The 288,358-nt window shown below is 32.7% G+C and overlaps 1 protein-coding gene across 1 annotated transcript; it reads right to left on the bottom strand.

Moving 5' to 3' along the window:
• Positions 1 to 62,229: 62,229 nt before the first annotated feature.
• Positions 62,230 to 197,095, bottom strand: LOC114335505 (uncharacterized). Its single transcript, XM_050644723.1, has 3 exons — positions 197,086 to 197,095; positions 194,337 to 194,557; positions 62,230 to 63,874 (listed from the first exon to the last, which is right to left on the bottom strand). Exons 1-3 carry the CDS (start codon positions 197,093 to 197,095, stop codon positions 63,269 to 63,271), a joined length of 837 nt encoding a protein of 278 aa, XP_050500680.1. The 3' UTR covers positions 62,230 to 63,268.
• Between the last annotated feature and the right edge of the window lie 91,263 nt (positions 197,096 to 288,358).

Below are 288,358 nucleotides of genomic sequence, written 5' to 3' on the forward strand. Positions count from 1 at the left end.
CCCCAATCTTCAAGAACTTTTGCAATTTCTTGAATACTTGTATTATCATTCATCTGATAGTTCCTTACTGTGCAAAATTGCTCAAATTGTGTCCAAACAGACCTTTTTGTCTTAATTGTATTTTGAGGCGTATTATTTTTTAACAAATCTTTAATTTGTTCATGATTATTGTCACCAAATCTAACGCTAACCTCCATTTTGTTTAAATTAAATTATGACGATGATAAATCGCGAAAATTTAAATCGGTCAAAATTGCGCGGCCTACTTGCTTCGTGGTCTTACCCAGCTACGCTGGGTGAGTTCACCACAGTGCAGTGGTGTAATTGGTTTTGCCTAACCCCAGGTGAATGCATTTTATTTAATTATTATTCACCCGTGTTTTTGTAATAATAAAAGAGGAGAATGTAATTTTAGAACTATTTTACTAATTCTACTAATATAATGTGTATTTTAAAAGTAACTACTGTTCCAAAATATTACGTTGTAAATATTCGAATCCTTTTATGTGATAACACTGGTTTGTTGAAATCGGCAACAAAATAGAAGAATTATTTCTGTGTTCTGTGTACGGTTTACATCGGTTCTGTTTGACGTTTATGAAAAGTTTAGAAATAATTATTTTGAAAATAAAAACTGTAGAAAATCTGAGTATGTCGTGGTTAGTGTTTTTAAATATCTATGTACCAGGGCTGTTCATAAATTAAGTTAGTAAACACAGGTATGTACGTATTATGTGAAATTTAGGGTACCTTAAGTTTTATCAGGGAAGAGACTGTTTTATCAGTATTACACTCAATGATTGGCTAGAACGACGCGTGGTGATTGGCTGAAAAAGCAAAAACGTCAGAATTTGACAGCTGAAAAAAATAATCGCTGTAATTTTTATTTCTCTAGCTTTCTACAGGTCAGAATCTCCTTTGAATGAAATAATCACTAAAATTTTCTATAGATATCTATTTAATAATACTTAGTAATAATCTTATAAAGTAAATAGAAAAAGGTCGAACTCTCTTTAAAATTTTCATTCTCATTAGTAAAGACTCAAAATTAATTATGAAATGTAATCAACCAATATAAACAGACACATCGGGTTACACGCACTCATACATACAGAATCGTTGATGTACCACACATTATCATTAACGACCAATGCACGCATTCAATTAGACGAAGTAATTTAATTACGCAGAACTGTGATAATTTACATTCGGCACTTTGTTATCAGAAATCTACCAAGCTGGATGCTTCTCCTCTACTATTCAGTTTCTCTTGGAATAATATTAAATTCTAACAAAATAACATTTACCTGCGAGTATAGTTAAGGTAGTTAGTTCAGCGTATTAAGTAAGTTTAGTTTTAACTTTTATATTCGAAGGGAGTTTTCGTAATTAAATAATAATCTGCTAGAGCATATTTTTGAAGTAAAATTGTTATGATGGTTATAGGAGTTCCCTAAATTGTTCCCTAAAGCTATGCGATTTAGCATGAACGACCATCTATACAAAAATCTTCTACATTAAATTTGAAATAAAAAATACCCTATGCATAATCCTCCTAAATTTAACGGTTCCAAAGTTACGGAGGTAGTATAGTATAATTATTGGTAACAATGTTCTATGCAAAAATGCTATACATAAAATTTAAAACAAAAAAGGTGCTATACATAATTGTTATAAAATCAACAGTTCCAGAGTCACGGAGGGTGAAAAGTGGAGGCTTTCGATACTTTTTATATTTTTTGGGCAAATGATGATGCTTTTGGATGGTGTGGTTGACGTTTCTTCAAGGGCTTATCAATAATACCATCGGCCACTGAAACAGCAAATTTTATTTACAAAACACAATCCTGTTAAAGAAAATTTCTTTCATCAGTAATAATACTATAAATTGCCCAAAAATTATAAAAAGTATCGAAAACTTCCACTTTTGACCGCTGAAACCGTTGATTTTATAACAATCATGTGTAGGACCTTTTTTGTTTTAAATTATATGTAGAACATTTTTGTATAGAACATTGTTCTAAAGCTAAAGCATAGTTTTAGAAATATTGAAAAAAACGTAAAAAAACTACTAGATTTATTGACTTCTCCCCCATCTCCCCCCCAAACTGGACTATTAAAATGGCGCAAATTTTTACTGTACAATATGTGGACCATATAGAACAATTTGGTATTGGAGGAAAACTTAAATTTTGTATGTCTGGATTAGGCGTTTTTTGGGCCAATTATACTATACTACCTCCTTAACTTTGGAACCGTTCATTTTAGAAGGATTATGCATAGGTAGGGTTACCATAATTTATTAGGGCCAAATCCGGACACGGTAGTCCAAGGGGTTGTAGAAAATGTAAAATGTGAATTTGACTGTGTTGCTACTAGGTCTGGATCCCGCGTCCCGCGTATGAAAATAAAAAAAAAAGTTGATTAATAGCAAGCTGAAAATTTGTTAATAGCTTAACTGTTGGACAAACTTTGATGTACGGGAACACTGGAACAGAGAAAGTTTTAATTGTGGAACAGGTTAAAAATTTGTAATGGTCAGACCATGAAAACGTCACATGTATTTTGTCCGACAGAACTTCCAATTGATTTGTTACCCTTTCATTAAACTCTCATGCAAAAATCAGACTGCTATTTATCACCTGTCATAATTCCTGTCATTTGACATATTCTACGTGTTCCACTTAGACCTGGATCCCGCGTAAGAAAAAAAAGTTGATTTATAGCAAGCTGAAAATTTGTTTATAGCTTAACGGTGTCTAGTCGGACAAACATTGATGCACGGGAACACTGAAACAGGGAAAGTTTTAACGGTGGAGCATGATAAACGTGTCGTCCTGACAAGTTTATGATGGTGAAAAGTAGCAAGTTGTTTTTAAGTTTATTCAATAGCCAACGTTATATAATATATGAAAAAATGTTTGTCCGACAAAAAGGTTGGGCATTTTAACGAGTCCGACACGTAGAACATGTCACATCACAGGAACTATGTTGGTGATGAATAGCAGTCTGATTTTTTCATGAGAGTTTAATGAAAGGTTAAAAAAGCAATTGGAAGTTCTGTCGGAAAAAATGAATGGGAAATTTTCCTAGTCGGACATTCTAAACATGTAAGATATAGACAAAAATGTTGGTGATAAATAGCAAGCTAATTTTGATTTGTTTATGTACAAATTATATTTTGTAACGCAAAAAGTTATATGTCGGACAAAAAGTTTGGGCAAATCGAAGGAAATAAATAAAAAACATTTTTTCAGAATGACTTAGTCACATATTGATAAAGCTATTTTAGTTGTATATTATTATTTATATTCACATATTTGCATGTGCATATATATACATGCACACTCCAAAAACAGTGAGGTAAGTATCAATGCATGTATATATTGCAAAACAATTATTTTTTTGGGTTGAGTTTGTTCTAGATATTCTCAAAATGACAATAAAAAATGTCAAAGAACATGTGAAAGCAATCTCTTAGGGTTTTCTAATTAGGCGCGTCAGAAAGTCTCCAAAGATTAACACACATCTTTAAAACAACAGCCAAGAAATACAATATGATAATATCAGCAGAAAAAACCAAATGTATGACAACATCTAAATACCCACTACGATGTAAAATCGAAATTGATGGGAAAATAATAAAGCAGGAAGCAAGGTTTAGATATCTGGGAATTGATATAACCAGTTACGGAGATGTTGAAGAGGAGGTACGACAACAAAGCTTAAAAGCAAGTAAAGCGGCGGGATCTCTTAATGACACAATCTGGAAGAACAAACACTTAAGACAAGACACAAAAGCAAGAATCTATAAAGCAGCAATTAGACCTATATTAACATACACGGCGGAGACAAGGCCTGACACATCTAAAACGAGACGACTACTAGAAACAACAGAGATGAAAATACTCCGACGAATATCAGGGAAAAGTCTGTTGGATAGGGAGAGGAGCGAAAACATAAGAAGATCATGCAATATAGAAGACATAAATGGATGGGTGACAAAACGGAAACAGGAGTGGAACGAACACATTAGTAGAATGGCAGAGGATAGGATAGTACGAATAGCACGAGATAAGTCACCAAATGGACGAAGAAGTATTGGCAGACCAAGAAAAAGGTGGTGCGATAACCTAAACAATTTAGGAGGATAATATTGAAGAAGAAACAGGCTTTAAAGCCTACATACAAGAAGGAAGAAGAAGAAGAAGAAAGTACGGAAAATTTCCTACAAAAAACGTTGTATACATTTTTTTCCATAGTCAAATCTTAACCCTGTAAACGACATTGAAAAATGTGAAGAGTCTAAAACTTCGGTGCTTATAAGAATAGATGTAAATGTGACACATTATGCTTAGAAGTATGTATTAGAAGGCTGCATTTTTCAGTGTGACACTTTGTGCTATACAAAGTAGTATTTGAAAGTACATGGTCTCTGAGTTTCTGTTTGCCACGTGTGTTGGAAATTAAAATTTATATTAAATATGGAGTGTTTTTGTGTCTATTTTTGAGTGGCAACAGTTTAAATTTTAAGTCGCCAAATCAAAAGTGAAAACATTCAACGGAACATTTTTGGGTAATTTTCGAACATTTTACAAAGTTAGTAAAATACTTGGTCATCAATTCAATGAGGTTCAGTTGCCAGATAATTGTGAAAGTTCTATTGAATATCATTCTTCGTGCTATAATGCTTTGCTTGATTGAAAAAGGGTACCTAAATAAATTATTACTAAAATTGTATAACGTAATTTTTCTCAACTTTCTACAAATGAAATAATAATGTAATTAATATGTCACATGGCAAGAAATAATTTGCTGCCAAAATAAATCGATTAGTTTAAATTTGAAGTTACCATTTCAATTTATTATGAATTATTGTCAAAAGTGACAGTTTTTCTTAAATGGAAATGTATTCATAGACATAAGGGTAGACAGTGAATACAGTGCAAAAAGTCGATAGGTGGTCTATCTATCTCTTTTAACCAAGCGATCCCGCGCATATGGCAGACAAAGATAGCTAGACGACTCAATCCATAATATAATTTGCCTGATCTACTATAAATTTATTACAGTGAGGTATCTCAATGATGTTGAGATAAATCGAAAGATATCGATTGTAATTGATTGCAGGTACTTTTGACATAGAATAATCACCCCTTATTGAAATTTCAAAAATTATTTTTTTAAATTGTCCGACTACAAAATCTTCCCTTATTTTTTTCCGACAACAGTCATTCTTGGTAAGGAATAATTTACTTAATTAAATTTCGTCTTTGTCGGAAAGCTATTTATCACCAGGATTTTTGTCTATATCTTACCTGTTTAGAATGTCCGACTACAAAAACTTCCCATTAATTTTGTCGGACAGAACTTCCAATTGCTTTTTTAACCTTTCATTAAACTCTCATGCAAAAATCAGACTGCTATTCATCACCAACATAATTCCTGTGATGTGACATGTTCTACGTGTCGGACTCGTTAAAATGCCCAACATTTTTGTCGGACAAACATTTTCGCATATATTACATAACGTTGGCTATCGAATAAATTTAAAAACAACTTGCTATTTTTCACAATCATAAACTTGTCAGGACGACACGTTTATCATGCTCCACCGTTAAAACTTCCCCTGTTCCAGTGTTCCCGTGCATCAAAGTTTGTCCGACTAGACACCGTTAAGCTATTAACAAATTTTCAGCTTGCTATTAATCAACTTTTCTTTCTTACGCGGGATCCAGGTCTAACTCATTATAATTCCCATTTGGTTATAATTAGCAGCCTGATTTTTGCATGAGAGTTTAATGAAAGGGCAACAAATAAATTTTAAGTTTTGTCGGACAAAATACATGTGACGTTTTCGTGGCCTGACCGTTCCAAATTTTTAACCTGTTCCACAATTAAAACTTCCCCTGATCCCGTGTTCCTATATATCAAAGTTTGTCCGACTAGACACCCTTAAGCTATTAACAAATTTTCAGCTTTCTACTAATCAACTTATTTTTCATAGGCGGGAGCCAGACCTGTATCTCTATATTGTACATATATGCGAAATGCATATCGATGGCTTAGTGTGAAAACCTCTTATCTCATTAAATTACAATTTTACAGGAGAGGCAAAAAACTGATTTTCTGCATAATATAACCTCAAAAAAAAAAAATTACCGTTACATATTTTTAATTCGAGCACATTGAGACAAATATCTGATATTGGCCTAGAGCTAAAAGTGTTAAATGTTGCTATTAAATTGGAAATACAAATATTAACTATGAAAAACACGTAAATATCCTTGCAGTATATAGAACCTTTGCCCAAGTAACTATGATAACCTCGTATATCTTGATATACGTGTTTTTCATCTTAAATGAGGTTGTGTTTATTATTATTTACGAGGTTTTCATTTTTCATAGCTTATTGCACACCTCCAAATACTAGGTTGATACAGTACAAATCTTTTGATTTAAGGTTCATAAAATGTTTCTGTATGCAGGACTACCTTTTACTGTTCACAAAAAACATTTCTCCAAGCCGAATCTCCCAAACAAATACTCCAAATTAAGTACCAAAGTCTTGGTTATAAATATACGTGGTAGTAGGGATGGCGGTTTTTGACAAAACACCGGTTTTCGGTTATACCGGTTTTTTTGCTTACGGTTTAACCTGGCGGTTATAACCGGCCAAAAAACCGGTTTTTGGAAAAACCGGTTTTCGGTTTTTTTAATCCAATAGGTTACAAAGTTACATTTACAATACACTTTAGTTTGCGATACTCCATTCAACTCGATATCAAGTTGATCAAAATTAGCACTATCGAAAGAACATGTACCTATTACTTTTAACACGTTTGTATATTTGTAGAATAGGTACATTTTAACTCATTTAATACTTCCTGTATAAGTGTATCGTTTTGAAAACGTATCGAGATTCTTGGAGATTCGTATTCGTAATCAGTAATTCGATATTCACAGTCAGAGCAGTATTTTTGGTAATCAGAAAAAGTCATTCACCCACTTTCAATGTCAAGAGTTAAGTGTGAAAAATAGGTGATGTTTGTGTCTGTGTCTAATTCAACCAGATCACTTCTTATGTAAATATTATGATTACAAATACCTTTTCAAGGAAATATTATAATAAAACGTTTGCTTCTGTATTTTATAAAATAAAATAAAATTTGAATTATGGTTTTGTTTTGAAATAATTACTTGAGAATAATAATTATGATTGGGATCCAAAATAATGCCTAACCTAATCCTAATCACCGTAAAAACCTAATAACCGGTTTTTACTTTAAAAATAAAAAACCGGTTATAACCGGGACAAGAAAGAACCGGTAAAACCGGTTATTGCGAAGTAAAAAAAACCGGTTTTAGGTTTAAACCGGTAGGTTTTTCCCATCCCTACGTGGTAGTCACACTAAATCAAGAGAGCAATTGATATACGTGGTTTCTTTTTTCGGCTATAGAAAATAGTCTAGTGTATTTGGATTTTTTCTAACAGTTGTAAATCGTGAGATACAAGGTTTTCAAACTAAAATCACCAAAATGTCATTTTCGAAAAAAAAATGAGATACGAGGTTTTCACACTAAGCCATCGATATGGCACAATTAAAAGTACAGCTGTTTCGCTACAAGATGCAACTAACATCAAAACTCTCTTCCAGTTTAAAATACATAACATACACCTATGTCTTATCATACTCTAGACCTAAGGTGCTGCGCAGAATGAAATTTTCCACCGTTGGGCCCAGTATTTTCCATTTTTTTAGTATAGAAAAAAATCAGGCATTTCTCATATCCGGACGCCAATCCGGACATCTCTTTCAAATCCTAACCGTCCGGACGAAATCAGAACGTATGGTAAAAACGTAAAAAACTACGAATTTACCGATTTCTTCCTTCGCTCCCTCCTCAAATCCGACGCTCAAAATGGTGTGACTTTTTAAAACCTTTTTATATACTTAGGTTGGTTGGTGTCACGGACTCAGCAAATTTTGTAATCCATTTTAAAAATAGTTCTAGGCTATCTAGACACCTGCAATTTTCAGGATAGCTTAGAACTAGCTAATAGGGTGGGCTGAAAAAAATAAATGTTTTTTTTTTCAAGTGCTATACCGCGAAAAACTTGCATATATACTTCATAAATAAAATGCAACTGAGAAAAAAATTATTTTTTCAATATCACGGTAGCGCAATGCAATTAAAATAGTTCGTTTTTTGAAAAAAACTTGGATTTTTAAAATTTTTTCTCCGGTGTAAAAACTTTAAATAATCAATCGCTATAGTGAAAAAACTGTATAATTTGACTTAGAAAACAGAAATACACAATGAACCAGTTTAAAAAACAATGTTTACGGTAGCGCAAACAGCTTTAAATAACGGATAATTACGCTAAAAGGCGCAGTTTACAACACTGCCGTCCCGCGCGGAATGATTCGTTTTGTATGTGACTGTACCGTTTCCCCCACCACTCGTACCCAACCCACAATTCCTTGTGTTGTGTACGCTTGCTTCGCCATTTTGTGAGCTCGCGTCAGTGACTCGGCAGTGTTTGTCAGTGTCAAAGCTTTTGTTGTGTTACTTTTACTGTTACGTTGAGTGTGTGTTGAGTGTCATGGCTTTGTCCAAGAAAATTACGCGTAGTGAGTTTGATTGTCCAATATTCGGTTACCCAAAGGAACTACCTGTAAGTAAACTGCCTTCCTATGAAAACGTTTTAAAGTGCTTCTTTCTTGAACATTACAATTTAGCTGTGGAAACCAACAACAAATTGTTGAACAACAACAGTTTTTCACAAATTTCTAATATTGTTGCACCGAAAGTTAAGCAATTATTTGATAAAGCCTCAATACCAACAGTCTCCCTTTACAGAATTGTTCAAATGATCAATGCCTACAATAACAGTTACAGAGGTCTTATGAAGTGCTACAAACGAGATAAGGAAAAAGACTCGTTCAAAAAAAAAGTTGAAGATTTCAAGCAAAAGTCCTTGCGACTTGAAAAGGCCAATGCAGTGGGCAGTTTGTCTCTTGCACTTCAACGAATTACCACTCCGACACCTGTTCCAGTTTTTGGATGGAGACACTACAGGGCCTACAACATTTAAAGGACCTATCGGAACAGAGCTCAATAACTGCGAAAAACTCCCCTTGGTGAAATTTGCTAGTGTGGAGTGTGAAATTCCAGATATTGACCGAAGCATATTGAGCAAGGACCAACAGTATTTACTGGACATAAGTTCTGCTGTACAATCAGGAATCTGTCCCATAGATTTATCTCACCGTGAACCTGGCCCACTCTCTCACGCAAGATGGCTAACAATGGCTAACAGGATTCTAAGATTGTATGTGAGTGTTGAATATCCATCAGACGAACATAAAATCGTAGTTCATTTTATTCTGAAGTCATACATGCCTGTTTGGTTCAATATCAAAAAAAGCAAGTACTTAACTGATGGACCAGAACACATATTTCAAACTGTAAAATCCTCAAGATTCCTGCCTGAAAATCTGCTTCAAGTAATAGACCCCGTTATTGAAAGGAACGCTTACTTTGCCCACCCAGAAAACTTGATGTTGAGTATGATAGTAGATAAAAGAACTCACATAAGAGAATTGGGATTGAGACGAATCATAAAGGCCAGGACATCAGCACCCAAAAGAAAGTCAATTAGAGCTTTCCATCCACCCAAATTAAATTTTCAAGCCACAGAGTACAGTGAACTGATTGACTGGACTGCCACCACATTGTCACCACCACCATTACTAAGAAGAATCAGCGACGAAGAAATTCGTGCAAAAATCTTCACTGGGGACACCGCAGCTGAATGGAGATTCGACAAATTTCCTTGTCATACGCAAGCGGTTGAACGATGCATCAAACTTGTAACCAGCGCTTCACAAAAAGTAGTTGGTTTTGAAGCAAGAGATGGGCTCATCCGAACTACACTACAGTCAAGAGCAGCTATGCCATGCTTTGAAAGCAAATCAGCCTTCAAACTTCCTAAACAAGAATGATTATGGACTTAGTGATGAAATATATTCTACTAATCAAAATTCCTTTTTGAATTTTCAATAACAATTTTCATGAAAGATTTGTAATGCTATGATTTAAGTTGATGCTAATAAACTATGTTAAAAGGAATTTGAATTATTAATTTGCAGTCCCCACACTTTAAACAACAAATAAATTAAAAGAAATCTTTTTATTAAAAGGCATTGTGAGTAAACTGTCGCAGGACGGCAGTGTTGTAAACTGCGCCTTTTAGCGTAATTATCCGTTATTTAAAGCTGTTTGCGCTACCGTAAACATTGTTTTTTAAACTGGTTCATTGTGTATTTCTGTTTTCTAAGTCAAATTATACAGTTTTTTCACTATAGCGATTGATTATTTAAAGTTTTTACACCGGAGAAAAAATTTTAAAAATCCAAGTTTTTTTCAAAAAACGAACTATTTTAATTGCATTGCGCTACCGTGATATTGAAAAAATAATTTTTTTCTCAGTTGCATTTTATTTATGAAGTATATATGCAAGTTTTTCGCGGTATAGCACTTGAAAAAAAAAACATTTATTTTTTTCAGCCCACCCTACTAGCTAACAATGCAATATTTTACTGCTACTATACAGGGTGATTAATAATTAGCGGGGGTGAAGCTTGTAACGGTCACGTTACGAAAGTAGCTCTTTAATAATTATTATTATTATTTTCCCTCGGTCTCTCATTTAAATTCTCGTATAGGACCACTGAGGTGACGTCATACCTCGGTGATGGAACGTACTCCACCTATCGAGAATTATTCGGGTTCTGAGAGAATTTGACGTTTACCTTGGCGGAGAAACGCCTCTCGTTCTTTACTTGACTGTGAGCTGTGGTGTCGAATAGATATACCATATAGAATGGCGGATGATTTCCTCCAACTTATTTTATCACATAAGAAATTTAACGTAAAGTAAAAAGTTACCACCAGGGATTGTCTGGAGTGAGGAGACATGTGGGTGACAACTCCTGTTGGAGTATAAATAGGAATCATTCGGTGAGATCTACTTTTTCATAGTAATTTTTTATGTATAGCCTTGGTTTTTGTGATGGAACCTTTGAGATATTAGGTTCATTGTTAAATTTATTAGTCAACTCATTATTTGGATTTTATGTAGATTATTTTGATTATTGAATATTCATTCAAGGAAAATTATATATTAATATATTTTTTGGTTAGACATAACCAAACATATGCAATTCTCAATTAATATTAGAAATAATTATCATTTCTCTGTAGGTTTTAAATTTATTGAACCTCCAATATTTTTATAAATTCTATATATTTTTACAGATATTCCCTCAGATAAATCATATTCAAATTTCACATTTATCATTATTTGTTCATGTGTTCACACTCAAAATAGTTCAAGGTTACCTGAGATTAGTTTTTGTTCCATCTTAATGATCGGTTTTTCTATGTTAATGCTTCTAAAAAGTTTCCTCAATTATTTCTTCTTCCCTTTACTTTTTGCTAATGTTTAAAATGGGAAATAAAACTGGGAATGTTTTTAGCCATTTGGGAGAAACCCTACCATGAAGTCCTAGACCTTATTTGACCACCTTGGGAAACCACTACAGCCACAGTCAAGTCATCATTGGGTAGTAATTTTGGGAACAAGCTATGGGAGCGTTCCAGCTCAATTTTCGTCTTGGCACCTGGGCCTACAGGAGTCATGGGGCCGCACCATCCTGGTGCATCATTTTCTAGGATGTAACCGCAACCTCGTTTGGGAACATTTAGTGAGGTGTTTTAGTAACTATTGGTTTTTTTTATATTTCAGACTATCTGTTAAATACACTATGTTTTTTTTCCAGATTTAGGTTACCTCTGGTTTTTTTTTTTGACATATTTGTATATTAGATTATTTGGTTCCCAAACTTTGTATCTACGGTAACTTCTTGTGCACAGTAATAAGCCTAGAGAAAATTAGGTTTTTAATACTTTATTATTGCTTTGATATTGGTTTATGTAATTCGGGTAAATTTATTTTGTAATATTACTAGCTTGTTTCCCAAATATTTTACTGTTATTCGCTTTATTCCATTTTGTTCGGTTAATTTAGGTCATCGTCGGTATTTATCTCAACTTCATTTCTACTTTATTCATTTTATATCTAACTTTGCTTAATTCATTTAGTATTTTCCCTTAGTTAGGCTCATGCCTATTTACATATATTTATTTATATTACTTTTAATATTCATCGGTTTTCCTTTAGTTGTACGTAGCGGGCGTACTATAACCATTTGGTAGAAGACTTATGTAATTTTGTACACTATATGTAAGTAAGAGGTACTTATACCTGTAATTTTGTAACAGATAACATTATTGTTGTTATCTTAGAGATAACTTTTTGTATAACTTATGTCATTTTAGAGTCACATGATATACACCTTGTGTAACTCAGAGATTGTCAAAAATCTAGTAGTTATTTTTAATAAATATGTATTTATTTTGTATATCAATTATTTTATTATTCCTTTATGTTCATTATTACAGGTTTAATATATTTAATATTTGAAAGCAGTGTAAGATACCTGGGAAAATGATCGAAGATCATTTTCATGGCGCCCATGATTAGTTAGTTTTATTTATTTTGTTCGTTTTTAGTCATTATTCATCTCCATTCATTTTCAGTACATTATTCTTATTTTATTATTTCATCTTCTAGTCATCATTACTATCTATATAGAGCTACTGTTCTTCGACAGGCATGCAAACGAGCCGTATCCATCCTTGAGTGTCAAGTTGCTCTCTTGCATCTATAGCTAGCCAACTCTATTCAGTTTGCCTCTGTCTCTTCCCACTTTACTTCTATCCCTTCTAATCCCCCTTTCTTCAGTACAACTGCAAAGTATTTTTTTATTTTTCTTACTTCGGCTTCTCAACGTAGAAGTCACTTCACTCTTTTTACTTTCACTCCAACAGAAGTTTCCTTATTTTTGTTACACTGGCATTATTACATTTATTGTTGGTAAACATTCTTTTCCTTACTTCTGTTGGAGTATATCACTCCAACAGAAGTTCATTTTTGTTACAAGCTCCGTAGATCCGTTATAGTAATGTATAGCGATAAAACTTAATAACAAAAATTGTAGAGAACTTTGAGCTTCACATTACAAAATTAGTTAGAATGTTACAGGGTGGTCGATAACATAGTGACAGACCAAACTTTTGTTTTTCTAAAGAACACCCTGTATTTTATTTTGTATTCGAAATCTTCGTAACTTTTTGATTACAAAAATGTAAATGTTTGGTATGTTATACGGGGTATTGAAAAAGTTATAACCAAATTATATGAAAATCGAAACAAGTTTAACTACCTGTATAAATAAAAGCCAAGCACAAGGTCAATGGTTTGTTGACATCATATTTTTTTATTTATTGTCAAAATTTTTGTAAATGGCTGTTTTGCTAATTTTCTTTATATTGAATACAGGGTGAGTCAAAACACAAGTACATTATGTTCTTAGTAATTTTAAATAGAACACCCTGTCTTTTATATCATTAACGAAAAGTACCATTACAATACTATAATTTTTGTATAACATTCCCTATGTATAAATTTATTAGTTTTCGAGATATTTTCAGTTTTCAGAGCAAAATTATTAATAATTACGGGTCTAAATCTTTCCAAATTTTAAGTAAGCCATTACTGAATAATTGTCTAAAACTTATAATTTACGATTACTGATTATCAATCTGTAGTCAAAGTTGGCTACAATCTTTGTTATTAACTTTTATTACTATCTCGGAGGTTACACCTCCGAGGCTTCTACAATTTGCAAGCCATACGGATGCTGAGACTAAGGAAGATGAGGGAATCAGGGAGAGAGGATGCATATGTGCCTCCTTATAAGAGACTAATAAGTTTCGAAACCGGTAGAGGTGCTTGCTGCACTCTCTGATTGGACTAGAATATGGTTCGGCTGTATTTTCGTTTTGCAACGAAATTGAAAATGGTTATTAATTTTTGATTTACATTTACTCTGATTGGAGTACGAAGGGAACTATTCACGTGATAAATTTACCGCACTGAGCAGATGGGACGTGAATTGCAAATTGTAGAATTCCCTCATCTTCCTTAGTCTCAGCATCCGTATGGCTTGCAAATTGTAGAAGCCTCGAAGGTAACCAGAGAGGGTTCCCATTGTTTTAATTCTGGTGGGATGTAGAATAGCATTATGTTGTTTTATATGCCATTAGAGTGAAAACTTAGTCTTGTTGCTAGCAGTTTCCGCTAGGGCATCTATGCCATTTCGTTCGTTGCAATCCAGGACTGCACGCCGGGGTTTTGTTTTGGTTGGATCAGGGAGAGCAGCATATGTGCCTCCTGATAAGAGACTAATAAGTTTCGAAACCGGTAGAGGTGCTTGCTGCACTCTCTGATTGGACTAGAATATGGTTCGACTGTATTTTCGTTTTGCAACTAAATTGAAAATGGTTATTCATTTTTAAATAATTAAAATAAAATAAAATAATTAAAAGTTTATATACTTAAAATTATATATACCATTTTAAACAACCGTGGTATTATAAAAAATACTATTTTATACTAGTGTAATTTTTGGAATCATAATTAGAAATAACAATTAATACACCTACTAAAAAATTCATATTTTTTAAGTTAATTATTCTTTCCAAACATGTTGTGTCCTAGATGTACAATAACAAAACCGTGATATTATAAAAAGTGCTTTTTTATTAGAGTGTAATTTTTGTAATTTTAAGCTAATTTTAAGCTGTTATCGTTAAATCGTTTATCGTTAAATTATTTTATATTCTTTCCTATAAAAATAATAAAAAGGTTTTATTATACAAAAATTATTTTTTATAAAAGTGTAATTTTTCTAAACATTATGTGGACCATATAAGAACAATTTGGTGTTGGAGGATAACTTTCAATTTGGATGTCTGGGTTTGGGTCTAATTATACCATACTAAATGTGTTCTGGGAAAGGCCAGATGGAAGAAGGTTTGTAGAATGGCGTAGAAAAAGATGCAAATCATCATCATTCTCTTTGCCTTATCCCTATGCGGGGTCGGCTTCCCTAATTGCATTTCTCCACACAATTCTATCTTGGGTCATATCAATGTTAATCCCCTTTACCAACATGTCCTGCCTTATCGTCCCCCCCCCAAGTCTTCTTTGGTCTTCCTCTCCTACTCCTTCCAGGAATCTGCACTTCAGATATTCTTTGTATTGGGTGATTAACGTCTCGACGTTGAACATGACCAAACCATAACCTATGCTCTCCCATTTTGGCATCGATTGGTGCCACACCTAGACTTCCCCTAATATACTCATTTCTAATTTTATCCTTTTTTGTCACTCCACTCATCCATCTAAGCATTCTCATTTCCGCCACATGCATTCGTTGTTCCTCTTTCTTTTTCACTGCCCAACATTCAGTTCCGTGCATCATAGCCGGTCTTATGGCTGTTTTATAGAATTTTCCCTTCAGCTTCATTGGAATTTTCTGTCACACAACACACCACTCGCTTCTTTTCACTTCATCCATCCAGCCCTAATTATACTGCAAGCATCTCCATCTATTTCTCCATTACTCTGTAATACCGATCCTAGGTACCTAAAACTATTGCTTTTCACAATCATTTCACCATCCAAAGATACCATTTTATTTGTAGTAACTCCATCTTTAAATGAACATTCCAAATACTCTGTTTTTGTCCAACTAAGTTTTAAACCTTTTTCCTCCAGAGCTTGTCTCCACTCTTCCAGTTTTTGTTCTAAGTCTCTTTCACTATTTCCTATTAACACTACATCATCAGCATACATTAGGCACCATGGAATACTACCCTGTAGTTTCGCTGTTATCTAGTCCAAAACTAATGAGAATAAATAAGGACTAAGCACCGAGCCTTGGTGCAATCCTACTTTCACCTGAAATTTATCAGTCTCTCCCACACCTGTTCTAACACTAGTCGTTACTCCCTCATACATATCTCTCACAATCTTTACATATTCGCCAGGGACTCCTTTCTTGTTGAGTGCCCACCACAGAATCTCTCGAGGAACTCTATCATATGCTTTCTCAAGATCAATGAATACCATATGATCGTTGGTTTCTTTATTCCTGTATTTTTCCATCAGTTGCCTTACAATGAAAATTGCATCTGTTGTTGATCTGCCCTGCATAAAGCCAAATTGATTATCGGATATTTCGGTTTCTTCACGTATCCGTCTATCAATTACTCTCTCCCATATTTCATGGTGTGGCTAAGTAGTTTTATAGCCCTGTAGTTTGTGCATTGTTGTATGTCTCCCTTGTTTTTGTAGACAGGTACTACTATACTGCTTCTCCATTCGTCTGGCATTTGTCCAACTTCCATAATTCTATTAAATAGACCTGCTAGCCAATTTATTCCTGTCTCTCCTAATGCTCTCCATACTTCCCCAGGAATATCATCTGGTCCGACTGCTTTTCCTTTCTTTATTTTTTGAAGCGCTTGAGCCACTTCCTCGTTTGTTATTCTGGTAACCATTGCTGTTACTGTCTCCGTTAACACCACAAGCTGTCTGTCAAATTATTCATTTAATAAACTGTCAAAATACTTTCTCCATCTCTTTTTGACATCCTTTTTGTGAATTAGTATTTTATTATTTTCATCTCGGATACATCGAGATACATGCAAATATGCAGTTAAAAAAGATCTGGAGAAAATGGAAGTGAGACAATGGGAGTTAGTGGAACAGTACCGAAAATCATGGAAGGCAATAGTACATGCGGCAAAGAGTCACGAAGAGTTGAAACGCCATTGATGGTGATGATGATAAACCTGGAAAATCTGGCGCTGGCCGGGTGAAGGCCCTAAAACACACTAGGTTTACAACTTTGAAAAATTTTATTCTCTCTTTACATTAAACTATAATTTAAATATTTTGTGGCGTATAAAGTCTAATGTAGGTATAACCAAATTCATTACAAAGTTCGGAATATGAACCGGCTAAGCAATAAGCATACGGAATATAAAACTTTCGTTACGTAGGAATCTATTTTAATGGGCCAGTGAAACAAAAGTTCGAAATTGCGGTGGTACATCCGTAACTTGGAAACGAACGTCGATTCTACGTACAAGCCATTTAGAAGTTTGTAATTTTTTAGATGCAAATTCGAATATTGGATTCAAAGTTTTTAAATGAAACAGGCCAAATTTAAATTGAGTTACTGCACAAAAAAAGTCAATTATACTATTATTAATTTTTTTTACAGCAAATTGTTACTTAGTCAAATTCTAACTAGTAATTTACTTTATTTATAATCAAACTTACAGATTAGTGGTATCAACAAATTTTTGTACTATTACATTAACGAATTAACAAACTTAATAACATGTGTGCCCCCTCTTCTAAAAAAAACGGGAGATAAAAAAATATTTACATTTATTTGCCGTTGGTTCTTTTAAAATGTACACCATTATCGATTATTGCATAAAATCGTGAACTAATATCCCCTAAATAAATGGCGATGGCGAGATACATAACAAGCAGACAAATAACTTCGGATAACGAAGACGTATCAAATAAAGAAGACGCGTAGCTCTAAAAATGTAGTACTCACCTAGTTAGTTTAAATATTCTTTTGGGTGTTTCTTTACAGTTTGTGTTTATGAGCGGGTTTTGTCAGAAGCTTCATTCAATAGGGCTCCTATTGCTAGTCGATATTGTTGATATCTAATACAAAGTTTATAACGTTTCCTCAAAAAACACTTAATTGAAGTAGGCCTTGGACTAAAAGTTCCTTGCCTTTAGGTGGTTTGTTAATACCGCATAATAAATTAAGAATAAAAATATTACATAACCTAACATAGATAGAAATAGAAATATGCTTTGTTATCACTGAAAATTTTTACAATTTTATGGACAAAGCTTACATACAGTCAAAAAAGAAACAATACCAATAACAAATAACAACAACAATTTCCTAAAATTATATAAATCGTCAATATACAGTATACAGTATACCTACAACAAATAAATAAATAAATAAAATATAACATTAGGAACTGACAAGTTTAAGCTACTGCGTATGAAACCCAATTTTCTTAGTTATTCATTATAGTCCAGTGCGCATCTGTTTTGAGATGGACATTGAGAGGTGACTCAAATAATCAAAATGTCAAATTAAGCAAAAATTCAATTTTTTTATTGGTTTTTTATTATAACTTTAAAACTGTTCATTTCCGAGAAAAGTTGTACTGACATAAAAGTTGCGTAATTAAATTTCCTACAATATAGAATTGGTTAAAAATTTTAAAAATAGTCAACCCTTGTTGAAATATAGCAATAATTACGAAAAATACCATACAAAAACAAGTACTCGCCTTTTACGTTTTTCAACCATTTATGCTTAACTTAGGACCTTCATATTTTACCCAGAAAAACTTTATGATGTATTAAAACAACGTTGTAAATCTTATTAAGATCGGTTTTATAGATTTTGCAAAATAAATTTTTAAATCCAGCTTTCGCAAAAAAATTCATTTTTTGAAAATGCTTCAGGACTGAAAATAAAGCAGATACAAAGTTAATTTTTTTTCTTGCTTATAGAAGTGTACTGTACCTTTCATTTGCAATTTGCAAAATTAAAATCAATTAATTACCACGGCGTCAGGAAATTTTTTAAATTAACATTAATTTTTGGTGCTACGCGCAGGACAGCGGTGTTCGATTCACATAAGTTGCTTTCCACCAAAATTTCTTCCAATCTTTATCTAATATATTATTTTCTTACTCTATATTTTGTTGTATTTTAATATTTTAATTCCACAAAAATCAATCTACCTAATTTTATTATTGTTTGTGAAATATTTTTTAAACAATTGCATATGTTTAAAAATAATAAAATTTTATTCTCGTAAGTTAAAATATACAGGGTGTTAGTAAATAAGTATGAAAAATTTTAAGAGCTAATTCTACATCAAAAATTAATGCCAGTTTGCTCTATAAACATATGTCCGCAAATGCTTAGTTTCGGAGATACGGGGTGTTGAAATTTTTATTTCAAACTGCCAATTTATTTATTGCTCTAATACCAGTTGAGCTATGAAAATTAAATTTGGTGACTTTTAGGAGGTAGTTATTATGAATTTTTTGACATACAATTTAGAATTTTGTATTCATCATTGGCGCGCCTACGGGCAATGGTCTGAATTTTTTTAAAAGAAAAAAATAGTACGCCACTGAGATATTTCGAATTAAAAATTATTTTTAAATTCCACGTCTAATTTATGATAAAGAATCTTTCTTCCCTTTTTTTCATATGATGCACCGTTTTTATGCAGAAAAATAAAACATCTTGGCGCGTATTTTTCATTTCTTAATACATCATCAAGAACTATCCAATATAATAATACTAAACTAGAACAATAACAGAAAATATTACTAATAAGATTTAAACTAGGTGCAAAGCTGCAAGAAATGTTTAAAATGATCTCCTTTACAGATAACAGAAGAATTTTATATTCATCATTGGCGCGCGTATGGGTAATGGTCTGAATTTTTTTAAGAAAAAAATAGTACGCCACTGAGATGTGTCAAACTAAAAATCATTTTTCAATTCCTCGTTCAATTTACGACAAAAAATCTTTCTTTCCTTTTTTTCATACGAGGCGCCGTTTTTATACAAAAAAATAAAACCTCTTAACGCTTACCAAGTATTTGAGGTAGTTTCCATATGCATAGAAACTTAGTTCAAATACTTTGTAAACGTTAAGATGCTTAATTTCTTTGCATAAAAACGGCGCCGCATATGAAAAAACTGTAAGAAATATTTTTTGTCGTCAATTGAACGAGGAATTCAAAAATTATTTTTAGTTTGACATATTTCAGTGGCGTACTATTTTTTTCTTCAAAAAATTCAGACCATTACCCGTACGCGCTCCAATGATGAATATAAAATTCTTCTGTTACCTGTAAAGGAGATCATTTCTTGCAGCTTTGCACCTAGTTGAAATGGTATTAGTAATATTTTCTGTTATTGTTCTAGTTTAGTATTATTATACTGTATAGTTCTTGATGATGTATTAAGAAATGAAAAATATGAAAAAGATTAAATTGAAAATAAAAAATGAAAAAGATGTTTTATTTTTCTGCATAAAAACGGTGTATAATATGAAAAAAAGTCAAGAAAGGTTTTTTATCATAAATTGGACGTGGAATTTAAAAATAATTTCTAATTCAAAATATCTCAGTGTCGTACTATTTTTTTCTTTAAAATAATTCAGACCATTGCCCGTAGGCGCGCCAATGATGAATACAAAGTTCTTAATTGTATATCATAAAATTCGTAATAACTACCTCCTAAAACTCACCAAATTTCATTTTCATAGCTCAACTGCTCTTAGAGCAATAAATAAATTGGCAGTTTGAAATAAAAATTTCAACACCCCGTATCTCCGAAACTAAGCATTTGCGGACATATGTTTATAGAGCAAACTGGCATTAATTTTTTATGTAGAATTAGCCCTTAAAAGTTTTCATACTTATTTACTAACACCCTGTATAAACAAAGAAAGTTTTTGCTAAAAAAGTGTTATATCAAAGAATAGAGTATGTGTTTTTATTTTGCAATAAACAAATTTATTTATTTATATCGAAATGTAATAAAAATTAAAATGCATCAATCATTATCAAAGGTCATTGGAATGCCCATTCAGGGCAAACTATCCGCTGTCCTGCGCGTAATAACCAGCACCGGTGTCCAGCACCAATAATTAATGTTTATTTAAAAAAATTCCTGACGCCGTGGTGGTTAATCAATTTTAGTTTTGCAAATTGCAAATGAAACGTAAAGTACACTTCTATAAGCAAAAAAAATTTGACTTGCTATCTGCTTTATTTTCAGTCCTGTAACATTTTGAAAAAAGGAATTTTTTTTTGCAAAAGCTGGATTGCAGAATTTATTTTACAAAATCTATTAAACCGATCTTAATGAAATTTACAGTGTTGTTTGAATGTATCATAGTGTTTTTCTGGGTGAAATATGAAGGTCCTAAGTTTAGCATAAATGGTTTTTTTTTTGAGTGAATTTGATGGCCTTGGCCGAGCCAATTAGCCAGACATTTTGTTATTTTAAAAACAAACAAATTTGATTTTTCAATCAGAGGAATTTTTTCTGTATTTCTAACTCTAAATACATAACAAACTAACATTATTATCTACAATTATTATCTAAATAATACTCTGTTTTGGTTGTTCATTTTTTTTGTAAATTTTTATTTTTTTTTGTATTTTTTTTGCATTTTTTTATATTGTTAATTTGTTTTTTTTATTATTTTTTTATTGTTATTTTTTATAAATTGTTTTTTTTACAACGCTAAGACGTAAACCCGATTCATCCTCGCGGAGGTTTACATCTTCTTAGTTTTTTTTTTCTTTTTTTTTGTTGCTTTTTTATTTTTTTTTGTTTTTTTTTCTTTTCTCTTTTTTTTTGTTCTTTTCTTTTTTCAATTATAATATACAATAATTACTTAAATCTACAGGGTTTAAAACAAAATAACAACAAAACAAACATGTTTGTTTTGTTTTAACAAACATGCCTGCTTTGTTTTAACAAAATTTCTTAAATGCAGGGTAAATTTTATTGCTACAATCTATATTTACAGTTTTTGATATGTTCGTAAATTGTTTTTAATATATTAATATCTTCAGAAAATATCAAATTGTTCAGGTAGACGGGAAGTGGAACTTTTAATATATTAAGATTATCATAAAATTTGTTTATATTTACTGATTGATGTGAACATTCGAGGAGAATATGTAGTAGATCACCTTCTTTTCCACACTCACAGTTAGGTGACTCTGTGAGACCCAAACTGTACATATAAAGGGGGGTAAGAGCATGATTACATCTCAATCTATTTATAACTCTTATGAAATGGCGATTTGATACAGAATGAAACCATCTTTTAATGGGAATTTCAGGCTGCATTTGTTTGTAATTACTACCAGTTCTCGTGTTTCGATAATACCTTTGCCAATTTTCTTTTTGGTGTCGTCTACTAATAATATCAATATCCGAAATGGGTAGTAAGTTCATGGGAAGTTCTTCGCCTATTTCTAGAGCGGATTTGGCTAGCCTGTATACTATTTCGTTACCCCTAATGCCTGCGTGTCCCTTTATCCATGAAATAATGATGTTTTTTCCTAAATTTGCAATTTTATTATAAAGAGTCATAATTTCCAGTTCTATATGATTGAGTTGTTGGTACTTATGTACGTTAGTTAGTCTATCAACGACACTCTTACTGTCTGTAAATATTATGCAGCTATAGGGTTCGTTACTAAATATGTGTCTTAAAGCAAAAAGTATCGCTCTCATTTCAGCGGTGTATATCGATGATTCACAAGGCAATTTGAATAATTTTTTAAATCCACTTTGAATATTGATTATTGCACATCCTATTTTGTTTTGTACTTTGGATCCGTCTGTATAGTAAAACTGATAATGTGGCCATTTATGAAGTATAAATGATTGAAAAACGGCTGGATTTAAATTAATATCCATAAAAAAAGTATTAATTTGTTTTGAGAAAATTTCTTCTAATACATGGGAATACATAGGTGAAACTTTATTTTCATAAGTATAGAAAGTACTTCGGTATTGAGATATTTTCAAGTAACTATCTACAAGAAGGGGACATTTTTTCTTTGTCCAATATTTATGAGTTAGATCTAAAATTGATAACTTATGTATATCCTGCAGATAGTTTGTATTTTTTCCTATGGTTCTAGTAATAAATTTATCATTTAAAAATTGTCGTCGAAATTCCAGGGGTGGTTCTATCGCCTCAACTTCCATTATATTAACGGGTGGAGACTTCAAATATCCAAGACAAAGTCGAAGACATTTATTTTTTTGTATTTCTAATTTATTCAAATGTGTGTTTGCAACAGTTCCATACAGATGACAACTGTAATCGAAAATAGGACGAATCATAGTACGGTAAAATAAAAGTGCTATATTTGGATCGGCACCCCAATTAGTTCTACAAAAGGCTCTTAGAATATTCATTGCATTTTCAGACTTTTTTATGATATGATGCATGTGATCCTTCCATAGAAGTTTTCTGTCTAAATAAGTACCGAGATATTTTATACAATTTTTAATAGGATATTGAATTTGACCTACTGCCAAATGACCTTGTGGAATTTGACGATTTCTGGAGAAAATGCAAATTTCTGTTTTAGATTCTGATATTGCTAAACCAATATTTTGATAGTGATTAAGAACAGCCTTAATTGAGACATTAAAATTATTTTTACATATATCCAATTATTTGTGGGATGTGTAAACTACTACATCATCAGCATATTGAATAATCTTTGTTGTGCTATTAATACAATTTTCTAAATCAATATTATATAAAATATATAACATTGCACTTAATATGCTACCCTGTGGTAGTCCTATATTTGTAAGACGTGGAGTGGAGATGGAATTGTTGATTTTTAAAACCGTCCATCTATTAGTGTACAGTGTCCTCAGAAATCTAGCTAAGTTGATGGGAAAACCAATGTCTACTAGTTTTTTATACATAATGTCCAAATTAACGGAATCGAATGCAGAAGAGACATCTAGAAAAGCAGCCATAGTATACGCATTATCAGTAAAGTTTATTAGTATAGATGAGACTAAGGAAGTTATCGCATCTTGAGTTGATTTTTATTTTCGAAATCCATACTGAGATTTTGGGAAAGTATCTTCTTGCTCTAACCAGTGTTCAATTCTATTTTTTATTAATTTTTCTAACGTCTTTAGGAAGCAAGAAGCTAGGGATATTGGTGTATATGAACTATAAGAATTTTCTGGTTTTCCAGGTTTTTTAATAGGTATTAGAATATATTCCTTCCAACTCTCTGGAATTTGTGACGTGTCATTCCAAATTTCATTAAAAATATGTAATAATGATATTTTATATTGAAGTGGTATATGGTATATCATAGAATATGAAATATTGTCTTTACCTGGAGCACTGCTATTTTGTTGACTAAGTACTCGATCTAACTCCCACAATTTAAATGGTTGTTCTAAGCCAAACTTATCCTATTACGAGGAAAACGAAAAGCCCTAGATACAAAGTTTACTACTTTTTAAACAATTAGAATAATTGAAATAAAAATATAATAAACAATATTTTAAATCCAAGACTTTTCGTTAATAAACTGCTTTCTGGCTGCATCCCATATCTCCGGATTTTACAATATATAATCACATAGAGACGACGAAATAGGAGAAAGCAAATAGAGGACACTTAGGCCACGCATTTACCTTCTCTTCGTCTAGGAAAAGGACCGAAAGACAGTTTCTAAATACTCACAAATTGAGTAAAAATGAAAAAGATAAAAAGGGTTCAAGGCAGGTTTTGTTTATATTCGATTCAGAGTTGGACTACCATCTCCATATAGTAACTATTTCAGCATCCTTATGCATCATCAGTGAAGATTATGCAGTCACAACTCTGAAGGGAATACAAACATTCTGCCTCTTTTAAAGCAAACCATCGCGATGCGATGAACCCGCCTTTTGAGACGCAATACAGCGACATCTCTCGTATTACGAGGAAAACGAAAAGCCCTAGATACAAAGTTTACTACTTTTTAAACAATTAGAATAATTGAAATAAAAATATAATAAACAATATTTTAAGTCCAAGACTTTTCGTTAATAAACTGTTTTCTGGCTGCATCCCATATCTCCGGATTTTACAATATATAATCACATAGAGACGACGAAATAGGAGAAAGCAAACAGAGGACACTTAGGCCACGCATTTACCTTCTCTTCGTCTAGGAAAAGGACCGAAAGACAGTTTCTAAATACTCACAAATTGAGTAAAAATGAAAAAGATAAAAAGGGTTCAAGGCAGGTTTTGTTTATATTCGATTCAGAGTTGGACTACCATCTCCATATAGTAACTATTTCAGCATCCTTATGCATCATCAGTGAAGATTATGCAGTCACAACTCTGAAGGGAATACAAACATTCTGCCTCTTTTAAAGCAAACCATCGCGATGCGATGAACCCGCCTTTTGAGACGCAATACAGCGACATCTCTCGTATTACGAGGAAAACGAAAAGCCCTAGATACAAGCCAGAAAGCAGTTTATTAACGAAAAGTCTTGGATTTAAAATATTGTTTATTATATTTTTATTTCAATTATTCTAATTGTTTAAAAAGTAGTAAACTTTGTATCTAGGGCTTTTCGTTTTCTTCGCAATACGAGAGATGTCGCTGTATTGCGTCTCAAAAGGCGGGTTCATCGCATCGCGATGGTTTGCTTTAAAAGAGGCAGAATGTTTGTATTCCCTTCAGAGTTGTGACTGCATAATCTTCACTGATGATGCATAAGGATGCTGAAATAGTTACTATATGGAGATGGTAGTCCAACTCTGAATCGAATATAAACAAAACCTGCCTTGAACCCTTTTTATCTTTTTCATTTTTACTCAATTTGTGAGTATTTAGAAACTGTCTTTCGGTCCTTTTCCTAGACGAAGAGAAGGTAAATGCGTGGCCTAAGTGTCCTCTATTTGCTTTCTCCTATTTCGTCGTCTCCATGTGATTATATATTGTAAAATCCGGAGATATGGGATGCAGCCAGAAAGCAGTTTATTAACGAAAAGTCTTGGATTTAAAATATTGTTTATTATATTTTTATTTCAATTATTCTAATTGTTTAAAAAGTAGTAAACTTTGTATCTAGGGCTTTTCGTTTTCCTCGTAATACGAGAGATGTCGCTGTATTGCGTCTCAAAAGGCGGGTTCATCGCATCGCGATGGTTTGCTTTAAAAGAGGCAGAATGTTTGTATTCCCTTCAGAGTTGTGACTGCATAATCTTCACTGATGATGCATAAGGATGCTGAAATAGTTACTATATGGAGATGGTAGTCCAACTCTGAATCGAATATAAACAAAACCTGCCTTGAACCGTTTTTATCCCAAACTTATCCCTTGAAACTGTTTCGCTGTATTCTGGAAAATATTGGGAAGGTACCCACTGAGGAGATATTTTATTATGAAATTCATCTAGCCAGCTTGAATTTGGATTTATTGGAAACTTGTTGGTCTGTTTGCGGTTTTTAAAGGCGTTTACTTTCTTCCATACTTCACTGATTTTTGTTTTAGAATTAAGGCTTTCACAGTACTCTATCCAATTCTGTTTTTTCTTTTGCTTGAAGAGTTTTTTGCGACAGCATCAAGTCTCTTAAATTCAAATAAATTATTCCTTGTAGGGTTTTGTTTATATTTTCCGTATAGCATAAATGGTTGTAAAATGCAAATACTTGTTTTTGTATGGTTTTTTCGCAATTATTGCTATTTTTCAACAAGGGTGACTATTTTTCAAATTATTAACCAATTCTATATAAATTTAACTACGCAACTTTAATGTTAGTACTACTTTTCTCGTAAATGAATACTTTTAAAGTTATAATCAAAAAACAAAGAAAAAAATCTAATTTTTTTTCATTTTTTGACATTTTGATTATTTAAACAATGTTCCGGACCTTTTCGAGAGGGAGGATAACTCAAATATTATTATTTAAGCTATTTTCAAGCAATTTATGCAAAAAAATTGAGTCACTACTCAACGTCCAAATCTACCAATATTTTTGCAGCTACGCCCTGGTCTATTAAGAAATTCTTCTATTCAATAGTGTGGTCTTTTAGATAGATAGGCTTTTGTCATTGTACGGAACTTTGAGAAAGATGTTACAGATTTAAGTTGTAAAGGGAGATGGTTATAAAGTTTTTTTGCGGAATATAGTATAGATTTCTTTACTAACTCAGTGGATGGGATCGGTAAATAAATATCAAAGATTAAATTTCTGGTGGAGTAAAGATGATTGGGCCTTGCTGGAAAGACATGAAGATGTTTACGAATTAAACAAACCGTTTATAGAATATATAAAGATGAAAGTGTTAAAATTCCGTGACCTCTGAAGTAACTTCTGCAATGTGTAGATCTTCTGATGCCAAACAGATATCTTATTGCTCTTTTTTGCAATTTAAAAATAACATCAAATTGGGCAGTTGTACTAGAACCCCAAAAAGGAAGACCGTATCGAAGATGAGACTCGAACAACGCTAAATATGTTATTTCATCATATTATATAGGGTGTCCCAAAAGTAGTGGAACGGTCGAATATTTCGCGAACTAAAGATCGGATCGAAAAACTGAAAAATTCGTGTTTAATCATTTTAAAAAATCTATCCAATGACACCAAACACCAACCTCCACTACACCCCCTGGAGATGGGGTGGGGGTAAATATAAAATCTTAAATGGAAACCCCTAGTTTTCTTGCAGATTTGGATTCGTTACGTAAAAGTAAGCAACTTTTATTCAAGACATTTTTTTGAACTGTCGATAGATGGCGCTATAATTGGGAAAAACGATTTATCCTGATACCATAGGTAAATTATAGAAACGGTCTAATATCTCGAGAAATACACTTCCAAATGAGAAACCAAAAAACAGGTTTTTAATATTTTTCGAAAACCTATCGATAAACACCAATCATGACCATCCAGCCCACCCCCTGGAGGTGGGGTGGGGGGTAACTTTAAAATCTTAAATAGTCCCACTTTTTATTGCAGATTCGAATTCGTCATGAAAAATTAAGCAACATTTATTCGAAACATTTTTTTAAAATGCTGATAGATGGCGCCAATAAATCGTATTTTTCCAATTAAAGCGCCATCTATCAACAATTCTAAAAAATGTTTCTAATAAATGTTGCTTAGTTTTTCATGACAAATCCGAATCTGTAATAAAAAGTGGGGCCTGCTATTTAATATTTTAAAGTTACCCACACCCCACCTCCAGGGGGTGGGTTGGAGGGTCACGTTTAGTGTTATTCGATAGGTTTTCAAAAAGTGTTAAAAACCCTTTTTTGATTTCTCATTTGGAAGTGTATTTCTCGAGATATTAGACCGTTTCTATAATTTACCCATGGTGTCAGGATAAACCGTTTTTCCCAATTATAGCGCCATCTATCCACAGTTCGAAAAAATGTCTTGAATAAAAGTTACTTACTTTTATGTAACGAATCCAAATCTGCAAGAAAATCTAGGGGTTTCCATTTGAGATTTCAAAGTTACCCCCCACCCCACCTCCAGGGGGTGTAGTGGAGGTTGGAGTTTGGTGTCATTGGATAGATTTTTGAAAATGATTGAACACGTATTTTTCAGTTTTTCGATCCGATGTTTAGTTCGCGAAATATTCGACCGTTCCACTACTTTTGGGACACCTTGTATAATGTAATAAAAAGTATACTGAAATAATACGCGTTTCTGGTAAGGACCATTTTAGGGGAACGGTATTAAAGGTTAAAAAAGCTAAATAAAAATAGGGTATTGGATGCTTTCGGGTGTTCGGAGGTGAGGATTCTAAGAGGCGGGATGAAAACAACAAATGAATTTGGTATTATTGCTGATAGAGAAAACAAAAATAACATGGTCAAGCTTTTGCAGTCAATGCATCATGCCTCTGTTATTATGTTTAAACTTTTCTTCAATCAGACATTAGTGAAAAAGCTGGCAATACCGAAATTAACTAGCTTATTGTTAGAATTTTTCTATTCCTGCTAGTTGATTCAAGAATGGTTTCGAGTTTTTAATAAATGTTTTTGTGTTGTATGTAAAGTTTGTATGCCTAGCATGAATTTTGACAGTCTGCTGCGAAGAGAACTCACGCTGCCTCAAATTGGCCTCAGGTGTCTATATTTTCTTTGGGAATATTTGGGTTTCCATGGAGGTGTGGTGTCCAGATGTAGTGTGGGTTAGTGGTCTTCTTTGGTAAGCTGTCAGGTCTTAAATTTTTGCAGTTTTATTTATTTTGTTTGAAAAATGTGATTTTCGTAACTATCAATTTTTTGGCTTAATCCCAGGATTACCTATAGATATATTATGGAGCATATTTGATAATCACACAAAGATATTGATTATTTCATTCATAGGAGATTCTGACCAATAGAAAGCTACAGAAATCTGAATTAAATCGATAATTTCTGATAATCTCCCGTCGTTAAGTATATTACGTCAGATGCCCTTCGTTGCTACGAAAAAATACATTCAGTGACATTAATGACAATTAATGTTTTAAAAATTATAAAAGTGATGACTTTCAATCGTCAAATATTTATAAAAACTGTGTGTTTAATGGTACTTACATAAATAAATTACAATAAAATTTTGGTTTTGAACAGTTTTATTCATGAAATAATCGCAACAAATTGCACTCGACCTCTGAAATTATTATAGAATTTTTGCTCTCGTGACACTTTGACATAATTTCACTCGCCTTCGGCTCGTGAAATTAAAACTGTCAAAGTGTCACTCGGGAAAAATTCAATAATTTCAGAGCTGTTGTGCAATTACTACTGAAAATTTAAATCTTTGAATACATAATAATTTTCTTTGTCGGTTCTGCTGATTTAAATTTTTTCCCTTATTTAAAACAAAACGAAAACCTTTTCGCCTAGCTCCCAGCTTCCAATATAAATCAAAAATCCTATTGTTAATTAAAACAAACAAAATAATAGACAGCCGTTAACGCCTCAACGTAAGTTTACAAAGCTTCCGATTGATATTCCTATAACTTTTTTCCCTAACAAAACAAAAAAAAAATATGAAAGGACTCTCTGGAAGAATAAAACTTTTTGTAATCATTGTCTCAGACTACAACAAAGAAATAAATATTGAAATTTGTAGTAAACAAACTTTCCTAAGAGAATTAATTAATTTTTCAACGACGCAAGAACAAACTTTTTTAGCTTGAGTGCTCTCTAGAATGCCCTGACTCCAGGCGTTTGTCACAAAGATTTTATTCGTTCATTCACTCACGGTAAAATATTGCAAAACCTCCGAAATTTAAACAACCGCTTGGATTGAGAGAAATTTGGCATACACATAGCTAACGTGCCAAAGAAAAATATGATATTGTGCCGATGTGCGTTTTTGCTCTTTGGGCGAATTTCATCCCTTCTCGGGTGTGAAAAAATATACGTTTAATATAAGTTCGGAATTGGTTAAACTCACTAATTCTAAGTAATTTTTTTTCTATATAGTTTTTTCCCTAGTCAATACTTTTCGAGTTATTTGTGAGTGAATATGTTAATTTTTCAACAAAAAAACACGTTGTTAGACAGTTTTTCGCAAATAACTAAACAAGTAAGTATTTTAACTAAAAAAATATTCTTCAAAAATATAGCTTATAAAAATGTAAAAAAATGGTGTATATACTAAGTCCGCAGACACAGTAGAAGCAGAGTTGTAGCTAATGAAAAGTGGGTTCTTATTTTGTCAAATTCCGAATCGAATATTTAAACGCGACATAATAAAAAAATGGAGCACTTTTCGGGTAAAACTCATTACAACATTTTGTAAGAGTTTACTCATTACAACTTAAGTGTTTAAAAAAAAAGAATGTGTGTGTACTTTGTACGCACGTAAGAAGTTATACTTCTATTATATAATTTCAAAGAAATAAATATACTTAAGGAGTTATTTGTATTTTATTTAAATATTAAACTATCTTTCTTACCTACCACTTTTAAAATTTTTTTTATTAAAACGATACCAAAAATTAAAAAAAAAAAAGAATATGAATCGTCCAGGATTTGAACCCGGGACCTCTTGATCTCCGGTCACACGCTCTCTAACTGAGCTATATTCCCTTCGCTTTGACAGGTTACAAGGTTTCTCATACATACTGACAAATTTAATAGACCAAGTGAAGTATACAAAAATACTTTAAAAATATACTTACTATTATTATAAAATATCTTATTCCCTAGGAAGACAAATCCAAAGACACAAAAATTATAATAAATAATACATTTACTAAAAACACTAATATAATTTAAATATAACTTCAAAAACTTTATTTTTGTCTTTTAAAAAAGTTTTCAACATCAAAAGTAAGTAAGTTACGCTCAAAATAATGTTGGTCCCTTTTATTTTTTGGTAAAAAATCGTTAAAATCACCCCTAATTAGCATCTCAAATAGAATTAATCGTTACCGCTTCACAGAAATAGGTCCAGATGCGGTCGTTGCATATGCGGTCAAGGTAATTATCGTTGCAAATGCGGCCAATCCAAAATATTTTGGCAGGTAACGTTGCACTTGCGATCAGACATTTTACTTAAAAGCTAGAAATGTAAGAAGGTCGTAAATTAGTAACCACCCGAGTTATTAGCAGGCCCGGTCGACCCTATTGAAATCTTTTATTCCGCTTATCTATATTTCGAACAATAGGTAATGAAAACAGTAATGACTAAACCACAATAATCCCCTCATTACGGATTTTTGGAAAGTTTGTATTTGCCAAACTAAAAAGGTTGGGGGAGAATTACCAAAATCTAAACATAAAAACAAATGCATATTATTTGTATATTAATAACAACAATATATTAATAATAACAGTAACAACTTTTAATAATGGAAAATTTTGAAGTGATTGAAACAACCAAGGGAAAACCTTCTGCTCTTCACGCTGGATATCAGTATCGAAAATATAGGAAGAATAAGGAAGATGTTGTAACTTGGGTATGTGTAAAAGAACGTCACCACAACTGTAAAGGGAGGATGAAGACAAAACTGACGGAACTACTCGAAGTCAACCAACACACTTGTGGTGTCCCCGATGTAGCTCTCTTAGAAGTAAAAAAGGCTACGTACATTTCAAAAAAGAGAGCTCGAGAAGAAGACACTCCAACCCCAGACATTTACAGGAAAGAGTTCGAAAAACTATTTACAAAAAGACTCGATTTTGTAAGTAAAATTCCTTTGTAGGCCTCACGTAAGTCTACACTTTGTCGTTCAAGATATTTACAAACTGGTGTCGGACCAGAACCAGCGTCGTCTATTGAAATAGATATCCCACTGGAAATGTTGACATTAGAAGATGGTCAAAGTGTTTTGTGTTTTGACGACACTGAAGAAGGAGAAAGAATTTTATGTTTTTCGACTTCGAAAGCAAAGGAAACGTTAGCAACAAAAACAGATTTTTTTGTCGACGGTACATTTAAGAGCTCCTCCAAACAGTTTACACAAATATATACCATGCATGTTGATATGGGCAGCACTGACGACGAAACAAGAATTGTCCCTGTGTTGTATGCGCTTCTACCAAACAAAAAAATGAAAACGTATAGAAGGCTGTTTACAATACTTACAAAAAAACTAGGCGGATGGAAACCAACAACAGTGACGCTTGATTTTGAAGATGCTGTTATTCAAGCTCTCAACACTGTTTTCCCAGATGTTAGACTGCATGGATGCAACTACCATTTTAATCAGTCGCTTTGGAGGATTCAGTCGATCGGACTGACAACGCAATACATTACCGACGATAACGTTAGACTTCATTTAAGAATGTGTTCTACATTGGCATACTTACCTTTGGAGCAAATAGAAGACGGGTGGCTAATTATTCAATCTGATTCGGAATCTGAATCTACGGAAGATGAAAATTTGACAAAATTTTATGATTACTTCGTTAACGAATGGCTAGAAAATCCAGTGATTAGCATGAATATGTGGAACTGCCATGGCCTCCGACACCGAACAAATAATGCCGTGGAAGGATGGAACAACCGGTTAAACAGAATGTTAAAGAACCTCATCCAAACATATACATTCTCATAAAAAATTTAAGAAAAGAAGCAGAATATTTCGATTTTATATTAAATAGAATGGACTTAAACCTAGAAAATAAGAAACGAATGAAAATGTATATTCAACTGGATAATAGGATAAATAGTGCAACAGAACTATTGCAGCGCTCTTGTGATATAAAATCATTTTTGGTGTCCGTGGCAAATATTCAAAAATTTCACTAAAAAAAAACATTAAAATAAAAAAGAGACAAAAAAAAACAAAGATAACAAAACAGAAAAAATAGATAAAAAAAGCTAAAAAAAAAGATAAAAAAAACAAAAAAAATTAAACATGCCTATGATTCATCATAGCCAGTCCTAAGCCTGGACAAAATGTGAAGGATTTTTTTAAATGTTTGTACTTAACTAATACACATTAAATATAAAAAGACATGAAAGCATCTTAGGGAAGGAACTCCCATTTTTAAATTTTTAATACTTTTTAACATTTGACACAAACAGTAAGGTAGCCAATTTATATAGAAATAATCAACAATTCGCTAATATTTTATTTATGTGACACTAAGGTTTATTAAATGAACTATCTTCATTATTTTTAATTAGTGCACATAATCTCACTAAACGCTCAAAAGAAGAAAGTTTTTTTATATCAAAATACTTTTTACGTTAATAAAATTATTAGTAAGCATTTTCTCCTCTTATCAACGTCTATGGTAAATATTATTTAAATCTTACAAAAATTTGGTTATAGAATTATTCATGTGATAGTGGTAGAAAAAGGTAAAAATATGATTTGTTTATTAGGCAATGACCGCACATGCAACGATAAAATCAACATATTTTTGTACGACCGCAAATGCAACGATAATAGCCGTGATCGCAAATGCGACGACCGCATCTGCAACGACACCGCTTCACAAGTTACTTTGCTTATGTATGGTTTATATGATCTGTAAATTTCATCGTTTCAAAGTATTTATTTTTGAAAGAGCTGTAGTTAAAAGGGCTTGAACAAGTCACTAATCACGAATGTAGGAAGTTTTTGAACAACCATATTATCTTAGCCAATTATTGTCTTACAGGAAAACAAAAAAATCCAAAATTCATAAAAGAAACCTTCATATTTTTTCTTTTTAAGATATTTGATATCACTAATAATTTTAAAGTTATTTTGAAGAAAAGAATTTTTTTTAATTGAAAAAAGGATTTTTTTACTTTAAATTTTTTCAAAGTTGAGCACTTTGAACCAATTGAACTTACATTAATATCGTACAAATTATACATAAGTAAAGTAACTTGTTAAGCGCTAATGATTAATTTCATTTAGTATGCTAATTAAGGGGTGATTTTTAAGATTTTTTTTACCAAAAAAAGAAGAGACCAACTTTATTTTGAGCGGAACTTACTTACTTTTGATGCTCAAAACTTTTTTAAAAATAAAAAGTTAAGCTTTTTTTACACTCTAAAAATAATGTGGTGAGTTTTCCCCGAAAAATGCTTAAGTTTTTGTTTATTTCACGTTGAAATATTCGAATTGGGATTTGATAAATAAGAACCTTCTTTTCATTAGCTACAACTTTGCTTTTACTGGGTCTACATACTTCATATATACACCCTTTGAGCCCATCAGAATCAAAACCTGCTAAATCCAAATTTTTAGTTCTGCTAAATCTAAACTAAAACTATGTACAAATTTTTGAAGATAATATAAGCGACATGCATAAAAATGACAAATGAGTGTGCCATTTTGTGATATTTATTGTTGCCCCTTTGATTGAGAAATGCCGGCCTACTCTTTGGAAAATTTATATTTTTAATGTTTTATTAGGCTCCTGACAAAATTTCAAAACATGATCTAGCAGGTTTTAATATTATAGGCCTCTTTTGTTTTTAGGTTTTTTTATAAGCTATATTATTTTTAACAAAATACTTACTTTTTTAGTTATTTGCGAAAAACCGTCTAAAAACGTGGTTTTTTATTGAAAATGAACAAATTCACTCACAAATAACTCAAAAAGTATTAACTTAGTGAAGGAACTCTTTAGAATAAAAGTTGTTTAGAATTAGCCAGTTTATCCAATTCCAGACTTATTTTAAACGTACGTTTTTTCACCCCCGAGAAGGAGTGAAATTCAACTCAAGGGCGAAAGTACACATCGGCACAATATCGTTTTTTTTATTTGGCCTGTTATCTGTGTGTATGCTAAATTTCATCGCAATCCAAGCGGTTCTTTAAAATTTACAGCAAAAACCGTGAGTAAATGGACTATTATTGAAAATTTTCACTCAATACCTCTAAACTCTAAACAGTTGAGCTACATTTAAGCGTTTTCATTAGATTTTATGAGAGTATATTTTTTTATACTGCGACGATAATTCTGAGTACATAGATTTAATATTTTCTAACTTTGTTAATTAAAAACTTTGTTTGGATTAAACTAGTAACATCGTAGTATGAGACGCAAATATTGCTTTTGGAATTTCAGATTTTGTTTTATGGAAATTTGAAATGAAAGTTTTGAAATAACACATACAATGTCAATATGAAGTAAATCCTAAACTACACTCTACGTCGAAAGTATAATTGGAATATTTGCCTTAATTAGGATACAGTGTTATGCAAAAGTATAGAATAAATTCATTAGTTCAGATCCAGACGACTTGAAAAAAAACACCAATTTTAATTTTTAGATGGCCATCATTTATTGGTATACCGGGTGTCCACTTATATTTTCCCCCTTTTAACTGCATATATCTTCTAAACGGCTTAAGATAGAAGTATGCGGTTTTCGATGAAATGTTTTAATTTAGTAAAAGTTTTGTCTGAATAGATTGAATTTTTTATATGGCTTTCAAATACGAAAAGAAAAATGGCGGATTTTTGAAAAAAACGTTGTTGACTTTTTTTTTAATGGAACACCCAGTATATTTTTTTGTAAATTGAAATAAATGTCATTCACCTATCCACCGATATAAAGTTTTTCAAAATCGGTTGTCAAATCACTGAGTAATTAATTTTTAAAATGAGCCGTGCAACGTGGATATCACATACCTAAATAACATAACTAAGCAAAATGTTATTATGTTATGTGATTTCCACATTGCATCTTTCATTTTAAAAATTATTTGCTCAGTCATTTGACAACCGATTTTAAAAAATTTAATATCGCTGGATAGGTAAATGACCGTTTTTTCAAGCTACAAAAAATATAATGGGTGTTTCAATAAAAAAAGTCAACAACGTTTTTTTCCAAAAATCCGCCATTTTTTATTTAAAAGCGACATAATTAAAAAATGGTCATTTACCTAAAAACTTGAAAAAACGGTCATTTTCCTATCCAACGATATAAACTTTTTTAAAATCGGTGGTCAAATGACTGAGCAATTAATTTTTAAAATGAGAGATGCAATTTGGAAATTACATCAATTCGCTTAGTTATGTTATTTAGGTATGTGATATCCACGTTGCACCTCTCATTTTAAAAATTAATTACTCAGTGATTTGACAACCGATTTTAAAAAACTTTATACTAGGTGAATGACCTCTCTCTCAATTTACAAAAAATATACTAGGTGTTCCATTAAAAAAAAGTCAACAACGTTTTTTTTCAAAAATCCGCCATTTATCTTTTCGTATTTGAAAGAGATATAAAAAATTAAGTCCATTCAGGAAAAACTTTAACTAAAATAAAACATTTCAGCGAAAACCGCATATTTCTATCTTGAGCCGTTTAGAAGTTATAGGCAGTTAAAATGGGGGAAAATATAAGTGGACACTCGGTATTTTAGTAAAAGTTTTGTCTGAATGGATTGAGTTTTTTATATCGCTTTCAATTACGAAAAAAAATGGCGGATTTTTTAAAAAACGTTGTTGACTTTTTTTTTAATGGAACACCCAGTATATTTTTTTGTGAATTGAAAGAACGGTCGTTCACCTATCCAGCGATATAAAGTTTTTTAAAATCGGTTGCCAAATGACTCAGTTATTAATTTTTAAAATGAGAGGTGCAACGTGGATATCACATAACTAAATAACATAACTAAGCAAAATGATATGTTATGTGATTTCCACATTGCATCTCTCATTTTAAAAATTATTTGCTCAGTTATTTGATAACCGATTTTAAAAAACTTTATATCGCTGGATAGGTAAATGATCGTTCTTTCAATTTACAAAAAATATACTGGGTGTTTCAATAAAAAAAGTCAACAACTTTTTTTTTCAAAAATCCGTCATTTTTTATTTAAAAGCAATAAAAAAAATCAATCCATTCAAACAAAACTTTTACTAAAATAAAACATTTCAGCGAAAACCGCATAGTTCTATCTTGAGTCGTTTAGAAGTTATAAGCAGTTAAAATGGGGGAAATATAAGTGGACACCCGGTATTGTGTTGGACATTACGTCACCAGTGTTGGTGTTATGAATTAATCGACGTTTTTTTTAAATACAAACCAAGTTCACGAGACACCTCATTTAAAACGTCTTCTTATCGGCTTTGCAACGATGTATTATTCGGACATTTATTTCTACAGTGTCAACCAAAATTATGTACTTTTGTGTCCCATTTGAAAGTCCCAGTGGAAAGTAGATTTCCAGGAAAACAAAAGATCTGACAACAATGTAAATACCACCATAATATTGTCATACATGGTCATGTAAGTATATCGAGGTTACATCATTTACAATTTAAAATAAGATACATATACAATCAGAGTTTGGTGATAATTTTGAGCGTAAACTAAATGTAAGATAAAATACTTACCATGTCGGGGTAGTATCATGAGGTTTTAGTATCTTGTTTTTTTTTCGTAATTTACTATGTGCTTACTAACACCAGAGAGAATTTTATTATGATCATTGCATGTAGTTGTCTTTTTAAACACAAATCATATGCTATGATGTTTCTAACAGATACTATTAAGGTAAAGTTGATTGTGATGGAATGAACTATCCTCCAATGAAGTCGTCCCAGGAAAGCAACTCATAAAATTTGTAATACCATTATGACATCTACTTTACAACGTATAATTATACAGTATCCTATGATGAAATAATTTCATCTAAAATTGGTGGAGAAGGTAGTCAAACCAATGGGCGCCGTAAATTATCGCGCCGTAAAAAAATCGCCCGTGTGGCCAAATCCTTAAAGCTGCTGGCTTACGAGATAACGAATTTATGCCAAACATTTGCACCATATTTGAGTTGTCAATATGAATGAGTCAGATAAAATTAAATTATTAGAAGAATTTTTTACCAAGCAAAAAAACAAAATTTGTTTAATTTATTAATGTTGTTATGAAGCTATTTCCTTGTGGCATTTTTGTAATCAACTATTTTAAATGGGAAATAAGCCACAATTAGAGTAAAAAAATGATTTTATTAACGTTTCGACGTCCAAATCGGATGCCGTTTTCAAAATACAAAATATTTTGTATAAAATATAATATTTAATATAATATTTTGTATTTTGACAACGGCATCCGATTTGGACGTCGAAACATTAATAAAATCATTTTTTTAGTAAAAGTGTGGCTTATTTCCCATTTAAAATAGTTAATTTATTAATGTTCTATATTTTGGTGCCGATTTCCGAAGTGAAAATCGAAAAGTAAAAAAGATTTAATTTCAAACTTAAATTATGGCTTATTCCCAAAAAAAATAGTAAATTGCATAGTAAGATGCCACAAGAAAGATATATAATAATATGTGCCGACTAGGTATAAAAATCACCTGACTATTATAATAATGTTTTACACACCTTTTCTGTTGCAAAATATTACAAAATAGTAAGATGCCACAAGAAAGATATACAGGGTGTTTCATTAATTATTGTCCATACAGTAACTGGAGAAAGCTTAGCACAAAATACGCAGATTTAACCTAAAACACTTAAATAAAATGTGGTCCCTTACTGAGTTACAGGGTGTTTTATCTAAAAATTTAAAAATTATTTTTGCCCAGCATTTTAAAACTGTTCGACGTATCCTTTTCATACTTGGCAAAAAGTGCGACTACTATACACCCTACTAAATTATGATAAACAAACGTTTCTAGCTACTACCAGAGCCGTACGACAGGGGATAGTGAATGGTTGACCCTTCTCAAATTCTACGCCACTGGAGGAATTACTATTTTAGTGCCCTTTTTAGATTCTCCAATACTTTCTACGTAAATAATATACTCCTCATTGGTAACGATAAAGATATGAGTTTTCGAGATAGTTGAAGTTAAATATGAAACGGTACAGTTATTTTGATTAATTTATGATATTTATGATTCATATATGAATAAAATTTAAAAATTATTTGTACCCAGTACTTTAAACCAATTTGGCGTATCCTTATCATACTTGTCAAAAACTGTAGGTACTGTACACCCTACCAAATTAAGATACATAAACGTTTCTAGTTACTACCAGAAGCGTACGACAGAGGATAGTGGCTGGTTGACCCTTCCCAAATTCTACGCCACTGACGAAATTGCTATTTTAGTGTAATTTTTTTATTTTCCAGTACTTTTTATGTAAATAATTTACTGCTTATTCGGAACGACAAAATGATTAGTTTTCGAGATATTTGAAATTAAAAATGAAGCGAAACAATACATTAATGAAAATAACCGTGTCGTTTCATTTTTAATTTCAAAGATCTCGAAAACTAATAACTTCATCGTTACGAATGAAGAGTATATTATTTTCATAGAAAGAATTGAAGAATCCAATAATTGAACTAAAATAGCAATTCCTCCAGTGGCTTAGAATTTGGAAAGGGTCAACCATTCACTTTCCCCCGTCTTACGCCTCTGGTAATAGCCCGGAACGTTTGGTTAACATAATTTAGTAGTTTGTACAGTACCTACACTTCCTGCCAAGTACGAAAAGGATACGTCGTATAGTTTTAAAATGCCGAGCAAAAATAGTTTTTAAATTTTTAGATAAAACTCAGTAAGGAACCACATTTTATTTAAGAGTTTTAGGTTAAATTTTCGTATTTTGTGCTAAAGTTTCTCCAGTTACTATATGGACAATTATTATTGAAACACCCTGTATAATAATATGTCCCGAATAGGTATAAAAATCACCTGACTATTATAATAATTTTTTACACACCTTTTCTGTTAGACGGGTTCTGGATGTCTCCTTTAAACGGATATTTGTGCATAAATTTTCCCCAACACAAATAGAAGAGAGCTCTGGTTGATTTCCTTATAAAAAAGAGTCTCGTGCAGGTGGCTAATCGGCCTATTCTCGTATTCGAGTTTTTTCCACTCGATTAGCCACCTGTACTCCCGTTATTGTTAAGCAAATCACATTGGAATAGATATTTCTCTTTTCCATATACTTTTTTAGAGATTCCGTAGTATTATACAGCTTTGGCGTCAGTTTATAATATATGATATTTGATAATATGTTGTACGATCTTATTGTGTAACAAAATTAAATAAATTACGGGGAAAATTTTTAGATGGTAATTGGACAAGATTGAAAACGCTCGTCTTTTCTGTATCGTCTTTTATTAAGTAGTGTAAAAACTGAGGATAATAATGAAAGCAGAAATGAACTACAGGGTGATACGTATTATTTAATATACGTATTATGTGGTTTTAATATTTGAAAAATGAAAAGGGTTTGAAAGCTAAGGATTCCTGGATCAGCTGTGGAGGTTTGAGATAGGCTAGGCTCGACATAGTGGGGCCATTCAAAGGCCTCACAGTCCAACTTCTTCTATACCGTAAAAAATTGCTCCTTGGTGGTCAGCATATTCACCGATCACTATAGACTCCGGTGACATCTTCATCTGCTTGAATTGGCGGATGACCCACGGTACCTGTGATGAGGAGGAGGAAATCTTCTCACATGTCCTCTGGAAGTGTCCGGCATTGGCCTGTCAGAGGTGGAAGATTTTGGTTTCGGCCTTTATACAGAGTGGGCCACAGAAAAGAGTCCATCTCGATATTTGGCAGTATTATTAGATTTTAAGGAAATGACGAAACAGGTCGAGTTTTAATCTAAGGGGGACATATTTTTACGGTACATACATCTGTCATTTGTCAACCCCTCCTTTCCACTTCCCCCACCTCTTATTTTTAAATAGGGAATAGGGGTTGTGTGCTAGCTCATTTGAAAGGTTATTCAATTATCTATTCAGTAATATAAACATTAACATAATTATTTATACAGGGTGTCCAAGAAAAAAAAATTAAATTGAATTAATTGACACAAAAAGAAGAATGTATGTAATTTATTTAATTCAAAATACACTCTACTGCTACGCAAATCAGAAAAAAATGTTTCTTGATAAATAAACATTGCTTTTTGCTTAATTTCAATGTTCAAGCTGCCACCCATCTGGCTCTTGGTAGGTTGAATATTGAATTTAAGCAACAAACAATATTTATTTTTCAAATAAACATTTTTCTCTGTATTCTGTCAGCAGTAGAATGTATTTTGAGTTAAATAAATTACATACATTCTTCTTTTTGTGTCAATTCATTAATTTCAAAGTAATTTTTCTTGGACACCCTGTATAAATAATTATGCCAATGGTAATATTACTGAATAGAGAATTGAATAACTTTAAGGACAGTCTAAAAATGAGAAATATTAGCTGTGTTTTTCTCGTTTATTGTCGTCATTATTGCCAATGAGAAAATCAATTTTAGAAATTAAGATTTATTGGATATCTTAGCCTAGCAGATACCATTTCTGTAATACCTGTTTTTTTTTTGTTTTCTTTCTACGATTAAAAATATAAACTTTCTACGATTGTTTTCAGTTCGCATTAATCAAATATTTTTTATAAACGACTTCTCATTTTTCTATGCCTAATGCTTACTTGACCAGTCGGCTTTGGTTTTCTAATCGGACTCTGTTTGCTTATTCATTACTGGCTAATTGGCTCTGCCAAAGCCATTTTTCAAAAAAAAAAAAATGTTATTCATTCAATTTTTTATAATCTTGTTATCATTTTTGACTTGGTCTTAATCATCTATCATATTCATAATGCATAATAAAAATTTCTTTGTTCATCCAATCTCATATGAATTACACACAGTTTTTCGATTATTGCAGTTATAGATTCATACAGTTCTTTTACATTGGGATACTGCATCACTAAATAAATTTGCTTGTATGTGCAATCGATCATTTACTTTTACCAAATTTTAAGGAAATTAAAAATTAGGAAAAAATTTTAGTCTATATTTTATATAACATTTATTGTTTTACCCAATGAAAATATAAAACAACTCATTAGTCACAAACCTTTAATATATGGGATCGATAATATCCTTATTACTAATAATAAATGTAACTAAAATATCACAGCGATGACAATCTTTCTTAAATCATTAAAAACAAGATTTTCCAAAAAGCACATCATTATGTAAAAATCTATATCCACGTTCAACTGGAATAACACAGGTCAACAAGCCTGAGGTCCAGAAAACAGCGTATTCTTTTCCGAAAGTTTTTGGTACGGTGAATACGAATATAAGCTCCAAATTGCCAAATCTGCTCTGGTTACTGAGACATATTAATCTAAATGTGTAAAAATAGCTGTTTGTCGCCATTTTTGAGGTTATGTATACTCGTTAAAATTTTCCATCATAAAATAATAGGCATAACATTATACTAAATTTACAATCAAGATACAGTAGAAATAAACAAACCAAGACACTTAAATGCTACTAGGAGCACTCCCAAATCATAATTTACAATGTATATACATTGTGAATCCCAAATCATGATTTCCAAAGTATATGCAATTTAAATTATGATTCGGAAGTGCTCCTAGTAGCATTTAACGCGTCTTGGTTTGTTTATTTTTACTGCATCTTGATTGTAAATTTAGTATAAAGTATAAGTATTTCTCTTTAAGGTGCCGTTGTGTTGGCTTCTGGATTAATAAATGCTTGGGGTGGTTTATAGGGGTTGATAGGGTTAGAGGTGTTTTGTTTCGATCAGTAAACACAATTACTGTATGTGATTCGATATTGATATGATACAATAAGCAATTGTATGCCAAGGGACAAGGTAGGTTCCATAAAATATATGGGAAGAAATGTCAACCGTCACTGTAACCCAAAAAAAAAATTCTATCATAAATCAAACAGATAAGCAAAACAGTGATGAATATTAGTCCAGGGCGCATCTGTTTTGAGATGGACGTTGAGAGGTGACTCAATTTTTTTTGCAGAAATTGCTTGAAAATAACTCAAATAATAATATTTGAGTTATCCTCCCACTCAAAATGGCCCGGAACATTGTTTAAATAATCAAAATGTCAAAATATGAAGGAAAAATTCGATTTTTTTATTGGTTTTTCATTATAACTTTAAAACTGTTCATTTCTGAGAAAAGTTGTGCTAACATAAAAGTTGCGTAATTAAATTTCCCACAATATAGAATTATTTAAAAATTTAAAAAATAGTCACCCTTGTTGCAAAATAGCAATAATTGCGAAAACAACCATACAAAAACAAGTATTCGCATTTTACATTTTTCAACCATTTATGCTACACTTAGGACCTTCATATTTTACACAGAAAAACTTTATGATATAGTAAAATAACACTGTAAATTTCATTAAGCTCGGTGTAATAGATTTAGCAAAAAAAATTTTGCAATGTAGCTTTCGCAAAAAAAATTAATTTTTTAAAAATGTTGCAGGACTGAAAATAAAGCAGATTGAATTTTTTTTTGCTTATAGAAGTGTACTGTACCTTTCATTTGCAATTTACAAAATTAAAGTCGATTAATGACCACGGGCGGCGTCAAGTAATTTTTTAAATAAACATTAATTTTTGGTGCTACGTGCAGGACAGCGGTGTTCGATTCACACAAGTTGATTTCCACCGAAATTTCTTCGAATCTTTATCTAATATATTATTTTTTTACTCTATATTTTGTTGTATTTTAATATTTTAATTTCACAAAAATCAAACTAATTTTATTATTGTTTGTGAAATATTTTTTAAACAATTGCATATGTTTGAAAATAATAAACTTTTATTCTCAAGTTAAAATATATGAACAAAGAAAGTTTTTGCTAAAAAAAGTGTTATTTCAAAGGATAGAGTATGTGTTTTTATTTTGCAATAAACAAATTTATTTATTTATATCGACATGTAATAAAAATTAAAATGTATCAATCATTATCAAAGGTCATTGGAATGACAAATCAAAACAAAACTATCCGCTGTCCTGCGCGTAGCACCAATAATTAATGTTTATTTAAAAAAAATCCTGACGCCGGTGGTGGTAAATCGATTTTAGTTTTGCAAATTGCAAATGAAAGGTACAGTACACTTCTATAAGCAAAAAAATTCAACTTGCTATCTGCTTCATTTTCAGTCCTGTAACATTTTGAAATAATGAATTTTTCTTGCGAAAGCTGGATTGCAAAATTTATTTTGCAAAATCTATTGAACCGATTTTAATGAAATTTACAGTGCTGTTTTACTGTATCATAAAGTTTTTCAATGTGAAATATGAAGGTCCTAAGTGTAGCACAAATGGTTGAAAAACGTAAAATGCGAATACTTGTTTTTGTATGATTTTTTCGCAATTATTGCTATTTTGCAACAAGGGTGTCCATTTTTTAAATTTTGAACCAATTCTATATTATAGTAAATTTAATTACGCAACTTTTATGTCAGTACAACTTTTCTCGCAAATTAATACTTTTAAAGTTATAATAAAAAAATAAAGAAAAAAATTGAATTTTTCCTTCATTTTTGACATTTTGATTATTTAAACAATGTTCCCGACCTTTTTGAGAGGGAGGATAATTCAAATATTATTATTTGAGTTACTTTCAAGTAACTCAAATTAGAAATATATAACTTCTGCAAAAAAATTTGAGTCACCTCTCAACGTCCAAATGTACTAATATTTTAACAGATGCGCCCTGTCTATATGGAAACATTTTTTAAAAGACCATAATCAGATGGTATATTTTTTCTGTCTTGCTGTACGGCTGCAAAAGTTGGACAATGAACTCTGAAACAGAAATATGAAGAAATTTTTTTGGGATGTATATACATATACGAGTACAGACGAATAAAGCATGGGACAAAAATTAGTAGGAAGATGCCAAAACTCGTGACTGAGAGACCTGAGGATACGATTAGTATTTTGGATCTCCAATCTTCGAAAGGATTCGACTCAGAAATAAGAAGAAGAATAGGCAATTAATATTAGAGATTACAGGGTTAGGTGGGCTTGCCTGTTTGTAGATTGAAATGGGTGGTTTCTAGGGGTTGTTGGGTTTGGGGTGTGTGTGTGTAGGTTTGAGATTGTTGGATTTGGGGATATTTGATTTGGAGTGTCAAGTTTAACGTTGTTGGAATAAGATTATAATATATGAGTTTAAGATTTCTGAATTTAGATTTTCTGTTATACTATAATTATAATGGTTTGTAGGTTTTTTAAAGAAAGTAACTTTAAAATGATTCTTTAAGATGGTTATAACTGTATCTGGGGAAGTAAAAAGTTTATATTACTCTGGTACACAATCTCAAAAACAGCCAAAACCGCTATTTTTGCACTTTAAGCGTGACAAAGGCCCTTTTGAAACAAATATTCTGATCTTTGGGTCCGAATATTGGTCAAATTTTGTCAACCTGTATCCAAAAGTGAATGCAATTTTTGGAGCCATATCGAATGATATGAAAAAATGTCAAAATTAGTATATTAAGGCTCAGATTTGATTACTCGGGAGTGCTTGTGGTCACCTGGTGCCTAGCGTTACTACTAAGACATTCCATCTTCTGGAGTTTCGAGGGGTTTCGGAACTAATGAGGTGCAAGCAGACTACTCGGGTAGTTTGGGGTTGCCGAATATGAATACGACATCAGAGTCGCCTCTCGGAGCAACTAGTGCCTAGGCTATGCTTTCCATCTTTGATACAATTGATACAAACAGGGTAAATGGGGGATTTTGAGGTTATGAACACGAATATGACGTAGGTGGAGGTCTCTCGATTACACTAGATACAGAGTACCGAATAACAACGTCAATGTAAATCTTATAAATTACGTGTGAAATCATAAATATGTCAAATAATTGTAAATATAAAGGAAGAATAAAAAACCGCTAAACGCCGTAAAAATGAGTGGCGCATACAATATTCATGCTACAAAAGATCTGATATGAATATTACGGGGCGCAAAAATGTATTTTCATTTTGATGCAAAATAAAATTTTACTTTTATTTTAAAAGATGTTTCCATAATATTTGCTAAATTTGAAGTAAAATGCGCCACAAAAGAGTAACTTTGATACAGCTTGAATTTTGAAACTCTTTTATGGCACGTTTACTTCAAATTTTGCAAATATTATGGAAAAATCTTATAAAATAAAACTAAGCTTTTATTTTGCATCAAAATAAAAATACATTTTCGCCATATTATTGTATGCGCCACTCATTTTTACGGCGTTTAGCGGTTTTTGATTCTTTTATCAAATTTTTTTCAAAGTTTATTTTATAAATTAAATGTATGAAGTTGAATGCAATTTTTCTTGATTACACGTTAAGCTTTATAAATGGTCGCTTTTGTCGCATTATCTCCCAAATGTACATCCATCGAATGTACACTAGGTTTTTTCTATTCGAAATAGATTGAAAAAAATTATTAGGATAGCCGGTTAACGAACTCGGATTGCCCGTTTCCAGATCATATTTAGCGTCCTAACCACTACAACCACATATACCATTTCGGGAATAATCGTTAATTTTATTATACATTTGTAGCTTAATAACTTCTAGACGGCTTAACCGATTTTGATAACTAAACATGAGTTTGAACCGTATTGACAAGTAGTATCTGATGCATCTAAGTTTAAGTATGATAACTGAAGCTATTACAGGAATTATTGAACTTGAAAAACCGTTTTTCCCATAGGAAATAGATTTGATCACATTTATGAAGCCTATAACTTAAAAATTAGAATTTTTTCGGATATGGGGTATACACCGTCAGATTCGTCTAAAGTTCTTCTACAAATGCTCAGTTATTGTCGCAATTCGTAGGTTGAAATTTTGAGTAATTCTCGAAAAACCAAAATTTTCAAAGTATAGTTTTTCAGTTTTTCGGCTATACTGAGCCGTGTGTATGTCTGATCATGACAGTTTAGACACCATTTGAAAGCTCAACTCAACGCTATTGATTTGGAGAATTTGCGGTTCTCCTGTCTCTTCTTGAACCGAAGATATATACTCCCAAAAAATATGCCGTTTTGTACTTACCAAGTTCTATAGCTGGCTTACGGGTGGTCAAAAGTCACAAGCTACACCGGTTCTGAATCGGCCATGACCCTCTCTTCAAACACAGAAAAAAATTCAGATCGGTTTAACTTTTCCAGCCACATACATACATACATACATACATTGTCATATCCACAAATATTTTCCCCTTTTAAATAGAAATTGAGTCATATTTCTGAGCTCGGTAACTTTTAAATGGGATAACCGATTTTCAAAATTAAACATGCGTTGGAAAGGTAATGATCAGTACTATTAGAAGCCGCAAAGGTCGGACTGTTACACGCGACACTATATATACACGAAATTTTCAATTTTATAAATCTGACGGAATTTAAAATTGTACCAACACCCATCTTAAAGTTCAGGAAAAGACCCACCCAATCATATATCAACCAACCAATTTGGTCCAAGGGTGTGGATTTTACGGCCCTTCCTATTTAGGGCCTGTTTTTCGTTCTCGTCCTCAAAACTCCCAAAAACTTCGAAAATTTAAACCCCCTTATAGTAGGGGGTGTGGATGTGCGCCACTGGCGAGAACTACCGTTCTCTGGTAATGTCATCTGAGATGTACAAATTCTTGATTGTAAAAAAATAGATAGCATATTTTTGAGAACAAACAATATTAATTTTTATATTCTTTTTTACTTGTATTCTTCCTAGAGACCAGATACTCCAGAGGCCTTTACCTACATGATTATAGTACTCAGAAACTCAGAAAATCTCCCGAGTGCTGTGTTTACGTTAATTTATTGTCAGAAAACCTCGAAATTCCAGAAGATGACATGCATAACAGTCACTCTGGATACTAGGTGCTCCAAGGGTCGAGTCTGATGTCATGTTGTGTAAAGCAACCTCAGAAACCCTTGAACGATCTGTTTGCAAATGCCGACAACCTCAGAAATTCCAGAAGATGACGTACCTTAGCAGTATTCTGAGCACCAGGTACTCTGATGGTCAGTTATAATAGCGTATTCGAGTTCGGCGACTCCAAAAACTCCTGAGTAATCTGTTTGTATCAATTTAAGTACCGAAAATTCTCGAAATTCCAGAGGATGACGTTACTTAGCCCCGGCGCAAATTAATCCTAAGCGATACACAACCTGCACAGGCGAACTGCGTAGACAGTTTTGCGCATCCTACTATCAGTGCATGCGTTCTCAGGTCTCGCTTGGGAACGTTTGTCATCGGCGTACAGTTTTCTTGGGCCGTGGGACGCGTGACTCACCGCCAGATGTTTATTTTTACTAGTTTTTGTTTGCGAGATGGACGTATCTGAAATGAATACGGATGGTACCTAAGTACAATTTATTATGATAAATAAAATTGTTAGCATAGTCAACACCCCGAGTGAAAACTGCGTTTTCTTTGTGATTAAATTCTGATAACTTTTGGTAGACTAAATAAGTGGCGATACGAAATTAATAGAAAAATACGGTGAAAAATGATTCATGTTACTTAAAACCGTGATCGATAAAAATATCGTATTACTTTTAAAATTCAACTTGTCGGCATATTACATTTTTGTTTATTACATATTACATTTTTGTTTATGCTTAAAAATTAAAAACGAAATATGCAGATAGTGTTATTTTTTATGACCGATCAGTAGCGGAGGGATTATGAATTATGACCTGCAGTAATTGTAAATGATTGGGATCCTGTAGTAATTGTAAATGATTATGATCCGAGCAGTAAATTGAGGATTATGAGTTATGGCCGAGCAGTAGGGGAGAGATTATTTTAAATATGTAGGTATTATGTGCAGAAATAAAATACTCAAAAGATATCTTTTTATGCACCCGCTTATGATCAAATTCGATGATTTAGAAAGTCATACCGCTACGACTACTAGGGACGTGTAAGATATTGTTAAAACGTTACTAGTTACAAGTACGGAAATACCAATTTTAAATTGCCTACTCAATTCAGTATAAGCATCAGATACTCGTAATCAGTATTTGTACTCAGTACCACTGAGAGCCGGTATCAAAAATAGCCGTTACATGTCCGCACTGATTTTGCAAGTTTCTATTCGCCACGTCGATAACCAACGGTTGGGTTGTGTTCAATATGCGGCACGCTAGAAAAATAAATGCGCGGGTCACCCGTCCCGCCGGCGCAGGTTGTGTCTCGCTTATGTTCAATTTGTGCCGGGCCTTAGGTTCTTTTGCAATATCATTGATTAGACCTGATTAAATCATTCTTTACAAAGATAACGTCCGACATGCTTTTTGGAGCTCATATACAACGATATGAATTACCATTTATACGAGTACTTACGACAAAGACGTGTATCGCTAAAAACTTCATTTATGTAGTTATTAAATATTAATATATTAAGTTTAAGTTAAAATGTACACTAAGAAAAATTTATTTTATAAAATGAGTCACGCGTCATCTTTCTCGTAAGTCTATTGTATATTTTACATAAAATAATCTCACTCAGTAGTAGTATATCAAGAAATCGTAAAAATTAAAAATGTACTAGCTAAGTATCCAATTTTAAAATATTTATTTGTTTGATATAAATTATATATATTTTTTTTATTATTACCCCATTTTGCTTATTTAAAGTATCCCTCAGCGTGTTTAAATTCAACTTTCAAAAACGCGCGTGTTTTAGAGTTACCATGGCAACATAAACAATTTTAAGTATTGATCTAACCTGACAGGAGTACATACCTTGTAATATCAAGTAAATAAAATTTAGTAACAAATGTTTCAAAAGGTTTATTAAAATATTTAGTCCTGTCGCCAGGGGGGGTACAACGGTCTCCTGTATTCAGATGGATTTACCCAAGTTTTTATTATGTATTTTGGCCCGTAGAACACGAATTTTTTGGGTAACTGTTGATCCGGATGTCGATAAGATTGTTATAAACAAAGAAGTTGAGGAATTACATAACAGCGATTTCTCGCAAAACAAAACATATTTTTGTATTTTTTGGGCCATTCTAACCAAAAAATGTTCCTACAAGTTTTTTCGTAGGATGCATAGTTTTCGAGATACACGCGGTTGAACTTTAAAAAAATCGAAAAATTGCAATTTTTGAACCCGAATAACTTTTGATTAAAAAATAAAATAGCAATTCTGCTTACCGCATTTGAAAATTCAAGTCAAATTCTATGGGTTTCGGATATACAGTGAGCACGTAAAGGTTGGAATAAATTCATTTTATCAAGAACGGACGATTTTGGACGAAAATCCCGAAACAGGTCAATTTTTATTTTTAAATTACGACTTTTTGGCATATATATCATACTAGTGACGTCACCCATCTGGGCGTGATGACGTAATCGATGATTTTTTTAAATGAGAATAGGGGTCGTCTGATAGCTCATTTGAAAGGTAATTCAATTCTTTATTCAGTAATATAAACATTAACATAATTATTTATACAGGGTGCCCAAAAAATTTTTTTTTTAATTAAATTTATTGAAACAAAAAGAAGAATGTGTGTAATTTAATTAATTCAAAATACATTTTACTGCTATCAGAAAACAGGAAAAAATGTTTATTTGGCAAATAAATATTGTTTTTTGCTTAAATTCAATATTAAAGCAGCCACCCACTAGCCTCGTGACAATTTGAACAATTAATTTAAGCGAAAACCAATGATTATTTTGCAAATACACATTTTTTTTTTGTTTTCTGAGAGCAGTAAAATGTATTTTGAATTAAATAAATTACATACATTCTTCTTTTTATGCCAATAAATTGAATCCAAAACAATTTTTTTTTGACACCCTGTATAAATAATTATGTTAAAGTTTATATTACTGAATAGAGAATTGAATTACCTTTCAAATGAGCTATCACACGACCCCTATTCTCATTTAAAAAAATCATCGATGACGTCATCACGCCTAGATGGGTGAAGTCACTAGTATATTATATATGCCAAAAAGTCGTAATTTAAAAATAAAAATTGACCTCTTTCGGGATTTTTTTCCAAAATCGTCCGTTCTCGAGAAAATGAATTTATTCCAACCTTTACGTGCTCACTGTATACATTGCTAAAAATTTATGTGTTTATTGCTAAAAAAAGCTATAAACACATAGTGTTTCCCGTGCCTAATACATGCGTTTACATGCATGCTACGTAGAAACAGCCTCGCTTGCACTTGTACCTACTCTACCTACTCGTTCGATTTTAAATGAGAAATCATTGAAAACATCACTCCAGCACTAGGTGTTTATACTTTTGTTTAACAATAAAATAATAACTTTTTAGCAATGCAAATAACTAAAACCGATATACTTTGACTTGAACTTTCAAATGCGGTAAGCAGAATTGCTATTTTATTTTTTAATCAAAAGTTATTCGGGTACAAAAATTGCAATTTTTCGATTTTTTGAAAGTTCCACCGCGTTTATCTCGAAAACTATGCATCCTACGAAAAAATTTGTAGGAACACTTTTTGGTTAGAATGGCCCAAAAAATACAAAAACATGTTTTGTTTTGCGAGAAATCGCTGTTATGTAATTCCTCAACTTCTTTGTTTATAACAATCTTATCGACATCCGGATCAACTGTTACCCAAAAAATTCGTGTTCTACGGGTCAAAATACATAAAAAAAAACTTGGGTAAGTCCATCTGAATACAGGAGGCCGTTGTACCCCCCTGGCGACAGGACTAATTTGAAAAAATTAATCTTTTAACTGAGTGTGAAAGAAGGAAGAGAGAACATAAAATCTCTGAAGTATTATAACAAAGTGGTAAAAAGTGTCTTAATTGTCTTATGAATAAATTTAGGAAACATTTTATTGTATTAAAACCAACGACTATTAAAAATGCCCATTAGTTTGACGACATTATAAGAAAATGAGTATTGTCCAAATTAAGTGCGACAATGTCGGTTGTGCAAAAGAGTTTAAAAAATCAAGAAACCAAATCAGGTATCTTATTAAATTAACCAAATATGAAACACTGCAGTCAACACTAAAAAGCTGTTTGTAACATCGATAAAAAGTCAATTCTTCGAATGGGAGTAAGATTGTTTTGCGGTGTTACTTTAATGTATTAAAGTTTTCAATATACATATTTACTAAAGAGATATTCGCCGTGTGCAAGTAGTTTTAGGGGATACGAGAAACGATCGTGCGCGAATAGTGCAGAAATCTTACAACTTTTTTAAATAATCCATATTGTCAATTGAAATTGTCAAATTGACGTATATTTCATACCTACTGTCATTGAAGAAGAAAAATTATATGTTGCTCCGCAATATTGATATGATATGCAACTATTATATAAGAGTAAATTTAATTAATTGTATTTTGCTTGTAGTACTGCAGTTTAATAATTAATTTTATTTACTACAAACAATTGTTTACCTTTTAATAATATTAACTCAGTCTTACTTTTTCTTATTATAATTTTTTTGTGCTATGGCCTTGACAATTATCCAGTAACCAGGACCAATATAATTGGCCAATATAATTAAAACTGCGAAAAATGTTGCTGAGATATAAAACCAGGTATCGCTTTTCCGAACTTGCACGGTCCTAATACCTCAGGAGACATAATAACACAGGAGAACAAAAACTGGACAGTGAAGACAAACTATTGAGGAATAAGGTTTCAAATAATAACTAACCTACACATACTACACATGTTGCAGTGAATGTGGAAATAAATAGAAATAAGCACTTAGGATTGGTATTAGCGAGTAATGGAGAAATATATAGAGATGCATGCAGTAGAAATAGGTTTGGAGGGATAAAATATAAGGAAGCAAGAAGTGTCTTGTGCGACAGAAAATTTACGACAAATGCATATGACGAAAAAGAAAATTTTTAGATGGCTGAATGGAGTGACAAAAAAGAATAAAATTAAGAATATATTAAGTACATATATTAGGAAAAGACTAGGAGTGGCACCAATTGATGCCAAAGTCAAAAAGCATATAGTCCAGAAAGCCACTGTGCATCCGCTAGGAAAAATATTCTAAGTCGGATTTTTTGCACAATCTTACTCAAAAAGGACTCCTTTTAACAAATTTGCATGTTGCCAGGACCAAAAGGTGGTCAAAAATTTTTTAAACGTTTTTTTTTTGTTTTTTTCCTAAAATTATTTTTTTTGCATGGAACAAAGTTTTTTAAATTTTTGTGGATCATTCCAAACAGAAAAGGTCTTTAGTGACTTTTCTCATTTATTTTTCTTTCTTTATTTATTTTCTGAATTATTTTTTTTGCATGGAACAAAGTTTTTTAAATTTTTGTGGATCATTCCAAACAGAAAAGGTCTTTAGTGACTTTTCTCTAAAAATAATAGTTTTTGACATATAAGCGATTAAAAATTGAAAAATTGCGAAATTGGCCATTTTTAACCCTCAAAAACTATGTGAAAAACTGAAAATTTGAATGTTGCCAGGGTAGGTAGATATTCTTTAAACATCGATTGATGAAATCCCGAAGAGTATTTTGCAATATAATATTCAAAACTCCTTTGTTTTTTAATTGATAATCAAGCGTGCACGACACTATTTTCCACCAACAGTATGGTGCAAATGAAAGGAATAAATTCGTTATTCCGTAAACAGGCGACTTTAAGGAAAAATCCCGAAACAGGTCGATTTGTATTTTTAAGTTACGATATTATGGCATATATCGTATACTAGTGACGTCATCCATCTGGGCGTGATGACGTAATACATGATTTTTTTAAATGAGAATAGGGGTAGTGTGCTAGCTCATTTGAATGGTTCTTCAATTCTCTATTCAGTAATATAAACATTTATATAATTATTTATACAGGGTGCCCTTCTACTCCTTTTTTTTTCAAATAATTTAATTTAATAAAAATTTTTTGGACACCCTGTATAAATAATTATGTAAATGTTTAAATTACTGAATAGAGAATTGAAGAACCTTTCAAATGAGCTACCACACGACCCCTATTCTCATTTAAAAAAATAATCTATTACGTCATCACTCCCAGACGGATGACGTCACTAGTATACCATACATGCCACAATATCATAACTTAAAAATAAAAATCGACCTGTTTCGGGTTTTTTTCTTAAAGTAGCCGGTTTACGAAATAACGAATTTATTCCTTTCATTTGCACCATACTGTATACACATGCAACAGTGGAAAATAGTATCGCGCACGCGTGATTAGAAATTAAAAACAAAGGAGTTTTGAACATTATATTGCAAAAAACTCTTCGGGATTTCATCAATCGATGTTTAAAGAATATGTACCTACCTTGGTAACATTCAAGTTTTCAGTTTTTCACATAGTTTTTGAGGGTTAAAAATGGCCGATTTCGCAATTTTTCAATTTTTAATCGCTTATATGTCAAAAACTATCATTTTTAGAGAAAAGTCACTAAAGACCTTTTCTGTTTGGAATGATCCAAAAAACCTAAAAAAACTTTGTTCCATGCAACAAAAATAATTTTAGGAAAAAAACAAAAAAAAAAACGTTTAAAAAATGTTTGACCACCTTTTGGTCCTGGCAACATGCAAATTTGTTAAAAGGGGTCCTTTTTGAGTAAGATTGTGCAAAAAATCCGAATTAGAATATTTTTCCTAGCAGATGCGCAGTGGCTTTCTGGACTAATAGTTTAAGATGATTTGGTCATGTTCAATGTTGAGATGTTAATTACCCAATACAGCGAATTGCTGACTTGCGGGTTCCTAAAAGGAGTAGAACGGGAAGACTCAAGATAGAAATTTATGGAGAAATGTAATTAGGGAAGCCTACCTCGCATAGGGGTAAAGGCAAAGAAAATGATGATTATTCTAAATGATGTACCTTCTCTAAAAGAAGTACCTTCTCAGAATAACGAAAAAAAATTACCTACATTAACTATTACTATGCATCTCCAAATACGCCGATTACATACCCACAAGTTGAATCTTACGTTAACCGATAGATTATGATGCCAATATGTTCAATGATGTTCAATGAAAACATAGTTATTTGTAACAATTTTTAACGAATTATAAAAAAGTTTTTTCTTCCAAACTACTTGTTTTTAATAAATCGGGTTATTTTAAAACGAAATGTATTTTATTGATTTTTTTGTAAAATGCTTATTTTCGTTAAATGCTCCAAACGCTAAAATTGGCTATCTTTCGGCATTTTTAATTATTTATTTGCATTTTACGATTAAGGCCATCGGTACATAATTCGCAAATATTTTACGGCTATCCCTACTTTTTCTCTCTTTACACGGCAAATTACGTGTAGTAAAATTCAAACTGGTATGGATATGTAAACATTACTAGAACGTCATTCTACTTGACAATGTCATGATTAACTTTAAAGAGATGGCTTTTGAATATTCTTGGATAACTGTTATTTGTATAATTGCAAATTATTAATTCAGTTAATAAATGTGATAATTTTTTCACTAACTATGTAGTCAGTGATTGTAATAATTTATATGTACAACAAAAACTAATACTTAATCAAGAAAAGAGGAAAAGTGTTAAAGTGATTTTTTAATAATATATTGTTACTATGGAACGCTTACAATTTTGAACATCTTTAACAACAAAATACTTGGATCACAGAATATATTATCCTGATGTATTCTCTGCTTGGATCTTCCACAAATAATACACAATAAATAACTTTTTATTGAGTTAACATCTTAAATCAATTATTTATCAAATACACTATGTATATATATACATTATTTAATCAACAACTCAAAATATTCCCGATGCCATGTCAGATATTTAAAATTGTCACTGTCTGACTGAGAATATGTTGACAATAGGTTTATTCTAGCAAACAATAAAACTAGTCAGAAACCGTCAGCAAACATTTGGTCAGTGAGAGAACATAATACAGTCACCAGTGCTATCCCCTCTACTCGCGCTGGTCCACTATTCGCTGATGGTTTCAAACCGTTTGACACTGATGCTAGAACAAACCTATTATTCTATTCGACTGAGTGTGTTGTAAGACAAAGATAGATTTGGAAAATATTATTACGGACATTGTGTTCATTTTTTTCGGATCCTAAAAAAAACAATAAATATTTTTGAAAAATTTTAACGTAGAATGAAAGACTAAATTATTACCGAGGGCCGAAAGTCCGTTAGAATAAATAAAAAGTTTATTTTGAATGAAATATTTGAAATTAAAAATCACACTAAATTTTCTCTTAGTTTTTCACCTCTGTGACTTATTGAAATAAACATTATAGAAGTTCTCAGGGATTTTCGGCCCTCGCTAATAACGGAATCTTTCATTCTGCGTTTAAATTTTTCAAAAATAAATACTTATTACTTTTCTCAGGATTCGAAAAAAATGAACCCCCATTTGAATGGCATTGCAGCCGAAAATACGTACCCATCCCCTTAACCCTTAACTACAGAGATCCGGTATTTTTTACCGGCGGGCATTCCCAAAATGTGCATTTCGTGGTAACCTCACCACTTACAAGTTCATGTGTCTCTGTACCTCTCGGGCAGTTTGTATTGTTGCAATGCTAGTCAAAGTGAGTAGTGTGTATTGTCAATATTTACTTTTCTAGCACACATCAAAAATCTTAACCGGTAAACATTACCGGATGTCTGTTTTAAGTAAGTATTTTTATAGAGTACTATATTTGTAAATCTGAAATGTGTATATTATTTTTTTGCGTTTTTAGGAAAAAAGAAATGGACTGTGGAAGTCATCCTGGACCTTCAATGAAGGTTAAATTTGAAGATACAAATTTTGAGGCCACTTTGCAAAAATGGAATTGCCATTTAATTCTATGATAATTTTACCCTTGCAGATTTTTTCTCATGGATGTAAAAACTTTCGTAAATGCTATTTTATGTTTCCTTTGTCATTCTATGTTAGGTTTAGTTGTTAAAAAAAGTCTAAATTTTTGTCCATAGCATTTATGGCCGTTTGTTTCAATAGACCAAAAATGTCACCAAAATTCTCGTTTAACAGATTATTCTTTAAAAATCTTGTACATATTATATTAATAAAATCACTCATTTTACCATTTTTTCCATATCTAGAGACTCAAGAAAAACACATAATGCATATTTTTTTTGTTTTTTATCATTAACTTTATATTTTGACTATTAGTCCTGTCGCCAGGGGAGGTACAACGGCCTCCTGTATTCAGATGGACTTACTCAAGTTTTTATTATGTATTTTGGCCCGTAGAACACGAATTTTTTGGGTAACAGTTGATCCGGATGTCGATAAGATTGTTATAAACAAAGAAGTTGAGGAATTACATAACAGCGATTTCTCGCAAAACAAAACATGTTTTTGTATTTTTTGGGCCATTCTAACCAAAAAGTGTTCCTACAAGTTTTTTCGTAGGATGCATAGTTTTCGAGATAAACGCGGTTGAACTTTCAAAAAATCGAAAAATTGCAATTTTTGAACCCGAATAACTTTTGATTAAAAAATAAAATAGCAATTCTGCTTACCGCATTTGAAAGTTCAAGTCAAATTCTATCGGTTTCGAATATATACATTGCTAACAATTTATGTGTTTATTGCTAAAAAAAGCTATAAACACATAGTGTTTCCCGTGCCTAATACATGCGTTTACATGCATGTTACGTAGAAATAGCCTCGCTTGCACTTGTACCTACTCTATCTACTCGTTCGATTTTAAATGAGAAATCATTGAAAACATCACTCCAGCACTAGGTGTTTATACTTTTGTTTAACAATAAAATAATAAATTTTTAGCAATGCAAATAACTAAAACCGATATACTTTGACTTGAACTTTCAAATGCGGTAAGCAGAATTTCTATTTTATTTTTTAATCAAAAGTTATTCGGGTACAAAAATTGCAATTTTTCGATTTTTTGAAAGTTCCACCGCGTTTATCTCGAAAACTATGCATCCTGCGAAAAAATTTGTAGGAACACTTTTTGGTTAGAATGGCCCAAAAAATACAAAAACATGTTTTGTTTTGCGAGAAATCGCTGTTATGTAATGCCTCAACTTCTTTGTTTATAACAAACTTATCGACATCCGGATCATCTGTTACCCAAAAAATTCGTGTTCTACGGGTCAAAATACATAAAAAAAACTTGGGTAAGTCCATCTGAATACAGGAGGCCGTTGTACCCCCCCTGGCGACAGGACTATATATTTTATAATGACCGGTAAAAAATACCGGGGATCTGTAGTTACGTGGTAATATTGGGATGTCTGTAGTTAAGGGTTAAAGTAAGCATTTTACGAAAAATATAACTTAAATTATTAAAAACTTAGGTGTATGGAAATGAATAAGCATTTTTTTATATTTGTTTAAAAACTGTTAGAAATAAATAGATTACTATAAAAAGTTTTCGTAAACTTTTCAACATAATATCTTGACATCAAAATCTGTCGATTAAAACAAACTTCAGCTTGTCTGTGGGTATGAAGTTGACAACGCCACCCACATAACAATAATATATCATAAACAACCACAATAGAAAAATAAACAGCTTCGAATTTAAAATAATGGAATTGCGAGTAGATATAAGTTGCGAAGAATTTTGAATAATTCACAATATTTTTATCCTTAGCCATATTCGATGCGACTTCAGGATTTTCTGTATTCACGAACGGAAACTTTAACATGAAATTCGCTTGTTCGTCTGAGAATGCGCCGAATAACATCTGTTGAATTCCTTATAACGAATCTTTTTTGGCATTGATAAAATCTAGACGAGACGTACCAAGTGAGTTTGTCGGAAATTACCAATAAAATCAGGTTCGTTCCAAACCTTTTGAATGTTGATATATGTAATAAGAGCTGAAAATTCAAATAACGGTATCTATTTAAACCTATAACATTTAGCGCAGTATACCTGAGCTATTTTAAAATCTATTAGGTAAATCAATTCGTAACTGGTCCAATTACCAATGGTTTAAAACAAAACAGGAAATTATAACTTAAATTTCATTATCCAACCCACCAAGATAAGATAAGAAGAAGAAGAAATTTTATTAGACCCATTTTTGTAACCGCTTATTTTCATGCTTCATACGTCTTTCCTATAGCGTTTTGCGTCCTCACAATAATATTTCTTTCATAGGTAAGTATTGACACTGATTTGTTATACATATTATATGGTGGAAGGCACTTATGGATTATTTATTTATATACCAAGTCAATAAAGAGTCTTAACTGACGTGGTGCATAAAAAACTGTATCGCCAACATAATTTGATATTGGTTTTAATACTAATTGCAATTTACAATTAAAGAACTTTCTAAATTTTAGACGTAATAATAAATTCATAACAGTGATGACAGATAACTTTTTGGTAATTTGGTAATATTGGATAATTACTAAATCGGTAAAGTAGAATACCAGCTTTTCGAATATGTAAAAATATTTTTTTTACCGATAATATTTATAAAATACTACAGAATTTCACTTTTTGACATACATTTAATTGATAATATCCCAAATTTTGTACAATATTTTTAATAAATAAAGTAAATAAATGTTAAGTTCATTCAAATAAATAATCGAACACGGCCATTGACCAATTTACATTCAATCTCGGTTAATTTGATTAATAATCGCGGCAGGTAAAGTAAAATTCTTCTTTCAATACAATAAAGTGATACTTTACTGCCGCAAATGAGGGCAAATAAGTACAATCATGAATGACTTTAGAGACGGTTGGCGACAAAATTATGTCTGTTCTTGTTTTCAAAATTTTTTAAAAACGCTGAGACCCGTCGATATTTATATAATTTATATAAATGTGCGCGATCTAAACATAAATTTAAATATACAGGGTGATTTACGCAAGCCTAGCATAATCCTTTAGCCTAGCTTTATTTTTAATGGAACCTCGTGTATATTTTTGTATTTTTAAAAGCTGCTTAACAACCTTATTTCAATGTATCATGTAGGTTGCATTATAAAATTTATTAATAAAAAAATTAATAATACAAGGTAAAATTTTGAAATTAACAATTATAGAAACGACTTACGGACTAACATTGATTTTGTCCGTATTTTGGGTGCTTTATAAACATAAATTTAAATATACAGGGTGATTCACGCAAATCTAACATAGTCCGCGATCTTTAGTTTTAATGAGACATCCTGTATATTTTTATGTTTTTAAAAGCTAGCTAAAAACCTCGTCTCAAAAAGCGTATTATGTAGGGTCTATTATGAATAATGCAAAATGTCATTTTTAAATTATGTATAATTTTCGTCAAGACATAAAATTTTGAAATAAATAATTTATCGCACTTTAAATAAGGGTATTATTTTTTAAATTAGCTAAATAAGACATAAACTTTCTAAAATAAATAATTGGGTTTTGTATTTAATATCTCAATGACGAAATTTATAAACAATTTCAAAAGTTCCCCTTGTATATTCATAATATTGTACATAACAATAGTTTGTTAATATCAGGTTGTAAAGGAGTTTTTAAAAACATAAAAATGTACCTACAGGATGTTTTATTAAAAATAAACAAAGATGATAGACTATGCTAGACTTGCGTGAATCACTCTGTACATTTAAATTTATGTTGAAAATGCGCACATTTAAATTTAAAAGTTAGTGTGTCCCAGTATTTTTTTATATTGTAAAATAAGGACACCAATATTTTTATTCCATAAGTAGCTGTCACAGCAGCTTGTTAAGGAGGTTTCAAAAATATTAAAATATACAGGGTGTTTTATTAAAAATAATGGTTATGGACTATGTTAGGTTTGCTTTAATCCCCCTGTACATTTGAATTTATGTTTAAGCGCACATTTATAGATAGAAATCGACGGGTGTCACCTTTTTTATGATTTTTTAAAACAAACACAAAAATAATATTTATTATTGTATAAGTGCCTTCCACATTGTATGTTGATCTGATGATTGTTATTTGTAACACACGTATAACTTTTTTCAAGTTTTTTAAAAAGGGAACAAAAGAAAAGCAATAAAATACAGTAACAGTCAGCTAAATACGGAGAAAATAGAAATATTAGAAACTTGGAGAGAACATTATACAAAGATATTTGGGGTTAAACCGATAGAAAAATATTTAGAAGAAGACGAAGTAGTGTAAAAATTACGGAGATAACAAGCGAAGAAATGAAAAGCCATAAACAGAATCAAAACAGGAAATGCATGTGGGGAGGACAATTCGGATAAACCAATATTCAAGAATCAACGCAAAATGTGTGAAAAAACAAAATCGAACAGGATGAGAACATAATTTGAACATTACTAAAATCTCTCAATATATTTATTTCGTATCAAATATGATAAAAAAGAATATGTAAATGTTGCCAAAAATGGAAATAGTCCATTGAAATGTTACATTTAGTGTGCATTTCTTAGAGGAGTCAATTTTATTTTTTTTAATGTATAGAGGGGTTCAGTAGAAGCTTAAGTTCAAGTTTTTGGGGTTGAGGCCCTTGTCCCCCGGCCGCCATCTTGGAAAAAGAGGTGCAAAGGGCTTTCGCGCTGTATCTCGTAAACTAGCTACCCTACAGAAAATTTAGTTTTACATAAAATAAGTAAATTAAATTTTCTACAATTTTATATCTAATACTTTTTATCGTAAAATGACCAACACAAAAAATTATAAACAAAAATAAGAGAAAATTTTGTAAGAAATTTCCTTTTATAGGTTATAACTTTTTTACGTTCATTTCACAATAAAATAACATCATAGCAATTTTGTAGAGGATTTTTCAATAAACAATTTTCACTATAAAGTTGTTTAATTTTATTTATTATCTAGGTTTTACAGCGCTCCAAACTTGACCAGATTCTCGAATTCTCGTAGAAAAATAATGCTTTTCTATCTATACATATATTAGACGAGCGGCATTAACCGTTATGCCAACCACGAAAATCAAATTTAAGGTGAATGATTAATTTTGGTCTATTTTTATGTTTTCAAGGTCGCTGAATCCGAATATGAAGTTTATTTTTATTTGGAGTTGGTGGAACATGTTAAAAAAATAAATTTTATACAAAAATGCCAAAAATCAATTTTGATGATTTTTCAAATTTACCTCGCTGTATCTTTGGTCGCTGTAAATATTTCCTTTTAAAAATTTTACTCTGTCATCTTTAAAGTATGTAGATAGCAATGAAATTTCTCCAAAATGTTTATACACATTAAAAAATGAGTTGTTAATTTATTAACATTTTGTCATCATATTTCGTTAGTTTCATGTTTACTTAAAAAAGTTGATTGACAAACTTTTTAGTTTATAATTTTAACCAACACAACAATAAAATATAGTTCATGAAGAAGTTTTTTGGAAAATTTTAAGTCAAAATATATAATAGGAAAAAAGTTATGCTACTTCATATACAAGCGGCACACCCCAAAAAACGCTTATATCTCGAGATCCTGACCACGGTGTGGTGAATGGCTAATTTTTATCATACTTTATGATTTTGATATCAAAAATCTTTTTTTTGCTCTGATTAAGAATTTTGCATTTTGCGGTTGCGTCATTCTTCTTCTGAAGCGGCGAATTTGTCCTCAAAAAACTTCTTGGGCCTTTTCTATATATGCTTAGAGTTATAACTTTTATAGTGGGAAGATAGGTCAAAAACAGATTAATAATAGCATAGGAATGTTAAAATCATAATAAATTGTATGAATAAAAAATATATATAGATAGAAAAGTAAGCCTAACTTTTGTTTTTATTGTATCCCTATGAGCATTCGAGAATCTGGTCAAGTTTGGAGCGCTGTAAAACCTATATAAATAAATAGAATTAAATAACTTTATAGTAGAAATTGTTCACTGAAAAATACTCTACAAAATTGCTAAAATGTTATTTTATTTTAAAATGAACTGAAAAAAAGTTATAAGATCCAAAAGGAAACTTGTTAAAAAAATTTACATATTTTTGGTTATATCTTTTTTGTTGGTCACTTTACGATAAAAAGTAATAGAAACAAAATTGTGGAGAATTTAATTTGCTATATTTTATATTTAATTAGATTTTCCGTAGAGTTGGTAGTTTACGAGATATAGCGCGAAACCCCTTTGCACCCCATTTCCAAGATGGCGACCGGGGGACAAGGATGGCGACCCCAAAAACTTGAACTTAAGCTTCTACTGATCCCCCCTATACATTAAAGAAATAAAATTGACTCCTCTAAGAAATGTAAGGTACGGCCTAAAAAATGTAACATTTTAATGGACTAAAATTTTAAAGTAGTTTAAATGTAAATTGATTATATCAAATTGTTTCTCGATGACGAGGAAAATATTTGAATGTTATAAATTAAGGTGTATAATGCATTTTGAGATATTGATATCAAACAAATAAATATAGTTATAAAACTTATTTTTGATATAGTTTACACAAGATCAGTCATCGTGTCCTGTCACACGGCACTCCCGGAAAAACTAAAATCAGTGGTAGTTCGTTTACCAAAGTCTGAAAAATTTGTTTCTGGCACATGAAAAGTCTCTATTTTCGTAGCACACTTCTTTCTATTTTTCGCATGCTGCAAGGTTTTGCTCCGACCGCAATATCCACTCGAGCTCGTACTGCTTGAACTCCCCAAATCGGATACCCCCAAGAAACCTTGATGAAGGGTATTACTAGCTGAATGGTCGAAATGCAGAGTGCCATATTTCATTGGCAGGTTTGAAAAGGAAAGCGGAGCTGTGGAATTATGGCTTTTGATGGTGATGGGTACAGTCTGCCCAGCAAGGGTTTGAGCTACTGAGAGGGTGGGCTCAGCTACGTTTGGGATTATACAAGTCTGTTCCCTATGTTCTAAAATATAATCTGGACATTTGTTCGTAGAGCAGACGTCAGGGGGCGTCTTCGTCATCATCGATCCAGTTTCTGTTTCATAGTTGGGTCCCTCTGTCTCATAAGGATCGTATTGGAGGGATGTTGGCATGATCGGTTGTAAATAATCACTTGACATCTGATGATGTTCTAGAAGTTTTCTTTCTGCTCCTGGTACCATTTGACGTACCTGAAACAATTTAAGATTAATCTGTAGTTATTATCGATATATGAAACAGGAAAATATTAAAATTTTAACAATAACCAAAATTTATCATAAAATAAGAATATAGTAAAATCTCCTATAAAAAATACCTTTTATAAAGGATTTTACTAATTTTTTGTGATTCACGGTATACCTACAGCCAACTACAGGAAACTACACTAACCGGCACAAAATTCCGCCACCCAAAATTTTTGACTAAGTTTGACAATTTATAACTTTATACTTTGTACTCCGATTTTTAAGATTCTTGCACCAGTTTATAGGTACATGTATTGCTATCGTTTGTTATTATGTCGGTAACACAAAAAATTTTCTTGCATGGTATTATACGGGGGTGAATGGAAGCGTAGTATTTTCTCCAAACTTCAAAACATTCTGTGGAAAAATAAAAGTGCTGATTTTGTTTCATAGTCCTGTCATATTATCCCAGAGGTATCACTAAAATTTTGTTTTTTTAATTATCCGAATATCTCTTTTCTTGTAAGAGCTGTACCATTTTTTGTACATAAAACACTGATTGACTCATAAAATAGAGGTGGGATTGATAAGAGTATTTAGAGTATTTATGGAATGAATTAAAAAAAGCTATTAGCCGTCATCCTTGGCCTCCAGAAAATTTGGTACAGTTATGGCCGTGTTAGAGGAATATCGGGCTATTCTCCAGGCACGGATATCACATCTTTATTCGATGCCAAACGGATTGCGACCAGTCGTTGCTGTAAGAGGTGGACATACCCGCTATTGAATTGTTATGTTTTGTTTTAAATTTTGTTTTGGTTTACTATTTTAGTGCGTTTGATATTTTTAATTAAAAAAAACCTCCCAAGCAGTGTTTTTATTTACAGCTCTTACAAGAAGAGAGATATTCGAATAAATCAAAAAACAAAACCTTAGTGATACCTCCAGGATAATACAAAAAAAATATGAAATAAAATCAGCCCTCCAATTTTTCCACAGAATTTTTTAAAATTAGGAGAAAATGCAACGTTCCATTCACCCCCGTATAATGCCATCTAAGCAAAAATTTTTTGTTACCAGAATAATAAAAAACGACATCAATATATGTACCTACAAACTGATGCAAGAATCTTGAAAATCTGAGTACAAATAATAAAGTTAGAGACTGTCAAACTGAATAAAAAATTTTGGGTTGCGGAATTTTGTGCCGGTGATTGTATTTCCTGTAGACTATAGAAACAGAAAATAATATATACTTTGAATATTTTTGAAAAATTTAAACGCTGAATGAAAGATTACGTTATTAGCGAGGGCGAAAGTCCCTTAAATAAAAAGTTTCTTTTGAATAAAATAATTGCAATAATTAAAAATCACACGAAATTTTCTCTTTCTTCTCAGCACTGTAACTTATTAAAATAAACATTGTAGAAGTTTTCAGAGACTTTCTGCCCTCAGTCATAATTTAGTCTTTCATTCTGAGTTTAAATTTTTCAGAAATATTTATTAGTTTTCTCGGGATTTGAAAAAAATTAATACATTTAAAACACTTTGAAAATTTTGACAGGCAAAATTTTTGCGCCTTTCCCCTTAACAAAACTTTAACATCAAAGTAAAAACTTTAGTATAAGTAAAAAAGTAATTGATACAGGTAATTTAATTTCAAATTAAAAATCCAATTCTATTACAATAATTGTTCAAAACGAACGTTTTCGGACTTAGTAGTCCATCATCAGTGAACTTTGAACTATTTGCAATAAAAACCGCAGAACCAAAGACTAGTTGAATTTAAATTGTTGTTTACAGTTTGAAAAGTAAAAAACTGGCTGACTATAAGTCTACGAAGTTTTCGGGAACACAATTATCGGATCTTAGAATATAAGTAGGTACTTTTAACAACTTATCTATTTCTTTATGTCTTAAAACCGAAATTGCATATTTATGTACAGTCGGAAAAATGAAAGAATACCGAATACCCATGAACGATCACATCAATCACTTATTTTGTATTTGCTGTCTTTTTCTATAAATAACAAACGTTTGTTTAATCAATCACTTATTTTGTATTAACAGACAGTTATTATTAGACTATAAGTAGGTACTTTTAACAACTTATCTATTTGTTTATGTCTTAAAACCGAAATTGCATATTTATGTACAGTCGGAAAAATGAAAGAATACTGAATAGCCATGAACGATCACATCAATCACATATTTTTTATTTGCTGTCTTTTTTTATAAATAACAAACGTTTGTTTAATCAACCACTTATTTTGTATTTGCTGCCTTTTTCTATAAATAACAAACGTTTGTTATAGAAAAAGATAGCAAATACAAAATAAGTGATTGATGTGATCGTTTAAGGGTATTTTTTCATTTTTCCGACTGTATATTAATGTAGGTACAATAAAGCGATTTTATAAAATCAGTAAACTGAAAACGGTTTCATTATATCACTATCAACGATTAATGTTTGTATACTTTAACGACATATCAAACACTATATTTTTAATTAATATTTTATGCACACTAAAACCACCCCGGTGATAATTATATCATTAAATGTGATTTATAGAGATTTGTGTGCTTTGCAATTTATTCATTAAAATTATTTTAAACGACTAAACATTAAACAGTGCTTTTATTAGGTGACTGTATTTAACTGCTTTTTGCTATTTCATTATTTGTTGCAATTTTATGCAGGAATTAAATATTTCTTTTGTTATTTTTTGTATCTGACATGAGATTTAATATAAATAAAATTAATTTGGTTTGAATTTTATGCACGGATAGTTGACTCAATACCTAATTACCATTGATCGACATTGATGCAAAAAGAACTGGAACTGGTCCGTGAATGTTTCTTTCAAATCTGACGAGCATTCTCCTCAAAAATCTTGCAGATCCTAAATACATTTTGCTCTACCTATACCTATAAATACCTATACATATCACCTCTACATATAAATTTGCCTCCACGAAATGGTTTGTACAAGCACCTCCTACAGATGGACTTTGTCTTCAGTATCTCTGCTGAAAGTTCTCAAAACTTTCAGAAACTAAACTTAAAGAAGACGTCTTTGTAGGATCCGACTTTCTAGTAATGTGCGAAGTCTCAGAATTTTGTATTATTGTAACTAACATATTAAAGAAATTTAAAGAATAAATATGAATGTTTGATGAGCCTTAAAGTTCACGTTTTGAACAGTCATCTTGATTCTTCTTATTTTTCTTCATAGCCTTCTATCGTCCACGCTTGTAAACCCCAATCCAATCACGACTAACAAATAGATATGGATGCCATAGCGACATCTGCTAAAAACAATTCAAAGTTTTCCAAAGAAATAAACTTTCAAATAGACCTTTCAAATGAGGCGCTCAGAGCAACAGTGGCATAACCCACAAATTGAGCATTTTTAGATTATTATATCAATAAAAAAATAATAAGTGTACTTTGTACGCACGTAAGAAGTTATACTTCTATTATATGATTTCAACGAAATCAATATACTTTAAACCGTTTATTTATTATTAATGTAACTATTAAACTAATTTTATTACTTAACTACTTTCCAAAAATTTTTATAAAAACAATACCAAAAATTAAAAAAATAAAAGAATAAAACAGACACAAACACATTGAAAAATGCCAAAAAAAATTATTTCTGAACAATAATTGATGCCAAAAATTTTACCTAATACGTATTTTCTGAAAAAATTATATAATAATATACTTACAATTATAAAATATACTAAAAAAATAGTAACTTGCATTGGGGATCTAACCCGCTTCCCGTCGATCCCTCCGATCGAAAATCGAAGTGCTTTCCCATTTCGCCAACTTCGCGTGTCTGTCATGTGGGAATATACACCAACTGAACGTTTACACCATAAACTTTTTGACAGTAGTTGTTTATTACTTATATGAATTTAATCAAATCAGTTTGATTTTTGTGGAATTAAAGGAATATTTTGTGGAATAACAAAATATTAGGTGAATATCGGTAGAAATTTTGATGGTTATCAAATTATGTATATCAAAGCATTACATACTATTTTGGTAGATTCATTTTAAATTTTCCAAATAGGTAGGTACGTATGTAATTTTTTATTTTACCCCAGGCTGTGGGTGAAAAATAGGTCGATTTCAGGATATAATTCAGGAATTTTTGAAACCTATCAGGTGTTGTAAAGGACGATGCCAGGAATAACTTCTACTAAAATGTAACCAAAAATATTGTGCGCTTTTTTTTAATTGCGATTTTCATTTGTTAAATTTGTAATTTTTAATGATTTTTAATTTTGCAGCTTAGGATATTGAATTTAGAGAAAAACTTTTTAATAGAAAGGTGTAGTAAATTAAAAAACCTACAATTTGAGGTATGGTAAGTTTAATTTCGTTAATTGGTTATTGCAAAACAGCCTGCGAAATGTCCAAAATGGCCGTTTTTTACAATTGCATTATTTATTCTACAAATAATTTTTTTTATTTTTTAAAGTTTTAAAATGAAGATCTTTCAGTTCCAAACCTAAAAAAATTGTAAAGTCAGATTAACGAATTTGTTGCTTAGATATTATAAATTGTTTATCCCAAGAGGTCAAATGTCGAAGGCTATAACTTTTTGAAAAAAAAATCGTAGAGAGTTGGTGAAACATCCAATCTCCTTCTCAAGAGTTATATTTTCATATTCTGACGTAAATAAATGAGTAAAACATTTTTAAACTTCTAATTTTTGGGTTTGAAAATAAGGGGGCAAATTCGTTAAAAACATTTAGAGCTGAAGCGGCCCTGGACATCCTATGAGTTTTTAAATTACAGATTATTGTTGCTGAAGATAAAACGAAGATCTATAAAAAAATAAAAAATTTCTACGACCAACTGAAGCCGATATAATTTATGGGTTTGAAAATAAGGGGGCAAATTTCGTTATAAACATTTAGAGCTGAAGCGGCCCTGTACATCCTATGAATTTCTAACTTACAGATTATTGTTGCTGAAGACAAAACGAAGATTTATAAAAAAATAAAAATTTTCTACAACCAACTGAAGCCGAGATAATTGTTGTTTTTTTCTTAAATCGTGGTGCGTTTATTTATAACAATAAAGAAATTATTTTACAATCATTGACTAAAGAAAGACTTATATTATCTTTAAATAAAAATTATTATAAAATATCATTACATTTAATTATTAAAAATTATTTTTAAAATCGGTGCTTTTGCGAGCGGCCGAATTTTGCAAATCGCCCGGCTCACTTCAAATCTGCGCGCTCGGAAAATTTTTACGTAATAACTTGTATTAAATTTTGATAGAAAACAATTTAATAATATTACCATTATAATATACAGTCTATTTACCACTGTATTTGTTTCTCTTGATAAACTTTTATATGTGAAATTTAATTTCTGAAGAAATAATATTACAAAAATGATACATATATTATATGAAATATATAACTATATTTTTAATTTTTTCATTGTTATATAATTATAATAATAATAATGTTACTTCTTACTATAATATACAATATAAAACTTTTTTTTCTTGTAGTGACTATTAGTTTTGGATTTCACATATAAAAGTTTATCAAGAAAAACAAATACAGTGGTAAATAGACTGTATATTATAATGGCAATATTATTAAATTGTTTTCTATCAAAATTTAATACAAGTTACGTAAAACTTTTCCGAGCGCGCGGATTTGAAGCGAGCCGGGCGATTTGCAAAATTCGGCCGCTTGCAAAAGCACCGATTTTAAAAATAATTTTTAATAATTAAATGTAATTATATTTTATGATAGTTTTTATTTTAAAATAATATAAGTCTTTCTTTAGTCAATGACTGTAAAATAATTTCTTAATTATTATAAATAAAGGACCTACGATTTAAGGAAAAAAAAAACAATTATCTCGGCTTCAGTTGGTTGTAGAAAATTTTTATTTTTTTATAAATCTTCGTATTGTCTTCAGCAACAATAATCTGTAAGTTAGAAAGTCATAGGATATACAGGGCCGCTTCAGCTCTAAATGTTTTTAACGAAATTTGCCCCCTTATTTTCAAACCCAAAAATTATCTCGTCTTCACTTGGTCGTAGAAATTTTTTATTTTTTTTTAAATCTTCATTATATCTTTAGCAACAATAATCTGTAAGGTAAAAACTCATAGGATGTACAGGTCCGCTTCAGCTCTAAATGTTTTAACGAAATTTGCCCCCTTATTTTCAAACCCAAAAATTATAGCTTTAAAAATGTTTTACGCATTTACTTACATCATAATATAAAAATAGATGTCTTTAGAAACAGACTGGATGTTTCACAAACTCTCTATGAATTTTTTTCAAAAAGTTATAGCCTTCGACATTTGACCTCTTGAGATAAACAATTTATAATATCTAAGCAACAAATTCGTTAATCTGGCTTTTCAATTTTTTTTATATTTGGAACTGAAATCCTATCTTCATTTTAAAGCTTTAAAATATAAAAAAAAATTATTTGTACAGTAAATAATGCAATTGTAAAAAACGACCATTTTGGACGTTTCGCAGGCGGTTTTGCAATAACGAATTAACTAAATTAAACTTACCATACCTCAAATTGTAGGTTTTTTAATTTACTACAACTTTTTATTAAAAAGTTTTTCTCTAAAATGAATATCCTAAGCTGCAAAATTAAAAATCATTAAAAATTGCAAATTTAACAAATGAAAATCGCAATAAAAAAAAGCGAACAATATTTTTGGTTACATTTTAGTAGAAGTTATTCCTGGAATCGTCCTTTACAACACCTGATAGGTTTCAAAATTTCCTGAATTATATCACGTTTTTTCACCCACAGCTGGGGTATTAGGATACTGAAACATTTACAATTATTACGTACCTGTCGCTTTTAAAAAACTATTTAAAAATCAGTACAAATATAAACTTGCATTTTTCTCTGCCATCACAACAATAAAAAAATATATACACAACATTTTTTATCCATAATTTCCATATTGAACAATTATTGACATATGATTTTAATACCCAATCCGATCCCGTATAACGTTTGAGCGACTAATACACTGTCGGTGTGTGCATGCGCCAGGGAATATAAAAACTCACCCTCGTGCCTAAAGAAGTATAACTTCAAAAATATCAAGAAAATATATTATTATATCAAAAAATGCTAATATTATAGCAATATTAAATCTTCGGATTAACAAGTGTCTACCCAACCTACCTCTATATTTGGCGAAATGGCGCTACATAATTTGTAGCGCCATCCCATAAGCATAATGTAAATACAAAGGCAAAAATTGCATTTATCTCAAAACTTCGTTTTTGGGGTTAGGCCACTGTTACCTTGAGCGTCTCAAATACTTTATCTTTAAAAACTTTCAATACGAATGTTGGATTAAGGACGACTAAAGGGAAGATCTAAAATTTGCATTTGACTACCCATCTATCCATTTCTTCGAACCTTTCTTCGGCAGAGAGCGACCGAGCATTATATGTGGCGATGTTGAGGTTTATATTTTTGACGCACTTTGAATGGGGTTGGTTTACACTGGTCGGGTTTGTGGCATTTAAACACCGTGCTTGCCTTGCATGTTGGTGAGTATTCATATTTATTCCCACGAGTAGCTGGGGCTCGTTGTCGATTACTGTAGAGGCCCGCGTACAGGAACAAGGCTAGTTTTCAATGGGATTTCGCCCGGTGTTCCAAGAGCATCGTTAGCGGCCGCGTGACGTGCGACCATTCATTTTTTAGTACGATAGCTTCTACCTTAACTTACGGATTTTTTGCATCTGCTTTTCTCCATATTTTGTTGGGTAAGATGGTAAGCGAAAAATGGTGTATATGGAAAGAATCTGTAGTAGAAAGAAATATAGTGACCCGTCTGCCTTCGGAAACCTAATCGCCATTCGGGGTCGGAAAAAACAAGAGTTAGCCAAGAGAGGCTGATAGAAAAGATTAAAGACATTTCACTCAAGACAAGTTGAAGAAGAGTAAAATGTGAAGGCCCTTATGATCCGCCAGGTGCGTTTCATAAGCGTATGAGTATTGGTATGCTTTGTGTTCCCGCTCATACTTTGGGGTGTTGAATACAGACTGTATGGCTCGTCCAGCATGCCATAGCATGGACCGGTCGATCGGTCGACCGCCTACAAAATGGACTGACGACTTAAGAAAGGTAAATAAAAACTGGATGAGAGCGGCGCAGGATAGATGGGGTTGGAAACAAGGGGAGGAGGCCTATGTTCAGCAGTGGACTTTTGAGGCTGGATGATGATGATGACCCATCTATCCAACGTGGCAAAATTCCAACGAAGAGTAGGTCTCGATATTTAGATAAGAGTAAACCTAATAAAATTATAAAGGAATGTCGTCGTGAAACGAAAACAAGAGATATTATTTCAATTTGGTCAGAGACCATAAACAATCTTAACAATTTTATTCTTATTGGAAATCATCAGAGATTGTATATAATATATAATATATCTCTAAATCAACTAACATAAACCTATCTGAGTATCGAGATTTATTTTTCGTTGGAATTTTGCCACGTTGGATAGACGGATAGTGATATGTAAATTTTAGATCTTCCCTTTATATATATATATAGTGGCTAAAACATCTCCGTGGGGGTAGCGCTGCCTTTACAGGCTCTCTAGATCCATGTTTTCGAGGTGGATCAGTCATCCATTATTCTTTTTCTTAAACTGCATTACATGTTCGGTTCCAGCTCCTTCTGTCTCTTGCTCTTTCTTCTGCATTTCTAATTCCCATCTCCTCTAGATCTCGCTTCACCTCTTCCAGCCATTTGGACCTCGGTCTTCCTCTTCGTCTCCTTCCGGCCGGAGACCACTTTGTTACTCTGTTTATTATCGCTTCTTCCTCTGCTCTCCATACATGCCCAAGCCATCTCAATCTTTGTCTTTTTATTCTTCTGACTATATCTTGCCCCTTCAATTCCTCATTTATTTCGTTATTTCTTCGACTCCTGTATTCACCTTTTTTTGTTGGTCCTAATATTGCCCGAATTATTTTTCTCTCAGTTCTTCTCAAATTTTCTTCGTCTCTCTTGGTCATTGTCATCACTTCTGCTCCATACATTAATGTCGGTCTAACTAATGTTTCATAGAGCCTTAATTTAGTTGTTTCTGTTAATATTTTGCTTTTTATAATTTTTTTGTTGGCTTGGAATGCTCTATTTATTGCCAATATTTTCTCTTTTATTTCGGTTTCTCTTGTTCTATCATTTAACAGCATGACTCCTAGGTATTTATATTTGTACTTTTTCAAATTTGTATCTTCCCACTTTGACCTCTCTATTGGTATGTCTTTTTCCTAATCTTAACGTTTTTGTTTTGTTGTATATATTTCTACCATTTGCGTTAATATATCTTTTCTCTTTGCCATTATCACGACGACATCGGCATATGCTACAATTTTACCTCCTCTATTTCTGAGTGTTCCTTTGTTCATTTTTCTGGTAATATATTCTATTGCCATGTTGAGTAATGTTGTGGATAAACTATCACCCTGTCTCACTCCTTTGTTTGTTTCGAACTCTTATGTTTCCCCTATTTGGATTTTCACACTTACTCTTGTATGGCTCATCTTGTATGTTTTATAAGTTTTCTTAATTTAAGAGGTACCTGTAGCGTTTTTAATACTTCGATTAGTTGGTTTCGTTGATGGAATCAAAAACTTGTCTAAAATCTACGTAAAAGTATTTCTAAGTTTATGTTAGATTCGTTCGCCTTCTCCATTATTTGTTTTAGTACGTATATCGCATCTATTGTGGATTTTCCTTTCCTGAATCCATATTGATATTGACCTATCTTATCGTCCGTTGCTTCCTGTAAGATCTTCCCTTTAGTCTTCTTCAATCCAACATGCGTATGGTTTGCAAGTAATAGAAATTACGATGGCGCATCCAAAAAATAGGTCTCACTAAAAGTTTGTTTTTTTTTGAAATAAAACTTATAATTGCTTTTAGCAGATGTTGCTACGTCACCCATATCCTATTGTTAGTTGTTGTGATTCGATATTAGTAGGCTCGGGTTATTTTAGTTTGTTCAGAGATACCCATACATACAATCTCTGATGATTTCTAATAAGACTGAAACTAGTAAGATTGTTTATGGCACTCTCTAAACAAATTGAAATATAATACACCTTTTGTTTTCATTTCACGACGATTTCTTTTGTATTATCTTTGGCCCTATCTGAGCTGGATAGACTGGTATTGAGATGCAAACTGTAGATCTCCACTTTAGTCTTTTTTAATTCAACATTCGCTTGGTTTGCAAGTAATAGCAATCACGATGGCGTAATCAGAAAATAGGTCTCATTCAAAGTTTATTTCTTTCGAAGTAAAACTTTTTAATTGAAATAAAGTTATTTTACCTTATTAGTTATTTACTAGTGTTAGATTTCTTATAATGCTAGATCATCAAAAGAATAAAAATATGTATGTGATTTGGCTCTATTATAATATATGAAACAAATTTTGTTTAATAGAAACCTAATAGATAATTAAATCTGCATTAAATGGAAATTGTTAAATAATAATTGCTGCAAGTAATTGCCAATTATTGAATTAATTTGTAATTGTTATTAAACTGTAATTATTTTATTTATTGTTCTACGCAGAGAAGTCATTAATTCTAGCAAATATCATATAAATTTTATTCTGTGGCCTATGTATATTAATAACAGCTATAATTCATTATTGATGATGAACTTAATTGAATAAAGTTTTATTGTTTAATGATTATATGAAATCGGAGTAATAATATAAATTAACATTTCTATTGCCAATTTCTTTAATTTTTTTAGATTTGCTTAATATTTTTTGCTCAAGAGTTCTGTATAAAATATTTCTTAAAATATTTTTGACATTTAATTAGTCCTATATATCGTACAAAAATTGTAGCGGAATACTCATTTTATGGGGGTAAAACATGCCAGATTATTTGAAAAAGAAGAGGTTGGATCAATATGTGCTTCCAGTCATGGCTTACGGCCCAGAAATATTATCGTTAACCCAGGCCACAGCAACCAAACTAAGAGTGGTTCAAAGAAGAATGGAACTGTCTCTACTTTTACTGACTCTCACAGACAGGGTTAGAAACGAGGAAATCAGAAGAAAAACAGGTAGTCTAGGCGTCAGAGGGGTCACCGTGTCCTTTTCAATTCTGATTGACAAACTCAACGGTTTCTTATGGATTTTTTGCTGCTGATTAGGAATTTCGAGGGTGAATTTCGATCCGAGTGGTCAAAAAATTGTTATAAATAATTTAATTGTTTATAGGCTCCGGTTTATAAACTAAAAGAGATAAAAAAGAATGTTTCAAATAAAATTTGTGCGTTAATAAAAAACGAAGGAAAAAGTTTACTAAACTTAAATCCAAAAATTATAACTCAAGATATTGTAAAATAAGTGCACAATGCAAATTGCAAATTGCAAAATAAATAATTTTCGAAGCTTTATCGATCGTAACTCGGCTTCTACGCATGCAAATGAGCCTTAGAAGCTCTCATTTTAAAGCTTCATTAATAGGCTTCCAAACAAAGTTTGTTAAATTACCTTATCCTAATATTTTTTTAAGTAATACCTGTTTGAAGTTATAATTTTCTTAAACAAATTGTACATTAATTTGCCTATAAGGGTTTCAAGTAAATTTGAGCTCTAAACATTTATACTTTAATTAACAATAATGATAGGAGAACTCAAAAGGAATAATTTGAGCTTAAGAAATTGTTCGTAAGTTAATTTTTGGTCAAGATATCGATATTTTAATGGCGCGCTATGAGGCGCAACATCGACTAACAGTCAAGTATTTTTCGACGCTTGATCGATCGTAACTCGGCTTCTACGCATGCATATGAGTCAATATGTTATATCCATACTAAAATGGATCTAGTTTTTTTGAAGCATCATCATTGCATATAAAACGAGCATTTATGTTGTGGCGGCATACACACAATTAACGTGCCTTGATGATGCTGCAAAAGAATTAGATCCACTTCATATGGATACTATCCACTATCCACTGGATATCTATATGATATAGATTATATCTACATCATATAGATAATTAGACTCTGAAGCCCCAGAAAATTTTAGTTTTACTTCCAACAAGAACAGACTTAGTACCACCAGGTAACTGTAAAAATTGCTCTAAGAACTCATGCAGATGTAAAAAAGCTGAGATTCTCTGTATATCTCGATTCAGATGCAAGAAACAAAAAGTTTGTAAAAATGGTATTAATAAATAATATCAACTTACTTTTTAGTTCTATTTCTGAAGTATTAGTTTTTAATGTTTTTTCCCATTTAGTACAAAAAATAGAAGACAAAGTAAATAGAATAAAGGGTGATACGAGGTACGGTATAATGATTTAATTATAAGAATTATATGATAAAATTTGATTAGGATCTACTAAAATGAAAAATGAAGACAACGTATATATACATAGAAATTATAATTTGCATCGAGAAGTTAGCGCGTGAATCTTTACGCGGTGAGCAGATCTTGCGCCTCAAAGCGCACTATTAAAATATCGATATCTTGGCCAAAAATAAACTTACAAACATTTTCTAACTTCAAAATGTTCCTTTTGAGTTCTTCTATCATTATTGTTAATTAAAGTATAAATGTTTATAGCCTTAATTTGCTTGAAACCCTTATAAACAAATTCATGTTCAATTTAAAAAAAAAATGATTACTTCAAATGGGTATAACCTTAAAACAAATAAAGATAATGTAATTTAATAAACTTTGTTTGGAAGCCCATCAATGAAGCTTTGAAATGAGACTTTCTAAGGCTCATTTGCATGCGCAGAAGCTCAGATACGATCGATAAAGTTTCGAAAAATACTTATTTTGCAACTTGCAATTTGCATTGTGCAATAACTTTACGATATCTTGAGTTTTAATTGTTGGATTTAAGTTTAGTAAACGTTTTTTAGTTTTTTATTAACGAACAAATTTTATTTGAAACATTATTTTTTATCTCTTTTAGTGTATGAGCCAAAGCCTTATTAACAATTTATAAATAATTAAATTGTTTATAAAAATTTCTTGACCACTCGGATCGAAATCCACCCTCGAAATTCGTAATCAGCAGCCAAAAATCCATAAGAAACCGTTGAGTTTGTCCATCAAAATTGAAAAGGACACGGTAACCTCTATTTGCCGCCTAGACTAAGGTGTAACATATGTCATACAGCGAGTGGAATGGCTGAAGTGGAATTGGGCGGGCCATGTAGCCAGAATGAAGAACGGGACTTGCACCCAAAAATTACAGTTGAGGCCACGAGCACATAGAAGAAGCAGAGGTAGACCACCTATACGATGAACAGACGACGTCAAAATGATTACTGGGAATTGGTTGCAGGAAGTCCAAGAGCGACAAAACTGGAAGAAATTAGGGGAGGCCTATGTTCAATTTGGATGTAGAGGACTAGATAGTGATGATGATGATGATGATGACTCATTTTGTATAGTGAGTGTCACAGTTTTAACGGCTCTCATCAGACAAAAACTCACCCAATTTAAAGAGAAAAGAATGCGAACTACCAGCAAGGATTCAGGGAAAGGCCACACGGGCGATAATAATTTACGGCGCCGTAAGAGCAGTAAACCCATTGGTTGACTAACTCCTCCACCACTTGTAGATGAAATAGGAGTTAGTCAACCAATGCCTCGTCAGGTTTACTGCTCTTACGACGTCGTAAATCATTATCTTGTAGATGAAATAGGAGTTAGTCAACAAATGCCTCGTCAGGTTTACTGCTCTTACGACGCCGTAAATCATTATTGGCCGCGTGGCCTTAGCCTTAGGAAGGCAAATCCACTGCAGATGCGATCCACATAATTAGATAAGCAATCGAAAAATGTCTCAAACACAACCACTACACCCACTCTTCGTAGACATCCCTACCAACTACACTATTAATGTAGCAGCAGAAGGAACAGCCAAGTCCAACCGAGGAACTATAGCCCACTCCTCAACAAAAATAGTAGCATATGAAAATGATATAGTTCTTATGGGAAAAAAGAAGGAAAGAAAGATGAAAGAAAGAATGGATGGAACACTAAAAGGAAACAAAAATACTGGAGAAAATACAAATATACTTAACACAAAACTGAAGATATACGAGTTGAAATCAGACAAGTAGGTACATACGGAGCTGCCAAAAATATGCCTCAAATATAAAAAATGAAGAAATAATAAAAACTATGAAAAAACAATTTTTAAGAAAAGCTTTTCTTTAGTTACAAGTGACTAGAATTAAAAATATAAAAAATTAAACTAAAAAGCAAAAAATAAAAATTTTATTTATTTACATTGAATATTAATTTGTTTTGTTGTATAATAAACTTCCTCAAAAATTATGTGATATATTAGATTTAAAATGAATTCAAGAACTTTTGGTAATTGGGCAACAATTAACTTAGATCTCTGACGTAGATAATGACGTGTAACGGTAAGTATATTCGACGAACTGTACCAAAATAACTATTCTCGGGTAAATATTGTAAATAATTACCTTTTTTCTCAATATACAGGGTGTTTCATTAATAATTGTCCATATAGTAACTGGAGAGACCTTAGCACAAAATACGAAGATTTAACCTAAAACTCTTAAATAAAATGTGTTTCCTTACTGAGTTACAGGGTGTTTTATCTAAAAATTTAAAAATTATTTTTGCTCAGCATTTTAAAACTATTCGACGTATCCTTTTCATACTTGGCAGGAAGTGCGACTACTAGACACCCTACTAAATTATGATAAACAAACGTTTCTGGCTATTACCAGAGGCGTACTACGGGGGAATGTGAATGGTTGACCCTTTCCAAATTCTACGCCACTAGCGGAATTGCTATTTTAGTTTAATTATTGGATTCTCCAATACTTTCTATGAAAATAATATTCTCCTCATTCATAACGATAAGGTCATTAGTTTTCGAGATCTTTGAACTTAAAAATGAAACGACACAGTTATTTTGATTAATGTATTGTGTCGCTTCATTTTTAATTTCAAATATCTCGAATACTAATCATTTTATCGTTTCGAATGAAGAGTATATTATTTACATAAAAAGTACTGGAAAATCAAAAAAATACAATAAAATAGCAATTTCGTCAGTGGCGTAGAATTTGGGAAGGGTCAACCAGCCACTATCCCTTGTCGTACGCCTCTGCTAGTAGCTAGAAATGTTTATTAATCTTTATTTAGCACTTTCTGCCAAGTATGATAAGGATACGCCAAATAGTTTTAAAGTACTGGGTACAAATACTTTTTAAATTTTAATCATATGAATCATATATCATAAATTCATCAAAATAACTGTGCCGTTTCATATTTAACTTCAAATATCTGGAAAACGAATGACTTTATCGTTACCAATGAAGAGTATATTATTTACGTAGAAAGTATTGGAGAATCTAAAAACGGCACTAAAATAGTAATTCCTCCAGTGGCGTAGAATTTGAGAAGGGTCAACCATTCACTATCCCCTGTCGTACGCCTCTGGTAGTAGCTAGAAACGTTTGTTTATCATAATTTAGTTGGGTATATAGTAGTCGCACTTTCTGCCAAGTATGAAAAAGAGTCGGTCTTGACGGTCCAGTTAGCTGGGGCTCAGTCGATCGACAAGTTTAGTGGATTTGCGATTTGCGGTCGCTGGTTCGAGCCTCAGCTACGTCATGAAATTTATAAAAGGCCAACGCCGTAGTATAAAACTCAATAGAGTCTACGGCTTGGTCTGGAATAAACTGGCGTCTGATCGGCCTATGGAGGAGCGGTACGGGAAGGGATAAGGGCTTCCGGCTTGGTGATACTCCTCCATAGATCCCTACCGAAGGGCGTTGACGCCTAAGAACGGTGTATACATTCAATGAAAAGGATACGTTGAATAGTTTTAAAATGCTGAGCAAAAATAATTTTTAAATTTTTAGATAAAACACCCTGTAACCCAGTAAGGGACCACATTTTATTTAAGTGTTTTAGGTTAAATCTTCGTATTTTGTGCTAAGGTTTCTCCAGTTACTATATGGACAATTATTAATGAAACACCCTGTATAATAGTATAAAATTAGTTTTTTTAAAGCTGTTTAGTGTATAACTTTTGATGAATTCTTCTGTTTCATTTTTTTAACAAAGTTCATTTACCCGGCATGAATATAAAAACCATTTTCCATCATTCATAAATTTTCCAAGGTGTTAGTCACTTATTTATAGCTCTTCTTTGAACCGGTTTGCGAGAAGTACGGTAGATTTTCCATCGAAACAACTTGATATCAGCTATTACACTGGGGATTATAAAACGAGCCAGATCATTACCTTTTGTGGTTGTAAATCTATCAGACACAACATATATTTCCAGGAAAAATGTTCTGTAAATAATCGAAAATTTTAGCCTCGGAAAGCCAAAATTTTAGGAGTATACGTGTTGAACTCTAATTTGTAATGAATTCACATAAATATACAAAAACAGTTCAATCAAAAACTTTAACACTACATAGACTTTTTGTGATTGTCTTTCGAGTGATCGAATTACGAAAAAGGAAATGAGAGGGAGAAGAGAAGTGACAGATGCCATAGAAAGAAGCGTGACCCTTAAGTGTAACTGGGCTGGGCACGTAGCTATAATGTCGGATGTCAGATGGACACAGCAAATAATACACTGGAGACTAAGACAAGAATCATATCGGGGAAGAGGGCGTCCGCCAACAAGATGGTTTGATGACATAAAACGGATCGACAAAAATTGGATGTATACAGCACAAAACAGGAATACATCGAGAAGACTGAGAACCTATATCCAGCAGTGGATAGATCCGGGTTGAATGTTGATGATGACTTATAATAGTGAAATTTGGGGGATAAAATAAACGGGCGTAGGCTTCTCAACTAGTCATAACCGGTGAAATGGTCATCGGTTTATATTCGGTTTACTGAAGTTCGTGTTGAAGGCGTACTTTTACTTAGGTTCTTTAAACTTTCTTGTATTATCTTGTATTATGCATCTTATTAGGAGGGAATATGCCCTGAATATTCCAAGTTCCAATTAGAGTATTGGATAGTATTATTCTCGCGGTTCCTGTCTTCTGAGAAGAAATTCGCTGATGAACGACCTGAAAATCCTTGTCTTTTCCTCCCCTGCTGGATCTTGTCTTCTGAGGCCCATGACCATTATCCCCTTCGTTGGTTTCTAACACCATGATATATGTACTATGGATGTCCATAGGGAACTTTATTGTAGTGGTTTCTATTTACTTTCTACATCATTATGCCATTGTCTGATGATTATGATTTTAGTTCAACCAGATTTGGAGCTGATTTCTCAACGCCAAGAAAAAGAGTGCTCTACCACGTTTCAACTCCTATTCCAAAGCCTTTGGTCATCAAGTGGGGATTGATTATACCCGCAATCATTCGGTGAATGTATAGACAGAAACTCTTAGTTAAGTGTGTCGTAATTAAACATATACAGGGGGTGATAAAAGAAGCAAGATGGCTGAACACCTGTTCAATATTTTTCAAAAATCAAAGTCTCAGTGTTAAATCGGGTAGAAAAGACTCATCAGTTTCTCACCTGTAGCTGCAAGGCAGCTTTTGGATGCTACGGATGCACTATGCCTATTACTGGCTCCTAGAGTTATCCAGACAGCATAATACTGACAATCTAAATTGGTGTTTTCAACACCAAAAATGTACCATTGGGAATTTGCAAAATGTGCAATTTACAGACCAAACAAGAATTTGTGTAAACTCAGATTACCGACAAATTCTTGTACCTATTTAAAGGGCTACGAAGACAAGCAAGAACGAAAACTGCCAGATCTGTTCACAGATATAAGGGAGGAATTGTTACGTTCTGGAGATGCATTATGGTCGGTAAAAAAACTTATTTAATTTTCATCCTTCTTCTTCTTCAGTGCCTTATACGGTCCGGATGTTGGCGATCGCCAAGGCTATCATTGTTTTGTTGACTGCTCTGCGAAACAGCTCCGCGGAGGTTATCCCAAACCATTGTCGGAGGTTTTTCAAACACGAGATACGACGGCGTTTTGGTCCTCTCCTGCCAAATATTTTGCCCTGCATGACGAGTTGAAGAACTCGATATTTTCCTTCGTTCCGCATCACGTGGCCAAGGTATTCAAGCTTACGTTGTTTTACTAAATTAAGCACTTCTTTTTCTTTTGTCATGCGCTGTAGGACCTCAATGTTGGTGACATGGTCCACGTAAGATATTTTTAGTATCCTCCTGTAGATCCACACAGTGGCTTGCGTCAGTGTCCAGGCTTCAACTCCATACAGTACCACTGGAAGAACGTAGCACCTCACTATCCGCATCTTGGTTCCCAAACTGAGATCACTGCAGCACAGCAAGGATCTCAGATTGATAAATGTAGACCGTGCCATTTCAATTCTGGAACTAATCTCTTGAGCGTGGTCCCATTGTGAGTTGAGGGTAGTTCCGAGGTAAGTGAATCTGTAGACTCTCTGGATCTCCTCGCTATCTGCCATTAGTGCCCCGGGATCTAAATTTACACGGCTGACAACCATGAATTTAGTTTTCTTAATATTAAGGTTCAGTTCGAATGTTACGCTCACAGTTTTCACACGGTCTAGTAAGGCCTGTAGATCATTTAGGCTGGTTGCTAGTAATACAGTGTCATCTGTGACAACGGTCAAATGCCTTCGCGTAGTCAATAAAACAAGCATAGACATCACAACTACAAATTTTCATCCAACTAACTTTAACACGTTAGCGTCAAATCAACTTACCTTACACTTTACAAGTATGTTGATTTAGTTCTAGAACTTGTAGTGGGCTCTGGAGAGGCGCAATGGGAAAAAGTTTCATATACCGGTACAGTGACTACAGATTTTCTTGAAGTACAAGATATTAATTGCTTGCTCGTCCGACCTTAACCCTATGGAGCATTTGTAGGATATGCTTAAAAAAAAATTGGAACTCGCCGGAATAATCCACAACTAATCCCGGACTTATATATATATATATATATATATATATAGTGGCTAAACACCCCTTTAGGGGTTACGCCGCTTACGCTCTCTAGATCTATGTTTTGAGGTAGATCAGTCCTCATGTTCGTTATTTAATTTTCTCTGTTATTTTTCTCCACTCTTTCCTGTCTCTGGTTTTCCCTTTCCAATGTCGTATGCCCGCATTGTTGAGATCACTTACTACTTCTTGTAACCATGTAGATCTTGGTCTTCCACGTCTTCTTTTGCCAGCTGGTGTCCATTCCAATATTGAGTATATCGTCGTAGTTGATCCGGATCTCCATATGTGTCCTAGCCATTTTGCTCTTTGCTGTTTTATTTTACATACTATATCCTCCTCAATTTCTTCCAGTAACTCAAGGTTCGTTCTTTGTCTAAATTCATTGTCATTTATTTTTATTGGTCCTAATATTGCTCTTAGTATTTTTCTTTCTTGTATTCTAAGGTTTTCCTCTTGTTTTTTTGTCATGCTAAGAGTTTCGGCTGCATACATCATCGTCGGTCGAATTATTGTTTTGTATACTTTCATTTTTGATTTCTTACTCAATAACTTATTTTTAAGTAATTTTTTATTTGCATGGAAGCTCTTATTTGCTGTAATAATCCTTTCTTTGATTTCGGTTTCTCTTTCTCCATTGTTTGTTATTAATATTCCTAAATATTTAAATTTTTCGACTTCTTCAAAAGTGTATTCTCCTACTCTAACCTTTCTGTTTTCAAAGTTTTTGTCAAATCTCATTATTTTGGTTTTCTCTTGGTTTATTTTTAATCCCATTACTTTTCCTTCTGTTACCATTTCGTTTAACATTCGTTCCATTGTTTTTCTATTTTTTGTTATTAGCACAATATCATCAGCGTATGCTATTATTTGTCCTTCTCTCGTTCGGAGGGTGCCTTTGTTGATCTTCCTCACGACGTATTCTAGGGCAAGATTAAACAGAGTTGCTGATAATGAATCTCCTTGTCTCACCCCTTTATTGATGACAAATTCTTCTGTGTCGCCTACTTGAGTTTTTATACTAACTACAGTTCTACTCATTGTCATTTGTATTAATCTTCTTAATTTATGTTGTATTCCCATTTCTTTCAGAGCTACCATTAGTTTTGATCTATTTATTGTATCAAATGCTTGTCGAAAATCTATAAAAAGCAGTTCAATTTCTATTTTATATCCATGAGCTTTTTCCATAATTTGTTTAACTGTATGTATGGCATCTGTTGTAGACTTTCCCTTAACAAATCCGCATTGATAGTGTCCTATGATATTCGTGGTAGCTTCGGTCAGTCTTCGTTGTATTAAGGCGGACATGATTTTATATGCTGTGTTTAATAGCGTCAGTCCTCTGTAGTTTTTACACATCTGTTGATCTCCTTTTTTATGAATCGTGATAATTTGTCCTTTGTACCATTCTTCCGGCATTTTTTCTTCGTCCCATATGTCTTTTATTAAATTGTATAATCTATCTTTTAATTCTTCACCACCATATTTTATAAGCTCCATATTGATACAGTCCGATCCTGAGGCTTTACCATTACGGCTGCTATTAATAATTTCCTCAACTTCCTCTTTTGTTGGTATTTGTAGCTGGTTTCCTAACATCATTGTCTCTTCTCCTCTGTTTTCATTTAGGTCTTGATCTTGTTGTTCTGTTAATAATTCTTTAAAATAGTTAGTCCAAATTTCTTTATACTTTTCATCGTTTTCTGATACTTTTCCATTTTTATCTTTTATGCTTTTTATCTTTCCTTTAAACGTTTTGTTCTGCTCACTAATTTTCTTATAGAATTCTTTTGTGTTTCTGTTCTTACTAATCCCGGACTTAATGAATCTAAATTATAATGAACTCTAATGAAAATTTGCTACGTGGGTTGTTATTTTAGTTTTACATGTAGCCGTTTAGAGGGTGCCACCAATTAAACCTTCTAGCACAAATATAACCTTTTGTCGATATAAATCTTTTGTAATCTATTGTCGATATAAATCCAGAGTTTCATTGCGATACAACTAGTTGTGTAGATAAAGAAAGATTTGGAAATTAGCAAGTCGAAAAATGAACAGTCAACTATTTCCCGATGGTATTGAGAATTTCATCGTGGTCATTTCAGTGATGAATCCAAGCCAGGTCCACCTAAAACAGCAATCACATAGCAAAAAATTGATGTGGTTTGTCGAATAATTAAGGACGACCCCCGTGTAATATACCAAGAGATAGAGGCATTTTGAAGATTTCAATGACCTCAATCCAAAAGATGCTACATGAAGAACTGGTTGTTACCAGGTTGATTCCCCGTTGGATCCCTCATTTGCTCACAAAAGAGCAAAAAGCGGTTCGCGTCAATTGGTGTCGATAAACATTGGAACAGTTCAACAAAGAAAACTCAAAAAACGTTTACGAAAATAAACACCAATCCGCTGTGCGGGTGTTTTACGATGAAGAAAAACCAACAAGAGTGATCCGTTTTCGAAGTGGGCCAAAGAAAATGGTCGCAACTTTTTTATTAAAATCTGGCCAATTGGCAAAAATTGCTTTAGAACATCGAAAAACGTTTAATTCTAATTAGTATATAACTGTTTGTTGACCAGAAGTTATCTAGAAACTCTGACAATGCATCAAACAATGGCAAATCATCCTACATCAGAATAATGCAAGTGCTTTTACTGCCCAAAAGACTTTGGAGCTTCAAAACATCGAGTTGTTAAACCATCCACCGTATAGCCTCGACCTAACTCCCACCGACTTCTTCACGTTCCCAAAGACCAAGGATTCATTGCGCGGGCAGCCATTCCAGTTACAAGTAAAAGCCATCGATGCCAAAAGAAACCATCAAAACAGTGATTTTGTAGGAGTCAACTGAGTACTGGAATAACTGTTTGACCAAAACGACTGTACCAATTGGTTTGAACGTATACAAAAATTTATCGATCTAGGTGGAACATATTTTGAAAAGCAATAAAGTACTTTGAGTCTATACATGTTTTGTCTTTATCTCTATATGCAAACTTAAAAAGAAAATTCTCAAGTATGTATATACATTTTAATAAAATGTGTTTTATAAGTTAAGTTACATTGGAAATAGTGAAACTAAATAAATAAATTAGGTTTTAAAATTATAATAAATAGTACATTCTTTCACGGTTTTTCCTCTAAATTTTAAAGAACCACTTATATTGACATGAAATTTGGCATACGCATAGCTTATATGTCAAAGAAAAAAAGTGATATTGTGCCGATGTGTGCTTATGCCCTGGGAATGACTTTCACCCCCTCTTGGGGGTGAAAAAATATATGTCCAAAATAAGTCCGGAAATAGATAAACTGACTAATTTTAAGTAACTTTTGTTCTATAGAGCTTTTTCGCCAAGTTAATACATTTCGAGTTATTTGCGAGTGAATATGTTCATTTTTCAACAAAATAACTACATTTTTAGACGGTTTTTCGCAAATAACTCAAAAAGTAAGTATTCTGCCGAAAAAACGTTCTTATTAAAAAAAAACTGTTTAAAAACTTTTTTCTGTTTTTATAAAAAGTTTCTAGCATTAAATTTAAGCCAGTTACGCTTAAAATAAAGTTGGTCCCTTTTGTTTTGGCAAAAAAAATCAGAAAGACCACCCCCTAATTAGCAACTTAAATGAAATTAATCGTTACCGCTCCACAAATTATTTTACTTATGTTGTGTTTATATGATCTATAAGTTTCATCGATTCAAAGTGCTTATTTTTGAAAAAATTTGGTTATAAAGTAAAATTTTTAAAAATTTTAATTTTGAAAAATATGCTTTTTTTCAAAATAACTTAAAAATTGTTAGAGATACCAAAAATCCCGAAAAACAAAAAAAGTCAGCATTGATTTTCTGAATATCATGTAGTTTTTTGTTTTTCTGTTAGACAAAAATTGATTAAGATTTGGTGTTTCTAAATTTGCATACATTCGTGATCAGTGACTCGTTCAACCCCTTTTAACTACAGGCCATTCAAAAATAAGGACTTTGAACCGATGAAACTTACAGATCATATAAACAATACATACACGAGTCAAGAAACTTGTGAAGTCGTAACGATTAAGTTCATTTGAGATACTAATTAGAGGGTGATTTTCCAGATTTTTTTACCAGAAAAAAAAGGCACTAACTTTATTTTGAGCGTAACTTGTTTACTTTTAATGCTAGAAATTTTTTTTATGAAACAAAAATGAAGTTTTTTTTAAACACTTTAAATAAATTGTGATGAGTTTTCCCCGAAATGTGCTTCATTTTTTGGTTATTTCATGTTAAAATATTCCATTTGGAATTTGACGAATATGAACCTGTTTTTAATTAGCCATAACTCTGCTTCTACTTGGTATAGAGACGTGATGTATACATCATTTTTTTAAAAATTTTACAGACTATATTTTTGCTAAGAATTTTTTTTTGACAAAATACTTACTATTTGAGTTATTTGCGAAAAACCGTATAAAAGCGTGGTTATTTTGTTGAAAAAATGAACATATTTACTGGCAAATAACTAGAAAAGTATTGACTAAGTGAAAAAACTATAGAACAAAAGTTACTTAAAATTTGTCAGTTTATCCATTTCCGGACTTACTTTGGACACATATTTTTTCACCCCCAAGAGGGAGTGAAAACCACTCCCGGGGCAAAAGCACATATCGGAACAATATCACTTTTTTTCTTTGACCTGTTAGCTATGTGTATGCCAAATTTCATGCCAATTCAAGCGGTTCTTTAAAATTTAGAAGTTTTGCAATATTTTACCGTTAAAGATAGTACTAAAATTAGAAAATAATTAGAAAATATTACAGTACCATAAAAATTAGTTTGCAGATTACAAAATTGATTTTCTGAAGAATGTTTTTATTATTTATTTCATATTATATATTTTTATTTTCTATTTAAGCAATTGTTTATAGTTTCTCTTATCAAAATATATATGTATTGATGTGATCTTGATTATTGATATGAGATAATATTCTTATATGTCATTTAATTTAATCAATGCATTAATCATAATCTAATTAATTTACCAGATCACATATCACTATGTTTTCAATCTCAGGGCGAATTATAAAATTAATTACTTACTCTCGTGGCTTCTAAGTATTTCTCAATGGTTCCTAATCGGGATAGGAAAGAAAAGAGTAAAATAATACACACATATGGGTTACAATTATAATCAAAATATTGTTTATTTTATTTAAATGGCAATCACTGCTTAATATTTGCTAGATCTTATTATTCTTAAACATAACATTTACAAATGGGAATCTTATTTCCTTTTGGTTTCCAATTGAAAGTTTTTATTAACATTTAACTATTAGGATTTATTAGCAACAATTCTATTTAAGTTTGATGAAGCTTTTCTGATATTATTTATTATGTTCTTCAATTTATAATGTGGTATTTAATACGAAAAACCCATACATTCATGTCCAAACAAATGAGACTGACCTTTTTCTGGTGAACTGAGAATGTCTTCACACAAGACCCGTTTCCTGCTATCCTTGGCTCCGATCAAAACCTCGTCCTGGCTTTCAGTAATGTTCTCCTTTGAAAACTAGCTCGTATAGCTCTCGTTCCTGCTTCTGTCGTGATGCTGTATTCTACCTTTTTCGAAACTGCAATCAGCTACCGGGACACTCTTGGCTCAAGGAGGTTCTTTTACTCTCAACCTGGCCTACCTCTCGTTCCACGATAGATACTCCACACTCACGGAACTACACCGGCTTTCTCACTCTCCGTACACTACCGTCTACTACTGGACTTCACTTCTCGACAGCTCAAAACATTCTGATTTCTATTTGTCATTCATTCCCCTACTTTCTAAATATCCCTTCCAGATTCACAAATCAACCTTCCACCACCAACTCTCATTCGCAGTCTTCCTCAAAACCAATTTTTAATCTTTCTAAATATGCTTAATGGATTTCAAAAAAGAAGTAGTTAATTCCCATTCTAAAATTACTTTCTACTATTTACAAAATTTAATGACCTATTATCTACTTCAACTGAGTCTTATTTAGCATAGGTTAATGATCGAACCTTCCGCGAACAACGATAATGACCTATTATCGATTTCAACTGAGTCTTATTTAGCATAGGCTAATGATCGAACCTTCCGCGAACTACGATAATGGTACGCGCCATTCACTTTGTTTATTCTAAGCGCATTGTCCCGAGTTTCGTATGCTTTTTCTAATCACTTCTTAAATTAAATATAACAATTTGTTGTATACAGGTTGTTCTAAATTTATATGCCCGTGGTTGAGAAAATTGAAAATATTTTATATTAAATTGAATCCTTTTTATAACTATCAAAATTTAATTTTCATATCAAATAGAAATATAACAAATCCCCGCCTTGTATTCGATAAAATTTATCTGCATTTTTAAATAAATTTTCTCGAGGCAAAACCAACTCCCTGTATATTTCCTTACTTTAATCTACGTCTTATACCCCTTCTTCTTGTATTACTCTAATTAGTCCCACCTGTAGAGTAATTGTTTCCTTATTTTCAGTGTCCTCATCCTGTGTTAGAGTGTCGGCTATTATGTTGTCTTTCCCTTTTTCCCATATCAATCTTCTGTCTTTTTCCTCAGATTTTTCACATACTTTTACCGTGCATTCTGCATCCTCGTTTTCATATGCCTCCTCTTCAAATGCCACTGTTTCGATTATATCTTTTTCGCTTTCATTTGTTAGCTTTATTTCTTCTTCTCCTGAGCTCATCTCTTCTTTTGAGGAATCCCAGTTTTCTTTTGCTTTTGATACTCTCAATTTTTCTTCTTCTGGGCTCAACTCTTCTTTTGAGGAGCCACAGGTTTCATTTTCTTTTGTCTTTTTCTGACTTTTTCTCCCTTTTCTTCTTTGTCCTTGCTTCGTTGCCAAATTCATTTCCACTGTTTGTTCTTTACCTGATTTGTCCGTATTTTGTTTCTCCTGTTCCTTGTCCTGTTCTTCTTCTTTTTCTTCTGTTAGATTCATCGTATTATTTTTCAAATCTATCACTACATGTTTTTCTGCCAATTCGTCAACTCCTACTATCATGTCATGTGACATGTTTGGCATTATTACACATTGTAGTGCATACATCTTCTTACCCAGTCGTACCATTACTCGTATGCCTTCATTTATAGTTGCCAATGTCCGTTTGTTTGCGCCCACTAAATTTACCGTAGGTATTTTGTAAATTAAATTTGTTAAGTTAACTTCTTCTATTAGTTTTCTGTTGACCAATGTTATTTCAGATCCAGTGTCTATCATAATTTTAATTGGTTTCTCGTTGATAAATCCATCCACAAATTTTAAATTAACTCCTTTTTTCTTTTCGTTGTTTCCTGCCAATTTAATAAACTCCTTGGGTTGACAAAAGATTCCTGTTTGATTTTTGGTTTTTAGTGAGCGCCGTCGTGAAAAGACGCCGGTTGCTCATCGTTGTTTATATTTTCGTCATAATGTCTCTATCCGTCATATTCATCTGTCTGGGTATTATTTACTTCTCTTCTATTTTCTCTTGGTCTGTCGGATCTGTTTCGGTTTTCTCGATATCCCTGTTCATTTTGTCTACCATTATTTCTGTTTTCTTGATTTGAGCGTGTGATGTTTCTACTCTGGTATTCTCGATTTCTGTCCTCATTCCATTGCCTATTTCTTTGTTCATAATTTCCTCTTCCGTTGTCTCTATTTTCGTTTTCCCTTCTGGGATTAAAATCTCGTCTTGTATAGTCCCTCCTATTTTGGTTTCTATCTCTGTAATCCTGTGTTTCTCGGGGCCTGTAATCTTCTCGCGACCTTCTTGATTTTCTTTCTCTTAAACGTGATTCTCTTATTTGTAGGAATTGGCATAAACTATCTATGTCTTTGTAGTTTTGCAATGTGATATGGTCTTCCAGCGTTTCTTCGAAATGTCTTGCAATCAGTTCGACTAATTGTTCCGATGAGTAATTATATTGTAAATGTTTTGCGTTATAGTAAATTTGTAATGCATATGTCCTTTCTGATATACCCATCCTATCATTGTATTTCCCATTTTGCAATTCCTTGTTAATTTCCAATTGTTGGACTTTTCCCCAGAAATAATTCAAAAATTTTTGTTCAAATTGTTGCCAACTGTCAAATTCTTCTTCTTTGCAATCGAACCATAGGCTAGCTTCATATTTGAGATGGTTTCTGATAGTTTCTTTTGCTGTTTCGAAATTTCCGATGTGCTGTATTTTCTTTTTCAGGCTATTTATGAACGGCACTGGGTGTAATCTTCTTACATCCCCGCCAAACCTTATCTTCACGTCATCTGTGCTATGTATAACCATTTCTCTTCTTTCTCCGACATTTTGTTGAATATTGATTTCCGCAATCTTTCTTTCCACTTCTTCTCTGTCTGCTTTAATAGCGTTTTCAAACTTGTTTTCCAAATTTTCTATTTCCTTTTTCTGGCAATTCGTTAACTCCTTCATTTTATTTTGAATTTTCATTTCTTGTTCTTGCATGTGATCTTTAATTTTCACTTCATACTTTTCTATGCGTTCCTCCATTTTCTTGTTGTTCTCTTCTATTGCTTGTTTCATTTTTTGTTGTGTTTCATCCATTTTTTGATCCAATTTTTGTTGTGTTTCATCCATTTTTTGTTGTGTTTCATCCATTTTTTGATCCACTTTATCCATTTTCTTTGATGTTTCTTCCTGATTTTTATCCATCGTCCTTTTTGCTTCATCCATTGCTTGTTTTGTTTCTCTTTGATTGTCATCCAGTTTTTGTTGTGTTTCATCCATTTTCTGTTCTATTCTTTGTGGCTGGAGTTGCATCATTTGTAATAATTTATCTATTCCTGATAAAGCTTGCTTTCCTGTTTCAATGATTGTTGTGTTTAAAATATCTTCTTGGTCTGAATTTTCCTCTTGATCTGAATGTTCTTTTTGTTTTTTGTTGTCTTTGCTTTGGCTTCTTGTCACAGACATTTGTTTTCAAGAAGTACTATCCCCGCCAAATATGAAATTTTACTAGTATGTTACCAAGACGACTTTTTCTCACCCAAATATTATAAATTGTCGATAAATATATCAAATGTAAATATCGTAAAAATAAAATATTAAATCAGTTATGTAAAATTTGTACCTAAAGAGATCTAAACTTTTATGTTATCAAATGTAAGTATCTCACTTTTTACCACAGGCATATAAATTTTCAAATACCGGCTTTACTCTTTCTATCCTTCAAATTTGCCACTAGAAATACTTTACAATGCTTTCCACGTTGGACGACAGTTGATGTGATCTTGATTATTGATATGAGATAATATTCTTATATGTCATTTAATTTAATCAATGCATTAATCATAATCTAATTAATTTACCAGATCACATATCACTATGTTTTCGATCTCAGGGCGAATTATAAAATTAATTACTTACTCTCGTGGCTTCTAAGTATTTCTCAATGGTTCCTAATCGGGATAGGAAAGAAAAGAGTAAAATAATACACACATATGGGTTACAATTATAATCAAAATATTGTTTATTTTATTTAAATGGCAATCACTGCTTAATATTTGCTAGATCTTATTATTCTTAAACATAACATTTACAAATGGGAATCTTATTTCCTTTTGGTTTCCAATTGAAAGTTTTTATTAACATTTAACTATTAGGATTTATTAGCAACAATTCTATTTAAGTTTGATGAAGCTTTTCTGATATTATTTATTATGTTCTTCAATTTATAATGTGGTATTTAATACGAAAAACCCATACATTCATGTCCAAACAAATGAGACTGACCTTTTTCTGGTGAACTGAGAATGTCTTCACACAAGACCCGTTTCCTGCTATCCTTGGCTGCGATCAAAACCTCGTCCTGGCTTTCAGTAATGTTCTCCTTTGAAAACTAGCTCGTATAGCTCTCGTTCCTGCTTCTGTCGTGATGCTGTATTCTACCTTTTTCGAAACTGCAATCAGCTACCGGGACACTCTTGGCTCAAGGAGGTTCTTTTACTCTCAACCTGGCCTACCTCTCGTTCCACGATAGATACTCCACACTCACGGAACTACACCGGCTTTCTCACTCTCCGTACACTACCGTCTACTACTGGACTTCACTTCTCGACAGCTCAAAACATTCTGATTTCTATTTGTCATTCATTCCCCTACTTTCTAAATATCCCTTCCAGATTCACAAATCAACCTTCCACCACCAACTCTCATTCGCAGTCTTCCTCAAAACCAATTTTTAATCTTTCTAAATATGCTTAATGGATTTCAAAAAAGAAATAGTTAATTCCCATTCTAAAATTACTTTCTACTATTTACAAAATTTAATGACCTATTATCTACTTCAACTGAGTCTTATTTAGCATAGGTTAATGATCGAACCTTCCGCGAACAACGATAATGACCTATTATCGATTTCAACTGAGTCTTATTTAGCATAGGCTAATGATCGAACCTTCCGCGAACTACGATAATGGTACGCGCCATTCACTTTGTTTATTCTAAGGGCATTGTCCCGAGTTTCGTATGCTTTTTCTAATCACTTCTTAAATTAAATATAACAATTTGTTGTATACAGGTTGTTCTAAATTTATATGCCCGTGGTTGAGAAAATTGAAAATATTTTATATTAAATTGAATCCTTTTTATAATTATCAAAATTTAATTTTCATATCAAATAGAAATATAACAGTATATATGTAGTAGATAACTGACAATACAAATTAATTTTATTTCTTTTCTTTCTCTCATTTTATTGTACTTGAAAATCCAATTCAGCAAACGACCCTCTTCTTCTATAGAGCGAATATTTTGTTCTAAAATTTGTCAAAATACATTTTTCAAAAGCTATAATTAAATATCCGAGCGGTCTCTGATTGCACGATAATTATATTCAAAGAATCTCTTGATTCTTTTAAGACGAACGACTTAATGAATCTAAATGATGAACGCTAATGAAAATTTGCTATTAATTAACGAATAATGAAGATGATGAGTTTTTTACTTCCGCGAAGCATTTGAATAGACACAAAAACCCGATTGTTCTAGATGCAATTATAAAAGGAATTAGCTATAAATATTTAGGGTTTATAGTTAAGTTCATTATTCCCGTAATTTAAAATAACTCCTAAGGGAAAATTCCATTATCTATTTTTGTATAAACTATTCTGTATAAAGTAGATCTAAGGTCCAACAATAAAACACTGAAAACTTTTGATTTCTACAATCCCACAAAATTTATTACAAATTAATGTCACTAAAGCAGTTTCGGCAAAGTGCCTTTCTCAAGTTATGTGTTTTTACTAAACGTCTACACTTTATAGTCTTTATCCTTCGGATGACTAAGGGGGTAAATTTTGACCCCAGCGTATGTTTTTCTTTAATAAATTCAAAAGTATTTTCAATTTTTAACTCATTATTTTTTTATTTGACTTTAATATCATTCAAGATATCCCCATATTTTGAAATAAAAAAAAATCCCTATATTTTACGAATAAAAAATATATTCTGAAGTTGATGTTTAGTAAAATACCGTCAATTATGTGGAATTCCAAGTAGTTTTACACTGCGCGTTATCAAAATCTATTTTTAGACTGTGGTGCCTGTTATGTACGAATCATGACATTCCTGTCTGCTACAGTTAGTCATTATTATTATTTACTGGCGTATATTATTATATTTTCTTAGTATTTTGTGTACATATAAGAAATGGCCCGCAAATATCTTACTGAGGCTGAGTTACAGGAAATTGTTACTGCTAGCGATTTTTACGATGAAATAGAAGATGAAATAGTATCAGAAAACGAGGATGTATTGTTAGATGAAGATTTAAATGCTGAAAATATTCATTCCAGGTCACTTTTGACCTGGGGTCATTTGTTACCCCCGTTGGTCATCCGTGTAACAAAAAAAGGTTGGTCGTCGGAAGGATAACTGAGTAAGTTGAGTAGGAAGGAGCTGTTTGTCACAAGGCCATTCAGAATCATATCTGTATTTTTTAATTTATTAATTTCCAGTATTTTGACAAGGATAGCTTAAAGTCTTTATTTTGAATATAGAGAATATGAAATAGAAGGTGAAGTGTGTACGTAAAATCTGTTTTTATATTATTGAATGCTGTTTTGTGTTCTGCTATACGTTTGTTAAAGGTTCTACCAGTAGACCGATTTAAATTTTTGGGCAGTCACTACATGTAAGCTTGTATACAAAACTGTGTAATTGTTTTTTGCTTTAGCCCTTGTTATTATGATATGTAAAGAAAGTGTTAGAAATAGAATTCAATATCATCAAATAAATAATAGAAATAAACAATGAATACAACGAATAAATAACAAAACAAAATTTTAAACCAAAAAGTGCATAAGAAATACTTTAAACTAGTATGTCTGTCGACCAGCAGAAAAAACCCAGTACCTTCTGTTCACATAGAGGTAAAATATATAAAAGAGACAAATGCATTAAAAAGAAAGGAATAAGACCAGCTTTAGGACAAATAACAAGTTAAGCAAATATATTAAGAATAACTTAATAAAAAGCCAAAATAAAAAGGACCTACAGAGTTCTGTATACCGGGTGGTGAAATAGAAAACGGTCCATAGCAAGTTCAATGTAAAATTCTAAACTATTGAATTCCTGCTTCCTAATTAATTTACATCCAAAACTCTTAAAAGAAACTATTTGCAGAGAATTGAAATCTGTATTGAAAACAACTGTTATAATTGTTAATTAATCATATTCCAAAATTTTGTAAAAAGATAATAAATTTTTTAGTGTATCACGCCAAAGTTAGGCAACACACAGTCTCTTAATGTGTAACGGTTGCGTTCGATCACAATGAAGTTATTATAAATTAACAAGATTTGAACTGTCAAAATTTTTATTTTATCGTTTATTGTTTAAAAAATAATAAAGTTGATAAGATACTCTCAGTTGAGGAGAAAGTATTAATAATAAAGATGTTTTATTCAATCAATAGTGTGCGCACTGTCAGTTAAATATTAACGTGGGTCTAACTTTTACACACATACCTACTGTGGCAAATGTATTATATTTTTCAAAATTTTGGAATGTGTTTAAATTGTATAACAATTTTAACTTTTGTTTTTAATAGAGATTTTAATCCTCTACAAATGTCTTCTCATGACTTTTGATGTAAAACAATTAGGGAAGCAGGAATTTAACAGTTTAAAATTTTACATTGAGGTTCCTAAATCCCGTTTTACGATTCACCACCCTGTATAAACATGCATGTGGTCACTGCCTAAAAACTTACATCGGTCAAATTGGTAGAACTGTTATCAAACATATAGAAGTACACAAAAGGGCTTTCAATAATATTAAAACAGATTCTACGTACGTAACTTGCCTTCTAGATCATAATCATTCTTTTAATGACCAATTTCAAGTTCTCCTTATTCAAAAAAGGAGCCTTAAGCTCTTCTAATCAGAATCTATGGAAATTAATAAATTAAAACATACATATATAGTTTGAATAACCAACTTACAAACAAACAGCTCCCCACTATATCTTATTCAGTTACAAACTTTAAAGTGTAGATGTATAGTAAATAAACATAACTTGAGAAAGGTCCAAATGATGCAAATACTAAAAGAAGAACGAATTAGCAACCAAGTTATGAAAATAATTAGAACTAAAACCTTTAAAGGAATCAGACCGCAAACCTCAGTGAAATGCGAAAATTATGCATATAGTGAGCAAGGCTCTATTTTGTTTCCTTTAATCTTCAATTCTATTATGAAAGAAAATTGAGGTATTCTACTAAACGGGTACCGGCAACACAACATCAAGTATGCAGATGTTGGATAGAATGCAGAAATGAAGAAATAAAAATAATACAGCCACACACAATTTTTGTTCACAATTTACTTAACCCTCGTAAGGCGGTGCTCGTTGCAGCTGCACTCCAGACCTCGTTTTTCTCACCTATCTTTTTTAATAATTTTGTTTTTATTTTTGTCCATTTTTTTATTCGTATTAAATTCAATTATAAACGTATTCCACCCCTTACAGTATTCAAACTCTTTGCGTTTACGTGATTTTTTGAAAAAATGACTTTTGGGTGCAAACGATGAAAATTTCGTATCCCGAAATGGCCGTTTCTGATGTTCCACCTGGAGCTAACGGAGCTACAGGACAAGGTGTGTGTTAATACTTATGTCAGAGAAAAAAGACCGAAAACCCCGGCATAACTGTACTGAGTGTAAAAACTTTGTGTTGCTCATTCTGTGAAAAATTTCATGTGTATGTCTTTCGACGAAAATATTTTTTTTTAAGAAGAAATGAGTAGTTTTTTTGTAAAATTATGTTTCGTACTATAATAAATAAGTGATAATTATCTTTCAAATTAATTTCCCCGGCATTCACATACAAAAAAATGGATATACAGATGGGGTTCAAATTCACCCCGCACCGTTGTTTACGTAAGAATCTAAGCACCGCCTTACGAGGGTTAAGTACTTGAGAGGTGCTTGGTATATACACTAAAATATTCTACTACATCATCATTTTCATTATTTGCCATTGTCCCTATGCGAAATCGGCTTCCCTAATTGCATTTATCCATAAATTTCTATCTTTGGTCATATAGTCATATAAACGTCAATCCCATTTACCGACATGTCCTGCCTTAGCGTGTCTCCCCCAGGGCTTCTTTGGCCGTCCTCTCCTAGTTTTTCTAGATACCGACAGTTCAGCAATTCTTTGTGTTGAGTGATTAATGTCTCGACGTTAAACATGACTAAACCATCTTAACCTATGCTCCCTCATTTTGGTATCAATTGGTGTCACACCTAGACTTCCCCTAATATACTCATTCCAAATTTTATCCTTTTTTGCTACTCCTCTTATCGATCCAAGCATTCTTATGTCTGCCGCATGAATCCGTTTTTCCTCTTTCTTTTTAACTGCCCAAAATTCAGTTCCGTACATCATAGCTGAGCTTGTGGCTATTTTATGGAATTTTCCCTTTAGTTTTATTGGAATTTTTATATCATACAACACACCACTCGCTTCCTTCTATTTCATCGATCCAGCCTATTTCCATTGCATGCATCTTTATCTATTTCCCCATTACTCTGTAGTACCGGTCCTATGCACTCAAAACTCTCACTTTGCACAATCATTTCATCATCCAAAGATATCATTTTATTTGTAGTAACTCCATCTTTAAACGAACACTCCAAATACTCTGTCTTTGTCTTACTAATTTCAAACTTCTTTCCTCAAGAGCTAAATAAACTAACAAAATAGTCCAAAATAGTATACTATGTACATACATTATATATTTGTTAATATTTTAGATCTGCCATTGTTTTTATTATTTAAGTATTTCTGTATGGATTGCCCGTACTAACTGCATTAAAATAAGAGCAGCCTGGTAATGCTTCGCATCCATTATCGAGAGTACAAAAAACTCAACGCTCCCGGCATCGATATTGCCAATTCCGAATAAGAAAAGCCACTTAAACATAAATAAATTACGGCGTTTTGCTTGCATTGCCTTTAATTCTGACGAAAACTCCATAGTTTATTTGATGAAGTAGGATTTTCCAGTATAGTAAAATGGCTATTAAACGAAAAGTTCCATTTTATGAAAGCTTTGATGTAAAAGTGGTCTGCTAATTAGTTTTTGTGGAAAGAATGATTTAATAGACATCAACTTTTAGAGCTGAACTTTAATGAAGTGCTACAAAACTCTCTACAAAAATATTAATTTCAAAAACTTTTTTAATAATCAATAGAATGTAACAGAAAAGATATAGATTGATCCATAATCCTCAAAAAGCGCAAATAAATGAATAATATATAAACTTAAAGAAAAAAAAAAAGATGGTTCAGATTTGATTACAGTACAGAGCCTCTACTATGATGTGCTTATACGTATTTCGGAATAGCCGTTTCCTCATCGGAGCACCTGCGTAGAGGCACTGAACTGAAATCAAATCCTTTCCTTTTTTCCGGGTAATTATCAAAATAATTACCAGAGATGCTACTAGCACCATCTATGAATCAAAAGGCCAAATAAGTCAGGAAATAAAATTCGAAATTATTTGTCCTCTGAGCTTTTTAAGTTGGAAAAATAAAGTAAAGCATAACAGAGTGGCGAAATACTCAATAAGGGAAATCTAATATTGCATTTCACGTCCTGTCATTCACCATGATAATAATTTTAGCAAACTGTTTCCTTTTGAATAAGATACGTTCAATCGTTCAATTTTCACATGCAACAGATAATCTTACATTTTTGGCTGTATTATTTCGATCATTTTCACCCTTAATGTTTAAATAAATAGAAAGGAGTGAGGTACTCACAGTCATTTATTGTAATACTGCGACGAGCGGTTTCACTGTCTAAAATTTGCACAGCATCTTCAGCTCCCTGTTACAGTAAAACTAAAAAATGACTCCGATGCAAGGAATGATTTGCAAAGTCTTCAATATCATAACTTCTTGCTCAATATCTGTTAAAACGGGGCTAATGGTTTGTTAATTTCACTATTCATAATCAGTTGTTTTGCTAACGAATTCCAAGAACAAAACTTTGGAAGATCTGGTAATGCGATCTAAACTTTTGCACAAAAGACACAAATGTAATAAGCGGTTTGAAACTTTACTGAAAATATAGAATTCATTCTTAATACAAGAGCAAAACTAATTATAACTACTATTTACATTTCCACAAAATCGGTATTTGCTTTAAAAAACCATTCTCCACTTAAACATTTATTAAAAAGCTCGACCTACGGTCTCGAGCTTTAAGCGTAAATTATTAAATTCCAGCATTTCCGGCAAATATTTGCAAGAAGTAACCCGCACTGCAGTCCACTCTCTGAAATTTATTGCTTGAACAAAAATATTTTCGAAAACAATAAATATTAAAATAAAATATCGTTTTGTGTATTTAAAGTGACTAGATTTTTTAGTTTAGGTCAATCTTCTTCTCCATGTGCCTTGTCCGTTGCGGACGTTGACTATTTATTTATTTATTTTTATTTATTTATTGTTCATACATATGACCTGGCCTCTAGTGACTAATCCAGGTCGTTTTTTCCTGATGGGATTACAGATATTTTTTTTATATTTTTACATTTTTTACTAAACTACTAAATCTATTTTTACAATTAATAATTTGCCATAATCTATTAATTACATTTAACAAATACATTTAACAAATTTAAAGAAACAATATATATTTGTTAAAATATTTTTGGTACTATCAACTTCCTTCTAAATTATAAAGTCCCTCTATTTTCAGAAGAGAGTTGGTAGTTTTTTTTAATTTAATGAATTATTTATTGAATTATTATTTTTATTTATTTATTTTATATTGAATTATTATTATTATAATTGTGATTATCTATTTTGGAATTTATATTTTATTTTATTTATTTTAACTTTGTCTTACTCAACTTCATCAGGGTTGGATTATTTGTTGTCTTCTACTATTATTATAAATTTCTTGTTGTTTTTTAGATATTATTTCTGTTAGATTGTTTAATACTCCAAAATATTTTTCACTTTGTAATATATCTCTTATTTTAATTCTTTCTAATCTTCTTCTCATTTCTCTATGTTCTTCATTTTCTACAGTATTTTCACAATGTAACACTATATGTTCTGGTGTACCTAGTTCTCCACATTCACAATATGCATCATCTTTTAAGTTAAATCTTTCCAAATATGTTGGGTACGGTCCATGTCCTGTTAAAAAGTGTATTAAACCTTGTTTTGGATTAAAATAATTTCGAATGTTTTCTAATATTGGTATAAAATTGTATAAACGTTTAGATTTTTTTGAATTTTCCTATTCATTTTGTCTTTTTCTATTTATTATTTCTTTTAATTCTCTTTTATTTCTTATATCTAATCCTATTATTTGTATTATTTTTTCATATTTTTCTTTTTTTAGCCAATAATTACATGCTCTTTTTTGTGTTTCTAAATGCATTGGCATTACTCCAGTTAAAACTGTGAGTGCCTGTGTTGCAGTTGTTCCAAACGCTCCCGTCATTCTTAGAAGAAATCCTCTCTGAGCTCTATTTAATTTTTCTGCATTTTTTTTTATTTATTAATCTATGTGCCCATACACTTGAACCGTACCCTACAATTGATGCAAGTATTGTACTTAGGTATATTCTCATCTGTCGGAATGAAATTCTATATTCCTTCTGTGCTAGACTAGCAATGCTATGCATGATCTTTGTTGCCTTTTCACAGACACAACTCATGTGTTTTGTAAATAATTTTTGTTCGTCTATTATAATACCTAAATATCTTGTTTCTTTTTTTCTTTTTATTGTTTCCCTCTAATTTTTATAATTGGATCTCTTTCTAAATTTCCTTTTATTAAACTATATGTTGTTGTTGAATCTGATATTGTTAATTTTACTTTATGCATCCAATAATTTACTCTTATTAATACTTCATTTGATTTATTTTCTAATTCTCTTCTTGAGTTTGCATCTATGCTCAACAACAAATCATCTGCATATGCTTTGCTTCCAAGCACTTCAGGATCTATAGTCAATTGTTCCAACAGTTCCTCTAGCATTATATCCCAGAACATAGGTCCACAAACTGATCCTTGTGGACATCCTTTTGTGATATGTTTTGTCTTTTTTCCTGTTGGACAGCTTAGGCTTGCATATCGGTCTTGACAGTAGTTTCTGAGACTTCCGTACAGATTCTTTGGACATCTCATTCTTCGAAGTCTTTCAAAGAATGACGGCCACCAAAGATTGTCAAAAGCCCCAGACACGTCTATAAAGATCATTAAAACATACTTTTTTATGCTTTCATGTACTATTTCAAATACTTTATTTATTGCATCTTCTGTTGATCTACCTTTCCTAAAACCATACTGACCAGGATGTAATCCAATTTCTGTTCTTATTTCATTTAATTTTTTACATAGTAATTTTTCTTGTAATTTTCCCATTGTATTCAATGAACATACCGGTATATATGATTTCGGTAAGGCGGGATCTTTATCTTCCCCTTTATGTATTATTATAACTTCTGCTTGTTTAAAATTATTGGGAAACCTTCTTTGTCTAAGACATTCATTATATAATGATGTTAGTACTGGAATTATTTGTTCCGACAATGCTTGAAGTATTTCAACATGAATATTATCCAGTCCAGGTGCCTTCTTTCTTTTCATTTCTCTCATACTTTCATATACTTGTTCTTCTGTGAATTCCTCTATTGCTCTTTCTTCTTCTATTTGGTATTCTTTTATCATTTCTTCTCTTATATTTCTTTGTTCTAATGTTTCTCCTTCTAATTTATCTGGAGGTAATAATACATTAAGTAATGTTTCGGCCGATCCTTCATAATTTTCTGTAAATGTTCCATCTTCTTTTTTTAAAGTAGAGAGCATTGTCGGACATCTAATTTTTTTAGATACTATTTTATATGGTATTCCCCACATATCTAATTCTACGTGTCTTGATACGAAGGTATTGAGACATATTCTATATATGCGGACGTTGACTATCATCATAGCAATTTTAATTTTGTTTGCTGCGTTTCTGAATAACTCGATCGATGTTAGTCCAAACCATAGGCGTAAGTTTTGAAGCCATGAGTTTCTTCTTCTTCCGGGTCCGTGTTTGCTCTCTATTTTATCGTGTAAGATACGATATTTATCATATCACATAACATAATAATATGACCGAGGTATTGAAGTTTCTGTTTCTTAATTATGAAAGACATTTATTTTCTTTCTATTCGGCGTAATAGCTCTACGTTGGTGGAGAGGTTTTACGCCGTATTAATCAGGATGAATAACATAAAAATGAAGGTACTAGTACACTTTAGAACAGCGATTCTCAACCTTTTTGACTGATGTACCACCTACAGTTATTTTTATAATTTTTGGTACCACCTATACTTTTAAATTGTATTATGAATACTTACTAAGTACTACTATTTTAATTTTTTCTGTGTTTTGTGTACCACCGCCAATAATGATATGTACCACCAGTGGTACATGTACCACAGATTGAGAACCTCTGCTTTAGAAGACCAAAAATAAGCATTTTTTCAAGATTTTTGAAGTTATACTTCTTTACCGGCGATAGAGGGTAAATTTTTACATGGGAAAACCTAGCGACCGGGCGCATGCGCATTATAACTTTGTTCTGATTGGATGTTCAAATGACATGTCAAAAATTATTAAATATGGCGGCTGTGGCACAGCTGTAGTTAGATTATTTATGGTTGTTGCGTTTTAAAATTTGTGTGAAAAGAAACAACAAACAAAAGTTAGTTAACAGTTATACTGCCTTTTTAAATAGTTTTCATATACCTATATTTTTGGACTTTTGGACTATTTTGGACAAGGAAAACTCATTCTAATTTGGTAAGTAGTTTTTAATATAATCATATTGTAATTATACATTTGGATTAGGTTGAAATACATACATTTATTTTCTCAAGAATGCGGATTTTAGAGAGAAATCCCAAATTAGGTTCGATTTTTATTTTTAAATTATGATTTTTTGGCGTAGATTTATTTATCTAGTAGGTATGTAATGCTTTGATTTACATACTTAATTTGATTACCAACAAAAGTTCTACCAATCTTCATCCAATATATTGTTTTCTCACTGTTTTGTTATATTTTTATATTTTCTTCCACAAAATTTAAACTAAATAATTTAGTTTTCAAAACAACTGTCAAACAGTAAAACGTTCATTTTTTCTTTGTGGCATTTTTGAATGTGTTTGTGTGCGTTTTATTCTTTTATTTTTTTAAATTTTTGGTATTGTCTTAAAAATCACATAATATGTAGTAGAAGTATAACTTCTTACGTGCGTACAAAGTACACACACATTCTTGTTTTTTCTAAGAACATTTACTAGAAATGAACATAAAACTTTTTACATATTATTATCTAACTCTAAGCCAAGCCGCACACCAAAGAAACATGAAACGAAAAACATGAAACATGAAACGAAAAACATGTTTCATGAAACTAAAACACTGCTAAACAAATCTCAGTCCGCCTACCAATGAAACGAGTGTGATTCATGCTCATGACACATTTTTATTTTCGGAGAGTTTCATGAATGGCCGGACGTATATTTGTTTAGCAGTGGTTTATTTCCATGAAACGTAATTTACGTTTCATGTTTCTTTAATGTGCGGTCGGGCTTAGGCACATCAAAGAAACATGAAACGTAAATTACGTTTCATGGAAATAAAACACTGCTAAACAAATATACGTCCGGAAATTTATAAAACTCTCCGAAAATAAAAATGTGTCATGAGCATGAATCATACTCGTTTCATTGGTAGGCGGACTTTGAAATTTGTTTAGTAGTGTTTTATTTTCATGAAACTTGTTTTACGTTTCATGTTTCATGTTTTTCGTTTCATGTTTCTTTGGTGTGCGGCTTGCCTTAGAGAATACAAAATATATATCTTTTTTCATTTATTCAAGTACACTAATATTGTAGAGGGTACCAAAGTCGAGGCCTTGAAAAAAAGGAGTTAATCTCAGGATTGGGATATCCAACCAAGTATGAAATAAAAAAATCTTACAGCATTTGAAAAAGGAAGGTTTCTTACGTGCCAATTTACCACAGTTAGTGAAAAATTCCGCAAAGAGAAGATTTTACGGAAATTTGGAAAACTTTTTGTGAAAAAATCGCCCATTTTTCTTCAGTTTTTCATGGTTAAAATACTTATTTTCCTAACTAGTGCGGAAAGTGATACTTTCACGCAAGAGACTACCGTTGACCCGAACGACGCGATAGCGGAGTTCGGGCAAGCAGTCGAGTGCGGGCAAGACACTTTCCGCATGAGTTAGGAACAATATTTTTTCTAAGGCCGTACGTTTGGAAAAAAGCAACAAAAAATAGAGTTATATCAATTTTTATTTAGAAGTGAAAATACACAAATTAATTCTTTGACAAGGTTGTCAAAACCAAACTTTCAATATAATGGGTTACCACGACGACGATATTGGTTTCCATGACGACGATTCAAAACCATTGTAATTAGGTTTGTTCTAGCATCAGTTTCAAACGGTTTGAAACCATCAGCGAATAGTGGACCAGCGCGAGTAGAGGGGATAGCACTGGTGACTGTATTATGTTCTCTCACTGACCAACTATTTGCTGACGGTTTCTAACTAGTTTGACTGTTTGCTAGAACAAACCTTATGCCTACTGATCTGACTTTTAAATATTATGTCAAAATAATTTTATTTCATCGAATTATTAGTAGTAACTGCACAATAGCTCTAAAATTATCGAATTTTTCCGGAGTGACACTTTGACAGTTTTAATTTCACGACCCGAAATGGAGAGAAAATATTTATTTTTTACTTTTTGATCAAATTGTTGTAAATTGTCACGTAAGAAACCTTCGTTTTTCAAATGCAGTACGATTTTTTAGTTTCAGATATCCCAATCCTGAGATTAAAAATGTCTGCCATCATTTTTCGAGGCCTCGACTTTTGCGCTCTCAACAATATTAGTGTACGTGTATAAATAAAAAAATATATATTTTTTGTACTCTCTGAGAGTTAGATATTATATTAATATTTGTAAAATGTATACACTATGTGTTCTTGATAAACATTAAGTAGGATAATATATTTATATTTTTTAACATGTATGTACATTAGCTGTAATGAGTAGGTAAATAAGAAGTAAAAAATTGTAATAATATTGTAGTAACCAAGTTTCACTAATTGGTAATACCTTTAATACATTTACTTTTGATTGAGACTGGCTAAATGACCATAGTCAAAGCCAAAAAAGGAAAAAAAAAGATTATTTTTGGTCTTCTAAAGTGTAATAGTAGCTTAAGAAAAGAATGGGAATGAAATCTCATGCAATAGACTACACAGAACAGAAGATATTAACGTAGTACAGATATATAAGAGCAGACAAAAACGTTGGATAAAAATAATAATAACAGAGTGGAGCCCGATAAGAATAAGGAAGAGAGGCAGATCCCGAAAATCTTTCAGATGTGAAGTGGACGAAGAAATGAAAGAAACAATGTACAATAAAGGGACTGGAAAAGCAGAAACAACTGAAGATAACGGTTGAGTAAAGAAATACAGTAAATACTGTGTAAATCCTTAGTATAATTTATAAACCTGTATAATGGCCAGTTGCCAATACCAGCATTCAGTTCGAGTACCGACAAGGTTCCAGGAGGAATCATCTCTTAAGGAGGGACCAATGTTGCGCGGCTCGCGCCTACTGCCGTGTGAGTTAGAGACTGAGCGTCACTATGTCTGTGGAATTATCGCAAATCCTTTCGAAGAACAGCTGTCCCTTCAGAATGTGATTTCGTCGAGTTTAGATGTGGTGAACGGAAGCGTAGCCTATTTGAGACATTTTGTATTGAGACAAGTTCAGTATTTTGACTGTAAAAAATAAGTGTTGTTAGATATTTACTACGCAATATAAATTATTGTAGAAATAAATTATATCCGTTAGACTTAGTATATATGTTTTTTGTATAAACGTTTTAAGTGTTATAAATTGTAAATAGTAAAGAATATAAATTAAGTGTTTTATTTAAAATAAAGTGTTCAAAGGTAAAATATACGTAACAGTATACATACAAGGGTGTGGTGTGATCTGCATTAGTGTATCACAGCAGTGAAGTGTGACCTATAAAGAACATTCAGGAAAATAACATGGGTGTAGTTGAAATGAAGTTGTTACGGTGAATGCTAGGTAAGCTTAGAAGGGACAAGATGAGGAACGACTTGGTTAGGAAAAACTACAGTCTCAAAGAAGATTCAGAAACATAGACTGCAATGGTTTTGTCACATTAGACAAAAACATGAAAACTACGTGGGATAAAGGATAGAGCTGTTAGAAGTTGATGAAAGGAGAGCTAGAGGAAACCGATGATAAGATGAAAGGGCTGTGTGGCAGAGGAATTGTGGGAGAAAATCTTAGATGAGGAAGACATGATGGACAGAAATAAGCGGCGAATGATAGTAAGGAATAACGACCCCTGAAAAGGGTAAAGTTGAGGAAGAAGATGGAGACAAAAATCGCGTAATTAAGGAACTCTTAAAAATATAAAAGTACCTATAACGAATTTTTCGATAAAAATATATGTTATGGACTATGTTAGCTGGTGTGGACCAGCTTGTACATGTGAATTTATGTTTAAAAGATGCACATTTAAATTTAAAAGTTAACGTATCTCAGCGGTTATTATAAGTTTTTAAATTTAGGACTCAAACAATTTTATTTAATGAATGGTTTCCATACTCTAAGACAGAGTATTGTTGCATTAATTTCCAACTAAACTAATAATAGGGTTTTGCTGGTGTTACAACAAAACAAAGTCTATATGTCTAAAATTACAATACAGAATTTTTGTGTGAAAATACATAAAGGTAAAAACATATTATATATCAAAGTTGTTATCGGATATTGTTTACGGTTTATCCCAGCATTTGACACTAATACAAATACAAAAAGTCGAGACTAAACAAAAATGTGAATTGTGAAAACACCAAAGCATAAATTTTTCCCTTCGCAAACACTATGGAAGTGATTGTCGATGACAAGTCGTATTTTACATTGGATGTGAGTGATAGGGTCAATAACTGCCAATGCTAGAGTGCCGCCAATTAGATTGGAGAGTTGTCCGAAATATGGCGGAAGAAATATTTAAACACACTGAAGTCCAAGTACTAGTCTGTTGCAATCCGCATGTTACTGGTGCGAAGTGAAGACCGTCTCTTGCCACTTGTATATAGCTGGTAGATGTAAGAGAGGGTTCAGTTGGCAATACCAGCATCTAGGTCGAGTACCGAAAAGGTTCCTGAAAGAACCACCTGCTAAGGAGGGGGCGATGTTGCGCGGCTCGCCCCTACTACCGTGCGAGGTAGAGACTGAGCGTCACTATGTCTGTCGAATTATCTTGAATGTTTTCGAAGAACGGCTGTCTCCCTTTAGCATGTGATTTCGCCTAGTTTAGAAGGTGATGAACGGAAGCGTAGCCTATAAATAGACATTTTGTATTGAGACGAACTCAGTATTATTTTGACTGTATAAAATAAATATACAGTCGGAAAAATGAAAGAATACCCATAAACGAACATATAAAACACGCTGTATTTTCCTGTCACCATGTCAGACAAAAAGTTGGCCGGCGCAAGTACATGTAATAATTATTATTAATTATTACATATACTTGCGCTGGGCAATTTTCTTTGTGACACGGTGACAGGAAAATACAGCGTGTTTTATATGTTGGTTCATGGGTATTCTTTCATTTTTCCGACTGTATTAGATATTTACTGCTCGATATAAATAATTATTGTAGAGATAAAATTATATATTAGTATATTGTATATCACATATACAGGGTGAGTCATAACTATAGGGACATAGACTCAGGACAGGTTATTTGGACCAAAATATGGCTATTGGGCCAAATATGCCTTAATAAAATGTTGCTGAGAAAAAAGATACAGGGTGCTAAAATTAATTTTTGTTTTTCGTTTTTTGCTAATAGTTTCCCTGTATATTTATAAATTGCTATCAAAATTGGTACAGAGGCATAATCTTAGACAAGAAATAGTATTTTATCTACAATTTTACGTTTTGTCATAGAGGGCGCCACGTGGATCATTCCTGATGATCAAATTGAGTCTAAACTTTTTCTAATGAAACTTTTAGTAATTTTTATTAGAAAATATGACGTAAACATCATTTTTACGTAAAATTGGTACTCTTGTTTAAACATGATAATTTCAACCGTTTTCGATAAAAATGCAGTCGAACTGCTTAGAGTCTTAAAAAAGGATTTCAAATATTATTCCATTTATGAAAAGTATGCTTTGGACTGTCAGATAATTGTTGTTGGTAAATGTCATTTGTTCAGAGTAAATTATTTTTGATGTGACAGTTTAGTGTAGTGTTGCATTTTTTAAAAGTAATCATTATTTTTTGATTGAAATGCCTCGTCACAATAATTTTACTAATGAAGAAATGCGAGATATGATTTGCGTATACGCACAAGAAAATTTTTGCGGTCGCTCGGCAGCCAGAAGGTATGGAATGTTATACGCAAACAGAAGGAAACCAAATCACAAAACTTTTGCAAGATTATATCGTAGTTTAGGTGAAACTGGGTCATTTCACACTAAAAATCGGGGTGGTCGACCGAAACAAATCACACCTAATCAAGAAGATGAACTTTTGGTTCGAGTAGATGAAAATCCTGAAATAAGTTCACGACATCTATCAGCAGCAACAGGAGTAAGTCAGTCGTCTATTGTTAGAATTCTAAAAAAAGAGAACTTCCATCCTTATCACTTCACTCCTGTTCAAAATTAACTTCCAACAGATCTTCCACGACGGTTACAGTTTTACCAACGTATTCTGAATAAACATCGCAATGACAGACACTTTATTAAGAATATTATGTTCACCGACGAAGCAACTTTTACCAGACGAGGGGTTTTTAATTGGCGACATAGTCATTATTGGGAAGAAGAAAACCCGCATGCTATTAAATCTAGACATTTTCAGCATGAGTTTAAATTGAATATTTGGTGTGGCATTATAGGCGACCAACTACTAGGGTCTTATGTTCTTCCTCCGAATTTAAATGGAGATTCTTATTTATTCTTTTTGGAAAATATTTTTAGTGATATTTTAGATGATCTGTCACTGGATGTAAGAAGAGAAATGTGGTTTATGCAGGATGGAGCGCCACCTCATTTTTCATTAGCTGTTAGAAATCATCTTAATGACGTATTTCCTCAACGATGGATTGGCAGATGCAGTGATTTTCAATGGCCACCAAGAAGTCCTGAGTATAACCCGCTAGATTTTTATTTTTGGGGACATATGAAGTCCTCAGTTTATGCCAATTAAAATTAATACACAAGACGAACTTTGGAGATACATTCAAAATGCAGCTAATCTTATAAGGGGACAGAATAATATTTTTTTAACGTCCGAAAATCTTTTATAAAAAGAATTAGAAAAGGCATAGAAATCGGAGGAGACCATGTAGAACATTTAGTTTGAGTTTTTGTGAATTCTTTTAAGTTAAAGTGTGTTTAGTTTTGATTTATCGTCAAAACGGAAACCTTACGTTAGTTGCAACTTTGTTTATTAGTTTGGTACTTGATATCTCCTTCTGAGTTCCTGAAATCTTCAATTGCGTTTTTATCGAAAACGGTTGAAATTATCATGTTTAAACAAGAGTACCAATTATACGTAAAAATGATGTTTACGTCATATTTTCTCATAAAAATTACTAAAAAGGTTCATCAGAAAAAGTTTAGACTCAATTTGATCATCAGGAATGATCCACGTGGCGCCCTCTATGACAAAACGTAAAATTGTAAATAAAATACTATTTCTTGTCTAAGATTATGTCTCTGTGCCAATTTTGATAGCAATTTATAAATATACAGGGAAACTATTAGCAAAAAACGAAAAACAAAAATTAACTTTAACACATTGTATCTTTTTTCTCAGCAACATTTTATTAAGGCATATTTGGCCCAATAGCCATATTTTGGTCCAAATAACCTGTCCTTAGTCTATGTACCTATAGTTATGACTCACCCTGTATATTAGTATTAGTACAGTGTGACCCATTTAGATTGGAAACACCTCTATAAAATTTGAAGTTGTTAACCGATTTTAACCAATTTTTTTTTAATGTCATGTAATAAAATGCCTATTGCAAGACAAAATATGAAATATTTAGTTAAATTTTCAGGGATTCTACGATACTTTTCCTTCGTCGAAAATGGAGAACTTTTATTAGCGATTTTTTTTATTAAAAAAATTTCTACGCCACTGGATTTAGAGTGGCTTCAAATAGCTATCACAAAAATTTTATTAAAATATATTTATTAATAACGAAGTTATGACAACTTAAAATTTTAAAACTCACTAAGCTACGAGTCAAAAAAGAACACCCTGTATCAACAGATAACCATAAAACTAATTATTTTTCAAATAATTTTAATAATAAACCACTACTAGACAAAAAAATGTTTAAAATAAATTTAAAATGAAATTTTTGTCATAGCTATTTGAAGCCACTCTAAATCCAGTGGCGTAGAAATTTTTTTAATTAAAAAATCGCTAATACAAATTCTCCATTTTCGACAAAGAAAAAGTATCTTGTTAATTATTAATATTAAAATTATTTGAAAAATAATTAGTTTTATGGTTATCTTTTGATACAGGGTGTTCTTTTTTGACTTGTAGCTTAGTGAGTTTTAAAATTTTAAGTTGTCATAACTTCGGTATTAATAAATATATTTTAATGAAATTTTTGTCATAGCTATTTGAAGCCACTATAAATTTAGTGGCGTAGAAATTTTTTTAATAAAAAAATCGCTAATACAAATTCTTCATTTTCGACGAAGAAAAAGTATCGTAGAATGCCCTGAAAATTTAACCAATTATTTTATATTTTGTCCCGCAATAGACCTTTTATTACATGACATTAAAAAAAATTTGGTTAAAATCGGTTAACAACTTCAAATTTTATAGAGGTGTTTCCAATCTAAATGGGTCACACTGTATATGTTTTTATTACAAATGCTTTATGTGTCGTAAATAATTATAAATAATACAGAACTTAATTAGGGGTTTTTAATTAAAATAAAGTGTTCAAAATATATTAAAGTAAAAAATACGAAACTATATACATACAAGGGTGTGGTGCTTTTAAAGGAAGGCAATAGATTTTAAAAATATAAAAATATAAATGATGTTTCGTTAAAAATAAAGGTTATATACTATGCTAGACTTTTACACTTAGACTTTATGTTTACAAGGCGCACATTCATATTTCACAGTTGAGTCTCAGCCATTTTTATAGTTTCTTAAAATAACCAATAATTTTATTTTATCAGTGGTTTTCACACTGTATAATTATTGCATTATACAACGCAATTTAAACTACAGTGCTAGTCAAAAGTCCGTACCCCCCCTCGTATCTTTTGAACGGTTATAGCTATAGTAGTGAAATTTGGAGGGAGGAAATAAACGGACGTAAGCTTCTTAACTAGTCATGACAGGTGACGTAACAGTGACAGATGACTTTACAGCGCCACTGTGACAGATAATTTTAAATGGGGCCTTATGGCAAATGATACCTCGTTTGAAAGGTATTGAAAATACCTATTCAGTCATACTAATTTCGTTTGAGTTTAAGCTAATTTTGATGAATAAATGATATAAATATAAAATTGTAGTTTCGCATTTAATTAAAAAAATTCAAAATTCCGCCTATGATTACTTGTCAAAAAGGTTGACGTTGACGTAAAAACTACTAGAGAATTGAAAAACTTCATCTTTTTGACAAAAAGAGCCATAGGCGGACATTTGAATTTTTATTAATTAAATGCGCAAGTACAATATTATATTTATTTAATTTTTTCACCAAAATCAAAATCAAATTAGACCCAAAAAAATTAGTATAACTGAATAGGTATTTTGAATACCTTTCAAATGAGTCCTTTGCCATAAAGTCCCATTTAAAATTATTGGTCACAGTAGCTCTGTAACGTCATCTGTCACTATTACGTCACCTGTCATAACTAGTTAAGAAGCTTACCTCCGTTTATTTCCTCCCTCAAAATTTCACTATTATACGTATAACCGATCAAAAGATACGAGGGGGGGTACGGACTTTTGACTAGCACTGTATATATCTAAAAATACAATACCCAATTCGTTTAACAAGACACAAAGGTAAAAAACATATTATATATCAAAGTTGTTGTCGTATATTGTTTACGGTTTCTCCCAGCATTTGACACTAATACATATAAAAACTCGAAGAGACGAAACAAAAAGGCAAATTGTGGAAACTCCAAGGCATAAATTTTCCCCTTCGCAAACACTATGGAAATGATTGTCGATGACGAGTCGTATTTTACATTGGATGTGAGTGATAGGGCCAATAACAGGAAATTTTATAGTAGGGAAAGAGCGGAAATTGCCTCCAAAGTACAATTTAAAATACACAAAAAAATCTTATCAAAAATTTTTGTTTTCTTGTGAATGTTTTAAGGTTAAACCTTAATGTTTAATGAATATTTTAAAAACGAACTTGTTTCTTTAGGTTTTTATTTATATTCTATTTTAGAGTGATAGTCTGTTATGTGTTTTATTTTACTCCGTTTTTCTAATTATACCCTTTTGACAAATCAGTATACAGGGTGGTGGATCGTAAAACGGGCCATAAGAAACTCAATGGGAAATTTTAAATTGTTGAATAACTGCTTCCCTAAATATTTTACACCAAAAGTCATGGGAAACTATTTGTATAGAACTGAAATCTCTATTAAAAGCAATAAACACATTCCAAAATCTTGCAAAAATATATAATACACTAAGCATCAAAATTAACGCACCACCTTAAAATTGGGACATTTTTGATATCTCGTATTTCTTATACCTGTTGTCCAGTTTGAGTGATTTTTTTAGTATGTTATAGCTTTATTCTTCAAGAATATCGATATAATAATATTATTGCTAAAGTTGCAAGTTTCATTGTATACCGGGTGTAACAATGATAGTGTGTTTTTTCCTCAAAGTTTGGAACACCCTGTGGAATATACTAGCGTATATAAAATATTCAAATTAAAATCAACCGTAGCCTTAGGCTTTTTTAACATTTTGTCTTTTGATTCATTCGCTTATGTTGGATAATAAAAAAGTTAGGTACTTTAACAACTAGCAATGTTATTCATCATTCCAGGATGTTTCTAAATAAGTGCGACAAACTTTAAGGGGTAATTCCGCATGAAAAAATAATGCCCGTTTGTTTTATAAACATATCGCACCCTCAGTGCAAGACTGCAGTAACTCAAAATTTTATGAAAATGAAGTAATCATGGAATTCGATTGCAAACATGCATATCTATCAAACAGATGAAATAGAGAATGTGGAAAAATCCCCTTACGAACAATTCACACATCCACCATTTCGGGCTGGGAAAAATTTTTCGAATAGAATCAAAGATCCAAACACCAGTTCTTAGAAATGTGTTTCGCCCTCTTCAACCTCTCTGGGCTCATCGGTAAAGATGGGAGGTTGAATATCTTTAGACACATTCCAATCAAAAAACAACATTCGAAACCTAGACATAGAAGGTGCGTAAATCTACGGCAAATCCGACAATGACAGTCTTAAGTTTTAATTCCCTAATTACTTAAAGTAAGTAAAATATATGTTTAAAACCATAAGATGTAGATCTTTGAAACACACTCAGTGATCAAAAGATCACTGTTTTTTGATTGTTTTTTGATTGGAATGTGTCTAAAGATATTCAACCTCCCATCTTTACCGATGAGCCCAGAGAGGTTGAAGAGGGCGAAACACATTTCTAAGAACTGGTGTTTGGATCTTTGATTCTATTCGAAAAAATTTTCCCAGCCCGAAATGGTGGATGTGTGAATTATTGTTCGTAAGGGGATTTTTCCACATTCTCTATTTCATCTGTTTGATTTCGTACGAGTGGTCGTTAAACCATTAGCCTTGGATCTTTTGATCACTGAGTGTGTTTTAAAGATCTACATCTTATGTTTTTATGCATATCTATCCCCTGCAAAACTTTAGTAACTTTCAAATGCTTAATGGGCTAAATATTACAACAACAACAGTTTAACTATTTTGCGTTTTTGAACATAAGTTCCGTGCAAAACTGTTGTAACTCTAATGTAACAGAGTTACAACAGTTTTGCACGGAACATTGCAACGAATTCGATAACAAGCAATGAAAAAAGTAAGATATTTGTTATTTTAATATTTATATCTGTTGTGTTTAATTTTAATATACAGCGCGTCTATGTAATCCTTTAACGGCTGAGACAATAAACAAAGATTTTCGAGACCAATCTATTCATGTAAATTTTATGTCCTTTGTGTGATATTATATTTATTTTCCATAAGATGTGTGCGATGTCGTTTGACCATTTATTTGTTAGATTGGATTAAAACCACATAAATTAGGACTAATTATTTAGGACCAAAAAGTATTTTTTCTCATGAAAGGAAAAACAGTTATCTTAAAACTTGTGTATTGACAATACTGAGAGGTCAAAAATATCTATTCTAAGAAAAGTTGCCAAAAAACAGTCAAAAATTAAAATGGCCAAAAAGAAAGATTTGGTATACTTATGCCATTCGGGTATGATACCAGAAGCCCACCACAGTTTTTATTAAAATATTTTGGCACAAGATGATGTACGAGAAGAGGACAACAACTACGATAAAACCTGTCAGCAACGGCCAATAAAAATGAAAGAACTATTGGCCGATATAGAAAGGTGGCCGGTATTGCCAGTTTTTGTAGTCTAGATATACATAATTGGTTTGAGGAATTTTTAAACTGGCCGTTAGTACAGGTGGCCGATGTTGGCAGGTGGCCGATAACACAGGTTTTACTGTAAAAGTAAATGTGTCTACACTTTTTACAATTTTCTCCGTGCAAAACTGTTGTAACTTTGAAATTCTAATACTACATATGTAGTGATTAACAATTTTTCCGTGCAAAAGTGTTGTAACTATGAAATTCCTAATTTTTTTGAATTAATATTATTTTATTTAAATTTCTATTTTTGGTTAATGTAATATAGGCTGAAAGGCATGCAAAATCATAATCAAATGTTAATTTTTCTTAAAACTTGTGTCTTATTTCACCGATATTAGCACGAAAATAAACAAAATCGTCTTTATCTCGAAACTTACTTATTTTGACTTACTGCAGTCTTGCACTGAGGGTGCGGTATGTCCACAAATGCTTCGTTTACGAGATACGGGATGTTAAATTTTTTCTTACAGACTGACGATTTATTTATTGCCCTAAAAGCGGTTGAGACATGCAAATTAAATTTGGTAGGTTTTAAGAGGTAGTTATTGCGCATTTTTTGACATAAAATTAAGAATTTTAATTTCACCATTGGGGTGCATACGGGATGTATTTTAAATGTTTATACCCTTATGCACGCCAGTGGTGAATATAAAATTCTTAATTGTATGTCAAAAATGCGCAATAACTACCTCTTAAAACCTACCAAATTTCATTTGCACATCTCAACCAGTTTTAGAGCAATAAATAAATCGTCAGTTTGTCAGAAAAAATTCAACATCCCGTACCTCGGAAACAAAGCATTTGCGGACAATATTTATAAAGCAAACGGTTATCATTTTTTCATGCAGAATTACCCCTTAAAGTTTGTCGCACATATTTAGAAACATCCTGTATCGATGAATAACATTCCTAGCTGTTAAAGTACCTAACTTTTTTATTATTCAATACAAGCGAATGAGTCAAAAAAACAACATGTTAAGAAAGCCTAATGCTACAGTTGAGCCTCAAATTTCAATATTTTATATACGCTAGAATATTCCACAGGGTGTTCAAACTTTAAGGAAAAAACACACTATCATTTTTACACCCGGTATACAATGACACTTATCTCTTTAGCAATAATATTATTGCACCGATATTCTTGAAGGATAAAGCTATAATATACTAAAAAACTCACTCAAATTGGACAACACGTTTAGGAAATACGAGACATCAAAAATGTCCCATTTCTAAGGTGGTGCGGTAATTTTGATGCTTAGTGTAGTACATTTGCCAATGGCCAGAGGCTAATCGTGAGGGATTTGATCAATCCACGCTGAATTTTCCTGAGAATATTTATTTTGGGACTCCAAAAAAAAAAAAAGTTAGCCTCTCATAATTCTCTCTAAAACCCCCGGGCTTCTTTGTAAAATCCCCCATAAGAATCGTAAAAAAGGGAAAAGTCGCGCTTTTTTTATTTATTTAACAGCTGCATATAAATTGATTTCATTTGTGACAAAATGCAAAAATTGGCTACCAACTCTGCCCTTTTCACCTTTAAAAACGCATTTTGATTTTTGTCTATAGAACGCTTTTCTTCTTTTTTTAAAGTGCCTATCCGCTCCGGATGTTGGCGATCATCATGGCTATCTTGATTTTGTTTACCCCAGCGCGGAACAGTTCAGTGGTAGTCGTGTTATGGTACCCCGTCAAAATAGCCCCGTCGAAAAAGCTCCGACAAAATAGCCCCGACATAATATCCCGCACACAAATTACATGCATTCTTCTTTTTTTGTCAAATAATTTAAATAAAAAAAGTTTTTGGACACCTTGTATAAATAAATATGTAAATGTTTATATTACGGAATAGAGAATTAAATAATCTTTCAAATGAGCTAGCACACGATCCCTATTCTCATTTAAAGGAATCATCGATTACGTCATCACGCCCAGATGGATGACGTCACTAGTATGACATACATATATACCAAAATATCGTAATATAAAAATAAAAATCGACCTTTTTCAGCATTTTTCCTTAACGTCGCCGGTTTACGAAATAACGAATTTATTCCTTTCATTTGCACTATACTGTATGTCTGAATTGCCGATATGAATGAGTCAGATTAAATTAAATTATTAGAAGAATTTTTTTTACTAGGAAACAAAATTTTTGTTTAATTTATTATTATTTTGTATTTTGACAACGACGTCCGAAGTGGAAATCGAAACGTTAATACAATAATTTTTTTAGGTTAAATTGTGGCTTATTTCCCAATTAGAATAAAAATTTAAAATAAATAGTACTCCGTGAAAAAAGTAAAATTTTTATTGGGGGTGTTTTCGTCTGGGCTGTTTTAGTCGGGGCTGTCTTGACCGGGGCTATTTTGTGTGCGATCTACTTTGTCGGAGCTATTTTGCTTACGGGCTATTTTGTCGAGGCTATTTTGTATCCGGGCTGTTTTGACGGGGCTTTTTTGACGGGGCTGTTTTGACCGGGCCATTTTGACGGGTCACGGTATTGGTACAAGCATGCCATTTAAGGTGGCAGTGAATACAATTAAGATAGCTATGATGGTAACCAACGTTCTGAAAGGACATGGTACATGAAAAAGAAGAAGAAGTGGAAGAAGGGTGAAACCAATAATAAATACTAAAATCAATAAGGTACAAATTTGAATTAAAAACTTACGGCACCACAAAAACTTATTTATTGCGCATTGCTTTTTATTCGTATTTTATTAAGATGGCAACTGTTTAAGTGTTCCTAATCTGCACTTTTTGGGACTGCATCGAGAATTGGCTGTACTCTCTAAGCCCTATATCTATCTGTTCGACAGTTATACATTTTAAATGCATAATGGATGTACCTGTATATTATTTTGGTCGGCACATATGTCAACAGCCACTTTCAGATATGCGCTTTAATGGGTCCCTGAACACACATACAAATGTGTCTTCTTTGTCCTAGGCCAATCCAATATATTAATACATAATTTATAAATATTATTTGTCATCATAGAGATATTGAATGGAATACAAGTATTTAAATCATATTACTTAGTGTAATTTGGTCTGATTTACACTCACGGGCACAAAATTCCGCCACCCAAAATTTTTGATTAAGTTTGACAATAATTTATAACTTTATTATTTGTTCTACGATTTTGAAGATTCTTGCACCAGTTTATATGTACATGTTTTGGTGTCGTTTGCTATTGTTTCGGTAACAAAAATTTTTTGTTTAAATGGCATTATACGGGGGTGAATGGAAGCGTTGTATTTTCTCCTGTAACTAAAAAAAATCTGTGGAAAAAATGGAGGGCTGGTTTTATTACACACTCCTTTTGTATTATTCTGGAGATATTTCTAAGATGTCGCTTTTTGAATTATCCGAATATCTGTTTTTTTTTGTAAAAGTGATACAATTTTTTGTAAACAAAAACACTGATTGACTCATAAACATAGATATCTTAAGTAGATGTTGGATTAATGAGATTAGAATCGCCCGCATGTAGTTCAGATCTCAATCCTATTGAGCATTTATAGTCCAGGGCGGATCTGTTTTGAGATGGACGTTGAGAGGTGACTCAAATTTTTTTGCAGAAATTGCTTGAAAATAAATCAAATAATAATATTTGAGTTATCCTCCCTCTCAAAAAGGTCCGGAACATTGTTTAAATAATCAAAATGTCAAAAATTGAAGGAAAAATTCGATTTTTTTCTTCGTTTTTTGATTATAACTTTAAAAGTATTCATTTCCGAGAGAAGTTGTACTGACATAAAAGTTGCGTATTTAAATTTCCTACAATATAAAATTGGTTAAAAATTTAAAAAATAGTCACCCTAGTTGCAAAATAGCAATAATTGCGAAAAAACCATACAAAAACAAGTATTCGCATTTTACGTTTTTCAACCATTTATGCTACACTTAGGACCTTCATATTTCACCCAGAAAAACTTTATGATACAGTAAAACAATACTGTAAATTTCTTTAAGATCGGTTTAATAGATTTTTCAAAATAAATTTTGCAATCCAGCTTTCGCAAAAAAAATTCATTTTTTCAAAATGTTACAGTACTGGAAATAAAGCAGATAGCAAGTTAAATTTTTTTTGCTTATAGAAGTGTACTGTACCTTTCATATGCAATTTTCAAAATTAAAATCGATTAATTACCACGGCGTCAGAAAATTTTTGAAATCAACAATAATTTTTGGTGCTACGGCCAGGACAGCGGTGTTCGATTCACACAAGTTGATTTCCACCAAAATTTCTTCCAATCTTTATCTAATATATTATTTTCTTACTCTATATTTTGTTGTATTTTAATATTTTAATTTAACAAAAATCAAACTAATTTTATTATTGTTTGTGAAATATTGTTTAAACAATTGCATATGTTTAAAAATAATAAACTTTTATTATTTAAGTTAAAATATATGAACAAATAAAGTTTTTGCTAATAGAAGTGTTATTTCAAAGGATAGAGTATGTGTTTTTATTTTGCAATAAACAAATTTATTTATTTATATCGAAATGTAATAAAAATTAAAATGTATCAATCATTATCAAAGGTCATTGCAATGCCCAATCAGAGCAAACTATCCGCTGTCCTCATTCAAAATCCGCTGTCAAAATTCATGACGCCGTGGTGTTAATCGATTTTAATTTTGCAAAATTGCGAATGAAAGGTACAGTACACTTCTATATGAAAAAAAATTTCAACTTGCTATCTGCTTTATTTTCAGTCCTGTAACATTTTGAAAAAATGAATATTTTTTACGAAAGCTGGATTGCAAAATTTATTTTGCAAAATCTATTTAACCGATCTTAATAAAATTTACAATGTTATTTTATTATGTCATAAGGTTTTTCTGGGTCAAATATGAAGGTCGAAAGTATAGCATAAATGGTTGAAAAACGTAAAATGCGAATACTTGTTTTTGTATGGTTTTTTTCGAAATTATGGCTATTTTGCAACAGGGGTAACTATTTTTTTAAATTTTTAACCAATTCTCTATTGTAGTAAATTTAATTACGCAACTTTTATGTCAGTACAACTTTTCTTGAAAATGAATACTTTTAAAGTTATAATAAAAAAAACAAGAAAACGATCGAATTTTTCCTTAATTTTTTGACATTTTGATTATTTAAACAATGTTCCGGACCTTTTTGAGAGGGAGGATAACTCAAATATTATTATTTGATTTATTTTCAAGCAATTTCTGCAAAAAAATTTGAGTCACCTCTCAACGTCCAAATGTACTACTATTTTTACAGATGAGCCCTGGTCTATTATGTGATGAATTAAAAATAGCTACTGGCCGTCTCCATACCCGCTATTGCATTGTTTTGTTTTATTGTTTATTTTGTTATATGTTGTTAATATCGCGTGATTGATATTTTTAATTAAGTAACCCTTCAAGGCAATATTTTTAATTACAGATTAAAAAAAAGAGATATTCGGATGATTCAAAAAACAAAATCTTAGGGATACCTCCAGGATAATACAAAAGGAGTATGTAACACAATCAGCCCTCCAATTTTTCCCACAGAATTTTTTAAAATTAGGAGAAAATACAACGCTTCCATTCACCTCCGCATAATGCCATTTAAGCAAAAATATTTGTTAGCGGAATAATAACAAACAACATGAAAACATGTAAATTGTACATACCTATAAGCTAATGCAAGAATCTTGAAAATCGGAGTACAAATAATAAAGTTATAGATTGTCTGTCAAACTTAATCAAAAACTTGGGTGGCGGAATTTTGTGCCGGTGAGTGTATATTTTAGAAATGTGTAATATACACATATCTCCAAAAGTTTTACTCTCCCTGAATATTTCAAAAAATATCAAAATTTATTTTTAATTTGACTTAAATTCCTCAACAACTAAGACCATTGGCATGGTACAATTGATTTTGCAATGAGATATCTAGTGCAGTGTCTAGTGTGTTGAGTAAATGTCTTGTTACTTTAAAAAGTTGACTTGATTGTCTTTACAAAGAGATGCTAACTATATCCGAACGTCTTCTATCCCACAAAGATAAAAATATCCAAATTAATTTCTGAACTGTAGCGAATACTAGGATTCCATTTTGTTTGTTGCATTTATTGCTGTTATTTTGTCCTGTTTTTGCATTTAGAGGTTATTTATATTAAATAAACTGACATTTTGACAACAAATTTTATACTGAAGTTTAAAATTTGATGGTAAGTATATTTTATTTTGCCATTAATTTACATAAAAAGTTAACCTCATTCACAGTTAATAAATGGTTTTGTTTAAGTTTACGTAAATATGAAATATATATCAAAAAGAAAATATTTTATTTTCAAATATTATCAGAGAACGGCAGTTCTTGTCAGTGGCACACAACCCCAACAACAATACACCTACAAGCGACACTACATATACACGAAATTTTCGATTTTCTAAATCTGACTGAATTCAAAATTGGACCAAATCCCATCTTAAAGTTTAGAAAAAAACTCACCCATCTACATGTCAACTCTCCATTTTGGTCCAAGGGTGTGGATTTTACGGCCCTTCCCATTTAGGGTCTGTTTTTCGTTCTCGTCCCCAAAACTCCCAAAAATTTCAAAAATTTAAGTCCGACCTTTACGGCTTCTGATAGTACTGATCATTACCTTCCCAACGGATGTCTAATTTTGACAATCGGTTATACCATTCAAAAGTTACCGAGCTCAGAAATATGACTCAATTTTTATTTAAAAAGGGGAAAATGTTTGTATGTATGTATGTTTGTATGTGTGTGGAAAAGTTACACCGATCTGAATTTTTTTCTGTATTTCAAGAGGGTGAGAGGGCCGATTCAGAACCGGTGTAATTTTTTACTTCTGACTACCCGTAAGCCAGCTAGAGGGCTAGGTAAATACAAAATAGCATATTTTTTGGGCGTATATATCTTAGGTTCAAGGAGAGAAATGAAAACGTCAAATAAACCAAATCAATAGGGTTGAGTTATATTTTCAAACGGTGCCTAAGCTATCCAGCTTAGATATATACACTGCGCACCATAGCCGAAAAACTAAAAAATTAAACTTTGAAAATTTTGGTTTTTCGACAATTACTCAAAATTTCAACCTACGAATTGCGCCACTAAATTAGCGTTTGTAGAAGGTATCTAGACGCATCTAATGGTGTATAGCTCATATCTGGTAAAATTCTAATTTTTAAGTTATAGGCTTTATAAGCATGATTTAATCTATTTCTTATGGGAATAACGGGTTTTCAAGCTCAATAATTCCTGTAATACGTTCAGTTATCATACTTACTAGATGCATCAGATACTACTTGTCAATACGTTTCAAACTCATGTTTATTGATCAAAATCAGTTAAGCTGTTCAAAAGTTATAGAGCTCCAAAAGTATAATTAGTCCAGGAACTGAAACTTTTCACTTCGCAATTTTTACAGAATGGATCGATTTGCTTGAAAATTTGACAATAAGTACATAGTGGAAAGTCCAAAGATCAAAATCTATATGATTTTGAAAAGACGGAAAAACTATGCATTTTTCGAGGATAACTTTCAAAAATAAAAAAAAGAAGTATGTAGCTTAAAAACTAAGTGACTTATAATGAAAAGAATGCCAGTCCCTATTTTTTCAGTCAAAAAGTTATCAGAAACAACCCCCTAATTACAACCCTAATATTATATACATGAAATTTTCGATTTTTTAAATCTGACTGAATTGAAAATTGGGCCATTCCCATCTTAAAGTTCAGGAAAAGACTCACCCATTCATATGTCAACCATCCATTTTGGTTAAGGGTGTGGATTTTACGGCCCTTCTTATTTAAGGGTCTGTTGTTCGTTCTCGTCCCCAAAACTCTCAAAAATTTCAAAAATTTAAGTCCGACCTTTACGGCTTCTGATAGTATTGATCATTACATTTCCAACGGATGTCTAATTTTGAAAATGGGTTACACCATTCAAAAGTTACCGAGCTCAGAAGTATGACTCAATTTTTATTTAAAAAGGGGAAAATGTTTGTGGAAGATTCGATGGACACTAGATCATTTGGGAGGTAATGCCACAAAGGCGACCATTTATAAAACTTAGCGTGTAATCGAGAAACATTGCATTCAACTTCATACATTTAATTTATAAATAACTTTGAAAAACTCCTGATACAAGAATAAAAAACCGCTAAACGCCGTAAAAATTAGTGACGCATACAATATGCCAGCTACAAAAGGTCTGATATGAATATTACGTGGCGCGAAAATGTATTTTAATTTTGATACAAAACAAAATTCTAGTTTTAATTTAAAAGATTTTTCCATAATATTTGCTAAATTTGAAGTAAACGCGCCACAAAAGAGTTTCAAAATTCAAACTATATCAAAGTTACTCTTTTGTGGCGCGTTTACTTCAAATTTAGCAAATATTATGGAAAATCTTTTAAAATAAAACTAGAATTTTGTTTTACATCAAAATGACAATGCATTTTCGCGCCACGTAATATTCATATCAGATCTTTTGTAGCTGGAATATTGTATGCGCCATTCATTTTTACGGCGTTCAGCGGTTTTTATTCTTATTTATATTATACTTAACGAATATTTAATATCACTGATGATGTTAAAAGTATTTATTAAGCTATTTCAAATGTAGCTGTAGTTCTGTACCAAAATGTTAAGTTCTATTTATTTGATAACGTCAAATTTTATAATATAATCCATGATCAGAGCAGTACCCACTTTCTGTCACATGCTGTTGCGTGGAATAGATTCCGACTTATTTCATATGCTTTAAATGATGACGCAAGGGTAAAAAATTGAGTTGTTTCAAAATATTTTCACGGGATAGACAGTCTGTGCAATATGCATACCACTGGCCTAATTGTCGTTTGACCGTAAAACGTTCGCTGCGAAAACAAATGACGTTATGTCATTTATATGACAAACAAACCGGATTTCGGAATTTTCCCTATTTTTTTGATAAAACATTGGGATGGATAATTTTAGAATGAAATACATGTGGCGCGATGCACTGAACCACGCTAGAGATTCAGCTGTAGCTTGGATCTAACCCCCTGACACCCTCCGTTCGCGCTACTCTACAACTTCCGCGGATCAATACTCTTCGGCGAGCATTTTTCCCTTGTTATAAATTTTATAATCTTTTCGGATTTTAGAAACGAGTGTTTACATCGTCTAGAACGATAGTCATTGATAGGGAATTTAAATTGATTGACCACAGAATTAAATTAATTATAATTATTGTGCGGCATCGGATGAACCGCATAATAGTATGGTATAGTTCGACCCAAACCCAGACATCCAAAGTGAAAGTTATCCTCCAACACCAAATTGTTCTATATGGTCCACATAATGTTCAGAAAAAAGTCACACCATTTTGAGCGTCGGGTTTGGGGGGAGGGGGGAGAAATCTGCAAATTCGTAGTTTTTTACGTTTTTCGTCAATATTTCTAAAACTAAGCGGTTTATCATGAACAACCCTGTACATAAAATTGTTCTACATTAAATTTGAAATAAAAAAGGCCCTATGCATAACCGTTCTAAAATGAACGGTTCCAAAGTTACGGAGGTAGTATAGTATAATTGGTCCAAAAAGAGGCCTAACCCAGACATCCAAAGTAAAAGTTTTCCTCCAACACCAAATTGTTCTATGTGGCCCACATATTTTTCAGTAAAAAGTTACACCATTTTGAGCGTCCGGTTTGGGGGGGGGGGGGGAGATGGGGGAGAAGTTGGTAAATTGGTAGTTTTTTTTAAGTTTTTCATCAATATTTCTAAAACTATGCTTTAGCGTAAGAAATGTTCTATAGAATAATGTTTTACAGAAAATTTAAAACAAAAAAGGTTCTATACATAATTGTTATAAAATCAACGGTTCCAAAGTTACGGAGGGTGAAAAGTGGAGTTTTCGATACTTTTTATATTTACCGATTTCTCCCCCCTCTCCCCCCCAAACCCGACGCTCAAAATGGTGTGACTTTTTTCTGAACATTATGTTGACCATATAGAACAATTTGGTGTTGGAGGATAACATTCACTTTTGATGTCTGGGTTTTTGGTATAGTTATATCATAAATATTGCCCAAAAAATATAAAAAGTATCGAAAACCTCGAATTTTCACCCTCCGTAACTCTGGAACCGTTGATTTTATAACAATTATGTATAGAATATTTTTTGTTTTATATTTCATGTAGAACATTTCTGTATATAACATTTTTTACGCTAAAGCATAGTTTTAGAAATATTGACGAAAAACTTAAAAAAACTACTAATTTACCGGCTTCTCTCCCATCTCCCTCCCAAACCGGACGCTCAAAATGGTGTAACTTTTTACTGAACAATATGTGGACCATATAGAACATTTTGGTGTTGGACGAAAACTTTTACTTTGGAGGTTTGGGTTAGGCCTTTTTTTGGACCAGTTATACTATACTACCTCCGTAACTTTGGAACCATTCATTTTAGAAATATTATGCATAGGGCCTTTTTTATTTAAAATTTAATGTAGAACAATTTTGTATAGAAGGTTGTTCATGCTAAACCGCATAGTTTTAGAAATATTGGCGAAAAACTTAAAAAACTACGAATTTACCGATTTCTCCCCCCTCTCCCCCCAAACCCGACGCTCAAAATGGTGTGACTTTTTTCTGGACATTGTGTGGACCATATAGAACAATTTGGTGTTGAAGGATACCTTTCACTTTGGATGTCTGGGTTATGCCATCTTTTGGATCAACTATACTATACTATAATGAAATTATTCTAAATATACGGTTGAAATAATTTTATATCACGAAAATATATAATTTTAAAAGTACTTTACCATATCTGTTTAGGCAGAATGATAGTAATTGTTAAATATTATTACATTCACCCAAATATATTAGGGCTTGAAAATACAATGAATCAATTGTAGCAGAAAAATTGATTATCTTTTTCTTCTTCAAGTGCCATCTCCGCAAGGGAGGTCGGCAATTATCATAGCTATTCGAACTTTGGAGACGGCTGCTCTGAAAGTTCGTTTGATGTACATCCGTACCATTCCCTCAGGTTGCGCTGCCACGATATTCTGCGTCTCCCTATGCTTCTTTTTCCTTGAGTCTCTCCCTGCATAATGAGTTGGAGCAAGTTGTATCTCTCTCCACGTGTAATATGTCCGAGATATTCCATTTTCTGGTTCTGCTTGTATTTAAGACTTCCATTTCTTTATTCACCTTTCTCAGAACTTCTTTTTTTGTGACGTGTTCCGTCCATGATATTTTTAGAATTTTTCTGTGTACCCACATCTCGAATGATTCCAGTTTTTTCATTGATACCGCATGCAAGGTCCAAGCTTCCATTCCGTAAAACAGAGTCGAGAAAATGTAGCACCTAGCCAACCTTACTCTTAGCTCTAACCTTAGATCTCTTGTGCAGAGCACTTTTCTCATTTTGTTAAAATTCGCTCTAGCCTTTTCTACTCTAAGTTTAATGAAAGTAATCATTTGTGGAATTAATCATTATTCCAAGATATGCATATTGGTCTACTCGTTTGACGTTGGTTCCGTTTATGAGGAGATTCTCGTTATTTCTTTGAGTTTTAGAGATTCTCATAAATTTTGTCTTCTTGATGTTCATTGTTAGACCGTATTCTTGGCTATATATAGCTATTCTGTTAAACAGTCTCTGAATATCTTCAATATTTTCGGCTAAGACGACAGTGTCATCCGCATATCTAATGTTGTTATGGGAAATCCGTTCACCTTTATTCCAGCTGTTTCACCCTTTAGCGCTTGTTTTAGGATCTCTTTCGAGTAGGCATTAAAGATAACTGGCGACAATACGCATCTCTGTCTCACCCCACGTCTAATTTCAATTTCCTCGGACAACTGTTCGTTAACACGTACTTTTGCTCGCTGCTTATAGTATAAATTAGATACGATCCTGAGGTCATTGTAGACTATCTTCTTTAATTTCAGAACATTAATTAACTGTTCATGTCGTACTTTATCGAAAGCTTTATTATAGTCAATAAAACGGACATACATATCTTCATTGACGTCTAGGTACCATTGTATTCTAGGTACCATTGTATTATGATATAAGTGAGAACAGAGCTTCACGCGTTCCTAGGGCTTTGCGAAACCCAAATTGTGTATCATTAATATGATTATGAATGCATATTATATGACTCAGTCGGTCAGATGGGTTAGCGGGCTCAGGCGCAAGATCGACAAATCTAGTGGATTTCCGATCGAGGTTTGATCTCCGACCTGGTGAACAGAAGAATAAAAAAGATAACATCATAGTCTAAAATTCAACAGAATCTACGGCTTAGTCTGGAATAAGCTGGTGTCTGATCGGCCTATGGAGAAGCAGCACGGCAAGGGATAAGGGCTTGCGGCTTGGTGATACTCCTCCATGGATCCCTACCGAATTGGCGTTGACGCCTAATACTGATGTATATATATACAAGTAAATATATACTGAAAACAATAGATGTGTTTCAAAATGCAGCATTTTTCGCATCCTAGTTTCCAACGCTTGCAATCATTCCTGTCATCTGCTTGTAGACACCTATCTTTCCCTAGCACCATTTAATTCTTGTATCCACGATTTTATAGGCTTCTCTTTTTCTTGTAGTTGGTTGGGAGCTCCACTTTAACATTCTCTTTGGCCATCTTTGATCACTAATCCTTTCGATATGGCCATACCACTTCAGCCTTTTTTGTATTCTATAGTTTCCAGAATGTCATATCTATGCCTATACGATCTCTCTTTTCAGTATTCCTTACCCTATCTTTTGTAGTGATGGCAACATCTACGCCACTAATTAATTTCTATTACCTCTATTTTTGGAAGCGTCCATTCTATTTACCACCCAAAGCTCTAATCCACATGTAACAATACTTTCTATGGTAAATTTGTATTTCCCAATTTTTGTGTTTCCAGTGATGTGGTTATTCCATGATGAATGTTATAGCTTAAATTCTTTAGACAGACAACACTTAATTCTGCTATGAACAGCGCTGCGTCTTCTAAAATACCAAAACTGTGAAATCAAAAATATGATCTAATGTAACTAGGAAACAATCCTGAAATTCCAAATCACTACCGAAAATTTTTCCTGTTGAGCCACTTAAATTTTCTGAAATGATGATCTTATACCATATTCAAAAGAAAAAAATCTTAAAGTCCTCCGAGTTATAGAGAAGGGTTTTGAAAACAAAAATATAATAGGAGTTCCGTAAAAACTCGTAAACCACAAAAATTACTAGAAAAAAATATACTGCTTACAGCAGAATGATTCTGCTGCCTGCACTATGCCGGTCCAGATGATAGGTTTATATAAACCTTACCCTGATCAAAAATTATTGTAACGTGTTTTGTAAAAGTTCTGTGTGATGTCCTGGATGTTTTCTGTAACTTTACACAACTAAGTTGACTACGTACTACAAGTAAAATGTTCAACCAACAACCGAGTTTTTTATTATAAAAAAACGTGAACTTTTTCTGACTATTTAAGATGGAATCCCACTCTCTCTTTTTAGTGATACGTTAAGAATTTTGACCATAGCTCTGATGATGACTTTGTAAACCGAGAACGCTCAGCTAGGAATTTAAACATAACTTTACACACTTAAAAAATACATTCTTTCACTTGTCAGAAATGTGTACAAAAACATATCAGTATTTTCAATAGATTTAGATTTAACTTTTATTCATTGATTGACGTTGATTTTGAACTCATACGATTAAATAATTTTATTTGCTACGTACTTTGATTAATATAAAACTAAAAAAGCCTAAGGAAGCTTCTGATTTTTTTTCAATTATGTCGCAAAATAGATATAATTGAACAAAGATTAAACAATTTTGTTGACTTTTAGAGTCGATTAGAGATATCGCGATTAATAATTTAAGCGAAGACCAGCTTTCGCAGATAGAATTGAATACGGAAAGAACTGAAAGTTTATTTACTGAATTTGATGAAATCCAAATATCAATTGAATTAAATTGTCAGGATGAAGATACTCAACAAAGGTATGCGATTAGACAAATATTAGATACTACATTTTCAAAAAATTGTCTAGAGCAAGAATACTTTTAAAAAGAAAATGTTCCGCTTCATCCAGTCCAGAGTCGAAAAGTATGATATAAATCATAAATATAGGCTATTCCACGAACATAGGACTGTTTTGGATTATCGCGACAACGAATATTTTAGTGTTTAACATAAGAAGTACGAAATTAAATGGCTCTAATAATTATTCCAATAAGCAACAATATTATTTGCAAATTACTTCCGTTCTTCATATTTTGCACAATAATATATTCGTTGTTGAGATAATCCAAAACAGTCAAGGTGTTAAATTACCTCCTGTGCAATTTCCTGTTTTTATGGACACTATTTGAAGTGGATTGAATTTAAAGATACTTCTATGGCGTTAATTCATAACAGAATTTTGGAAAATATTCAAAAAAAAAAAATGATTTTCAGGCGAGCTTAAAAGACGACGCATTGAAAATTATACAAAGTTTAAATTTTTCTGCGCAAAATTACAATTCTGCATGGCAAAATCAGTGCAACAGATTTGACAACTCTCGGATGTTAGTCAACAGTCAATTAAAAGCTCTTTTTGAGATTAAAAATTTAAATGGAGAATGAGCATTAGGTCTCAGAAGCATGATAGACTCAGTTAAAAAACATTTATTCGCTTTAAAATATTTCACCTACTGACTAACTATTGGGATACAATTATGATATATTTGTTAAGTAGTAGATTTGATAAATTCAGTTCTCGTGAATGGGAAAGAAAAGTAGATAAATATTTGCCAAGTTTTGAAGAATTTCTTGAATTATTGAAGAATCGTACAGATTTGTTGGAAACAATAGAGTTAATCAATGCATCCAGCATTGCTGAAAAAACGGATTAGAAAACTAAATACATAAATTCTCTAGATCTCTGCTAACTAATACAGGCAGGAGCAGAATTTGTAGTTTTTGTAAAATCATTCATATTAACAATAGTTATCAATCCTGTGATTTTAGTTTTTACCAATTTTAATTTGTTTTTAAGTTAAACACACGAATTTATGATTATACAGTCCATTGAATCAAGTTGTCCAGGCACCTTTTCAAATTGACACACTGTATAGTCTTCGATATCTTTAGTACATTATCGTGTAGGTAAGGTTTCAACCATTAATTTCACTACGAATAAGATTAACTTTAGCGCAAATGAAATAAATTTTAATTATTCAGCTTCACCGTTTTAAGGTTTCATTTCGCAACATTGCCAGTACAGAAAGATATTAGCGGTTAGAGGTCTGGGAACCGAGATTAGAGAAGATTAAACTTCGGCTTAAAACAAAACTCATTCTCGTTTAAAAAATGTAAAAATAATAAATTGGAGCATTGGTCAATATTATTAGAATTATTTAAAGGTAGCTTTAAATTTTTAATCAGTTTTTTATTCGGGTTTAGATTGGTACGAAAAAATTTAAAAATGACGATACACTGCTCCTAGAAATTAACGCACCATCTAAAAAATCATTCTTTGTTGTTTTAAATGACACCGCACACATCTCATGGAAAATATAATATCACTAAAATGAAATAAAATTTACATGAATAGATGCGTCCTGAAATTTCAATAATTTGATACCATTGCGCCAACTCTGAATTTTGCTTAATTAGGGCGTTAATTGTAATTAAAGTTTATCAAAATCGCATTTTGAAGTCCATAAAACTGGCATTCAACAAGAATATTAGTCTAGCGGCTAGGGATGGGGAAAACCTACCGGTTAAAACCTAAAGCCGGTTTTTTTAGTTCGCAATAACTGGTTTTACCGGTTGTTTTTTTCTCCCGGTTATCACCGGTTTTTTCTTTTTACAGTAATAACCGGTGAAAAACCGGAGAAGTTACTTCTGAAAAAAATAAGGAATTCGTAAAAAAAATATTGTTTGTTTAAATTCCTCAATATTACTTGATTTGTTTAATGTTTATACATACTCGTTAATGACCCTCACAGTCACTGAAATATGTTTAAGAAATGTGATAAGCTGAATTGGCTATTTTGATGAACTTCAGAATAAGCATGTCTTGCTTGAATACCTACACAAACGAGAATAAACTTATATTTATAAATGCAGGAGAAAAAAAAACCATTCCTCTGGAATCATTTAAAAAAAAATCAAAATAATAAAATTGTTTTGTGTATGTTGTGCAAAAAGGATTTTTTTTGGAAATACACTATACATACAAATTGAAGACAATAATACATCCAGTTCAGAATTTTAAGATTGATTTTATAAGTTTTACCATTTTTGATGTTACATTTTTGTTTTTATAATTCGTATGTATATACCTCTACACGCTACAGTATAATTTGCTTCATAATTTATTGCGTTTATAGTCTTATACCTAATTTCACCACCATTTGTATTTTTCAATTATTTGATATTATTTTGAGCCGAAATTTTCATTGCGTTAGTTTATTATAATAAAGGGTGTAACAAAAAGGTAGGTATGCAATTAAATCACATATTCTGGGACCAAAAATAGATCGACTGAACCTAACTTACCTTAGTACAAAAGTACACATAATAAAAGTTGCTGACCTTAGAAGTACCAAAATGAACAACTATTTTTAATGGGAATAAGCCACAATTTTACCAAACAAATGATTTTATTAACGTTTCGAAGCCCAAATCGGGTTTCGTTGTCAAAATACAAAATACTACTAAAATAAAATACTAAAATCATTTTTTATTCCCATTAAAAATAGTTGATTATAAAAAATGCCACAAGGAAATAGTAGCTTCAGACCAATATCAAAACGAAAATATTTTTTTTGCAATATATCGAAAACTGTTAGGGATTTTATATTAAACATGGGCATGTGGAGTATCACAAACTAAAGTGCAATACGAATTTGACGTTTTAACCTATTGGGTATTGAATATTGATTCAAAAAACCGAAAACCGGTGAAGTTTGTCATTCAGAAGTGATCGGAAACTTCCCTCTACGTAACACTCTAATTAAAATTAGTCATTGACCTTATTTGGTTTTTTTATTTAAGTATTATTAATAGGTTCTAGAGGATTGACCGGCTTAGAATGATCAGCCCTTTTTTTAGAATAGAAAGATTATGATCAGAGATAGGAAAAAGTATTTATATATAAAATTGTAGATTATTTAATTGCCAAAAAACTGATTTGCAAGCATTCTTTCTACGGCAAAAATTGAGTGAGCTATTGACAATTAAATCTTGTAATAACATGCAAAAACCACCTTTACCAACTCTTTCAGAATCACCTATTTTGCAACTAAGGATTTTAAAAGGATTTGGTATTAATAGCCTTATAGATCTTGTAAAAACCTAGAAAATTCTTTTTTAATAAACTTTCTAGGATAAAAAAATAAAGAAGTTACAGTTAAAAAATCAATATATTTTTTTGAAAAAAAAAAGGATAAATTCAATTGGAAGCATAATAATGTAAGTTATCGGTGTTTTTAGTCATTGGTCTTATTAATTCTTCTTTATTTATGTATTATTAATAGATTCCAGAAGTTTTACTGGCTTACAATGATTAGTTTTTAAAAAACTGGAGTTAAAAGTGAATAACGATTTTTGTAGTTTGGTAAAAAACGCCATTTTTTTCAGAATAAAAAGATTAGCATCAGAGATACGAAAAAATGTTTCAATATGAAATGGCAGGTTATTTAATTCTCAAGGACTTGGTTTGAAAAAAAAATTCTGCGGCAAAAATTGAGTGAATCGTAAATGAGTATAATATCGAACAACATTGATTTTTGAAGTTATACTTCCTTACGATCGTGAGTGAAATTTTATAATGCCGGGCGCATGCGCACACAGACAGTATGTATTTCGTTGCTAATCTTTAAAGATATGTATGTATCAGCGCTGTCAGCGCAAATAAGTCATATTATATCATATAAAAGGATATATTAGTGTTCTTAGTAAATGTATAATTTATTATAATTTTTGTGCCTTTGGATTTGCCTTCCTCGGGAATAAGATATTTTATAATAATAGTAAGTATATTTAAATTATTTTTGTATTAAATTTGTCAGTATGTTTGAGAAATCTTGTAACCTGTCAAAGCAAAAGGGATATAGCTCAGTGGTAGAACATGTGACCGAAGATCAAGGGGTCCCGTGTTCAAATCCCAGACGATTCATATTTTTTTTGGTACCGTTTTAATAAAAAAAATTTTAAAAGTGGTAGGTAAAGAAAGTTAGTTTAATATTTAAATTAAAATAAAATTTCGTTGAAATCATAATATTAGAAGTATAACTTCTTACGTGCGTACAAAGTACACACACATTAGGTATTTATTTCGATATAAAATCAATATTTTCGATAGCGAATAAACCGAAAACTATTGATTTTATCAAAAAAATGTATAGAATATTTTTTACTTAAAATGAACGTCTTTATCAACTTTTGCGGTCAAAATATAATAAAAAATTTCCACCCCCGAGATGGGGAGGGGGAGGGGCAACCACCCCCATTGTAAAAGCGCCTTTCGGTATCATATAGATTTTGATCCTTCGACTATCCACTACGTATTCTCAAATTTTCAAGCAAATCCATTCATTCTGTAAAAATTGCGAGGTAAGAAGCTTCGGTTCCTGGACTATTTGGGCATTTTACATTTTTATTGCCTCGCCTAATTAAGTTGTATAATTACTTAAAAATTGGTATCCATTTTTAAGTTGTCCTTTGATCTTTTATAAATAATTTTAATAAAATTAAAAGATTTCTGAGTAAGTCAATTAAAGTTTATTACTCTGAAAATTTTCTGAAAACTTTCGTGAAACTCAAGCATTTAACGGCGTTGAGTTAAATTTTATTTCGTAATCGAAAACAAAGCACTAAAAACACTCGAAGCTCTAAAAACAAAATAATTCCTAAACGACTGGTCTACATTTTGAGTTTAAACAATACACAAACTCGAAATGGCTCACGGGAAACTTTCTTTTAAATTGAAATTCTTCAGCTTACTGGCAATTTATTAAGTTTCATTGAAAGCTTTCTTCCATAGAAAACGTGAGGTGTCTTTTACAAAATAAAAAATATCGATCGTCTCTTTCTTTTCCTCGGTCGTACACAGTTCAGAGTTCAGTTAAGAGTTTACTAGCAATCAGCAGTCACTAAGCGACTAAAAGAGGTTGTAAAATAAAAAGAACGTGCCTCGTTTTTCTCACAATATAGATGTCATAACGTATGTAGCTACAAAGAGGGTTCACAGACATATAAAGGTGAATGTGTACTTAAAATCTCTTTTCAAGACCACTAAATATTTTAAAGGTTGGTACATTCATTTAAGTATTACGTTTATGGCATTAAGCCACAGGTATTGGTGTCATAAAAATTACGTTTTTAATTAACTAATGTTTGACATTTTGATTTCCACTCTGAAAGTCGTTCTTGATGTTGCCTGCCCCTTTCTATTATTGTGTATCATTTTGTCAATCAAAGATAGAATAAACAATTTATTTTTTTAATATAACGCGGGCACGTAGATTTGATACACCCTGTATATTGATTTGTAACTATTTATTATAAGTGAGTTTTTAAGCAGTGGGTTTATTCTTAATGAGTTTTTCCCTGAAGAATTAAAGACATTAGTAAATAAAGTGATGTGAATAGACAATTGGTTTCGGGATTATAATTTTAAAACAGTTGCTTTGTTACGGGCAAGGCCAAAAGCCACAGGTAATTATTATATTTACAAAAGTAATGTAGAGAAAGTTGGAATTTTAAGGCTCTTTGTTTAAGCCCCAAGTAAATTTGTAGAATTCCCGAAAAGCAATTATCATGAGTAGAAGTATTTGTTTGGAAGGATGCATGGGTTTTTCGAATAAAAAAATTTGGAATGGCGATGAGACAAGGTTGAATGTTCAGATAGTTTGGAAAAGGAGATTATTATGTAACCGGCATCGCAGAAGAGCAGTCAAAGTTTTCGTGAATAGTTCAGAAGCAAGTACCAGTGGTTTTAGATAGTGAAGAGTGTAGCTGAAAAGTGGAACGAGAGACAGATCAAATTGAGAAGAAATACCTCTTTGATTCTGGAAAGTCAAACGGAGAGAATATTATGGTGAGAAAGAGAGGAAAGAATTTTGAAGTTTTTTTTTAACGAGTACTGGTTAAAAGAGGCCTGGCTCGTGTTTTGGAGAATTAGTTGCTAGTGAGCTGCTGGATTGATGCTGAGAACGAAGAGGGCTTTGATGGGTAGCCTAAAATAATCAACAAGGAAGAGCTGTTTGGGTCAAGAGGAGACATCATTGTGTGTGAATCAAAAGGTCAGTCAATAATTTATGTGATAGATTTTCGTTATGTTCAGAAGTTAATTTTTTTTTAGTAAAAGCATATGAGCTATGATTCCAATATTTTAAAAAATTAATAGGAAGTATAAGTAGTTTTGCGAATACCTAAATTTGTTTGTTTAGTTTGTTTTATCAATGTTATCAAGAACAAACCGATAAATATTTGTTGAATTAAAATTAATTTATGTAGTAAAAGTTTCATTGGGACAGTTATGCCCACAGGATTTAATTGATAAATTTTCAGAGTATTGCTTTTGATAATAAAAGATATTTGTATGTGCTTATTTATGGTATTTCTATTTATTTCCTTTTCCTATTTTATCCCGATAAGGATCAACTAAGAGATACTGAAACCACGAGAAAGGATAAGTATAACCTAAGATAATTTAGTTATTTTTTTGTATGATAAAACCGCACCCTGAGATTTTTCTTAATTTTATGTATGATTTGCGACAATTGAATAATTAATTAAATAAATACTAATTAATATAAAAGCAAGAGAAAGCAGATCATAACAGTTCAGAGTTCAGTTAAGAGTTTACTAGCAATCAGCAGTCACTAAGCGACTAAAAGAGGTTGTAAAATAAAAAGAACCTGCCTCGTTTTTCTCACAATATAGATGTCATAACGTATGTAGCTACAAAGAGGGTTCACAGACATATAAAGGTGAATGTGTACTTAAAATCTCTTTTCAAGACCACTAAGTATTTTAAAGGTTGGTACATTCATTTAAGTATTACGTTTATGGCATTAAGCCGCAAGTATTGGTGTCATAAAAATTAGACTTTTAATTAACTAATGATTGACATTTTGATTTCCACTCCGAAAGTCGTTCTTGATGTTGCCTGCCCCTTTCTATTTAAAATATACTGGAAAGTGCTTTAAAAAGTGGAAATCATAATGTACATAAATCGTCGTCGTCGCGGCAAAAGTCATTAAGTCCAAAATAAGAGATCTGAGAAAACGAACATTTTAGGTTTAATTGTCGTCTAAAATTCATCCTTATAAAAGTCAAGGAAATTACCGATGCAATTGTACAAGTCTACTTATAGTCTGAGCTGATTAATTATCGGAGAATAGGCCATTTTTGGAAAAAGTTATTTACCAGCAATTTTATCGCTGGAATCGAAGCTTATGATTATATATATTAATAATATAGTTATGCAAAGTCCGCAGATAGTGTGCTACTTTTTTTATAAACAAAATTTCGGCGCCCGAAAATCGTGTTATTTTCAATTATTGCTCTATAACTCCGAAGATTTTAACTTTACAACAAAAACACTCAAATAAAAAATCACCTCAATTAAATTCTGCATAGAGGTGTGCTTTTCCCGATCTGCTCCGACGAAAATTTTCCTCAGAAAATGCGAGTTTTCCCAACAAAATCTTTAATTTTCAAATAAAGTTTTAGATAAGTAATTATCTACCAATAATTAAATAATTCGGCCTTCTTGGTTTAGATTGTAGTTACAGAAGCTGGTGAAAATTGAACGAATATTTTAGCAACAATTTAATTGTTAATTAATAATTTACGTTCAAAATAATAACCAACAAAATTATGATACACTGATCAAACTTTGAAATCTTATAAAGATGAGAGGCCTATTTAACATTTTGTCGACAAAATATAAATTTTTTATTTTTTTGCATAATCTTTAAGTGTTTAAAAAATAGTTATAAACAAATTAACGTTTCTCAGAAAGTTTTTATTATATTCTAATTTTAAAAATTAGTTAAAATTCGTATTTCAAATATCTTGAAAATGAAGGCTTTAAAACTTTTTTGCAACCATTTGCTAAAAAGGTAATAAACAGCAAAATAAACATACGATTACTACGTTGTTTATAATTTTTTTTAATTCTTTCAAAGCGTAAAAGTAAGTTTAAAGTACAAGCTAATCATTTACAAAAAACATCGATTATTGGTTTAATGGTTATATTTTAATTAAAGATTATAAATACATTTTTTTGTAATTTACACGCCCGAAAGTAGACTAATACAGTATTGTAGCTAAAATTTTCACTCGAAGCGACGACCTCTGCGCGACGTACACTTAATAATAAAATTATAGTATTATGTATGCTGCGTGTCAGTCACTTCGAGTGAACATTTTAGCTCCGGCTCTTTATCAAACCTACTTCCGCGCTAAAAATTACAAAAAAAGTATTTTTAATCTTTGATTAAAGTATAACCATTAAGCTAATATTTGATATTCTTTGTGAGTAATTAGATTGTACCACAGACTCAATTTTAAGCTTTGAAACAATTAAAACAAATTATATACAACGGAGCAATCGTATATTTATTTTGCTGTTTCATAACTTTTTTGCAAATGGTTGGAAAACTTTTTTAAAGCATTCATTTTCAAGACCTTTGACATACGCATTCTAATTATTTTTTAAAATTAGAATATAATAAACAATTTCTGAGAAATGTTAATTTGTTTATAACTATTTTTTTAAACATTTAAAGATTATGCAAAAAAATGAAAAATTTATATTTTGTCGACAAAATATTAAATAGGTATCACATCTTTATAATCTTTCTAAGTTTGATCAATGTCTCATGATTATTTTGGTTGTTATTGCGAATGTAATTTGCGACTATAAATTGTAAATTAACAATTAAATTGTTGCTAAAATATTCGTTTAATTTTCACCGGCTTCTGCAGTTATAATCTATACAAAGAAAGCTATTATTTCACCAAGTTATTTAATTATTGATAAATAATTACTTGCCCAAAAAATTTATTTGAAAATTCGAGATTTTGTAAATTTTTATTTGAGTGCTTCTGGTGTAAAGTTAAAATCTTCGGAGTTGTAGAACTAATTGGAAAAAAGCACGATTTGGAGGGCCATTTTGTTAATAAAAAAAGCAGCACACTATCTGCGGACTTTGCATACCTATATTATTAATATATAGGATCATAATATTCGATTCCAGCCATAAAATTCCTGGTAAATAACCTTTCTTTGTACTTTACTAATTAGACCAGCGTATTATAACTATTTTTTTCAAAGTTTAATAATTATGGAAAAAAACGAAAAATTTATATTTTGTCGATAAAATATTAAATAGGCATCTCATCTTTATAATCTTTATAAGTTTGATCAATGTATCATGATTATTTTGGTTAATATTGCGATCGTAAATTGTTAATTAACAATTGAATTGTTGCTAAAATATTCGTTTAATTTTCACCTGCTTCTGGAATTACAATCTATACCAAGAAAGCTTTAATGTCACTAAGTTATTTAATTATTTATTAATAATTACTTACCTAAAACTTTATTTGAAAATTAGAGTTTTTGTTGGGAAAACCCGCATTTTTGAGGAAAATTCACGTCGGGGCAAATCGGGAAAAACATATCTCTATACAGAATTTAATTGCGGTGAATTTTTATTTGAGTGTTTTTGTTGTAAAGTTAAAATCTTCGGAGTTATAGAGCAATAATTGAAAAAAAATACGATTTGTCGGCGCCATTTTGTTTATAAAAAAAAGTAGCGCACTATCTGCGGGCTTTGCATACATATATATTATTAATATATAGGATCTTATAATTCGATTCCAGCAATAAAATTGCTGGTAAATAACTTTTCCATGAAATTTGCTAATTAGCCCAGAGTATAATGTTTTGAAATGTGAATAAACTATGTTATTTGAAATCCTTGTTATTGGGTCAACAACAATATTTAATGGACTTAGTGTTTTCTGGAAAATTGGTAAAAGGTAAATTTGGTGAATTAGTTAAACACGTTATGAACATTATTTATTACTTAAATTAAAGTAACTCACTAAAATAAACACATTTATAGAAATTAAATATAAAATTCAATGAATTTAGATACGCTGTTCGTCTTTGCTTCCCTCTGATTCACTATCGCTATAAATACTGGGCTCAGTATTTCTAGGCCAGGGTAATAAGACAAAAATATACCCTGTTCGTGACACTTCAGCAGCCAGGGTACTGAAGCGTTTTTTCGACAGGTAATACCTATAGGAACAAATTATAACTATTTCCTGCGTAGGATCTGGCGGCCATTTTTATTTATAAACAATTAACTGTCAAAAAATGGCATTTTCCCTCTTTTTTTTAAATCAACCGAAAACAGTGAAACTTATGATTTTTTTAGTACAAATATCTTCGAGATTATGGAAAAAGCCTTAAAATGACGTATTACAAAGTTCGATATACTCATTTATTGTTAATATAATTGCGAAAAAGTTCGGAATTGCAAAAAAATTTTTTTCTCAATAACTTCTGTAAAAATTAGTGTACAGCTTTGAATTTTTTGTCAAATGAGGGTTCTTTGGTGCTTAATATGTGGTACAAATTTCAAAGCGATTCATTGCATTGTTTAAATTTTATTCAAATTGTTTATCCCATAGAGCATTTTTTTTGCAATAACATAAGTCAGAAAATAATGACCTTAGAACCATTCGACAGGTGTCAAATGAAAGGGCATGAGCTACATTTTTAACATGGTTTAAAAAGTGAATAATAAGGGCCGGTTGTTCGAACGCTAATCAACAATGATCATTATTAAATATTTAATTACTGTCACCAAAACTGTCAATGTCAACTTTGTTTGGGTCGCTGAAAACATAATTAGTTACAATTATGAGATTGATTATTAATTATGTTAATAATTATTGTTATATTAATTGATTATAGTCTCAGAATTGTAATTAATTATGTTTTAACAATTGACATTGACAGTAATTAATTATTTGATAATGATCATTGTTGATTAGCGTTCGAACAACCGGCCCTAAATGTATTTATTAGTAATAAATAATTATGCAAAATATCGTAAACTTTTCTTTACAAACTTTTTGAATAACTTTTTCCAAAAAAATTAACTTTTTTACCCTGTTTTAAGTGCACAACTACCAAGTAATGTTATCTATATCATAATTGATAAAAAATTGTAATAAATATGTATAATTTCTTATATAACAAAATAAAAAGTTTATAAGGAAGGATTTACGATATTTTTGCATAATTATTTATTACTAATAAATGCATTTTTTATTCACTTTTTTCAACCAAGTTGAAAACATAGCTCATGCTCTTTCAGTTTACACCTGCGGAATGGTTCTAACGTCATTTTCTTCTGACTTATGTTATTGCAAAAAAATGCTCTCTGGGATAAATAATTTGAATAAAATTTAAACAATTTAATGAATCGCTTTGAAATTTTTATCACATATTAAGCACCAAAAAACCTTTATATGACAAAAATTTCAAAGCTGTACAATAATTTTTACAATAGTTATTGCGAAAATTTTTTTTTTGCAATTCTGAAATTTTTTTGCAATTATATTAACAATAAATGAGTATATCCAACTTTATAATACGTCATTTTAAAGCTTTTTCCATAATCTCGAAGATATTTGTACTAAAAAAACCATGTTTCCCTTTTTTTCATTGATTTGAAAAAAAACTTAAAAATGACATTTTTGACCCTTAATTGTTTATAAATCAAAATGGCCGTCAGATCCTACGCAGAAAATAGTTACAATTTGCTCTTATAGGTATTACCTGTCGAAAAAACTCTTCAGTACCCTGTCTTTTCAAGTGTCATGGAAAAAACTTTATTACCCTGGACTATTCTGTCAATAACTGATTTGGAGGTTGACAGAGACGAATACCAAGCATGGAACTCCGAAGTAATAACGTCCGTAGTGCATAATTTATGTGAATCATTAAATTTTGCTAACGAAATTGGACGCATACCTAGGTAAGCCTGTTGAAGTGATAGGGAGGCTTGTGTTGGAGGTCTTCCTCGTCCATAAATAGTTAGTTCAAAGTAGGGACCGTAGCGCTCGTATCGATATTTGATGATTCCTGGATATTCCATCTCCACTCTGAAACATTTTATTTGCAGCCACCTAACTTTTTCACCAGATTTATTTAGTTTTATGTTTTTTAACATATTTTTCGCAAGTAGTTTCCAGTTAATAAAATCTGAATATTGCAGCTCATGAACTACATAAGGGTCCTTCTTTTTGATGCCTCGTTTAGACCTAGCTTTGATAAAAATATTTTTCCAGTCATGAAGCGTGTGTACTGCTGCATACCTCTTTTCTCTCTCGATGGCGCTATGCATATTGTCGCATTCTATCATGGTATGTTCTGACTCTAGAAACTTCTGCTCGAGAACAGTAATATTGTGGCCAGATAACACATGAACAAAATAATACAGCATTGCGATGACAAATTGATTCCTGTTTTGTCTCCCACAAGTATCGGAAAACAATGATACTTCTGACTCTCGCAGGGAGGTTTTTTAAATAGCGATATAAACATGTCGCAATTTCTAAGCTCCTTCTGGCACCATTAAGTTCAGTCCATAAATTAAAGGCAGATAATTTTCTACTGTAGTATAAGGGTGATACATCACTACTTGTTATTTGCAGCACACTTTGAAGGTCAAAAGTAGCAGTGACAAATCATGTGCTCACACCACAGTCGGAAAAATGAAAGAATACCCATGAACGATCATACCAATCACTTATTTTGCATCTGCTGTCTTTTTCTATAAATAATAAACGTTTGTTATAGAAAGATACAGCAAATACAAAATAAATGATTGATTTTATCGTTCATTAACTGATACTCTTTACTAGTATCTGTCGCATCGTAATAGGGCTTTTCATCGATTGTCATTTGTTTCGAGCTTCTGTCATGTGTCACATAATATTAATATATCTACGTCATACGTCTTTGGTTTGTATCATTGGCAATACCAATAACGTATGACGTAGATATATTAATATTAATATTATGTGACATATGACAGAAGCTCGAAACAAATGACTGTGAATGAAAAGCCCTATAAGGCAAACATCATTACGTCCAGTTAGTGACTTCTGCCTAATAACAAAATGGTAATTTTGGAAGTATATTCAGTGCTTTAGGCAGCCAACTCTACGTGCTTTGTAGTACTTCGTTATATCTGCCAGACTATGAAAATTGATATTGTGAATCGATCAGTACACTTAACTCAATTTTGATAAAAATGGACTTAGTGAGTTCGCCGTGACGATGACGAAATGTGGATACCGCTCATCAACACTGGTATATACGCTCAACTTTGTAGACGGTCAAGTAATCTTCTTCTCCAAGTGCCATCTTCGTTCCGAAAGTTAGCGATCATCAGGGCTATACGTATTTTCGAAACTGCTGACCGAAACAATTCGTTGTTGCTACAGCTATACCATTCCCGTAGATTCTTTAGCCAGGAGTTTCGTCTTCTTCCTATGGATCTTTTTCCTGCTATCTTCCCCTGCATAATTATTCGAAGGGGTTCATATCTTTCGCCTCTTGTAATGTGTCCCAAGTATTGCAGTTTTCGTTTTTTGATCGTAAATATGACTTCCTTTTCTTTATTCATTCTTCTCAAGACCTCGACGTTTGTGACTCTCTCCGTCCATGATATTCTGAAGATTCTGTGGTCAAGTAATAATGGCTCAAAATTATGATGATTTAAACTATATGATTGATAGATAGATAGATAGATAGATAGATAGATAGATAGATAGATAGATAGATAGATAGATAGATAGATAGATAGATAGATAGATAGATAGATAGATAGATAGATAGATAGATAGATAGATAGATACATAGATAGATAGATAGATAGATAGATATATAGATAGATAGATAGCTTTATTGACAATTTTTACATAGTAAACACTACATGTCATGTCAAAATATAAATAAGTCACTTTTGTGTACATAGGATATAACTAAAAAATAATTAAGAAATAATACAAGAACACATAATGTAACGTGAAAAATAGAAATATAAAAATATAAAAAAAATCAGTTAGGTATAATATAGTTTTCATAAAAACGACCACACTAGGAGCTCAAACAAACAAATTCCTGTAGACTATAGAAACAGTGTTCCAGCAGGAAGTGTTTTGCTAATTTATAAAATTGTTTAGAATTCATTGCCTTAATATCAATGTTTTTGTTTAGGTTTTAAAAACAATTATACAGATTATAATCTATTGTATTAAGTTGTGTAACACACAATCTGGAATATGGTATAATGATATGACTTTTGTTTCTTGTATTATACTGATGTTGAACAGCATGTGTTATTATTATGAACAGTTAACAAAATTTCCAATATATATATATTGAAGGTAAAGGAAGAATGCCATACTTTTAAAACAAGGGTTTACAGCTGGCGCGATATTCCGCTGAGTCAATAATTCGGATTGCTGCTTTTTGAAAAGTGACAACTTTATATGCATAGGACGAGTTTCCTCAAAGAAGTATGCAATATGTCAGGATACTATGAACCACTCCAAAATAAACTGACCTAAGAATATCTCGACTCACAGAAGTAGCCAACCTGCGCATAGCAAAAATCTGTGAGGCTAGCTTCTTACAAAAATTTTCAATATGGTGCGACCAGTTCTACCTTGTATCCAATCCATAGTAACACCTAGTAACTTTACTGGTTCAGATGGTTTAACCCATCTCATCATTCTCTTTGCCTTATCCCTATGCGGGGTCGGCTTCCCTAATTGCATTTCTCCACACAATTCTATCTTGGGCCATATCAATGTTAATCTCCTTTACCAACATGTCCTGCCTTATCGTCTCCCCCAGGTCTTCTTTGGTCTTCCTCTCCTACTCCTTCCAGGAATCTGCACTTGAGCTATTCTTCGTATTGGGTGGTTAACGTCTCGACGTTGAACATGACCAAACCATCTTAACCTATGCTCTCATTTTGGCATCAATTGGTGCCACACCTAGACTTCCCCTAATATATTCATTTCTAATTTTATCCTTCTTTGTTACTCCACTCATCCATCTAAGCATTCTCATTTCCGCCACATGCATTCGTTGTTCCTCTTTCTTTTTCACTGCCCAACATTCAGTTCCGTACATCATAGCTGGTCTTATGGCTGTTTTATAGAATTTTCCCTTCAGCTTCATTGGAATTTTCTGTCACACAACACACCACTCGCTTCTTTCCACTTCATCCATCCAGCCCTAATTCTACTGCATGCATCTCCATCTATTTCTCCATTACTCTGTAATGCCGATCCTAGGTACTTAAAACTATTGCTTTTTACAATCATTTCACCATCCAAAGATACCATTTTATTTGTAGTAGCTCCATCTTTAAATGAACATTCCAAATACTCTGTTTTTGTCCTACTAAGTTTTAAACCTTTTTCCTCCAGAGCTTGTCTCCACTGTTCCAGTTTTTGTTCTAAGTCTCTTTCACTATTTCCTACTAACACGACATCATCAGCATACATTAAGCACCATGGAATGTTAGCCTGTATTTTCGCTGTTATCTGGTCCAAAACTAATGAGAATAAATACGGACTAAGCACAGAACCTTGATGCAATCCTACTTTCACATGAAATTTATCAGTCTCTCCCACACCTATCCTAACACTAGTCGTTACTCCCTTATACATATCCCTCACAATCTTTACATATTCACCAGGGACTCCTTTCTTATTGAGTGCCGACCACAGAATCTCTCGAGGAACTCTATCATATGCTTTCTCAAGATCAATGAATACCATAAGAGCGTTTGTTTCTTTACTCCTGTATTTTTCCATCAACTGCCTTATAATGAAAATTGCATCTGTTGTTGATCTACCCTGCATAAAGCCAAATTGATTCTCAGATATTCCGGTCTCTTCACGTATCCGTCTATCAATTACTCTTTCCCATATTTTCATGGTGTGGCTAAGCAGTTTTATAGCCCTGTAGTTTGTACATTGTTGTATATCTCCCTTGTTTTGTAAACAGGTACCAGTATACTGCTTCTCCATTCGTCTGGCATTTGTCCAACTACCATAATTCTATTAAATAGATCTGCTAGCCACCTTGTTCCTGTCTCTCCCAATGCTCTCCATACTTCCCCAGGAATATCATCTGGTCCTACCGCTTTTCCTTTCTTTATTTTTTGAAGCGCTTGAGCCACTTCCTCGTTGGTTATTTTGGTGACCATTGCTGCTACTGTCTCCGTAATTTGGATGGCTTAACCCATCTATAAGAACTAAATACTATTGTCTGGGTTTTCTGCTCGTTTAACTTAAGTTTGTTACAGTTAAACCAGGATTCAGATTTTTCTAATACTTCCTGACTGTAATCAGTTTTACCTTTACATAATAAAGTTTTGTCATCTGCAAAAAGATGGCCCAATAATTAATGGAAGAGTATAATTTTATGGGGTCTGCAAGTGAATAAAACAAACCAAATACCAAAAATCTAATACATTGGATGAGAAAAAAAAGATCTTATATAAAAATAAAAATGTATGCCATTTTTATTCAGTTGCAATGCGAAGGCAAAATTGTCTTATTTTTCACTTAGAACAGGGAGCGCACACCAGCACTCTAAATCGACGATTTTCGACTCTATTTGGAGGCATCATCAGAGAGGCGTAGGTGTGCTGTTCTCTGCTCCAAGTAACAAACCTCCGAGTAGTCCTGGGCGGACTACTCCATCCAATTCTCCACGCCCTTAGTGCTTAGGTCTCCTGCTATATTATCTCGCCACCGGAGTCGAGGGCGTCCGCGTGGTCTCCTTCCATTTGGAACTTCCTCCCACGCCAGTCTTACTGTTCTTTGGTCAGAATGTCTTCTGAGGTGTCCTGTCCATTGGAGTCTTCTGGACTTTATTTCTTTTATGATGTTGGCGTCTGGGTAAAGTTCTTCAACCTATTTGTTAGTTCTTATCCTATATTGTTCTGATGCTTCATCCAGCACAGGACCAAAGATCTATATATATATATATCAATCGGTTTTAAAACGTCTTGCGACGTTGTCCGATGCCTAATTTCCATGACACTCTATCATCCCATTGGCCCTCTCTAAGATCTCTTGCGCTCATCGCCTTCGTTACTCCCTCTCTCCAAGATTTCTTGGGTCTTCCTCTCTTTCTGCGGTTTGGTGGTACCCATTGCATAATTATTTTAGGGAGTCTTGAGTTATCCATCCTCTGGACGTGTCCGTACCATATCAGCTGTTTTCTTTCTATGTCTGTTGTTAGAGAGCCGTCAACCCCCATTCGCTGTCTTATCTCATCATTACGTATTCTCTCTCTGCGTGACACTCCTACTGATCTTCTAAAAGCGTCCATTTCTACTGCCTCCAGCTTTCTTCTGTTGTTTTCGGTTATCCGCCAAGTTTCTGCTCCGTACAATAGACTGCTTTTAATAAGAGATTCGTAGATATTGTGTTTTCTTCTTTTTCCTATTTCATGATTCCACAGTACGCTGTTTAGACAACCTATTGTTTTTCTGGATTGTGTTATTCTTCTCTTTATTTCTTCATCATCTTTCCCGGTTGTGTCAAAAACGATTCCTAGATATGTGTAATGGTCGCAGGGCATGTTGATTTCATTATTTTCTAATGTGATGTTCGATAGTTCGGTACCTATTGGCAGGTATTTTGTTTTTTCTGTATTAATTTCTAGTCCCCACTTTCTATATTCTTCTTGTAATTTCCTTGCCATGTACTCTAAATCATCTTTATCGTTTGCTATAACAACCTGGTCATCACCAAAGATCTTCCTTAGGATTTTTCTTTCCCAAACACATATAGTCTCTCTTCGTTTGCCTTTGTTATCGTCCACGTTTCGCTTCCATAAATCACAACGGGTCGTATGATTGTTTTATAGACGTGTATCTTCGTACGTCTTGTTAGTTGTTTCGATTTTATAAGGTTTTGGAGGGCAAAAAGACATCTGTTGCCGGCCTGAATCCTGTTGTTTATTTCTTGTGATCCGTTATTGTCTTCAGTTATTGTTGTTCCAAGATACTTGAATTCTCTAATGCGCTCAAAGTTAAAGTCATCGATGGTGATGTTCTGACCGATTCTGTCTCTGCTTTGGTTATTGTGGATTTTGGTTATTGGAATTAACCCATATAATATTAATTGAGTTATCCTCCCACTCAAAAAGGTCCGGAACATTGTTTAAATAATCAAAATATCAAAAAATGAATAAAAAATTCAATTATTTTCTTCGTTTTTTGATTATAACTTTAAAAGTATTTACTTCCGAGAAAAGTTAGACTAAAATAAAAGTTGCTTAATTAAATTTCATATAATATAGGATTGGTTAAAATTTTTTAAAATTGTTACCCTTGTTGCAAAATAGAATGAATTGCGAAAAAAACATAAAAAACAAGTATTCGCATTTTACGTTTTTCAACAATTTCTTTTACACTTAGAACCTCAATATTTCACCAACAAAAGCTTTATCATATGATAAAACACTACTGTAAATTTAGTTAAGATCGGTTCAATAGATTTTGCAAAATAAATTTTGCAATCCAGCTTTCGCAAAAAAGTTCATTTTTTCAAAATGTTGCAGGACTGAAAATAAAGCAGATAGCAAGTTAAATATCTTTACAAATAGAAGAATACTGTACCTTTCATTTGCAATTCGCAAAATTAAAATCAGTTAACTAGCACGGCGCGCCGCGGCGTCAGGAATTTTTTTAAGTAAACATTAATTTTTGGTGCTACGCGCAGGGCAGCGGTGTTCGATTCAGACCAGTTGATTTCCACCAAAATTTCTTCCAATCTTTATCTAATATATTATTTTCTTACTCTATATTTTGTTGTATGTTCATATTTTAGTTCCATAATTGTGAAACAAGTTAAAAATTTGGAACGTCAGACTACGAAAACCTTCCATGTATTTTGTCGGACAGAACTTCCAATTGATTTGTTACCATTTCGTTAAACTCTCATGCAAAAATCAGACTGGTGTTTATCACCAACTGGGCTTTTGAATGAGTGGAACACGAAGAACAAGTGAAATGATAGGAATCATGTTGGTTAGTAATAGCAATCTGATCTTTGCATGAGAGTTTAATGAAAGGGTAACAAATGAATTGGTGTTCGGTCCGACAAAATACATGGGACATTTTCGTAATCTGACGTTTCAAATTTTTAAACTGTTGCACAATTAAAACTTCCCCTGTTCCAGTGTTCCCGTACATCAAAGTTTGTCCGACTAGACACCGTTAAGCTATTAACAAATTTTCAGCTCGCTATTATACAACTTTTTTTGGTGCGCGGGATCCAGGCCTAACATTAAGTCGTGAGATAAAAAGAAATAAAACAAGCAGAGTTGGGATATTTAGCGATAAAAACGTATACATTTACATTATATTTATTGTTTCCCGCCTCTAAATGTATCAGAGGAGTTATATCAATCGACGCGTATTGAAAAGTTCAGTTTCAGTTTTAATGTCATTTTTTAATAAAAAGTTATGACTAGAAGTTTGGGTCAAAACTGGCTAAAAAGGTTTGTAAAATCGTCTATCAATCGACCCAAAATTACACGAAGAGTTCAAATATAGACTTCCGTTTCTACTTCCGGTCCCGTAGAGTGAAAATCTAGAAGAGGGGTGGGCAAATACTTTTAAACGCGGGCCAAAATGAAATTTTCAAAATGTCTCCCGGGCCGAAGACCTATTATACCCAGTATGTAAGCTGCCCACACGCTAATGTTTTTGGTGGAGGTTTTTCTCCGTCCAAGAAAGTTTTTCGACATAAATACTATAAGTATCATTTTAAGTATTTGGACAAATTCATTTGACTGTTAATAAATAATAGTAATAATCATTGTCTTACTTGTGTGTACATGCGAACAATTTTTTCTCAGTAAAATTACGAAATTTTTAATATGGTCTATTATATTAAGCCATAACAGGGATCCAGATAAAAAATGAAATTCAGAAATTCAAGAGCAGTCTTTTTGAAAATGAGGAAATTTCTGAGCAACCAAAGATTCAATATGCAAATTTGATTTCGGATGGTAAAATGTTAGGTCAAGTCAACCATCATAGTCGAAATTCAAAGGTGTCAACTGATCTAGTATGGTCATGTAGAAAAACTGGGCGACGACAGGATGCCAAAACAAATTTTAAAATGAACGCCAAGGAAAGAAGGAAGAGAGGAAAGCCGAAACAATCCTGGCTGGGTGGCATTCAGAAGATAATGTCGTAAGGAACGTTTACCCTGGCGAATGTAACGACGGACGAAGCTGGAAACTGGGAACAGGAAGGCGGAGGACCCTATAAAAAACCGGGATGATAATAAAAATATTATGTCCAGTCTATTCTCCTTTAATGGATTGTTAATGCTGACTTAGTGAGAAAGCTGGAAGCTTTTGAGATGTGGCTTTTTAGGAGAATTTTGAAAAACCCATGGACCGATCATATTAGGAACAAAATGGTGTTGCACATAATGTAAAAGGAACAGAGAACTTTGACCATCATTAAAGGGAGAAGGACAGCAAGGAGAAAGGGCAAATACTAATAAATGATAAGTACGTTGTTGTAAGTGGTTGCAGCAGCTAATTATAAAGGGCAAAATCGAAGGAAATGAGTCCTGGTAGACGACAAATACCCTGGCCGAAAAATATTCGCGCCTGGACCGGGTTAAACACACACACGCTTTTAAGAAAAGCAGAAGATAGAGATTCATTATTTATATGAACACCACGAACACTAATACTGCTGATTTCAACAAAACCGCATAAAAGAGATTAAGAGCGCAGGCGCAAAATTTCGGACGAATGCTTTTTAAATGCATCCCTTTTTTTCGAATCGTGAGAAAACTAATAAATATGTTTCAAAACTTTAAACGCAGAATGAAAGATTACATTATTACCGAGGGCCAAAAGTCCCTAAGAATAAACAAAAAGTTTCTTTGGAATGAGATATTTGAAATTAAAAATCACACTATTTTTTTTTCTTTTTTATTCACTCCTGCGACTTACTAAAATAAGCATTGTAAAAGTTTTCAGGGACTTTCGGCCCTCGGCAGTATAATTTTCTCAGGATTCGAAAAATTTAATGCAATTAAAAAGCAATGCGCCTATGCTCTTAAAAAAAGCTTGTGGGATTTCCAACGGGCCGGATAAAGTAAGCAAAAGGGCCGGATGCGGCCCGCGGGCCGCCTTTTGCCCACACCTGAATCTAGAACTTATGAAGTTCAATTGCTTGTTTCATTTTCCGTTTTTTTTTTTAATTTAAATTCATTTAACAGATGTTCCTGTTTATTTTTAATGAGGATAAAAACAATAAACATCATTATAATTGTTCGCTGTTACTTTTCTTCTAATCCTTTTTGGTAAAGATACTCAAACAAACACAATCCTTTCGACCTAATTAACTCCAGTCTTAAAAACTTTTGACGCTTTTATTTATATTTATGCGCCTTCAACGAGTTATGTATTTTGCTGTAGAGTGCCCTTTAAAATCTTTCAAGTGTAAACCAACAAGTCTCCTTTGGAGTTGCTCTCCCTTCAAAACTTTTTATATCAAATCTCTATGTAGTGGAAGCTCTAAAGTTATGGAAGACATCATTAAATACTTTTAGTTGGAGGTCTTAGTAGAAAAGGCGCTGCACTAATGACACATTCGCTGTGGTGAAGCCAGCTTTGTAAACTTTGTGGTCCATAAAAAGAAAATATTATGGTATGTGTAACGCACTTTTAAATTTAAGTTTCATAAAAACATGACGGAGCAAAAAAGGTTTATAAATAACATAGTTTAATTTATGTACTATTTCTTAGCAATATAAAGGTGTAATACAAACAACAAATAGTATATAATTCTTAGTTTGTGAACTGTTTAACGCTTATTTACACGCTAATAGAATTGTGTATAATACCTGTGGCACTGGTAAAAATTTGCGTCGAACAAGCTGTTCGTCGCATATATTTGCGTGCTCGAGGTAAATTGTGCTAGGGTGAACGTGTTCGTCGCATAAATCGAACGCAAGAATTTTCGACTCACACAACGCACACGCTCCATCGGTTGTCGGTTTTCCAGCGAAATCAAATGATTTGAGCACCGCATCCCCACTGGTAAAAATTTGCGACAAAAATTCTGGCGACGAACCATTAATTCAATATGCACGAAAAATTTACCAATGTGGACGCTCAATAAAACACAATAAAATACCGGAAGATTGGAGAACGAGCAAATGAATTAATTTTACTATTCAAAAACCACACAGGTATCAACTTGTTAAATACTACACTTAAATTTACAACTACAATTTTATAAGGACCAATGAATCAGAGGATACGTTTAGCAGATAAGCAAGAGGTTTTTCGCACTGGAAGATCGTGTGGAGATGCAATATATTAGTCAAAATGCAAATTACTAAGAAACCACTAAAGTATAATAGATCAGAATTTCTATGTCTGGTTGACTTGAAGAAAGCGTTTGACAGAGTAAAAATCAAAGATGTAACCCATCTTCTATATAATAGGGAAGTTCCCCTATGTATCAAAACAACAAAATGGAAGTCACAATATATAAACAACTTACAGAACCCATATACATAGGCAGCGTAATAAGATTCACTGAGCACTATGCTCTTCAATATAATCGTCGATAAAACATCAAAAGCATTGACAAAGGAAGAGGATACAGAATGGGAAACACAGAAGTAAAAATACTCTGTTTCTCAGAGGACGCAATACTGATAGCTCAAGATCAAGATAGTCTGCAAAGATTAGTCCACAGTTATAACATAAGAGCAAAAGAATTCAATATGATAACTTCATCTCAGAAAACTAAAACAATAGTAATCAGTAGACTTAGGCAAATATGCAAATTGCATATTTTGCATATTATGCATAAAATATGCAAAAATATCCAATTTTGCACATTTTTATATAAATCTGCATAAAGTGCATATAATTTGAAATTTTGGTTGTATATATATATTTATATTCATATAGCATTATATGTAACAAATAGCTTGGAAATCTCAATATTTAATTTTGTTTTATAATCTCTTGGTATTCAAATTTTTGGTATCGGAACTAATAAAAGATAGCGGCTTGTATATAATTTTGCCACGTTTTGTCCTTGATACAAGGGTTCCAAAATCTGCCAGTTTATATCACTAAGTAAAAATTTTTAGTCTGACAGTGCCTTTTACTTTTGTTGTAAAATAAGCCGTGACGCGTGTTCAGTGTCTTTTATAAAATCAAACTATAGTTTCGTTCAGAAAACTATTACCCAATTGGATTCCTCCAAATTATCATTTTTAGACAGTACATTTAATAAAATAATTTGAATGATTGTGTCAAAACTTTAAAAGTAATACATGTCATATTGGAAAGAAAACTTTCCAAACATTTTCCAACAACCATGGAAAAAAACATTGGTTACCAGGTTCTTCCTGAAGTGGTTCAAGTAGTAGCTTGGACATTTTCCGAAACACGTAATTTAGAGCCCTATTATGGTGAATTTGAAAAATGCACCAGTTACATAAGTTGATGTTGAAAGAAGTTTTTCTATGTACTAAGATAGAAACCATATATTTCTGTTAGAAAAAAAAACAGCATTTGATAATTTTATTGTTACCAAAATTCGAAATAATATCATTTATTTGTTAAAATACTTAAATATTTAATTACATAAGCTTAGTTTATAAAATACATCCACATGTTAGTTAATACAACATGTGAAGATATTTTAAATATTTTTATAAATTAAAAAATGTAAATATTTTTTTATTACATGCATATTTTCTAGATAAACTTGCACATTTTTGGGTAAAATACTGCATATTTATGCGCATATTTCATGCCTTTATACACTAAGCGTCAAAATTAACGCGCCACCTTAAAAATGGGACATTTTTAATGTCTTATATTTCCTAAACCTGTTGTCCGATTTTAGTGATTTTTTTAATATTGTATAGCTTTATTCTTCAAAAATATCGATATAATAATATTGTTGCTAAACATATAAGTGGTATTGTATACCGGGTGTAACAATGATAGTGTGTTTTTTCCTCAAAGTTTGTAACACCCTGTGGAATATTCTAGCGTATATAAAATATTGAAAATAAAACTCAACTATAGCCTTAGGCTTTATTAACATTTCGCTTTTTGATTTATTTGATTATGTTGGATAATAAAAAGTTAGATATTTTAACAACTAGCAACGTTCTTCATCAATACAGGGCACAGGGTGTTTCTAAATAAGTGCGACAAACTTTAAGGGGTAATTCTGCATGAAAAAATAATGTGTACTTTATAAACATGTGTCCGCAAATGCTTCGTTTCCGAAATACGGGATGTTGAATTTTTCTTACAAACTGACGATTTATTTATTGCTCTAAAACCGGTTGAGATATGCAAATGAAATTTAGCAGGTTTTAAGAGGTAGTTATTGCGCATTTTTTGACGTACAACTAAGAATTTTATATTTACCATTGGCGTGCATACGGTTCATATTACCCGGTCATATTACCCGTATGCACGCCAAAGGTGAATATAAAATTCTTAATTGTATGCAAAAAATGCCCAATAACTACCTCTTAAAACCTACCAAATTTCATTTGCATATCTCAACCGGATTTAGAGCAACAAATAAATCTTCAATTTGTAAGAATATCCCGTATCTCGGAAACGAAGCATTTGCGGATATATGTTTATAAAGCAAACGGTCATTATTTTTTAATGCAGAATTACCCCTTAAAGTTTGTCGCACTTATATAGAAACACCCTGTATTGATGAAGAACGTTGCTAGTTGTTAAAATATCTAACTTTTTTATTATCCAACATAAGCGAATGAATCAAAAAGCAAAATGTTAAGATAGCTTAAGGTTACAGTTGAGTTTTAATTTCAATATTTTATATGCGCTCGAATATTCTACAGGGTGTTCCAAACTTTGAGGAAAAAACACACTATCACTGTTACACCCGGTATACAATGACACTTATCTGTTTAGCAACAAAATTATCACATCAATATTCCTAAAGAACAAAGCTATAACAGATTAAAAAATCACTAAAATCGGACAACAGGTTTAGAAAATATGAGACATTAAAAATGTCTCATTTTTAAACCAATTTTGCTTAGTGTATTTGCATATTTGCCTAAGTCTAGTAATTAGTAAAGAACCAATCACAGGTAAAATAGAAATTGATGGTATCAGTATTAAACCAATAATAAAAATAAAATACCTTCGAATTACACTGTCGCTCTACGGAGACCTGGACAAAAAAGAGAGAAATCAAGTACAAAAATGAAGTAGACTGGCAGGATGCCTTAATAACACTATATGGCGAAACCGACATATTAACACTGAGATGAAGTCAAGAATTGATAAATCCAGTGTAAAGCCAATAATGACATATGCACCAGAAACGAGATCCGATACAGCCACAACACAAAGACTACTAGAAACAGCAAAAATGAGAGTATTGAGAAGAAATACAGGAAATACGCTAAGAGATTGAAAGAGGAATGAAGCATTAGAGGAAAATGTAACGTATATTGTTTAAACAAATTGACAATAAATAGAAATCATCATTATCAATGGTATCAACTGAGTTATAATAAATTAAATTAAAAAGATTTTTTTTACAAAACAGCAATATTTTTGTTTAATTTATTAATATTCTCTATTTTGACAACGACGCTCGAAGTGGAAGTCGAAAAGTTAATAAAATTGTTTTTCAAGTTAAATTGTGGCTTATTTCTAAATTAGAATAGTTAATTACAAAAGTGCCACAAACAAATAGCTTATTTCGGTCTAAAATGTCCACTGAAATACAAAGATGAGAATCTATAAAACTTTAATTTGACCAATAACATGCTATGGCAGTGAAGCCTGGGTCCTGAAAGAAACATCCAAAAACAAACTCGACACATTCGAAAGGAAAGTACTGAGGAGAATACTAGGACCTGTGAGGGAAAACGAAATCTTCAGAAGTCGATACAACAACGAACTTTATCAACTTTATAAGGAAGCACCCCTGTCAGACTTCATTAGAATACAAAGAATGCAATGAGCCGTACATTACATGTGATAAGAATGCGAGAGGATAGGCTACCAAAAAGAGCACTGAACGCTAGAATCCAGGGAAAGAGACCGGTTGGAAAGCCAAGAAAGCGCTGGGAAGTCACAGTAAACAGCGACGCACAAGCTCTTTTAGGAGTCCGTGTATGGAGAAGAGCAGCCACAGACAAGCAAGGGTGAAGGCAAAAATTAAAGAAGGCCAAGGCTCAATTTGGGCTGTAGTGCCGTAGAAGAAGAAATAGCTACAGAACAATATTATCAATGGTGCTACAGCCCTATGAAAGAGCCTCGACCTTCCCAAGTCTATTACGCCAGTCAGTCCTATCCAAGGCCAACCGTTACCAGTTTGCTGCGCCTATTTTTCTACAATCCTCATCTACACCATCTTTTTATCTGCGTTTCGGCCTACCCCTATTTCTACTTCCCACAGGTTTTGACATTCTAGGAGGGTTCTTCTAGAAGGGTTGTTCTGCAGTGATCTTGCTAGATGTCCTTCCCATCTAAGCCGTCCTAATTTTATAAGAGATTCTACGTCCTTATCACCAAATATATGTTTATATCTGTGGTGTATCTCCCTCCCCCAAACACCATTTTCACCTAACGAGGGTGTACCATCACTAAATAGAAAAAAAATGAATGGAATAACCACATCATAAGCAGAATGGGGGAGACACGTGTGGTCAAAATAGCAACAGATAAATCACCGATCGGTAGAAGAAGTATCGGCCGACCGCGCAAAAGATGGAATGACAACTTTCCGTAGAGGTATCAATCCGCCAATGAACAAGCAGAATTGCTTATAAAGACGAAGAAAAAGAAGGGGCAAACAGTTTAAAAATGAAGACGACGACTTCTTAGAAGAAGTCGAAGAACAAGAAGAAAGGCCAGAGGACCCAGATGATATCATTTCCCCAACATCACCGGAAGAAATCAACGAACACATCAGAAACAGTTCACCCAGAAAAGCGCCTGGCCTAGACGAAATAAAAAACAGAGCCCTAAAGTATTTGCCCAGAAAAGCTATAGTGTACTTTACAAACCTATTGAACGCGATACTAAGATATAAAATATTCCCGAACAGATGGAAAGAGGCCCATGTCATTATGATCCCAAAACCTGGCAAGAACCATAAATTCCCGCAGAACTACAGGCCAATCAGCTTACTCCCAGCGATCAGCAAGATAGTAGAGAGAATCATTCTTAGCAGACTGCAAGCGGAAACAAACAAATTAGAGATAATCCCAGAAGCTCAATTCGGATTTAGAGCAGAGCACTCCAGCGAGCTACAAGTACTCAGACTAACTGAGTACATAGCAGCTGGATTCAACGACAAGCAGTACACTGGAGCAGCATTCCTGGACGTAAGCAAAGCTTTCGACAGAGTGTGGCATAAGGGGCTCTTATACAAAATGCGGGGTTATGGGTATAGCGGAGCGATGACGAGGCTAATCTCCTCGTACTTAGGCGGCCGGAGTTTCAGGGTTCGGATAGGACAAGTCCTGTCCGAGCTCGGAAACCCGGAGGCTGGAGTACCACAGGGAGCGGTCCTGTCACCTCTGCTGTACACAATATACACCGCTGATGTAACTAGAACACCAGGTACCCTTATGAGCCTCTACGCCGACGACACAGCGATAGCGGCCAAACATAGAAACGTAGACATAGCAGTGACCAACCTGCAAACAGCGTTAGCAGACATCGAGGAATGGAGTATAAAATGGAAGATAACCATCAACTCAGAAAAGACGCAAGCGGTTCTATACAAGAAAGGAAGACAACAGCCAGAAGAACAGCTGACGGTGCAGAACACCCCCATCGAGTGGAAAAATGAAGCTAAATACCTAGGAGTCATCATGGACAAAGGATTAACCTTCCAAAAACACGTAGAAGCCACAGTCCAGAAGGCCAACATAGCGAGAGCAACATTAAGAGGACTCACAGGCAGAAAAAGTAAATTAAGACTAAAAACAAGGTTAAGATTAATAAACAGCATAATACTACCGGTATTAACATACGCATCTCTCGCATGGGGACAAGTATGTAACACCCACAAAAAGAAGATACAAGCGGTCCATAACAGCAGCTTAAAAGAAGCAGCCGGAGTCCCAAGATACGTAGCAGAAAGATTCCTGTTTAGAGATCTTCAACAGGTGAGAGTCACCGAAATTATGAGAGACAAGGCAAGGGTCAAATTCGCGGAACTGGAGCACCACCCAAGTCACATACTGCGAGAGATGCTAAGGTATGACATGTTCCACCGATGGAAGCACAGACGTCCAAAACAGCAAATAGTGGATTAAAGTGAATAAAAAGACAAGTGAAAGTGATAGTAGTTAGTTCGTAGCTCAAAAATCCAAGTGCCGAAGAAAAGACGCATCCCAAGCGTAGATCCAACACCACGACCAGGTAAGCAAACCAATAGAAAATAGAAGAAAAGGCATAAGACAAACAAAAAAACACAAAAAAACAAAAAGGCGTAAGCCAACAAAAAAATCACACAAAAACAAAAAAATCATAAAAATCTTGAGTTCCGAGCCATTGGACCGAGCTCAATTGGGCTTGGTACAATGGCTTGGGGCCCAAGAAAGCAATTTTTAGTTCCGCGGTTAAGTAAGTAAGAGGATAAAGGCATAGAGCGCATCACGCTGAGCCTAATATTTTTTGCATTCGATTAGGGTACCACATGGAATCTTATTACCCAGGGTTCCATTGTGAAGAGCATTTGGCTTCGATAGTTGTGCCCTTATCGCGCATCAGCGTGCTATGGGGGGGAAAGGGATGGCCTGGGGCATTGGAGCGAGGTGGGGTGATCCCTGTTTGAACTCGGGTCAAAACACCTCGCCCCAATGAATTGTTACACCCGAATGTACTTTTTCGATAGGGTGGACATCTCCCACAGGTCGGGTTGAATCAAATTGCTTGCTTGCTTGGTAAACAGTTTACCTGAATCGTTATCGACACTCGTTTGATTATTGTATTGTGTAAAACACAATAAACTACCGGAAGGTCGTGTACAGATGCAATCTTACTCACAATGCAAATTAATGAACAAATCACTAGAGTATAATAGATAAGCATTTCTATGTCTGATTGACTTGAAGGAAGCATTTGACAGAGTAAAACTTAAGCATGTTATTCATCTTCTGTATAATGGAGAAGTTCCTCTAGATATCATAAAAACTTTTTCAAAACGTTTAACAAAACAACAAAATGGAACTCAGAATGGATAAACAACTTCAGAACCTACAGATATAGGTAGTAACGGAAAAGACAGGGATAAAATCATCAAAAGCGTCAATAAAGGAAGTGGATGCAAAACGGGTAACGAATAAATTAGAAGAAATAAAAATGATGTGGTTTAGATATATTAATTTTGGTGTTAATTGGAAATTTTATTGTAATACTTAATGTAAATAGCAATGTACTGCGTAAGTTTATTTATAAAAAACAAACAAACATCAGTTATTTTGTCATGAGAATATTATCAAAAACATAATTTCGGCAAAATTTTATATCGATTTTTGTTTATGCCTATATTTATTAATGCATTAACTTTTACCTGAATATTTAAAAATATTCATAAATGTTTTGTTACAAATGAAAAACGTATCTCTTTATATTATTATTTAAAAATTAAATAACTGTATATCAAATATTTATATCGGCATTCTGCAAAAGTGATGATGCTCGATTATAAAATAAAATTGTTCTATTTTTGTATATTTATGTTTACTAAATATTAAAATATTTTGTTGGACTTGTTTTTAGGTAGACATATATACACGCACCGGCTAAATTAGCTGAATACCTTAAAATTGGGACAGGTTTGATGTCTCGAATTTCCTAAACCTGTTGTCCGATTTGAGTGATTCTTTTAGTTTATTATAGCCTTATTATTTAAGAATATCAGTGTAATAATATTGCTGCTAGACAGGTAAATATCATTTAATACCGGGTGTAACAATCATACTGTGTTATTTTCTTAAAGTTTGGAACATCCTGTGGAATATTATGGCATATATAAAATATTGAAATTAAAACTCAATTAAAGCCTTGGGCTTTATTAATATTTTCTTTTTTGACTCATTTGCTTAGGTTGGAAAATAAAAAAGTTATTGGCTTTAACAACTAGCCATGTTTTTCATCAATAAATCCTCATAGTAGGGGAGGAAAGTATGCTAAATTTGCAGTTACTCGAGCGTTATGGGGACCTATTGGATTGTGAAGAGTGGGTACTAAAACCGAAAACAGTTAAGTTAAGTTTTCCATAAAGTGTGGGACTCTCCATTTTTTAATTTAATTTTCCGTTTTCACCAATCGTTTTTTCCGATCATAGCGCCATCTATCCATAATTGGAAAAAATGTTGCCAATAAAAGTTGCTTATCTTTACGCCAAGAATCCAAATTTGCAATAAAAATTGGGAGCTCCTATTTAAGATTTTAAGTAAACCACCTCCGTGGGAGGACGTGTTTGGTGCCATCCGATAGATTTTTGAAAAATATATATTGAATACGTGTATTTTGCAGTTTTCCGATCTGATGTTCATTTCGCGAAATATCATACTTAAAATTTTTAATTTATCCCCCACCCCTCTCCGAGGGGTGACGTGTTTACTATTATTCGATAGATTTTTGAAAAATATTGAAACCCCCACGTATTTTTTAGGTTTTCGATCTGGCGTTTATTTCGCGAAATATTCGCTTTTTTGTGTAAATTTGTGACTCACCCATTTTCTTACGCCCCACTCGAATCGTCAGAATTTTGAAATATACACTATTTTGCATGTACTTAATTTATCATTATCTGCTTAGTTTAATAAACAAGCCTAGAGTAATTCAATAGATGTATTAAATAAATAAATTAATAAGCGATGTAAGCGATGTCACAATGACGACCTCCCGTGGGTTTCAGCTGAACTAGGTTCGAGGGGGTTTTAATGTCAAACGTTGAGCGCACATGCATTGTAATATTCAGTATTTAATTTTGCATATTTCTTCACAAATTTTATATACAACATCGACGAAAATGAACATAAGATCGAAAAACTGCAAAATACACGTATTTAATATTTTTGAAAAATCTATCAAATGGCATCAAACACGAGCCCCCACGGAGGTGACGGTGGGGAATTTAACTTAAAATCTGAAATAGCAGCCTCCAATTTTTATTGCAGATTTGGATTCATTACTTAAAAATAAGCAATTTTTATTCGACACAATTTTTCGAATTATGAATAGATCGCGCAATAATCGGAAAAAACCATTGTATCAAATGAAAAATTAAATTAAAAAATGGAAAGCCCCCACTATATGGAAAACTTAACTTAACCTTTTTCTGGTTTTAGCACGTACTCTTCACAATCCAATAAGTCCCCATAAGGTTTGAGTAACTGCAAATTTAGCATATTTTCCTCCCCTACTATGAGGATTTATTGGATAGTTGTTAACGCACATAACTTTTTTATTATCCCACATAATTAAATGACTCGAACAAAAAATGTTAAGAAAGCCTAACTCTACAATCAAGTTTTAATTTTAATATTTCACATGTGCTGGAATATTCCACAGGGTATTCCAAACTTTAAGAAAAAAACACACTATGATTGGTACACCCGGTATAAAATGATATTTACCTGTCTAGCAACAATATTATCACAACGATATTCTTAAATAATAAGGCTATAACATACTAAAACAATCACTCAAATCGAACCACTGGTTTAGGAAATTCGAGACATCAAACATGTCCCATTTTTAAGGTGTTCGGCTACTTTTGCCGGTGTGAGTACTAAACTCCATTTTTTATCATTTATTAATTACACAGCCCAACAAAAAAAAATTTTTCTCTTGCTGCCGAAAAAAATCAACTTATTTTAGTTAATTCATAATATGTGCTGATTCCAAAAATGCAAACCTTTTCATTGTATCAGCTCTAGTTTTCGAGATATAACATACTTATCAAATACTTAAATATTCTTACATTTCTGTATACTCCACCACTATAATTGCAATATGCTTATAAACAAAATTAACAAATCCTAAGACAAATGGGCAAATTAACAATAGGGCCTGTTTTTGTGTTCATTTAGGAGATCAAAATAAATGCTGAGCTCCACATGTAGTGTGCAAAACTTGTATTGAAAACTTGCGACAGTGGACGAAATGACAACGAAAATGTTTAAATTTGGATTTCCAATGGTATGGAGGGAACCAAAAATCATTTTGACTATTGCTATTTCTGCCTTGTGAATATAAAGGGCATTAATCCTAACAATTGATATACGTGAACATATCCTAACCTGGATTCAGCAATAAGACCAATTCCACATCAGCTTGAGCAGATACCCATTCCAATGTTTAGCAGTCTACCTATGTTACCAGAGGATAATGCCAAAACGTTATTTGACGAACTGCATACTAATAGATTTGAGGAAGACGACAGTGATTTTGAAGTGGATTCAACACGTCCTGAGCGCTTTACTCAGGAAGAGCTAAGCGATCTTATCAGAAATGTGATCCTTCCAAAGGATTCTTCCAAATTGCTTACTTCCAGACTAAAAGAAAAGAATGTTCTTCACCCAGACACCAAAATTACATACTACTGTAATAGAGATAAAAGATCTTTTGCCTTTTTTTCTCAGCAAGATGATATGGTTTGTTTAAGGACTGTTAGAAAAAATGGGTGTATCAGAGTATACACCAGAAGGATAGTTCTAAACGAAGTTTAAAGTGTATCTTTCTACATAATGGCAACAAATATGGAAGTATACCAATTGGGCATTAGAGTGGAATAAATGCCCAACAATTTTAACAAACACGGTTGTCATATGAGTATTAAAATTCATTACCTCCACAGCCACTTAGACCGATTCCCAGAAAAACTTCACCAAGATATCAAAACGATGGAAGAGGGGTATCAGGGTGATGGGGCTATCACATGATGGCGGATTACTGCTGGAGTCTTCAAAGGGACCGTCCTTTTAAAGCCTTTGCAAGAAAATCATATAAAAGGAAGTTTTTAGGTGACGCCGAATAACACATTTTTGTTGCGACGCTACCGGTTAGGTTAGATGAAAAGTTAAGTTTTTTTGGCAGATATGTGTGATGATTTTTGTAAGTACATTATTGTACAATAAATATCTTACTTTTTATTCGTATTTGGTTTATTTCATGGGTAGCAGCACTACATATATGTAGATAGTGCTGCGTTAAATTACCCTATATGTTAGAAATGTGATCTGTTGTCGTATTTTCTGAAAACGATCTGATGGAACAAATCTGGTGGCATTTTTGGATTCAGCAGACCCAAATTACCTAGAAACAGTAAAAAATTTCCGGCAGCAAACTGTGTGTTTACCAGTGTTATCATTGAATATTATTAAATGGGTACCGACAAAACATTATCAGGTCTGCAGATGACACCATAGTATTAGCGGACAACCTAGAGGACCTACAAGTTCGTAAGAACTAAATCACTTATCACAGTCAAGGGTATGGAGTAAAAATATAAACGTAAAAAAGACAAAGCTTCTTCTATCAGGTCCCGATATGCATTGTTGTTGTTTTTTCTAAAATATATTGCCTTAATTTTTTTTAATTAATTGTTTAATTGTTAATGAGGAAGGTTCCTTATCGGAAAATGGGCGATTGGCCTTTAACTAACAACTAGAAAACAATGTTTTTAAATGAAATAAGCCCAAAACACTTATCAAGAACTGTCAGAATAAGGTTTGAACTTGAATTTAGGTACTTCGTAATTTCGAAAATGATAGATATTTTTTGGTTGTTATGTTGTAATACATGACTTGTTATAAAAGCCGGTAACTATCTCTGTTTGTAGGATGGAACTTCTTTGGAATGGTGACAAGAGTAGAAATGAGCTATTTTGTAATTTTACATAATTTCCGTATTAAAAAAATTTAAATTAAATTAAAAATAAATATACGCTTCAAAAATTCTTCCTCCTCATATATTATTTCCTGCGAAAGGTAGTCCTTGTATAAATTTATATTAGTTTAAGGAAATTTGTAAATATTTATTTAAAACTCTCTGTTTATTTAGTTATTTACGTCCATATTCCCTTTCTGCTTGCATATACAAAATATATTTTTCATATACATTTCATATCAATCTGTATCTGCTAGCTAAAATAAACAAATCCGTAGAAATACATTTTCCGTCTGATACGAGAAAACTTGCGATGTTTTTGGAAAGTATTGACATGACATTCATTTAAATTTTATTTGCATTTTGCCGTTTTGTTGGTACATAAATATATAATAGCAATTTTTGAATGAATTGATTAGTTATTAATTGGTAATCAAATTGCAAGCAGATCATATATATTTACATTAGTCCAGTCATCAGAGATTTCATCTCTAAAAAAGAAGACAAACAAGAACGCTCCTAGGGGCCATTGAAATAAGTTTCAAACAAGATATTATGGACCTGAGATAATTTGGAATAAAAATATTTATTAACACTTTTTTTTGGAAGATAAAGGAGAATACAAAAGCTGAGACGATTAGCGAAAAACACCATAAGACCAGCAAAAACAAAAACGTGGGAAGAGTTTGGAGAAGAATTACAGGAAAACTATGTAACAAACAATAGAAGCTTCTGGACAACAATAAGACATATGAAGAAAGGAAAACATAAAGAAATAACAGCCGTAAGTGATACAACAAACCAAATCCAAACAAATCCAGAACAGATAGCTAAAGTTTGGAAAGAATACTATGAAAACAAATTTAGCAATGAAACAATAGATGATAGAAATGAAACATATAGAGATAATGAGAACAAAGAATTAGAGCAAATAGGTAGAGAAGAAGTAATACAGGAAGTATCAAACGTAAAAATAGGTAAAGCTGGAGGGGATGATGACATAGACCCGGAAATGGTCAAGTACACGGGAGAAGAAGGGATAAACTGGTTGTTGAAAATATACAAAGAGGCATGGGAAAAGCAGTAAATTCCAAAAGACTGGCAAAGTAACCTTATAGTGCCAATATACAAAAAGGGAGAACACGTCAACTGCGAAAATTATAGAGCAATATGTTTATCATCGGTATGTTTTAAAATATACACGAAAATAGTAGGGAAGAGGCTAAGACAAGAGGTAGAAAAAGAACTGGGGAAAGAACAAGCAGCATTTAGACCAGAAAGACAGACAAACGACAACATTTACATCATTAGAAATATAATAGAAAGAAGTATTGATTCGGGGGGAAAGCTCATACTAGCATTCATAGATCTAAGGGCAGCATTCGACTCTATAGAAAGAAAAATTATATGGAAATGCTTGCAGAACATGAAAGTACCAATTACATTGATGAAAATAATTGAAAGTATATACAGAGTAGTAAAAGGACGTGTACAGACAGCAGGAGAAAGATCTGAAGATTTCAATTGGGAAAGAGGTATCAAACAAGGAGACAGTCTTAGGCCGCTACTATTCATAATAGTCATGAATGAATTGACTAGAATTACTGGAGATTGAACGAACCAAATACAGACAACAATAGGATACCAAAGATTACAGCCAATAAAAATATAAGCCTTATTGTATGCGGATGACATAGTCCTTATAGCAGATCCCGTGACAAAAATGCAAAAACTTATAAACATATGGACAGAAGAAATAGAAAAATTAAAAATGGAAATAAACATCGAGGAAAGTAAAATAATTGGTCATGGGCGAAAAGGAAGAAAATGAAGTAAATATAAAATGCAAAAATACTCAACTGGAAATAGTTACCGCATATGATTATCTTGGAAGTATAATTACCAATGATGGGAAAATAGACCTCGAAATAACAAACAGAACTAAAAAATCAAACAAACTGTACTACGCACTAGCGCCAGTTCTGAGGAAAAAAGAATTGTCCGACGAAACAAAAATTAAAATATATAATACGATTGTGATACCGACGATACTGTATACGAGCGAAAGTTGGACTTTACAGAAAAAGCATAATAGTAGGATAAATACAATTGAGATGAGACATCTACGAGCTATAGCGGGAAATACCAAATGGGATAGAATAAGAAATGAGGCAATAAGAGGGATAACTAAACAAGAACCAATAATGAATAAAATAATAAAGAGACAATTAAACTGGTATGGATATTTGATGAGAATGAAACCTAGTAGACTAACAAGAAAAATTCACGAAACAAGGAATATTACAAAAAAGAAAAAAGGCAGACCCAGGGAAAAAGGGATACAGCAAATAATAGAAGCAGGAAAAATTAAACAGAAATCACCAGAAGAAATGAAACTAATAGCACAAGACAGAAATGAATGGAAGATATGGGTGAATATGTAGCTAAACCAAACCCAAATCCGATACCTGAAAGGGTATAAAGAAGGGGAGAAAGAAAGAAAGAAATTAACAGTTTTTGTCTAGAATCGACCTTTCTATAAGAACAATCGCTTGTTCTAAATTTACATATTATGTAAATTTTGCATATTTTAAGGAGATAAAGAACAATTTGGGAACTACAGAGGCATGTTTCTTATTAGTACAGCATCTAAAGTTTTATCAATTTCCTGATAAAGCTGCTCACTCTGTATTTGAAAAATATTCTAGGCTACTACCAATGATGCTTTCGCTGAAAGGTCAACAATAGATCGAATATTTACGATCGGGCAAATATTAGAAAGAAACTGGGAAGTTAACCGAGATGTACACCAAATTTTCGTAAATTTCAAGCAAGCATAATGTGATTCGATAAAAAGAAGCAGACCATGGAAAGCGATGCTAGAAATGAGAAAACCAAGAAAGTGAGTGGAGCTAACTTAAATGTGCATGATAGTCTCATATGCAAAGGTTAAAATAGGAAACAGAACATCGATACCATTTAGCCTAATACTAGGACTTAAACAAGGAGATTAAACTACATCACCGTTGCTATTCAATTTGGCCTTAGAATACGCAATAAGTAAAATATCATTTGAACTGACAGGGGCATTTGCGAATCGAGGATCAAAACTATTGCTGGATTTTGCTGATGATCTAGATGGAGGCGCTTATTCCACAACAGACGTGAAAAAAGTGTTCTCACAAATCGAGGAGGAAAAATGCACTCTAGGCCTTCAAATAAATAAAAAAAGACTAAATACATGCTAGTAACCAAAAATACAAGACCAAGATTTAGGCAGAACATAACTATTAATGAACGCAAATTCAAAGTAGTAATAGAGTTTAAATATCGAGGATGATAATCACAGATGACAATCACATGGAAAAAGAGGTCTCAGCAATGGAAGATAACGGGAATGGAGCATTATATAGTATAGTATAGTTGATCCAAAAGATGGCATAACCCAGACATCCAAAGTGAAAGTTATCCTTCAACACCAAATTGTTCTATATGGTCCACACAATGTCCAGAAAAAAGTCACACCATTTTGAGCGTCGGGTTTGGGGGGAGAGGGGGGAGAAATCGGTAAATTCGTAGTTTTTTAAGTTTTTCGCCAATATTTCTAAAACTATGCGGTTTAGCATGAACAACCCTCTATACAAAATTGTTCTACATTAAATTTGAAATAAAAAAGGCCCTATCCATAATCTTTCTAAAATGAATGGTTCCAAAGTTACGGAGGTAGTATAATATAACTGGTCCAAAAAAAGGCCTAACCAAAACATCCAAAGTAAAAGTTTACCTCCAACACCAAAATGTTCTATATGGTTCACACATTGTTCAGAAAAAAGTCCGGTTTGGGAGGAAAATGGGAGAGAAGCCGGTAAATTAGTAGTTTTTTTACGTTTTTCGTCAATATTTCTAAAACTATGCTTTATCGTAAACAATTTTATATACAAAAATATTCTACATGAAATTTAAAACAAAATATGTTTATACATAATTGTTATAAAATCAACGGTTCCAGAGTTACAGAGGGTGAAAAGTCGAAGTTTTCGATACTTTTTATATTTTTTGGGCAATATTTATGATATACCTATACCAAAAACCCAGACATCCAAAGTGAAAGTTATCCTCCAACACCAAATTGTTCTATATGGTCCACATAATGTTCAGAAAAAAGTCACACCATTTTGAGCGTCGGGTTTGGAGGGCGGGGAGAGGGGAGAGAAATAAGTAGATATAAAAAGTATCGAAAACCTCCACTTTTCACCCTTCGTAACTCTGGAACCGTTGATTTTATAACAATTATGTATAGAACATTTTTTATTTTGAATTTTATGTAGAATATTTTTCTATAGAACATTCCTTACGCTAAAGCATAGTTTTAGAAATATTGACGAAAAACTTAAAAAAACTACTAATTTACCGATTTCTCCCTCATCTCCCCCCCCCCCCAAACCGGACGCTCAAAATGGTGTAACTTTTTACTGAACAATATGTGGACAATATAAAACAATTTGGTGTTGAAGGAAAACTTTTACTTTGGATGTCTGGGCTAGGCCTTTTTTTGGACCAATTATACTATACTACCTCCGTAACTTTGGAACCGTTCATTTTAGAACGGTTATGCATAGGGCCTTTTTTATTTCAAATTTAATGTAGAACAATTTTGTGTAGAGGGTTGTTCATGCTAAACAGCTTAGTTTTAGAAATATTGACGAAAAACCTAAAAAACTACGAATTTGCAGATTTCTCCCCCCTCTCCCCCCCAAACCCGACGCTCAAAATGGTGTGACTTTTTTCTGAACATTATGTGGGCCATATAGAACAATTTGGAGTTGAAGGATAACTTTCACTTTGGATGTCTGGGTTTGGGTCTAACTATACCATACTATATACTTCCAATCATCATTATTAAGACCTAAGCTGCTACAAAAGAAAATCTAAAAGAAAAGATTGGACGTGTCAATTATTCGTCCAGTTGTTACATATGGAAGTGAAACGTGGACTTTACATTAGTGGGAAAAATAAGCTGCTTGTATTTGACAGGAAGGTTTTTAGAATGATATTTATTCATCAAAGAGATTGCCTTTGCGTGGCCGCGCTGACTCTCTATGGAGATGCCCTCGGTGAATCTGTATGTTACTGAGAAAATCCTCAGACATATAAAAGCTAACCGGATAATATGAGGAGCATGTTCGACAGTATTTTTGAGACATCAGACGATAGAAGATCAACAGCCTGACCCAGAAAAAATTGGAAGGATGATGTTGGCCAATTTATCTAGGATTGTTGCCGAGTTGTAAAATCAGTCAAGAAGAAATATGGAAATTATAGAATTCCAAATAAATAGGTTATCCTCCTCCTTTGTTACCATTTCAAAGAAGCTCTGTCCTACCAACTGTGATGATTACTGGATTATAAACCTAATCTTTGGTGACTCTGTATGGTACTGGAAACATCGTCAGACATATAAAAGCTAACCGGATAGTATGAGGAAGACGGAATATTAGACATTGTTTTTTGAGAGATCAGACGGTAGAAGGTCAGTAGGCTGTCCCAGGAAAAGATGGAAGAATGGTGTTGAATCCGATTTATCTAGAATTTTATCTAGTAAAACTTTCATTTAGCGTATTAAATGATCACTGTACGGTAATTATAATACGAAGGAATGTAGAACATTCACCAATATCTTTTAAAATTTAACCAAATAGTAATTAGAGTTTACAGTTACTATTCTTTGTCATAATCTTAGGAAAAATTTTCTGTTTAATAGTAATGACGATTGTGATGTGAACTCAAGGAAAATTTAGTACTTAACTAAAAACTAAGTTTGGCCTCCTCTTAGAATATTTCAGGAACACAGTATGTTAAGCGCCACTTGGAGAATAAAAAATGAACTAAAAACATAATAATAAAGTTGAAAAGGAGAATTTAGAAGCAATAAAAATGTTCCCAAGTTTTCTTGGCGCTTTGTTATAGAGTGGTCCAGCAGCACACTTTTTCAGATGGCTATTTACGACATCTCGCTTATTCTAGTGGCGTAAATAGAAAAGAAATGGAAAAAGTTCGGGGAATAGGAAGCCGTTTGAAATGCGACCTTTTATATTATGGAAAACAGGAAAGTTGGGGACAATTTGTTTGAAATAAAACTAACCAGACTTGTGTTATTGCTGAAACTTTCGTTAAAAGAAGAAAGTTTAGTTGTGGACGGATTTTATTTACTAAGTTTAAATCAAATTGAAGATTAAGATTAACAGAGTCAATGTCTATACGCGGCTATATACACAGAATTATTTTGTAATACCATTGTATGTAATACTAAACAACAGCAATAATAAATATTACTGTTATGTTAGAGTAGATAACTTTTCTGATTGTATTTTTACTGATTTATATTTAGACCCTAACTTATGTTTAAATGAGAATACTTAATCAATATTATTTTATTTGCACTTTAGTATTTACAAAATAATTGAATAAATTAACTAAAACACATATAATTTACAATTACAATTTCAAGGGTACCAACCGTGGAAAGCTGTTTGCCTCAAGTTTGTCAGTTTGTGTTCTGCTATACGTGTGTTAAAGGTTCTACCACTTTGACCGATGTTAGTTTTTGTACACCCAACGTAGTAATCACTCAAAGCCCAACATAGTAGGGATGGGAAAAACCTACCGGTTATAACCTAAAACCGGTTTTTTACTTCGCAATAATCGGTTTCTCCGGTTGTTTTTTTGTCCCGGTATAACCGGTTTTTTCATTTTAAAGTAATAACCGGTGAAAAACCGGATAAATGGAAAAAAATTAAAAATTCAGAGAAAAAATGCGAAAATTTTTCGCCGCTCGCACGCGAACGAACAAGTTTAAGCTGACTGAAACTGATTTGACAACACTAATGACTGATATCGATTCAAATGGAGTCTCGTAAAGTAAAGAGCAATGTAATTGTAACCTACTGGGTATTGGCTATTGACTAAAAAAACCAAAAACCGATTTTTGGAAGAACCGGTTTTTTGACCGGTTATAACCGCTAGGTTAAACCGTAGGTAAAAAAAACCGGTATAACAGAAAACCGGTGTTTTGTCAACAACTGCCATCCCTACAACATAGCACGCTCCATCGCCCTTTGAACCACACGGATCTTTTGCACCGTTCTCCTTGTCATGGTCAACTTTTCTGCCCCGTAAGTTAATACTGTCAAAAACACACTGATTAAAGGTTCTTCTTTTAACACATATTGGTATATTGGACGATTTGAAAACGACGTTCAACTTGCCGAATGCTGCCCACCTCAGTCTTATACGCCGGAGAACCTCACCGGTTTGGTTTTCTTTTCCTTTGCGAATCTCTTGACCTTATAGGTATTTATAAGCCATTACGTGGTCTATGGATCTTGTTCCTATGTATATAATTTCACTGACTACAAGAGTTGTCATCATCTGGGTTTTAGATATATATTTATTTTTAATCTCCCTTCTAGCGAGGAAAGCTAAAGCTGATTTATAAGTTCTTTGGCTTCATCTATTCTATCAACTGTTAGCACAATAAGCATATGCCAACAATATAATATTGTAAAATACACAAATAGGAATAGTAATTGTGGACTTCTATATCCAAGTCATAAAAATGTCGTTCACAAGAAAAAGAAGGTAATTTTTAGTTTTTTTATTTAACTAAAATTAATTTTTAACTTGTTAAAGTTAAATTTTAAGAAAATAAAATAAATTACTGTTTAACAATATTTTTTAATTTTTACATAAATAAACGTACTATAAACACCTATATTATAATTTAAAATAATGCACTGTTTGAAGAGGTCCGAGTATTTTTCCAAGTATTTCCGATCCCATGAAAATATTTTATCGAAAACTCCACGAAAAGCTTTGAGATAAATTCCGTAGGAGGAAAAAATCTAGAACAAACAGAAAAGTCAAATACAAGTAATATACTTTTTTAAGGTTGGATAACCCGTATACATTCCTGGAACACGAAACGTAATGGGCCGTTAAAGGGTAGTCAAGGCAATTTTTCACTACAAACGTCTCCTTATCTCATTAATGGCTTGTTATCTCCGAAAAGAATTAAGACTCCTTAGTGTTACCTTGGTAAGTAACCTGACCCTTCTATCCACCTTTTTACGGTTTATGTATGAGAGTGATATTTGACAATTTCCGCAATTGTTGTAGTTAACTAGCCCAAAAGATCAACAAGCCCTAAAAGTCCTGCTGTCGTCCTAGCTAGCTGGTCAGCAATGCGGTTGCCTTTATTCCCATTGTGTCCTTTAACCTACCTCAGGATGATGTTGTTACCATCCGAAGCTTGGGCTAGTGACTGATGACACTCCATTACGAGCTCTGATGTGACACGTGGTCTAGTCAGGGTTAGTAACGCTTGTATGCTGTTAATGCAGATTATGGTTTTACCAGCTACAACTTTTCGGATTATCTCTTTTGGGGCTACGAAGATACCAGCCAGAACAATCTGGACTACGGTGGCATTTTTGTCCAAACTTTATTTTATAGTAAGGTCCAGTGATCTGGAGTATATCCCGCATCCTGAACCTTCTTCCATTTTGGAGCCATCGGTGTATATGCAATATGCATTTGCCACGTTTGACTCCCTACGTTGTCTTGTCTCTATTTTGTAGGATTTGTCTAAAAAAACGCAGGTTTAATTGAGTCGTCTCCATGGACTGTATGAAGCAGTGGTACTGCCTCCAGCTCACCCCGCCCGAAACGACTTCTCACTTGCCCCATTCCTACATCAAAGTTTGCACCCTCTGAGAGCAATCGCATCATCGTCATCAGTGCCTCCTCGTTGAGATACAGTCGATAAAGTATTCCTATAACCGGGATATTCTAATAACCGATCATTAGTGGTTACTAAAACCGTTTCGATACCTCAAATTTCTATTCCTTAAACCGGGATATGTCTATAACCGATATTCTAATAAGCGGATTCGACTGTATATAGGTCTAGAGGGGTGATTCCAATAAGCAACTCCATTGCAGCAGTTAATGTTGTTTTCATGGCACCTTCATGATAGGCAAGCCATCGGCTGAATATGGTATAGTTTGTTGTTCGCTGTTGCCTGTAGCAGTATTGGTACCCAAGCAATAGCTCCATAAGTTAGTATTAGCCTAATTATAGTAGTGTAGATCCAGGGGATCACCCTGGGTGAAAGACCCAAGTGCATCTGACCGTTCGCCGACACTGTTCATAGGCAATAGATGTCTTTTAGCTCTACTACTTGAGTGGGAGTTCCGTCTTAACATCCTGTCAATTAAGAGATCTTTAGACTGCAGTTTAGAATACTTGTGGGTGTTAAACCTATGATCCCTATTTTTGTGGTGAAAAGAACCATCCCTGTCTTCTTTGAATTTATAGACAGAGAATGTTCCTTACACCATGTTTCTATTAGTCTGAGAGCAACTTGTAATCTCTCACATAATGTGTTCTTAAACTAACCGCTTTGCAAGACAGCTATGTCGTTTGCATATGCTGTTGTGTAGAAACCGTTTTTGCTAAGTTAATCAGCCAGAGTGTCTAAAACCATGTTCCAAAGCACTGGTGATGGTATCCCTCCCTGTGCATATCCCCTCGTAACCCTGCCTCTAACCGAAACGTCTTCTACACTTATGCTTATTGCTCTATTGGAGAGTAATACCCATTCGCTCTTGGCCAGGGGGACATTTCTGACAATGATCTCTTGGATGATGGTTGGGAATTTGGTTTTATCACAATGTTTAAGGTAAATTTAAGTCAAATAAAATAAATCATTGTTTAACAATATTTTTTAATTTTTACATATTTTATAGACGTAGGATACTTAAGTAAATATATTATAAAGACCTATATGTTTCTACTATTCTGAGAGTAACCTATAATCTGTCACATAATGTATTCTCAAACTTACCGCTTTCCAAGAGAGAGAGAGAGAGAGTGCCTAAATCTATGATCCAGAGGAGTGGTGATAGCAGCCCCCCTGTGAACATCCCCTCGTATCCATGACTCTAACCGAAACGTCGTCTACATTTATGCTTATTGCTCTACTGGAGAGCATACTGAATATCCATTCGCTCACGGAGGACAATTATGATATTGAGCTGTTGGATGATGGTTGGGAATGTGGTTTTGTCACAGTTTTTGCGTTATTAAATTGATTGAATTAAATTTTTAATTTGAAAAGATAAATTTTAATAAAACAAAATAAATAATGGTTTAACAATAATCTTTTTCTATGGATGCTATACAATGTGCAACTTCTCTCACTACTGACATACATTCAAAACGAACAGTTTCTCATGCAGTGAGAAAAGTTGGCCATTGCAGTGAGAAATATTTTTTCTCACGGGTTCTCGCATGATTTTCCATATAATATGATCTACGTTTCCATGGTAACATGCACCATACAAACACAATTAATGTTGTTAAATAAAATGTATTGGAGCAAAACTTACCAGGAATTACCATTCAAAACTGTTCGAAAATAACTGTTAATTAGAATTTTAAATAAATAACGTAAGTATATAAATTTTTAGAATATTAAATACTTACATATATATGTATTTTATTTTAATTTATGTATATGTATAAAATATACCCTATTCCACGAACATACGCCTGTTTTGGATTACTTCGACAACGAATATTTTATTGTGCAAAATAAGAAGAACGAAAGTAAATTGCAAATTACATTGTTGTTTATTGGAATAATTATTAGCGCTATTTACTTTCGTACTTCTTATATTGCACAGTAAAATATTCGTTGTCGAAGTAATCCAAAACCGGCGTATGTTCGTGGAATGGCCCATACGTAAAAGCACCAAATTATTTAATTTTTAAGTTTGAACTGTCGACAAAACAGCATCCATAGAAAAAGAACAGTGTACAACACATAAGAAAATGACATATTTCTCCCTCGCTTGATTTGTGTGAACAAACGTGTTCGTGCAAACAAACTTCTGCGCTCGTTAGAAATATGTCTTTTTTCTCACTTGTTGTACAATATACTATTTTACATATTTTTTATAGAGTAGTATTCGTATTCAAATGCACAATAATGACTAGACTTAGGCAAATATGCAAATAAAAACAAATGAAATATGCGCATAAATATGCAGCATTTTACACAAAAATATGCATGTTTATCTAGAAAATATGCATATAAAAATAAAAAAAATAGAAGTACCTACAGTAAAACCGGTGTTACCGGCCACCTGTACTAACGGCCAGTTTAAAAATTCTCCAAACCAATTATATGTAGACTACAAAAACTGACAATACCGGCCACCTTTCTATATCGGCCAATTACTCTTTCATTTTTAGTGGTCGTTACTGATAGGTTTTACTGTATATATAAATAACTCAGATTGTAGTATACGTTTTATTTACAAAAATATTTAAAATATTTTAATTATATCATAATTTACAGTAATTAACATTTATTTATTTTACAAACTAAGCTTAGGTATTTAACCATTTAAGTATTTTAACAAATAAATGATATTACTTTGAATTGTGCTAACACTAAATCATTAACGGCTGTTGAAATTTTTACATTGAAATACAATATATTTGTACATGAAAAAACTTCTTTCCACATCAACTGATGTAACTGGGGCATTTTTCAAATACCTATACGGTAATCTTTGCTTTCAAATTAAATGGTTCCTAATAATGTCCCACCTAGTACTTGAACTAAGTAATTCAAAAAGGACCTGGTAACTATTTGCATAACAACTAAAATCAGGAATCTTGAAAATATCAAGCTAATATGACTATGAAAGCAGGAAAATCCCCCAAATATTTACAGGAGATTCTTGGTTTTTTTCTCTTTATCGTAGAAAAAATACTATGAGCCTAAATTAGAAGTACGCAACTGGCTATTGTACGAGAAAACATAGCGTTTATTTTCGGCAGTTTCAAATTGCAATTCACAATAATATTACAAGGACATGTGTTACCGGTATCAAGTTTACAACATAATAATTGATTTCTAAAACTGACCATCCCAATAAAAAATGTTTACCTAGAGGTATAAACTAGCAGATTTTGGAACCCTTATTCAAGGACAAAATTACCTACAATAAATATCTAGAAATATGGAAACAAAATATATTCGGATTTCCAAGCTCTTCGTTGATTTTATTTCATGAATATATCTATACACCTGAAATTTCAAGTTATATGGACTTTATGCATACTTTTATAGAAATATGCAAAATTTGACATTTTTGCATATTTTATGCATAATATGCAAAATATGCAATTTGCATATTTGACTAAGTCTAATAATGACGTATTATATAATTTAAGATAATCCTCACTGTTTGAATAGGTCCCAGCATTTTTCCAAGTATTCTCGATCCCACGAAAATATTTTATGGAAAACTTCAGGAAAAGCTTTGAGATAAATGCCGTAGGAGGAAATAATCCAGAACAAACAGAAAAGTCAAATACAAGTAATATACTTTTTTTAAGGTTGGATAACCCGTATACATTCCTGAAACACGAAACGTAATGGGCTGTTAAAGGGTAGTCAAGGCAATTTTTCACTACAAACGTCTCCTTATCTCATTAATGGCTTGTTATCTCCGAAAGGAGCTTGCAATGAGCAGCTAGATTTGTTGTTATTTGAAAATAATCAATAACTTAGAAATAAACAGGCTAGTAAATACATACATCGGAAAATTCCAGGTAGAGTTATTTTTATAACATAAAATTAATTAAAGTAAATTCACGTGGTCGTTTAATTTCAATTGAATTTGTACAGAACAGGAGGGGAGAAAACTATAGATTTGATACTGCACTAAATATTTTGCTAGTTTCGATTTTGTTCATGCTATAAAGTTCTTGTTGTTTTTACCCAATTTTGAAAAAATGTGATAACTTTGAATTATCCACGTCCGTCTGTCCGTCTGTCTGTCTGTCTGTCTGTGATCACAACTCCTCCGTCAATATACTAGCTAGAATGACAAATGAGATGTCAAATAAAATCTTATAATCCAAGAATGGTACTAAAGGTGAGAAATTTTACCTAGGCTGTCTGACCGTCGGTCTGTCCGACCGCGAATGTAACTCCTCCGTCTTTATACCAGCTAGAATGACAAATGAGATGTCAAATGAAAGCTTATAATCCAAGGATGGTAATAAATATGAAAAATTTTACCTAGGCTGCCTCTCCGTCGGTCTGTCCGACCGCGAATATAACTCATTCGTCCTTATACCAGGTAGAATAACAAATGAGGTGTCAAATGAAAGCTTATAATCCAAGGATGCTACTAAAGGTGAGAAATTTGATCTCGACTGTCTGTCCGTCTGTCTGTCCGACCACGAATATAACTCCTCCCTCATTTTACACGGCAGAATGACAAATGTGGTGTCAAATGAAAACTTATAATCCAAGGATGGTACTAAAGGTGAGAAATTTTACCTAGACTACCTGTCGGTCGGTCTGTCTGACCGCGAATATAACTCCTCTATCCTTATATCAGGTATAATGACAAATGAGTTGTCAAATGAAAGCTTATAATCCAAGGATACTACTAATGGTGAGAAATTTGATCTGGGCTGTGTGTCCGTCTGTCTGTCTGACCGCGAATATAACTACTACGTCATTGTATCAAATAGAATGACAAATGAGGTCTCAAATGAAAGCTTATAATCCAAGGATAGTAATAAATGTGAGAAATTTGACCTAGGCTCTTTGTCCATCTGTCCGACCGACCGAGAATATAACTCCTCCGCCATTTTACCAGGTATAATGACAAATGTGATGTCAAATGAAAGCTTATAATCCAAGGATGGTACTAAAGGTGAGAAATTTTGCCTAGACTGTCTGTCCGTCGGTCTGCCTGACCTCAAATATAACTCCTCCTACCTTATACCAGGTAGAACAACAAATGAGTTGTCAAATGAAAGCTTATAATCCAAGGATGCTACTAAAGGTGAGAAATTTGATCTAGGCTGTCTGTCCGACCGCGAATATAACTCCTACTTCATTGTATCAGGTAGAATGACAAATGAGGCGTCAAATGAAAGCTTATAATTCAAGAATGGTAATAAAGGTGAGAAATTTGACCAGGGATGTCTGTCCGTCCGACCGAGAATATAATTTCTCTGTAATTTTATTAGGTAGAATGACAAATGTGGTGTCAAATGAAAGCTTATAATCCAGGGATGGTACTAAAGTTGAGAAATTTGATCTAGTCTGTCTGTCCGTCCGTCTGTCCTACCGCGAATATAACTCCTATGTCATTGTACCAGGTAGAATGACAAATGAGGTGTCGAAAGAAAGCTTAGAATCCAAGAATGGTACTAAATGTGAGAAACTTGGCCTAGGACTTCAGGTTTTAGAAATGTGACCAGAAGTACTGTTTTAAAGTCACCTAAAGTACAAGTGATATATTATTCGACGCGACTTCGCAAGAAGAGAACAAATATATACTTCCGGTTTCATGACTGTCTGCCGTCTGTCTTTCTCCTCCGTTATTAATACAGATAGAATGACAAATGAGGTGTCGAATGAAAGCTTATAACCCAAGGATGGTATTAAAGATGAGAAATTTGACATCGGACTTTCGGTTTAGAGTTGCAACCGTAAGTACTGTTTTAAAGTCACCGGAATAGTATAAGAGATATATCATTCGACGTGCTTACAGAAGCAAGATGAGAACTTGCCAAGCTTACAGCTTAGCAAGATGAGAACAAATGTAAAATTTTGGTTTTTATATCATTTCCGGTTAAAAAGTTCTAATCAGAAGTGCCGTTATAGTCGCAGAAATATTACATGTAACACATCAATCGAAGCGTATTGAAAAGTTGAGTTTAAATCTTTAGTTTCGGTTTTGAAGTCATTCCTGCTTAAACAATGATGACCCCAAAGTTTAGTAAAAATGACTCAAAATTAGTAAAATCGTTTATCCATCGGCGCAAAGTTACACGCGGCGTTCGAATATCGACTTCCAGTTCTACTTTAGATTACTTTGGGTGAAAACCTAGGACTTACGAAGTCCAATTACTTGTTTAGTTAGTTCTTTGAAAATACTAATGTTTTATTATGGAACGACATCATTTAACTTTTGATGAGATCAATAGGGCTGTAAGCCTTCTTTAATGTGGCATGAGGCAAGTCAATGATAGCTGAAGGTATGGGAGTCTCCCAATATGTTATAAGTCAATTGTGTGTGTTTTTGTCATACTAGAAGTCCAACCCAACATCATCTAGAACTTGAGCGCGCTACAACTGCAGCTGTAGACCGATTTTTAATATTAACACTTAAAAAAATGAACAATTACAGCACCTCAATTTGTTAGCGATTTACAGAGAGCATATCAGCTAACAATAGGCCACGATACTGTAATAAATCGTCCCTATGAAGCCAATCTGAATAGTCGAAGGTTATCAAGATGTCCACCTGTCTTCAGAGGCAATCGCGCTGGAAGATTAGAGTGGTGTCAAGAATATCAAAACTAGGATGCAAATGATTGGGCTATAGTTTTATTCCACCAAGAATTTTGATTTGTATTTTATCCAAAATCTCGTTGAGCAAGTGGATGGAGACGATCTGAAAATATACATAGAATGCTTAAAACATGTCCAGGGTCTCGATTTTTGACCCTTTGCTTCGTTATCGAACGTATTCGCTTCGTATCTGTTTAGTATACGTAGCTCATACGTTCGATAACGAAGCGAAGGGTCAAAATCGAGACCCAGGACGTTTACACATACAGGGTAGTACAGTAATGGTATGTAGTGGAATAATTATCAGTGGAAGAACGGACCTCTTTTTTCAGACCGCCTCGTTACAGCTCATCAATACCTCAAACTCAACACAATTATACAACCGATCGTTCGTCAGTTTGCTAGTGCGGTTGGTCAAAACTTCCACCTCATGATAATGCTTATCCACATGTCGCAGGCTCAGTAACAGACTAGCTTATCAACGAAGATATTGATATATTGCGTTGACCGAAACTGTTTTTATAACAAAACGTGTTAACTTCACGAAAGTTTGTGGAAATTAAAAAGCAGGGTGCGAACAACACATGGTATAAGTATTGGAAACTAATTTACATCGAATTAACATGAAAACACATCATCCATACTGCGAGTGCAGACATAAAGAAGATCTAAATCCCATTTTTCTTCATTGTCCAATTAATAAAAGCAAGTCATGGGATATACATAATGCGCTACAAGCTGCAGGAGCGGCTGACACCTGTAGCCTCAAAAATAATGTGCAAACAAATGCACTGGTATACACGAAAGTGAAGAACGAAGAAGAATAAGAATTGCTGTTCTTTTATGTTCTGTTTTAGTCTAAAAAATGTACGTTTTTACAAAAAATACGTTTTTATAAAGCATCAATAAAATAATATTACATACACATCACAATTTTTTCCCTTCGCTAGTTTCAGCGGTTCCAGCTTTATTAACAACCGCGAATATTAACAATTTCCTACCATTTTTTATCAATATACTTTTACTTCGAGAAAACTTTTTATTAGATGTGTATAGATATTAAGCGTTGTCATAAAACTGTCGTAAAAACGATTTAATGTGCTCAATTCCCGTATTCTCCCTCTTTCTTGCAAATATAAAAGCAATACTATATAAAAAATCTCTTCCCAGCCATTAGCCATAAAATTGTAAAAAGAAAAGAATGCGCACTCTTTATTGATAATTATTATTGTTCAATGACCGTAAAAAACTTGATATCAACGGCCTATATGTTCCATTGAAATAAAAAATTATTGGTAAATAATTATTTCTATTTTTTTTATATTATTTCATGCGGATGCTGAATGGTAGGGGAGCCCAAGCTGGGATTTTTGCAGTTACTCGAGCGCGTCAGATTATCATATGGGGAGAAACCTTGTACCGTTTAAATGTACCTCTGCCTTAATATATTGACACTTAATACAGGGGAGTTCGTTAAGGGAGGCCGAAAAAAATCTATCCTTAGAAAAACTCGAAATCGTCAGATTAAGATAAGTTCATGCAAAACAGTGTATATTTCAAAAATCTGACGATTTGAGCGGGGCGTAAGGAAATGGGTGAGGCACAAAGTTTCACAAAAAAAAACGAATAATTCGCGAAATGAACGTCAGATCGAAAAACTAAAAAATACGTTTTCAACATTTTACAATAATCTATCGAATGCTACTAAACACAACCCCACACGAAGAGGGGTGGGGGTAAATTTAAAATTTTAAATACGACATCCGCGATATTTAAATGAACATCAGATCGAAAAACTGCAAAATACACATATTCAATATTTTTACAAAATCTATCGAATGGCACCAAACACGACACACACGGCGGAGGGATGGGGGGTTATTTACTTTAAAATCTTAAATAAGAGCCCCCAATTTTTATTGGAAGTTTGGATTCTTTAAGTAAAAATAAGCAACTTTTATTCGAGACATTTTTTCGAATTATGGCGCTATAATCGGAAAAAACGATTGTTGAAAATGGAAAATTAAATCAAAAAATAGAAAGTGCCTCACTTTATGGAAAACTTAACAAACTTTTTTCGTTTTAGGATCTACTCTTCACCACCCAATAGGTCCCACGCACAAGTAACTGCAAATTTAGCATATTTTCCTCCCCTACTCAAATGTTTTAGCTCCTTGAGTTATGTACGTAGTATACCCATGCAACCCCTGTTCAAATTATTAGACTCACCTTAGAAATTAAGTTAAAAATCGTGGAATTGTTTGATTCAGTTGTCAAAACTTGACAGATGGTAATAGAAGGATCTACTATGGATTAACTGGAGTTTTTTCAACTTTAGTTTTTTCACTTAAATTAGTGATTGGTGTTGAGTACGCACAAATAGCCAACAGCTATCCGCAGTGAGAGTTGTTTCTCTTTTTTTGCGGAATCTGGTTATGGATGGGCTGATTACTACAGTCAGCAACGATAGGCATCCTGAGTTGTGAGACACAGTACAAGATAAAATGCAACAGACTATAATAGTTATAGAATAAACTTCAAACAGATATAAGTCCAAAATCATGAAATTTAGCAGAAGAAGCAATTGGCAGGAATTGAATCCTATAAGCATAAAGGTTACTAATCTTAATATAGTGAGTAAAGTATTTTGGGGCAAATTTAGACTAAAAGCTCACATAAAATCAGCAGATAGAACGAATATGGGTATGGTGCTATCCTCAAACTAAACAAGGTGTATAAACTTACTTGCATTTGAATCACATGGGCTATGAGGGTACACTAATGGCAGCTATATAGAACCTACTGGATCTCTCTTCTTCATACACTAAGCACCAAAATTAACGCACAACCTTAAAAATGGGACATTTTTGATGTCTCGTATTTCCTAAACCTGTTGTCCGATTTGAGTGATTTTTTTAGTGTAATATAGCTTTATTCTTCAAAAATATCCACGTAATAACACAATTGATAAAGAGGTAAGTGTCATTGTATACCGGGTGTAACAATGATAGTGTGTTTTTTCCTCAAAGTTTGGAACACCCTGTGGAATATTCTGGCGTATATAAAATATTAAAATTAAAACTTAACTGTAGCCTTAGACTTTCTTAACATTTTGCTTTTTGATTCATTCGCTTATGTGGGATATTAAATAAGTTAGGTACTTTAACAACTAGCAATGTTATTTATCAATACAGGGTGTTTCTAAATAAGTGCGACAAACTTTAAGGATTAATTCTGCATGAAAAATTAACTACCGTTTGATTTATAAACATATGCCCGCAAATGCTTTGTTTCCGAGATACGGGATATTGAATTTTTTCTTACAAACTGACGATTTATTTATTGCTCTAAAACCGGTTAAGATATGCAAACTAAATTTGGTAGTTTTTAAGAGCCAGTTATTGCGCATTTTTTACACACAATTAAGAATTTTATATTCACCATTGGCGTGCATACAGGATGTATCTAAAATGTTTATACCCGTATACACGCCAATGGTGAATATCAAATTCTTAGTTGTATGTCAAAAAATGCGCAATAACTACCTCTTAAAACCTACCAAATTTCATATGCATATCTTAACCAGTTTAAGAGCAATAAATAAATCGTCAGTTTGTAAGAAAAAATGCAACATCCCGTATCTCGGAAACAAAGCATTTGCGGACATATGTTTATAAAGCAAACGATCAGTATTTTTTCATGCATAATTACCCCTTAAAGTTTGTCGCACTTATTTAGAAACACCCTGTATTGATGAATAACATTGCTAGTTGTTAAAGTACCTAACTTTTTTATTATCAAACATAAACGAATGAATCAAAAAGCAAAATGTTAAGAAATCCTAAGGCTACAGTTTAGTTTTAATTTCAATATTTTATATACGCTAGAATATTCCACAGGATGTTCCAAACTTTGAGGAAAAACCACACTATCATTGTTACACCCAGTATACAATGACATTTACATCTTCAACAATAGTATTATTACATCGATATTCTTGAAAAACAAAGCTATAATATACTAAAAAAATCACTCAAATCGGACAACAGGTTTAGGAAATACGAGACATCAAAAATGTCCCATTTTTAAGGTGGTGCGTTAATTTTGGTGCTTAGTGTATGTTACAGTTCAAGTTGATTATCCAGTTGGAGTTGACTCCAACTAGTTGGAGTCAACTCTAACGGCTGGTTTCAGTAAAAGTTGATTATAAATATAAAATGAAGATTTATATTCAACATTTACTAGTAAAAGTAGACTCCAACTAGGAAAAGTATACTCTTCCCAATGCCATTTAGTAAAAGTTGATTCTGATTCACACAAACAGACGATTCTAGAAATTAAATGTTACTAAATATGTTCAAATTAGTCTAGGCTGTATCGTCGCCCCCGTTAGGTAAATTACTCCGATTCGAATTTTTTGCACAAACTTACTAAAAAAGAGGTCCTTTTAACAAATCTACTGGGTGCCAGGCAGTACCTTGATCGATAAATTGTTTAAACAATTTTTTTAGACAAATTCACAAAAATAATTTTTTCACTTCGAGTAATTTTTTTAGATCATTTGGGTTATTCTGAGCAAAAAAGTTATTTTGTGATTTTTCTCTAAAATTGATTGTTGTCGAGTTATAAGCGATTTAAAATTTGAAAAATGCGAAAATAGCCATTTTCAAGGCTTAATAACTCGGTTAAAATCCATTATTATGAAAGTCAGAAAGTGACCAAATCAAAGTTTATAGCCCCCTCTACAAGATCCAGCAGAAATTTTTTGTCACTATTTTATTACTAAGCTTTATATATAATTATTAACAATGAGCGCTAAGTGCGTATTAGGCGGCCGTCAATGGTGAGTGCTAAAGAGATGCACCATTCCGGCCGTCCAATGGTGAATCTCACTCGCACTCACATTGACGGCCGCCTCAATACACGCTTAGCGCTCATTGTTGATAATTAAAAATAATATCTTATTAATGAAATAATGAAAAAAATTTCTTCAGAATCTTATAGAGGTAGCTTTAATCTTTGATTTTTTTAGTTTCTGACTTCACTAAATTCATTAATTATTGTACTCATTTGCCCTCATTTTCGGCAGTAAAGTAACACTTTGTTGTATTGAAAGAAGAATGTTACTTTACCTGCCGCGATTATTAATCAAATTAACCGAGATTGAATGTAAGTGGTCAATGGCAGCAATCGATTATTTATTTGAGTGAAATTAAAATTTATTTACTTTAATTATTAAAAATATTGAACAAAATTTATCTTATTATTAATAAGATTTATGTCAAAAAGTAAAATTCTGTAGTGTTTCGCAATTATATTCATACAAAATAGATTGTTACTTCAGACACACTTTAAACCCTTCATGTACTGCTATCTATATTTACAATTTTCACACAATAAAACCTTTACATCAGCGGTTCTCAATTTTTTTGAGTCATGTACCATCTAAAGTTTCTTTTATTATATTTCTATATTTTTAGATTGTATAATCAAGACTTACTATATACTACTATTTTAATTTTTTGTATGTTTTGTGTACCACCGCAAATAATGATATTGTACCACAGATTGAGAACCGCTGCTTTACATAATATGAGATAGAGTAGATAAAAATTATTTTTGTGAATTTGGTTAACAAAAATTATTTAAACAATTTTTCGACCGCGGTACCGCGTGACACCCTGTGTATTTGTTATAAGGATTGTTATACGGATGTATTTCTTTGAGTAAGTTTGTGCAAAAAATCGAATCAGAATAATTTACCTAACGGGGGCGACGTTACAGACTATACTAATAAGTAGTTGAAACGGTCAAAACAAAGAAACGCACACTCATCAAAAATGCACTTGAGATTCTCGTATAATCAACATTTACTGAATCGATCCAGGAAGAGTCAACTCCAACTAGTAAAAGTTGATTTAAATTTTTAAAATCAACTTTTACTGCTCGTTTCAGTTGGAGTTGACTCCAACTAGTTGGATTCAACTCTAACTGAGAATCAACTTGAACTGTAACATATATAATAATAAATAAGAAGTAGGCAAGGATTGGATCCTGCATTGGTTGCTTGAGCTACTCCGCATCTGAAAATACTGCAGTAAGGGATAACTTTAATGCAATAAAAGCATTTTGGTAAAATTGTGGATTGTAAGTTAGGCCACTGTTGTTTGAGCGCTTCATACAATGGGACTATCTCACAGAGACTTAAGCTGCAGACTGTATTGGAGAATCTGAAGTAGTCAACCCCACCCTGCATGATTTCGAGGCATTAGGTCACAGGCTTCAAAAACGACTTCAAAACTATTAATCCACAGTACATCGTCATTTTTGGAGGATGATTACAAAAGTCTTAAAAATGATCTTAACTGCTTCGTTTGAGCGAGTTTACCACTTTCTGAAAAATTTCAGACTGCAGCTTGGACGCGTTTCCGCGTCCCGTGGTATTAACATATTTACGTTGCCGGACTAACGAAATGCGGCTGTAAATTTGTCGGACAAGAGATCGATAATCTTTATTAATTAAATATAAGTACTTAAAAGTGAAAATTAAGAATTTTGTAATAACAAAATCGTAGAGTCCGACACCCGCAAGATGTCACTCTAGTGCGCTAGTTTTGTTATTACTAAAGCTCGGATTTATAGGCAACAAAAATTGAAGAAAAAGGCGCCTATATAGGCAAAGATTTATAGGCAATAAAGGAATATAATTTATTATTTATAACCACTTAAAATTTTATCATTAATAGAAACAACTAAATGTTTTTCAATATTTTCGGTCTTAAAACTATGTCTTCGATCACTTAAAATTAATTTGTATATTAATAGGTTCCTGTAGAAAGGAACTACAACGTTAACGGGTTTTTATTATTTCATATGGTCAATGGATCTCTATATATGAAAAAACCGCGGAGTGCTACCATTTGCAGGGGTGCGTTTTTGAGAGATGGGTGAATTAGTCCCTGGGCACAGGTTACATTAGGGTGAGTTCTATGCACTTTTGGTACAAACACGTCTACATAAAAATTGTTCCTGGTTAAATTTCCTATCTAAATATCACTTTTTCAAGTCAAAGATACTTTTTTTTTTCAAAAATATATTCAAAAGAAAAAGCACAAAGAAACCCAAAAGAAAGAAATTTTGTTTTTTGTCCCTTAACTTCTGTCCACGGGGATATAGGTATAGATACTGCTTTACATAAGAAAAACATACATATTTCCTCTTTAAAATGCTGTTTGGTAGAGGTCATTAGAATTTAAAGTTTTAGAAATATGATTTTTCAAAGTTTGCCACTCACAGCAATTTTGGGTAATTTTCCTTGTTATTTCGCAAATATTGTTCTGTAACTTTTTTCTACGTAACTTTAGGTATATGCAATGGTACATGTAATAGGAAGAGAAATCAATTACCTTTAAAATGGTCTACCGCATAACGTTGTGCGACTTTTTTAAGAGGTTATGGTTTTTCAAGATTTTATACCTTTAACAATTTTTCATATTTCTTAGGATTATTTTTTAATTTCTCATTATAACTTTTTTTCTTCTACATTTAGGTATATATTTATTATATGATAAAAAAGAAAGCTTATTTTGTTTACTTTAAAACGGTGTATTATAAAAAATTCTAGGATTATTTTTGAATAAAATGCGCTTTATAAGATATGCTTTTTCAAAATGTAGTAAGTACTTAAAACGATTTTTGATTTGAGGATTATTTTTTAAATTTCTTATTATAACTTTTTTATGTAATTGTGTGTTATGATTGAATTTTATTTTTTATAGGTAATACTTTGGATCCACTTGACTGGGGCTGGCAAACTTCAAAATATGGATTAGGTAATTCCAATATTTACTGTCAAAGCTCCTTCACCACAAGCTTTGCTTGAAAAAATGGCATGTAATTGTACCAAAGCATGTACAAAAAACTGTGGTTGTAGGAAGATAGGAATTAGTTGTTCAATATTCTGCAAAGTGTGCATGGGTATTAATTGTGAGAACTCTAAGTTAACTGAGGTGTCAGAGGAAGATATTGAAGCTAATGCTAACGAAGAGATGGACTATGATTTTTAAAAATTTTTAAATGTCAACGTTTAAATAATTTTAACTAAAGTGATGTTTTCTAAGACTAATATTTATGTAATTTTTGTAAAAGAAATAATTTTAAATAATACAGGTAAAAAAAAATACCAAAGAATCACTCGGTTTCCATTATTTAAATATAGATGAGACACCATTTTAAAGAACAAAAAGTAAGCTCTCTTTATTAAGCAATATATAGTATATTCAGGTACAAGAAAAAAAAAGTTATAATGAGAAATTTAAAAAATAATCCTAAAATCAAAAATCGTTGCTGGTATTTATTACATTTTGAAAAAGCATATCTTATTCACAAATAATCCTACAATTTTTTATAATACACCATTTTAAAGTAAACAAAATAAGATTTCTTTTTTATTATATAACATATATACATAAATGTGGAAGAAAAAAGTTATAATGATAAATTTAAAAAATAATCGTAAAAAATATAAAAAAATCGTTAAAAGTATAAAATCTTGAAAAACCATAACCTCTTAAAAAAGTCGCACAACGTTATGCAGTAGACCATTTTAAAGGCAATTGATTTCTCACCCTATTACATGTACCATTGCATATACCTAAAGTTACGTAGAAAAAAGTTACAGAGCAATATTTGCGAAATAACAAGGAAAATTACCCAAAATTGCTGTGAGTGGCAAATTTTGAAAAATCATATTTCTAAAACTGTAAATTCTAATGACCTCTACCAAACAGCATTTTAAAGAGGAAAGATGTAAGTTTTTTTTCTATGAAGCAATGTCTATACCTATATCCCCGTGGATAGAAGTTATGGGACAAAAAACAAAATTTCTTTCTTTTGGGTTTCTTTGTGCTTTTTCTTTTGAATATATTTTTGTAAAAAAAAGTATCTATGACTTTAAAAATAGATATTTAGATAGGAAATTTAGCCAGGAACAATTCTTATGTAGACGTGTTCGTACCAAAAGTTAATAGAACTCACCATAATGTAACCTGTGCCCAGGGACTAATTCACCCATTTCTCAAAAACGCACCCCTGTAAATGGTAGCACTCCGCGGTTTTTCCATATATAGATGTCCATTGACGATATGAAATAATAAAACCCCGTTAACGTTGTAGTTCCTTTTAGCTATCTTATTTTGAATATAATCAATAGCCTATAAAAACGAACGTTCGACATGGACAGATATAATTGGAGCATATTTCAGAGCGGATAATAAATCTGGCATAATTTTTAATTCCTCGGAAAATGTCCCATTCAAAACTTTAGCAACATTAGATAAAAACGAAAAACCTTCATTCTTGTCGAAAATATATTTCAATTTTTTAAAAATTAATTGACCGTTACTTCCAGGTGCCGTTTTAATTTTCGTCTTTAAATTATCTATTAATTTTACTGACTCACATAACTTTATCTCTTGTTTTTCTAATAAGGTAATTGTGGTAACTATTAATTTATAATTGTCATTGATATAAGCGAGTTCCTGTTTCAATTTGGGATTTTTTAATATTTTTTTTGGTTCTCGAATGGCTTCGGAAATATCATCATCAAATTCTGACATAACTAATTCTATTTCATTGCAGTGTTCAAAGTAAAAAAAAACGGCTTCGAGCCAGGTTCCCCACCTTGTAATTACGGGTTTAGGTGGCAAATGGACACTGGGAAGTATTTCTTTATATATTTGCACCCTCAACGGAGCCTTTACAAAAACTTTTTTCATAAAATTTATAAAATTATTTACCAACGGAAACAGATTTCTTATTTCTTCAGCAATTCTATTTACCCCGTGGGCTACACAAGTGCAATGAATTAAATTAGGATAAAAAATCTTTAAATTAACAGCAGCTTTTAACATATATGCCGCAGCATCTGAAAGCATTAAAACTATTTTATTCACTGGTATAGGGTTGGGTAAAAAGAGGTTTGTTAAACTATCTTGTATAAATCGACTTATTGTTAAATTGTTTGTTTTTTCCAATTCTTTAACGGCAACTAAATAAGGTTTTTTCGCAAAGTTTTCGTTCAAAATTCCAATCATTAAATTAGCTATATACCTGCCGCATACATCTGTCGTTTCATCCACGATAATATACAAAAAATTGCCCTCTAACTCCCGCTTAATTTTTGAAATACCACATAACATTTTTCCACAGTATGTTTTCTCAATGTACTCTCGTCCGGTAAGGATTTATTAAGATATTTTTCGAAAAAGCATTTAAAACTAGGGTTATTAAATTTATATAGAGGAATGTTGGATGCAATCATCATCTGGCATAAATCAAATTTAAATGCGTCTTCCTCCTTTTTTTTGTGAACTGCTTAACTATCCCGCAGAGATATTTGGGCTAACTTAGAGGAATTTAATTTTTCCAAATTACGTTTATGAAGTGGGGTTCCACAATGCTGGTCAATAAAGTACTTTTTTCTACTTGAAATCTGAGAATTTAAAAAAAAATAATTAGAATTCTAAAACCGCTTTAGAATTTAGTTATGTTGTGGGACGAGAAAAAAAGAGAAAAAATAAAACTTACCGATTTGCCGCATGGTTTACAAAATGCTCCATCTCCTTCTAGAGAAAGTTCCGAATAAAGTGCGATCCATAGCCTTAATTTAGATGTCATCTTTTCACACAAATGTCTAAAACGTTTTAAAACGTGTTCTTTGCTTTTCGGTATACGCAACAAAACTAAACTAGGATATAGCAATTTGTGACTAAACTCTGATACAGTAACGGACTGTGCAACTGATAATAAACTAATAAAGCTTAGGGATTTCCAAATAGTTAACCCTCAAGTCTCGATCAGGTACATTTTCCTAGAAATCTGTTATATTAACAAACCATTGATATTTTATTATTGACCCAAAATTTTATTATAGAATGGTTTAGTAATAGAATAATATCATGGGTAGTACCATGAAATTTTAAAAAAGGGACAAATAGGCGGAATTTACGAAAAAAGGCAAAAAGTGCAAAAAACTATTATAATAGGCAAAATAGGCAAAAAAAGGCATTTTGCCTATAATTCGAGCTTTAGTTATTACAAAACTCTTAATTGTCAATTTAAAGTACTTATATTTAATTAATAAAGATTGATGATCCCTTGTCCGACAAATTTACAACCGCGTTTCGTTAGTCCGACAACGTAAATATGTTAATGACACGGGACGCGGAAACGCGTCCAATCTGCACTCTAAATTTTTTCAGAAAGTGGTAGACACGCTCAAACGAAGCAGTTAGCACCATTTTTAAGACTTTTGTATTCATCTTCCAAAAAGGACGATGTACTGTGGACTAATATGCATATATTTATTATAAACTAGCGATTTTGCCCTTCGACATGTGACGGGGATCTAATCAATTAGATGGAAGAGTCAATTTATAAAATATATATATTAATATAACGTACCTATATAATTTGTTTAAAATATAAATAATAAATAAATATTAAAATTATCCGGACACACAGCGTTTTCTCTTGACGTGTCGTCCTAAGTTTTTATAGGATTAGATAATTAACACAAAAAGCGAAAATATACAGGGTGTCCCGAAAAGATTGGTCATAAATTATACCACACATTCTGGGGTCAAAAATAGTTCGATTTAACCTAACTTATCTTAGTACAAATTTGCTCATAAAAAAAGTTACAGCCCTTTGAAGTTACAAAATGAAAATCGATTTTTTTCAATATATCGAAAACTATTAGAGATTTTTTGTTGAAAATTGAGATGTATCATTATTATGGCAGGAACATCTTAAAACAAAATTATAGTGAAATTTTTCCACCCCATAAAAATTTTATGGGGGTTTTGTTCCCTTAAACCCCCCAAACTTTGGTGTACGTTCCAATGAATTCATTATTGTGGTACCGTTAGTTAAACACAACGTTTTTAAAACTTTTTTGCCTCTTAGTATTTTGTCGATAAGCCAGTTTTTATCGAAATTCTACTTCTTTTTTAATATGTTTACATAAAAATTTTAAGGGAGTTTTGTTCCTTTAAACCCCCCAAATATTTGTGTAAGTTCTAAATAAACTATTATTGTGGTACCATTAGTTAAATACAGTATTTCTAAAACTTTTTTGCCTCTTAGTCTTTTTTTGATAAGTCACCTTTTATCGCGATGTGGCTTCTTTTTCAAAATATACCTAAAAATGTAAATCATAAATAAATTTTCAGATTATTAACAGGTCGCTACAATCGTACTTTAACCATATACAAATATGTGGTGGATTCGACAAATATTCAAAATATCTCGATAAACACTGGCTTATCGAAAAAGTACTAAGACGCAAAAAATCTTTAAAAATATCGTGTTTAACTAATGGTGCCACAATAATAATTTAATTGGAACGTACTCAAAAATTTGGGGGGGGGGGGGGGTTTAAGGGAACAAAACCCCCATAAAATTTTTATGGGGTGCACAAATTTAACTTAATTTTTTTTTAAGATGTTGCTACCATAAGAGCGCGCCACATGTCCATTTTAAATAAAAAATCTCTAAGAGTTTTCGATATATGGAAAAAAATCGATTTTCATTTTGTAACTTCAAAGGGCTGTAACTTTTTTTGTGTGCACTATTGTATATAGGTAAGTGAGGTTCAATCAACCTAGTTTTGACCCCAGAATCTGTGGTATAATTTATGACCAATCTTTTCGGGACACCCTGTATAATTAGAAAAAGTGAACAGAAATAAAATTTTAATTATTTTATAAATGTTAAAATTATTTATGTATTTTATACAGGGTGGGCCAAAGAAAAGAGTCCACCTCGATATTTGGCAGTAGTTATTAGATTTAAAAAAAAGCTCGAAACAGGTCGATTTTTATTTTTAAATTACAAATTTTTTTGATATATTATATTTCATACCAGTGACCAGTGATCCATCTGGGCGTGATGACGTAATCGATTTTTTTAATGGGAATAGGGGTTCTGTGGTAGCTCATTTGAAAGGGTATTCAATTCTCTATTCGGAAATATAAACAGTAATATCATTATTTATACAGGGTGACACAAAATAATTATTGAATTAAATGAATTGACGTAAAAAGAAGGATGTATGTAATTTATTTAACTCAAAATACATTGTACTGCTGTCAGAACATAGAAAAAAATGTTTATTTCACAAATACACAATTTCTTTTCGCTTAAATTAAATTGTAAACAACCTTCCACCTACCTCTTGACAGTTTGAAATTCTTTTTAGACAAAAATAAATATTTATTTGCCAAATTAACATTTTTTTCTATTTGCTGACATCAATATAATGTATTCTGAGTTGAATAAATGACATACATTCTTCTTTTTTGCGTAAGGTAATTGAATTTAAAAATTATTATTTTTTGGCTACTTACTGAAGAGAGAATTAAATACACTTTCAAATCAGCTACCACATGACCCCTATTACCATTTAGAAAAAATCATCGATTATGTCATCACGCCCAGATGGATGACATAACTAGGGGGCATCCATAAACTACGTCGTTGAGAAGAGGGAGGGGGGGCTTGCTTATTACGACGAAATACGACAGGGGGGAGGGGGGGTATGAGTGACCATTCGACGTCGTTTAATATATTGGTAGCTATATTTAAATTTGTCGCTATTGTGTCTATAAAAATAATTTTTTACTAGCTTCTACCAGCATTAAAGTATCAGATATTCATATAAAAACGTATAGTTTTTGATATGAAATTGAAAATAGAACAAAACTTTTACGAATAAATATACCTTTGATAAAATTAAAAACAATAATTCTATTATAGATACTTTTATCGCATACTTTTCATTTCGTTTTTATTATCAGTCACAGCGTTAAAATAATATTAGGTAGCACTTTTGTACAGGACAGCAAAACAATAAGACATTGTTCTTTGGGTTTAAACAATCGCTTCTATATACAGAACAACGGCTGGAAGCAAAAAATATTAAATTCAATTTAATATTTGTCAATGTTAGTTCATTTATGTGCTGCATATGTGTGTGAAACAACAGTTCTGAAGAACGAATAGAAATAAAATGGCATCGAAATTAAAACAAAATAAATATCAAGATTTATATGATGGAGTTAAGAAAGCATACCCCGATAAAAGTGGTGTTTTTTGTCAAAATAAGGCTAATGAGTTGTGGAGTGAATTGAAAAAAAAGTACGCAGATATTAATGACCTACATAATAATACCGATTTGGAAATAAAAAAATTATTGGAATCAGCGACAAAAAGGAAGGCTGCGTTTACAAACTTTTTTGTTACAGTAAGTACCTTTTAAATTTATGATTAATGTTAAGAATAACAAATCACAGTAAAAAAATATTTTAGAAATATTAGTTACTCTGGATAAATAAAAATAATTCGTTTTTTCGCCGAGTCTTTTATACACAATTATTATCTAACTAATTAGTATGATTCTTTAAAATGAAAATTTAACTACAAGTAGTCAAGTTTTAAATCTATTAAAATATTTATCAAATGTTCATCTGTTTATTTTTCACTTAACAAACGTTCAGAAAATATAATCTATAATTCTAAAATATCATTAATTTTGTTAAAATGGTAATAATATAACCTGGTATATTGTTTTCTCATTTAATATTTAATTGATAATTTATTGACTGATACACCTTAATATTGTTTGTTATACCTATTATTAAAATTTGTAAACTTAATCTTAAATATAATATTAACATCAAAATTATACAGGGTGTATCAAAGAGGTCGGTCCTAAATTACATCACATATTCTGGTGCCAAAAATAGTTTGATACCTTTGTACAAATGTGCACATAAAAAAAGTTACAGCCCTTTGAAGTTACAAAATGAAAATCGATTTTTTCCAATTAGTACGTTTTTTCACGGTTTTTGCTGTTAAATTTTAAAGAACTAGTTGAATTGACATGAAATTAGTTTAGACATTGAAATTTATTAGTTATCTCAGGATTCGAAAATAATTAATGCATTTAAATAGCATTGGACCAAGATTGTACGCGTACCCCCTCATATTTGATTTAAAAAAAAACCAGAAATAATATTGATTTTTTTTAAATCAATGAAGGGGGGTCGTGTGTTGCAATGAAGACGTCGACATTGGGGGGGGGGGGTCGTCTCTAAACGACGAATTACGACGGAGGGGGGGAGGGTATTAAAAAGTCCAAATTTTTTACGACGTAGTTTATGGATGCCCCCCTAGTATGAAATATATATCAAAAAATTGTAATTTAAAAATATAAATCGACCTGTTTCAGCATTTCCTTTTAATCTAATAACTACTGCCGAATATCCAGGTAGACTCTTTTCTTTGGCCCACCCTGTATACTTTTTTATATAACTTAAAAATTACATAATCTTAAGAAAAAGTAAAAGCAAAAGTAAAAAGAGCACGACGCATTAGTGTCGCATTCGAAGTCGAAGTATAAAAGCAAATCGCCCTCGACTATTACTCGAAACACAAAAAATAATGGGCCATTAAAAGCTGTTTGTTGTTATTTTCTCTTACCATTTCGTCAACAGTGGAGAACCTATTAAGATAGCCAGATATGGAGAAAACGGCCGCCATGTTGGTCATTATGAAGGCGACCCCCGCGGTGAAAAAGCACCATCCGTAGCGGTATCCGTAGACGGGTCCAGAGGGCGGTTCTTTGTGGTATTGTGATATTTCTAGCAGCGTCTCAGAAAGAGACGATACAAAGATGACCAAACCGGTGCCTAGGGACAGACCTGCAACAACAACAACGAGCTTAAATTTACGTAAAGTGTTATTGCCTTATGTTATGAGGATGGAAGTGATGGGTACAACTGCCCTTTCCTCTCCTTTGTCTTTAAACTGAAGTTATTGTCATTGCTCAGGTTTGTAAATTATCCCACTGTGTGTTATTTATCCGCTAACAAGAGCGACTTACGACTACTATATCTCAATTAAAACAGTGATATGTGTATGCAGTGGGGCATTTATTTGAATTATAAGATAAACACAAAAATGTTCTCGTTAACTCGAGTAAGTGTAAATTTTAACCAGCACAGTAATAGGGCGTATTATAGTAGTTAAATACAGGGTGCAACAAATATACAGGTCATAAATTTAATCGCTATTTCTGTGACCAAAAATAGTTCGATTGAACCTAACTTACCTTAGTACAAATGTGCATGGAAAAAAAGTTACAGCCCTTTGAAGTTACAAAATGAAAATCGATTTTTTCCAATATATCGAAAACTATTAGATATTTTTTATTGAAAATAGACATGTGGTATTCTTATGGCAGTAGTATTTTAAGAAAAAATCATAATGAAATTTGGACACCCCCATCAAAATTTTATGGGGGTTTGGTTCCTTTAACGCCCCCCCCCCCCCCAAACTTTTGTGTACGTTCCAATTTAATTATTATTGTAGAGCCATTAGTTAAACACAAGTTTTTAAAAACTTTTTTGTTTCTTTGTACTTTTTTCAAAAGTCAGTTTTTATCGAGATATTTGAATATTTGTCAAATCCACCACATATTGGTATATGGTAAAGTACGGTTATGGAGACTTATGGTTTTGAAACCAGTAATAATACATATAAATATGAAAATTTATTTATGATTTACATTTTTAAGTATATTTTGAACCATATTAAAAAAGAAGCCACATCTCGATAAAAGATGCTTTATCAAAAAAATACAAAGAGGCAAAAAAGTTTTAAAAACACTGTGTTTAACTAATAGTACCGCAGTAATAGTTTAATTGGAACGTACACAAACATTTGGGGGGTTTAAAGAACAAAACCCTCATAAAATTTGTATGTAAACATATTAAAAAAGAAGCCGCAACTCGATAAAAACTGCCTTATCGAAAAAATACTTAGAGGCAAAATTTTTTTAAAAATATTAAATTTAACTAATGGCACCACAATAATAATTTATTTGAAACGGACACAAAAGTTTGGGGGGTTTAAGGGAACAAAACCCCCATAAAATTTTTATGGGGTGCACAAATTTCACTAAAATTTTTCTTTAAGATGCTCTTTCCATAAGAATGCTACATGTCCATTTCCAAAAAAAAACCTCTAATAGTTTTCGATATATTCAAAAAAATCGATTTTCATTTTGTAACTCGAAAGGGCTGTAACTTCTTTTGTGTGTATATTTGTACTAAGGTAAGTTAGGTTCATTCGACCTATTTTTGGTCCCAGAATATGTGGTTTAATTTATGACCTGTATTTTTGTTACACCCTGTATAATGGCACCTTGTAATAAACATTTTTTAAATATATTTGCAGAATAAGCCAAGTTTCCATGCATCGCATATGGACAGTTAGTTATACGTAGCTTGTTTGAGCGTGGGAAAACCATCATCGTACATTTAGGCCCTGCAAAAAATAAAACACATTGTTTATCAGAAAGTATATTATTCAATTTTTTTCATATACAGGGTGAGTCATGAGGAACTGTACATACTCCTACCTCGTATAGAGCCTCCTATGGGGAATAACAAATGACCATTAAAAAGTGTCTGCTCCCATTGTTTAATAATATACAGGGCGAGTTTCGCATTTTGACAGAAATTTGTATTCGTCATAATTTTTTAACGGTCAGATCGATGTGTCTCTTATTTTGGCCAATCGTTACACTATTACCACCTAGTCAACTAATTTATTTAAACTAGAAAAAAATCAGGTCCGGCTTTAAAAAAATTAGTGCGTTTGGGTCTTAGAAAAAATTTCACCCTGTATACGCTTTTTGAAAACTCTAATATGAATTTTACAAATTAGACAAATAGGCAATTAATTTGGTATATTTATTTTTTTCCGCACACGAATACTTAATTTTTTATAAAAAAATCAAATTTCACTATGAATTTTTTCAGTTTGGTAAAGTGAACCATAGATTTAAAAAAATAACTTTTATTAAAAACATTAATTTTTTTTGCACAAATAAGAAATTTATGTTACCATCCAATCAACTGATTTATTCAAACTAGAGAAAAATCAGGTCAGGATTTAAAAATTAGTTCGTTTTGGTCTTAGAAAAAATTTCACCCTGTATACGCTTTTTGAAAACTCTAATATGAATTTTACAAATAAGACAAATAGGCAATTAAAATGGCATATTTATTTTTTCCCCACACGATTACTTAATTTTTTATTAAAAAATCAAATTTGTCAAAATCGGAATTTTCTAAAAATGGAAAAAAAAATGAACTCACGGTTTAACTCGCTACAACTCTGTTCCATTTTAATATTTTTTTTCTGAAATTTTTACAGCACATACCTCTTACCATTATGAAGACTATAATAATTGTTGTAGACTTTCAGTCTTCTTCTTGTAAAAGTTGCAAACTTGTAAATCGCAAAAATTAGGTGGAAACATTTAAAATTTATCAATTTGATCACGTCTATGTTAAACTATAGAGTCCAAAAGAAGTGTTATGGGAAGTTTTAGATCTAGACGTATTATAGAAAAAAAAAATGGTAAAACTTTTAATTTTAAGAAAAACGTTGTTTTTGTAAATTAATTTTTGTAAAAAAAGTTAATTTTTTTAAATCTATGCAAAAACTTTGCCAAACTTTTTATGCATAGTCAAATTTGATTTTTTAATAAAAAAATAAGTAATCGTGTGGGGAAAAAATAAATATGCCATTTTAATTGCCTATTTGTATTATTTGTAAAATTCATATTAGAGTTTTCAAAAAACGTATACAAGGTGAAATTTTTTCTAAGACCCAAACAAACTAATTTTTTAAATCCGAGCCTGATTTTTTTCTAGTTTGAATAAATAAGTTGATTGGGTGATAACATAAATTAAATATTTGTTAAAAAAAAATTCATTTTTGTAATAAAAGTTATTTTTTTTTAATCTATGGTTCACTTTACCAAACTTTTAATTATTCATAGTCAAATTTGATTTTTTTTATAAAAAATTAAGTAATCGTGTGGGGAAAAATAAATACGCCATTTTAATTGCCTATTTGTCTAATTTGTAAAAATCATATTAGAGTTTTCAAAAAGCGTATACAGGGTGAAATTTTTTCTAAGACCAAAACGAACTTATTTTTTAAATCCGGGCCTGATTTTTTTCTTGTTTGAATAAATCAGTTGATTGGTGGTAACATAAATTAAATATTTGTTCAAAAAAAATTAATTTTGGTAATAAAAGTTAATTTTTTTAAATCTATGGTTCACTTTACCAAACTTTTAATTCATAATCAAATTTAATTTTTTTATAAAAAATTAAGCAATCGTGTGCGGAAAAAAATAAATATGTTATTTTAATTGCCTATTTGTCTAATTTGTAAAATTCATATTAGAGTTTTCAAGAAGCTTATACAGGGTGAAATTTTTTTCTAAGACCCAAACGAACTAATTTTTTTAAAGCCGGATCTGATTTTTTTCTAGTTTGAATAAATCAGTTGATTAGGTGGCAATAGTGTAACGATTGAACAAAATAAGAGACACATCGATCTGACCGTTCAAAAATTATGACGAATACAAATTTCTGTCAAAATGCGAAACTCGCCCTGTATATTATTAAACAATGGGAGCAGACACTTTTTAATGGTCATTTGTTATTCCCCATAGGGGCCTCTATACGAGGTAGGAGTATGTACAGTTCCTCATGACTCACCCTGTATATTGTAATGATATGCCTTGAGCAGATCGACAGCAGGCAACCGCACGCGTTCCGATATTTGCGCAACCCCCTCCACTCATTTCCACTTCTGCTCCGAGGAATTCAAAGTGCAGATGAGAGCGTATATAAGGAGAGAACCTAAGGAGAATAATCTAAGGAGAGTAACCCTGAAGAGGCTCAAGCCTAAACGGGGATTAAATAACATGTCTTGATTGGAGAATAATCAGAATCAGTCTTGGGACGATCAAGCTGTAGACTCCCTAGCTAACCAGTGTAATGAACAGGTAGGCCAATCTGAGTGATGGAACTCTGTAGTGAGAAGATCCGCCTCTCTTTATTGAACAGGATCCGTGTAGTCGTTGAGTGAAGTGAACGGCTACCGCCAGCTCCGACTCGGAGTTGTATGGGTGTCAGTATAATTATTGATATTTTGATTGTGGGATTGTAGTTTACGCTTACACAGGAGTGAAGTGTAAGGAAGTATCACTCTGTGTGTAACTGCTTCTTGTAGTTCATTAATTGCATTTTATTGTGATAGTAATAAATACAATTTTCTTTTTCTTTTGCAGACATCATCCACCAAGTGAGCTTTCCCTGGAACGGGGCGAAGATAGAATTATATTGTATTTTTTTATCTTTAATTTTGAACTGTATAAATATCCTTAATATATGTATTTATTTTAAGCTAACCTGTGTTTTACTGAGTCTGTTGACCTGAAAGCACTACCAGTCACAATATAACATGTATTGGTGTGGTTTTAAGTTAACGTTTAGTTGTTTAAATTTGACACATTATTAAATTCTAAGGCGGTACGAAGTTCGCCGGACTAGATGGAATGCAAACGTAATATTTTACACTAACTGCATTGGGGAGGCACTTGAAACTATGACCGATTCAGGGTCATATTTGAAGTATCAGCCAATCCTGCATTTACGAATAACTCAATTTATTATACAAAACGAAATCCGAAGAGCCCAAGATTCAAAGATTTCTTAAGTTGAAAAACAAATTCTGGTAACAGCTTAAATCCGAGCTTTCTACACTTTGCAAAGCAAACGGACGATAAATGAATTGACGTGAGCAGTCTACAATTTGCATTCCACAATACGTCAATTTATCTGAGCAAAACTCCAACAAATTTGTTTCCCAGTACTCAATTTACGAGTAAGCCAAGGTAAAGAAAGACAGTATAAGATTTAGTTCCGATACAGAGACCAATTTATTAAGTTTTGCAATATAGTGGAAAGATCTTTTATACCAGTGTTATTGTTGATACAGTTTTGATGTTTTTTATGTAAACTGTCTTCAATATACATCTTTTTTTATAGGTCTTTCCATATTTTCCTAATCAAAAGAATGACTATTTTTCAGAAAAGCTACTTAATCAATGGTCGCAGCCGTATATGCCTTAATTGTACAGTTATTATGAAAATTTGAATGTTGAATGAAAAATCCTTTGTAAAAGGTATACATTTTTTTACTAAAATCCCTTTAGGGGCTACACATCCTACACAACGTTATGGGATATTGTAGTAGAAAGGTATGTTGTACTTTAATTCAGAGATGAGTATACTATACATTTCTGCAACATACCTACACACATTTTTCTACAAACATTTTTAGAAGTGCAGGAATATTTTGTCAAAGTTTGTTTAATTTTTAGTATCTCACTTATAGATTATTGAAATTTTTCAAAAGTACCTACCAACGCAATAAAAATTCAAACTGCATATTTGAGTTTAACGTTTAAACAGAAAAATCTCGATTGCTATTTTTTGCTCTAAAATATTTTGTATTAACCTATGTATAAAGCGATAAAAATGATAGAATGTAGTTTTATATTGAATTATTGAACCAGTTAAAAAATATTCTTTGAAATTATAAATAAAATTACGTTTTAATGACCTAACGAGTGTACAATTCGATAAACACATCAGCAATTTTAATATTTTATTTTATATAAAGTCACCAGCTTTTTCGTGTTTTAATTTTTAATTGAAATATTTATTTAATATTTTTTTATTATGTAGACGTTTTTATGCGCCCCTCTCAATCATTACGAAATCTGTGTATGTATGCGACAAAAGAAATCCCTTCTTAGATATTATTGAGTCACCAACAAAAGCACCAAAAAGCTACCCGATATGAGCGAGTGAAGGCAGTATAACGTGTTCCAGCCCCTCTGTAGACTTTATTTCGACTATCTCTACCATAGACTGATATTTTACACTCATCCACGGTGCGTTATAACGGAGCGGAACAGCAGCAGCAGAGAGCAGCTGAACGGAGAAGGGAGTGTCTCGATAAGCTGGAATTTTCATTCCAACCACGAATGTAAGCGTGGTGCGAGTCGAGTACTTCTAACTCCTTAGGCGAGAAGGAGAGGCAAAGGCCAATCTTTTGGATGTGATGAACTTAGGGAATTTGATTCTTGTTGGATTCTCTGAGACGCTACAACTGGAGATTGGTTAGCAGAAGAAGCAAGACGGGCTCGACGTGAGCCCGATACGGGATTTCTACTGTGCCTCCGTTAGGGTATCGACAGCCATAGAAACAACGAAAAGGGCTAGGACAGCTAGGACCGAAGACAGCGAGAACGACGACGAACTCGCGAAAGTGAAGGAAGAAATAAGCATGCTGAAGGAGCTAATGGGAAAGCACCACGGAACGGTGAAAATCAGAGAGGCTGATTACGAAGAACAGCTGAAGGCAAATGAAGGAGTGATAGCCCGACAGAGGACCGAAATAAGGGAACTAAAGAAGGAAATAGCCAAGCTGAATGACACGATCCTAAAGCTGACAGACCGAATAGACGCCCGGTTCGACGAACTGATGGAAGCCAAAAAGCCAGCGGACAAGAAGAGCCACCAACAGGTCAAGCCCTCAACTTTAAAACTGCCAAAACCAAAAACAAATGAAAAATCTCCGCCGACAGAACAACAGAATAACAAAAAAGGAGCATTCCCACCACTGCCTGGAGACGAGGCGAAGTCGTGGGAAAGAAAAGCCAACGAAGCTATGAGGGCTATGTCACCCCCTCTGATCCTACCAAAAGGACCAGTAGATCCAATCCACCCAGCGACTAACACAGATGAGGATGCGCGTGCCTTGCGACATCCCAGTGGTTCGGAGACAGAGATGGAGACGAACCAAAGTGAAGAAACCACCGTGTTGCCCGAACAACAGGCAACACCACATCGAAAACCGCCTGTAATCAAATTAGAGATCGTTGGCGAGACAGGGGCTATCCTCACCATAGCTCAAGCACAAAAATTATACACGGCCAACAGGATTTCCAAGAGTGGTAGGGAAACCCTCATCCAGGCGAAAAGCCCGGAAGATTATAGAAAAATGGTGAGGATAGTGGAAGAGTACGCGAGGACTTATAACGCTAAAGACAAAGTCAAGAGGCTACAATGGATAGCCTTCCCGTTAGATGAAGACGTAAAACCCAGAGTGGTTTTAAGAGGATTGCCCACGAATACCACAGAACAGGCAATCCAAGGAGAGATGGCAGCACAGTACCAAATACCCTGTCACTCCGCGAAGAATATGTCAACCAGAGTAGGCCCAAAAAGGCAACTACCCATGTTCATTCTGACTCTAAACCATGAGGACGTCGAAAAGGCAAAGCGTATCACATGAAGGTCGTGGTAAAGGACCTACTCAAAGCGACCGGACCAACGCAGTGTTTCAACTGCCAAGGCTACCACCATGCCCAGAACGCGTGCCACAAGGACCCAAAATGTGTGAAATGCGGAGAAGATCACCCGTCAAAGCTGTGCAAACGAGCCAGAGACGTGAAGTCGACATGTGCTAACTGCAATGGAAGCCATACAGCCAACTACAGAGGATGCCCTAGGTGCCCAACCTGGGGAAGACCTCCACCACAGAGGCCACAACAAACGAACAGACGACAGCAGGCAACCGCGGTATCCTACGCCCAAGCCACACAAACAAACAAACAACAACAACAAACACAAAACAACACAGCGATTCCCCAAGACGAAGACTACCTAGTCAGAATGGTCACCAACATAGTGACTAAGGTAGTCCAAGAAGTTATCCTAGGCACCAGGCAGACACAGAAGTAATGTAGGCAGACAGGGGATACTTGAGGATAGGCTCCTGGAATCCGGGCGGCATATCAACAAATCAAAATATCATGGACAGTGGCGGCCGGTCAGGGTCGGCAGGGTCGGCAGTGCCAACCCACACATTTATAGATATAGATTTTTTAAATATTTGTATCTGTGAAATAAAAAAAAATCTATCAGATAATAAAGACTAAATTTTATTCATGGTTTTTAAAAGAATTTGATCAATCCGAGCGTTAAGTGATCCCTGCGCATAACAGACTTCTCAAAAAATGAATGATCCGAGCCATTTATCTGACTTTTCGGCTAGCCGTCCCTAACATCCGTAGCTTGACAATTTACACGTAAAACTCAACGACATAACAAGTCGATGAGCAAGCGAACATTACTTTTCTCCGTGGGCAATAGCAGATACGGCATGGCAGGTTAAGCGCCAAGTACGGCACATTTCGGTCTGCCGGTCGGTGTTTCATTTGGAAGCATGCATCGGTAGAAATTGTCAAAATTAATCACGCCGTTTTACGTCGTTTAATTGATATTGTAATTTTTTTAAGTTGTCAGGAATTATCATTTAGTGGACATGATGGATCGAAGCATTTGTTAAAAATCAAAGTAATTATAGAGAATTAATAAAATTGTTTTAGAAATACCTATTTACTTTCTAATTCGAAGTGTATTCGTAATACAGAATGAACTAATACATATAATCAAATAGTTAAATTTTGAATAACGTTGTTGAATCTGAGATTTAGAAAACCATTTGCTTTTCACTGAAAGTAGATGAAACTTCTGATTATCATGTCATTCACAATTATCAATTATTTTGTTCGATACGCGTTACGTGGCAATATTTATGAGAGGTTTTTAGGTTTTAGAGATGTGAGTAAAAGCAATAAGGCAGAATATATTTTTGGTGTTTTAAAGAAGATTCAAATTTTTTGATACCAAAAATAAATTGGTAGGGCTAACTGGGGCAATCTCATGACGGCGTTGCTGTGATGAGTGGTGAATTGAATAGTCTCCAGGCAAAAGTTAAAACTATTGCATCACAAGCTTTATTTACTCACTATTATGCGCATATAATGAATTTAGTTTTACATGATACGTGTAAAAAAATAAAGAATATCGTCTTTTCTTGCCAGTTTAGCTCACCTAAACGGATTAATGCTTTAGAACCAATTTGTTTAGAAAAAAAAGCGAACAGTTAGTCAGATGCGATGAAATTTTAAAACTCGGTTAGTTTTATCTAAGCAGATTATCTCTTATAGTTTTAGTATCTGTAGCAGATTTTGGTGAACAGCTTTTGGAAGTTTTTGATTTTATTATCGAAGGCGATGATTTTGAAAGTGGCGATACCTCGATCCGTGAAGCAATCGGTTTGAGAACTTTATTAAATACTAATGACTCTTTCAATATTTTTTTAAATATTTTTTGCCTAAGATATTCCTTGTTGTTCAAAATCAGTCAACTGACATTATTTATTCTAAAAATAGAATACGAAAGCTGGTGCAAAATCTCAGAGATTTTCGTAATGATAGTAGTTTCCAATATATACGCAGTGACGTTTTGGATTCGCTTGATATTTCGGAATCACCCCAAAAAAGACAACGACATGATACATATCTCGAAAAACGAGTAAGTATATCTTGAAATTTTGGATACCTACTATTATATGCAAATAGATACTCGTTTTTTGAATTTTGAAGATTTGCAAATTTTTGACCTCTTTGACGATTTAAAATTTAAAAGTTACGTTCGCCAAAGAATTTCCAAGATATTTATTATTACAAGTTAGGTACATAAAAATTATGCTGGTACAAATATTTTCAGAAAGTGGGATAAGTTGCACAATATGTATGTATAATTCTATGTAGTGAGTACTGCAATTCATTACAACAAACTGTTTATCACTTTTCTTATTACCACCAATTTCTGCCTAAAAAAACGGGATTTACCTTGTCTCAAAAGAATCAACACGTATTGTCGAAACACCATGAAACAAGAGAGAATGTCAAGTACATCAAATAAAAAAAAGCAAAAAACAACAAAATCTCCTATGATGAATTAAGCCTTTTAGTTTGATGGTATACCTATTTGAGGAGACAAAAAAACCTTGCCGACCCTGTCTCCAAGGCCACGAGTCGCCACTGATCATGGACGAACTCAACAGATACGAGATGGACATCGTAGCAACACAGGAAACCAAGCTTACAAACATCTTTAACCTAAAGTTTCCTGGGTACGATGTATATAGGAACGACCTCACAAGAAGATCAGGAGGAACGGCCATCCTAGTCAAGAAGGGAATTAAACACACAAGATTCACGACCCCACCACTTGTAAACATGAAGGCAACAACAATAAAAGTGAAAATGAGGCAAGGCATAGTCAGAATAACATCAGCCTACGTAAGATCGCGAGACCCATTAATGGACGATGACCTAGATGCGTTCCTAAACATCGCTGAAACATCGATAATAATAGGAGACCTGAATTCAAGATCCCCAAATTGGAACGATAGAGCTACGAACAGAAACGGACGACTACTAAATAGCTATATAGAAAATAACGAATATATTTTGGCAATGGGTCCAGAAAAACCAACACATTTCCCAGGAAATGGACTTTCCACCCACATCGACATCGTTGTAGCTAAAAACCTAGGACTACAAGCTAAAATAATTACCTTGAACGAAGGAACAACAGATCGCAACCCCATTCTAGTAGAATAGGAACATGGGAAGAAACAAACTCGCCGAAAAGAATAAAAAAGAAAATAAAGTGGACGAATTACAAAAGACTAGTGAGTAAAGGAATAAACATAGTGCCAGTTATAAATAACCCTCAACAAATAGAAGGAAAAGTCCTAGAGCTAGAAAACATCATCCGAGAAGCAATTAGAAACAGCACAACAGAGGAAGAAGTCGAGATCCACACGGGAAGGTTCAAAGACATACCACAAGAAGTACAAGACGTGATAAGGGAAAAAAATAGAGCGAAGCAAATAGCCAGAAAAACAATAAACCGAGTAGACAATACCTGGGCAAATACACTAACCAGAGAGGTCAAAACGGCTCTACAACTACACCGCACCGAAAAATGGGACAACTTTTTACAAGAGATGGAAGAACTAGACTCAAACATGAAAAATGTTTGGAAGCTCCAAAAAATGATGAGAAGCGACAGAAAACCCATTACCCATTACATGGAGAAAACGGCATGGTGTATACCATAGAAGAGAAAGCAGAGGTGATGAGGTCAACACTCGAAAGAGAATGCAGGTTAAACTTCCACCCAGACGAGGACGTAGACTTCATGGAAGAAGTCGAAGAGCAAGAAGAAAGACCAGAGGACCCAGAGGACATCATTCCCCAACATCACCGGAAGAAATAAACGAACATATAAGAAATAATTCACCAAGAAAAGCGCCTGGTCTAGACGAAATAACACATAGAGCCCTAAAGTATTTGCCCATAAGAGCTATAGTGTACTTTACAAACATAGTGAACGCGATATTAAGATACAAAATATTCCCGAACAGATGGAAAGAGGCCCATGTCATCATGATCCCAAAACCTGGCAAGAACCACACATTCCCGCAGAACTACAGGCCAATCAGCTTACTCCCAGCGATCAGCAAGATAATGGAAAGAATTATCCTCAGCAGACTGCAAGCGGAAACAAACATATTAGAGATAATCCGAGAAGCTCAATTCGGATTCAGACCAGAGCACTCCAGCGAGCTACAAGTACTCAGATTAACTGAGTACATAGCAGCTGGATTCAACTACAAGCAGTACACTGGAGCAGCATTCCTGGACGTAAGCAAAGCTTTCGACAGAGTATGGCACAAAGGGCTCATATACAAAATGCGAGGTTATGGGTACAGCGGAGCGATGACGAGGCTGATCTCCTCGTACTTAGGCGGTCGGAGTTTCAGGGTTCGGATAGGACAAGTCCTGTCCGAGCTCGGAAACCTGGAGGCTGGAGTGCCACAGGGAGCGGTCCTGTCACCTCTGCTGTACACAATATACACCGCTGACGTACCTAGAACTCCAGGTACCCTAATGAGCCTCTACGCCGACGATACAGCGATAGCGGCCAAACACAGAAACGTAGACATCGCAGTGACCAACCTGCAAACAGCGTTAGAAGACATCGAGGAATGGTATATAAAATGGAAGATAGCCATCAACTCCGAAAAGACGCAAGCGGTACTATATAAGAAAGGAAGACAACAGCCAGAAGAACAGCTGACGGTGCTGAACAACCCCATCGAGTGGAAAAATGAAGCTAAATACCTGGGAGTCATCATGGATAAAGGATTAACCTTCCAAAAACACGTAGAAGCCACAGTCCAGAAGGCCAACATGGCGAGAGCAACTTTAAGAGGACTCACAGGAAGAAATAGTAAACTAAGACTAAAAACGAGGTTAAGACTAATAAATAGCATAATATTACCGGTATTAGCATACGCATCTCTCGTATGGGGACAAATATGCAACACCCACAAAAAGAAGATACAAGCGGTCCACAACAGCAGCTTAAGAGAGTCCCAGAGTCCCAAGATACGTCGCAGAAAGATTCCTGTTTAGAGATCTTCAACAGGTGAGAGTCACCGAAACGATGACAGATAAGGCAAGGGTCAAATTCGCGGAGCTGGAGCACCACCCAAGTCACATACTGCGAGAGATGCTAGGGTATGACGCGTTCCACCGATGGAAGCACAAACGTCCTAAACAGTAAATAGTGGAATAAAGTGAATCGAATAAAGCAAACAAAGAGTGACAAAGTAAAACAAAAAGTAAAAGTGAAAGTAGTAGTTAGTTCGTAGCTCGAAACACCAAGTGCCGAAGAAACACACAACCAAAGTGTAGGTCCACATCACGACCAGGTAAGAAAATAGAGGAAAAGGCGCATGCCAAACAAAAAAAAAACACAAAAAAACAAAAAAGGCGTAAGCCACCAAAAACAAAAAATCATAAAATTCTTGAGCACCAAGTCATTGAACCAAGCTCAGTGGGGCTTGGTACAATGACTTGGGGTCCAAGCAAGCAATTTTATTACCGCAGATAAGTAAATAGAAGATAAAGGCATAGAGCGCTTCACGCTGGGCTAGTTTTGTAATTCGATTAGGGCACCACATTGGAATCTTATTACCCAGGATTCCATTGTGAAGAGCATTTGGCTGCGATAGTTGTGCCCCCATCACGCATCAGCGTGCTATGGGGGGGGGAAAGGGATGACCTGGGGTATTGGAGCGAGGTGGGGTGATCCCTGTTTTAAACTCGGGTCAAAACACCTCGCCCCAATGAATTGTTACACCCGAAAGTACTTTTTCGATAGGGTGGACATCTCCCAGAGGTCGGGTTGAATCAAATTGTTTGCTTGCTTGCTTACACTATCCATAAAAAATACTTGTTTCCAATCGCCTATTGAACAATTGGCGTGTTCAAATGCAAATGCAAGTCTGCGTCTTTAGTGAGCAGCAATACGTAATGGCACCTTTTCTGGATTGCAAGCTGTCAAGACCTGTTCTCTTAACATTTGTCGAACAGTAAAAATGCTGATTACTGGTCCAAGTGCCAAGTTCAATAACCTGCTCGGATCACAGAACAATATCTTTCATGAGTCACACACTTAAAACATTTTTGAAAATAATACACGGCAGAATTGTTAAAACTCTCGAATATGAAATCAGTGACACAAAATTTGGCTATAGAAATTGTATGAGCACACGAGATGCTTTGTTCGGCTTGAATGTGCTGGCCTAAAGATGCATGGACATGAATCAGGATATGTACTTATGTTTTGTAGACTTTGAAAAGGCATTTGATAAAGTTCAACATGAAAAGCTTGTGGATGTATTAAAAAGCAAAAATATTGACAGTCGTGATATAAAAGTTATATCTAATATATATTGGAATCAAACTGCCAAGGTAAGAGTTGACAACCAGGACACCCAAGATATCAAAATACAAAGAGGAGTCCGGCAGGGTTGCGTGCTGTCTCCACTACTTTTCAATGTCTACAGTGAAGCAGTATTTCAAGAAGCGCTCTCAGATTCAATAGAAGGTATATCCATCAATGGAGAAGTTTTGAACAACTTACCTTTTGCAGACGATATAGTAATAATAACGGATAACAACAACGATTTACAGAACGTAATGCAACGTCTTAATGAACGCTGTGATGAGTACGGACTGAAGATGAATTTAAAGAAAACTAAATGCATGATCATAGCTAAATCAGCACACGCAAATATCCAATTAACTATTGAAGAACTGTAAATGAGAGTGTGGATAACTACAAATACTTAGGAACATGGATAACATCAAATGTAGACCAAACCAAAGAAATTAAGACACTTATTGAAATAACACGTGCTTCATTCATTAAACTTAAAAAGTTTCTTTGTTGTCGGGATATAAGTTTAGAACTACGCCTAAGGATGCTTCGATGCTACGTGTTCTCTACTCTTGTATATGGCTTGGAAGCGTGGACATTGAAGCAATTCATTTGAATAAGTTGGCCGCCTTTGAATTTTGTTACAGAAGTATCCTACCAATATCATGAATTCAAAGAATGTCGAACGTGGAAGTAACTAGAAGATAGGAAATCAACCGGAAATAATACTAACTTTCAAAAGACGAAAACTTGAGTACTTGGGACATGTGATGAGAGGGCAAAAATACTAATTATTACAACTTATTATGCAAGGCAAAATCCGAGGAAAGCGAAATGTGGGAAGGCGAAGAACATCCTGGCTTAAGAACTTACGGAAATGGTGCGAATGCAGTAGTGCAGAGCTATTTAGAGCGGAAGTCAACAGGGTCCTCATTACAATAAGTTCTCTGCATAGTTGAATGACTACCATTTAATTGTCTTACCATATTCCTTCAGCTTGCTAAATTTTCCAGCAATGTAACAATCTGAGCACACTTTCGATATTTTTCCATCGTTAGCGTTATTACAACTTCACTTCACTGTACACTTCACTGAAGCCAGTGTAGCACTAAAATATCTCAGAAACTCAGAACACTACAATGCTTCACACAGATCTCAAAACCATCAATTACAATTTGCAAAAGCTTCTAAAAGTTCTGAAAATTCTATTGTTTAATAGGTCTGACGAGTTTATTTATTCTCTTAAAATTCTAAGTCTAGCTTTTCAATACACCTGATAATTCATTTAATTTAATTAACATAAAACAAATTAAAAAGAATGGATAAATATATAAAAAAATGTAAAATTTCCTAAATATACAGGTGCAGTTGTCAGTAATATTTTATCGAAATTTGTTTTTATTTTTAGTATGTATCTCACTTATAGTTTACTGAAATTTTGAAAGTACCTACCTACGCAATGAAAATTCAAACTGCATATTTGAGTTTAACACATATTTTTAACGTTTCAACAAAAAAACAGGACTGTTATTTTTTGCTCTAAAATATTTGATATTAACCTATGTATAAAGCGATCGAAAATGATGGAATGGATTTTAATATTGAATTATTGAACCAATTAAAAAGTAATTCTTTTAAATTATAAACAAAGTTACGTTTTAATGACGTAACGAGTGTGTAAAATTCGATAAACACTTCAGCAATTTTAATATTTAATTTTATTAACATAACTGGAGTCACCGGCTTTTCCATAATATTTTAATAATTGAAATATTTATTTAATATTTTGTTTATGCAGATATTTTTATAAAATATTTAATTTTATATTTATCGTTAAAAAAGAATAAACGTATTATTTTACTTTTGATTAGTTAGACTGTAACGTTACTGTTTTCTTTGAGAAAAATTTCTCACTCGTTTTCAAAGTTTTTCTGATGGGTGAGAGGAGTGTGTAACGTTACAAACGTCACATCTTTAATATCTTATTTTTAAATAATGGTTTTACTTTATTAATATTTCATTAACAATAATTTTCTTCTATTTGTTTTACCTGTTTTCTACGTTAAAAACTCGTTGGCGCCGTCGTTTATTATCCTCTATTTTCTATCACTATTTTCATCTAAAATCTAAATCATCATACGGAACGTACTTAATATATTCTTACTCTGTAGATATCTGTCTTTCAATACGGAACATGGTTGCCCATCTACTCATATTTTGCGCTGTCAATGGAGGGGCAAAAGTAATCTATTTAAAGAGATGAGCCCATACGGCCCCATCTATTTCATCAGACCATATTCTCTTCGGGTAAGAATACATATTATCATATTTTAATTACATTTCTACATCCAACAGTTTTTCTAATATTTTTTCTTATACCTAACCGCCCATGTCTACGACCACATGGTCAGTTTTAAATACCTATTTCTTTCTAATTTTCATATATGCATGTGTAAATCAAATTTTAACTATAGTCCAGGGTAATAAGCTAGAAATAGACCATGTTCGGGAAACTCAAAGATCCAGGTAGCTGACTACTTTTTTAGTAAGAAAGTAGAAAACTCAAAGATGTACCACAAAAATGTATATTAAAAAATGTCATACAGGACGCGTTTCGGCTCTTACCGAGCCATCATCAGCTTGAAATACAGGAGCAAAGTCTAAAACTGTCCTACAATATAAAAAGGAAATTTTTAAGCATGTGGTGATCACGCCCACCTCGGCAAAGGAACTTACCAGACCAGGAAGGAGGAAGAATCTAATGGCTTACATTGTATTGGGTTCTTTAGGTTTCATTCTAAGTTATAAGTAGTGTATTAGACATTAAGGGTATAAATTCATTTTAAGATTTAAATGACTTCCTCTTTGAGAGAAACCATCTTGCGAACAGATCAGGTGCAAGGAACTTTTCGGTGAACTGTCAAATTGCTGTCAGTGATGACAGATGACATGTAGTACTCAAGAATGAATTTGTCGTTAGGTGGTAAATGTTGTAACTAAAAGACCCCACAGACTAGGGAAAGAAAAAAGAAGAAGATTAAACGTCAAATTCAAAATTTGTAAGGTGAAAGAATAGAGGAAAATAAATAGGACAATATTGAATGTATACGGTATTAAAACGAAGAGGAAAAGCTGAAAAACAATGAAGAATAGCAATAACCAATAAAATTTGATAAGTAATTACCGAGGTGGACAAGACCACCCCATGTTCAAAAAGAAGTAGGGCAGTTTAAGAAAAAAGGACAAAGATTCAATCAGGACAAAACATATTAAGATAGCTCTATATAAAATACATTAAAAAGTCAAGTATCACAGTACAGTTGTGTCAATACAACTTATTAATTAGATATCACAGTTTTTTCCCGTGTCACTGAAAGATTAAACCCAGGTCTAGAAAAACTTTGCTTTGGTTGAAAACGTCACAGTTGACAGTTTTTAATTTTTGCTAAAAAAACCTCATCAAACCTAATTTAGTGTGAAAACAGTTGTTAATTCTTGTTAATTTTTTATTTATCGTTGATAAGAAGTCGAGGTCCGCTGGGATGAACAGCCTCGGCTTCTTTTCGCAGTGAATATCTGTTGTGAATTTTGTTGTGTTTGACATTTGATTTTTTGGAAGAAAACTTAAAATAGACAAATCTGTGATTATCGTTCGAGGTGAACGGACGACTCATCCAAAGGGTAAGGGCCAAAACTATCTATATTTCCCTGTTAATTTCTAATTTGCATCGACTGGCATAGATTTTAAATGCGTCAATCTGCCGCATAAGATGGAGGAAGAAGTTCCTCCCGATCCTCCTCCACCACCTGACCCTCCTAATAAAATCAACCAACATGAATGTCAATCTCAACCTCCAATTATTCAGAAAAGTCTTAAAGGAAAAAAACAAATACTATTTTCGGAAACCGACATAGGTCCTTATGAAGTATTTGTCCAGGGTCAGGATAAAAATATTGGAGATTACCACGTGTTAAGTATAGCTAAATCTATTTCTGTTTTAAAAATTAAAGACATCACGAAAATCAGTAGAAAAGGTAAAAACAGGATAGGGGTATTATTTGCCACTAGAAAAGCAGCCAACGATTTCGTTGTGAGGAAAGATTGGGAAGCCCTAGGGTATGACGTGTTCATTCCATTTCATCAGATTTCTTGTAGGGGTATAGTAAGGGGAGTTAATAAAAGATTCACAGAGGAAGAAATAAAGGAGGCATCAGAAACCAACTTGGCTTTATGTAAGATATTAAGTGTAAAGCGAATGAACCGGAGAGTACAAGTGGATTCAAAGGTTGAATTTGTCTCCACGGGAACTATTAGCATAACTTTTTCAGGAAAAACTATTCCTAAAGAAATTTCCATATATCAACTACCAATGAGGGTCACACCATTCATCAGCCCTGTTCTTCAATGTGGAAATTGCTTACTTTATGGCCATTCTACGAACCAATGTAGAGGAAAAAAGAAATGTGCTAGATGCGGAACTTCTCATGAGGATTCTTCATCTAATACGTGTACAAAATATTGCATTTTCTGCAAATCTTCTGACCATGAATCAAATAGTCGTAATTGTAGAGAGAGAGTCAGACAAAAAGATATTAAGGATCTAATGTCCTTTTCTAATCTATCTTTCTATGAGGCAAGTCAGCAGGTTCCTAGGATACATAATATTTCATCTTTAAACATAAACGATTTCCCCCCCTTACATAGCGATCAGAATAATTCTAATGGCATCTTACCACAGGAGAGGAGGTCTGCAGCCTCAGCTCAATATTCAAAACCTTTTAGTCAAGTCACTCAGTCTCCACCAAAAAGAAGAAGACCTTCAATACAAGAAAATACAGGTTATGATAAAATCTCCCACCAAAGACTACTTATTAATCCATCAGGTAGAAGAATAAATGAGCCTTCGACTTCAAAATTCAATCCTGCTCACTCTGATTCTCAAATCACTAACTCACAATCTTTATCCCAACTTCATTTGGATTTCAATCAGGCCATGTCTATGCTGAACCAATCTCACAGGGAGCTCGTCATGACCTTCATTGGGGACTTAATAAACTCAAAATCATACTCCATTCCTTACAATATGGCAGATCTAAAGACTAGCATAAACAAAAGTGTATCACCTTTCAATACAAATGTAAACCAGGGTCGGAGGGGAATAGAGGATCTCGAGCCTGAGGATTCGAGATCTTTTGACTCCTTGGTCTAGCAAACATACTCTTTATAATGAATCCTAACACTCCGATAACTATTATTCAGTGGAATATACGTTCGTATAACACTAATTCTGACAATCTAAAAATCCTTATAAAAAACCTTAACCCAGATATAATCCTTATTAGCGAATCTTGGCTCTCAAACCAACATGTTATAAGATGTAGAGGGTATCAAATAATCAGAAAAGGTCGAGAGGATGGCTATGGCGGATTAATTACTCTTATCAAAAATAATATTGATTATAGGGAAATTCAAATTGCCAATCCAGGCTTCAATCATGATGTCCAATTCCAACTCACATTTCTCCCTAACTTTAATTTGAATATTCTTAATATATACTGTCCACAAGACAACTCTATCTCCAAATCCAACTGGTTTTCCCTTGTTAAATTACTTAATAAGCCATTTTTAATCATGGGTGATCTAAATTGTAATCATAAGGCATGGGGTAGTTCTAGAGACAGTCACAATGGTAGGATTATTTTTGATTCTTTGGAGGAACTTGAGCTAGTATGGGTCCCCAACTAGACTGGTGGCCCCAGGAGGCAGTAAGTCGGTAGTAGATCTAACAATGGCATCAGTCGATGTGGCAGCCAGTGTGGGCAAGTGGTCCACTATTTCAGATACTGGAACTAGTGACCACTTCCCCATAATATGTCAGATAGGTGTATGTCCTCAATCTCCCCCGCATTCATGTAAAAGAAGAAATCTAAAGAAAGCTGATTGGTCTACTTATCATAACAATTTAAACAGCATTTTCTTAGCTTCTCCCAGGGAAGATTACGAATTTTTTACTAACTCCATATCATCGGTAGCTGATGAAACAATACCTTGGCTTCACCCTCCTAATAATTCCAAATACCACATTCCATGGTGGGATGACTCATGTGCTGAAGTCGTCTCTGCGAGAGTGTCTGCCTTAAAAAAATTTAAAAATATCCCCTTAATGGAAAACTATATCGAGGCTAAAAAGAATATAGCCAAATCAAGAAAATTCCTAAAATCAAAACGTAAAAATAGTTTCAGACTATTTTGCAGTAAATTAAATAGAAACACTCCTCTAAAAGTTGTGTGGGAGAAAATTAATAAGGTATCGGCTTCGAAACCTTCAATATATACACAATTGCCCTCTACTCCTATATCCCACGAAATTCTGTGTTGCTTAACCCCCCTTTCCGCTGTCAATAAAGTATTGGTTAGATCTCCTCAAGCCCTAGAACCGCCATTTGCTCTCGACGAGTATCAGAACTCCCTCTCAATTAAATCTGACTCGGCTCCTGGTTTGGATCAGATTTCCTACTCAATGTTAAAAAATCTTCCCGTTGTTGGATCTTTGTTATTAATTCAACTTTTCAATGAAAGTCTTAGAACGGGTATAGTTCCTGTTCAGTGGAAACAATCAGTAATTTTACCTATAATCAAAAAAGATAAAGACTGTAATAATCCGTTAAACTTTAGACCAATAGCTCTTTCTTCATGTGTAGGCAAAATGCTCGAAACTCTTATAAAGAATAGAATAGAGTGGATTGTGGAACATAATAAGATTTTTAATCCACTACAACTAGGATTTAGAAGGGGTAGAGGTTGTACGGAATGCCTTACATACCTCACCTCAACAATTCAAATAGGCTTCGCTCAAAATCAATACACTGTTGGCATATTTCTAGATATCTCTTCTGCTTATGATAATGTCAATATATCACTCTTGTATTCCAAATTATTAAAGTATAACATTCCAACCCAACTGGCTAATTTGATTTTCTGCCTTCTAAATGATAGAGAGCTATTTGTCAAAGACAAACTGGGACAAACCCATGGCCCAAGAAAATCAAGTCTGGGACTACCCCAAGGTTCCCCATTAAGCCCTATCCTCTTCAACCTATATTGTCTTTCCCTGTATAATTTAATCCCCTCTTCATGCAAACTAATTCAGTATGCAGACGATTTGGTTCTTCTGATTAGAGGGAGTGATATTAATGAATTGGTAATTAATGTAAATAAATTATTGATTCAGATGGAATCATGGTTGCTAGACCACAATTTAAATCTGTCTAAGAACAAATCTTCTGCAATATTATTTACAAAAGGAAACACGAAAATCTCTCCCCCTAACGTAATATTTTGTAACCAGAATATTGGTTGGGTGGATTCAGTCAAATACCTGGGGGTAAATATTCAAAAAATCTTAAAGTGGAATTCATATGTAAACTCAATAGAACTAAAAGTAAATCGTGGCCTGAATGTGATGAGAGCTCTTTGTGGGACTTATTGGGGAAGTGATCCAAAAACCTTACAAATTGTACACAATGGTCTGATTCAGAGCCATCTGGACTTTGGCTGCCAGGTAATTTTCGATTGTCCAACTTCCTTAATTAAAAGATTGGAGAAACTAAAATACAAAAGTATCCGAATTATAACTGGATGCATGAAATCTACCCCAATTCATGCTCTCTTAAGTGAAAGTGGTCAGATCTCGCTTAAATCTAGATGGGAATGGCTTAGCTCTAAATTTATATTAAAAAATTTAATGTTAATTGGCAACCCAATTATTTCCGCTCTCGACCTGTTAGACTTGGCAATTCAAAGGAACCAAAATCATTGGAAAAACAGAAGTATTCCATTTCTAGTGCTTTTAAAAAACAAATTTAAAAGTACTTATCCCAACTTATATTTAAGTGACTTATACCCATGCCATAACTTTGAACTAGACCATCAATTCACTGGTCAACATGGAAAAATGAACAGACACTCTGATGGGTGTTCTAAACTAATTTTGGGTCGCTGAACTCGAATATGACCTCCGTTTTTTTCCATCACCCTCCATTTTTCCGCTCCCCCCTATTCTTGCCAAAATTGTGGTGAAATAGGTAAATTTCGTTTAATTTGCTCATTTCGCCGCGATAAATGCCAACTTATAGATTAAAATTACAGTAAAATAATGATTAAGATTATACCCAACGATAAACATAATTGGAGATCCGAGGGGGCGAAAAAAGGGAAAGAAAGGGGTATTTTTCTGAAAAAAACGTAAAAAATCAGCATTTTTCAGTATTTTTTTTGGAAAAAAAGCGACATTACAGGCCTTTTGCCATTTTTTACACCTTCCCACTACCCCTTTGCACCTTCCTATCTCTCTTTTTCACCCCCCCCCTTCTCTCTTTTACACTACTTGAATTCGCAAGCAAGCACCTGTCAGTTGCAGTGAGCGTGTTGTTCGAGACAGACTGTCTCGAAGTTTTTAAAAGTGAGGTGTTTGCGTTTAGCACACGTGTTTTTTTTTTGTGCTTCAAGTACATTTCTTTGTAAAGTTTTTGGAGTTACAATGCCGCGTTTTCGTAAGAATGATGTGAATTCTTTCTGTTATATTTGTGGAGAAGTAACTTTTAAGAATCAAAGGAGACCTTTAAATAAGATGGTTCGAAAAGCTTATGAGCATTATTTCGGTTGCAAAGTCGGGGATCAAGACAAGCCATGGGCCCCAAAATTATGTTGCAATAGTTGTTACACTAATTTAAGTTCGTGGTTACGTGGGAAATCACGTCCGATGTCCTTCGCTGTACCAATGGTCTGGCGTGAGCCCACTTCTCACGCCGAGGACTGTTATTTTTGTATGACGAAAATATCTGGATTTTCGCGAAAATCGAAACGTACCATCACTTATCCGAATATCCCTTCGGCAATTAGACCCGTGGAACATAGTAATATGCTGCCTGTTCCCATACCACCCGTAAACTACACCCTAGATGATGAAGAATCAGCAACTGAACAGAATGCGTCACCACTGGAAGAGGAGACCTCACATGGGAGCCAAGATGGAGACTACACGCCTAACGGTTCGAACGAACCACAACTTTTTACTCAGGAGGAATTGAACGACTTAGTTCGCGATTTAGACCTGCCTAAAATAAAAGCTGAGCTTCTTGGTTCACGACTTCAGCAGAAAAATCTCCTGCAGAAAGATGTCAATATTACGTTTTTCAGAAAAAGAAATTCCGCCTTCATTTCTTTTTTCTCGCGAGATGATGATGATGAAGATTTAATTAGCTGTAACAACATTGCAGGACTAATGACTGAGCTAAAAATACCATACGTATCTGAAAACTGGAGACTTTTCATTGATTCCTCAAAAACTAGTTTAAAAGCGGTTTTACTTAATAATGGAAATGATCTACCATCGGTCCCTGTTGCCTATGCAACCAGTATGAAGGAAACATATGACAATCTAAGAAAAATTTTGGAAAAAATTAGTTACGATCATCATCAATGGAATGTTTGTGCTGACCTCAAAGTAGTGGCAATATTAACTGGATTGCAAGCTGGATACACTAAATTTTGTTGCTTTCTTTGTGAATGGAACAGCCGTGCTAAAGATCAACATTATGTGCGAAAAGACTGGCCCTTGCGCGTGAATGATATTCCCGGTTGTAAAAACATCGCTTTTGGTGCCTTAGTAGACAAAAAAAAAATCATTATACCTCCACTTCACATTAAGCTGGGCCTTTTTAAACAATTCGTTAAGGCTCTAAATAGGGATGGTAAAGGATTCTTATACCTGAAGCAAAAATTTCCGCATATAAGTGATGCCAAAATCAAAGAAGGCGTATTTGTGGAACCCCAGATTAAACAGTTATTTGATGACGATGCTTTCTCCAACAGTTTGTCAAGAAAAGAGAAAAGAGCCTGGGAATCTTTTGTTTTTGTTTGTCGCAATTTTCTTGGAAACAAAAGGTCAGATGACTATCAACAACGAATTGATGAGCTACTTAAATCTTACAAGGCTTTAGGTTGCAATATGTCATTGAAAGTCCATTTTCTCCACTCCCACCTGAGATTTTTCCCGGAAAATTATGGAGCCGTTTCGGACGAGCATGGTGAAAGATTTCATCAGTAGATTGCCCAAATGGAGAAGAGATACGCTGGAAAATGGAACCCTAGTATGTTGGCGGACTACTGTTGGACTCAAATTCGAGAAACACCGGAGGACGCTTACAAAAGGAGAAAAATTTCCAAATAGATGCAGGTATGTTTTTTTTCAGACTTTTTGATTGCTTAGCCTTATGATTAATTTTAATACTTTTCTCCCCCTCCACCTTGTCTAATCATATTTTTGTCATAATTCTCAGATACAATCAAAACCACATAAGAGTTTGTTTCAAATAAATAGGTAACTTCTTTTTTTTTGTACATCCATATTTATGTTTTTTTTTTCTTGTTGAAGAACGAGGGGGCTTTAAGGGGGGAGGGTGAAAAAGAGAGATATGATGATGCAAGGCGGTTCAAGGGGGGTATTGGGAAGGTGTAAAAAATGGCAAAAGGCCTGTAATGTCGCTTTTTTTCCAAAAAAAAAATACTGAAAAATGCTGATTTTTTACGTTTTTTTCAGAAAAATACCCCTTTCTTCCCCTTTTTCCGCCCCCTCGGATCCCCAATTATGTTAATCGTTGGGCATAATCTTAATCATTATTTTACTGTAATTTTAATGTATAAGTTGGCATTTATCGCGGCGAAATGAGCAAATTAAACGAAATTTACCTATTTCACCACTATTTTGGCAAGAATAGGGGGGAGCGGAAAAATGGAGGGTGATGGAAAAAAACGGAGCTCATATTCGAGTTCAGCGACCCAAAATTAGTAAAGAACACCCATCAGAGTGTCTGTTCATTTTTTTTCAATTTTTTTTGTTGACCAGTGTTATCAACAATTCCAATCATAAATATCCAATCTAATCGTTCAGATGAACTTGCCTCAGTTCAACTCCAAAAAATAATTCTAAATAAACCTAGTCACACCAAATTCTTCACGGACGGCTCGGTTGATGATGAAGGATCAGCAGGCTTTGGTGTCTTTAGCCGAGAGATCAACTATTCTTATACCAGTAAACTACCTAAGTATACCCAAATATGTACGGCTGAGATTGTCGCAATTAATCATGCCCTCCAAATTATTTTGAAAAATGGGATTAAACAAGCAATCATCTGCTCGGACTCTAAAAGTGCCTTACAGAAAATAGGCAGATCAACCTATTCTATGGAAACAGAACATTCATCGTTCATGACCAAGAGAGGCATCATTGAAGCGAAAGAAAATAACGTTAATATTAGTCTGGCATGGATTCCAGGACACTCGAATATTAAAGGGAACATGGTGGCTGATAAACTAGCTAATATAGGTAGAACCTTAAATGTAGCTGCTGGTATCACTCTTCACTATTCCAACTTTCTACCAGACATCAAGCTTTCCATCTGGAATCAGTGGAAGCAAGAATGGCAGGGGAAAAATCGAAATAATTCATTTTACTCTAAAATTGTAGGTCAGATAGATAAACTCCCTTGGTACCACAATTTTGCATACCAAGACAGAAGACATATAACCACCATTATTAGAATGAGGACAGGTCATTGTGCTACTCCAGTTCACCTATTCAGGATAGGAGTAAAAGATGACCCATATTGTGACTGTGGCCGAGTTGGGTCCTTAAATCATCTGATTTTTGAGTGCCCTATAAATATGTCACCCAATTTTGACCTATATAAAGAATTAGCCAAGACAAATATCCCTACTCCCATTGAAATTTGCCTACTTATGTCCAACCTTAATCCACGTAGGATTAACCTGATCCTTAAATTCCTTAACTTACGCCCGGTTTCCGAAAGGATGATCATCTCAAAAATTATATAATCGACGATTAACAATAGATTAAATGCGTCAGAAACGTCAAACAAACTAGTTTTAACAACAGTCGATCACCTGACAAAAGATTAATCGTTAGTTAACAGCCGATCATGAGTGTTTTGAGTCTGCTAAAGGTCGATTAACCAGTTTCGCTTGTCAAACGGCGGTAAAAATGGACTGTTACCTAATCTGCGACTATCCGTCGATTAACGGGCTGTTAAGAGTTTTTTTAGTTTTTTAATTACTGTAATTAACAAATTCCGGGAAAAAATTGTCAAATAACACATATGTAAATGATATAAATCATATTATTCAATAAAAATAAGATTTTTTTATGGAAGAAATAATTTAAAATATTTATTTAACTTGCAGAACATGGATATCTCGGACATTTTTTATATTTGATTATATAATTTATATTTTTTTTCTTTTAACAATGTAAGGTAACAAGGATGCTAGACTCATGGAGCTATTTTTTGAGAGGCCAGAGCTCTAAAAAGCAGAACATAATGATTATAGCGATGTAAATAAGAGGGAAAACGTGTGAGAAATTATATCAGCTAACTTTGAAGACAATAAAACAGCCGGTAAATAAATTAAAAATAAATATAAAAAGTAAATATATAGACCAAAAATAAAAATAAGATTATAAAATATTATAGATCATAAATAAACTGTTTTATATCTCCAACTTTCGTCACAATACCTAGCCTCATTTTTAAAATGCTCTCGTTCAATTCTTGCTCCAAACAAAAGTGACACTACGTAAGAGAGAATGCACCTTTAGAATCTAAAGATACAGGTTTGGATTTAGAGGTTAATATAATTGAAATTTTGAAGGATAACAGCCAATTGTGACAGTATCGCTACCAAATCGTATGTCAGATCATCGATTACATAATCTATGATCATGCAATTTTACAATAATTGGTGTTTGAGAAACCCATCACAGGTTAACAGTTGATCAAATCTGACAGCCGATTAGATGATCGGAGATTTGAATAACGTTTCGGAAACCGGCTGTTAGCCAAACTTAATTTATAAATTAATCAATTCCCAAATTTGAATTAAAAAAATTAAGAAGATAAAGATATAAAAAGATATTGGACCTCCAAAATGATAGAAGCCTTAACCCTTATGGTATAATATTGCCTTTCCTGTAGGGACTGTCTGGCCCTATACGAAGATGTTCCTGCTAATATATATTTAAAAAAAAAATTGAGGCTTTAACATATATATTTGGAAATATTCGACTGCCCAGAGCAAGACAAGAGTATTTCCCTGGTGTAAGCTGGGCGAATTATCCCGAGGGATATAACCCAATAAAGGAAGAAGAAGAAGAAGAAGATTAAACCCAACCATACCAACACCTAGTTCACTCATAAGTATTTGAAATAGAAGAGTCCATAGACTCGGTGTATAAAGTTATTAGGTGATATTATAGGTGTTGTCACGGTTCTGCTGCAAGATGTTACAATCGTAATGAAGCCCTACAATGATAACAGTGACAAAATTATTATTGAAAATTAAAGGTGTATTTGAATGTGTTACCTGGCAGTGGTATCATTAGTAGTATTTGAAATAATAAAGAATTAATGTTGAAATGTTGTTGTTTGATTGAAAAGTATAAAGTAATTTATAACTATATTATGACAAAATATTATATTTATTGTAATATGGGAAATGAAGACAAGTAGAAAAGGTGGCTATGTTATTGAAAAAATTAATTAAAAAATTATTATTATTATTTGTCAAAGAGAACGTTAAAAACAGGTCATAACGACAACAGCAGCTCAACCCCAAGTAGACACCACCAATCACTTCATTGTTCAAAAGAGCCAAGAAAAAACTAAATAACTCCACCCGAGTTATCAATAGTATACTTATATTTATAGAAGGAAAATGGAAGAGGAAAATTAGGAAAACCAAAAAAGTGTTATCTAGTAGAAAGGAAGAGGTAACGATTAGGTTCAATATGAGTAAAAGTTAACCAAGAACTTAAGGAAGATCAAAAATTATTGGTTGACTGAAAACTATTGTTTGTTTTTATTTTAAAACATTAAATTAAGACAAATATAAGGTTCAGTTGGTAGGAGTTGTTCATTAAGGACATTTACAGCCCAGGCAACCAAACGACGTTTTTATAACGTAGATAACACGTCATAAAAATGACCAATTGACGTGTTTCTATGACGTAGTACTGACGTTGACAATCACGTGTATTTGTCTCATCGATTTGACGTCATAATTGTGACGATTTTAAAACGTAATCGTATCTACGTCTTTTTCACGTCGGTAAAATCACGTCTTTAATACTTTCAAAAAGTGACCTCTTTCAGATGTTTCAAAATAGTATAAATAGTATAATAGGTACATAACATGAAACCTATAGGCCTACGTCCCATGTGTCGAAGGTATAAGCTACCACTTGTTTAAGATCGCTTGTGCGCTAGGCTAGAAGCAACATTGATTGTACCAGCCCTCACATTATAGAATTTTCACTAGTTATATATACCTACTTCCATCCATCCAATATATATACCTACTTACTGTGTCAAAACTAAAACAACTAAAAATATGAAACATAAATATAAAAAAAAACAAAAAATATGAAATTAATAAATAATTTATTAACAAATTATCCAGCATACTTAATATCTTAATTTAACGCTGTCTTAATATCTTCATTTAACGCTTAATTAAAAACAAATTAACATAACCTCAGATAGTTGTCAAGAAGAATTACTGCAAAACTAACTCACTGAGCAAAAACGCATAAAAATCTCTTAATTTATACCTTTCTTTAACTAAATATATAAATGAAAAGTATTATTTTATCACACAAGATACAAACCGCGTAAACAATAAATGAGAAATTTCTTATAAACATTTAGCGTTACCTATACCTAAACGAAATTGTTTGGAGTCAATACAAACAAGCAAGCTCCTCCCAATTTTGTGACGTCAGACTTAGGCTGTCTAAAGTTAAAACGTTTTTTAAACGTAATTTTAACGTCATTAATCTTACGTATTTAAAATCACCTACAAAAGACGTCTATTTGACGTACTGTTCAAACACGTGTTATTTTCAGCCAAAAACTGACGTTTCTTCAACGTTATATGACGTCACTTGGTTGCCTGGGAGATGTGTTGTTAGTAGCTTCATGTATTTCGAAAGCTTCAAGTATGTTTAATCTATTTCCTTTATTACAAGCATGAACTATTTGAAAATCATAGTTCATGCTTGTAATAAAGGAAATAGATTAAACATACTTGAAGCTTTCGAAATACATGAAGCTACTAACAACACATCTGTAAATGTCCTTAATGAACAACTCCTACCAACTGAACCTTATATTTGTCTTAATTTAATGTTTTAAAATAAAAACAAACAATAGTTTTCAGTCAACCAATAATTTTTGATCTTCCTTAAGTTCTTGGTTAACTTTTACTCATATTGAACCTAATCGTTACCTCTTCCTTTCTACTAGATAACACTTTTTTGGTTTTCCTAACTTTCCTCTTCCATTTTCCTTCTATAAATATAAGTATACTATTGATAACTCGGGTGGAGTTATTTAGTTTTTTCTTGGCTCTTTTGAACAATGAAGTGATTGGTGGTGTCTACTTGGGGTTGAGCTGCTGTTGTCGTTATGACCTGTTTTTAACGTTCTCTGTGACAAATAATAATAATAATTTTTTAATTAATTTTTTCAATAACATAGCCACCTTTTCTACTTGTCTTCATTTCCCATATTACAATAAATATAATATTTTGTCATAATATAGTTATAAATTACTTTATACTTTTCAATCAAACAACAACATTTCAATATTAATTCTTTATTATTTCAAATACTACTAATGATACCACTGCCAGGTAACACATTCAAATACACCTTTAATTTTCAATAATAATTTTGTCACTGTTATCATTGTAGGGCTTCATTACGATTGTAACATCTTGCAGCAGAACCGTGACAACACCTATAATATCACCTAATAACTTTATACACCGAGTCTATAGACTCTTCTATTTCAAATACTTATGAGTGAACTAGGTGTTGGTATGGTTGGGTTTAAATCTTTCAGCGACACGGGAAAAATTTGTGATATCTAATTAATAAGTTGTATTGACACAACTGTACTGTGATACTTGACTTTTTAATGTATTTTATATGGAGCTATCTTAATATGTTTTGTCCTGATTGAATCTTTGTCCTTTTTTCTTAAACTGTCCTACTTCTTTTTGAACTTGGAGTGGTCTTGTCCACCTCGGTAATTACTTATCAAATTTTATTGGTTATTGCTATTCTTCATTGTTTTTCAGCTTTTCCTCTTCGTTTTAATACCGTATACATTCAATATTGTCCTATTTATTTTCCTCTATTCTTTCACCTTACGAATTTTGAATTTGACGTTTAATCTTCTTCTTTTTTCTTTCCCTAGTCTGTGGGGTCTTCTAGTTACAACATTTACCACCTAACGACAAATTCATTCTTGAGTACTACATGTCATCTGTCATCACTGACAGCAATTTGACAGTTCACCGAAAAGTTCCTTGCACCTGATCTGTTCGCAAGATGGTTTCTCTCAAAGAGGAAGTCATTTAAATCTTAAAATGAATTTATATCCTTAATGTCTAATACACTACTTATAACAGAATGAAACCTAAAGAACCCAATACAATGTAAGCCATTAGATTCTTCCTCCTTCCTGGTCTGGTAAGTTCCTTTGCCGAGGTGGGGCGTGATCACCACATGCTTAAAAATTTCCTTTTTATATTGTAGGACAGTTTTAGACTTTGCTCCTGTATTTCAAGCTGATGATGGCTCGGTAAGAGCCGAAACGCGTCCTTGTATGACATTTTTATAATATACATTTTTGTGGTACCTCTTTGAGTTTTCTACTTTCTTACCTCGAGACCACATTTGAGAATGGATACTTCTCTTCATACTTTTTTAGTTATTATAGACCTATAGGAAGAAAACCTACCTGTTTCCTGCCTAAAGATCGTGTCCGTTTTTTAATTATTAACAATTTAGTGCAAAAATCGCGATATTTTCGATTTTTTGCACCCCATTCAAAAGCTAAACAGTTGACATAAAACTACAAAATTTAATAGAACATTAAAAAACCTTCAAAATACCGATTGTGAAAGTTAAAAAGTTAATTTGCTGCTACGCAAACTGCAAAATAAGTGAAAATTGTTATTTTTTGTTAATAAGTTTTACTAAAACTACTTTATAATTTTAGTGCTTCACCCAAAGTTGGGTATTGGGGTACTTAATAAACCCTCAAAATTTAAGACCGATCCATTAATTAGTTTAAAAGTTATTCTATTTGTTTATCCCAGAGAGCTTTATTTTGCAATAACATAAGACAGAAAATAATGAAGATAAGGCAATTCTGCGTATGTCAAATGAAAGAAGAACAGTGATACTATCAAAAGTACTAAAAACAGATAAAAAATTATCTCATATAGTCAAAAATACTAATGCCAAATTTTTGAAATTTTGTAGTTTAAAACATTTAGAACAACTTTAAAAATATTGTCCGTAGAAAAATCATTTTACATATTCGCAAAAATGGCATTTTACACGAATTTTTAAAAATATTGTTTAGTTGGTGACTAGTCGTGGTAAGTGAAGGGGGAGCTGGGAGCCGACAAATGCACGAGTTCAAAAACTAAAAAAGGCAAACTTAAAACTAGTATCATTTTCTTTATCTCGGGATTTGCTGAATATATTTTGATCTTTCTTTTTTTAATTTGTATGTAATTTTTCTGTACATTACAAATATGTAATTCGTCTATTTGCAATTTGACATTTATTATTTAATAAAAAGTTTAATTTGTTGAAACAATTTTTGAAAAAATTATTTTTTCCAAAAAATCCATGTTTTTGATCAGACTATCATTATTAATCATACAAAAAGTTAAGGTATACTTTAATAAATAAATTATCTTCAATAAATAATTATCTTATTTTATTGATTAAAGTGAACTTTAACTTTTTGTATGATCATTAATGATACTATGATTAAAAAAATAGATTTTTGTAAAAAATATTTTTTCAAATATTGTTTAAACAAATCAAACTGATTTATTAGTTAATAAATTTATAAACAAATTGCATATTTGTAATGCACGTAGAAATTACAAACAAATTAAAAAAAGAAAGATGAAAATCCATTGAGTTCATCCGGAGATACAGAAAATTGTATTAGTTTGAAATTGCTTTTTCGGTATTTTAACTCGGTGGATTCGTAGGTTTCCCCTAGTAACCGTTTGAACTACAATTTTGAAAAATTGTAGAGGGTGCTGTTATGATACAATGTTTATGCAAATCTTTTAACAGAAAATACAAACCCCATTGTTTAAAATGGCATCAATGAAATTCCTAATTTATTATAAACAAATTAGCTGTGAATTAAAAAAGAAACACATGGCTAACTTTGTCCCTAATGAAGCCAGGCTATTTTTTTTATTTGAAAATTCGTGTTAAAATACTAGCTTTTCAAATATATAAAAAGGTTGTTCTTACGGACATCTTTGTACAGTTATTCTAAATGTTTATAAACTACAAAATTTCAAAAATTTGGCATTATGATTTTTGATTATACTGATTAATTTTTTTGATCTTTTTTTAATACATTTTGATACTATCACACTTCTACTTTCATTTGGCATACACTTAAAATTGCCCTATCTTCATTATTTTCTCTCTTATGTTATTGCAAAATAAAGGTCTCTGGGATAAACAAATAGAATAACTGTTAAACTAATTAATGGATCGGTCTCAAATTTTAAAGGTTTGGTAAGTACCCCAATACCCAACTTTGGGTGAAACACTAAAGTTCTAAGATAGTTTTAGTAAAAGTTATTAACAAATAACGATTTTCACTTATTTTGCAGTTTTCGTAGCAAAAAAATAACTTTTTAACTTTCAAAAATCGGCATTTTAAAGGTTTTTCAATGTTCTAAAAAATTAAATTTAGTAATTTTATGTCAACTATTTAGTTTTTAAATGGGGTGCAAAAAATCGAAAAAATCGCGATTTTTGCACTAAATTGTTAATAATTAAAAAACGGACCCGAACTCGAGGCAAGAAACAGGTAGTTTTTCTTCTTATAGGTCTACCATAACTAAAAAAGTAGTCAGATACCTGGATCTTTGAGTGTCCCGAGAAAATCCTTATTATCCTGGACTACTAAATAGTAGTATCAATATTAATTCCATTTAATTTACCCTTGCCATCTACTAGTTTTTAATACTATTTGGCAAAGGCTCGTTTTTGGTTTTTCTTCTTGTTTGTCAGTTATACCCGTTCTGTATTCTAGTATTTGGAAAAAAGATCACCGTCCTCCCTCTGGGAGCTTCAAAAAAGCCTATCGCCGGCGATGACACTAAGGCTAACAGCAATGAAACTATGACATCTAGACTGCAATGACTACCATCTCCAGTTGCAGGGCTCTAGGGCCGAACATCTGCCCAGTTCTACAAGAAATCTACAGCAGTACCAGTCGACATCAAGTTACCTTCGAACCAGATACCAAAAGCCATAAGTATAATCTATAATTGTTAGTTTTTGGCAAGAATTTGAATATATTTGTTAATGGACTTAATAAGTCACATTTTTATTATATTTTATGAACAATAAACATGATTAGTTAAAAATACTGTTTTGTTTGCTTTCATTCTAAATTTTCAGAGTTTATATCTAAGATTAGGACAAGACGAACAAACACACCCTGAGAGACTGAGCTAAGTTAGGGTGAACGATAGCTATCTTGGATGATTGGAGTAATATTTTCGAATATTATTTCAATTAGCTGGGGTAGTCTATTGTCGTATTTCGTTTCAAGATGAAATGGATTATTGATCATCATCATCATCAATTATGTTCCAACTCTTCGTGAGTCTTTGCCGCGTTTACTATTGCCTTCTATGTTTGTCATTCATGTGCCACTATTTCGCATTGTCTTACTCCCGTTTTTTCCAGATCTACTCTAACTGCATTTTTCATCTTTTTCAGGGCTTTCCTACAGACCTTCTCCACCTGGCCATTCCCAAAATACGTTGTTTACAAGGCGATTGTCATTACTGCGTATCACATGTCCTGCCCATCTTTGCTTATTGGCCTTTATATATCTAACTAGACTTTCATTTCAGAAGAGAGAGACTAACTCATTGTTGTCTCTGCGCCTCAATTCGTTAGGAGGACAAAATGTACCCATCTGCTTGCCGGATGAAACATTTTTTTTATTAAATTTCATACATAGACCAACACGACCAGCATGGGTTGCCTAGCAAAATCGTGTCATAGCTATCCTTAAGGGGGGCCGTAGGGGTTGAAATCAACATTTCAAGTACATTTTTGTGAATTTTTTTTGAGAGTATAATAGAATTACTATTTATTTAAATAAGCGTATTTAGTATAATTCAAAGAATACTAAAAAAAAAATCAATAAAAAATATCAAAAAATAAACTAGAGGTGGCAAATTTTTAAAGACACCTCGAAAAAAAAATGGATTTTGCATTGGACATCCGAACTTATAATTGGATCATGGTAAACAAAAAATTCAAAAAGATTTTATTAGCTTATATGTTTATGGAGATAACTCTGTCGAGTTTTTTTAGTTATAACGATTTTTGACACTTTTTGGTATCACTCAGAAATCAAAACAACGAAATTTTTTGTACAAAAAAGGGCGAAATCAACATATTTATTATTGTTAAATAAAAAATAAGCATAAAACAGAAAATATATCGACACTGTTACCTCAAGGAATGTCTAAAGAAAATATGTACAAAATTCCAGGTGGGTCGGTCAACTAGTTTTTGAGTTACAATATCTACAGCCTTTGAAAAAAGCAATTTTGAGGAAAACGCGTTTAAAGTATTGTCAACTTTTGTTTTTAACTTCTGTTTTATTTTCAGTTTGTCTGTCAAATCGTAAAATGATGCACACCGGAATATCTTTTTGAATCGGGGAGTAATTTACAAAAGAAAATGAGAACAGCTGTTGACCGTTGTTCATTACGTTCAAGCGTGTTGACGCGAACCTGCTGCAAAGCGAGTCGAAAATAGGGATATTCAACACTATCCCTACCTTCCACTCGCTTTGCAGCATCTTCGTGCCAGTGCGATTGAGCGTAGTGAGAGACGGTCAACAGATGTTCTCATTTTCTTTTGTAAATTACCCCGCGATTTAAAAACATATTAATTTGTGTATCACTTGACGATTTCACAGACAGAAACAAATTGAAAATAAAAGTTGACAATACTTTAAAATCGTTTTTCTCAAAACAGCTTTTTTCAAAGCCTGTACACAAAAATTCAAAAACTACTTGACCAACTCACCTGGAATTTTGTACATATTTTCTTTAGACATTCCTTGAGGAAATACTGTCGAGATATTTTTTGTTTTATGCTTATATTTTGTTTAACAATAATAAATATGTTGATTCTCAATCTTTTTTCTGTAAAAAATTTCGCTGTTTTGACTTCTGAGTGATACTAAAAAGTCAAAGATCATTAAAACTAAAAGGAACTTGACAACGTTACCTCGAGAAACTCTAATAAAATCTTTTTGGATTTTTTGTCTACCATGATCCAATGATAAATTCTGATGTCCACCGCAAAATTCATTGTTTTTTTGAGGTGTCTTTAAAAATTTGCCACCGTTGGCTTATTTTTCAACATTTTTTCTTCAATTTTTTTCTGAATATTCTTTGAATTATACTTAATATGCTTATTTAATTTAAAAATAAAGTTATTCTCTAATACTTAAAAAAAAACTCACAAAAAAATGTTGATTTCAACCCCTACGGCCCCCCTTAAGGATAGCTATGACACAATTTTAATAGGCAACCCATGCTGATCGTGTGTTACCCAAAATTTAATAAAAAAAATGTTTCATACGACAAGCAGATGGGTACATTTCAACCTCCTATTCAGATCCCGTACTACATATTATACATTATATATCTGGGTTTTTGCACCTCATAAGAGAAGTTTTGACTTCATTAACTGTTGCATTGCAAAGAAAGGTCTGTTTACCGCCATTAGTTGGGTTTCAACTTATCGATTGTTTCTCCCAGATATTTAAATTATTTAACCACTTCAAAGTATATATAATCGTTTATATTAATATTTTGCCATATTCGCCTTAGTTCTTGTTTTAAACAAACATGTATTTTGTTTTGTCTTCATTTAATTTTAGATCGATATTTAATAAAGCTTTTTAAAAACTCCTGAAAATCTAAATTTTGAGCTGGCGCTTTCTTAGGAGCACAAGCACCTTATAACATTAGAAACTTAAAATATTTCTACGCTAATAGCTCAAACTTGAATAAAAAATGACCCTTTGACCCTTGCTAAGTTCCACTCTTCAATTATAAAATGTAATTTTTATTACAATCAACTGTGGTTTAATCCCATATAGATTAATTACTTAACATAAATGCGCAACACGGAAACAGTTTCAAAACCTGTTTAAGTCTAATAATTTAACTACTTTTTTGCACGATTGAACATTTTTGACTGTTTACCGTGACAGATTTTACGTCAGTAGGTGACATTTACTAGCAACTCGACGGTAAGTAATTCACTTACCGTCGAGTTAAAAAATCTCTTAATTTTAATTTATTTTTTGAAAGAATAAAAAAAAACTAACGAATTATTTATTAATATTGAAACTTCTTAGGCCTATAGCCAACATTTTTTCTCTTCAAATACGCGATCAAAGTTGAAAACTTGGAAATATCAATGCCATCATAAAGAAAAACGGTGGATTCAATCATTGAATATTCTTACCAGAGGCTTCCAGGAGCTTTCAACTGCATATGTCTTTGAACGAAATATGCCAATAGAGTCTTTTCTTCGATTCTTAAATTCTTGCCTTCGCACCATTTTTTAAAACTTTGGTAGGTATTTTGATAACGGATTCTGGATTTTTCGGGAATAATTGCGGAACACCCTTCTTCCCAAGCCCGTTCAATTTCTTCAAATTCACTTTCGCTCATATTTTAATTTATAATAATCAAAATTGTACTTAAAATTATTGACAACTAAATAAAAACTCAATTCTCCATTGTTGTTATGCACCCTAGTTACTACCTAACAACCAAAGTATCTATCTTGATAACATGAATGAAACTAGTCAATATGACGAAAATGTTTAATTTTATAATTTATAATGGTATCTATCGTGCAAAAAACGTTATAAGCATGTCGAATGTTAAGGGTAACCGATCTCAGACAATAATTGGAGTCGTCGCTCCGCTCCTCCTCCAAACAATTGTCTTCGATCGGTATAAAACCCTTACCGTTCTACATACTTAATATACTATTTTGCATGATTGATCATTTTTGACTGTTTACCGTGACAGATTTACGTCAGTAGGTGACATTTACTAGCAACTCGACGGTAAGTAATCCAACTCGACGGTAAGTACTCCAACTCGACGGTAAGTAATTCACTTACCGTCGAGTTAAAAATCTCTTAATTTTAATTTATTTTTTGAAAGAATAAAGAAAACTAACGAATTATTTATTAATATTAAAACTTATGGTACAATTTGTTAAATTATTTAATGAAATCCCACTTGTTTGGGCTGTGGTTTCACTTCTAACAGAAACTCCTGCAGAATCGCATACATTAATAGTATTACTAGTATTGCACAATATTTTTTCGGCAAAATCTATTTTATTTTGAAGAGAATTTTCTACATAGCTTTCTGCCACTGTCGATGAACGCCAACCTCCATGACGCTTTAATCCGAGGACATCAACACCTTTATTAGCCAAAAGCGTTGCTGATGTCCTCCTGAACGAATGGCCAGTATAGTTCTCGGGATTAGGCAAATTTAAGAATTTGGCAATTTGAGAAGGCCAGCCCCCGATTGTCCCTTTCCCTATTACTTGAGCACAACATTTTCCTTTGGCGTATCTTAAGAACAAATGATTTGATTTTACTTGTAATGGATGAAGTTTTATATACTTTTGCAGAATTTCTAAATATGGAATTTTATCGTCTGGTTTATTAACGACTGTAAAAGTACGCTGGATGTTCGTTTTTGTATTGGATACTTTTACAATCATTAAACCATCGGTTTGTTGGATGTCATTCATAGTAATATTATATAATTCTTCTCTTCTACAGGCACCAGATATTCCCAATATCATTGCGACCTACAAATTATGAAAAAATCTTTATTAGAGTATTTCTTTTACCTAAACTAGCTTATATTACCTTGTGAACTAGAAATTCTTCATCCAGTGCTTCCATCAGAAATTTTTCAAATTGCTCCCGTGTAAAAATGCTCGCTTTCTTAGGCCTATAGCCAACATTTTTTCTCTTCAAATACGCGATCAAAGTTGAAAACTTGGAAATATCAATGCCATGATAAAGAAAAACGGTGGATTTAATCATTGAATATTCTGCCCAGAGGCTTCCAGGAGCTTTCAACTGCATACGTCTTTGAACGAAATATGCCAATAGAGTATTTTCTTCGATTCTTAAATTCTTGCCTTCGCACCATTTTTTAAAACTTTGGTAGGTAATTTGATAACGGATTTTGGATTTTTCGGGAATAATTGCGGAACACCCTTCTTCCCAAGCCCGTTCAATTTCTTCAAATTCACTTTCGCTCATATTTTAATTTATAATAATCAAAATTGTACTTAAAATTATTGACAACTAAATAAAAACTCAATTCTCCATTGTTGTTATGCACCCTAGTTACTACCTAACAACTAAAGTATCTATCTTGATAAAATGAATGAAACTAGTCAATATGACGAAAATGTTTAATTTTATAATTTATAATGGTATCAATCGTGCAAAAAACGTTATAAGCATGTCGAACGTTAAGGGTAACCGATCTCAGACAATTGTCTTCGATCGGTATAAAACCCTTACCGTTCTCCATACTTAATATACTATTACAGTTTTCCGCTAATACAGAATTGTAAATCAGCACATTGTTTTAACCATTTACGTTTTATTTTAAAATAATTTATTTTGTAAAAAATAAAGTTATTAATTGTTCCATTTAGTACACAGTTGGATGGAAGTTTTTTCCAACTGAAAAATAATTTGTAACTAATATGTTTATCTGTTTTTGCCATGTTGTTACAAATGTGAGTAATTTCGAATAGATTACCTACACAGAATGTAGTTAAAAATGAGGATAACTTTATTAAAGCGAGATATGAAATATTATTTAACATTAGCAAAAATATCCGTAAAAAATTTACATTTGCAGACATAAACTGACATAAACGTGTGAGTTTAAAATATGATATAGAGGGGTTGTTTTTAAAAGTATTTAGATAAAATTCCAGAAGGTTTTTGTCATAAACTTATTATTACTTAAGGCATGAATCTATTGCGCATACACAGTCGCAGGTGCACAGGATACATTACAAGCAGCGCAGCAAACTCTGCGCAGTAGAGCAGAGAGTGATTTAAAGCAAGACTCGCAGAAAATCCACCACTGAATTAAATCCAACTTCACAAACCAAACTACAATAATGATGGCCTAGAAATCAGCTCTCCTGGAACATCAAGAAAAAACAGAACTAGCCTGACTTGATAATGACAAGTGTCACTTTGCCGAAACGTCGTCAAAACAAGGGTTTGGTCAAAACCAAAACTCCAACGCGAAGAACATATTAGGAGATTTAAAGAGCTGATGCCCCATCCCACATCTAATTTCCAAGCATAGGCGACCTCTTCTTCCAAATTCCTGCATTCCATTGCCTTCCTTATATTTCAACTCGAAGAGATTCTGGGTCTTTATACTTTCTTGGCAGATTCCACATAATTACTGTACTGGGCTATCTGCTCTCTTCCATTCGTGGAAGATATCCAAACCACTTGATATCCTTTCTTTATATTCTGTCAATTAACCTATTTGTGGCATTTATTCTAGCTGTAATAGTCCAGAGTAATAAGGTTTTTTCCATGACACTTGAACAGCCAGGGTACTAAAGCGTTTTTTCGACAGGTAATACCTATAAGAGCAAATTATAACTATTTCCTGCGTAGGATCTGGCGGCCATTTTTATTTATAAACAGTAAGTGTCAAAAAATGGCATTTTTCACTTTCTTTTTTCAATCAATGGAAAACGGGAAAACTTATCTTTTTTTAGTACAAATATCTTCGAGATTATGGAAAAAGCTTTAAAATGACGTATTACAAAGTTTGATATACTCATATATTGTTAATATAATTGCGAAAAAGGTCAGAATTGCAAAAGAATTTTTTTTGCAATAACTGTTGTAAAAATTAGTGTACAGCTTTAAAATTTTTGTCAAATAAGGATTCTTTGGTACTTAATATGTGATAAAAATTTCAAAGCGATTCGTTCAATTGTTTAAATTTTATTCAAATTGTTTATCCCAGAGGGAATTTTTTACAATACCATAAGTCAGAAAAAAATTTCGTTAGAACCATTCCACAGGTGTCAAATGAAAGAGCATGAACTATATTTTCAACTTAATTAAAAAAATGAATAAAAAAATAATTATGCAAATATATCGTAAATCTTTCCTTATAAACTTTTTATTTTGTTATACAGGGTGTTTCATTGGGAAACGGAAATACTTTAATAATGAATAGAGGTCACCAAGGCGGTTCTAGGTATACTCAATTTTTGCCCTACCGACTTTTATATCCGAGTTACAAGGTGTTTTATCGATTTTGCTCATTTCTTTCCTAAGCCATAATTTTAGAACCACCCTGTATATTTTTTTAATATTTGGTACACATATCTCTCATATAAAACCCAAACTACCGACATACTAACGAGAAAAAATTCCAGGTCCGTATTAACAAAAAATTATAAAATTATTGTGACCTTAAAACAACACCCTGTATATTGAAATTTTAAAAATCTGTTTCCATATTTGAAAAGAGCACAAAAAACTAGGTCTAATAGTTCGCTTCGATGTTTCGGCCAGACAATTTTTTGGTTTTATTTTGAAATTATATTGAATTTTTTTAAGAACTCCACATTAAGAAGCAGGTATTATTAACTTTTAATTATAAATTATTAAATTTATTGAATAAATACTCATTTTAAAATGAATCAATATTTATTTACCACATTGGAAAGACCCAATTATTAATCACAAGAAAAATCCAGGTCCGGATTAACAAATAAAATAAAGTAATGTTGACCTTGAAACAACACCCTGTATATTGACATTTTTAAAAATTGTTTGCACATTTGAAAGGACCACAAAAATCCGAGTTTATAGATTCACTTTGATTTTTTGTGCAAAAATTTATTAACTATTAAAATTTTCAAGAACCCTGAAATTAATAAGCAGGTTTTTAAAGCACTTTTATTAATAAATCATTCAAGTTAATGAATAAATACTAATTTTAAAAATAATCAGTTATTATTTACAGCATTAGAAGGACTTACTTACTAATCACAAGAAAAATCCAGGTCCGTATTAACAACAAAATACAAAGTAATTCTGACCTTGAAAAAACACCCTGTATATTGAAATTTTGAAAATACGTTTGCACACCTTAAGAGAGCACGAAAAACTAAGTTTAATGTCCCGCTTTAATTTTTTGTGCAGACAATTTAATGACATTACTTTTGAAATTATATCGAAATTTTTATTATGAGTTCCCAGAGTTCTTAAAAATTTAGACATAATTTCAAAATTAAATTCATTAAATCGTCTGGCCAAAAAATTGAAGCTAACGATTAAACGTAGTTTTTTGTGCTCTTTTCATACCTATGTGCAAACGGATTTTGAAAATTTCAATATACAGGGTGCTGTTTCAAGGTTACAATTACTTTATATTGTTTTGTTAATCCGGACCTGGATTTTTGTTGTGATTTGTAAGTGGGTCATTCGAATGTCGTAAATACTTATTGATTATTTTTAAAATGGGTATTTATTTAATAACTTTAATACTTTATTGTTAAAAGTGCTTTAAAAATCTGCTTTTTAATTTCAGTGTTTTTAAAATTATCAATATATTTAATTTCAAAATTAAAGTCATTAAATTTCCTTCACGAAAAATTAAAGCAAACCGATAAACTCAGATTTTTGTGGTCTTTTCAAATGTGCAAACAAATTTTGAAAATTTCGATATACAGGGTGTTGTTTCAAGGTCAAAATTACTTTATTTTTTTTGTTAATCCGGACCTGGATTTTTCTTGTGATTAATAATTGGGTCTTTCCAATGTGGTAAATAAATATTGATTCATTTTAAAATGAGTATTTATTCAATAGCTTTAATAATTTATAATTAAAAGTTAATAATAGCTTATTTTTAATGTCAGAGTTCTTAAAAAATTCAATATAATTTTAAAATTAAAGTCATAAAATTGTCTGGCCGAAAAATTGAAGCGAACAGTTAGACTTAGTTTTTTGTGCTCTTTTCAAATATGCAAACAGATTTTCAGAATTTCAATATACAGGGTGTTGTTTTAAGGTCACAATTACTTTATAATTTTTTGTTAATCCGGACCTGGATTTTTCTTGTGATTAGTTTGTCGGTCGTTTGGGTTTTGGATGAGACACATGTGTACCAAATATCAAAAAAATATACAGGGTGGTTCTAAAGTGATGGCTTAGGAAAGAAATTGGCAAAATCGATAAAACACCCTGTAACTCGGTTATAAAAGTCGGTAGGCAAAAAATGTAGTATACCTAGAACCGCCTCGGTGACCTCTATTTACAATTAAAGTATTTCCGCTTCCCAATGAAACACCCTGTATAAGAAATTGTACATATTTATTACAATTTTTTATCAATTATGATATAGATAACATTACTTGGTAGTTGTGAACTTGTTCATCTTTTGTTAAAATTACTCTTAAATATTTAAACCATTTTACCTGTGTAATCTTCACGTCATTGTCAATCGTCAAAGAAAAGCTTCAGATTTTATCACTAAATATTCTGCTTTTCGCAAACTTATGTTGAGTTCCCATTATTTAGATGAAAATTATTTACTTCATTAAAATTTGTGTCTAATATGGAATATATGTGTTTTTTATAATGGCAACAATTTTGTAAAATTTAATTCGACATATTTAGGGTTATCTAAAATATTATTACTGATTAAAAGCAAAACAAGCAGAAACTGTGAAAATAAAAGACAAGCACAGTTGTTGGAAAATTTTACCAACTTTCTACGGTAGTTGTAATTGTTTATTTGAAACTCTCATCTGTGGCTGGTTGACAGTTGGAAATTAGTTTACCCCTCTTTACAAACGTTTTCAGGGGTGGATCAGACGAAATTGCACTGCTCTATTTTAGGGAAACCAATATATTCGTTACAATAGCTTTTCAATTACCGCTAGAATTTAAAATAAATCCAAAAACCATTTTACTTACTTACTTAATCCAGAACTCGTCTACCTTTCGGTGTGAGTTGTTACGGAGTTAGGTTCTCCGTCGTTTTCTTCCACACCACCTCCTTCCATTTCCTTCTATCCATGGCCAATGCTTTTGTTTCCTCCCATTTTATTCCTCTTTTGTCGGCCGCTTCCCTCACTTCTTCTGTGCACGTCTTTCTTGGTCGTCCTCTCTTCTTTCTTCCCATACCTCTCGCTTCATATATCTGTCTTACTATTTTTCTTCTCCTCTTCTCAGTACATGTCCGAGCCATCTAAGTTGTCCTTGTTCGATTGTTGTTGTAACTGGGTGTATTTTCAGATTTTGTCTAAAGGTTTGATTTCTGATTTTATCTGTCCTTGTTTTTCTCTCTATTGTTCTCAAAAATCTCATCTCTGTGCTTATTAGTCTATTCTTTTGCCTTTTTGTTAATGCCCAAGATTCACAGCCGTAGGTTAGAGTGGGTTTCACAATCTTTTTTACTATTTCGGTTTTTATATTCTTAGGTATTTCTTTCTTTTTTAAAAAGTTACTCTTAATACTATTGTACAGCTTACCAGTCTTTCCAATTCTTTCATTTATCTCATCTTCTAATTTTCCATTCCGGCTTATAATTACCCCCAATACTTATATCTGCCTACATGTTCAAGTTGCTTGCCATCTACTTCTATTTTGTGTTTTCCGTTTTGTCTTCCAATTATCATTGTTTTTGATTGTTTATTTTCATGTTTCTGATTTTTAGCTCTTCTTACAATATGTTAATATTTTCTTGTAATTGTTTTTCTGACTCCCCAATGATCACCAGGTCGTCTGCATAGCATAGTTCTGTCATTTGTATCATTCTCAATTTCCTAGTACTAGGTTAAAGAGTAGTGGACTCAGGACACAACCTTGTTTTAATCCAATGTTGCTGTCGAATACTTTAAATTTTTCATTTCTTGTCCTTACATAGCTTTTCGTTTTTTCATATAAACTCTGGATGCATCCTATTAGACCTTGTTCAATTTTTCTCTTCTCTAGTATTTTCCAAATATCTTCTCTTTTAATTCTGTCGAAAGCTTTTTCCATATCTATGAAACATGTATGTATTTCTTTTTCTGTTTTAAGAGCTTTTTAAATTATTTGTCTGATTATGAAAATCTGATCATTGGTTCCTCTTTCTCTAGGGTGTTCTCTAGTTTTTCTCTTAGCCTGTATTCTAGTATACTAGCATAAAGTTTTTCTACTGTGCTTCCTAGTGTTATTCCTCTATAGTTTGGGCCTTCTTTGCTATCTCCTTTTTTATACAATGGTGTTATAATGCCTATCTGCTAGTCTAGTGGTACTTTCTTTTCTTTCTTAGCATGGTCCTTGATGTTTAATAATTCTTGTTGTCTTTCTTTATTCATGTATTTGACCATTTCTGCAGTTATATCGTCATGTCCTGGTGCTTTTCCCAGCTTGATTTTGTTGATTGCATTTGCTAATTCTTTTTGTGTTATATTTTCTATCTGTTCCTGTTGCTCTTGTGGGGTGTGTTGATTTTTGTTTTGTTCTAACTTATTTCCTTCTACTTGTTCCACTTCCAAGAGTTCTTCAAAGTATTCTCTCCACCTCTCCATAATCTCATTCTCTTCTGTGAGTATGGTTCCATTCTTATCCTTCACGTTTTTCAATGTATTTGGTTTTGGTTTTCTCATGCTCTTAAGTGTGTTATAGAACAATTTCTGGTTTTCACCGAATGCTTCTGTTAATTTATTTCCAAATTCTACCCACGTTCTGTCTTTGTTATTTTTAACCATCTGTTTAACTTCTGTTCTTTTCTCTTTGTACTTGTCATAGCTTTCTTGCTTTCTGTCTGTTAAGTATTTTTTCCACAGTTGTTTCTTTTCTTGTACTATTTTTTCTAATTCATTTGTCCACCACGCCGTGCGTTTTTTGGGGTTATTACTTATTTTTGTTACTCCACAGCTCTCTTTTGCATCTACTAATAGACTATGTTTATAATCTTTCCATCTTTCTTCTATGTTTTGGTACTTATTTTCTCTTTTCCTATGTTCCTCTAGACATTTCTGGTATCTCTTTTTAACTTCTATTTCTTTCAGTTTGTAGCTTCTGATTTTTTCTTTTATTATTTTTCTCTTTTTGTCATTTTGTATGTCTTTTATTATTCTAAAGCTCATTTTGACTAGATAGTGGTCACTTCCAATCTCTGCGCTTTTTTTACTTTAATATTTTTTACTGCTTTCCATATCTCGGAGTTAATTAGGAAATAATCAAATATTGATCTCTTCCCTCTACCCCTCTCTTCCTTTGTGTATTTGTGGACGTCTTTGTGTGTAAACTTTGAATTCCCTATTATCAGATCATTTTCGATGCATAAATTTATAGTCCTTGTTCCATTATCGTTTCTCGTCTCTTCTCCCTCTTTTCCTAGCCATTTTTCTATACCCGCATTTTGTTTTCCCACTCTTCCATTCATGTCGCCCATTATTATTAAATTGTTATTCTCTGTCTTGTCTATTATTTCTTAAAGATTTTCAAAATACTCATTTTTTTCATTCTTGTTTGTATTATCAGTTGGTGCATATGTTATGATGTAACTATATTTTTCTTGTTTAATCTTTAGTTGAACTGTTAAAAACCATCTTGTATAACTCTATTTCAATAGAAATACGTATTTACGGTTTCCTGCCATCTTTTCGACATTTATCTTTTCATACTTAACCCTTAATTACTGACGTGTATGTTTCAGGATGTAGACATTGATATGCGGTATGTCACACCGTTGCCTATTCTCTTTTGTTTTTAATATGAGTTTGTCTTATATCACTGTACATCAACTACGGAATAATTCTTCATACTGCTGTAATAGTTATTTATACAGGGTGTTTCATTAATAATTTTCCATATAGTAACTGGAGAAACCTTAGCACAAAATACGAAGATATAACCTAAAACACTTGCGGTTATAACCTAAAACATTTTTCATACTTGGCAGAAAATGCGATACTATACACCCTACTAAATTATGATAAACAAGCGTTTCTAGCTACTACCAGAGGCTTACGACAGGGGATAGTGAATGGTTCACCCTTCTCAAATTCTACCCCACTGGAGGAATTACTATTTTAGTGCCTTTTTAGATTGTCCAATACTTTCTACGTAAATAATATACTCTTCATTGGTAACGATAAAGTCATTAGTTTTCGAGATATTTGAAGTTAAATATGAAACAGCACAGTTATTTTGATTAATTTATGATATTATGATTCATATGATTAAAATTTAAAAATTATTTGTACCCAGTACTTTAAAACTGTTTGGCGTATTATTATCATACTTGGCAGAAAGTGTAGGTACTGTACACCCTACTAAATTAAGATAAATAAACGTTTATAGCTACTACCAGAGGCGTACACGACAGAGAATAGGGGCTGGTTGACCCTTCCCAAATTCTACGTCACTGACGAAATTGCTATTTTAGTATAATTTTTTGATTTTCCAGTACTTTTTATGTAAATAATATAGTCTTCATTCGGAACGATAAAATGATTAGTTTTCGAGATATTTGAAATTAAAAATGAAACGACACAATACATTAATCAAAATAACCGTGTCGTTTCATTTTTAACTTCAAAGATCTCGAAAACTAATGACTTTATCGTTACGAAAGAAGAGTATATTATTTTCATAGAAAGTATTGGAGAATCTAATAATTGAACTAAAATAGCAATTCCGCCAATGGCGTAGAATTTGGAAAGGGTCAACCATTCACTTTCCCCCTTTCGTACGCCTCTGGTAATAGCCAGAAATGTTGGTTTAACATAATGTAGTAGTTTGTACAGTACCTATACTTCCTGCCAAGTATGAAAACGATACGTCGAATAGTTTTAAAATGCTGAGCAAAAATAATTTTTAAATTTTTAGATAAAACACCCTGTACCTCAGTAAGGAACCACATTTTATTTAAGGGTTTTAGGTTAAATCTTCTTATTTTGTGCTGTTTCTCCAGTTACTATATGGACAATTATTAATGAAACACCCTGTATATCAAGGGCATTAAATAGATGTTTATACCCTAAGGGCGACAAGCTTATTTTCATACAATCTTCATTTTCATACAATCTACCCACAGAAGGTGTAACTCAGATTTCCCTCAAACACTTCTGGTTTTCTATCGTTGTTGTCCACGAGAAAGCTTGTTTTTGAAGTTATACTTCTTTACGCGCGATATGAGGGTGAATTTTTATATGTTAAAACCTACGATCCCAGCGCATGCGCATTATAACTTTGTTCTGATTGGATGTTCAAATGACATGTCAAAAATTATCCAATATGGCAGCTGTAGCGCAGCTGTGGTTTGGACGGTTGACGGTTTGGTCATGTATGGTTGTTGCGTTTTAAAATTTGTGGGAAGAGAAACAACAAAGGTTAGTTAATAGTTATACTGCCTTTTTAAATAGTTTTCATATTATATTTTGGAAGTTATACTTCAAAATGTTTTAATTTATGTATGTATCAGTCCAGAAAAGGTGTGGAAAGAATATATTAGTGTTTTTAAATATATTTTTCTACAAACGTGTTAAAAATGCAATTTTTAGGACTCCATAGGAGCGCTAAAAATGCTACTTTAAGGCACTAGTGCTTTAAAAATTTTAAGGCACTGCCATTAAAAGTGAATTGTCAAATTGTGAAACGTCAAAATATTTATATTTCATTTGTTAACATTAATATTAATTATACAACTTGCGCAATTTGAAAAAGGTAGTTTAAAAGGTTTTTTATTATAATTTTGTGTCTTTGGATTTGTCTTCGTTGGGCGTAAAATAATAAAACATCTATTTTTATATTTCACTTGTCACCGTCATGTATAATTATGTATATCTGAAAGGTAACTAGCATGCGGCTTGATGGCCTTGTTGGTAGAGCATTGGACCAGAGATAAAAAAATCGCGAGATTGCGGGTTCAAATCCCGGACGATTCATATTTTTTTCTTTTTTTTATATTTGGCATTGTTAAGTTTTGGTCCATTTTTGGTAATTATTGTTAATTTTTTGTATTGTAACTGTTAAGTAGGTATATTTATTTCGTTGAAATTATATTATGATAGAAGTATAACTTCTTACGTGCGTACAAAGTACACACACATTCTTTTTTTTATATAATTTATCTGGTCATTATTCATTCCAGTGACTCCTTCTGCTGCTAGGTGCAATTGTGTTTTTATGCTTTCATATTGTTTTTTACTTGTTATTCATTGCAATGTTGCAAATTCTTATTTTTTAACTTTATAAAGTTATTTGCGAAAATAACTCCCTCCGTTGCTTATGCTACTATGAAGTAGAATAAAGTTAATTTTTTCTGACTTAAGTTATTGTCACTAAATATTTTTTTAGATATTTTGTACTTAATGTTAGTTCTGACAAAATATTAAATTCGTTCTCAGGGATATATTTATATCGAAATTTAGCATATTGGATTTTTTGGCACAGTCGTGTTTTTAAAACATTATTTATTTTCATTTGCTGCTGCTCAATATCCTGTATTAAAGTTGAAAAAACAGCAGGGAAATATTCTTATACTCTACAACGTACTAAAGGTAAATATCTCTCATAAAGAATATTTCTGAATTTACCGTAAGTAGCTCTGGCAATTTCGATAAGTGTTCTTAAAATATTACGAGTATTATAGTATTTTTTGGATGCCGGTTAGTGATATCTGGTTTTAGAGATCATTTATAGTCCAGAGAAATAAGATTTTCTCGTGACACATCCCCCTTCAGGCCGAAACCAAATTTTTTGAGTCATATGGACATCTATATTAATAAACTATAATATGTTTCCTGCAGCCGATTTTGATGATATACATAGTTATAAACAAATGAAGATCAAAAAACAGTAAATTTTCGCTTTTTTCGTCTATTACCAAAGAGTTAAGAATTTTAAACAAATATGAGGGTAAGAAGCTCATAAATCATATAAAAAACTTCAATATGGCGTTCGCTGAATATGTCTATCCTATTGGTTGCTTAGAAAATTGCAAAACAAATCATAAATTTTGAGTTTATATAAATATTCATAACTTATGTAAAAATTAAGTTAAAACCTTCTTATTACACGGAATGCTGAGACCTCTGGTGCTTAAATCACACCGAAAATTTCAAAGCAATTGGTAAACCAGTTTAAAAGTTATTTAATTTGTTTATCCCAAATTCATGTTTTCTGCAACACTATAGATAAGTCAGAAAATTATGAGGTTGCAGTAATACTTCGGACCGTATATGAAACAAGAACATTTATACTATAAACTTATTAAAAAAAATGACAAAAAGTAATCTTGAACAGTGTAAAATTATTTTGCAAAAACATGTCGTTTTTTTGCTTACTTATAAACAATTAGAACAACTTTTTAACCGTTACCCGTAGAACAATTATTTTTTCATATTTAGAAAGACTGAATTTTTATACACATTTAGAAAGAAAAACAATTGTCCTAGGACAATTAGGGACGAAGTTAGACCCCCCTTTTAATTCACATGTTCTTGCAAAATAATTTTGAAATATTTAGAATTATTTTTTGTCGTTTTCTCTTAATTAAATTAATAGTGTAAATTGTAATTCTTCTTCTTTCGTAAACTATTCAAAGTATTACTCTAAATTCATCATCTTCTGAACTATTTGACAAATTGCTTTGAAATTTACGGTATGATTTAAGCACCAGAAGTCTCGGCAATCCGTGTAATAAGAAGGTTGTAAGTTAATTTTTACATAAGTTATGGATATTTATGTAAACTCAAAATTTATGATTTATTTTGCAATTTTGTAAGCAACCAATAAGGATAGATATATTCAGCGAACGCCATATTGAAGTTTTTTGTACGATTTATGAGTTTCTTATCTAAAATTTGTTTAAAATTCTTAACTTTCTGGCAATAGACGAAAAAAGCGAAAATTTACCGTTTTTTGATCTTCATTTGTTTATAACTGTGTATATCATCAAAATCGGCTGCAGGAAACATACAGGTTATTATTATAAATATCCATACTACTCAAAAAATTTGGTTTCGGCCTGGAGGAGGTTGTGTCACCAACAGGATATTTTTTTTCCTTTAGGTCTGGATCCCGCGTATGAAAAAAAAGTTGATTAATAGCAAGCTAAAAATTTGTTAATAGCTTAAGGGTGTCTAGTTGGATAAACTTTGATATATGGGAACACTGGAACAGGGGCAGTTTTAATTGTGGAACAGATTAAAAATTTGGAACGGTCAGACCACGAAAACGGCACATTTATTTTGTCCGACAGAACAGACTTAAACTCTCCGTACAGAGATTAAACATTTGGTGATAAATAGCATTCTGATTTTTGCCTGAGAGTTTATTCTCTGTTCGGAGAGTTTAAGTCTGTTCTGTCGGATAAAATACATGTGCCGTTTTCGTGGTCTGACCGTTCCAAATTTTTAACCTGTTCCACAATTAAAACTACTCCTGTTCCAGTGTTCCCATATATCAAAGTTTATCCGACTAGACACCCTTAAGCTATTAACAAATTTTCAGCTTGCTATTAATCAACTTTTTTTTCATACGCGGGATCCAGACCTATGCCTTTGACTCAAATTCTGCTACGAAAAAAGTTCTAGATATAATTAATTTAGTACTATATACTAAATAACATAAAGTATCGTAAACAACTTAAATAATCTCAAAAGTATTGTTAGTTAGTCCTGTTGACCACAAAACTTTAATCAATATGTGGGTTAATTGATGGATTCGATCGTTACTTGACGGAAATTCAGTTCAGAAATTCAATTCAGAAAATCCCAGTAGCTTCTGCTATATTACATATACAGACAAGATATCAACAAAAATAGCCAAACACATAAAAAGTAAAAGAATAACATCAGCTTTCAGAACTTACAACAACTTGTAAGGCAAATACATTAAGAACGATAAGAGCCAAAAGAAAAAGAAATTACAGGGTGATGTGTACAAACTGACATGTTGTGATTGTCCAAAAACTTGCATCGGTCAAACTGACAGAAACTTTGACAATCGCATAGCAGAACACAAAAGGGATTTCGATAATAGAAAAACAGATTCTACGTGCACACTCCTTCTAGAACATAATCATTATCTTAATAGTTGCCATTTAAGTCATTGGTATGTAAACAACTCAATTTGCATCCCACGTGTTTGGAAATTCAATACATTCTTGTTGCCATATATCCATCACAAGGCATGTTATTTAAGTATGCACCTTTAATGCATCTATAGCGATACGCTTTAATTACTATTTTCGCTAATTTTAATTTTAATATTTTTTCTCAAAAGCGAAACAACTTAGTCATTCGAAATGCACATTCAAATACAAAAATGTTAAGAGTGACATGGCTTTACTCTGTCACCATCTCTTTTCTCACCCACATAATTTAGTTACCATATCAGACCATTATGTCAACAACTCACTTAATGCATCGAAATTGTTTTCTTAAAACTGCAAAAGTGTACGCCAGACCTAATGATTTATTTGAGAGCTGGTCAGAGGAACACAAACATATTATCGTTTGTGGTTTTTTTCTTCAGTAACAACTCGGCAGGCATACGTATCGGGTCACACCCCTTGGCCGTCGCTAACATCGACCCTTTCGTCCGAGAGACCTAAACGAAACACATTTTCGTTAGAACAATAAAATTACCGGTCGCTTTATTATATTAATTTTTAATTAAATTCCGGCAACTCACCTACCGGAATATTGGTGACCCCCGCGAGTATTTAAACCGGCGCGAAAATTTAAAAAAGTTAGTGTTAATAATATTATACTTTTGCCGGTTTTATATACAGTGAACATCGACAATGACGACCAGTGCCAACAATAGTGTTTCAGATCGGATTGCAGTGGCCATCAGGAAATTGACAGCCGAATTAGCTGAAATGAAAATCCAGCTATCTAGCTTGTCAAATGCTCAAGCACAAGCTAACACATACCGTCGCAACCGCAGCAACTCAAGACAATGACCACATCCTAGAGACAGTAGCTACAGTAGTGAACATAATAGTGACATATTATGTTGGTATCACTACCGTTTTGGTGACCAGGCTCAAAAGTGCTCTCCTCCGTGCAAGCGTCAGGGAAACATCGCGGGCAGTCGGTAAATGCGGCATCCGATCGAAGCCCAAAGTCTCGCCGCTTTTTCGTAACAGACTATGATACAAAAAAACATTTTTTAATCGACACCGGAGCCCATCTGTGCGTTTTCCCGCGAAAATATGTACGGGGTGCACGCGAAAAGACTTCATACGAACTATACGCGGCCAATGACACTAAAATCGCGACATACGGTTATGTGAATTTGACTTTAAACATCGGACTACGGCGTGATTTTACGTGGCGATTAGTAGTGGCGGACATTTCAAAGCCTATCATTGGAGCTGATTTTCTTTCCCATTTCGCTCTCCTAGTGGACATTGCTAACCAGTGTTTAGTAGACAGTACGACAACCCTTCGAACAAAGGGACTCGTTAAAGAGTGTTTCGACGGTGAAGAAAGGTGAAGAATGGAGACCCTGCGGAGATTATCGACGTCTAAACCCAAAAACAGTTCCAAGTCGATATCCAATTCCGCACATCGAAGATTTCGGTCAGGCGCTAGCTGGTAAGACAATTTTCTCTACAATAGATTTAGTGAGAGCATACAACCAGATACCAGTAGCCACCGAAGACATACCAAAAACCGCCGTTACCACACCATTTGGGCTGTACGAATACTTATATATGCCTTTTGGTTTACGAAACGCAGGACAGACATTCCAGCGTTTCATAGACGAGATTTTACGTGGTCTAGACTTCGCCTACGCTTACATCGATGACATTCTCATTACATCAGAATCCGAAGAGCAGCATATGTCGCATTTGGAAGAGATTTTCAAAAGGCTCAAGCAGTTTGGCGTTGTGATAAATCCAGCGAAGTGTCAATTCGGCAAAAACGAGATTACCTTTTTGGGATACACAGTATCAGACGGAGGACTCACACCTCCACAAGAAAAAGTAGCAGATGTACAAAATTTCACTCAGCCAAAAACAGTGAAAGACCTACGCAGATTTCTAGGTATGTTAAACTTCTGCCGAAGGTTCATACCCAATGCAGCTGAGCTACAAGCACCACTACATGATGCCCTAAAAGGTAATGTCAAAGGAAAAGCACTAATCGAATGGACACCACAGCGAATCCAAGCCTTTGACGACTGCAAAAACAGTTTAGCTAACGCTGCTTTACTGAGCCACCCTGTAAACGATGTTGTCGAAACGATATCTCCATCACTTGTGACGCTTCTGATTTTTGTGCGGGAGCTGTACTACAACAAAAAACGGATACAGGTAGGAAACCTTTAGCTTTCTTTTCTAAGAAATTCTCACCTAGCGAACAGAAATATAGTGCATACGACAGAGAACTATTAGCTATATAGCTGGCCATAAAACACTCCAGACATATGATCGAAGGCAAGGACATAACGATATACACAGACCAGAAACCAATCACCTTCGCCTTTATTCAGAAGCTAGATAAATGTAGTCCTAGACAGTTTAGATATTTAGACTATATAGGACAGTTTTGCACTAACATTCAGCACATTTCTGGTTTAACAAATATTGTGGCAGACGCACTATCTCGAGTCGATAGCATCAAGAAAAATATCGACATCACTGACTTAGCTCTCGCACAAGAAACTGATCCAGAACTGCAAACTTTTTTAAGTGAGAAAACATCACTACAAATGAAGAAAATACGTTTTTCCGAACAAAACGTGAGTTTGTACTGTGACATATCAACATCTACAGCCAGACCATTTGTACCGAAACCACTTCGAATGGCAATTTTTCGCACCATGCATAACCTAGCACATCCCGGAATCAACAGTTCTGTGAAGATGATCACACAGCGATATGTTTGGCCATCCATTAAATCAGATGTGAGGAAAGGACTCGAGCGTGTCTACAGTGCCAAAAATCGAAAATATTCATATCACAGGCCTTTTCCAGTTGTTAAGCGAGGTGACAAGACTTTTGTCGTCCGGGTAAATGGAAAAGAATCAACAATTTCTAGCGTACGAGCTTCACGACTCTACTCATCACGAAACAAAAGAAATGACAGTATCCAGCAAAATAGACAACAGACCGGGGAGATGAGCAAGATTTACCGGAAACTACCAAGAGAGTGTCAGTTTACAGTGTATTAAGTGGTTTTTCGTTCTCCTCGTATAAACTTTGCATTTTTTTTTCTATTTTAAATTTTCATTATAATTTTTATATAGTATGTATTATCTATCGTCTTAGTCTCTCGGAGGGGGTGTATAGCGATACGCTTTAATTACTATTTTCGCTAATTTTAATTTTAATATTTTTTCTCAAAAGCGAAACAACTTAGTCATTCGAAATGCACATTCAAATACAAAAATGTTAAGAGTAACATGGCTTTACTCTGTCACCATCTGTTTTCTCACCCACATAAATTAGTTACCATGTCAGACCATTATGACCATTTCAACAACTCACTTAATGCATCGAAATTGTTTTCTTAAAACTGCAAAAGTGTACGCCAGACCTAGTGATTTATTTGACAGCTGGTCAGAGGAACACAAACATATTATCGTTTGTGGTTTTTTTCTTCAGTGACAACTCGGCAGGCATAGGTATCGGGTCACACCCCTTGGCCGTCGCTAACATCGACCCTTTCGTCCGAGAGACCTATAGTATGGTATAGTTAGACCCAAACCCAGAAATCCAAAGTGAAAGTTATCCTCCAACACCAAATTGTTCTATATGGTCCACATAATGTTCAGAAAAAAGACACACTATTTTGAGCGTCGGGTTTGGGGGGAGAGGGGGAGAAATCTGCAAATTCGTAGTTTTTTACGTTTTTCGTCAATATTTCTAAAACTAAGCGGTTTAGCATGAACAACCTTCTACACAAAATTGTTCTACATTAAATTTGAAATAAAAAAGGTCGTATGCATAACCCTTCTAAAATGAACGGTTCCAAAGTTGGGGAGGTAGTATATTATAATTTATTGGTCCAAAGAAAGGCCTAACCCAGACATCCAAAGTAAAAGTTTTCCTTCAACACCAAATTGTTCTATATAGTCCACATATTGTTCAGTAAAAAGTTACACCATTTTGAGCGTCCGGTTTGGGGGGGGGGGGGGAGATGGGGGAAAAGTCGGTAAATTAGTAGTTTTTTTAAGTTTTTCGTCAATATTTCTAAAACTATGCTCTAGCGTAAGGAATATTCTATAGAAAAATGTTCTACATGAAATTTAAAACAAAAAAGGTTCTATACATAATTGTTATAAAGTCAACGGTTCCAGTGTTACAGAGGGTGAAAAGTGGAGGCTTTCGATACTTTTTATATTTACCGAATTCTCCCCCCTCTCCCCCCCAAACCCGACGCTCAAAATGGTGTGACTTTTTTCTGAACATTATGTGGACTATATAGAACAATTTGGTGTTGGAGGATAACTTTCACTTTGGATGTCTGGGTTTTTGGTATAGTTATATCATAAATATTGCCCAAAAAATATAAAAAGTATCGAAAACCTCGACTTTCACCCTCCGTAACTCTGGAACCGTTGATTTTATAACAATTATGTATAGAACATTTTTTGTTTTAAATTTCATGTAGAACATTTTTGTATATAACATTGTTTACGCTAATGTATAGTTTTAGAAATATTGACGAAAAACTTAAAAAAAAAACTACTAATTTACCGGCTTCTCTCCCATCTCCCTCCCAAACCGGACGCTCAAAATGGTGTAACTTTTTACTGAACAATATGTGGACCATATAGAACATTTTGGTGTTGGAGGAAAACTTTTACTTTGAATGTTTGGGTTAGGCCTTTTTTTGGACCAGTGGTACTATACTACCTCCGTAACTTTTTAACCATTCATTTTAGAAAGATTATGCATAGGGCCTTTTTTATTTCAAATTTAATATAGAACAATTTTGTATAGAGGGTTGTTCATGCTAAACCGCATAGTTTCAGAAATATTGGCGAAAAACTTAAAAAACTACGAATTTACCGATTTCTCCCCCCTCCCCCCCCAAACCCGACGCTCAAAATGGTGTGACTTTTTTCTGGACATTGTGTGGACCATATAGAACAATTTGGTGTTGAAGGATAACTTTCACTTTGGATGTCTGGGTTATGCCGTCTTTTGGATCAACTATACTATACTACTAAACGAAACACATTTTCGTTACAACAATAAAATTACCGGTCGTTTTATTATATTCATTTTTAATTAAAGTCCGGCAACTCACCCACCGGAATACATCCATGTTATATTTAAAGGGTTTTTACCCAAATATTTTTCTTTGGTTGCTCAGCTAGCATCCAGGCTATCTAACACTGATGATGATTTTTTATAAAATCTAAAACGTTTTGTTTTGATGTAGTCCTTTAAAGGGATTTTAATAAAATTTTATACCTTTTACAAAGGAGTTTTTCCAATTTTTGTGATTGATGGTATACAGCGAAGTACAGGAAAAACATTTTCTTTTCCTTGTGGATTTCATATAACCGGAAATAGCAAATAGATGAAAATTTTTTCATTAAACAGCTCACTCTTTAAAACCTATTCATTCCAATTTTCATGAATCTGTGACCTTTATGCTCGAGATACTTCTAATTGCCCGTCTATTTGCCTCACCCTGTATATAAAATATTGAGTGTATAAATAACTAGGAGATAAAAATTAAATTAAATAAATTACCTATTTTTTGAATAAAATTAATTAGACAATTTATTTTTACGAACATAATATGTTCCATTTCATTAAACTTGTATTTAGACACGCTTTCTTTGTTTTTATTCTAATCTCTTAGGAAACAAACACCACACTCCCTTAATACGTAACTGTCCACTTCTAAGAAAAGCGAGATCATCTTTATTATTTCCCCTTTATCTCAGTGGCGTGAAAACAATGCTTTGCGTGCAAAATTTTTGTTTTCATTTTCTTTACCTCGACACCTATTTCTGAATATTCGTAAACAAAAATAATGCTTCTTACTAATTATATCTCAGAAACTCAGAAAAACAAAGCCGCAAAATAAATGAAGAGTGCCACATTCATTTTAAGAATGAATGGAAAGGTGGAAAGTAATTAACATTTACTCTAATTATGGAAACCTAAAAAAAAGTATCTATCAATTTCTTTTACAATGGCAAATTAACATTTTACAAATGTTTACACATTTCCAGCTTGTATGTATGAAATCGACCTTTTTCAACCCAAGATATGTGCTCATTCATGTATTATATGTATAAAGTATGATGTAAAAATCTGGAATAAATTCATTATCTCAGAAACAGACGATTAAAAAAAAATATTAAAACACACTTAAAACACCCTTTTAATTTTTGAATGACCATCAGTTACTATCCGCTGTGAGCTCGTAGGTAGAGGGGATATACCTGAGAGGATAACCTATGTTACTCAATACTAATAGAAAAATAAAAATGTACTCAGTTGCAATGCAAAGCCAAATCTCTGTTAATTTTTACTTAGTTCAGAGAGCGTAACCAGCACTCTTATCGACGATTTCGCCTCTTACTAGAGGCTCATCAGAGAATGCACACGTTGCTATCTCTGGACAAAGTTCAAATTACCCAGTCTATTAGTCCCCGCATTGCAACTAACGTGATGGTAGTAGGTGCCTAGCGACATCTGCTAGATAAAAGACAAAGCGTTCAACAATAAAATTTTTAAAAATATTTAAAATAACATCAAATTGAAAACTTATTGGAACATTTTCCTGGTAACACCTCCACGGCTTCTAAAAAGCAGTGCTATTAGCTCTTAGTTTATTATTGCAAATAACTTATCATAAATATTTAATAATAAAATTATAAGAAATATTTAAATTTACGACATTAGCAATTATGCAATGATAAAGTATCAGGAGTCACAGATGTTGTATGTCAGATGGCTAAACTTACATGGAACTGGGCCAGTCATGTGGCCCGTCTGACAGATGGGAGATGGACAAAGAAGTGGAGACCAAGAGCCAATAAAAGATGTAGAGGAGGACCACCCACGCGATGGACGGACGATATAAAAAGAATGACCACAAATTGGATTCAAAGCGCCCAGGACAGAAGGCAGTGGACGGAAATAGGGGAGGCCTATATCCAGTAGTGGATGCAGAGGGCTGATTGATTATTCTTAGTAATTTAGTTTACTGAATAAGTTTAATGTTTAATTTCAATGCAGCATAAATGTAGATCCAACAAAAAAAGTCCACAAGGAAAAAGTTTTCCTGTAGTTGGCTGTATATGCATACATTACATGTATAGCATGTAATACAAAAACCAGTAAAATTCTTTATAAAAGGTATTTTTAAAATCCCTAAAAAGGGCTACATCACAATCACGTAACTAGTTTTCGACTGGTTTACCAGTCATCATCAGTGCTTACGTGAAGTTTACATGCTAACCACCAAGATATAATTTACAAAAATATTAGGGTCAAAGCCCTGTAAAAGTAATCCGTCAAGGAAACATCGATTGAAATTACTGACAAGCGTGGATATTTGAAACATTTGCTAAAATGCCCCAGGTAAAATCTGAGCTGTGCTTTGACTTGGTGGTGGTTCACATGGTGGAAGTGTGTGTTCACTTGCCTAATATTTTTGTAAATTATATCTTGGTGGTTAGTATGTCAACTTCACGTAAGCACTGATCATGACTGGTAAACCAGTCGAAAACTAGTTATGTGATTGTGATGTAGCCCTTTATAGGGATTTTAAATATACCTTTTATAAAGGATTTTACTGTTTTTTTTCAACAAAAAAGCTTAGCCCTGCAAAAAACCCTTTTAAGGTTTAGTTTCTTGGTTAAAAAACATTCAGGAATTGGCTCAGATATCAAATGCAGGACAATTATTCCATATTGCAGAAGATCAAAAAGGCATTACAATAGTGATCGCCAACGTCAGATAATTCTGATACGGCACCTGAAGAGTTAGAGGGAAGCCTATATCCAATAGTGGACGCGATTGTCTAATTGATAATGATAATTATGATTCGTCTTCTCGTTTGTCAAAATGATGATTGAGAAATAAATGAAATAATTTTTTTAATTTTATCAACAAGTAACGCTGGCTTCCACAATTCCACACTATTATTATAAAAACCAAGTACTATTAACAGCAATGAGAATGCATGTTTCGAGAATATACAACTAGAGATTAAAGCAAATAGTGAAATCAATTTGTCTTTGTCGATAATCACTATACTCTGATATGCACTAACGCATTAGTTACCCATATAGTTAGTTAACTATATAGGTAATATAGTTAACTATAACCCTCTATTATTGTTATTCACTAATAATGTAAATTAATAAACAATAATAGAGAAAATTCATGCAATAGGAAATAATTTATATTTGACCATAATTTTGATATATTAAATTATTATAGTAAATACTGAATAATTCTATAATCACATGAAGCAGGAAAAATATCCAAATATCAAACTCGACCTTAAATCTGTGTCCTACAGATATACACAGATACAGTCGGAAAAATGAAAAAATAGGACTTTTCATCGATTGTCATTTGTTTCGAGCTTCTGTCATATGTTGTATAATCTGTGTGTAATATTAATATACACGGATTATACGACATATGACAGAAGCTCGAAACAAATGACTGTGAATGAAAAGCCCTATACCCATGAACGGTCACATCAATCACTTATTTTGTATTTGCTCTCTTTTTCTATAAATAATAAAGGTTTGTTATAGAAAAAGACATCAAATAGGCCTTTTAATTCACAGTCATTTGTTTCGAGCTTCTGTCATAAGTCACATAATATTAATATATCTACGTCATACGGTATTGGTATATATCAGTGATACAAACCAAAGACGTATGACATAGATATATTAATATTATGTGACACATGACAGAAGCTCGAAACCAATGACAATCGATGAAAAGCCCTATACGCTCTGAGCTTCGCTGGTGTCGCTCCTAGCGGACTACTAATTCAACTTTCACAGGTAATTTTTAAATTTATTATTTAATTGTTATCGCTTAATATTTACAACGCAAAAAGTAATTAAATTGTAATCGATTTTTTTAAGATTTTGCTAATCATTTTGACGTTCTATTGATAAAATATGAATTTCTTACTTCGGATACTTTCACAATTATCGTGTAGATGGCGCTAAGATTAACAGATTAATTTATAATTACATACTACGGAACATTAAAAAAACTTAAATTCAGTATTTAAAACGTAAGTATATTTAAGGTAAAAATATATACAACAGCTTTAACCAACTATTTTAAATTTTAAATTAATCACTTTGACATTTATGTCAAATTTCCAGTAAAGGTTTACAGACTTGTCACTACTGGCGCTCGCGAATTTATAAATATCCCCTCTACGTACGAGCTCACAGCGTATACTTTGTACCAGGTTCAAAAATATAGTACCTAGACTTATGCATAATTAAGTGATAAGTGGTAAACCACGCAAAAAGCGCAGTGGGGGTGTAAGAAGCTTTGAACTTTAAAAAAGAGCCGCGGACAATAATTAAGGCATGTAAATATTAAAGTGAAATTATTAAATTGATTTCAGTGCGTGGACTGTATTATAGGTCTGGTTCAAATGAATTAGGAGATGTAATTAAATGTTATACAGACAATCAAGTTCATAAAAAACGCTTACTCAAATAAATAACTATTATTTTACTCAGGATGGTGGTTCAATGTTAAAACTGGAATATTTTTTCTGTCTGTTCTTCGCGGGTACACGTCACTGCTTACGTTTTAAGCTATTGCACAAAGAGAGATATAGTTTGTTTATTGTGAGAGGACGAATCATAGAGCTAGAGAGGAAATCAAAGCAATCGTCAAAACTATTATTGATCCTTCAAAAAACCATCGATTACGTCATCACGCCCAGATGAATAACGTCATTAATATGATATAAATGCCAAAAATCATAATTTTAAAATAAAAATCTAGCTATTTCGGGATGTGACTCCTAAATAACCCATCCTCGAAAAAATCAATTTATTCCATAATTTTACCCTTCACTGTGTACTCGTATGTTGTGAAATTTCAATATTCAATTAAAATTTAATTTTTATTTCAAAATGTTTAGTGGAAATACGTAAAGGAACTTTATGACTTAAAATCGATAAAATCCCTATCTCTTTGTGCACTCGTAAACTATACTATTGATTGAAATGTTTGTGTCCGTGAAAGACTTTTCTGACGTGGTTTATAAAGGTAATCATTTATCCATGATTTCCACTCAGTAAACTTGGATGAGAGGGCATAAAAGCAGCTGCCTACCCAATAAAAGTCATTTTTAACATGAATAAACTATTACTCATCCCCAAAGAGCCTCACAGACAACATTTTTTACAGGTTTTTTCCATTCCGTTCTATTTTTCTCTCGCCAATATATAAGTTTTGATAAGTTGTGTAGACGCTTATATGTGGCCACTGCGACAGAAAGGGATTTTCCCGAGGGATTTTGGGATTTGCGACGCGTCTCTCCTGCATTTCTTTCTCGTCACTCGGTAACGTTATTGAAGCGAGCAACTGATGCACTAATTTTTTAACAGGGATTTCGGCTGACAGGTTACAAATTGAAGGTTGATATGTGTACGGAATGATTCCCGAATAGGCCTAGAAAGCCACGCAGAAGACAGACCTCACTAAATTATAGTATATTTTATACATGGCTTGTATATCTTCCACTTTGGGGTAGAAAAAAGCATTTCTAAATTTAACACATAACCGAAAAGTTATTATTTAGTCCAAGTAGTGTGGGCGTAATATCTAAAGCTATAAACATTCAAATACCTACGATATCACTTCATTTCATCACAGTTTATTTCTGAAATGGCTGCTGATATCAATTAATAAGTTTCTAGAGTAGTTTAAAAAATTCATGATGTGAGTTAAGTTCTAATTATCTTTTAATTCATTTAAACATGCTATTAGAAGTATATTTATTTTGTTAAAAGGTTTATTTGCACGGCTCATCTCTTTTTTTGGACCTGCATTTAGAAATTCCTATCATCGTGGTTTTTTTCTGACTACCCGGAGGCGATTTGGTTATAGCAGTCTGCTTCCTGTCAGGAGGGTTTCTTTATCTGTTCTCTCCGAGGTACCGAAAGGTTCTTCTTCTTGTAGTGCCTATCCGCTTCGGATGTTGGCGACCATCATGGCAATCTGCACTTTGCACACTGCTGCTCTGAAAAGATTTGTAGTGATTGTGTTGAACCACCGAAAGGTTAGTGAACCACTAATGTTAGTACGATAGTAATAATGTTTTAACAGGGATTTCGGCAGACAGATTACAAATTGAAGGTTGATATGTGTATGGGATGATTCCCGAATAGGCCTAGAAAGCCAGGCAAGAGACAGACCTCACTAAATTATAGTATATTTTATACATGGCTTACTATCTCTCTCCTTGAGGTAGAACAAAATGTTACACATAACCTAAAAGGTATTTAGTCCGGGAAGTATGAGCATAACAGCTAATAGTCAAACACCTACGATTTCATTTCATTTCGCAGCTTATTATCAAAATGAGAGCTTTTGTAAATTTGTACGTTTTTTGAGTAGTGAAAAAGGCCATGATCTGTGGTAAGTTGTAATTATCTTTCTTATTCATTAAAACATTAGAAATATTTTTATATTGCTAAATGGTTTTTTGCACGGCTAAGCTTTTTTTGTTGGACCTATATTTATGCTGCATTGAAATTAAACATTAAATTTATTCAGTACACTAAATTAAGTTAGGAAATAATCTACTCAAAATCTTTATTATTGCATCATTGCTTATGTCGTCAATTTCAATATTTCTTTTAATTTTATTACTAAATTTTTTGTAAGTTAATTGTAATAATAAACTAAGAGTCTAAGTTAACCTTGTAGAAATCAATATTCACATAATGTATCGTTGAAAATCCGATTAGGAGTCCTTTCAAATGAGGTGGTTTATATTTAAAAATCGCCAATTGCGTCATTACTCCAACACTGATGACGAAATTTTCAACTTAAATATATAACAATTGATGACCCTTCAAACATCACTCGTATTCTTTTATTAATCGCTATGTCATGTATTACAGATCTTCCTGATCCTGAGCTATGGCTACTTGATCGTCCGCCAAATGATGCGTATATGGGGTTGTGCTGTCGTTTAATGGTATACCCATTTCAGAGCATGATCTCCTACACTTCTTCAGTGACTTATGTATTCAGGTAGATTTTGAAGACTATTGGAGTGCAGCCTTGCCTTATTCTCTTATTTACCCAAGGCTGTGGTATAGAATAAATGTCGTAGGTTACGTACAGCGACAAGCCAAACGTTGCATACAGCCTTTGTCAGTCACCGGCAACTTCACGTAGTCAATACAAAACATAGGCCATGATTATCAATAAACACGAGACGTAGGTCTCGTCCAGAGTTAGTTATAGTCACCAATAAATGCCGTAGGTTAGGTACAGCGTTTGGCGATCGCCGGCAACAACATTCCGATCGTTTTCGTTATCAGTCAAGTACAATATTTGAACTTGTTGATAAGCAACTCGTCTTGTTCATTTTTACTACTTGTTTAACTCATTTCGCTAGGTTAAAACTGTACCAGCCGTACGTTGCAATGCTCAAAAATAATAGACAAATCGAAAACGGTGGGTTCGTTGGAAAAATATTCCCATGAGATTTTTTTGCATAACATTCGTGAGACATCCCAGAATAAGGTTAAAGAAGTCGTCCACGCGAAAAGTGGTCCAAATTTTTTTAAACAATTTTTTTTACGAGGAAAACAACGAAAAGACCCAGATACAAATTTTACCACTTTTTAAACAATTAGAATAATTGAAATTAAAAATATAATAAACAATATTTTAAATCTAAGACTTTTCGCTAATAAACTGCTTTCTGGCTGCATCCTGTATCTCAGGTTTCTACAATAATATATAAACACAGAGACGACGAAAATAGGAGAAAGCAAATAGAGGACACTTTGGCCACGCATTTACCTTCCCTTCGTCAAAGAAAAGGACCGAAAGACAGTTTATAATACTCAATTGTGAGTAAATATGAAAAAGAGATAAAGGCAGTTTTGTTTTAATTTGATTCAGAGTTGGACCACCATCTCCAGATAGCTATTTCTGCATCCCATGAGTCCTCGGTGGAGCTATGCAGTCATAATTCTGAAACAAACATTAACAACCCTGCCTATTTAAGGCGAACCATCGCGATAGATGTCGCTAGATTGCGTCTCAAAAGGTGGAATCATTGCATCGCGATGGTTCGCCTTAAATAGGCAGGGTTGTTAATGTTTGTTTCAGAGTTGTGACTGCATAGCTCCACTGAGGACGCATGGGATGCAGAAATAGCTATCTGGAGATGGTGGTCCAACTCTGAATCAAATTAAAACAAAACTGCCGTTATCTCTTTTTCATCTTTACTCAGAACTAAGTATTATAAACTGTCTTTCGGTCCGTTTCCTTGACGAAGGGAAGGTAAACGCGTGGCCAAAGTCTCCTCTATTTGCTTTCTCCTATTTTCGTCGTCTCTGTGTTTATATATTGTAAAAACCTGAGATACAGGATGCAGCCAGAAAGCAGTTTATCAGCGAAAAGTCTTAGATTTAAAATATTGTTTATTATGTTTTTAATTTCAATTATTCTAATTGTTTAAAAAGTAGTAAACTTTGTATCTCGGGCTTCTCGATGTTTTCCTCGTATTACGAGAGATATCGCTAGATTGCGTCTCAAAAGGTGGAATCATTGCATCGCGATGGTTCGCCTTAAATAGGCAGGGTTGTTAATGTTTGTTTCAGAGTTGTGATTGCATAGCTCCACCGAGGACGCATGGGATGCAGAAATAGCTATCTGGAGATGGTGGTCCAACTCTGAATCAAATTAAAACAAAACTGCCGTTATCTCTAATTTTTTTTTAATCAATTTGACAAAATAAATATTTTTGGCTTGGACAACTTTTTTTTGGTTTTTTGGACTATTCTGGACAAAAAGGTCTCTTAAAATTTTTCTCTGAAGTTCATCGTTTTCGAGTTATAAGCAATTAAAAAAAAAAACGAAAAATGGCGATTTTCAAGGCTTATTAACTCGGTTAATAGTTTATTATGAAAGTCAGAAAGCGACTAAATCAAAGTTTAAAGCCCCCCCTACAATATCCTGAAGAAATTTTTGTCATTGTTTGATTACTAGGCTGTTATTTTTAAGTAATAATAATAAGCTACATGCACGTATTAGGCGGCCGTCAATGATGAGTGCGAAAGAGATGCCAAGAGAGTCTAATGGTGCATCTTACTCGCTCTCACATTTACGCGTCAATACGATCTTACCGCTCATTGTTAAGAATTAAAAATAACACCTTAGTAATAAATTAATGACACACATTTCTTCAGGATCGTGTAAGCGGTCTTTAAACTTTGATTTACTCACTTTCTGACTTTTGTAATAGTAATTTTTAACCGAGTTATTAATACTTAAAAATGGTAATTTTCGCGTTTTTCAAATTTTAAATTGCTTATAACTCGAAAAAGATCAGCTTTAGAGAAAAGTTACAAGAAACCTTTTTTGTCCGGAATGGTCCAAAAACCTAAAAAAATTTGTCCAGACCAAAAATAATGATTTTTGAAATTTTTTTAAAAAAATTGTTTAAAAAAATTTGGACCACTTTTAGCGTGGGCGACTTCTTGAACCTTATTCTGGGGTGTCTCACGAATGTGATTATGCAAAAAAATCTCATGGGAATATTTTTTCCAACGAAACCACCGTTTTCGCCTTGTCTATAACTACAGACGCTGATTCCAACATTTGAAGTCGCTCATAGCAGATCGACACAGCGTTCGACATCCAATAGGGATCGTATGCATTATTTATTATATAAAACATACATACGCAACCGACTACGTGACAGTGTTGGCAGCATACGGCGTTTATTGGTGACCACTGCCTGTGAAGCCGTGTACTTGATGCTACGTTCAAAGTACGATAATAGACCACAACTATTATTTATTGTATTAATCATACAGACACGACCTACGGCGTGACTCTGTACGTAACTTACGGCATTTATTAGAGACCACAACCTAAAATTCTCGGATACCTGGTTGTTAATCTTCATTTTTATCGAAGATCCCTGTAGAATTTTTCCTAATATTGCTTTCCCACCTAATAGATGAGTTTTCTAGTACTCAGTCGTACTTGTCGGTTAAAAGTTCTGTTGTGAGCATTTTAGCAAGCTTTGGTGTTACATTTTCCAAAAGCTCAGCAGAGATTCTGTATGGCCCAGAAGCTCTTTTATTTTTAATGGTTTTTATCAGTTTGGCAGTTAGGTCGTCTCCGATGTTTATTTTTGATCCATGGAATTGGATCCAGGTGTGTGTTTCACTTCTATGGAGATATTCAGATCTGGACTCTTGTAGTTATTTTACGTAGTGATATATTTTAAAGACATTCATGTTGGCGGTTTGTAGTATTTGTGAAGTTTGTTGTATTTATGTCCTTCCTCCTTAGATTTCTTAAAAATTGTCTAGTACCTGGTTGCACCAAGAGATCTTAAGCTTAAGACGTGCCTTAAGCTCAGTTTACGAAACACACGCGTTGTATCATGGAGTCTGAGATCAATTTTCAGATTGCCACAAATAGATTGCTACGTAGATTGCATCTTAAACTTCTTCTCAGTTAAGACGTGCTTGGATAATAATCAAAAATTATGGTGCAACGTAAGTTTAAAGCGGCCCTACCTATAAGGTGAGCTGGGCTAAGTTGAAGCTTAAGATTTTTTGTTGGTGCAACCAGACATTAGCTATCGAAGACTTGCTTCTTCTTTCTCTGAAAAATTCTTTTAAAAATTCTCTATTGGTTGTGGTATAGTATGATACAATTGATCCAAAAGATGGCATAACCCAGACATCCAAAGTGAAAGTTATCCGGCAACACCAAATTGTTCTATATGGTCCACATAATGTTCAGTAAAAAGTCACACCATTTTGAGTGTCGGGTTTGCGGGGAGAGGGGAAAGAAATTGGCAAATTCGTAGTTTTTTAGGTTTTTCGTCAATATTTCTAAAACTATGCGGTTTAGCATGAACAACCTTCTATACGAAAATGTTCTACATTAAATTTGAAATTAAAAAGGCCCTACACATTATCCATCTAAAATGAACAGTTCCAAAGTTACGGAGGTAGTATAATATAATTGGTCCAAAAAAAAAGCCTAACCCAAACACCCAAAGTAAAAGTTTTCCTCCAACACCAAATTGTTCTATATGGTCCATATATTGTTCAATAAAAAGTTACACAATTTTGAGCTTCCGGTTTTGGGGGAGATGGGGGAGAAGTAGGGAAATTAGTAGCTTTTCTACGTTTTTCGTCAATATTTCTAAAACAGTGCTTTAGCGTAAACAATGTTCTACACAAAAATGTTCCACAAAAAATTTTAAACAAAAAATGGCCTATACATAATTATTGTTACAAAATTAACGGTTCCAGAGTTACGGAGGGTGAAAAGTGAAGGTTTTCGATACTTTTTATATTTTTTGGCAATTTGACATTGACATTTCTTTAAGGGTTTATCACTAACATATCATCGGACACTGAAATAGCAAATTTTATTTACAAAATACAAACCTGTTAAAGAAAATTTCTTTCATCAGTAATTATATTATAAATTGCCTAAAAATATAGGAAGTATCGAAAACCTCCACTTTTTACCCTCTGTAACTCTGGAACTGTTGATTTTATAACAATTATGTATAGGACGTTTTTTGTTTTATGTAGAACATTTTTGTATAGATCAAAACGGGAACTGGTGTATGTTTTCAAAGACTGATAGTGTGTAAATAAATTTATTAAAATCAGCTAAGTACTTTCAGCATTTTTAATGCCAGCATCAGAGCTATCGTCTTATAGTTGTACCTACCTAAAATGAAGAGAAAACTTTGAAAAAACACATTCTACTATTAAAAATTAACCCAGGGATCTAACCACTGGTCAGGGTAAAAACCCTTAAATGTATAAAATATCACATTTAAGGTGTTTTTAAAAAATGGCTACCATTTTTACAATCAACAGCTGTTACTAAAGATGGTAAGCCATTACAATGGTACTAATGGATTGTGAAAATGGTAGACATTTTTTAAAAACACATTAAATGTGATTTATACATTTAAGAGTTTTTATCCTGATCATTGGTTAGATCCCTGAGTTAATTTTTAATAATAGAATGTGTTTGTTCAAAGTTTTCTCTTCATTTGAGGTAGTTAGAACTATAAGACGATAGATCTGATGATGGCATTAAAAATGCTGAAAGTACTTAGCTGATTTTAATAAATTTATTTACACACTATCAGTCTTTGAAAACATACACCACTTCCCGTTTTGATTTATATAGAAGTGTGTACAAGTCATACAGTCTGTTTATATTTCTATTCTATTTTTATATAGAACATTGTTTACGCTAAAGCATAGTTTTAGAAATATTGACAAAAAAAAACGTAAAAAAACTACTAATTTACCGAATTTTCCCCCATCTCCCCCAAAAAACGGGACGCTCAAAATGGTGTAACTTTTTAGTAAACAATATGTGGACCATATAGAACAATTTGATGTTGGAGGAAAACTTTTACTTTGGGTGTTTGGGTTAGGCTTTTTTTTTAGACCAATTATATTATACTACCTCCGTAACTTTGGAACTGTTCATTTTAGAAGGATTATGTGTAGGGCCTTTTTAATTTAGAATTTAATGTAGAACATTTTTCATAGAGGGTTGTTCATGCTAAACCGCATAGTTTTAGAAATATTGACGAAAATCGTAATAAAATACGAATTTACCGATTTTTCTCCGCTCTCCCCCCAAACCCGACGCTCAAAATGGTGTGACTTTTTTCTGAATATTATATGGCCCATATAGAATAATTGGGTGTTGAAGGATAACTTTCACCTTGCATGTGTGGGTTTGGGTCTAGTTATACCATACTACAGTCGGAAAAATGAAAGAATACTTATGAACGATCACATCAATCACTTATTTTGTATTTGCTGTCTTTATCTATACGCTGTGAGCTTCGCTGGTGTCGCTCCTAGCGGTTACTAATTCAACTTTTACTGGTAATTTTTAAATTTATTATTTAATTGTTATCGCTTAATATTTACAACGCAAAAAAGTAATTAAATTGTAATCGATTTTTTTAAGATTTTTCTAATCATTTTGACGTTCTATTGATAAAATATCAATTTCTTACTTCGGATACTTTGACAATAATCGTGTAGATGGCGCTAAGATTATAATAGATTATTTATAATTAGATATTACGGAATATTAAGAAAACTTAAATTCAGTATTTAAAACGTAAGTATATTTAAGGTAAAAATATATACCACAGCTTTGACCAACTAATATTGTTTATAATTAATGTTTTTAATTTTAATTTTAAATTAATCACTTTGACATTTATGTCAAATTTCCGGTAAACGTTTACAAACTTGTCACTACTGGCGTTCGCGAATTTGTAAATATCCCCTCTACGTACGAGCTCACAGCGTATAATAAACGTTTGTTATGTATTTATACGCTGTGAGCTCGTACGTAGAGGGGATATTTACAAATTCGCGAACGCCAGTAGTGACAAGTTTGTAAACGTTTACTGGAAATTTGACATAAATGTCGAAAGTGATTCATTTAAAATTAAAATTAAAAACATTAATTATAAACAATATTAGTTGGTCAGAGCTGTGGTATATATTTTTACCTTAAATATACTTACGTTTTAAATACTGAATTTAAGTTTTTTTAATGTTCCGTAATATCTAATTATAAATAATCTATTATAATCTTAGCGCCATCTACCCGATTATTGTCAAAGTATCCGAAGTAAGAAATTGATATTTTATCAATAGAACGTCAAAATGATTAGAAAAATCTTAAAAAAATCGATTACAATTTAATTACTTTTTTGCGTTGTAAATATTAAGCGATAACAATTAAATAATAAATTTAAAAATTACCGGTAAAAGTTGAATTAGTAACCGCTAGGAGCGACACCAGCGAAGCTCAGAGCGTATAGAAAAAGACAGCAAATACAAAATAAGTGATTGATGTGATCGTTCGTGGGTATTCTTTCATTTTTCTGACGTTAGTATTGTTTTTTTTTGTTGATGACAAATATATTTATGTACATTTTTGTGAGGACAAAATCCATTCATGATTTTCAGGCCAAATTGTGTACATAGGTTATGTCTATTTCCGATATTAAAGCGGAAATAGATTTTTAGACAAACAATTATCTGAAAATTAATTTTACTTTGATTAAACTTTTGTTTAATCATTTATAAAAATTTCCAAATCGTGTGGAAAACCGTTTCCAGCCGTTTTAAACGACCCCATATATTTTTATTTGCAAAGAGGAATGAGAAAGGTGATGTGGTAAACCAATTAAAAAGTTAGACTGCTTCATTCTACAATCCATTAACGTTGAAAAATGGGCTAAACTCTGAATACAATTTAAAACTAAACACACGAGGGATTCGTATAGGAAATGGCAGAGGAAAACAAATTTCAGTAAATATGTCGTAGGCTTATTGTGTAATACGTCTTTTCAGAAAGTCCCCGACAAATCCCAAAGATCGGGCAGATTGTGAAAAGTTGTGGTACTTATTTCAAAAGTCTCTCTTAAGAATCGTGTACCAGGTGTGGCCTGAACTTTTATTGAATGACGCCATCACCGAAAGTTCGGTGCTTGGCTCTAATGTAGGTTTTCAGCTTTAGATTAGAGCTGTACTCTAATCTTTGTTGTTTTTGGCTTCTTAATAACTCTCTAAAGTTTCTCTCTATCTAAATTTTTTTAGAAATATAAAGAGTGTTTACAATTGACCTATACAAATTTCAAAACTTCTTCAGGATGTTTTAGGTATGCCGATTTGTGAAATCGATTTTTTAATGAGATATAAATTGGATACGTTTTATATTTCCCATATAGTGAGGTTTTTAAAACTTACGCTTTGTTCAATTTTTCACATGCGAAAAACAACAATATATTTTTCGCTGTAAATTATATATTATATTTAAAAAAAAAACCTTTTTACCACATAGTGGTGTAAGGCGACAATACATTGCATTATGTTACATTATAATACAACACAAAAACAACTTAATCTTAAATTTAACTAATAACTGCTATTATGTACAAATTTGACCCATTCCATCTTATTTCTAGCCAGCGTCCTCGCTTCTATCCACGTTGTTCCCATTTTCTCGATTATTTTGCCTAGTATTCTATCCCATGTTTGTCGTGGTCTACCTTTCTTCTTTCTTCTTTGCGTTTTTACCTGCCAAATTTCTTTCACCGGTTTTGTCTGATCCATTCTCTGAAGATGGCCCCACCAACTGATTTGCCTTCTCTCTATAAACTCTAGATTCGCTGTAAATTACTAAATCTTAAATTACCATCCTCAATTCCAAATTATTACTTAAGTTCAACCATTCTTAAGCTCTATTACTCACTCTACCCCATCATCGTCATCATCATCATTCAACCCGGATCTATCCACTGCTGGATATAGGTCTCCCTCAGTCTTTTCCATGCATTTCTCTTTTGTGCTGTTTGCATCCAGTTTTTGTCGATCGGTTTTATGCCATCAGACCATCTGGTTGGCGGACGACCTCTACTTCGATATGCTTCTTGTCTTGGTCTGCAGTGTATTATTCGCTGTGTCCATCTGTTATCCGACATTCTAGCTATGTGTCCAGGCCAGTTTCACTTTAGGGTCATAATTCTTTGAAATGAATGTCAACTCGATTCAAGTTCTCTGTTTAACCCAGGTATGACAATACCAAAAGGAACCGCTAGGAAAATATTCCAATTTGCGGTTCAGAGAACCTGTATGAATCGAGTCTTTGTACTTTAAGTACAGAGTATGGCATTATTAAAAATACAAAATTTACGGTTTCGTTTTGATTTAAATTTATCTCCTGCCATCCCCCGATAGTACTATTTCTAGATCTACCCGTTGTCAAGGAGACTCTGCAGAAGACAAATTTACACCAACACGTCCGTAGTTTTTCGGTATAAAATAAAACTATTTATACCACAGTATGGTTAGAACGCCCTCTAACGGGGAAAAAGTGAAATGAATGTCGACTCGATTTAAGTTCTCTGTTTAACCCAGGTATGACAATACCAAAAGGCACCGCTAGGAAAATATTCCAATTTGCGGTTCAGAGAACCGGTATGAACCGAGTCTTTGTACTCTAATACAGAGTATGACATTATTAAAAATAATGTCACATTTTGAGAAACTACGGACGTGTTGGTGTAAATTTGTCTTCTGTAGAGCCTCATTGACAACAGGTAGACCTAGAAATAGTACTATCGGGGGATGGCAGGAGACAAATTTAAATCAAAACGAAACCGTAGATTTTCTATTTTCATAATTCTTTCTATGGCATCCGTCACTACTGTTCTCTGTCTTATCTCCCTGTTCGTAATTCGATCCCGACGAGAAATGCCTAACATTCAGCGTTCCATGGCTCTTTGGGTAACACAAATTTTATTTCTTACTTTCTTGGTTATTGTTAAAGTTTCTGCATCATAGGTAAGTACTCTACCTCACTCCTTAAAAATTACAGACCATTTTTAGACAATGTAAATGAAAAACGTCTCTTTTGACTCTAGAAGCGAACACACGGTTTTCTCTCCGCTCTTAGTGAAAATCACTAGGTACCACGTGGTGAACTATCGTGAATATCTTGACTGTTGACTCTCGTAGGCAACAGACGAGACGTCCGAATAGATATCGCTGATTCTGACTACCGCATAGAAAAGCCGTTTGTCGCTCTTACATCCTCTGTCAGTAATAACGACTAGATCAATAAAAGCAGTACCGCAAAGCTCTCTGATTCCGCCTTTCATAATAAACAAATGTTTTTCTCCTTTTAATCATTGATTAATATAATATCCCTTCATAATTTTTCATGTATGGGTTATTTTCTAATGTCCTCTATTTTCTTGTTTCCTGGTAAAATAATCTTATTTCCTTTTTTATAATTGTTTATCACTTTGTTTATTTTTATTGTTTTTTTTTTAATTTTATCGTCTATGGTACTTTCCTGTTACATTTTTTATACATATATCCTCTTTACAGTTGAGTCCCTGAATCTTTACCCGTGCGTCATCATTTAAAGCATACGAAATAAGTCGATGATAAGTCGGAAATTGAAATTTACCTTTAGTGCAGAGAAACAAGGAAAAAAAATATCCTGTTGGCGACACATCCCCCTCCTGGCCGAAACCAAATTTTTTGAGTAGTATGGACAATAATAACCTATATGTTTCCTGCAGCCGATTTTGATGATATACATAGTTATAAACAAATGAAGATCAAAAAATCATAAATTTTCGTTTTTTTCGTCTATAACCAAAAAGTTAAGTATTTTAAACAAATTTAAGAGTGAGAAACTCATATATCGTATAAAAAACTTCAATATGGCGTTCGCTGAATATGTCTATCCTTATTGGTTGATTAGAAAATTGCAAAATAAATCATAAATTTTGAGTTTTTATAAATATTCATAACTTATGTAAAAATTAATTAGAACGTTCTTATTACACGAATTGTTAAGACTTGTGGTGCTAAATTATATTTTAAATTTCAAAGCAATTGGTCAAATAGTTTAAAAGTTATTTAATTTGTTTATCCCAAATTACTCTTTTTGCAACGCTATAAGTCAGAAAATGGTGAAGTTACACTAATACTTTGGATAGTTTATAAAAGAAGAAGATTTATACTATTAATTTAATTAAAAAAAATGACAAAAAATAATTCTAAATACTGCAAAACTATTTTGCAAAAACATGTGAATTAAAAAAGGGTGGGGCTAACTTCGTTCCTAATTGTCCTAGGACAATTGTTTTTCTTTCTAAATGTGTATAAAAATTCAGTCTTTCCAAATCTGAAAAAAAATTGTCTACGTGTAACGGATAAAAAGTTATTCTAACTGTTTATAAGTAAGCAAAAAGTCGACGTGTTTTTGCAAAATAATTTTACACTGTTTAAAATTACTTTGTCATTTTTTTTAATTAAGTCAATATTATAAATTTTCTTCTTCCATAAGCAGCCAGAAGTCTTACTGTAACCTCATAATTTTCTGACTTATAGTGTTGCAAAAAAATTAATTTGGGATAAACAAATTAAATAACTTTTAAACTATTTGACCAATTGCTTTGAAATTTAAAATATAATTTAAGCACCACAAGTCTCAGCAACTCGTGTAATAAGAAGGTTCTAAGTTAATTTTTACATAAGTTATGAATATTTATAAAAACTCAAAATTTATTATTTATTTTGCAATTTTCTAAGCAACCAACAGGATAGACAAATTCAGCGAACGCCATATTGAAATTGTTTAGACGATTTATAAGTTTCTTACTCTCAAATTTGTTTAAAATGCTTAAATTTTTGGTTATGGACGAAAAAAGCGAAAATTTACTGTTTTTTGATCTTCATTTGTTTATAACTATGTATATCATCAAAATTGGATGCAGGAAATATAAAGGTTATTAATATAGATATCCATACTACTAAAAAAATTTGGTTTCGGCCTGGAGGGGGATGTGTCACGAGAAAAATCTTATTTCTCTGGACTACTACTAAACGCAACAGCAAGTCACTTACTGTCACTTACAAGCCTTAGAATAACTAAACAGTTTCTTTTGAATGCGTTATTTAAATTTTTCAAAAATACTTACTAGTTTTCTCAGGATTCGAAAAAGAAAAAAAAAAAGAGTGTGTGTGTGTACTTTGTACTCACGTAAGAAGTTACAGTTCTATTATTATGATTTCAACGTAATAATTATATTTTAAACAGTTCTATTGCATTTTTATTTAAATATTCAACTAATTTTAATACTTAAAATAATAACAAAAATTAAAAATACCGTTTATAGTTACATAATTTTTTATGAACTGTATCTTTCCGCAGTTTTTTATTATTTATCAGTATTAAAGTTTTAATTTATTTTATATAAATATAATTACAAAATACTACGGAATTTCACTTTTTGACATAAATTTAATTAATAATAACGTAAATTTTGTACAATTTTTTAATAATTAAAGTAAATAAATTTTAAGTTCACTAAAATAAATATTCGGTTACTGCCATCGACCATTTACATTTAATCTCGGTTAATTTGATTAATAATCGCGGCAGGTAAAGTAAAATTTTTCTTTCAGTACAATAAAGCGTTACTTTACTGCCGCAGATGAGGGCAAAGGAGTACAATAATGAATGACTTTAGTAACGGTCGGCTATAAAAACTAAAACACATTTGTTTACCCATAGCCGCCATATTGAATAATTTTTGACAGGTCATTTTAATGGCCAATCAGGGCAAACGTATAACGTATCAGCGCTGAGATAGATTTAGTGTGATTTTTAATTTTAAGTATCTTATTCAAAAGAAACTTTTTGGTATTCTAAGGGACTTTCGTCCCTCGGTAATAAAGTGGTCTTTCATTCTGCGTTTAAATTTTTCAAAAATAATTATTAGTTTTCTCAGGATTCGAAAAAAACTAATGCACTTAAAACACATTGGCTCAAAATTTTGCGACTACGCCCTTAAGCTAAATTATAACTTTTATGGTATCAACATCCAATCAGTCGAAAACAAATTGAATTTAATTTACTCCATCGAACTAAAATTTATCTATCGTTTCTGGCTAAGGGCATTTATTTAGTGTAAAATGAAACAAGATAAATAAAGTGTAAGTTAGAAAAGCTGAGCCGATCTCCACTAGACCGTTCACTTTCAGAGTGAAGTCATAAACCTTCATGGATATAGTTGGGTCAGCCATTTATGTTACAAACGAAATTGAATTGGATTTCAATGGAAGCTTTCAGTAATATAGCAGTACACTCTGCGAAAAAAGGGTTCGTAAAATACCTATATAGCAAGAGAGCTCTTAGATATTTTTGGGTAGGTATTTGAGGCATTCTTAAAGTGTTTCAGGCAACAAGTTTTTAATAATAGCCTAATATAAAAATGCAGCATGGCTGAAACTGTGAGCGTAACATACGGAATGAACCTTAATATTAAGGAAAATAAATTCATGGTTGTCAGCCGTGTAAATTTAGATGTCGGGGCACTAATGGCAGATAGCGAAGAGATCCAGAGAGTCGACAGAGTCACTTACCTCGGAACTACCCTCAACTCACAATGGGACCACGCTCAAGAGGTTAGATCCAGAATTGAAATGGCACGGTCTATATTTATCAAGCTGAGATTCTTGCTGTGCTGCAGTGATCTCAGTTTGGGAACAAAGATGCGGATGCGGATAGTGAGGTGCCACGTTCTTCCGGTGCTACTGTATGAAGTTGAAGCCTGGAAACTGACGCAAGCCACTGAAAAGCGGATTGAAGCCTTCGAGATATGGATCTACAGGAGGATACTAAAAGTATCTTATGTGGACCATGTCACCAACATTGAGGTTCTACAGCGCATGACAAAAGAAAAAGAAGTGCTTAATTTAGTAAAACAACGTAAGCTTGAGTACCTTGGCCACGTGACGCGGAACGAAAAAAAATATCGACTTGTTCAACTCGTCATGCAGGGCAAAGTATTTGGCAGGAGAGAACTGGGATGCCGTCGTATCTCGTGGTTGAAAAACCTCCGACAATGGTTTGGGATAACCTCCGCAGAGCTGTTTCGCAGAGCAGTCAATAAAACAATGATAGACTTGATGATCGCCAACATCCGGACCGGATAAGGCACTGAAGAAGAAGAAGCATGCCTGGCTGGAAGGTAGCGGTCCTTAACCCCAAAAATTAATCCCCTACAATAAAAATCGTGTAAAAATTACGATTTGATGCAACCAGTAATTTTTTAAAGTACATTTAAATATTAGAAATAAAGATAATAAACAAACCAGGCGATTTGCGAGAGATTTTAATTCTACAAGATGCTTACATGGGCGCCCCCCGGATTATTTTCAGGGGGTGCATCTAAAATGTAGGGGATTGCATCTGAATATACAGTAATAGCGCCACGCTACTAGGTACATGGGTACATTGAGGTAATACAGTCCTGTACCCTTCACTTGTTGAACTGTTTACTTTTATGTTTAGTGACGTCTAGAATGTCAGAAAATGTATAGAAGCTAATACATAGAAGCTGTATAAACATAGAAAGTTAGGAGATTATGAAACATCTGTATTTGAAGTTTATAGTTGTCATTGTATTAAAGTTGTAAAAGTTATAAAATATTTTAATATTTTTCGTGTTAGAGTAAAGTTATATATTAGTGTTTTTAGTAAATATATTTATTATAATTTTTGTGTCTTTGGATTTGTCTTCCTTGGGAGTAAGATAATAAGTATTTTAAACATTTTTATATTTAATACTTCACTTGATCCATTTGTCACCGTCGTTTGTAATTACGTCCCAGAAGCCGTAAAAACAAAACCCTGATGGGTTATTGGTAGAGCATTCGACTACATAACGCGAAGATCCCGGGTTCAAATAGCACGGGCGATTGTTATCCTTTTTTTAATTTTTGGTGTTGTTTTAATAAAAAAAATTTGAAAGTGGTAATATCAAAATTAGTTTATTAATTAAATAAAATACAAATAAACTTTTAAGTATCTTTATTTCGTTGAAATCATATAATAGAAGTATAACTCCTTACGTGCGTACAAAGTACACACACATTCTTTTTTTTTAACCCGGCATTGGTCGCTAGGTAGGTTGTTACGCGAGTGGTCGCGCGTGAGATTTTCTCTCACATATCCAACTTTTGCCTTTCTTTACAAAATTTTACAAAAAAGATGATGTTTCATCAACGATAATGCCATTTGCTTTAAAAAGACACGACGTTTTTCTGTTTTATTATTATTATCTTTATATAAAATATGACTATTGATGCATCATAAAAGGATATAATTTTAGGTTTTCAAGGGAAAAATAAAATTAATTTTTATGCACAGTTGGTGACGCCGGTGGTCGCTTGATGAGAGGATCTCTCACATGAAGCTCACTGACTCAACAATATGGTGATACTAAGTAAACGGAGTACGGAGTCACTATCTGAGCGGACGAGTCTATTATATTGTCGAGGGAGGATAGTTAGGAGACTAGAAGGAACTGCAGCGCGTATAATTTCCCAGAAAAAAGTTGTGCGCAATTTTCTGAAACCGTGAGAAAAAATCTCATATAGCGACCACTGGCGGGTTAAAGCAGAGTAACAGTAGAATTAATTTATGTATTTTTTGTATGGAAAAACAATTATTTTGAATAGTTTTATGACAGTAACATGATATAACAGACATAAAATTCACAGGTGAGAACGGGCTAGATTAGCACAAGCCTAGATTAGGTGTACCCGTGTATCTACTAGCGTGGCGTTCAGTGTATACATACTGTGAACCAAGATAATTTTACAACTGTACATGTACATATAGCTATGTAATTTCTTTTCAAACAGGGGGTGTAATTGCTATTTTGACAGGGCATTTTTTAATATTAAAAATAATTATTCAAATTACAGGCATTTTTGTCATGATTTAAATTATTAGGTTTACAAGATACGATTATATGTAATTCGTCATTTATTTCCCAGAAAAGCAAGGTAAAAAAACTTTTCAAATATTAATAAAAATTGTAATTTATCAGAAAGCATTAACGGATCTTGAAGTTTTCATGCAATTTTCATAACTTCGGAAGAATTTGTGTAAAAAATTTTGCACAAATTCTAAGACTAATAATAAAAATCAGCCTTTTAAACTAATGTTAAAAAAGTGTGATTCATCTACTTAGTGCAAAACTGAATTGAGACAAGATTTTGTTAAGAACACCAAACACAATATATATCATGAGCATTTGGCGGAACCCATATTTTGCAATTCCCCAGTTCTTTAATAATAACGGAAACGGATGGATACTAAATATGGACAAATTCCATTTTAATTGATTTGAGGAAAATTGTGTTCCGCAATTAGTTTATGATGCTATCGTTTATAAGAAAACCAAACAGAATTTCTGAAATATTGCTGACCTGTTCTTTTTGTAACTGCAATCTTCATTTTTGTTTAATTAATTATATTCTTCTTTTCACTTGCCTCATTATCTCAGGACAATAATGGCGATCACTGGCGATACTCAGGATGTACGTCGTCTATATTGTCCTCTTTTTTTTCCAACTTTTTCTTGTATAACTAATGGAATCAACTCATATTTTTCATTTTTAGTATGTGACTAAAGTAGCTCATTTTTCGTTCTGTTATAGTGTTGAGTATTTTTTTCTTTTTCTCTTTCTTAATGTGTCCGTATTTGTTACGTGTTGTGTCCATGATATTTTTCACATTCTTTGATAACACCATATCTCATAAATCGCAATTTTTTCAGTTGCGTCCGTGATTGTTCAGTCTTTACCTCCATAAAAAAGAACAGAAAGATAATAAGTAGACTTTCAATAATTAATTATTAATGAATGTTGAACTAATTCAATAAAAGTATATAACTATTTACAGATCATATAAATGAAAACTTTGAAGAAGTACAAGATTCGGCCACAGAATTAATTTAATTTGTATTTTTATACTTTTCTATATATACAGGGTGTAACAAAAATACAGGTCATAAATTAAATCACATATTTTGGGACTAAAAATAGTTCGATTGAACCTAACTTACCTTAGTCCAAATATGCACACAAAAAAAGTTACAGCCCTTTGAAGTTACACGATAAAAATCGATTTTTCCCGATAATATATCGAAAACTATTAGAGATTTTTTAATAAAAATGGACAAGTGGCATTCTTATGGCAGGAAAATTTTAAAAATAAATTATAGTGAAATTTGTCCACCCCATAAAAATTTTATGGGGGTTTTGTTCCCTTAAACCCCCCCAAACTTTTTTGTACGTTCCAATTAAATTATTATTGTGGTACCCTTAGTTAAACACAATGTTTTTAAAACTTTTTTGCCTCTTAGTACTTTTTGAAAAAGCTATTTTTTATCGAGATATTTTGAATAATTGTCAAATCCACCACATATTTGTATACTGTTACGTACGATTGTAGAGACCTGGTAATAATATGAATTTTTTTTTATAAATTACAGTTTGAGGTATATTTTGAACCATATTAGAAAAGAAGCCACATCTCGATAAAAGGTGCTAAAAGATGCATCGGAAAAATAGTAAGAGGCAAAAAAGTTTAAAAAACATCCTGTTTAACTAATGGTACCGCAATAATAGTTTAATTGTAACGTACACAAACATTTGGGGGGTTTAAAGGCACAGGCCCCCCATAACATTTTTATGTAAACATATTAAAAAAGAAGCCGCATCTCGATTAAAACTGGTTTATCGAAAAAATATTAAGAGGCAAAAAAGTTTTAAAAACATTGTGTTTAACTAAGGGTACCACAATAATAATTTAATTGGAACGTACAAAAAAGTTTGGGGGGGTTTAAGGGAACAAAACCCCCATAAAACTTTTATGGGGTGCACAAATTTAACTATAATTTATTTTTAAAATATTTCTGCCATAAGAATGCCACTTGTCCATTTTCATTAAAAAATCTTTAATAGTTTTCGATATATCGAAAAAAATCGATTTTTATCGTGTAATTTCAAAGGGCTGTAACTTTTTTTGTATGCATATTTGTACTAAGGTAAGTTAGGTTCAATCGAACTAGTTTTGGTCCCAGAATATGTGATTTAATTTATGACCTGTATTTTTGTTACACACTGTATTATTAATAATAAATTTAATTTTGTTCTTCTTATTTGCAAAAATTAATTTTATAGTACGTATTATCTTCTTTTAGTTAATAAAAAAATATTCCAGAAATCATAAATATAAAAAGTCAAAATTTTGAGGCACAACATGGGTATCGTCAGATCAAGTGATTTTGCTCGAGCAAATGGAATCGCAGCAATCGAGGACGCAAACAGCTATCGGTATAATTATGTACAACGTACACTTTTTCTCACCCTGCAGCTTAGCTGTAGCACTTTTTAGAATAACCTGTCTTTTTAGAAACAAAGTTTGTCTGGAACGAAGGTACATAGTTATACATTTATAGTTATATCTTTTATATTGGTTAATAGTATGTGTACATTGTATTGATACAACCCTCAGAACTCATTACAGAGTTTTCTCTGTAGCATCTTCCAGAGATAAAATCCCTTGCAAATCTGCTATAAAAGTAGCTTGTTTATATTTCTTTATTTTTGAATAAATTAATTTACTTTAAAAAAAAATTACAAAGTGTCTCAAAGATATTTTTTGTAATAAAAATTTTTAAAGATTTTTTTAAATTAGGGCTGGATTTTTGGGGTAAATGACCGCTACCGTTCAGCTAGGCTCGCATATTTGTATTAGGCTATCTTGGAAGAGTTATCTGAAACATTTTTAGAATGTCTCAAATACCTAGAGTCCAAGTAATGAAGCTTAAAATAGAACAAAACCTTGCCATTGTTACAGAATGGATAGATTTTCTTGAAAATTTGAGAATAAGTAGTGGATACTCCAAGGATCAAAATATATCATGCCGAAAGGCGCTTTTGCATGGGGTGGTTTCCACCCCACCTCGGGGGTGGAAATTTTTTATTATGCTTTAATCGCAAAAGTTGGTAAAAACGTTCATTTTAAGCAAAAAACGTTCTATACATTTTTTTGATAAAACTGATAGTTTTCGATTTATTCGCTATCGAAAGTGTTAGAAAAAATCAATGTTTTTATTAAGTTGTCTGCTAATAACTCCAAAAGTTTTCGTCTTATCAAAACAACTTTTCTTAACAAAAATGTACGTTTTGAAAAAATAAACAAAACCGTTTTTTTTATTAATTTCCTTTTGGATCAATAGTAATCTAGCTATATTTTATTTATGTTGGCTCTTCCTCGTCAAATGCTAAATATATGAGAGTATCAAAGTCAAAAGACAGGAAAACTATGCATTCTTCGAGGACAAGAGGACAACTTGTTCAAACTAATTTAAAATACTTAAAAATGTCTATCACCAGAAATATAAAAAGTCTCTATCTCAAAAATTAAGTAACTTATAATGAAAAGAATGTCAGTCCCTATTTTTTTCAGCGAAAAATTGATCGCAAGCAACCCCCTAATCACCACTCTAATTAAAATTAGTAATTAACCTTATTTTGTCTTTTTTACTTATGTAATATTAATAGATTCTAGAAGTTTGACCGGCCCAGAATTATTAGTTTTTAAAAAAATGGAGTTAAAAGCGAATAACGAATTTTTGTAGTTTGGAAATAAATGCCCTCTTCCTCAAAATAGCAAAGATAGCATCAGAGATTTGAAAAAATGTTTCAATATGAAATTGTAGCTTATTTAAGTCCTAAGAACTTCGTTTGCAAAAATTTTTTCTGAGGCAAAAATTTAGTGAGCTATTGACAATTAAATCTTGTAATAACATGCAAAAACCACCTGTGCCAACCCTTTCAAAGTCACCTCTTTTTGAGACTGAGAATTTTAAAAGATTGAATAATAATAAAAGGCTTACAGACCTTGTAAAAACCTACAAAATTCATTTTTACCAAACTGTCTAAGATAAAAAATAAAAAGTTACGGTTAAAACATCACTATATTTTTTTGAAAAAAAGGAAAAATTAAATTGGAAGCATAATAATGTAAGTTGACGATATTTTTGGTCATTGGCCTTATTAATTCTTATTCAATTATTAATAGATTCTAGAGGTTTATTTGGAAATAAATGCCCTCTTCCTCAAAATAGCAAAGATAGCATCAGAGATTCGAAAAAATGTTTCAATATGAAATTGTAGCTTATTTAATTCCTAAGAACTTCGTTTGCAAAAATTTTTTCTGAGGCAAAAATTGAGTGAGCTATCACTTTCTTAGAATGATTAGTTTTTAAAATATTGGAGTTAAAAGCAAATAACGAATTTTTGTAGTTTGGTGAAAAATGCCATTTTCTTCAGAATAGAAAGATTAGCATCAGAGATACGAAAAAATGTTTGGATATAAAATTGTAGGCTATTTAATTTCCAACAACTTGGTTTAAAAACAATTTTGCTACGGAAAAAATTGAGTGAATTGTAATATCGAAAAACATTGCTTTTTTCTATACAAAACTAACACTTTCGATAACGAATTAATCGAAAACTATTAATTTTATCAAAAAAATGTATTGAACATTTTTTGCTTAGAATGAATGTTTTTATCAACTTTTGCGGTCAAAATATAATAAAAAATTTTCACCCACGAGATGGGGTGGCAACCACCCTTATGGTAAAAGCGCCGTTCGGAATCATATAGATTTTGATCCTTGGAATATCCTCTACTTATTCTTAAAACTTCAAGCAAATCGATTCATTCTGTAAAAATTGCGAGGTGAAAAGCTTCGGATCCTGGCCTACTAAACAAAAAGTCTAACAGCTCTCGTGCTATACACTCTGCGAAAAAAGGGTTGGTGAAAATACCCATACGCCGAATATAGGAGAGAACATGTGAAATAAAATGGACACTAATCTTGTATATTTGCACCCAAAATTGTCTAAAATTGACGTGTCTGAAAATCGTTTTAATAGAATAAATTCGTTAATGGTTACCAAAGAGCTAAAATTCGCTCTGGCGTTTTATGTGAACATTTTAAAGGGTTAGTACGTAATGTACTTACTCGTACCCTTTGTTCAGATAAATGTACTTTTTCGAATCACACATATATTTTTAAAGGCGAAAATAAAATGTTATCTTCTTTTTTACTTTTTAAAGCATCATTAGTTTCCCAATTGAAATAAATAAAACATGAATTTAGATTTAAATAAATTTAAAAAATATACAGGGTGTGCAAATCTCTGTTTTTTTTTGTTACAGCTAAACTATAAAAATATTTATAACAAAAATTACTGTATATGTATATCAAATGCGTCTACATTTCAAAGTATTTTAGATTTTACAGGGTTAGTCGAAAAACGGAATGAACCAAAATTTTTTTAAACGAACACCCTGTATAATTGAAAGCAACCATTTGAAACATTTTTGAAAGCAACCGCGTGTAAAACCGGCATATGTGACGTTGACGGATGCGCAAAAAGTAAAACAGTGACTTGGGTAATATTCTTTATAAACTTATAATATTGTCATTTCCAATGAATATAATCTCCCTCTCTAAATCTACCTTAAACCAAAACATACAGTCCACACATAATATCTCTGAAATTATATCAATAAAAAAAATAAAATAAAAATTCCATTTTTATTCAGTTGCAATCCGAAGGCAAAACAATCTTTTCACTTAGAATAGGGAGCGCAGACCAGCACTCTGAATCCACGATTTTCGACTCTTGTTGGGGTCATCCTCGGAGAGACGTAGGCCTGCTGTTCTCTACTTGAATTGACCAACCATGAAAGCTTAGCCCCACATTGCAACTGACGTGTATGGAGTAGGTGACTAGCGTCATCTGGCAACTGAAAGGTGAGGTAAAATTTTCATCCTAATAGCAACATTAATGATACATTGAACAATATTAAAAATATTACTAAATGATTTTTAAATGAAAACTTTTTGGTCCATTTCCTTGGTAAAACCTCCATGGCTTCTACAGTTTGCAAGCCAGATAGATGCTGAAACGAAATAAGTAAGTAAGTAAGTAAGGTATGCTTTATTGTCAAAAAATTTTACCAATTTGTGGACAAAGCTTATACAAAATAAAAAATACAATAAAAAACAAAAAATAATAAAAAACTACAAACAAAACAAAAACAGAAACAGACACCAAGTAAATGGCGTGAGTTATACTACTTAATATAATTTATAGTTATTAAGTACACATTAAAAAATTAAAAATTTTGCAAACAATATGTATACAACGTCAGAGCAAAAAGAAGGCGAACGAGGAAAAGGGAAAGGGAAAGTAAATCAAAAGTTCTATGCCGCTGCAAATATGTATAAAAGTACTCGAAAGTAATAATCCTGCAAGTCAATTTGCTGAATTCATATCGTTTATAAAAAAGTCATTCACTGTATAAAAAGCTCTCTCCAGCAAATAAGCTTTCAAGGCCTTGCGAAAAGCGGGAAATGCTGCAATAGATTTGATGTTAGAGGGCAGGTGATTGTACATTTTTCTCGAATTGTATAGTATAGAGCAATTAACCAGCTCAGACCGTGGGGTTGGCAGATAAAGATTATGCTCCACGTTTCTAAGGGGATAGTTGTGAGTGGGTCTCTCTGGACCTTCTGATGCATGTTTGCGGATTAAACAAACGGATTCAAAAACAAACAAAGAAGGAAGAGTTAATATTTTAAATGTTTTAAAGAATTCTTGGCAATGAACTCTGCTATTGAGTCTCAGGGAGTAACGAAGAGCTCTCTTTTGTAGTTTAAAAATACGCTCAAATTAAGTCGCACAACACGTACCCCAGAATGGAAGGGCGTACCGAAGGTGAGACTCAAAAAGGGCATAATAAATGGTCCTAGATGTTGACAAATTCATTTCCGTAGCAACTGATCTTATCGCAAAATAAGCAGAACTTAATTTTTTGTGTAAGGCATCAATGTGCAAGTTCCATTTTAGAGACTTATCCACAATAAGCCCTAAGAACTTCACCGATTCATCTACCTCTAGACTGTTGTTATTAAGTACTAAAGGTTGCATCATACTGTTGTAAGGTAGGACTTTGGTTTTAGAAACGTTAAATAACAGGAGATTCGAATCGCACCACGATTCAATGGTGACTAGGTATGTAGCTATGGTATTGCGAAGATCCATAATATCCGTGTTACTCCAAGTAATACTAGTATCATCTGCAAAGAGACATATTTTACCTTTAATGTTCAGACTAGAGATGTTATTTATGTATATCAGAAACAATATAGGGCCTAGAACTGAACCCTGAGGTACCCCACATTCTTCGTGTGAACCCTTACAAACTGACTTCTTTTATTAAGATATGATTTAAGCCATTTAAGAGCCTTTCCCCTAAATCCATAGTGCTGTAATTTGTCAGTCAAGATGTTATGGTTTACACAATGGAATGCTTTAGAGAAATCACAGAAAATTGTTGCTGTAGAGTGATGGTTGTTTAGACTGGAGTAAACATGATCGAAATGGAAGAACATAGCACATTCGTGCATTTGTCACTCAGGAATCAAAATTGATGTGGAGTAAGCAATTTGTATTTCAACAGAAAAGATAAGATTCTTTTTTTTACCAGATTTTCAATTATCTTCGACAACGTGGGCAGGAGTGCAATAGGGCGATAATTCGAAGCAAGATCTTTATCGCCTCCTTTGTGTATAGGAATAATTATCGCTGTCTTAAGGCAGCTTGCAAAAACTCCAGTTTCGAATGACCTGTTTATTAAGGTAGTAAGATGGTTTAAAGTGCAATTAGGTAGAGCAGAAAACATTTTAAGAGTGAGGCCATCAGTCCCAGATGACGATTTATTTTTAATGTCATTTATTGTAGAGCGTAGTTCACCTAATACTATGGGTGCAAAAAAGAAACTATTTACATTCCTATGAGAAAGATATGAAATCGGATCCTGAGAAGGAGGTATAGTATTTGTTAAATTTTTTGCCACATTTACAAAGTAATTGTTCAGGGTCTCAGAAGAAGTCGGGATTGTGGTGGGAGAAGAAGTCTTACCTCTTATTTCATTTACGATAGACCACGTTTCCTTAGCAACATTACCTGATTTAGCCAGCCTCGCATTGTAATAAATTTCCTTGGCGGCATTTATGGCTTTATGGTAAATTTTCTTGTAAAGCCTAACGTAATCATGGATGGATATGTTGTCCGAGAATTTTTTAGGTACGATAATGAGCGCATGTTCTTTGCAGATATACGTAGACCTCTAGTTAACCAGGGTTTACGATGTTTAGTTTTGATGGGCCTAAGAGGAAAGGATTCGTATGCCAGACCAGACAATAACTTTATGAATCTAGAAAACTCGATGTCGACATCAACAGAGCGGAAGTCCCAGTCAGTTGTTTGACATAGGTGTTTAAATGTTAGAAAATTTTGTTCTCCAAAGACACGGAACAATTTTCGTTGCGTGTTTTCACTATTATTTTTTTATTTTAACCAAAATGTAGTCAATACTGCTTCATGATCAGAGAAACCTGAGTTGAAAACAGTACAGTCAGTAGAATTTGGAGCTAAAGACGATACGACATAGTCAATGATACTAGAGCTAGTTTTAGTTATTCTGGTTGGAGAATTTACATGCATACCTATACCAAAGGAATCAAAGGTAGAATGAAGAGATTCTTGAGCAGCACACACACTGGAGTAGTCAATATTTAGATCGCCACATAGAATTAATTTACTTTTTGAAGGAATAGATTCTAGCAAGCTAAGTAGTTGTTGTAAGAAAATCTGCACATCCGCATCGGGAGTTCTATAAATACAAATAATATAGAGGTCAGAAGATTTCTGATAAATTATGGAGAATTCAAAAACATTTTCAGTTAATAAATGATCAAATTTGGTCACTGCTGAAAAGTCATTTTGTGTAGACATGATCAAAGTACCCCCATGAGATAATCTACTCCTGTTAAATCTGGATATAATAGTGTAATTTTTAATAAACACAGGTTCATCAACATTTAACCAATGTTCAGTTATGGCAACAATCTCAGGAAAATTTTGCTCTTCTAGTAATAGAAGTAATTCATCAGTTTTGTGTCTTAAGGACTGAATGTTAATAAGAAATAAACTTAGCTTGCTATCGTCCAAATTGTCAGAAGGCGCTTGATCTTCTGTACGCGTCAATTTATTTAAAAAAAATTTTTGCTAGATGGGGAATTACTCGAAAAATATTTATTCTGACATTCCCTAATTTTCTGGAGTCGGAGGCGTGTCTCAGTGGAAAAGAAGGTTCCAAAAGCCGAAAGATCTGCTTCAACTTCAGCAGTACTAATACCATAACCCTCATGGAATCTGTGATACAGCTTACGCAGAGAATCCACGTTAGTAGGAAGTCCCTCTGAAGCCAGCATCAACTTAATGGTGGTGTTGGTGTGCCCATCGTAACACGTACTCGAGGGCTGATCATGGAGATAAGCAAGGAAGAGTCGAAGAGAATTCAAAATTCCAGGGTCCCTCAGTCTAGCTAACAAGTAACGACTATTTTCCACATCCGCAGTACGAGATAGCCGCACTATAGGTGGAGTCATCGGGTCCATACAAAGCCCATCATCCTTTTACATAGTTTTCTCCGTAACCACAATACTTGAATTTTGTTTATTAAAGGACTTACTTGCACTAATGGCATCCCTATCTGAACCAATCTGAATGGATATGCCCTCCTTTGTAGGTGTTGATGGTGTCGTGTAAGGAGTACTGGATGCTGGAGTCGCTACTTTTATGGTCGTTGAAGCTGAATTGGCATGCGCTGGATGATTGTCATTAAGGTTGTCTACTACAGTACCAGGCGGCCACAAACTTGGATCTTTCAGCAACTTGATGAAACTTTGATTTTGCACACCGATCTTAAAGTCAGAGTCTGGTCTATCCGTATCCCTCAGCAATGGGAAGCATCGAATAAAATCGGTGGTACCAAGTTTCTCCTTGACATAGTGTGCAATCTGTTTAGCAGTATAAGAAGGTGGAATTTTTGATACAACCACATAATGCCAGTTTTCTTTTACAGTGTATTTGGTAGGTGGTACAGTATTTACCTTTGAATGAGAAGACACTAAAGGCCCTTGGGTTTCTGGAGGATCAGTTTGAGTTGAAATGGACTTTTTTATGGTTTTCGGTGAAGTTTTATTTGGTTTTTCATTGGTATCTAGCTTTTCAATTTTGTGTGCCATTTGGTTGATAGTCATTTTCAAGTCAGCCATTTCCTTCACTATCTCTTCCTTTGATGTATCCTGAATTTGGACCTTCACAGTCTCTTCATGATTGCCCATAAATATTGACACCAGATTAAAAATGTCTTGTTTCATTTCCCTGATCGTATGGAATAAAGATTCATTTGAAATTCATATGGAAGAAAACAAGAGGGAATTCAAAAACTTACAATTCACGACCCCGTCTGTTCAGCTGGTAAATTCCAACAGAAAGTGGACCTAGTTACACAAAGGAGTAAAGACCAACAAAAAAATAAAATAAAAATTCCATTTTTATTCAGTTCCAATGCAAAGGCGAAACAATCTTATTTTTCACTTAGAATAGGGAGCGCAGACCAGCACTCTGAATCGACGATTTTCGACTCTTGTTATAATCATCCTCGGAGAGGCATAGGCCTGCTGCTCTCTACTCTCTACTCTTACCTTACTTTTCAGTTGCCAGATGACGCTAGTCACCTACTACGTACACGTCAGTTGCAATGTGGGAATACACTTTTATGGTTGGTCACTTCGAGAAGAGAGCAGCGCAGGTCTACGCCTCTCCGAGGATGATTATAACAAGAGTCGAAAATCGTCGATTCAGAGTGCTGGTCTGCACTCCCTATTCTAAGTGAAAAATAAGAATGTTTTGCCTTCGCATTGTAACTGAATAAAAATGGAATTTTTATTTTATTTTTATATTGGTCTTTACTCCTATGAGTAACTAGGTCCATTTTCTGTTGGAATTTACCAGCTGAACAGACGGGGTCGTGAATTGTAAGTTTTTGAATTCCCTCTTGTCTTCTTCGTTTCAGCATCCATCTGGCTTGCAAATTGTAGAAGCCATGGAGGTGTTACCAAGGAAATGAATCAAAAATTTTCATTTAAAAACCTTTTAGTAATATTTTTAATATTTTTCAATAATATTAATAGTGCGGCCGATATGTGAAACAATTGCAAATTTAATGATACAAGCATATAATTTGGACCACATATACTACACATATAAAGGTTTAAATTTAGATATGAGGCCATTTCAGATTTTGCCTTTTACAAAAATGGCGGGCATTCAAAATGGCGGCTATACATATGTGTTAATAGTATCATAACTTTTGAACGAAAAGCCCGATTTCAACCAAATTTGGTATATAGGTTCTCTTTTTGATTTATAAGATGGATGTGGTGAACCAGAAGAATCGGTTTACCAGAAGTTGTGTTTTTACTGGTTGTTTTTGTAAAAATATGTTTTTTTTTTCAATTTTTTCCCTCTGTAATTTAATTTTTTAATTTAAAAAATAATAAATTTAATTTTTTAATTTTTCAAAAAGGTAATACCGCAATTGAAAAGAGCGTAAAAATATTTTGTAGAAAATATTTTGATCTTTTTAGTTATGTTAATTACCATTTAATAAATGCATAACGTATCTTCACATGTACCTATGTGTGGCAGATTCGTGCAAATATTATAAGAAATATTGTGCATTTAATGGTAGAAGCATATAATTTGGACCACATGTACTAAGCACATCAAGGTTCAAATTAAGATATAAGGCCATTTCAGATTCTACTTTTACAAAAATGGCGGGCATTCAAAATGGCGGCTATACATATGTGACTAATAGCACGATAACTTTTGAACGAAATTTCCGATTTTACCAAAATTTGGTATATATGTTCTTCTTTTGATGTGTAAGACCAAGGTCTTGAACCGGAAGAATCGATTTACCAGAAGTTGTTTTTTACCGATTTTTATGTAAAAGCATGTTGTTTTTTTACCAATTCTGTCACCCTGTATATATTAATTTTCCAAAAAGTTAATACCGACGTTAAAAAGGGCGTAAAAATAGTTTTAGGAAATATTTTGAACTCTTTAGTTATCTTAATTACCAATTAATAAATGCATAACGTATTTTCACATGTACCTATTCACCCATGTGCAGCCGATTCGTGCAAATAATATGAGAATTATTGTGCATTTAATGATAAAATCATATAATTTGGACCACACACACTACACACACAAAGATTCAAATTTAGATATGAGGCCATCTCAGATTTTGATTTTTTTTACAAAAATGGCGGGTATTCCAAATGAATCTGCCGCACATAGGTAATAGGTACATGTGAAGATACGTTATGCATTTATTAAATGGTAATTAACATAATTAAAAATTTCAAAATCTCTCCTAAAAAATATTTTTACACTCTTTTCAATGGCGGTATTACTTTTTTAAAAAATTAATATATACAGGGTGAAAAAATTGAACAAAAAAACCAACATATTTTTACATTAGAAATAGTAAAAACACAACTTCTGGTAAACCGATTCTTCCGGTTCAGGACTTCAATCTTATCCATAAAAAAAGAACCTGGATGCCAAATTTGGCTGAAATCGGACTTTTCGTTCAAAAGTTATCGTGCTATTAGTCACATATGTATAGCCACCATTTTGAATGCTCGCCATTTTTGTAAAAGGCAAAATCTGAGATGGTCTTATATCTAAATTTAAACTTTTGTATGTGTAGTATATGTGGTCCAAATTATATGCTTCTACTATTAAATTCACAATAATTCTTATAATATTTGCACGCATCTGCCACACATAGGTACATGTGCAGATACGTTATGCATTTATTAAATGGTAATTCACATAACTAAAAAGTTCAAGTATTTCCTAAAACATATTCTTACGCTCTTTTCAACGGTGGTATTACAATTTTGAAAAAATACTATATACAGGGTGAAAAAATTGGAAATAAATTATATTCATAATATAAAATAGTTTTACATAAAAAACCAGGAAAACACAACTTCTAGGAAACCGATTCTTCCAGTTCACGACAACGATCTTGTAAATCACAAAAAGAACCTATATATCAAATTTGGTTAAAATCGGACTTTCCATTCAAAAGATATTGTGCTATTAGTCACATATGTATAGTCGCTCATTTTGAATGACCGCCATTTTTGTAAAAGGCAAAATCTGAGATGGCCTCATATATAAATTTGAACCTCTGTATGTGCAGTATATGTGAACCAAATTATATGCTTGTATCATTAAATGTGCAATTCTTAATAATATTTGCACGAATCTGCCGCACTATAATGTTGCTATTAGGATGAAAACTTTACCTTACCTTATATCAATAATTTCACATATCTACATACCTCTATCATACACTACTATTAAATATTTATCACATTAAAACAAAATGCCATCCTGAAATGTTACATTCGTTATAATGTTAGTCGCATTTTAGAAAAGTCCTAAAATATCCTTGTTGAAAAGATTTTTTCAGCGATTTCGTAAAATGGATCGCTTGACACAAAATATTTCAGCTCGTTTTCAGTTCGATTTCCAGGGATCAAAATTGTTAACACGAGCTATTACCTATCGTGTTGTTAAACTATTTACAATGCAGGGATTTTTGTTTGGTTCACTCGTATATTAAAAACGCATTTATTTATTAGATTCAACAAGCCTGAAAGGGTTAGTCGGGAAAGTTATACATTCATACAATATAATTGTTATACAATGTTATACAAATACAAAAAATGTTTTAATATTGAATTAATATTTGAAATATTTGAAACATTTTGAGTTGAAAATAATAAACAAATTATTCATTTTTTTCCACGCTTATTAAATTTTTGCGTCTGTACCCTATTTCGCTGCAGAACTAATTTTGGTATGTTTTTTTAAATTATTCATATTTTTTCTATATGAACTTATTATTACGTAAAAAATACCTTTTTGTACCATTTTACAGATCTCCTGCCATGTATGGATTATAATATCTGAAAACAGAGAATTTGCTGCATTTATACAAATACTTGATCATCTTGGACTTACTGATGTCAAAGATAAACAATCAAAGATAAGCTACAACGTTTTTCATAAATTATAGCTTAAATTGTTTTACATGTTTTATATACTTCCTAACCCTTAATCACTGACATGGGGTATGCCATGCCTCACCGAAAATATATTTTATCGCCAACCGTCACTAAAGTCATTCATTATTGTACTCATTTGACCTCATTTGCGGCAGTAAAGTGACACTTTATTGTACTGAAAGAAGAATTTTACTTTACCTGCCGCGATTAATCAAATTAACCGAGATTGAATGTAAGTGGTCGATGACAGTAATCGAATGGCGGGTATTTGAGTGGTCTTTAAATTTATTTACTTTAATTATTAAAAATACTGTACGCAATTTGCGATTTTATCGATTAAATTTATGTCAAAAAGTGAAATTCTGTAGTATTTTTTAATTATATTCATATAAAATAAAATAAAACTTTGCCGATTTAGTAATTATTCAATATTGATAACTATCGATTAAAAATCGAAAGCGGCCATCTTGCAAGTTATCTGTCATCACTGCCTTGAAATTATTATGACGTCTAAAATTTAAAAAGTTCTTAAATTGTAAATTGCAAGTAAGTGTTAAAACCAATATTAAATTATGTTGGCAATTATTATTTTATATCAATGAAACATATCTTAACCGATTGTCAAATATACCAGCAAACGAGAAGTAAACTCAACCTTCCCAGAAGGACATATCTGAGCTCCTTAGAGACACTACAAATATCAACAATATTATACAGTTTTTAACGGAAATAGGAATAAAAGACATTCAATTGTATCACAAATTTTTCAGGTATACTTTTTGTTAGTATGTACATAATATGTATCTACTTAATATCTAGGGTGCTCGGTAAAAAGAGTATAAGTCAAAAATGGTCAAAATATTATTT

This window comes from Diabrotica virgifera, chromosome 2, assembly GCF_917563875.1.
Source record: "Diabrotica virgifera virgifera chromosome 2, PGI_DIABVI_V3a".
Classification (NCBI taxonomy): domain Eukaryota; kingdom Metazoa; phylum Arthropoda; class Insecta; order Coleoptera; family Chrysomelidae; genus Diabrotica; species Diabrotica virgifera.

Excerpts from the sequence above, each read along its gene's own strand:
- LOC114335505 (XM_050644723.1), bottom strand. Across the intron at positions 63,875-194,336 it reads TCTCCACTGTTGACGAAATG|GTACGTCAAATGGTACCAGG; the intron begins GTAAGAGAAAAT and ends AAATTGTTTCAG.